Source organism: Abramis brama (genome assembly GCF_963993115.1).
Source record: "Abramis brama genome assembly, chromosome: 7".
NCBI lineage: Eukaryota > Metazoa > Chordata > Actinopteri > Cypriniformes > Leuciscidae > Abramis > Abramis brama.
The window spans coordinates 31261087-31549444 of NC_139969.1; the positions used below are offsets into that span (position 1 = coordinate 31261087).

Genomic DNA, 288358 nt, shown 5'->3' on the forward strand with positions numbered 1-288358 from the left:
ACACTGTTACTGTAGGATGTGCAGAATAACAAGTGCAGAATAACAAGTTACACATTTTTTGTAACATTGTAAATGTTTTTACTGTGACTTTTGAATTAAATGCATCCTTACTGAATATGTATTCATTATTGACCCCAAAACTTCAGTAGGCCTATACATACACATAATTCATGAAACTGCAAAAATGTAAGAATGTCAAATTATTGTATGCTAATTGAACATTTTTAAAAATTACATTTATTTATCTAAAACACATTTGACAACACTTAACTCCAACATGACATTTAATTAAAATGTCCTGGATTTCACAGTTTAACAAATCTTATTTGGCTATAACAAAAATGGATTTACTTTTTGATTTTAGGCCACTTGCCTCGCATCAATCTGTTTTTCTAAAGATACAGATCACGTGCGCGCGCACTCTCTCTCTCACGACATACCCACCCACCGCCCACCCTCAGGTGAGATAGCAGGGATGTAATGCATCTCTCTCACACACATTTCTGTTTGTTTCTCCAGTGTTTAACTTTCATTCGTTTTCTCCATTCAAACTAAAACTTCGTTCAGGTGTCGTTTCCACTAGCTCAGGAATTATATAACGTCTTCATAGCAAAGTAAACTGACTTTCTCTGGAGCAGCAGGGAAGTTTAATTTTTTAGATTTGGACATCGCTTCTGCGCCGAGCAAGATTGCGCGTAAATCTCAGCGCGAGGCGCGCCCGGTGCTGTCGAGACTGGGCGTTAGAGCGCGGGTGCTCGCCACGGGAGTGCTGGGTGTCGTCATGGTGCTGGTGCTGGTCATCCTCATCCCGGTGCTGGTCAGCGCGGCAGGATCCGACCAGCGCTACGAGATGCTCGGCGCGTGCCGCATGGTGTGCGATCCGCCCGGAACGAAGTCTCCATCATCAGCACCGGTGGACAACCGTTTAGTTCAGTCCCCACCAACTTTCATCCGCGGTACGAAAGGAGAGCTAGGGCGCTCAGGAAGGCTCGGTCCGAGGGGTCAGCCGGGTCCACCCGGACCTCCAGGTCCCCCGGGGGTCATAGGAGAACCAGGGCCACCTGGATTGCCCGGTCCGCCCGGAGTCACCGGTGTCATAAGCGCAGCGACGTACAGCACCATCCCCAAAATCGCCTTCTACGCAGGACTCAAGAAGCAACACGAAGGATACGAGGTGCTGAAGTTTGATGATGTGGTCACTAACTTGGGCAACCACTATGACCCGTCGAGCGGTAAATTCACCTGCTCCATCCCGGGGATCTACTTTTTCGTGTATCACGTATTAATGAGAGGCGGTGACGGGACCAGCATGTGGGCTGATCTGTGCAAGAATAATCAGGTATTTCATAAATCCAGCTGTCACAGTCCGCAGGTGTTATAGCCTATTTATTTCATTTAACGAATCGATCTAGTTTTGGTGCATAAGAAACATGCTTAACTTATTTTTTTTATATATATAATAACAATAAATAAATAAATAAGTTAAGCATGTTTCGTATAAGTAGTGTTTATACAAATCGATTAATCGCATCTAACATAAAGATTTGCTTACATAATATATGTGTGTATATGTAATATACATAGGTATATTTATATACAGTAGTCAACATTTGAAGTGGATAAAAACCTTTCATCAAAGTTATACATACATTTTGAAAAATAACAGTTCTTGTCTTAGGCACCATTGATGAACTTTTTTGATCCAATTCAAACGTTGACTACTGTATATTCTATATGTCTGTGTGTGTATATACACTGTGTATACACACAGACACACAGACACAAACACATATACACACACACACACACACACACACACACACACACACACACGTATATATATATACACATAACATATATGTATGTGTATATATATATATATATATATATATATATATGTGTATATATATATGTGTATATGTATATATATGTGTATGTATATATATATATATATATATATACACACACACACACACACACACACAGACACACACACACACAGACACACACAGACATGCACACATACATTACATATAATATACCTATATATACACACCCACACACACACATTATGTAAACAAAAATCTTTATGTTAGATGTGATTAATTGATTTGACAGCCCTAATTAGTAGTAAATATTATTTGGAAAAAATAAAAGCAAAAAAAGTTTCTTTATTATGTTTTGATATGTACATAAAATGTTTAATTACATTTTTTAAAGTTGAATGTTTCTTACACACTAAAACTAGACTGAACAATTTAAATTTAAATATTGTCCAATTTATGCTATTTAAATTGTTATTTTTCACTATTTACTTTACATTTTGTCTTAAGAATATTATAATGATTAGATCATTATTAATTATTATACAAGTTCTATATTATATATATATATATATATATATATATAATAAAATTGTTCTCAGCTACATCTGATATTGCAAAAAAATAAAAATCATTGCTGTGCATCAGCCTACAAACATGCCTTCTTCAGTGGACAAACTGAAATGTTGTCTTGTCTTAAGAGAATAACGTTAAACTTCCATGGGTAGAATTTTGTTTTAAGTCTTTGGAAGTACCAAGGAGTCATAACTTAATGTGCACTTCTCTCATGAGATTAAAAATACATTTCTTGCAGGTGCGTGCAAGCGCGATAGCGCAGGATGCAGATCAGAACTACGACTACGCCAGCAACAGCGTGATATTACACCTGGAGCCCGGAGACGAGGTCTACATTAAACTAGACGGAGGCAAAGCCCACGGGGGAAACAACAACAAATACAGCACCTTCTCAGGCTTCATGATCTACACCGATTAACACCTGTGGAAGAAACTGCACTTTCACATGTACCTCGTTCTGACGTCACGGAGGGCACAAAACAGTTGAACCCCTCGAGCCTGTGAAGGATAAAAGCAACAGATCGTCCGGTTGAGAACTATACATCTCCAAGCATGTGAACACGCAAATTAGTTTTTAGAGAAATCACTGTGATTTAGAAACAAATCTTACAGTGTAACACTGGTGATTGTAGTATATTTATTGAGAGATTAACCGGCAGAAAGCAGAAAATCATCATTCCATTCCATATGTGCCTAACGTACACTGACACATGGCTGATCCGAAGAGGCTGTTACAGAAAACCTGATATTAGCCCGGAAACAGTTGACATTTCTTTAATCATTTCTCATTCTTCGCACACTAAATGTCACATTTCAACCACAATTCTCTACTGTTTTATATCAATGTTTAAAAATATTACCACTGTCTGGTATGTGCAGTGTCATCGAACAAATTGTGAATAAAATATATTGTATGATTTGCATCTGTGTATAAATTTCCTATAATACTAAGCATATAGTGCAACTACATCAATCAACAAATTAAATTCAATACTATCTAGAAATGTTTTAGCTTTAAAAGCACTAAACTAAATGCTGCTGTAAAACTTCCTCATCTATATCCACAAAAGAATTAAACAGGGAATTAGCTTTGTAAAAACTTTGTAGAAAAGTCACCAGCAATCAAAAAAAAGAAAAAAGAAAAAAAAAAAAGAGCTAATTTTAAAGTGCCCCTATTGTGCTTTTTGGAAAACCACCTTTCATAGCTATGTGTGAATGTGAAAGGTCTGCAAAGTTTTAAAGATTAAAGTGCACCAAATAAATGATTGTCTCCTAAAAGAAAGAACTGATTCTGAACTTCCGAAACGAGTCGTCAGCGATTCCTGTCTCACTTCCTGTTTTGAACCTTCGTACAGATTTACTGGACAGACTCTTTTATTATTATTATTCTATCATTATTCACTTTCAAAGACTTTTCAGATGTATTTAAATTAGGGCTGTCAAAAGATTAATCGCGATTAATCACATCCAAAATAAAGTTTGTGTTTAAATAATATGTGTGTGTGTACTGTGTATAATTATTTTGTATATATAAATACACACACATGCATGTATATATTTAAGAAATATTTGCATACATATACTGTATATATTTATATATAATTTATATTATATATAAATATAATTTTTTTATATATAAAATAACACATTTTTCTTAAATATATACATGCATGTGTGTGTATTTCTAGATACAAATTTAATTATACACAGTACACTCACATATATTATTTAAACACAAACTTTTATTTTGGATGCGATTAATCGCAATTAATCTTTTGACAGCCCCTGCTTTGAAAATCAACAATTATTAAACACATTTAAAGGTGAATCCAGTTTTAAGGGAAAGGGAACCTAGTGCAAAAATCTAAATAATTTGGATAATAAAGTCTTTAGAATACATAATAATATACTGACTCATCCCTTTGCTTAAACAGTGGTTAAAATTTGATGTATATCATTTTATAAAGCTTTTTGTTTTGAGAACCACAGACATAAAAAATAAATTTAAAAAAACACGTTGCTACCTAAACATTTGGTTCTATAATATAAGAATTATCTGAAACAATCTTAACTGCTGATTCAATTTTTTTTTTTTTTTTTTTAAAGAGTATCCTATATGAGTTCATCTCCCCTCCTCCTTCTCACAACCTGTTTCATCACATGAGGTTATGATGCTGTTTTTACTCAATGAGCTACAAGATTCTGGAAATTTAAAATCACTTTTTAAATAGAGATCACAATTCTTAATAGACAATTAAACATATGTAATTGACAGAGATTATGAGAAAATGTTAGTTGCTGCAGTCTACATAAAAAGTATATTTAATAAATTATGAATTGTCATTTAAAAAAATTGGTTTGAGTGAATGATTCAATGACTCGCTCATAAAGACACCACTTGCTTCATTACTAGATGAATCAGTGATTTTTAACAAATCTCTTAAATGAACAATTCAATGACAAATACATTTTTTTTTGTGCTGAATTCGTATCACTTTCGTAGGCTATTGAGAGAATAAAAGATAGAAATCCCTTTCATTTCCATTGCCAATTCCATCACTAATTTGAACTGGAATGCCAACCCCATCAATGCCATCTGACCAATCAAAGCAGAGCAGACCAATAACAACAGGCTGGACCATCTGACCAATCAGACCAATCACATCAGACTGGGTCATCTGTCCATTCATAGCAGAGAAAGCTCTTGGAAAGAATGGGTTTAGAGAGAATGAATCTTCAAATGAACCATTTTCAGACTCTTAGAGGAATGAGGTGATGTGCAATGTATATTATGAGAAAATGAAAGTGTTTTCTGACATTTGAGGAATGAAAATCTATTGTAGGAGGCCTCCAAAACAAAATTAGTAACCTTTAAAATAGCATAATAGGAGCACTTTCATTTGAAATGGAAGGAAACGGGATAAGATGTTTTGATATGCTGTCATCTAAGAACGTTATGGATGACTCACACGGCATGATTTTTTTTAACATTACCTTGCTGTTACACAGGAACAGAGCAACTGACAGTGTCATATTTTACTAGAGGAGTCACTGTGAGCGGCCACCTGCTCCAGAGGAACACCTCTCTGTCCTACACAATGACCTGTCAGAACGCACGCCTTTCAATTATTAGATGTGTACGGCAAGCAGTCTTACTTAGACATACAGTCAAATCCAACCACCTTAGTACTAGTAGTCAGTTGTTGTAAAGGGGCATCTTTAAATTCAGCATGATATTGCCATTAACTGTGAGATGTTTGCAGCTAGACAATATAAGAAAGCACATTTTGCACATTATTAGTGTGCGATTGATTAATAATGAATTTTGCGCATAATTAGAACTTTGATCGCACCAGTACCGTTCCTTCTGTGCTCGTACCACACTTTCATTTTTTCATTGTGATTCCCTGAGTTTAATTAATAGTCTAATTGCTTAAAAGCATTTTCTTTGGTAGTTCATCCAAGAAAACAAAGCACCCATTTTCTATGACTCAGAGCCATGTTTTTATTTTAACCACTTTTTTTGTGGCGAGAGAACTTTAATTAGACTTAAAAGGTTCAAATATTCAAATCAAATATTTACCAGGCTTCAATGATTAGTGTTAAACCTACCAGTGATCTATGGGTCCCAACTTTGACATCTAACGTGGATTAACGTTTACCAAAGTATGGAATTTAGCACCAAAATCAATTGAACAACAATGTTCTTAACAAATAAAGGTAGAAATCAATATTTGGTACGTTAACTTGAGGAAGTAAATCGACTTTTAAGGCAGTTGATTTATTTAAACGTCAGCCAGTGTTTAGGATTCTCAATCAGTATTTTGTCCACCTGATTCTGAGTGATTCCTCGGGACAACATTTTGGGAACAATATTCTCCAGGATGTGGGAGTAGCCATGACCGCCATACTTGGTCAGTCTGTGCTTGGTGTGGATATCATGGGCGATGAGGATTCGGTCTTCATAACCTTCCCTGATCAGAAAAACCAAGCTGGTGGAACAAGACAAAATTACTCTCAATGATCTGTTGACAGTTTATAAAATGGATAGTCTCATTAAATTTGTGCATCAATCAAATTTGCATGTTTAAAGAAACACAGGGTGTGTTCACAATTGCCATGTTTGGTTTGATTAAAACGAACCCTGGTGCGATTGCTCTGTTTGTGCGGTTAATTTGAATAAGTGTGAACGCTGCCATCTGAACCCTAGTGGCATCAAACAAGCAGATCGAGACCTCTGTAAAGATGGGTCTCTGTCCACTTCCAAACGAACGCGGTTTGAATGAAATATGAACGCAACACAGACAGAAGACATGTAAACGAACCAAAACAGAACATGTTGTCACAAGATGCGACCCTAAAAGGACAGAATGCTCAAGCAAACTTGTTTTTTCTCATCATAATCGCAATGTTGCCCATCACAGTTCAGTACAAGCATCAGAACCGCATCTCCTCACAGCAGATCTTCATTTGTGTGACGGAGGGAGTCCTGCCGCTGTTTTGACTCTTTAACACATTTCACAAGCTCTTCACGAGTTCTCAGCTGGTCAAAATGCCATCATATTTGGGCTACGCACATACAACGAGTGCATTTATCCCAGAACACAGCATTGTTTTAGATGTTCGGTAAGTTCCGTTGTGAAATAAAACCCGACCAATCAGGTTGTGAACATATCGCTATGCCTTTAGGTACGTTGTAAAATGACAGTGTGAATGCCAAGCGAACCAAGTCTAAGGGCCCTATCACACACCCTGCGCACTGCGGCACGACGCAAGTGTTTTTTGCTAGTTTCAGCCCGACACGGTTATCATTTTCACGTCCTGCGCCACATTGTTTAAATAGCAAATGCATTTGCGCCCATCTGTGTGCCCATGGGTGTGCTGGTCTGAAAACGAGGTGTGTTCAGGCGCACTGTTGGCACGTTGCTTTTTTGAGGCAACAGAAATAGACTGTGCCATTGACCAACTGAAACCTGGTCTAAAGTCAACTAGACTTTGCGCCACTGCACAATATTTTTTTTGTTACCCCTTGCCCGTCATAGGATCACTGGTGATCCCAGATTATTGTTGTTCAAAATGCATTACGATTTAAAACATCACACTCTTACTTGATCTGGACAAAATCAGCATTATGAGAAAGGTTTAAGACTCCAGCTTCGATATTTGACCACTGTTTATGATTAAACTGGTTTGCAGTGACATTAATTGCTTAATTTATGCCAGGAGAGCAAAATAATTAATCTGTAACGTTCGTTATTTTGAATAGAATTAATCACTCACACAACATCCATTCTCGTCTTCTCCGGTTTATTTGTGTTCAAATACATATAATATACAGCATACGACAGGGCTATTAGTCCAATGGTGCGCATATTTGGAGAAATAATGAATAATTATTACATGCTAGTAAAATATTTCGTCATACAGAATAACATTTGTATTCATTTTCCACTGAATTATGCGATCTGAAGAGCTCAAACAGCGAACACAGCGAGATGTGTGTCTCCTCTTCCTGATTTGCGTCATACTTGACCTCAAATCTTTATGATTCGCTGAACAGCTGTCAATCATCTCACGTGATTCAACGTGACCTCTTCTGCATGACGCGTCTGTGTACACTTCCTGATTCTGCACATCCGTGATAAACAAAGCGAAAGTGGCATTTCTTCACCGAAACAAGCAGCTAATAAATGCACGATTTTAGTATTTGTGTTTTGTGTTTGATTTTCGTGCGATTTGGGGTGTTTTTATATGAATAAAGAATAAAGTTATAGGTAAGCATAGCCCATAGCTTCATATAAATTGCTAAATATAACATATTTCAAAATCTTTTTTTGACTTGAAAACATTTTAATCCGCGACCGGAATATGATACAAATACTCGATGGTGTTTTAAAGTGAGCTTTTAGTAAAAGTGTAATATTAATCAATTAAATTGTGTCATGTAGCTTGAGGCTACTGTTGTGCTAATGCACCTGCTGCAGGAGCTTTCTATTCCATAATATATATTTTTTTTAAAGAATTCGCATTTAAAAGTTCCAAGAATAGTTTATTGTTGTTTGTTTTCTAACAAGACTTAACGTTAAGTTAATAGGTGGATTATTCACGTTTAGTGGGATTTATATAGGCGTCATGGCCAAGCATTATGCCAAAAGAAAGGCTATTATGGCTGAATTCAAACAAAAGAATAAGGATAAAAGAATAAGAAGATTAAGTCTTGGTCGATTTAAATGAATAGAACATGAATGGGGCCAGTTCTCCTCGCCAGACATTAGTCAAAGACCGTAAATGGGTGTTTATAGGGCAATAAAATATTTGATGAGAATCTTGTTAGCCTTTCTGTGAAACTTCTCCAAATCCTCCCCTGACATGGTCTTACAATAGGCATCATAAAATGCATAATTTTAGAGATATCAAACTCAGATTTGAAATGAAGCATGACTACAATTGTGGCTACACTTTAGTTGTGGTTATAAGTTGCTATCCTAAATTCAAATAATATTTTTATACATTTAATAAATATATTCTTAATATTTGTTGTTTTTGTTTTTATGTTTGAGCTTATATATCTCAATATTAATAACAGTCTGGTTAATTTTGAGTCTTGAACTATAAACTCTCAAGGGTTGGCTTTCTAAATATATGTGTGTTATGTGTCTATTCAGAATGACTTATGAGCAGCAACCTTTTTATTTTGGGTATGTCATGTATGCAGCACTTGCCAAAATTGGGGGTGACTGGTAAGGAGACACCGAGCAGAACCGTTTCTCCGCTTGCAAAATTCCGCCATGTAAATAGCAAATCTGCCATGGCGCGAGCACAACTGGCTTTTAAAGGGAATGGGAGATGAGACTCTGATTGGTTTATTGCACGTTATGCCCAAAACACATCCATTATTACCTCATTAAGAGAATAAGGACAAATCTTTTAGGCCAAGCGCCGGGTGCGCCGACCATTTTTCCCGTCGTTAAACTAGCAAAAGTGGATTCGGACACGACCTAAGTGCGCTTGCAACGTGCGCTTAAGACCATGCGCTTAGATCGTTAAAATAGGGCCCAAAATGTTTGTTTTTTTGGTCCGGACTAAACGAACCAAGCGAATTGAACTACAAGTGTAAACACACCCACAATCATGTACTGTACTGATTACCAGAAAAAGAAAACGAGGCAGATGTTTATGACCCATCTAATGTAATGCCTGCATTCTGGTTGGAGGCAGATACTTACTTCTGAACTCTCTGGCTGTCGCTGGGCATGTCAACACGAAGGTTGAATGGGTAATTCAGCAACTCTGTGCCAAAGAGGTCATATTCAAGGTAGCTTCCCATCTTTGCAAACTCCAGAAGCTCTTGACGATCATATATGGTTCTATAAGGGACACACAATAGAGCGTTAAAGGCATGACAAAGGCAAAATCCAAATACAAAGTTACCATTTTAGCACTTCCGGTTCCATCGTCCTGAAGTCAATGTGTTTTTTGAATGGGTTTGCGGTTAAATGCTTGAAATAAGGTCTGTGGTTAACAAGCTCAAGATATATTCACGTTTTATTCTTTGACACTGTTGTTTCCATTCTATACTCATTCTAATTATATGAGAATAGCAAAGTCCAAACTACGACTATAACAATAAAGACAGAGAAGAACGATATCACTTTCAGAACAACTTTTTTTCCCAGCTAACTGACGCTAAAAACATTTGACAGCCAATCAAATTGCACCAGACTTTGAAGAGTTTGCGAATTTAAAGCAGTCAGACAACATAACTGTGCGAGCGCTTATATTAAACAGAACGTTATCATCCACTGGTGTGGACACTAATATAATTATCATTATAGTTATCAATCTCGAAGTGAATGTGCCTTAATGGTGGTGACATTGAAGTAATTTGACCATAGTGTAATTCGTACTGTGTATAGCCTATGTTAAGCTTTTTATATCTGCCGATTGTATTTAGGCTTCAAAAACACAAAAAAAGTTGTCAATTTGTGAAGATTATCATCATGAACAAATTGTATAGGAATCATAAACTTTTGTTAATCACAGAGCTTATTTTCTGCAATAATCTAAAAGCCAATAGTAAAATCCTATTGGGTTTTGTCGAGGGAACCAGGGTGATGCTAACTTCCGGGTTGGCCTACAAAAATCACTCTATGTGACGTGTTTGATTCTCTAAAATTAATAAATGATGATTGTGAAAAAGTAACAAAAACATTAGGTTTTGTGAACTGTAAATATAGTGTAAAATAAGTATCTAATTAGCCTGTTATTGAATTGTATAATGTACAGTATATACGTAGGAGTTTCTTCAACAATGGGCACTTTTGTCTATCCCTTAAAAAACAGTTTTTCACACTCTAGTTTAATTGGTCCACTCACTTCGGCCAAGAATGGACATACATGCATCACAGGAAGTTCTGTCCTTTTTTCTATAACTCATGAACATTTAATCAATGGAAATTTAAGTCATTTCCACCACCTCCTACATACACCACCTACATATTTCATATCTCAAGCTCTTCACTGACACGGTACCACTAACAGCCAAGTACAGCCATTTTTATGTGACCTTCATATAAACAAAAAACAAACCCTGGGTCATAAAAGCGCCTGAAGTTATGGAAGCTTGTTTCCGCCACAGAATAAAACATTTTAAAAGAAAATCTCTTTTTAAAAGATTATCTCACAATTGCGAGCTTACATCTCGCAATTCTGACTTTATTTCTCAGAATTGCGAGATATAAAGTCGCAATTGTGAGTTATAAAGTCAAAATTGCATGATATAAAGTTGCAATTGCGTGATATAAAGTCAAAATTGCGTGATATAAAGTCAGAATTGCGTGATATGAAGTCAAAATTGCGTGATATACAGTGAGGAAAATAAGTATTTGAACACCCTGCTATTTTGCAAGTTCTCCCACTTGGAAATCATGGAGGGGTCTGAAATTGTCATCGTAGGTGCATGTCCACTGTGAGAGACATAATCTAAAACAAAAAATCCAGAAATCACAATATGTGATTTTTTAACTATTTATTTGTATGATACAGCTGCAAATAAGTATTTGAACACCTGTCTATCAGCTAGAATTCTGACCCTCAAAGACCTGTTAGTCTGCCTTTAAAATGTCCACCTTCACTCCATTTATTATCCTAAATTAGATGCACCTGTTTGAGGTCGTTAGCTGCATAAAGACACCTGTCCACACCATACAATCAGTAAGAATCCAACTACTAACATGGCCAAGACCAAAGAGCTGTCCAAAGACACTAGAGACAAAATTGTACACCTCCACAAGGCTGGAAAGGGCTACGGGGAAATTGCCAAGCAGCTTGGTGAAAAAAGGTCCACTGTTGGAGCAATCATTAGAAAATGGAAGAAGCTAAACATGACTGTCAATCTCCCTCGGACTGGGGCTCCATGCAAGATCTCACCTCGTGGGGTCTCAATGATCCTAAGAAAGGTGAGAAATCAGCCCAGAACTACACGGGAGGAGCTGGTCAATGACCTGAAAAGAGCTGGGACCACCGTTTCCAAGGTTACTGTTGGTAATACACTAAGACGTCATGGTTTGAAATCATGCATGGCACGGAAGGTTCCCCTGCTTAAACCAGCACATGTCAAGGCCCGTCTTAAGTTTGCCAATGACCATTTGGATGATCCAGAGGAGTCATGGGAGAAAGTCATGTGGTCAGATGAGACCAAAATAGAACTTTTTGGTCATAATTCCACTAAACGTGTTTGGAGGAAGAAGAATGATGAGTACCATCCCAAGAACACCATCCCTACTGTGAAGCATGGGGGTGGTAGCATCATGCTCTGGGGGTGTTTTTCTGCACATGGGACAGGGCGACTGCACTGTATTAAGGAGAGGATGACCGGGGCCATGTATTGCGAGATTTTGGGGAACAACCTCCTTCCCTCAGTTAGAGCATTGAAGATGGGTCGAGGCTGGGTCTTCCAACATGACAATGACCCGAAGCACACAGCCAGGATAACCAAGGAGTGGCTCTGTAAGAAGCATATCAAGGTTCTGTCGTGGCCTAGCCAGTCTCCAGACCTAAACCCAATAGAGAATCTTTGGAGGGAGCTCAAACTCCGTGTTTCTCAGCGACAGCCCAGAAACCTGACTGATCTAGAGAAGATCTGTGTGGAGGAGTGGGCCAAAATTCCTCCTGCAGTGTGTGCAAACCTGGTGAAAAACTACAGGAAACGTTTGACCTCTGTAATTGCAAACAAAGGCTACTGTACCAAATATTAACATTGATTTTCTCAGGTGTTCAAATACTTATTTGCAGCTGTATCATACAAATAAATAGTTAAAAAATCATACATTGTGATTTCTGGATTTTTTTTTTTAGATTATGTCTCTCACAGTGGACATGCACCTACGATGACAATTTCAGACCCCTCCATGATTTCCAAGTGGGAGAACTTGCAAAATAGCAGGGTGTTCAAATACTTATTTTCCTCACTGTAAAGTAAGAATTGTGTGATATAGTTGCAATTGCATGGCATAAAGTCAGAATTGCGTGAATCTGATATAAAGTCAGAATTGCGTATTATAACGTCAGAATTACGTGTTATAAATCTCGCAATTATGACATCTTTTCTCAGAATTGTGAGATATAAGTTGAAGATATAAGAAGTTGATTTATACTGCCATTTAAAAGAAATGAATACTTCAGCAAGGATGCATTAAAATGATAAAAAATTATATTTCAAATAAATGGTGTTGTTTTGAACCTTCTATTCATCAAAGAATCCTGGGGAAAAAAGTATCAGTTTCCACAAAAACATTAAGTAGTTTTTCAACGGTTTTTAACATTGATAATAATTAGAAATGTTTCTTTAGTACCAAATCAACATATTAGAATGATTTCTGAAGGATCATGTGACACTGAAGACTATATTAAAACAGAAAACAGTTATTTTAAATTGTAATAAAATGTCACAATTTTACTGTTTTTATTGTACTTTGCCTTGGTGAGCATAAGAGACTTATTTTGAAAATATTACAAAAAATTTGCATGGTAGTACATCTGCATAATATTGACCACACTAGAGTTTCGCTCAAACCATGATCAATCTAACCTGTCTATAACATTATAGGAATCCAGAAGCCCTTTGTTAGCTTGTCCAGGTGTGTTTGATTAAAGTTGGAGCAAAACTGCAGGAAAGTGGACCTCAAGGGCCAGAGTTGAGAACCCCTGATCTACATGTTGTTCTCAGACAGCTGTTAATATTTTGTGGTTTTCTTCCTCATAGGAACCATTTATGGAACAAGTTCCAGTATGCAGGTGTTTTCCCACCTCTTCCTACCTGTCAAGATGAGACATGACCGTTTTGGAGATATCTCCACCAGCTTCCTGCAGAATGCGGATGACCTCTCCAGGAGCGGCTGTGTCCCGTCCAGGGTGGATGATGACGGGGCAGCCGAGCTGAGTCTGAGCGTGAGCGGTGGCTCGCAGGACCTTTTTCTCACTCTCTGTGATTGGCCAGCTAGTGCCGATCTCTCCAATCACGCCACAGCGGATTTCTGTGCCGTCTGCTCCATGGAGCACCTCGCTGACAATGATGTCAGTAAGCTTGTGGAAAAAAAAGATGACACATTTGAGAAATGGGAACAAATCATTTCCATCTAGGGGTGTGCGATATTGTTTATGACAATATCGTAATTGTTGTTAACTGTTGTCTAAAGTTAAAAGTGCAGCTCCAAATAATGCCTTAACAGAAATGTGGTGAGCAACACACAGTGGTGTTTCGTTCATGAATTAATCAAAATTATGCGTTCACATGAATCAGACTAAACGGTATAATAATAATATAATAATTTAAAGACTCACTCAGTCAGTGACTTGTCGCCACCTACAGGTGGTTTTAGTTTCATATGCCAATTTCATTGAAAAATATATTTACATTTTAAAATCATTAATCTCAGCATTATTTATGCAATTGTAACTGCAGTGAAAATGCATCTAAATGCTCCTTTAGATGTATCTTTTGTTCCACTTCAGCAGTGCAAAAATAGATTTCGTTGATCTAGGGGTGTAACAATATATCGCAATACAAAAATGCAACAATATGTATCGTGGATAGTGACAATTTGTATCATGGATAGTTTACCCAAAATAAAAAATTACTGTGTGAGAAAAAATTTCAGTTTACAGAGTTTAGTGCCAGTACTACATTAAACTATTATAATGTTGAATATGATAATGTATAATAATGCAATGGGGGAATATTTTTAGATCCTGATAATACCAAATGTCTCATTTTACCAGTAAAAAGTGGCCTACATTATTTTAAATATATCTAGTCAGTGAACGAGCGCAAGCATACATATTTCGTATATTTCTGTATTTTCAGCTACAAATCATCAATATTTTTATTGTGGTGTCACTATTGTCCTGTGCTTTGGGTTACCAGCACCAAGTCAAAGCCTCATTTACACCCACAATGTAACATCAAATTTAGCATTTTAATCAACAGTACATTTTGTGTTAACCTTTTCCCATATGTCTTTGAGTATCGCAATAATATCGTATTGTGAGTTCAGTATCGTGATATGTATCGAACCGTGGCATGAGGGTACCGTTACACCCCTAGTTGATACTGATTTAATTTGATTGGTAAACACCTATAGTGTCTCGTATTTCTAATTTAATTCATTGAATAAATGTAAGTATTTAACTCAAAAGATGATGTACACATCTTATCTAATAAGATAAAAATACTTCTAAAAATCAGTTTACAGTGGAAAATATCACCCTTCAAAAAAAAAAAAAAAAGGTTTCTGTCACTGCTGTGAATTAACCACCGCACAGAATATAAAAAAAAACCTTTGGGAGTCAGCGGTCCACGACAGGCCTAAACCAGTGAAGGTACCAGCACTAAATCACACTAACTGAAAAAAATCCCAGAAATCATTTTGTCAACATCGCACACCTCTATTTCCATCATTCTGAAAATAGAAAAGGCATCCGTTTTGTTTTGCAATGTAGTCACAAGACAAGAGCACACGCTCCAACCTTCTCAACGGTCATCTTTCGCGTCTCATCAGAGTGGGTCACGTCCACATAGTACCCCGCTCCAGCTATGACATGCACACCCGTGTCCTTCGCCAGCTGACGCAGGACGGGCAGATTTCGGTTGATGCCCGTGGTGGTGTTCTCCACTATGGATCCTCCTCCTGCTTTACGGTAACACAGCAACTCTTCCTTCACCGCCTCGATCTCCTGATTCAACAGCAGGTTCTCTTGGTGGCTGTACGGATTCTGCTGCAACCAGTGAAGATGCTTCATCTCAATGGGAGCTGCGGCGAGACCCTCATCTCCAGGTGCTGGGGGAACGTGGCTGCACTCAAACGTCATTGTGAGGTGTTCGTGTGTCATGGTTCGGCCCAGCTGATCAGGCTCGATCAGACCAAGCACTGTCTGCACCTTGCCGCTACGCTCAGACATGGTTTCGGGGATCCTGTCCAACAAACAGTTACATTCATTAATATAATAGTGTTCGGACAGTGTGAAATTTGATTAAAAGTAGGGGGGATATACCGGCGGTAGACACGATTAACCGGTAGAAATTTGTCAACCGGTAGAGATTTTGGACTATGGCTGTGAAACAAAATAAAAGTTTGTGTTTACATAATAGCCTATATGGGTGTGTACTGCGTATAATTATTTTGTATAAATAAATACACAAACATGCATGTATATATTTAAGAAATTTTTGCATGTATATGTATCTTTAGACCTATATATATATAATTATATTATAAATAAATATTTTATATAACACTTTTTCTTAAATATATACATGCATGTGTGTGTATTTGCTGTATATACACAATAATTATACACAGTACAAACAAATATATTATGTAAACAAACTTTTACTTTGGAGGCGATTAATTGCGATTTCACAGCCCTATTTTGGACTATCGTGTCTATCACGGTTACGCTCATGTGACGTTGCTTATCGTTTGCATGCATTTTTAAACATTGCGGTTTAAAAACAGCTGATTTTAAAACGTAGAAGCGTTTCAGTGTGCTTTTTGCCACCTAACTGGGCTTGAATGGTTAAACACATAACTTGTGTCATAATAACCAAGTATTTGCAAGTAAACAGTCATTTATGTCTTAAGTGAATGTAAACAGTTGAGAAAGAAAATGCACGAGTATATTGGATCAGTGCGGTCGGTCTTAAAATGACAGCATCCAAATTTAGGCTACCTGCTGTCACTATTAATGTTAAACAACAAAAAAAGAGAAAATCTGTAACTGCTCTTGACTGAATCACTTTTTTTGAACTTTTATAAGAATACATTTATATTTCCCAGACAGCAACAGTGTCGCCCAGATTCGGCCCACATCTGGTACACGTGGATTCCACATGGCCCAGATTTGGGCCGGATCTGGGCTGATACTATGTCGCTGTCTGGGTTAATTTACACAGTAAAGACTATACATGTTTTTTTTTTAATACATTTGATTACTAATATATATATATATATATATATATATATATATATATATATATATATATATATATATATACACACATCTTATGTATATTTCTTATTTCTAGTGCTTGAAGTTTTCAGGTAGATCTAATTCATTTGTGTCTTTGTTCTATTGTAGTTTTTATTATTATTATTATTTAAGTTTTTTCTTTATCACGGTTTACAAGTCTTCATGTAAGTTATAGCTTGAGAGTCTTTGTAGGCTAGTATTAGTTTTTTAAATTATATTGAAAATGGTTTGAATAATGAAATTTCAATGGTATCAAATTTTAATATCATTAAAACCTCATTTAAAGCAAAAATAACTAGCCTATCGTTATCATGAAATAAAATGACTCATAATGATATCATATCGATTTAGGTCATTTCGCCCACCCCTAGAAAAAAATACTTAAACATCTTTTTCCCCCCAACTCTATTTAAGCCAAAAAAAAAAAAAAAAAAAAAAAAAAACTGCATGTTTGAATAAGAAGTGAATGCTTGGCTGGTGTAAATCAGTAGGCTACTGTAAATAACTCATCTTGGCTGTGTCTCATTTAACGGGTTAGACACACCTTGGCGGTTCGGACTTTGCACTGACTGAAGACTACAGACATTGCATTGCAATGCATTTAATGCTGTTTAGCTGCTACTAATTTCCAAATATGGATTACAGAAGTAACGGTTAAATGCACTTGCAATGCATGTAAACAAATGCATGCAGGAAGATGTCCGAATAACTGTTACCTGGTTTAATAAACGGTCTATTTAACGCTGCAACATTTAAAGTAGTTTAAGATTATGCCCAAAATAAGATGCAACCATGTTCATAATAATGAGATTCTAAAATAAACTGAACACAGAACTACGTACTGCGAGACTTCCTCAATAACAACCGTTAAAAGTCACAACACAGTCGATTAGCATGCAGTGTAACTAGCTGTTATTTTAAAATCACACGGCGTTATGCAGTTAGAGATTCTTAATACACATTTAGATAGAACACAAAGTGAAAACCAAGACCTGCAGCTGAATTCAACTTCGAGTCTGCAGATTCAGAACTGACAACGGAGCAATACATTCTCGCGATTTTATGCATATATCGCGAGAACCAGCTTTCACATTCACATTTAAACACTATATGCTCAAAACTGAATAATTAAAACAGTACAATTAAATTAGTAAGAATGAATGCAGTACCTCTAGTTTGCAGATGTGGTTCCGTTCACACAGTTAGCCTGTTTTTAAACTTTGAAGCTTATGCCACGCCCCTTCACTGCCGTTTGTGACAAGTGCTCTTATTATATAAGGGCCCTTTGTGGAAATCAGGATTCGGAAAATACATCCTCACTCAGATGAGTGCCATAAAGAAATAAAGCATGTTATTATGAAACATAACATTTGGAAACTATTTATCATTATGAAGCTGAAATCCAGCCTACTATTTTGTGATTGGTTACAAGTGGAATGTTTTACCAGTAACTGTTGTGTTTCCATGGGAATCCATTGTGGAAAACAACTTAAACCAGCTTAGACCAAGAGCCAGTTGCATAAAAACACTGTGTCAAACAGTTGACGGCAGCCATTGACTTCCATAGTATAGGAAAAAAAATACCATGCAGTCAATGGTAAACTCATACACGTTTGGAACAACTTGAGGGTGAGTATGATGACAGAGTTTTCATTTTGAGGTGAACTGTCCCTAAGAACTAGTTTGACACTGCTTCTACATTATTTCATTTCTATGCCCTGCTGCTATTTTTACAGCCTAATGAAAATAATTTGCTAGATGTGTTTGTAGCCTGATGGATATAAGAAATCTTTCTTTGTTCTAATCACATCAACTGTCTAACCCAAATCTACTTCCCGTACTGGGAAAAGCAATTAGTATGCAACAAAGTGCACATATGCAAAGCCTGATCTAACCATTGATCCGTGATTTTAAAGTGCCACATTGAGCCATAATACATTTTCTCTGTGCAAGTCTGATCTAACTAATAGTGACAGGTCTTGGGGAGGTATCTGACCAGGGATTCGTGTACAAAATGAGTCCTTAGAGAGAGCAAGAATGACTAGTATTAAGTATCAACCAGGCGTCTCATGTCACTTCTAATTCATCCACTGTGGAATAGACTATAAAAAGCCTGTGCACACTGTAAGATGTTTATTATATGTGGTCAGTAATCTGATTTTCCCTAACATTGATTTGGTTTGTTAATTGTTATTCAGCTTTTGCTCTATAATCCATTAGCAAGAATTTGATGGGCTTTTTTATTATTTGATGTGGCTGAACCTGGATTGCAAGGTTCAGCCACATCAAATAATAAAAAAACCCATCAAAGACTAAAATATGGAACAAAGGTATATCTGCATGAGGTCTCATTATAATCAGACATTAGTTTTGAAGATGTGGCTGAACAATGGCCCGAATGAGTCACTGGCCCTGAGGACGTCAATCAAATCACAGAATAATCCAGATATATTTGACATGAGTGAAGACCAAAAACCTTATCAAAAATAAGTGTATATTTAAAGGGATATAGATCACCCAAAAATGTCTGAGTGTTCTGACTTCTGCATGGACAAAAACATTTTTCAAAATATCTTTTGTGTTCCACTGAAGAAAGAAAGCCATACAGGTTTCAAACAACATGAGAGCGATTAAACAATTAAAAATTTTGGGTGAAAAGCCTAATTTAAGGTTAAAATTAACAACTGACTACAGCCTACCTCAAATAATACGAGATCACTAAAATAAATTAGGGTGAATTCAGGTGAAGTGGGACACTTTTTGTTAAACATGTAGTTTATGTACACAGAAGGAAATTGTTTAAACTCAGTTAATATAATAAGTTATTTGGAAGGTATACCAATATGCCAATATGCTGGAGTCTATCCCAGTGTCTGGGAAACACCCTGGACAGATGGCGAGTCCAACACAGGCAATTATACATGTCAATTATAAAATAATCAGTGAATGGCAATCAGTTTTAGTTGCTTTATTGGCATGACAAATATTTGTACATTCGTATTGCCTATTGCAGCATAGCTGCGTACCGTTAACAGCACAATCCAGGCCTAATTCATTAATTCGAATGGAATTACTGACAGTTCAAATTGGGCCATGATGATTTGATGCCCGTTTGTATATTCTGACAAACTTCTGTATCTTACCTGAACAAGCGAGTAAATCATTTGATTGGTGGATAAAGTTTATCTTGACTCATCTGTAGAAGCATCAGGCAGAAGATTATTCAAAGCTGACACGGTTCTGCAGCCCTGGGTGTGAATTAGTTCAGCATAATCACTCTATTCTGCCTGATAGACTTGTGACCCATCACAGTTTATGCAAATCTTTGGCGCAAGACTGGGAGATTCATATCAGCGTGTGGTTCTCCCATAACACGTCTGAAGTGTTGAGAGAGGAGTTCAGTTTATGCTGTGCCAAAAAAGATGAAATGATAGCTGTATACAGTGAGGCAGAAGCTTCCTCATACATTTGTGAGTGAAGCAGGCCAGATCTATTTTTGGCCTTTTTAGTTGTCACTATACCTCTATAGTGGTTCCCAAACGTTTTGTAAGTATGGTTGTAGCGGGGTTTTTTTAAGTTTTTTTTTTTCACGGCACCCCAACCCAATGAAACTAAACGTACATGTGTATATGTTTAATATTATTATGAAAATAGCATATAAATGATCAAATTGAAAAACAACTTGTTGAGAAAAAATGTATTTAATTTTGTGTAATTTAACCACTTACACTCACTGAAGTTAGCTGAGCAGCGTATGGGACATGCCAAAGTCATACATCCAATCAAAGAAAAACACATTTCAAGAGATTTATCATTGTACTTCTATGTGTGTAAATGTTTGTTGATTTATCATAAAACCTCAGAATTTCATTATTTTGCATTATGATTCTGATGAGGACACCAAAGGCACTTAATAGTGATTTTGACCCATATATAAAATTAAATCTAGATGGGTGAACAACAAATGAAGCATAAACAGCAGCATGAATTTATAATGAATGCATCACAACAGACAGGCCAATCAGAGTATTTGTCCTAACCAGCCATGATTGGCGACACACGATGATTCTATTTTAGAAACAGTTTCTATTTCTGCTACGTCGCGGCTGGAACAACAACAGAAAGTAATCTCAGGTAGCGTTTATGTGCTTTAGCCTATTTAATGTTAAAAGCGTCTGTGTGAGTTTGAATATCATTTTGTGTACACGTATATTATAGCCGTATACTGAAAGCAACAATTCACCTCAGATCAAGAACGGTCAAACTGTCAACTCATTGTTAACAGACAAATGTATTTTATGACAGCGATTGTCTCAGTAAGTGATTTGAACCAATTAGCTACTTTATGCGGGAATCATTGGAACAAAACTTAACTATTTAAATAATAATAAACAACCTCAATTAATTTTTTTTTCTTTAGTTTCTCATTTGCTTTGTTCAAACCTGACCTTAACTTAAAAAATGAAACTAAAATATCTGTGCATGAAACTGTGTCCCTGGCATTTTAATGGGATAGTATGTGCCTGCTTTTGCGAGCACAGTAGACCTCAGGTTCATGGAGAACTGTGTGGTGAGTCTGCACTTTGCACACCGCAGGTGAACTGAGTAGGTCTTGATTTTGTGTGCAACTGACACTAAAATGTATTTCTCTACAGACCATTGTTCCCTGTGTAGAGGTATGGGGTCATGTCACTGGTATGAGGTAAGGTATGGTATTATTAGGGCCAGCAATTATTATTATTTTTTTTGCAGCCTCTCATAGGAGAAATCTTTCCCTTGAGGCTGTTGCTCCTCCGAGCCTTAGGTAGATGCTTGTAGGCTGGTCCTCACCAGGGCCGCCTCAATAGCTGGCCTAGGCTATACTAGGGATAGTGGAGGGGGTCTGCTGAAGCATTTCTGCCTCTGGCCTTTCACTATGTGAGTTTAGGCTGTTTTTAGCATCCCTAGCTGACAGCCTCCTCCCAATAGGGAGTCGTTCGGCCTAGGCCCGCCCCCTTCTCTGCATTTGAGGGTGAGAAGAGTAATGCAGGTTGGTGTAGAGGCATGATTGATAAAGACCTAGGGTTAGGCCTCCAATAAGGCCTCCCCAGTACAATGGGTCTTTTTGGGCAGGGTTAGGCCATCTTTCTCTGCTCTGAGAAGAGATTGTTTTTTTTGTTTGCCAGACCCTGCCGTGCAGAGCTAGCATATGGACTTGGGCCTCCAGAGTAGGCTCCTCTCAGCTCACTGAGCCACTGCTCAAGCAATGGGTTGAAGGTGGTTGGCTTGCAAGCAAGCCCCACTCCCCTAGGCTGGGCGCAGAAACATTTCTGTCACCTCTAGAGCCACTGGCAGGCCCACACCCTGTTAAATTCTCAGGTGCAGGTGGTTGGTACTCCCCTGTTGATACAGGGTAGTTATGAGTACTCCACTCTCAGCTCTGTATCATTCTACCTCACACCACTATGGCTCGGGTCGAACGGAAAGTTCTAACCTTCACTTCATTTTGGTTTTCGAAGTATGCTCCCTTGAAGCCAGAGCATTGCCATGAGCTGACACCCATGCGTATAGATGGTAGGACCCTGAATCTGGGGCCTCCATTGAGGCCGGGTTGCATATGTTGTACTCCCCTTGCTTAAAGGGTTTTGTGTTTTTGGTGAGTACACTGCCATGGGCAATGTGGTTAGGTACCAGGATACTGTAGGCGCTGTGTAAACAGCTTATCTGTCAACGAAAACTACACTGTCAAGTAGTAGGCCTCAGCAGGCCTCCTTGACGGGCAGTCTCAGTACTATGGTATGCTCTAAAATCCTGACTGAAAATCCTTGCAGATATCATTTCTTTCTAAAAATGAACATAGTTGTGAGGATACTGCCTTTTCTAGTATCTTTGACAGAAAAGGTAGATTCGAGATTGGCCGGTAATTGACTAATTCTGTAGGATCAAGTTGCGGTTTTTAACAAGCGGTTTAATCATAGCCAGCTTAAGTCAAGTCAAGTCATCTTCATTTATATAGCGCTTTTAACAATGTAGATTGTTCCAAAGCGGCTTTACAGAGATACAAGGATAGTTTAAAGTAAAAGAGATTGTTTTGGCTTTATAGCAGTTCTTGAATAAAGTTATTTTCCAGCTAAAGTTAATTTGATTGATTCACTTCCGTTGCAACGATCATTAGTTATTAACTTAGGGGCTGCTAACACGACACCGTTTTAACAGGAAACTCTACACAGACTTTAAACGCAAAACCTGTGAGAATGCTGATGGCGTGCACATCGGGTCCAGGCGCAGGTCCTTCATCAGATCTGGATACAGCCTGGATCCGGCAGGCTGCGGGAAAACCTCAGGATAAACAAAAACACTAAAATTAGCGTAGATGCCATTCTTCTTATGATGTAACGAGTACATCAGGATTTATGGGAAGTGTTCCCGGTTCCGGCTGACCTGATCTATGCAGCCTAACATTGAATTATAGATGTCTATGTGTTATGTGTATGCTAGGTCAAAGAGATGTGTTTTTAGTCTAGCTTTGAACTGACAGAGTGTGTCTGCTTCCCGGACAATGGTAGGAAGACTGTTCCAATGTTTTGGTGCCAAATAGGAGAAGGATCTACCGCCAGCAGTCGATTTTGATATTCTAGGTATTATCAAATAGCCGGAATTTTGAGATCGCAATAGACGTGAAGGACTATAATGCGTTAAGAGCTCGCTCAAGTACTACGGAGCTAAACCATTTAGTGCTTTGTAAGTAATCAGCAATATTTTTAAATGTATACGATGTTTAATAGGGAGCCAATGCAGTGTTGACAGAACAGGGCTAATATGGTCATTCTTCCTGGTTCTGGTAAGAACTCGAGCTGCTGAGTTTTGGACCAGCTGTAGTTTGTTTATTAAGCGTGCAGGGCAACCACCCAGTAGAGCATTACAATAATCTAGCCTTGAGGTCATGAACGCATGAACTAATTGTTCCGCATTTGTCAATGAGAGCATATGGCGTAGTTTAGATATATTTTTAAGATGGAAAAATGTGGTTTTACAGATACTAGACACGTGACTTTCAAATGAAAGATTGGTATCAAAGAGCACACCCAGGATCCTAACCAACGACGAAGACTTAACAGAGCAGCCATCAAGTGTTAAACAGTATTCTAGGTTATTATGTGAGGAAGTTTTTTGTCCAATAATTAGAATCTGTGTTTTTTCAGAATTTAGTAGTAGGAAATTACTAGTCATCCAATTTTTTATATCAGCTATGCATTCCGTTAATTTTGTGAATTGGTAGTTTTTGTTAGGTTGTGAAGAAATATAGAGCTGAGTATCATCGACATAACAGTGAAAGCTAATTCCATGCTTCCTAATGATATCTCCTAATGGTAGCATGTACAGAGTGAACAGTAGTGGTCCTAGTACTGAGCCTTGTGGTATGCCATACTGAACTTGTGATCGATAAGACATCTCTCCATTTACAAACTAAAGCAGCTCCCTTCAGTCGTGACGGGGCGCGCTCTCCCCTCGTGCCATTTTGTTGTCGTCTTATTCTATTTTCTTACTTTATTACTTTTACTTAATAAATGTTATTCCTTTTTGCATACCACTTTAACGTGTCACCTCCTTCTTTGTCGCGGCTTGCGAGCCGGCCGTGATACTACAAACTGATACCGGTCAGATAAGTATGATTTAAACCATGCTAATGCAATTCCACTAATGCCAACATCATTTTCAAGTCTATTTAAAAGAATGTTGTGGTCAATAGTGTCAAATGCAGCACTAAGATCGAGTAACACTAATAGAGAGATACAACCACGATCGGATGATAAGAGCAAATCATTTGTGACTCTAATGAGAGCTGTCTCGGTACTATGGTACGGTCTAAATCCTGACTGAAAATCCTCGCAGATATCATTTCTTTATAAAAAGGAACATAGTTGTGAAGATACTGCCTTTTCTAGTATCTTTGACACAAAGGGTAGATTCGAGATCGGCCTGTAATTGACTAATTTTGTAGGGTCAAGTTGCGTTTCTTTAACAAGCGGTTTAATCATAGCCAGCTTAAAGGTTTTTGGTACGTAGAGAAAAAGATGAATTAATGATAGTAAGAAGAAGAGGATCTATGACCTCTGGAAGCATCTCTTTCAGTAGCTTAGTCGGTATAGGGTCTAACATACATGTTGTCGGTTTAGATGATTTAATGAGTTTAGCGAATTCTTCCTCTCCTATAGCAATAAATGAATCGATTTTTTCCTTAGGGAGACTACAATGCACTCCCTGATGTGATACTGTAGTAGACGGTTGCATAGTTATAATTTTGTCCCTGATATTATCAATCTTATAAGTGAAGAAGTTCATAAAGTCATTGCTGCTGTGTTGCTTGGAAATTTCTTGGCTTGAAGCTTTCTTTTTCGTTAGTTTAGCCACTGTTTCAAATAAATACCTAGGGTTTTGTTTATGTTCTTCTAATAGGGTTGAAAAATAAGCAGATCTAGCAGCTTTTAAGGCCTCTCTGTATGCAATCAAACTCTCTTTCCATGAAATGTGAAATACCTCTAGTTTTGTTTTCTTTCAGTTGCGCTCCATTTTTCTGGCTGCTCTCTTAAGTGCCTGAGTGTGCTCGTTGTACTACGGCGTTGGACTATTTTCTTTAATCTTCTTTAAACACAACGGAGCAACTGTGTCTAAAGTGACTTCGACGGGCAAAGTCGGTTGCACTACTCAAGAGAGGTGCTGCTACAGTTAAACGGTATGCGTCCAATGTGCGTGGTGGATTTTATACCACAGCTTCCGGACTTTATTTTGAGACGACAACCATACGAAAAACCGGAAAAACCGAGGGGAAGGAGAAGGAAGCGAGGAAAACGAGGTGGTGTAAAGTTACGCCTGAGGAAACAGCGTTTGTCCCGGATTCCTCTGCCCTCGGTGATTATGGGGAATGTTCAGTCCTTGAGAAATAAAACGGATGAACTACAGGGCTATGTCCGATTCCAGAAGGATTTTAAAAACTGTGGCATCCTGGCTTTTACTGAGACATGGCTCAATGAGCAGGATCCAGACACAGACCTGTGCATCGATGGATTTGGAACCCCGTTTCGTTTGGATCGTGATGCTGAGGTGACGGGGAAAAAACAAGGCGGCGGGGTATGTTTCTATGTTAACAAACAATATTGCAGTGCTGTGACTGTTCGAGAACGGATTTGCAATCCGAATGTCGAACTCTTAACAGTATCACTACGCCCGTTTTACTTGCCTCGTGAGTTCCCACAAATTTTTATGACTGTGGTGTATATCCATCCAAAGGCAGATGCCGTCTCTGCCGTTAGTACCATCTTTGAGGTGGTACAAAAACTACAGTCAATATCACCGGAAGTGCCGAGTTTGTTATTGGGTGATTTTAACCATGTGTCACTGAAAAAAGCACTTCCACATTACTATCAATACGTCACTTGTCCAACCAGACGGAACAAAACACTTGATCTGTGTTATGGAACAGTAAAGGATGCCTTCAAATCACTTCCATTACCTCCTTTGGGCTCGGCTGATCACAACTGTGTGTTTTTACTGCCCACCTATAAGACTGTCTTAAGGAGAGAGAAGGTGCAAACTAAGGATGTAAAGGTGTGGACTGAGGACTCCGTGCTCTGTTTACAAGAGTGTTATGATTGCACGGACTGGAATATGTTTAGAGAAAGCTGTGGTGACGACTTGGATGAACTTACTGATATAACCTGTTCCTATGTTTCTTTTTGTAGAGAGATGATAATCCCTAGTAAGACAGTCAAAATCTACCCAAATAACAAACCATGGTTGACCAAATCTGTTAAATCCAGTATAGAATATAAGAGACGGGTCTTTAAATCAGATGCATTTACTGATTTACATAAACAAGCAGCCACTAGGGGGTTGAAAGTAGAAATCTTAAAGGCAAAAAATAATTATAAAGTGCGATTAGAGAGTCAGATGGCTGATAATAAATTGGGTTCAGCCTGGTCCAGTATGAAAGCTATATTAGGTTATGGTAGTTCAAAGAACAATAATGATGTCATCTTGGATGGATACAATTCGAAATTTGAATTTGCAAATGCCTTGAATATGTTTTATAATCGTTTTGATACATCTGTTTTTAGTGAGGAACTCCAGGATTTGCGTCACAAACTTGAGGATAGCCAGCATTTTTGTATAGACCAAAAGGAGGTCGAAAGGGCCTTTTCTTCAGTTAAAGTAAATAAGAGTTATGGGCCTGATAATATCTGTGGCCGGGTACTCAAGTCTTGTGCAAAAGAGTTGAGTCCTGTATTTCAGTATATTTTTAATGAGTCCTTGAGAGTACAGCATGTTCCAAAGGTGTGGAAGGATGCAATGATTGTCCCAGTTCCGAAAGCTAGTTGTCCAAAGACATTAAATGATTTAAGACCAGTGGCTCTTACATCTATTTTAATGAAAATTTTTGAGAGATTTGTGAGATCTGAAATATTAAAGACGACTGAGTGTTTATTAGACCCAATGCAGTTTGCTTATAGATCAAAAAGAGGTGTAGAGGATGCAACGGTCACCTTGATACATCTGCTTTTGAAACATCTGGAGGGGAAGGGGTCTCATGCAAGGCTTCTATTTGTAGATTTTTCCTCTGCGTTTAATACAATACAACCTCACATTCTAGTAAGTAGACTTTTAGAACAGTTCAAACTGAGTAATAATTTAGTCGGATGGATTTTAGATTTTTTAACTGAGAGAACACAAAGAGTGAAAATAAATAACACAATTTCTGCACAGGTTACTTCCTCCACTGGTTCACCACAAGGATGTGTACTTTCTCCATTACTGTTTATTCTTTACACAAATATGTGCCAAAGTCATTTGGAAAATCGTGTTGTTTTGAAGTACGCAGACGATACTGTAATTGTCAGTTTGCTTCAAAATAATGAGAATAGTCATGGACCTATTATTAATGACTTTGTTGAGTGGTGTGAGGAGTCTCACCTTCGTTTAAATATACTGAAGACCAAAGATATGGTTATTGATTTCAGAAAGAATGTCTGTATGCATGAAGTCACGTGCATTAATGGTGAAACAGTGGAGTGTGTGCAGTCTTACAAATATCTTGGGACAATCATTGATTCAAAGTTGAATTTTGAAGCCAACTGTGAAACGGTGTGTAAAAAGGGGCATCAACGTCTGTTCTTTTTAAGGAAACTGTGTAAATTTCAAATTGAGAAAACTCTGTTGAGTATGTTTTATCGTGCTTTTATAGAAACCGTACTTTCTTTTTCACTGGTATCTTGGTACGGGAACTTGACTTTAAAGAACCGGAACTCTATCAACCAGATCGTGAAATGGTCCAGTAGGTTGATTGGCGAACCATTACTGAACCCAGCCTCGCTGTATACCAGGCAGGTACAGCGCTTGGGTACTTCAATTCTGAGCGATCAGCTGCATCATGAGTTCCAGTGTCTGCCGTCCAATCGACGGTTCAGAGTACTGCGGTGTACAACCAAACGATACAAAAACAGCTTTGTTCCAGTAGCGATTAATTTTATGAATAGTACTAAGATGGAGTAAATTGTTTTAGTGTGATTTCAATGTCTTGTTTTTGTTTGTATGTTGTTTTATCGTTTATATGTTTGAGAAACTGCCTAAACTTGTTCTCTGGAACTTAATTTACCTACGGGTACAAATAAAAGGAACTCTGAAAGTGCTGAGGACATTTCATTCTACTGATATTACGTCATTGACAGGCGACAAGTGAACATGGACGAGCCATTATTTAAAATTGGAATTTCTCTGAAATTAAAAATCTTTGGGAACTTTTGGGATACTGGAAGTACACAACTGCAGGAAATATATCACACTTTGCAAGTGACTTTTGGTTATTTTATTACAAAAACCTTACATATTGTAGCTTTAAACACCTTACAAGAAAACCAACACATTTTAAAATCATTACATTTTTTTGCATTTTGATTCCCTGTTAACTGTAGTAACAAACTGTCAGAATAATATACCCATTTGTTGACATTTAGCGAGAAACCTTATAATTTAGAAAATAAAATCTTATGTCAGAGGTTAGGTCTACCTTCAACATTAAGGGTGTCCTCCCTTGAGATGTAGCCACACCCTCCAGTGTCATATTACATCAACCAAAAGCATTTTATCATTTAAAGAAATAGTGTATCTTTAATTAAAGGCCATTGTCATGGTCTTAAAGCATTAACCCATTGAGCACAGGAAATCAAACTAAACGGCCCACTTTGCCTGCATTCACCCTACATTTATTTTTAAGAGTGCATTTACTATTGGAAGCTATGGCCAAAAAGCCTCTGAAAAGACCAAGAAAAAAAAAGAAAAAAACATGGGAATGTTCAGGTTATGAAATATACTTTAATGTAGGACACATACAAAGAATACGCAAGGAAAATCATCATCATCCTATTTGAGTCTGCCCTTCCACCATATCCAACTCCCTCATCTTTGACTCAGTTGCTTCCTCCACAGCTTTTCTTGGGGAGCACTTCAGTCTTCTGCCACAGACTTGGAGTAGTAATACCAATCACACCGAGAGCAATTATCGGTCCAGCATTCCCACTGAGTTTACTCTCCTCATCTGAACCCATTCCCAGATCATCCTCCTTCTCATGAACCACCACCGCACGCCCCAGAATGGAATAAGGCCCAAAGAGCTTGGCGTCTGGAAGCGTCAGGAACTGCCTTATAACTCCTTTCTCGGAAGCAAAGTTGCCCAGGTCTCCAGGATGATGAGGGTGGTCAACGCCGTTTGGATTATAATGAGGACCAACAGTGCTGCTGCCTTGACTGAGGTCTCCATACTGATGGATGTGCATGGCACGCTCTTGATGATCATTGGCAGGCAAACCACGGAGGTTGATTTTCACTTCTAAATCTCCATTGGGGAAGAGCTGCTTGAAGAGGATTTGCCCAAAGATCTTTGGCTGGTTACGTGGCAAATTGGGGCTGGGAGTTACTTCACAAGTGGCATAGATTGTGTTGTCGAACTCCACGACTTCTGGCTGTGGAGCTTCGGCAGGCAAACAAACTTGATGTTTGGAGAACTCTCCTCCTTGTATATGCAGCACCAGCAATATCAGAGGGAATATTAGGATGATTTTCTCCATGTTGATCTTTAAAGCCTACAATGAAGAGTGGATTCAGTGAAATAATGCCGTTTGGTTTAAGAATGTAATATTTTTGATAAAAGGTCAAAGCTTTGTTGCAGGGAGCTTTGAGAATGGAAGTTGCATTAGGTAAAATAGCACAACCAGATTAGTTTGGAACGGAAAACCACATAAGAACCCAGACAGCAACATAGCGTCGGCCCAGATCCGGCCCACATCTGGGCCGTTTGTAATCCATGTGTACCAGATGTGGGCCGGATCTGGGCAGACACTATGTTGCTGTCTGGAAAACTCTGTCATTTTTTAATTGCGATGTACCCTTGTGAAAAAAAAAAAAAAAGTCAAACTAAGTTTTACTTTAAAGTACATTAGGTTTTAAAAATCTTTTTGTCGTGCTTTAAAGAAGTACACTTAATCTGATATGTTGTAGCCTACATGTTATTCAATATTAAATATAAAGTTAATATTTTCTGATATTTTTCACAAGGACAGGTAAAATAAAAGACAATATCTATACTTTTGCGTAAACTAACTTTTTTTAGTTGTACTAAATCAAGTCAGTTGATGGAGAAAATGGAATGGAGAAAAAACCACAAGCCTAAAACAGCAAAGGTGCATTACCGTATAGCTGAAAAGTTATCCTCAAGCCGTGTGGAGCCTGAATATTGCAGTCACAAAAATACTACAACGCTTAATCCGTGTGCAGTCCTGACCTGGGGTTGAGAGAATGTTCCTTTGCAATCACACTTTTGGCTGCTCTTTTAGGAACTCACGTTGAGCTACAAGTTAACCATGATAGTCTGTCACTAATTAAGTTCACCTGTGTTTCATTTAGCTCCCTTTGTTTGCCTGTTTATATATAGCACTCAGTGTATTCAGTTCTTTGTCTTGCAATGCACAATGTGTTCTCCAATGTAGATTACCGCCATTGTTTTGTGTTTATTAAAAGAAGTACTGCTATAGATTTCTCTTTTCTTCATTTGGTGGCTCATTTGTGACTCATTAATTCTTAGTGTACAATTCCACTTGACGTTCATGCTTGACACCACTTCTTATAGCAGATATTCATCTCACATACGTGAATAGCTGACAGTTCTTCTTTTTCAAGAAACCATTTCTACAGACTCTGATGTACCAAGCCTTACAAGCCTATATTACACTTGCAGTTGGACTGTTATTTAATTGTGTTTGAAGGCAGAAGTAAAAATTTCGGAGGGAATGATTCTTCTATGGCATCGATGTTCACATCCCCTTTTAGTAGAGTGAATGCAGCAGGTAAGGTGGGACACTTTTTGTTAAATGTATTTAGTTTATTTCTTTTTATTACTTTTGTTAACTTTAAGGTCCGACTTTAATATTTCATTTTGAATACAGTTGATATGTGTTATTTGCAAGGTATATACCAATAAACATTTTGAGATCATGCACTCCAGACAAATTTCTTTTCAGGTAATGTGACCCATCCCTAATTTATCAAAAATGATCCTGGATCTTAAAAACACATGATTTATTAACACATCACGCAAACATATAACACAGCATATTTAACAGACCCAAAAGCACATAGATAGGCTATGATGAGTAATACTCATCAGTTCACTCAATGCATGTGTAAAGTTCAAAACAACTAGAACATGTTATGTTGACATGAAATTTTATGAAATTTGAATATCAGAAATCTTAATGAACTCTACATACATATTACAAATGGAACTACAACACATGCAACAACAAATAGGCTAACACAAATTCAATAAGAGGAAAATTTAAAATGGTAACCATCTTGTAAAACTTTTTTTCTGTCTGTTTTCTCTAAACACTGTAAATGAACTTAAATTGTGTCCATATTTAAAGCGTTATATTCTGCATCTACATTTTAAATAATAATAATAATAATTTGTTACATTTATATACTGTATAGCGCTTTTCTGGGTACTCAAATCGCTTTACATGGAAGGGGGCATATCCTCAATCACCACCAATGTGCAGCATCCACCTGGATGATGCGACGGCAGCCATATTGGGCCAGAACGCCCACCACACACCAGCTCAATGGTGGAGAGGAGACAGTGATGAAGCCAATCAGTATATGGGGATGATTAGGAGGCCATGATGGACAGAGGCCAAGGGGCAAATTTGGTCAGGATGCCGGGGTTACACCCCTACTCTTTTTTTTTAAAGATTTTTAAAGAGAGTCAGGACCTCAGTTTAACGTCTCATTGGAAGGATGGTGCTCTTTGACAGTATAGTGTCCCGATCACTACACTGGGGCGTTAGGTCCCACATAGACCAAGAGTGAGCACCCCCTGCTGGCCTCACTAACACCTCTTCCAGCAGCAAGTCTCCCATCCAGGTACTAACCAGGCTTGCTAACCTCTTACAATATAGTAGTACTTTGATGTTAAGTTGTGTCATATTGAACAGGTGACTGTTGTTGAATGAACAAATGATCTAAGTTTTATGTGTATTGTATCCAAGCAATTGAGAAAAGGGTTAGAGTTTTGAAAAATGTGCATTTTGATCATTGGTTGTGAGTTTTGTGTCTAGAGTTGTGAAAAATGACATCAAGGTTCTGAAAATAGTAACAAAGTGATTGTAAAAAACTGTAATATTATCTTTCTCGGCTTGTGGAAAAGCTGCTTGTGATGAGCTTTGATTCATCATGTGACTCTCATCACCACTGTGATTGGTGGTTGTCACTGTATTACAATAGTACAACACAGATGTAAGTACTTCAATATATCAGTAAATTAACATATCAGATAATGAAATACGTATTTTTACTGTAAATTTAAGTTAAAGGTGCATTGTGTAATATTTAGGAGGATCTGTTGATAGAAATGCAATATCATATACATAACTATGTTTTCAGTGGTGTATAAAGACCTTCCTTAATGAATCGTTTATGTTTTTATTACATTAGAATGAGACATTTATCTACATACACCGCGGGTCCCCTTGCATTGAAATGCGCCAACATGTTTCTACAGTAGCCCTAAACAGACAAACGCGTTTATGTTGTTCTTCGTGCAAGGAAGTTAGCTAAAGTCAGCGAATAAAACATTGACACAATGATGAAAAAGTAACAATAATTTCACAAAAACATATCGTTTTACTGAATAATAAAGTATAATTTCTTATTTTATATTTGTAAAGAAACCTAATTTCTTAACTGGCTACTCTCTGCTGTCTCAGACAATGTCGGCCACCGTAAATTTTGTTGGTTGCAATTCGCAACCTCAACATCACACACTGCACCTTTAAGTCTGTAAAGGGTAAAATGTTGCTACCGTATTTTTTTATGGTAATTTTTTGGCTACCACAGCTACCATTTTTTTTTACCGTAAATTTACCGGATTATTTTTTTACAGCGTACCTTTTGAAAGGGTGACAGCTTTTGTACTTTTTTTTCTGAGAGTGCAGGGCTTTTCATGCAGCAAACCTCTGACTGCAGCTCATCTGCATTAGGGCCGCATTAGCGCTGCTGTTGTGATAACTCACTCCGTTGTGTTGTGGAGGCAAAGCTGAGTGACAGCAGAGAAGTATGAAAAAAATCCCAAATCACCTCATTCGCCATTGCGATCTCCCAGCAAGACCTCTTCCTAATTTATGGAGAGCCCTGCTCTCTCAGTGTGGGCTCATAGCTTGGAAAGAGGGGGATGAGAAATGGTGCTTTGCATCTCAATTTCAAACCTCAGAAGAATAAAACTCCCACTGTGTTGATGACAGATGTTAACATCTTGAGTCTTCAGAGATAAATGTCAATGGCTTGTTTTATTCTTTTGATCAAATATAAAGTCGAAACGGAAAACACTCATTTCCAGTGAGGCTGTTTTAGCTTCTCCAGTACTTTTGTTGATTTTTCATCGTTTGTCCTGGGAGGAATTTAATAGACAAGCACCCTACATCCAGTCAGTGCTGATGTCTACAAGAAAATACAATAAATGTTTTGAAAAGAACTTAAAGGGATTCCCTTGATAAAAAAGAAGTGTACTTAACTGAATTGAATTTGCCCTTGTAGTGTCTTTCAAGTTTTATTATGTGTTCTTTCAAACTGTACTTGCAGATAATATACTAATGAAAGATGACTTGGTGTCATGGCCTGATTGTTAGAGAGTCAGACTGGTAACTGAAGGCTGAGGGTTTGATTGTCAATACCAGCAGGAAATGAATGAGGTGCCCTTGAGTAAGGCACATAACCCCCAATCGCTCCCCAGGCGCCACAGCAAAAATGGCTGCCCACTGCTCCAGGTGTGTGTGTGTGTGTGTGTGTGTGTGTGTGTACTACCACTAACTTGGATGGGTTAAATGCAGAGGACAAATTCCGAGTATGTATTATTTAGACGTCAAATTAAGTTCAACTGATTGCATTTAATATAAATTTAAACTGTACATTTTAATTTAATTGCAAAAAACATGTAGTTAAATGTCAGATTACATTACATTAAATTTGCACTATTGTTTTTAAAGTATGCTAAAGTGTACTTCTCTTTCACAAGAGTTCACCCCAAAATAAAATAATTTGGTCATCTTTTACTTGCCTTCATGTCATTCCAGACCTGTATGACTTTCATTCTTCTGTAGAACATATTTTGTAAAATATTGGGAACAGAACAACATTAACGCTAAATTGCATTCTATGGACTAAAAAAAAGACATTTCAGCTGACATTTATTTCTTCGTTGCAGAAAAAGAATGTCATGCAGTTTTGGAACAATATGAGGTTGAGTAAATAATGACAGAATTTCCTTCTTTTTTTTTAGGTGAACCAACCCGTTATATAATATAATCTTTTTATAATCATAATTCACTTGTAATATTCAAGGCAGAAATGTTATTTAATATGACCTTATCAAGCTAACTGCATTAGATGACACCAACAAAATGTTATTTTTATTTTCCTCACACAAAGCTATTATTTGACTTCAGAAGACTTGGTGAATAAAATTAGATTGAGCTTACATACAGTTATTAAATATTATTATTATACAAAAATATATATAATACATCAAATATAAATATATTAAATGTACTATTAATATTAGTATTAGTCCCCCTTTAAAAATCAATTTCACCTTTTATAATTTGTTGGAAGATTTTTTTATTTTTTTGATAGGGGGACCAATAATAATATTAATAATGCATTTAATATATTTAATCAATTTTACCTTTTTAAATTTGTTGGAAGATTATTATTTTTATTTTTTTTAAATGATAAGTTCTTTTCAGTTTTGGTCCCATAAAACAGCTGAATGTTCCTTTAAATTGTAGAATCTCTGGTTTGTTTTGGCCAAACACCAGCAGAGATGTAATTTTACATTACTGGAACAAAAGCTTTCATCTATCCCCACATTTATGAAGTGCACGTAAAATTGTTATCTCAAACACTGTTTCTCTCATCTCTGTGATGGAGGATTGTAACTCTCAGATTTGTACAAGGCTCTGGGCAAATCCAGAGTTGTTCCATATTTGCATAAGGCATAAACAAAAAATCAGGCAGTAACGCAGAGAACGAGACAGATAATTGTATAATGGCGCCATCTACTGGTTTTAAGCACAACTACACAGTATTACTATGTTTTATACTTTGTAAACAAAAGGAATCGTATTCTTCTCTGCTGTGATTCTGTATGAATGTGCTCGTCAACATCTACACTTCCATATAAACAACTTTCAGCAAGATAGGTTTTTGCAAAACAAAACGGCTGTTAAAGACCGAGACAAAAATAATTCATTTGAAATACCTCATACATTACTTGCAAATCGCAAGAAAATAAATGATTAGTCTAATTGCAAGCATTTCTGAAATGTAAACGCCAAATAAAAGGCTCATTAAAATAATCACAATACTTACGATGCTGGTCATTTTATTACAAGAATATTAATCTCTCTTCAATATATTGACCATTCCTATTACTGTAAAATGTATTTACACTCTGGTCCCTTAAATGTTTATATTAGAGATGCACCATAAAATTTACACACAATTTGATATCTTGAGAATGTTCATCTTTGCATCTATATTCATAGGCAGTATAGCTGGTCTAAAAGATTATTCTTACCAGATCACCAATTAATCATGAATGTCAAGCAAGTAATTGATTAATAACGAGTATCAACCATCCCCATTGCGTACTCCATTCCCAGGTCAGGATCTGATGGGTGAACCAAGTGAGGAATTTCTGAGCCTCTTCCAGGTCCATCTGGAATAGATTCATTACGTGAGTCTGAATCACACAGAATCGGGTCATCACTTGGCTCAGGAACATTCAGAACTCATTTCTTGTTCCATGTCTATAGATATATTTAGTATGTTGAGCTGATTGTCTTTATGCTGCACTTGAATGCATTATATTACCTGTCTGAACTATATGTCCAGTGTCTACACATTACGTATCAATGTGGATTCTGCAGATTACTTTAATGCTCACATAGTCAAACATTTACCATGTTTTGTCTGCTAGTGGTTGATTTTCATTGATCTCCATATAAAGAATAACTCGCACATTCATGGATTTTTATAATCTGATCAGGCACAACCAGAGCTGCTATTGGAGTTCATGCATGACAATCAAAGAAAGTAACAATCTGATATTAACATGTTTTTGTCATTATCATTCCGTACATTTAAAATGATGTGCGTGGTGAGCTGGGACATGGCGCCTATGGCTGTGTCACAATGGGAATTTGGAATTTCCTCTTCCTTTTTGTTTTTTTGTTCACTGACGGTTTTCATTAGGCGCATCAACGGTCGTCTGGACCAATGGCCAGCACAGAGGCTAATGCACCAGATTGTGTAGGCTGGGAAGGGTTGCACTGGTCATGGCCTCCACCATGGTGACATAGGGTGCTTTCACACTTGGTTCGATTGCCTGTTCCGAACCCGAGTTCGATTGCTTCCCCCCTCCCCCAGCCCCCGATGGACTGTGTTCACATTATATTATTTGTATCCGAACCGCGGTACGCTTGCATCATCAAACTGCAGCTGGCGCGTACACGTGTTGCTTGGTAACCGCTATGAAAAAGCGGCAAAATGGATAGAATTGCTCGCTTCACATTTCTTCTTCTTTTTTTGAACCTTTGGTTTTGTTTTCAAAGAAAAGATACAGAAACACACTTGAGTCTGTCTGCCGCAAAAGTATTAAAACCGTTCCAAAGACAGCGGGATGTCCGCCGAAGACAATTTTTGTGGAGGCAAGCAGAAATCATCTCTCTGCTTGCAGTGCGTCAATCCCGCTTTTCGTCAAGGTAAGTGTATATAGACCCTTTTACAGTTGTTAAACACACGCACGCAGGCACGCACCACATTATACGTCATCAATAGCGGTTCACTTCCGCAATTTGGTACGATTGCGTTCATATCAGCAGCGAACCGTACCCGAGTTCACATGAACCGTACCCCAGACCACCATTTTAAGCGGACTCGAGTACGGTTCGCGGGTGCGCACCCGAGTTCGGAAAACAGCGTTCACATCATCCAAACGAACTGAACTCTGACGTCATTCGAACCCGGGTGCGCACCAAAAGTGCTAGTGTGAAAGCGCCCATATATGATTGAAACATTCTGGTCAACATCAAGTTGATCGACTTTGGCTGTTGAAAACGACTGTGTTTTAAATCTCCCTTTTCGATTATTTTCTCAATTTTGCATATTTTATCGAAACATTTGAGCGGAAATTAGACGTGAACATGGGCAACAGGATGGACTGAATAGAGGGATCACCAGGACAGGGTTCGTCTACTACTAGTAGCCAAGTCTGGTTCTCTGACCTGATGTCTTTCCTGGATGGCTCTCCATGGGAGATTCCCGTCCGGAGGGATCTTCTGTCTCAAGCAGGGGGCATGATTTTTCACCCCCAACAGGAGATATGGAAATTGTGGGTTTGGCCCTTGAGGGCGATCAACTCTTGTACACTGGTTTCTCAACTGATGTTGTTGAGATCATCCTGAACTCTAGAGATCCCTCCCTGAGGAAACTGTATGCCCTAAAGTGGGGACTTTTCACTTTATGGTGCAGAGAGAGTTGGACCCATGACTTTCCAGTTTTTATACTGTAGTTCCTTCGGGATAGTTTTTCACCTGGGTTAACCCCGTCCACATTTAAGGTTTACGTGGCGGCCATGGCTGCTTACCATGCACCTGTCAGTGTTGAGTCTTTGGGGAGACACCCTTTAGTGTCCTGTTTCCTGCCTGGGACTACTGTTGTTTTGGAGGGTTTGTCAATGCCACCATTTGAGCCTTTTGAATCAATTTCTGACTTTCAAGATGGCATTTTTACTTTCAATCACTTAACTTAAAAGAGTAGGAGATCTGCAGGACCTTTCTGTTGCCTACTCCTGCTTAGAGTTTTCACCCAGCATGGTCAAAGCTTTTCTTCACCTTAAACTGGGTTATGTTTCTAAAAGTACCTAATAATGTAGCACACTCCATTGTTTTCCAGGCCCTTTGCCCTCCTCCTTTTCAGATGGCGGACTCAGAGAAGCTTACTTTGCTTTGCCCAGTTCGAGCCCTCAATTGTTACGTCCACCGCTTATCTCAGTGGTGTAAGTCTGAGAAGTTGTTGGTGTGGTTTGGTTCCCCCAGAACTGGGCTCTTCAGCGTCCAAACAATGGATTGTACAGGCTTTCTCTGTGCCTTACGAAGCACATAATCTTCCTTCACCCCTAGTCATCAGAGTCCATTCTAACAGGAGAATGGCTTCCTCTAAGGCATTATTGGTTTCCCTTCAAGAGGTCTGTGGTGCGGCAGGATCGTCCTCTACCCACACCTTCATTAGATTCAATAGCTTGAATATGGAGTTTACCCCACGCTCTCTTAAGCTTTCGTGCTTGTTATGATTCACAACGATTGGCCAGGCATTTGTTCAGTATGACATAGTGGGCATGAATGTTCCCAAAGTGTCAACATGGGAAGGGAACGTTTCGGTTACACTAGAAGTAAGGGGCCTAGCCCAACCCCTGAAAAAGAGCCCATACCATTATCCATCCTCCACCAAACATTACCATTTGAAAAATGCAGTCAGGCAGGTAACATTTCCCCCAAACCCATACTCGCCTATCAGACTGCCAAACTGAGAAGCGTGTTTTGTCAATGTTTCCACTGCTCCTACGGCAGCATGCTTTGCGCCACACCATCCAACGCTTCACATTGTACTTGTTGATGTGAGACTTGCATGCAGCTGCTCGGCCATGGAAACCTATTACATAAAGCTCCCGCCGCACCGTTTTTGTGCTGATATTAATGCCAGTGGAAGTTTGGAACTCTTCAGCGATGGAATCAGAAGAGCGCTGGTGACTTTTACGCACCATGCGCCTCAGCACTCAGTGACCCCGCACTGTGACTTAATGTGATCTTCGACTTCATGGCTGAGTTAATGCTGTTCCTAAATGCTTCCACTTTCCAATTATACCACTTACAGTTGACCGAATATATAGCAGGGATGAAATTTCATGAACTGACTAATTGCAAAGTTGGCAACCAATCACAGTACCACTTGCATTAATTGAGCTCTTCAGAACGACCTATTTTTTCACAAATGCATTTCAAGGTTACGGACCTAGATGAATTCCCACCGCCATCACAGTGCCAATGGTTTTCTTTCCAGTGTTCACTAACCTTTTCCTTTTAGAGTGAACCTCAGTGCTTAAATTTCTTCTGAGATGCAGTGAACCAGGCAGGACCTGCAATCTGCTCTCTACCAGATTCATTTAAATGACATACTCTGTTCTACATTGCACAGAACTTCACACTGAATGGAAGTCATGAGTGTGACCTATTTTACAGTCACTGCATTTCAGGGGTGAGGTGAGCAAAGGGGTGGAGGAACATAATCCATCAGCGTAGCTAGTTATTATATTAGATTGAGTATATTTGCCCTGTTGCACTGCAATATTGTGCAGATACTACACTGCCCTTTTTTAAATAGGCAGTGTAGTATCTGCACAATATTGCAGTGCAACAGAGCGAATACAAATATCCTGCTCAAAAGTTATATATAAATAGTTAAAGAGTGAGCAAAAGAGACTTCTTTCATAAACATAATAAAACTTATCAAGCCCAAAACCTTACTGAAATTCCCCCATTAGAATATAAACTTGTGACATTAGAGAGACAATATTTTCATGAGTCAACACTATTAATATATAATTGTTTAATTATATCATCCAAACAACCTTTCATGAATCTCAGTGATAAATTACATGTTAATGTCTTATGGTTGCCTGATACATTTTGTTAACTTCTTCATTAGAGTTCACAAGATTCACACGCCACATCTTAGATATCTTATTATTGACGTACTGCATAATTTGCCTTTCATGTCCGTAATAAAGACACTACATGAGATATATATACAGCATGTTCAGATACGCATCCAAGTGACCTCAAAGGTAGAATGGGGCATATTCTTGAGATGTTCTTCTGGTAATAATGAAAACAACAGTTCACACATGGAAATTCATGTTCCCGTCTCAGTATTGTTCAACTGGATGGCTGATGCTGATGGCATGGTGAGAAACACCATAGTCCATTATAGATCAGTTCTTAAAAGAAAAGATAAAACAAGACATGTGACAATATTCACCACTTCCAAGAAACACTCAAAAAGGAATATAAAACGGAAACATTTGATGTGTTCAGTCACAGATATATATGCTCTGAGAATGATCATGCTAACAAATATTTTCACATGGTCATCATTAAGCAGTAAAGCTATTCCTCTGATTGCAGTATCTTAGTTTCCTTTTAGCGGTGCAACAAATGCTATTTTACCCAAACCCATGCCTGAAAAGAGCATTTTATGACACTCAAGCGTGGACTTTCCCAGATAAACATTGGGTGTTTGCAAGGCAGCACTGTAATAATTAACTTCGCACAGAAAGTTAACTTCTTATTTTGTTCTTCTTTTCTGATTGGTAAATCACAGCATTGTAATCTGTACTGTGATGGACTATGTTTTCTTAGCAGAAGCTACAGCTACATAAAGGTAAGTTTATAAAATAATTTCAACTCAAATCAATATTTTTTTTCTGTCCACGTATTTATTTATTTAATGTAAAAGTTTCTTTATTTTAGCCGTGAAAAATAAAGTGGAATAATGTACAGTCAGCCATTTATTATCACAAAAAAAAGTGATTTGTGTATTAATAATAATGATAAATGGATTGGTCTGTTTTCTGCATTAATAGGTATCCTGCATCCTGATTTGCCCATTCTTGGCATAATTTTGCATACTGTACGCCAGTGTTGGGGAAAGTTACTTTTAAAAGTAATGTGTTACAATATTGTTTTACTCCCTACAAAACTAACTAATTGCATTAAAGAAGTAATGTAACACTACTCTTGCATTACTGTGTCTCATCTGTGCAGGGCTTGCTTTGTTTTTTAAGTAAAACTTTTGGGCAAAAGTGAAATTCACACCTGTACAGTAGAGGGCACAGCTCAAACAAACCTTTCATCTGTGCTTCCATTCTGGATTGGGGAAGGATACACTCAATAAATAGGGAAAGAAAGTGGTAACACTTTATTTTCAGGTGACGTAGATACATGTTACTACATGTACTTTCTATAGTAATAACAGTACATTATTCATAATTACAAGTAACTACCCCTAAACCAAACCTTAACCCTAACTCTATAGTTAGTACATGTAGTTAATTAATATTACTCAGTACTTATTTGAGTAAGTACAATGTAACTACGGCAAAAAAAAGTGTAACCAAAAAAGTAATCTTGCGTTACTTATTTGAACATTTTCTTGTTTTTGTTGTACATTTAAAAGTAATGCGTTACTTTACTTGTTACTTGAAAAAAGTAATCTGTTTATGTAACTCGCGTTACTTGTAATGTGTTACCCTCAACACTGCTGTACGCATGCTGCCCTTTTTTCTAACTACGTGTACTCTGTACGCTCATCTCGCACATTTTTTACATGTTTTTTTGCACTAATTAGATGGTCTACAACAGGGATGGGCAACTTCGGTCCTGGAGGGCCACTGTCCTACAGAGTTTAGCTCCAACCCTGAAAAAATCACCTGCCTGTAATTTTCTAGTAATCCTGAGGACCTTGATTAGCTTGTTCAGGTGTGTTTCATTAGGGTTGAAGCTAAACTCTGTAGGACAGTGGCCCTCCAGGACCGAAGTTGCCCATCCCTGGTCTACAAGGTGCCGACACGTCTGAAAAAGAATCAGAAGAGAAAAAACAACAACAGCAACAAACCACTGGAAACCACGAAAACAATGCCGGTGTTGACAAGCACATGTGTGAGAGAATAAAGAGATACCAGGCCTCAGCTCTAGTTTAAAAGATACAAAGAAATGTAATCAATAATAACTTATGTTAAGAAATAGCACAGGCACACAACAAAGATCAAACTTTCTAGTGTGCCTGTGTCGAACCGCCGTGCAATCAAATGGAATATAGCTATATGATCAGCTGTACGCATATGCTAAGCGCTCGCGTCTAAACCGAAGTGGACTTTACACTGCGAAGACAATCTTACATTACAGGTTGTTTTTCGAAGACGGCCAACAGAAGATTCATACAGTAAGTGGCTCTGATGCAGCATTTCATTCATTGAACCAAAGCCCAAAGTTAAGTTTACCCAAAACCTTAACACTATTCTCTTGCTGCCTTGCAAGCACAAGTATTTCCTACAGGAAATGCAAAAATAGCTAATTTCAGTGTTTTTTATTGATAATCTATTGATTCTTAAGAGCATCAGGAAGGTTCATTAGGAATTTCTGCTAAACGGTATCCTTCCGCTTAATAAACTCTCTACAATTTGATTGGAAGCACTTACCCAAAAGTCTAATTTTCTATGCTGTGGTTTGAAGTCTGGAAAAAATGCAGCAGTACAGAACATGGACGGCAACCATACACTCATTTTCAATTAAACTTTTCAACAGTCAGCGGCACTTTAAATCATACTGCAAGTTCCCATTGGTCAGCAGAGCGTCAAAAGAACAGTGACGAACAAATGAAGTAATGGAAAGGGGTCGCATTCACACAGGCACATGTACACTAACATACAGAAAAATAAACTCAATATGTGATTAAGGCATTCAACGAAATATTGCATGTAGCCCCAATGTTATATGTCAAGGCCCTTTCTGATTTCCAAGCAAACAGATCCCATATATTCTGCAGATGAATGCAGCAATGGAACTCAAATAATGATCGATAATCCAGTCATCTCAGGACATCCCATGTGAATGAAGCAATCCTCTTTGGACACTAAGGGCATATTTGGTTTGGGTATTAGTTTTTCAACACAAGCAAGTATTTCGGAGTGACAGGTGATTTCACATGTTATATGGAGTATCGAGATCAGCAGTCTGAAGATAAATAATTCTTGAGTCAATTGAAAAGTTGATAATTATGGTTTGTAGAGTACGAGTTCACTCCAGCACAGGACTCTGGGAACCAAAATGGCCGCCCAAAGCCACACAGAGTTCCAAAACCAACACATTGCCACCTTCAAAGGCTGACTATGGGTGAAGGAAGTTGGCATGCTGTCCATGTATGCCGTCCTTCACTTCTGCCAATTACTTTGACCTTTGAGGGGATTTTTAAGACGGAAATAGTTGTATCAGTGGGAGTGGGACCTCAATTTCTCAGACCCACTCCTGCATGGATCTCTTGCAGTACAGTATGTGGCGCTGCGTGTCCTTCCTCTTGAAGCGGAACACGGTGTAAAGCAACACCATCATGCACAGGGCCAGGACACAGGGGATGGCAATGGCCACCGCTTTCTCCGCTCCACCGCTGCTCTCCAGCTTCAGCACGATATCAACGTCATCATCGTGGTCATATTGAGGCGGTTCCTCTTCTTGTGGGGAGCTCCAGTCCCAGTCGGGGTCGGTGGGCAAACCGTCGCAGCCCATAAAATCCCGCAGGATAGACCTGGGGTAGCCTTGCTCCACTCTCAGCCGCTGGTTGTTGAACTTCCAATACTCCTTCCCCTTGTAGAAGTATGTGAATCCTTAGGGAAGAAGGAAGACAGCTCATATTGAACCACACATAATGGAAAACATAACCATATGATATTTTTAGAAATTTCAACCAATAATAAGCATATTTTAAGCCGATACATCAACATCTCTCATCATTGAGGTGAGGTACAATGATTTGGGGTAATAAAAGAATGTAATTAGAAGTCAGTTAAATGTTACTATAATTATAGGCCTATTATATTATATTATATTATATTATATTATATTATATTATATTATATTATATTATATTATATTATATTATATTATATTATATTATATTATATTATATTATATTATATTATACTTTATTGTGTTCACCAGAAAGCCGCTGTGGACCGCGCTTGAATGGACAAAACACAATAAATAATGCCAAAAATGCCCATTTTGTCAAGTATCCTTCCAAGCATAGTTAAATTAGTAAAATTAAGTCTTAAATGTACTTAAACAGTTGGATGATGGATGCACAAAGGATGCGTGTCAGATCCGCATCATGTGTGGCTGGTCTTAAAGTGACAGCAGCCTAATAAACCTGCCACTGTGATGTCTGTCATTAATGTTAATCAATGAACAAAAGACTTGTTCAAAAGACAAAAAACTGCTCTTGACTGAATAACACAGCTTTAAGATGGATTAATCTATATTTAATAAAAAAAAAAATTCATTTTTGCAGTGAAGACAGTGAAGTGTTTGATAACTTTATTCAATTTCTGTTCAATCCTACCTGTTAAACCTACCTGAAAATCTTAAAGCACTGTTTACAAGGTTACATTAGTCAAAAACAATGAAAAGAAAAACATGTTGTGCATTTTGACATGTTGTCCATAATTAAAGGCTAAAATAGAGAGAGAAAAAAATCTATTTCAAAGAGACATCAGTAACAGTATATTGGTATCAATGATACTGACCTTGTTTCATAAAAAGATGCCATTAAACAAATATTTAAAATATAAACTACTGTCTTAATGTTGTTTCTACGTTAATTTTGAGATTAAATGCAAACTTATTACAATATAAAAATTAATTAGTTAATTGTTTTGATCGATTGACAGCACTAATACTTGAAATGAAAATTTAACATGATTTTTAGAATGTATCATGGTATTCAAAGAGCACCATTGTGTTATCAGATTTGACAAAAGTGGTAACCCACAAAAAAGACCATTCAAATTAAAGTAAAACAAAGGTATACATTTAGTAAAAACCTACCAAACCTTTTCTGAAGGTCCCATTTGGCAACTATTGGTTCAATTATGAGGAAGTAGAAGTAGAAGTAGAAGTTGAAGTTATAAATCACCCAAATGCTGCCTAGAACTAGTTGTTCCTTAAAAAACTCCAAGAGATTGTTGAGAGAAGCCACACTGAGGCCAATTATCACACCGAAGGAGCTCAGAGATCAGGTGAGGACTCACTACTTGCACAGAGTACAGACATCATACACAAGTTTTAAGAAACTTTTTATCTTCTGCCAGTTGTCACCAACACAAAGTCTGAAGCTCAGCACCTCAGAGTGAGCCAATTACTTAAACCCTGCGCCTCTGAGGGGATTCTAGGGTGGAAAGAGTTTCCAAAAGACAAGTCTACATTCAGGTCTCTCAACAAAATATTTAAATGTGGGGTAAGGTGACCAGACGTCCATTTTCTGGGTACTGTCCCAGTTTTCTTGGTCGCATGCCGCTATTTTAGCCTTGATAAACTGAACCCAGATGAGAGCAGAGTATTATGGTTATAAGGTACTAACTATTCATGTTAAAGTAAAACTGTTTGTGTAAAACATTTAAATGTTTAAAAGTTCCACATTCAAAACGCAGTATCTTTCAAGACACACATATCTTAACACAGTGGTAAAAATACACCTACAGTAATATAAATTAATAATAATAATAATAATAATAATAATAATAAACACACTAAACAATTGTATTTTAAAGAATGCACGTACTTTGTGCTTAAAATGAGCCTAAAGTGCAAAATAATAAGCCTAATTAGCCTTAGATTTTAGCCAATGATCCATTTCCAAAAGCACAAATATAAAATAACCTTTGAAAAGTTAAAAAGATATAATTACTGTATATAGTATATGTTTATTGTTTGGTATTTTTCATTGTGTGATTTTTGCTGAAATGTAGTAAAACCAGTTAGACCTTCAAACATCATAATAATGAATAATAATTATAATTATTAAACTAGGAAATGTCCCCGGTTTTATAAATCTTAATGTGTGGATTTAGTTAAGCAAAACATAATATTTCACTTTGTAATTAAAAAAATATATTACATATAAAAATAAAATAATATTTTTTGGCCTTTTTCCAATTTTACTTAAAATATAAGAATCATTTATAAAAAGCATACTCAAACTTGCATCACACACATAAAAAGTCATATCTCAGTGTGTCTGAGCATTATGTCCAAACCACCAGACCATGGCACCAATGAAAACGCAATTATGGCACTTACAATGATTCATTTTGATTTCCAGTTTTATTACAAGGCACTGCACAGTTAGCTGGGATCATTTCAGTGTCTTACCATTGGCTTTGTCCACAAAGGCTCCCTGTGGAGAGTCTGGGATGCCTTTCCACACAGTAATAGGTTTTGGATATCCAGGGTCCATGGTCCTCATGTCCTCATTGTACCTCCAATACCTGTAACAGTAAACAAAGAAAGAAAAATCGGTCTCGGACGTTATGGAACAATCCAGTGAAGGGGGTATCCACTGGGTCCCATTGTACACTGTGCCTGGAAGATATAAAACTGACCTATCGCCTTTGAAGAAGTAGGTTTTGGCCACATCTTCCCACCAAACAGCTGTTTCAATGCTCTGCGTAGGCATTCCATTGCCAAAAAGAGAAATGTCCTGAGGATATGTGGGCTGCAGAGTTGTATCCTTAAACACCCAGAACCGATTGCCTTCAGAAATACAGAGAAATGGAAAAGATTGACTAAAGTGTTTAAATAAATGGCATCGTCTTCTCATAATAATAATAATTTGAATACTAATATAACTGATGACAATTATGGCTGCTTTATAAGACTGCTTGTTTCCACCACGGAATAAAAAAGTAAAAAAGTTTGTGTCTCACAATTCTGACGTTTTTTCTCAGAATTGCAAGTTTATACTTAGCAATTCGGACTTTATAACTTGCAATTGTGAGTTTATATCTCACAATTCTGAGGAAAAAATTACAGGGTTTAAACTTGCAATTGTGAGATATAATCTTCTGACTTTTCAGAATTTTAGAAGTTTACATATCTCAATTTTCTCTCAGAGTTGTGAAATATAAACTTGCAATTGTGTTATAAAGTCTGAATTGCGAGATATAAACTCTGAATTCTGAGAAAAAAATAAAAAATAAAAATGTCTGTCACGAAACTCTCGATGGCGCAGGCTGATGACTCAATTTGTTAGCGATCACATCGTTATCTACATAGTGCAACTGATTGGTTGCGGTGGCATCAGCAGCCAATGAGCTTGCTGCTTATCATTCAAATACTTGGCATTGTTTGCTGTTAGCAGTCTGCAGTGCGCTTCAGATACCCTCCACCTTCCCCAGCTCCACCTGTATAGATCTGCCAAGGGGGTTATTTCATGTATGTTACATGTGCAACAGCAGCAGCATGTCTAACTTGTTCACAGCAATGTCTGTGAATGTATTTACTGTACTTGCTCTGCAGCAGCAGGAGCGGAGCAGATATATTCCGCCAATACATTAACATTGCCCCATCCATTACCTTGGCAGAAACAAGCTTCCACAGTTTTAATAGACCTTGAAAGCTGAGGCCTTTCCTTCACATATTCACGTCTATATTTAGGCTGTAAGATTTAAAAGTCAGAAGGAGAAACATCTTACCTTTGAAGAAGACAAATCTCCCCTCGCTGTTTTCGTAGACAGCATCGATCTTGGGAGGCAGACCTCTCCAGAAGTAGCTTATTTGCATTGGGTATCCAGGCACCACAGAATTATCTCGCACCCTCCAGAACCACTGATCCTAATAAGAGCGCACTGGTGTTAGGAAACTTTATACGGCACTAATTCTCTGTGAAGCTGTTCATTAGTCATACCTTGAAGACAAACAGCTCCTGTCGTAGGATTGCCAGAGTGTTGAATCCTCCGTCGCAGATGTTGGGTTTGGAGTTGGGGTGGGCGGGTTTGGACTTCTGCGGAGGGCGATGAGGGCGACCCTGGCGGTCCTGCTTTCGAGGGTCAGTCGGTGGGTGCAGGCGAGGAGGCGTAGCGGTCGTCAGCAATCGTGTTGGCTGAGGGTTTTTGTCTGGAGGACCTGCAGAAGTAATGAAGAATTCAAATCACAAATAAGAAAAGGAAAAACTCCATACCATACCATTAGCAGTGTGCCCCCTATACTCTCATTCACTATTCCCTACATTACTCCACTAATAGAGTTCACTTGAAGGAGTGAATGAAAACAAGTGATTGAATTTGGACACTGAGTGCACAGGATGGGCTTCTGCTTTTGCATAGTTTGTTCTTGCTGTTTAATAATCACTTGAAACTGGCAGCTCCAGTAGTAATGGAAATACATACGGTTTTCTTTTCAATTATTTATTTCTTTTTAATGGCTTTTTTCTTCAGTATGACATCAGGATGGTGAAACATGCTCATCATATAAAAGGTATGTCATTGTATGTATAAATTGCATTTTAAATATGTCTTTGAATAAATCAATAGATCAAAATTAGAACATCACTTTCAATGTCCCTTATATAACATATTTGCAAACGATTACTAAAAGGATATGCTTGTTTCTTATGCCACTTAAAGGGATGGTTCAGAGTAAAATCAACCTAGGGTCCTTTGCACCATGACCTCGAGCCAAACACCCAACCCCAGAAGCCTTTTTTCCCTTGGTCGAACATTATTAAAGTTAGAGCTTATTTAGAGATATCAGCCGAATGGCTTAGTGCAGGCGCTAATGGATCCTAGGCTGTATCTCGTAAATTACCCCACTAATAATGTCCAGAATGGTACCAAACTTCTACAGTAGTACAAATAGGTCCTGTCCTCATAAAACGAGGCATTGGAAAGTTTGTAAGTACATCAGGAGTTTATTTAAATAACACTTGCTTGATGGCTAATGCTACCGCTAACCTGCACGTCGAGGTCACTTCAGTGATTAGGCAAAAGCACGTAAAAGTCCTGGCAGAAAGCGATGCATAAGGATGTAGTGTAACGACGCCCAGTTCTAGAAATACACTAATATTTTGTTGGTAGTACCAGTTTGCAACAATTATCATTGTCAACACTTCGGAAAAAATAATAATTCGTCATTACACTACATCCTTATGCATCGCTTTCTGCCCTTTAAAATTCTGTTAAATCCTTGAAAGTTTAGTAACAAAATACACATTAAAACTTTTTTAATATACATGTTTTTAGTGTGTTGCTATGTGGTTGTTTGGGTAGTATGGGTGTTGCTAGGCTGCTCTTATTGGTTGAAAGGTAATTGCTTACTGGTCTAAATCAAATAAGCCCACCACCATGTTTTTATAATAACCTGGGCAGCAAGATATGCCTCAGATATAGAGAAATGTGTCCTAGCAATTGTAAAAGAAAAAAAAAAAAAGTAATAGTAATGCTGTAAACAGGTTTAAACGCACCATATATTTTCTGGATGCCCTGGAGATCATCATGAGGCAGTTTGAAGCTCTCAGTGTCCATATACTGATAGAATGGAGCCATTATAGCCGTAGGATCATTTGAATGTTCCAATCCCAAAGCATGACCAAGCTCGTGGACCGCCACAAGGAACAAGTCATTACCTAAGGAGTAGAAAACAACAGTGAAAATACAATACACAGGATTTGCTTTGTTGTAGTTGTTGTTGTTGTTTTTTTGTCATGCTTGTGTTCTTATTTATGAAAAGTATCAGGCATTATGACTCACTACACAAGTGCTTGACCTGAGATCCATCTTAATGTTGTAATGTGCAAGTGTACGGTGTGTGTGGGCATGACAGAAACAGTAGCTTTGGAAACAGAATGCAAAACAGTTCCCACATTGCTTTAAATCATACAACAAAACTGGAAATATATTCCATCCTGAACTAATGATGAATGAAAATGTTATGCAAGATATCCTTCTCAGCAAAAATATTGTCTTGAATGTTCACTTGTGGTATAAGTAAAATATTAAAAGTATGTTTTTGAAAACTGTACTGGAAGATAATATAATATAAATAAAATAAAGTGTATTTTCAAAAAGAGACACACTTTGTAATGAAGTCAAACTTTTATGTTAAAGTACATTTTGAATAAAAAAGTACACATATGTTGATGTGTTGCCTAACACATGTAAAGTATCATAATTATAATTTCAACTGTAGTGTGTTATTCTATATTACATATATAATTTAATATATTTTAATTGTACTAAATTGCAACTTCATCTTTACAAATGTGCAATTACAAATAAATGTACATGCATGACATACATGTTTCAATCGAAATTACTTTAAAGTATATTTTAGTTTACCACAAATGCTTGCCATGACATTTGGCAGTAAACCTTCACCATATTTCAAAGACAATACAGAAGTAACTATGAAATTACATATAAAGATGATCCTACTTACAGTAAGTGGCTCAAAAGCATTCTTAAGTTCATTTAAATATAAATTTAAACTAATAAATTTTGATTAACAAGCAATAATTATGTCCGAAAACATTACACTCAGTTGGCACTTAAAGGAACACTATGTATCTTTTCAACCTTCATAATATATTTCCAAGACCCTTGTGATGGTACATCAACTTACAATAGGTTGAATGACGCGTCTGCCATAGCCTGACAGGGTCTGTATCGCTTTTACTGGCACTGCGTAACTTCGGGGTTCGGGTAGTAACCCAAGCACAAAAAGAACTACAAAATTCGACTGCTTTACGGCATACGTCACTTCCCCCACCACTTCCTCAAATTTGGACGTGAGAGGCCAACCAGCATTTGTTTTCGGCTTTCGTGCGTATGTTTTTGTCATGGGGGCTGTTTACACCTGGCCACTTCATGCGTTTTCTCAGATCGGGTAGCTATCCGATCGTGAAAAGACCAGGTGTAAATGCCCTCTGAAACGCATTCGAGACGGATTTGAATCCGATCATTCAAACCACTTCAGGAGGAGGTCTGAGATGCATTCCAGACGAAACTGGACAAGTGTAAATGCATCTGGTTGTTGAAACCACATATGTAAATTGTACTCCTCCCAAAAATGCTAAAAAAAAGAAAGAAAAGAAAACCGTGTGAGAGCGTGTTATAGGCTATATGTTATAGCCAGATATGACGACGCTACTGGAACACGCATCACCGCAGATAAGCAACTGAGCATATTCATCAAGAGAAAGTAAGTCTCAGACGCTTAACACACAATCATCATCATTAAAAGTAAAGAAATTAAGTGATCTTACCAGGGCTGTTACTGCTCTCTCTTATTGCGGTCTTTGATTTTGAAATTTTAGCTGATGATCAATAAAATGCAGTTCATATCTGTTGCTTTCGGTGACGTGCACTCCATTAAATCTGCATATAGCGCGAGAATTGAAGATCGGATTTAAATCCGTTTCACAAAAACACATTTATGTGACCAGGTGTAAATGAAATCGTTTTGATAAATCAGATAGCAATCCGATCTGAGAAAACGCATGAAGTGGCCAGTAAATAAATCTCTTATTTGTAAACTTGTTTGCATTCTATGTTGTATGTTGTTGCGCTTGCTTGTAGTATGTCATTTTTTTACATGCTGTTCATTCATCCATTGCTGATAATTAGACCAGTCCAATAATTTCCACATATGTCTAGCTAGCTTTCGATTAACAGAGCTGTTAACAGACTTGCTAACAAACACTCGTTTCTCTTACGTGTTTTTTGCATTATGTTTTATTGCCTAGCTTGCCAGCTGAACTCAGGTGTTGTGAGGTGTATTTATCACGTAGTCCTGAGGGATATCAGACAACGCTGTTGGGGGGTGGAGGGGTATTTACGACTCTAGGGGTCGCTGTTTGACAAAAACACAATTTCTCCACAGTGTGCCTTTAAGTATAATATTCTAATATATTATTTCCGTAACAATTACTATTTTTAAAATTGTGCTATAAAGTGTACAGATCTGAACAGACCGAAATTTCAGATCTGTTTCTCACAGAAAAGCTGTCTTTTGGTTTCAAAACAATATAGAACCATACGTCATATGGACTTTTCAATGGTTATGATACTTTTATGGTGCATTTTTGAACATTTTTGAGCTTGACGCTCAAATCTACACTCACCTAAAGGATTATTAGGAACACCTGTTCAATTTCTCATTAATGCAATTATCTAATCAACCAATCACATGGCAGTTGCTTCAATGCATTTAGGGGTGTGGTCCTGGTCAAGACCGGTCATCTCCTGAACTCCAAACTGAATGTCAGAATGGGAAAGAAAGGTGATTTAAGCAATTTTGAGCGTGGCATGGTTGTTGGTGCCAGACGGGCCGGTCTGAGTATTTCACAATCTGCTCAGTTACTGGGATTTTCACGCACAACCATTTCTATAGTTTACAAAGAATGGTGTGAAAAGGGAAAAACATCTAGTATGCGGCAGTCCTGTGGGCGAAAATGCCTTGTTGATGCTAGAGGTCAGAGGAGAATGGGCCGACTGATTCGAGCTGATAGAAGAGCAACTTTGACTGAAATAACCACTCGTTACAACCGAGGTATGCAGCAAAGCATTTGTGAAGCCACAACACGCACAACCTTGAGGCGGATGGGCTACAACAGCAGAAGACCCCACCGGGTACCACTCATCTCCACTACAAATAGGAAAAAGAGGCTACAATTTGCACGAGCTCACCAAAATTGGACAGTAGGAAGACTGGAAAAATGTTGCCTGGTCTGATGAGTCTCGCTTTCTGTTGAGGCATTCAGATGGTAGAGTCAGAATTTGGCGTAAACAGAATGAGAACATGGATCCATCATGCCTTGTTACCACTGTGCAGGCTGGTGGTGGTGGTGTAATGGTGTGGGGGATGTTTTCTTGGCACACTTTAGGCCCCTTAGTGCCAATTTGGCATTGTTTAAATGCCACGGCCTACCTGAGCATTGTTTCTGACCATGTCCATCCCTTTATGACCACCATGTACCCATCCTCTGATGGCTACTTCCAGCAGGATAATGCACCATGTCACAAAGCTCGAATCATTTCAAATTGGTTTCTTGAACATGACAATGAGTTCACTGTACTAAAATGGCCCCCACAGTCACCAGATCTCAACCCAGTAGAGCATCTTTGGGATGTGGTGGAACGGGAGCTTCGTGCCCTGGATGTGCATCCCACAAATCTCCATCAACTGCAAGATGCTATCCTATCAATATGGGCCAACATTTCTAAAGAATGCTTTCAGCACCTTGTTGAATCAATGCCACGTAGAATTAAGGCAGTTCTGAAGGCGAAAGGGTGTCAAACACAGTATTAGTATGGTGTTCCTAATAATCCTTTAGGTGAGTGTACATTCACTTTCATTATATAGAAAAGAGTGGTCATGCTTTTTATTACTATGTACTTAACCAATTGATACAATTTACTTATTGTGTGCATACATGTTGGTGCATTGTAATTACCTTTAAAGTACTCACATTTAATTACCAATTTGTAGTTACACTGTTACTTTACCTCTAACTGTAACCCAAACCCTTACCCTAAAAATGAACTCAATCCTAATCCTAACCCTAACTTCTAAACCTAACATTCTTCAAACTCATTAGAAGTAAATGTGGCAATTATTTACAAAGTAAATACATAGTTGTGTAGGTATTTAATGTAAGTAGTTAAGGCCACCTAATATAAAGTGTGACCAAAAGAGTAGTTGACTTATCTCATTTTGTGTTGCACTCACGAAACAAAGTCATACAGGTGTAGAACATCATGAGGGTTAGTACGTGATGTAGAATTTTTGGGTAAACTATCTTTTTTTTCTTTCTTTTTTGCACTTTGTGTAAAGGGTCACCTTGTCATCTTCACTGACCCCTCACAAAACAGATCTGGTAACAGTGAGTGAATGTTGGGGAGGCTTTCTAAATTACTCATCAAAAATAATCCCCTAATTGCTGCTTATTCTATATTACATGCTGATGGCAACATAAAGAAAACCACAGTGTTGTCCATATGGACTGTGGTGACTCTAATGAAGCCTGGCTGAAACCACGGGAACCTATTATGCCAGGCACGTGTAACATCAGAGACAGCAGCAAAACAAACAGCCGAAGAGTGCAGGTGGCAGTAAAAATGCCAGTAGTGAATGTATTCGCAGCCATTTATTACTGTCTCGACTGAGACATTTTGTGAAAGGAGATGAGCATCTTAAAAGCTCTCTGCATCCAGTCGGCCCAGGTAATTAAAGCTGAGTGCCTCTAAGTGCGGCTCGCAGTGAAGAGATGGATCTGATTACCTCTCATTTAATGGGCGCAACCGTAATGCAAATACTATATATCAAACAAAGCTGACACCTGACATGCACACAAACATGAACGCGCATACACAGACTTATTCAGGGAAGAATAACTTAAGAATCAATTGTGACCAATGGTAGCATTGTTTACTTCCCTTGTTTTAGCACCTGATTCACTAAAGGAAATATGTAAATCAAACCATGACTCAAAAATGTGCTGAACACTACATTTTGCATGCCATGATTCAACATCTCACAAGCCGGTTTTATCGGGACTGTGCAACTTCATTCCACCATGATTCTATGAGCAGTAATAGAAAGCTGTCATGTCTGTAGTAAAATGAATAAAAATGTGTTGTCATGCTTCAACAGGGCAAAGTAATGGAAGTAAATGCAAAAATACATGAACAGAGATACCAATTAAATTAATGATCATTTGATTTGATCTATACCATCTCGCAGAAAACATTTTTACAGATCTCAAGTTAGCACAGACCATACAAAATCTAACACTTATTTATACATTACTGTTCAAAAAAGGAGGAGCCAGCTGAGGTGGCTCGGGCATCTATTCCAGATGCCTCCTGGACGCCTTCCCGGGGAGGTGTTCCAGCTGGAGGGATTATGTCTCCTGGCTGGCCTGGGAACACCTCGGTATCCCCCTGGAAGAGCTGAAGGAAGTGTCTAGAGAGAGGGAAGTCTGGGCGTCTCTGCTTAGACCACTGCCCCCGCGACCCGGCCTCGGATAATTGGAAGATGATGATGATGATGTTCAAAAAAGTGACTGTTCATTACGTTTTTCCTTGGGCTGACTGAAGAACAGAACCCTCCCCCTGAGTCGGGTCTTGAAGCAGGGTCTTCCAGTCCCTGGGATGAGCTCTTTTGATCTCGAGAACCCGACAGGAAGTGGGTTTTCGCCACAGGTTGTGAACCCTTCTTTGTCGTAAGGCACCTTCAGGAGTGTTTGGAGTTTTTTAGATCCTATGAAGACATTGTTTCCGAGTGGTCGCAGCTAGCACTCAGCTGGCTCCCCTCGATGGCAATGTTTTCATGGTAGTTTTCAATAGTAGGATTTCCAACTCCCTATGAGAGAGCTCGGTTTGTTGCTGGAGTCTCAGTTGACGATTTATAATGGTGCAGCTAGCACTTTGCCTAGACCCCTTATACTTTCATGTGATCTGCGACCAAGGATTGCTTCTGGTCTCTGTTTGCCTTGGGCGAACCCCTCCTGTTGTACGGCACCTCAGAGTGCTGGAGACTAGCAACCAAATAATTTTACAGGTTTTACAATGGTTGTAGCTAGCCTTAGCTGGTAGCTCCCATTGGTCATTTAGGATGAGCATGGAATATAACCTTCCCTGTTATGGGCAAGGTCCTCCGCTCCCTGTAATGAGCTCGTTCTGACTTCATAATTCCATTATAGACAGTGACATTGAGTGGTATGGCTCTCTGTGAGCCTCACTGGTGGAATTCTCTATAAGGTGGAGTGTTGTTAGGCCTCCTCTCGCTCTAGAGAGTCATCCTGCTGAGACCTCCGCTCCCCAGAGCTTCGCTTGGATAGCAGTATTGAGTTGTAAGGCTCTCTGTAAGCCTCATTGGTGAGGTGGTCTAGCTAGGCTTCCTCTCGCTATAGAGAGAGTCGTTATGCTGAAGCCTCTGTTCTGAGCACTCATTGGAGGCAGTAGACTGGGCTGTAGGCTCTTTTTGAGCCTCCCTGGTTAACTGTTATCAAGGTTGGCGTTGCTAGGTCTCCTCTCGCTTTAGAGAGTCGTCATGCTGAGACCTTCGCTCCCCAGAGCTCCGCATTAGATAACTGGTCCAAGTTGTGTAGCTCTCTATGAGCCTCCTTGGTGAGGCGGTCTTTTAGTGCAGAGCGTAGTTAGGTTTCCTCGCTATAGATGGTTGTTATCTGAAACCTATCTTCATGGAGGCCGTGGATTTGGTTCTAGGCTCTTTTTGGATCCTTCCTGGTTAATTGTCTTCAAGGTGGCATTGCGAAGCTTCCTCTCACTTTAGAGAGTAGTCCTGCTGAGGCCTCCGGCCCCAAAGCTCCGCCTGGATAGCAGTTTTCATATATATTAGGCTCCTTTGAGCCTCCTTGTAAGCCAGAGGTCTTCAATCCTGCTCCTGGAGGGCCACTGTCCTGCAAACTTTAGTTCCAACCCTAATCAAACACACCTGAATCAGCTCATCAAGCTCTTCAGAATCGCTTGATATTCAAAGACAGGTGTGCTGAAGCAGGTTGGAACTAAACTCTGCAGGACAGTGGCCCTCCAGGAGCAGGATTGAAGACCTCTGTTGTAAGCAGTCCTTTGTGTCGACCGTAGCAAGGCCTTCTCTCGCTTTAGAGAGTCATTTTGCTGAGGCCTCCGCTCTGAGAGCTCCCCTGAGTGTTGCTAGGTTTCCCCTCGTGAGACCTCCACTCGTCAGGGGTGTGTCCGCTGTGGCGACTGGCCGGATATATTTATATCCTTGGCCATATTCAGTTTAAGGTATTCTTTGAATACCAGGCCCTGAGCTAAGCTCTATGTAGCCAGGGTGTTTGGCCCTAGGGAATTGAGTCACAACGACCACTGGTGAGCACTGCTAGGACGGTGACTCTGGATCCGTTCCGTAGAAGTCACTGACTTATGTCACCCATACATCACTCATTCCTTCAGCATTCGTGGGCATTTGTTCCCCATTAGTGCCTAGGATGCAGTGCGAGTTCCCATTCGAAAGGGAATGACTCGGGTTACGAATGTAACCATGGCTCCCTGAGAAGGGAGACACTGTGTCCCTTTGCCATGCTTCAGGCACGCCTGCCCATGTCTCCTTCAGACAAGAAGTGGATGACATGTACTACAGGCACCCTATTTATACTCTGGTCATACCAGTAGTAACGTTATAGGCTGTCGCCGGCCAATGTTATTGTCGTGCTTTGACACGCGCTTCAGACACCGGTCATGCCAGAGGTATTCCCCATTAGCGTCCTAGGACACAGTGTCTCGTTCCCCTTCTCAGGGAACCAGAGAAGGGGTTCCCTGCTTTGCATCACAGGAAAAAGTTTACTTTTTAAAATATGTTAAAATAGAAAAATGTTATTTTAAAGGGGACCTATTATGCCCTTTTGTAATGTCTTGGTTTTGTCTTTGGTGTCTACTAGGATAGGGTTTCATGCTTGAATGTTCAGAAGAAAGAAAAAAACATTATTTTTCACATATTTGACATTGTTGCAGCAACTCTCTTCACAGTCTGTTAGTAACGATCTGTTTAGTTCCTGTTTCTATGAAGACACTCGTTCTGGTAAGCACATGCACTCTAATTGGTCAGCTGTGGACAAGTGTGTTGTGATAAGTTAACTGCTTAAGTTAACTGTTTCAGAAATGTCCCACCACTTACCATAACTTCAAGTTTGAACACACTTCTAATGCAACTCAACCAGGCATCGCCCCTTTTTGCATATGCCTAGGGCAGGAATTATTTAAATGATTAATATTGTGATGTGTTCATTCCTGGAAGACTACAAAGAAGGCATTTCATCGAGTTCAGAAACAGTGTTTATGTGAATGTTAGATTTGGTAGCGTCTGTGCTAACTTGGGGTCTGTAAAACAAAATTTGTACAGAATTCACAGCTATTACTCTGCCCTGCCATTGATCATAAATATGGCTGTAAAAGTAATGTTCATGATATGCTGCTATGCATCAACTAATGTTAACACTTAGAACTTTATTAGTGTTAGCAAATTACATACTTTACTAACGGCTTCATTACATTTTGTGGCTGCTTAAGCTGGTTAGAAAATGCCCCGGTGAGATACTATGAGCAGGTGGTGCAGCAGTTTAGTGAATTCTCCACCTTAATATGTAAAAAGCTACAAACGGCAGTTCATTAAAACACTAATTTCAGCCTGTAAATTATAACACTAATTACTTTAAATGAGTCTTATTTTGCAGAATTAGTGTTGGTTTTAGCCATTACACTTCCTAAAGTCATTTATTTTTCAGTGGTACTTGTAAAAGTCTCCAGATGCCATTAAAGATTTTGCTGCTCTGTCACATTTGCATTCCTGCTGAAATGGCAACTTTATGGTTTGTTAATTGTTGAAATTGAAAATGTGGCCTAACCTGCCGTTCTCTCACCATCATGGTTTGGGTTGCCCAGCGTCCAGGGTTCGTCTGAGTCAAAGTGTGTGTCGCCCCCTATGCCCGGCCCTGGGAAATAAGCATGTGCCAGGAAGCCTCCTTCTCCATCAAAAGGAGAGCTGTCACCATGGAAACCAGAGGCAAAGATGATGGTGATGTCGACGTCGCGTTTGCCGCTCTCCAGAGCGCTGTAGGGCACGGCCTCAAAGCGTAGCGGCGTGACACCTTGCCATACGTCGAACGCCCGGCGAATGGCCTCATGTGTTTCTCGTGCTCCCACTTTGGGAGTCACATTTTTAATGCTAGAAAAACAAACAGAAAAAATCATTATTTAGCAGTGGAGTTGAACTCTCTAGCAAACATTGAGACTAAATTTAACAGCATGAGAGTGATTAAATGATTACCAAATTTAAAAATTTAGCTGAACTATCCCCTTTAATTTCTAAAAGGATCTAAAATATATTTTTACTTGTGATTTAAAACGGTTTACATGTTCTACACTGTAAAACTTTCAACTTCCATTTTGTCAGACAAACTTGTAAAAGTTATGCAAAAAAAGTTGGTATTACATAAATTGACATAAATTAACTGATACATGAGTTAGACAAATTTAAGTTGTTTAGTGTAAAGTCCGCCAAAATACCATTTTACATCAGTAATGTGATATTATGGAAGCTTGTTTCGACTATGGAATAAAAAATAAAAAAGGTAATTGTGACATTTTATATCATAATTCTGACTTTTTTTCTCGCAATTGCAAGACTTTTTTCTTTTTTGTGCGAGCTATTAACTCATAATTGCAAGAAATAAAGACAGAATTGTGAAATATATGCTTGCAATTGTGAAATAAACTTTCAATTCTAAGAAAAAAAGCCCTAAATTGTGAGAAATAAACACACAATTACTTTTTTATTTTATTTCCTGATGAAAACAAGCTTCCATTCAATATAACAATTTTGTTTAGCTTCAAATGCTTGGATCCAAAAGTATACATCATGATTACTTTTGAATATATAAAGCTTATGTTATGTTCGCTGAAAGCACAGACCAAATTTAAGCTGATGTAACTAATTTTTCCAGTTGAGTAAACTTTAAAAAATCCCTAAAGCTGTGACGGAGGTCCGCTAGTAAGAGCTGTGCATGTAAAAATCACTCCCCTAGCAGGCCTAAAGAGATGCACTAGCGACTGACGCTAGAGGATTCGGTCTTTAGCGTTCTTGTTAGCGCGCACATCTCCCGTGCCAGAGACGTTCAAATCGTGTGTAATGGAGGCCAACTAGCAAGAGCTGTGCAATAGAGGTGGGCGATACTCCAAATTTTGATATCGATCCGATACCAAGTAAATACAGGGCCAGTATCGCTGATATCGATACCGATACCAATACTTTTTAATTTTAAAAGCATGCACTTGAACTTGTATGCACTTTCCTGTGCTAGAGCAGTGTGTCATGATTTATGAGGTGAATGCATCATTAATATGCTAAATCTGAAAACGTTTTCATGACTACTAAATATTTTGTGATTTGTGCTCTCAACTCGCCTGTAATTATTAGTCAGTGACTATTACAAAACTACCCTAATTATAGTAAAAGTACTATTGTACACTAGCCTACTGTTCAAAAGTTTGGGGTCTGTAAGATTTTTAATACTCTTCTGCATTTATTTGATCAAAAATACAGTAAAAACTGTAATATTACAATTTAACATAGGCTATCTGTTTTCTATGCCATAGTAAACTGTAATTTATTCATGTGATCAAAGCTGAATTTTCGGCATCATTACTCCAGTTATGATGATAATTAATTTTAATATGCTGATTTACAGCTCAGAAAACAGAAAACTTATTATTATCAATGTTGAAAACAGATTCATATTTTTTTGTGGAAACCATGATGCAGAATTATTTGATGAACCAAGTTGAAAGAACAGCATTTATATGAAGTAGATTTTTTTAACAGTGAAAAACCCTTGACTGTCACTTTTGATCAATTTAATGCATCGATCCTTGTTGAATAAAAATATTAATTTCATTAAAAAAAATCTTACTGTCCTCAACATTTTGAACCGTTATATACACTTTTGCTTTGTTTATTGCAAAATAACTCCCGATTGTTTCTCTGTCATCTAAGCAAGGCTTCGTTTCCCAAACGTGCCTGTGAGCTCAGTGAAGCACCAGCAACGAACGCTCTCTGTGATTGATTGGTTTCGTCTTGTATCCAGATGACTAGGAGAAAAAGTTCTATCCTACACAATTATCCGCTAACATTCGCTTATTTTTCCACTTAGAAGCTTATTTTACGCACTGAATTGCGTGCTAAATTAATAAAAATTACTGGTAAAAAAAACACCCATTTGGATCGATATTTTTATGTGAGGATCGATCCTTTTCGATACCACGTCAGTATCGAAGTATCGATATTTTAGGATCGATCCGCCCACCTCTACTGTGCAAGTAAACCTCACTCCCCTGACCTCGAGCAACTGAAGAGGCGCACAAGTAACTGAAGCTAGAGGCTGTTATGTGTAACATCCTTGTCAATTTGTATTACTAAATGGTTAAAGTAGTTGCATTAAGCATAATATTGAGGGAAATGTAAAGGCTCATGTTGCAGTTTCTTCTGGTACCAGGGAGAGCTTGTCTTTACTAGAGTGCTTGTATTATCTTTAGCAAATCTTCGTTTCATGTGTGCTATTAACAGGGTGTTTTGAGATTGTGTCAGTGTGAGAATCTTTTTCCGTTTAATCAGATATTAACATCAAAACCTTCCCACTGATCGAAATCCACCACTATCAAATATCATAGTAAAATACCCTCACCATTATGATAAGTTAATATCACAGAAAAGAGAAAGCATTTTCATTTCCAAAGTAAATTTCACCGACTGCCCTTAGACTGGCATCTTTGCTGAATTCCCCACATTGAAGTCTTTATCTTCCTCTAACAGACTGAGAGGCCCTGAAAATCTCAGCTGACTTTTCTCTATAGAGGCCAGTCACTCACTGCCAAGCCTGTCTTCATTTACATTCCATTTGCGTAGTTGGCCCATCAATTAAAAAAAGCAGGATTTGAATAAATCATTTCCGTTATCGCCCGCTGTAACCGGGAAAGTCTAAATTGAGGTGAGAGAACACTCTATTTCCTCCGAGCCCTTTAGAAGGTAATCTTCAGGGAATTCAAATATGTTTCTTGAAGGTTAAAGAGTGAATGCTGGAGGTTATTATATGCTTGGCTGTGTCTTTATTGCAGTGCAGGATCCGCTGAAGGATGGCAGAGACGGGACGATTTGAGGGACGTCTGTTGTTCCAAACTATTAGGTGTTGGTTGATCAAGGTTCAGTAAACTGTTGCTCATCTCAAATAATAGTAACCAAACCTTTTAGTCTTAACTTTACTTAAAGTTACAGTCCACCTATTTTAAGTGATTCCTGAGGAAACTTATTTTAAACAATTTTGGCCAAATGACAACTACCTGCTAATGCACTCGCGTTCGCGTAAAGTAGCCTTGATGACAAGTTTGGGTGAGTAATGGCAAAACGCATTAGATTTAGTACCTTCAATGCCCTGTAGATAGTGGTATCACTTCTTGTGTATCAGAAATAAACTGCTGCACTAAAAGTTAGGTGCCATGCAAAATAGTAACAACATTACTCATCACAAATATTAGATTAAAGAGTTCATATACTTCAGTTAAAAAATGCAGTCAAGTAGAGAGTAAAAGTTGCTAATATCTTTGATACTCAGTCAAGTACAGTAACTAATTACAATAACTCAAATAGTTTACACCACTGCGCATACTTCCCTACTATATAATATGTGAAGTACGCCAACAGAGCAGTATGTTCAAAGAATGTACGCCAATAGAGTAGTATTTCCAAATTCATAGTATTCGAAAAACAGTAGACGAAAAGTCCCCCGGTGACCTACAGTACTACTTCCACCGAGATATATGGACTTTACTATCCCATGAGGCCACGGAAGAGGATTTATGAATGTCGCTGGTAAGGTCACATGACAGTAACAAAATGGCGCATATAGTAAGTCTGGTTTACATTCATACTACACACATTCATATTATAGAACATCCTTTTAATACGGTAGTGTTGCACGGTGTACCGATACTTCAAAAGTATCGCGATACTCGGAAATTAAAAACGTCACGATACCTAAATTTATCAGTATCGATACTTAAAAAAAAACAAAAAAACGCCTCCCTATGGACGTCTGTGTTTTTTTCCTGACGCACGCAGCAAAGAACCTGCCGCTGTCAGTGTCATGTGACAAAACACTACAGCGAGATGGCTGCATGTGCGAGCACAAGTGGTCCACGACTCATAGAAAAAGATGACGCGGGGAGTGACATATGCGTTGCCTACCTTGCTCTGTTGCATGGTGCACCAATACTTCAAAAGTAAATCGGAAATTAAAAACGTCACGATTCCTTAATTTATTAGTATCGATACTTCTAAGAATGACCGCATTCCAGATGGCCGGCGACACACTGGCTGCGTGTCGTGTCCGTTTTTATTTCGGCTCCCATGTTAACTGCCTATGGAACGCCTAATGGGTCATATTTCGCCACTTTCCTACGTCGTTTTGTTAAAAAAACGCCGTAAAAAGCGCCGTTTAAACGGCCAGGACGCCGCTTTTTACGGCGCCGAAAAGCGAAACGCCGTAAAAAGCGCCGATGAATTGTGTAAACGGAACGCCTAATGGGTCATATTTCGCCACTTTCCTACGTCGTTTTGTTAAAAAAACGCCGTAAAAAGCGCCGTTTAAACGGCCAGGACGCCGCTTTTTACGGCGCCGAAAAGCGAAACGCCGTAAAAAGCGCCGATGAATTGTGTAAACAACGGCGTATTTTTCGACGTTTTGGAGGCGGCGAAAAAAACGACGCTCTAAATGCCCATGTAACGCCGCTTTTTACGGCGCACAGTGTCCCCAATGACGCGTATCATAACGCCTCACAAGACGCGTACTGTTAAATGATAATGATCTCCACCCTGTCTTTTCCAAAGCCAATAAATTTGAACTGGTATCACCCAATCAGTAAAGAACAAGAACAGACGATATTAATCCAACCCAGCACAAGGATGAGATTCGATCCATGCCTCAGCTCACTGAATGTTGCTGAAACTTAGGTAGATGGTCTAGCTCACTGCTAACGTTATACCGCCTTGTAAGGCAAGCATATTTTATTTATCATTATAATATGCCCACTTTAATCTGTTATTTTTCTATGTAGTACAATGACGGTGTCATTGAACAATGATTGTAGACAGATAAACTGTAGCCAGTCGTATTGTTTGCCCAGTTGATTTGAAAAGCACAATCCAAACATAACGCAAGATCTCCGCTAGGTGGAGATAATATAATATAATATAAAGATGTTTGAACATCATAAAATAGTCTCTGTCACATGCCTGTCCTGTCTTGTCAGCCGCAAAGCACTGGCAAAAGTAGGCTAATAATATAATAAATGTGTCTGAAAAAAAATAACGAAGCATTTTAATTGTTTATTAATGAACTAGTCTTTTCTAAATCAGTGCGGTTAGGCACCCTGCAAACATATCTCCATACATCTCCGCTGCCTAGATGCGCCTTTCATACGGACAGGATTACATAATCAGATGGTAGGCTACCGTATTTGCCATTGGATTTTTTTCGTTGGTGGACATTTTTTTAATAAACTTTATATAGTTAGTTATATTTCTCATGTCTGTGAGGCTTGTCTATACACTGTTTTTCAGGTCATTTTTGAGATGCGCTCCAATTCACAGATCATGAAAGCGCGCCCTGTTCGTTTTTTTTTATTTTACAAAAGCACAACGTGTTCTTGTTGTTGTGAGTTTACACAAATAAAAGTAGTTGCGACTGATGTATTATTATTTTCTGTATGACCAGAAATGATGGAGTATTTTAAGTTGTTTCCACTGTTGATAGGAAAATGCGAGTGACGGCACCGGCGCATCCATGTCATGCAGTGCGCGCTCCACACTCCGCACAAACACTCGGATATGCGCTTAATAATAGCGAACATTTATAGGTTAACGTTAGAGCGAGCGGCCATGCCAGACTGATAATTCCTCTTCATGTTTAACAAATCAAATTCTATTGCATTTTCTTGCGCCAGTTTGAAAAGAGCGGCTGAAACACTTAGCCTATACAGATAAACGCCCAACGCCGGTGTTTTTCTTTAAACAAATTCGTTTAGGCTTTAAAATAAATATTGTTTATGGGCTAATTAATGCCACAATAATTTGTTTATTTTATTGGCTACTTGTATTTTTCATTTTTGTTTTGCATTGAATACCATTTAAAGGATTTGCTGCACCGCAATCCCATATCCTCCCATAGAAAGACACGTTAAGATCCACCTTTATTTTCTTTATAATAAAGGGTTTCTATGGAAGGAAACCGCTTAACGTATTAAATTCATTGCGTTCATATTCTGGGCTCATCTGCTTTTCTGTGTGTACAGCATTTGATCTTTATCACTGAAGCTTTTTCTTTATTATAAGGGTTTATTATTCCATTCCAAAGGACTGTTTATAAGGTGACAATCCGTTACATGTGAAGATTGTGTGGCTGTATCTTGAAGATTTTTGTATTGTATTGTATCTTCTGTTATAAAGACGAAGATTGACATTCCGTTAATTAAACAAAATAAGAACACAATGTTGTAAAAAATAAACAACTTAGGCTATGTTGTTAGATGTGTTTGACTACTTTTTGTTTAATGATATCTCTATGAAGATATAGCCTATTAACAAAATAAATCTTATTATATAGCCTAATATATCATATTAAAAAAAACCTTATAGGCCTATATAAAATATATTTTAAAAAAGGCCCTCATTGATTAATTTTGCATGATTGGGGGCTGCTACTATTTGCTTAAGCTTTTTGAACGTAAAAGTGTGATAAAGGCGCGATAGGCTGTCAATTTTATGTGGATAAAGAGGCATATTTTGTACATGACTGCATGTCCTTATAAGGGCAAAAAATATGTCGTTTTAACGACATAGCATCTCATTATTACGAGAACAAGATGTCGTTTTTAACGACATATCTCGTTATTACGAGAAAAAGATGTCGTTAAAACGACATTAATCTCGTTATTACGAAAAAAATATGTCGTTTTAACAACATAAGATCTCGTTATTACGAGAAAAGATGTCGTTAAAACGACATAAGATCTCGTTATTACCACATAATTGAGGGGGGAAAAAGTATGTGGCAGCATGTGTCACCGTACATTTGCCAGACTTATACGAGAGAGAGAGAGAGAGAGAGAGAGAGAGAGAGAGCGAGAGAGAGAGAGAGAGAGAATTTCTTCAATATTATTATTTATTTAATAAATTAGTTCATTCTTTTATTAGCAGTAGAACAGCCTAATAAATGAAAACGCAAAGCTCTTTTAACAAGTAGGCCTAGGCCAATCAATATGCCTAATTATTTATTTTATATGATCTGCAATAATTACAAAAACCTGTGCAGCAGGACTTATTTATATATTCAGTTTAATAAATTATTTATTATAGATAGGACTATATACTTTATTTATTAAAATTAAACTGCATGTTTCAGTTGACTGTGAAGTTAGACATCGAACATCAAGCGCATGCTGGGGCTGTTTTTCATGTTATAATTGTATCCTAATTTCCGTTATTACAGTTAAGTTTGACTGTAATAATTAAATTCAAGATTTTATTTCATAAAAATACAATATAATTGTTGGCTATACGCCATAGAATAGGGCATACGATTATATTATATTATATTATCTCCACCTAGCGGAGATCTTGCGTTATGTTTGGATTGTGCTTTTCAAATCAACTGGGCAAACAATACGACTGGCTACAGTTTATCTGTCTACAATCATTGTTCCCAAGCAATGAGACCGTCACAAACAAATGTGTAAGGGGGAGTAGCGGCAAGAGGTTATAAAGCACAATGCATAAAGTGGCTATGCAAAGTGCTTTACAAATAATCAGATGAAAAAAATCGAGAATGTGCTACAAAAGAACATAGAAAAATAACAGATTAAAGTGGGCCTATTATAATGATAAATAAAATATGCTTGCCTTACAAGGCGGTATAACGTTAGCAGTGAGCTAGACCATCTACCTAAGTTTCAGCAACATTCAGTGAGCTGAGGCATGGATCGAATCTCATCCTTGTGCTGGGTTGGATTAATATCGTCTGTTCTTGTTCTTTACTGATTGGGTGATACCAGTTCAAATTTATTGGCTTTGGAAAAGACAGGGTGGAGATCATTATCATTTAACAGTACGCGTCTTGTGACGCGTTATGATACGCGTCATTGGGGACACTGTGCGCCGTAAAAAGCGGCGTTACATGGGCATTTAGAGCGTCGTTTTTTTCGCCGCCTCCAAAACGTCGAAAAATACGCCGTTGTTTACACAATTCATCGGCGCTTTTTACGGCGTTTCGCTTTTCGGCGCCGTAAAAAGCGGCGTCCTGGCCGTTTAAACGGCGCTTTTTACGGCGTTTTTTTAACAAAACGACGTAGGAAAGTGGCGAAATATGACCCATTAGGCGTTCCATAACTGCCTGCGTGACACACGCGTCTGGGTGCAGCTCGAGAGACGCGCGGAAAACGCGTGCATTCTAGAAATAGAACCGACGCCTATTTTTCACGCGACACGCAAGCGTGTTGGAAGCGTTTCCAGGCAAAATAGAATAGGAAAAGATGTTTCTATGTCATTTTGACACGAATACATATTAATAAATGACATTTTGATGTTTGAAAGTTTTGACATAAATACAATATAAATGTAATTTAAAAAAATATTATCGATTTTCAAATATTGCACCTCTTAATACAGACGAATTATTCTGTAGCCTATTTTGCCGTCAACACTGCCGACGTTGTCTTTGCTGCTATATATTTATGTTTAACATGAAGTATAGGCCTTCCACAACTCTCTCCCCACATGTCAAATATATCACCAATGAGGCTTATCATATGTTACCAATATTAAACATTGTTTAATATAATCACTGTTCATATTTTTATTCAAAGTTCAGAATCAAGATAAAGCTCTTATGTTTCTTATGATAAATGAGATAATGCTGCTAAATTTATAAAAAAAATTTACCTTGAATGTCATTGCTCTAATTTATTTTTTATATTTTGATATTTCATATTTTGTTGAAATGTTTAATATATCTGCTGTTCATATGTTCATTTATTAGTGTGTTATATGATTAGAATGTTGTCCCGGTTTTAAAATAAAGCACAGCAATGATATTTGAGTGTGTTTCTCCCTTTTCAGGAAAAGTATCGAAAAAGTATCGAAATCGCAATACTTGACTTGGTATCGGTATCGAAACAATAATTTTGGTATCGTGACAACACTATAATACGGTACATTTGAATTCATGGTAACTAAGATGCACCGACAGTGTTTAATTATTTTTTAAAAATACAGTGTTTTTTCCCGTTCCTAAAAAGTACCAGTTGAACATGCAATTTTTCCGCCCAACAGAGACGATATGTTAAAAAATACACGCTCATGTAAGACTGTAAAAATATGCATTTCATATGCATTGAAATTCCAATTATAACATTTGTTTTCATTAATATCATTATGGAAAATAAATATATGGTTTGATTTACATTAATATTATTTAATGGACGTTAGCTAACATGCTGGATTTTCTTTAAGTAATGTTAACAAAGATTCATAAAGACTGTAACAAATGTATTGCTCTTTCTTATTTAATGTTTGTTAGTTTAATGCATTAACTAATGTTAACTAATGGGGACTTATTGTAAAGTGCCAGCAGAACATCATATGCACTTGGACCAACATAAAGGTGATTAAATAATTACAGAAGTACATTTTTTGTGTGAACTATCCCTTAATTTCTGTTGTTTCCTTAATATCCATATGGAAAATAAATATCATAAAAATAATCATGTAAAATGGGTATACTATACATTTAAAACAACTTATTTAGAGTGTTGTTATACATTTAGATCTTGTCTGTGCTATATTTATAGATCAAATTAGACCATTCGCACTAACAGAGACATCATGTCTCTCTCTAACCTGTATGTGATGTGTGTGCGTTGCCACTTCTGTCCAGTTAGTGCATAACGCTTCTTCCTGCGGGATCCAGATACACCCTCAAGCTGGTCTGGCACCCCACATCTGGGTTTCTTCATCCAGCTAGAGGAGAAGAGAAGAGGAGTGAGGTTATTTCTGCCCTTCATCCAAAAACAACAACAACAACACCAACAACAACAAAACACTAGGTTAGCTAAAGTTACAGCTTTAAGGCATAACTATAAAAGAGTTAATGGATTTAAAAATAGCCAGTTCTGTGTTCATTCATCAGAATACTCATCAGAATTTTAAAATGAATCAGTGTTCTTGTGTTTACTCTGTTTTGTGTGTGTGTGTGTGTGTGTGTGTGTGTGTGTGTGTGTGTGTGTGTGTGTGTGTGTGTTTGTGTGTGTGTGTGTGTGTGTGTGTGTGTGTACTGTATATTGGAGATGGAGATGTGCTGGACATGCATACAAATATTTAACACACAAAAAAATGTCTGTCACATTGTGTTCGCACGAAGACGAAGGAGATCTTTAATAAATCCAAACAGTTAACAAAGAACATGCAGAAGATCACAGGAATAAAGCTTAGCACAACCACACTAACATAAACAACACTGAACAAAGGGAACAAATGGCTTAAATACACAAAGGAACTGGGAACAAGTGAGTACTTAATTAGAAACCCACAACAAATGAGTGATTAGGACTACAACAGACAATGACAATGAAAACTAAGACTAGAGAGAACAAAACAAGACAAGGATGTGACATTACCCCTCCCCTCCCCCGGTAGGTGTGTTCTCGTGCGAACTACAAAACAAGAGGAAATGGGCGGGGGCTTGGGAGGAGGACGCAGAACTGGCAGACGGGACAACCCAGGACAAAGGAGGAGCCAGGGAGGAGATGAATGCAGGAGGAGCCAGGGAGGAGATGAATGCAGGAGGAGCCAGGGAGGAGATGAATGCAGGAGGAGCCAGGGAGGAGATGAATGAGCCAGGTGGGAACCCAGAGCACTGAGCCAGGGTGAAGTCAGCGGTCCAACCACCAGTGGTGGAGCCAGGAGATTTGGAGAGCCAGGAGATTTGGAGAGCCAGACATAGCCAAGGAGACGACAGGGTGCCAGAGGACTGAGGTGGAGCTGGTGTGACTGAGGACCAAGGCTGAGCCAGAGGGAAAGCGGAGCCAGACAGAGCGGAAGGGGTGGAAGGATGAGGCGTAGCCAAAGGGCCGGAATTTTATGGCGCAGGCAGAGTGACAACTGACCAAGGCCAAGCCGGAGGGACAAGGAAGCCCGGTGAAGCCGTAAGGATAATGGTTTCCGGTGGAGCCTTGGGGGTGGGGTGGGGTGGAGCCGACTGGTTGACGGGCCAAGGTGGAGTGATGGGCTTAGCAGCCCGAGGCCAAAACAGGGGATCCACGTGCCAAGGCGAAGCTGCCGACCTGAAGACTCGAGGTGGATCCGCACAGCAGAGTGGAATAAAGAGAGGAGATGCAGAGAAACTGAAGGGAGCCAGGGGAAGCGGGGAAAAAGGACTGGCTGGCTTAGGTAGAGGAAGAGGGAGAGGGAGGCTAGGTGGGACCATCATCGACGAAGGAGACTTGGAATTGGGCGGGACGAGTGGAGACACAGGAGACTTGGAGCAGGGAGGGACCAATGGAGATGCAGGAGATTTGGAGCTTAGTGGGACCCTCGGGATGGGAGACTACGGAGAAATCCCTCTTCTTCAAACAATAACACAGAAACCTTGCACAGCTCACCCTCAGCAATGGGAGTATGGGCAGGGCTCTATTCCATTCCCTCAAACTCCTCGATGACACCCACTGATACTGACGATGTTGCCGGCTCACGCACCTGGTCAGACATACTCCGGGGCGAAGTATGGCTCAGGTGTCGGCTTTGCCGCTCTATCCATGGAGGGATCGGGCTCCGTGTCTGCGGTGCATAAACACCATGTTGGGTGCTGTTGGTGGATGGCAGCTGGCAGCTGGGTCTCTGGGTCAGGAGTGTGGCTGGCGTTGTCCTCATCCATGAGGCAGATGGTCATAGGAGAGTTGTTGTTAGCCAGCACCCACTCCATAAATGCAGTAAATTTCCCTCGAGAATCATTAGGCCTGCCTTACACCGCTCATTTAAGCTGGTATGGCACGCCAGGTCTAAAAAGTCACTTGTGTGGTCCTCGAGGGTTTTATTTTCCTGCCCTAAACAGAGAAATCTGACCGCTGGAAGATCTATATCTTGTTCGGTCTTCTGTCACATTGTGGCTGAAATGAGCGCACAAAGACAACAAAAACAGTCTTTAATGAATCCAAAAATGTAACAAAGAACACACAGGAGATCACAGGAACAAGTTTAGCACAACCACACTGATTTAAACGAGACTGAACACTGAACAAAGGGAACTATGGGCTAAAATACACAGGGAGACCAATCAAAGGAACTGGGAACAGATGAGTACTTAATTTGAAACTATGACAACAGACGAGTGATTAGGAATAAACCAAACAATGACAATGAAAACTAAGACTAGACAGAATAAAACAAGAGAACGTAACAATGTCAATATAACAGACATTCAGCACCAAATTATAGTCATCAAAATCACACTATCTGTAGCTTCATGAAAAAATGCTCTTGAAAACCCGTTGTTGTCTTTCATAAAAATCTTTTTTTTTTTTACTGCACGTTACATAAGAGATGAAATTTCACAATAACAGCTAACATTAATTAGCATTTGCAAACCTACTACACAGGATGTTTAGATAAAAGATGATATATTTATTTATATCACTGAATGTGAGAAACAAGGCCTGATCTTAAGTATCAATAAACCATAACACAGAGAATAAAAAGAACTGTTTAAAGGCAGATTGAAACTGACTACAAGGTCAAACAGAGAGTGTTATGCTCTATAACACTGTGCTTTTCTCCTCAAATCACTTACACAAGCAGTAGAAAATGTGCATGCGGTGTCCAAGCTAAAAATCAGAGACCAGGGTTGAAACTTTCAGTCCAAAGAAAAAGTGATACATTTTAATTGATGACTCAATTCCAGGAAACATTTGTGTCATTTGTGTCCATATCACTTACTACTGACAAAAATTATTGATAGAGTTTTGATAGAGTTAATGCTTAGTGTTTTTATGGAATTTTTGGAAAATCAGCCAACTTGCATGTCCAAATTCATCACTATTACAGTTTAATTGGGTTACATAGAATATTTATTAGAAAACTTTTACTGGAATAAAAATATCATGGTTTCAGTATTTCTTTTAGTCCATGTTTTTGGACTACAGTACATGGTTCATTATATACATATCATTATGTTTAAACATGTGGTGTGATGACATATAATATAGTTAAGACCGTTTTTAGCTATTTTTGTGTTGACCTTCAACTCAGTAACATTCAACCCTGAAACATTTGAAATGTAACAAGGTGAAATAGCTGTTTATGAATTCAAGAAATAATAGCGCTTTAGGGTTAGGCTAACAACCTTATTGGCATTTTGTAAGGCTGTAACCTTAGGATTAGAGGTAATAGTTTAAGAATATGCCATTAAAATGCCCATAGTATTTGGTTGGCAGGGTTCCCACACCTTGGTTAACTTCAAATTCAAGAACCTTTCAAGGACTTTCCAGGTCCAATACCCTCAAATTCAAGGACTTAATGTGGGGACACATTTGCTGTGTTAAACAAACAACGTTGAGGGACCATCGTAGTGGTTTCGTGCACGCGTGAATGTCATGGCAACGTACAACACAAAGTACCTCACACGGGAAACACTTAACGTAACGCGTAAATGCGCGTAACTAACGTAAATCAAGCAAGCTAGTATTCATAGGCCACAAAGTGTTAGGCGAAATAACACTTTCATCCAACCGGAGGGAATATATAATTTTTTTTCCCAGAAACTTTCTTGCACACAATAAATTCAAGCACTGTCAAGGACCTGTATCTGTGTGTTTATTTTCCAAAACTTTCCAAGGCCTTGAATATTTTTTTTCAGATTCACAAACTTTCAAGGATTTCAAGGACCTGTGGGAACCCTAGGATGGTCAAGTACTTGGACCAGGAAAATATGATTTCCTTTTCGAATTACATTTTTTTTTTATATAAATCATGCGAAAATGTCACAGTTTCATGAGAATGGGCCTAGTAAGTTGTAATCCCTTGTGAAAAAGAACTTTTAAAAAGTGCACTTTGTAATCATGTTAAATTAAAAGTTTTAATAATCTTTTGTCATGCTTTAAAGAAGAACACTTGATGTGTTGACTAACATACTAAAGCACTTGTAAAGAACTAGTAAAGTAGTAATGTGAAATACTTGATTATAATTTTAACTGTTATTCAATATTACATTTAAAGTTCAAATATTTGTTTAAATGTACTAAACTGCATCTTCATCATTACAAATGTGTAATTAGAAATACATTTAAATACAGTGCAAGGTTCAATAAAAATTACATTTAAAGTATATTTTAGCTTACTTTCTTTTAGTGCTTGTCAGTACATTCAACAATACACAATATTATTTCCGTAATAAGTACTCTTTTTAAAAGTTCATGCTAAAGTGTACTTCATTTTCACAAAGGGTGTTTTGTTATAGTGTGTTGCTTCAGTGTAACGGGACATTTTACTGTATGTATGTGTGCTTAGCAGTACTCACTCGACAGTGTCCTTGTTTAGCGTCCCTGTGATGTTTAGTCCGTACTTGTGCTGCATGGCAGCAATAGCAGAATGCATGGTTTGCGCTGATCGCAGGACGGCCATGTTAGGTTGTGTATGGTGGAGGTAGCCATACCTCTGTAACCACGCCTGCAAGAGACAGAACAAACATAACCTGACAACATGTCCTCAGCTAAAGCCCGAGGATCAGCTGTAGCTTGAACAACAAAACAATGAGAAGGAGCTAAAGGCTCACAAGGCTTGAAAGGAAGCCAATGTTTAGGGCTTCATTTTACGTTGGTTCTCAGATGGTTTTGCTTGAGGACCAAGGTTGTATATTGGCGACTGGGTGGTAATCACACAAAAGTAACAAAACATTGCAATTGATTCATATTACCATGAATTGCACAGACCCAACTAATAATTGGCATGATAATAAATGAGACTGTTTACAATATTGTATATGCATACACAGCATCAGAAGTGCAAATTACCAGGCAAACATATAGGACAAAAACCTTCAACCAGAACAGAGTCAAACAAACCACTCAAGTTCATTAACTTTTATGCATTCAACGCCGAAGAAATCGATTGAGACTAATGGAACCATCAAAATCCTTCTTCAGGAACTTCACAAAATGTTTCCACTGCAAAGGCCATGCAAGTATACATTTAATGAGGTGCTCTGAAAACGATAAGCTGATGGTTATTTTCATAGTTAAATGGATCTTTTCCATAGTTCCATTCCCTGCTTCCGGTTCCATATCACTCACCATTTTACCTATGCATGTATGTATGTGTGTTTAGATTAGTTATGTTTGTGATTTAGGTAATAAAACGTGTGCACAATACGAATTTGGTTCTGATTCTCTGCTTGCAACAAAGTGTGTTTTTTATGATTTAGATTTTGACTACAGGCTCTTAGTAGTACTGTACAGTAAGAAAGACATTTCCCTCCCCTGGAAATGAATATTCCTTGGAATTAATAAACAATTAACGCTGAGTGTTCATGGGACGAACAGGTGGGTTGATTGTAATATTAATTTTACTACATTAGGTTAATTCTATTAACTGATCTAAATATTCATAATCAATTATAACAAGTTATGATTGATTATTAATATTTCTATAGAGCTAATTTGCTACAACAACTTAAGTGTACTTAAAGAAAGTACACTTTTATGAATGTTTCTTAACACACTTAAGTACACTTTGTAATAAGAATGTTAAATTAAATGTTTTACTTTAAAGAGTATTTTAAATAATTTTGTTTTAATCTTTTGTGTTTTAGAGAAGTACACTAACAAAGCACATGTAAAGTACTTGATTAATAGCTGTGGTGTGTTATTTAATATCACATTTAAAGTTAATATACAGTATTTTAAATGTTCTAAATTGCAGCTTCATCATTTAAAATGCGAACTTACAAATAGCCTATATTTAAATGCATGACATTCAAGTTTCAATAGAGATGGAATTAAAGTACATTTTAGTTTGTCATAAAGGCTCATCACATTCGGCAGGAAACTTTAACCATATTTCAAAGACAATAGAAGTAAATGTGAAATTACAAGTCGTTCTTAAGTATGTAAAAAAAGAAAAAAAGAAACGCTCTTGAATTCAACTAATTGCATTTAATCTAAATATAGACTTTAATATATTTTGCCTACCAAATGAGAAAGTACTGCAGAGTTTGTTTGGACATGTCACATGGCATTTGACGTCAACAATAGTAGATTTATATAGCGTCTTGCCGCTCTTTTACTTTTTACTTTGCTAAGCATTACATTATATTGTTAGCACCAATTTATTATTAGCATTTAGCACTGTTTCTTTTCTGCTTACATGACCCCTATCACCTATCAGAACAGAGCTGTGGCCATTTTTATGTTGCTCTAGTTGACAACCACTTTTTTAGATGTTAAATAATGGCCAAAAACTTTCACGGTTACAGTTTCATTATCAGTTTTAACATGTAACACGCTTCCAGAGTTGCTAACTTTGAAATCTATTCAGAACTGCATCCTAGCAAACTGCTCTTAGCCTACTACTTTTACCATACCTTTAAATAGCAGAAATAGAAAGAGTAGTATGTTAAAATGTAGTACTGAATTCACTAAAAGGCACAACTAGAGAACACTAACGTTAACCTGTGAGCAAAATAACATTTTATGAACTCTCTTTGTTGTTGAAATGAACAGTAATGGCCTGTTGCAATGCGTCCTATGAGAGCGGTGATTCGAGTAGAGTGGTATTCTGAAGGTACATGTGAAGATCATTTCATTCCAAACAACATTATGCTGGAAAGAGCTTTTAAGATAATGTACTTGAGGTCCAATATGCTTTGGAACAATCTATAAACAAAAGGCAAACTAAACGTTTTAGTGCTCTGCTGCCACTTAAATCAATAATTCAGTATGAATGTTTGTATATGTAAACGTATGATACAGTATATATATATATATATATATATATATATATATATATATATATATATATATATATATATATATATATAATACAATCTTAGTGTTGTACCGTGTAAAGGACATTAGGTTATATTGTAGGCCTAGTTCTCATTATGAGAGCAAAAACGGTTGAGAGCCAAATTGATTCTCCAGCATTAATCAGCTTCTGCGTCTCTAACAAACACAAGGGCTGATTACTAATTTATATGAAGAAAACACAGATGTGCAATAGAGCCGTAGGGGTCTGGGATGACAGGGTGTAACCATGGTGATAAAGAGTCATAGATAGAAGCAACTTTGTCATCCTCCGGGTGTTGTAATCACTCTCTTGTGAAGCTATAAATACAGAGCTCAGCCAAACTGATGCGCACTAAAGATGTCAATGAATGGGGAAAAAATGTTGCCACGTTAATATACTGTACTCAATGTGTGTCAAATAAAACCATGATTGCTCTGCGGGTAAACACAAAGGCGCTCACAAACTCGTGTTTATGCATAAATAAAGCAATGTAATGAAAACATTAGGTGAAATATTAAGCATCAAGCAAACATGATCGTATAATTAACATATTCTCTGCAATCCGACAGTGTTCCAACATCCCCAACCGAAGGAATTTCATCCAAACGAGCCAATCTCTCAAAGATTTGTTTGTATATTTTTTTCACAAGTTTAATAGTTTATTGAGCCCACAAAGCAAAGAAAGAACAAAGAAAGGGAAAAACAGAAAGAAAAGAAAAACAAATACAAGTCCAGTTTAAATTGTGTACAAGGTATCTACCGTTCAAAAGTTTGGGGTCGGTAATATGTTTTAGAAATAAGTCTTTTTTTAATGCTCACCAAGGCTGCATTTCTTTGATAAAAAATACAGTAATAAGAGCAATATTGTGCAATATTGTTACAGTTTTAAATAATTGTTTTCTATTTGAATACATTTTAAAATGTATTTATTCCTGTGATCAAAGCTGAATGTTCAGCATCATTACTCCTGTTCAGTGTCACGTGATCCTTCAGAAATCATTTTGATATGATGATTTGATGCTTAAGAAACATTTCTTATTATTGTCAATGTTGAAAACTGTTGTGCTGCTTAATATTTTTTTGGAACAGGATTTTCTGAGGAATAGACATCTTAAAAGAATAGCATTTTCATTTACACGACAACAGCGTTTTGGGGGCCTGAAAATGAAAACTTTTTTTTAAGTTTTTGAAAATTATATTGTTATCGTCACTGTGTAAACTACAAAAAAGCAAATTTGTGAAAATGGTGTTGTCACGTGTTCATTCTATAGGAGCGTAGTGTTTCTTTACAAACGTGACATCGCCATCTACTGGCCTGGCATGAATAATACAGCGTTTTGGCCGTTCATTTACACAACTACCTTTTGGGTGGCTGAAAACGCAAACTTTTGAAAACGGGTTTTAAAGTGCAAGTTTTTGAAAGTGGTCTCCGTGTAAACATCAAAAAAGCGAATCACTGAAGACGATGACGTCATGCACATGCGTATTACGTGTTCAATCAATAGTGTTTCATCGCCATCTACTGGCCTGGCAGCAGAATACAGAGTTTTCAGTCATTTTCACGAATCCGTGTAAATGGGGATCGTTTTGACAATGATGTCGTCTGTACGCAGAAAACTCAAAGGAAAAACTTCTCAGTTTTAAACATATCGTTGTCATGTAGAAATACCCTTAGTTTGGTTTCTCTCTGTGCCTGTATTTTTTGTAATTTTCCTGTGTCTCCTGAGTTTTGTTATTAAGGACTGTTTTTTGGTTGTGCGCTTACTACTACAGCCACGCGATACATGTGCATTCAGTTACTTCTTAAACATACTGTAAAATCATTTAAAATAACCATATTTTACCTAATAATTGATTCCATGTCTTACCATATTTCTCTGGTTGTCTAACATTATTCTTTCTGGGTGAATGTATGATTTTGTTTTACACTTTTTAATTCAATATATTTAAGCTCCAGTTGAAATAATAAATAAAGCTTCTTATACTGTCCACATATATATATATTGTTATGGAGAAAACCGTATTATTTATTTTGTGCATATTACCCACTTGCCTAATTGCCTTGACTCACTCAACAATGCAAGTTGATGGACCATTCATATTTTTGTAACTGTAGACAGTAATACAAATTTTATCCAAATGAGCCAAATCATCCAAATCAAATTGTTCCAGGATTTGTCTAGTGTTTACAATAATACAGGCTTTCTTAATGAAATGATTATGCTTTAAAAGAACCTGAATTATCTCTGTTTGACAGAATCTGACAAGAGTGAATATTACCCACTGAGAGAAGAGGTGCTAAACAAAGAGATGACGTGAATCTACGTGAAGGGCTGAAGCTGAACTCTCATGACGCATGTAACGCAATCAGAACTTTAAAACGTGAGGTTTGATTTCAAAAGCGAGGCAGCTCAGGACAGGTTTTCTTGATGTTCAAAGTGCTTAGTCATTCGGAGGTGGTGGAGTGCATCCTGTCGCACGTCTCGCCCTACCATGACAACATGAAAATGATCAGTACCCTGAAGCTGCTGCCATATTTATACCAGATGGTAGAGACGGACAGAAAAAGGGTATGGTGAGATGATGATGAAAACATCCTTCTGGAGGATGTTGGAACAACAGTGTACCTTATGAAGGCTCTTGAGTGTATCCACTAAAGATGAAAACCCCATCATAAATACAGGTTTTCTTGAAACAGAGTGAGAGACACGAGACTGAGTGCTTTTACATATTCTATGAGTACAGTCACATTCAAAGTGTCTGTTTTGTCATTTATATCTGCAATGCTGTAAATGTTTTTGATACATTTATGGTAGAAAACTTGCAGCTTTGAGTGCAACAAAATTGTCAGTGTTACAGTCATTATGATGTGGCTTTTTGACTGTATTGCATATTTTATTTTATTATTATGTCTTTAAAGTCCCCCTGTAGTCAATAATTTTATCCTTTAAATCACCAAAATAACATTTTTAAAAGTTTTTTCCTTGAAAACAATCATCATGCTCTAAAATAGCTTGAATGCAACTCTACACCCTTGCCTCATTTAGTATACGCGGTTCTATGAATATGCAAATTAGCCCCGCCTCCACTCACTCACACAATCTTAGAGATCCACTCGTTGACAATCACTCGTTGACCTGATTGGTTACAAGGTAGTTTGTGACGTCAGAAACATTTCAAATCGCGTTTTTGAGACTGTCTTTTGTTCACTGCAGTTTTAAGGAGAAAATACTCAGCAATGGTGTTGACATGAATTTGCATATGGTTTGTGTTAAAGCATATTAAAAACATCACATAAACATATAAACAACATTAAAAGCTGGATTTACACCCCAGGGGGGACTTTAAATTATAGAATATAATAATTTTAATGCGACTATAAATGTTCAAGGTAATTCATACCTTTTAAAATTTCAATGTATAAATGTATTGTCTTTAAAAAATGTTTTAACCGTGAGTAAAGTAAGGTAACTTATAGAGTTACACTTTATTATAAGGTGACATAGTTACGTTGTACTTACTCAAGTACTGAGTAATATTAATTAACTACATGTACTTACTACACAGTAATGGTTAGGGTTTGGTTTAGGGTTAGTTACTTGTAATTATGCATACTTTATGGTTATTACTATAGTAAGTACATGTGGTACCGTGTAACTATGTCACCTTAAAATAAAGTGTTACCACTTATAGTTACTGACAGGTTTTTCTACTGTAGCATTTTTTACATTCATTTCTCTTTAAACATTTGACTTTATACTGCATGATTTGCATGAACACGAACTGCTCAGGACTTCATCTGTTTCTGCTTAAGGGAGCATGTCTTTCTTCTCCTTCCACTGCAAAATTTTCTCACTTGTCTTTCTCTGTAGCTCATTCTCACTTTCTTTCTCTCTCTCCCATTTGCATCTTGCAGCAAAAGCCAATCAATGAAGTCAATTACAGGTTTTGGTACGTGAAATGCAGTTGCATCCAAAAATGTGCTACTGTTTCCAGGCAAACCCATTCTTTGTGCAAATTAGCTGCTATATTTTCCCGAGTGCAACACCATCAGTTTCCTAGGGGTCAGTGCTAAAACTAACCAACGGCAGAGAGGTAAAACCTCAAGTGCCTCTGCCCACTAACCAGAAGCCAGGAATATACTACTCTGTCTTGCTTTTGTCTGTCTCTCCCTCCTTCCCCTTTTCTTTCAGCAACTTCCTGCTGAGCCAAACAACCCCCTTTATCTGATTTCTATGCCTTTAATCAGCAAGCACATGAGTAAGTGTATGGTGTGCATTATGAGGACAGGTTTCAGGCCCACGCGATACTGTGAAATTTGGATTATTTCCACTCTTTTCTCACAACACTCAAAGAGATTTTTGGTGATTGTCCATACAAAGCACACAGCCATGATGCTACTGTAGGTTGTTGTGGGTGGTTGCCAAGATGTTGCTATTTGGTTGCTAAGTGGTTTTTAAACGGTACCTTTTATGCCCTTTTTCAAAGTCTTGATTTTGTTTTCAGGATCTACTAGAATAGGTTTTCATACGTCTTCAACATGTTATTTTTCACATATTTTAACGCTCTGAGGTGCATTTCCTGTACAACTATGTAACTTGCTGCTTAACTACTACTATTTTGGAGAAACGAATCAACTAGTCACAACTGTTTCCCGAAGCTGTAGTAACATGTTTGGATGGTGTGGTTGGAACGACAGCTCTCGACCTGTGGTTAGAAGCAGAGTTTCTTGACATGGACTTAATACATCCTTATCTTGAGCCAAATATGCAAGCTGACATTCATTACAATCTATATCTTTTACTTAGAATACATACAAATGTAATTTACGTCTTTTAGTTTGTCAAGAGATTTAAAGGGACGTTTTTGAAGAGTGCGCATGTGCGAACGTGCTCTAGTAAGTAAGAACGAGCCAATTTGAATCTGGAAATAAAGCTAAATAACTGAGGAAAATGAGAAATAGTCCTCAGATGCCATGTCCGTAATTTAAAGGTACTATGGTAGTAAAGTAGCGAGTCTGGAAACACACCCCATAATAACTTCTGATAATAAATCTATTCCAGATCTCCAGATTAATGAACATTAATGTCTACTTCACTGTTTTTTGTTCCATGTCATTTTCCTTTATTTGATCTTTGATTAATCTCTGGTTCCCTCATCCGTCATACTCCAGAGTTCCCTTGCACATTTTACAAAAACTGATTGTTTACACGCTAAAATATAGATTGAAATGTATATGTATTTCAATTGTATGAAAGATATAGAATGTAATGAATGATGGCTTGCTTATTGTGACCATGAGCATGATCTATTTAAAGGGATAGTTCACCCAAAAATGAAAATTAGCCCATGATTTACTCACCCTCAAGTCATCCTACACTCAAAAAAAAAGATGGTTCTTTACACTAGTAACAGTTCTGTTTAGTACCGCATCGTCCTGAAGAACCCTTGATATGCTGAAATGGTTCTTTGTGTTAGAGTTTAGGGTTCTTTATTCCAAGAACGTTTTCCAAATCTGTAACTGTCAAAGCCTCCTCATTGCTGATTTTCTGGAGCTCAGCTACAACTACAGTTACTACACACAGACTGTCATCATACTCTCTCAACAGGTAAATTATTTCTTTCTTAAAATGTCTATAAATTATAACTTTAAAAATTGTAACAATAATTTCCTAACAATCATCTCTTTCTCTTTTTAGTTTAACAGAACATGTAAGTGTTCAGTTAAGTATACTCATCGTCTCTTTTCCACAAAGTAACAGAGATATGGAATTTATGATCCATATTGTTAGATTTTTTTTATTATGACTTTATGCCTAAACATACCCAGTAACAAAAAAACATTAAAGCTATACCATGACTTTACATCACTTTTTCCTTTAACATGGTAAAGGGCTCATTCTGTCAATTTTTGCTAATATTGGCCACATGAACATAATAGTTTTTACATAATCAAATGGAAGAGACACAGTGTAACTCTAAACTCGATTGTGTATTTCAGATGCTGTCACGTATCATAACCTCATCATCTGCAGAGAGAAACTGCCACTCAGAATACACACATAATGAAGGACATAAAGACATCATAAGAGGATTGCGAAGATTTTTCACTGGAACTTGGTCTTCAAAACTATATCGTGTTCAATGTAAATTGTTATTTATTAATGTAATCAGCTAACCTCTGTTGTAAGAGCACTGTCATTTCTGATACAATCTGCCATGTCAATAAATAATAAAAGTGCCTAATTGACACAACATGCTGTTTAAAAAAAAAAAAAAAGTAAAACTCAAATAGAGGCAACAAGGTATAAGACCAGGCAGATAGGGGGCTAAAAATAAAAACAATATTAATACATAATTTATAAAAAAAAATTATATATTGATAATAGTAATATTAATAATATGAAGATACTAATATACTAATATTAATGAAAATAAATATCATTGAAAAGGTTTTTATAACACCATTAAAGTCCTATATAGCACTTTCAAAGCATTGGTTCTTTATGGAACCTTATAAAAAGGGTTCTGCTATTGTTACAAGCCGAAGAACCCTAATTTGGTACTGTTTAACCATTTTTCTTAAGAGTGTAGGTGTATTTGACATTCTTCTTTCAGACGAATACAATCGGAGTTATATTTTTAAAAAAATGTCCTGGCTCTTCCAAGCCTTAAAGGCACAGTATGGCATTTTTCGCCACTAGGGGTCGCTAACCTATTTACAATAACAAAGGCGTAGTTTGATGACGCAACATTTGCTAAGAATTATGGATCTTGTCGTCAACGTCAAGCCGACCGATCTAATAATGTTTATGGATGACTGAATACATCAATGTTTTTATCATGACTGTGATATGAAGCAGGTCGGGATTGCTAAGAGACAGCTATCAGCTCCAAACGCGACGCGAGTCCCGCGGATATAAAAGGAATATGGACATTTCATTCTACCGAACTACACGCAGAATTACTACTCACAGGTCAGTTTATTAGACAAATTAAACTTGTGAGGTAACGCAGCGCTGTTTCACTTGGTCTAACATTACACTATCACACTAAACTGCATTTGAATGTGTTGAAATGTATGTGTTAGTCTGTCTGTATGAGACTAGCAGTAAACTAGATCAACATTAGAATAACATACAGATCATATTCTGACATTTTATCATTGTTGAACTATAAAACATTGATTAGTTTCATGTAAATGTGCTCACCTGTTTAATAAAGTACATGTAGGAGCGGTCGAAGTCTCGGACGTGGAGCTCTCGTTTATATACTGTCTATGGGAGCTCTCGGCATCTCGAAAACACCGCACTGATATTGATTCTCATTTTAGTTCTCCTTTTTTATCCAAAGTCTGCTTGCCATGGTCCATAATGTTTGAACGAAACAACAACAGCGTGCAAATAGACATTGCGAACTACAAAGTTGTCCACGTCAGTCGCTTTGGTTACTATCAGACGGCTCTGGTTCATAGCTCTGGTTGCCATGGCAGCACGAGCGGAAACCAGGGACAACGCGGATATGACGGCATTGGCGGCGACAAAACGGAAATAAAGAAACGGGACGTTTCTCGAATTAAATTACAAATTTCTCCTGGTTTGAAAGTTGTTGGAAACAGTCGGGATAATGTAAGTACACAACTAAAAAATATATATAACATAGATATAGTGATTTTTGCTATTTTTAAAGCAAAAAAGTTACATATTGTGCCTTTAAAATGGCAGTAAATGGGTGGGGTTTTTTTTTTACAAAAACATATGATTTTTAGAAAATCCACCCCTAAACCAAACTCTCAGTGGGGTGTAGATTTTCACGAATTCGCCACCAATTCTTCAAAATGTACAGTTACGAATTGTCATGAGAGAGTGTTGATACTTTACTGCAATGCTTTTTTAATGAAAATGAGGTACAAGTCAATATTCATTTTAATCAACATTATGCTACAAGTGCTGTTGCTTGAGCTTCTAATGATCCCGGAATATCCCTATAAGGGGCCTTTTACACGACACTGTTTTCAACTAAAAACGTAAAACTTTTTTTGGCCACTCATTTACACGACAACTGCGTTTTTGGGGTTTCAAAGTGCAAGTTTTTGGAAACAATACCGTTATCGTCTCAGTGTAAACTACAAAAAACGTGAATTTGTGCAAATGATGACGTCGTACGTATGCGTATTACGTGTTCAGTCTATAGGCGCGTAGTTTCTGTACAAAGTGACATCGCCATCTACTGGCCTGGCATGAATAATACAGCGTTTTTAGTCGTAAAACACAGATCCGCGTGAACAAGGATCGTTTTGACAACGTTGTCGCCTGTACGCGAAAAGAGGAAAAACGTCTCTGTTTTTAGTACATCGTTGTCATGTAAACTTATCCAACGTCTATGGATTTTTTTCATCCTTTTTATCATAAGTCTGATCACTGGTTTTATGACCCCTTCATGACATCCTAACAGATTCAAATGTATTTTAAACTTCATTAAAAAATGTATTACTTATCTACAAAACCCACAGTTTTATCTGAACCAGTATGACTGTTTACAGTATCTCAGTGGTCCATAGCATGAAGCAACAACCCCTCACTCTCTATTAATCACATATAGACCCAGAGCTACATGAAATGTCATTATCAACTGAGCACTAAGCTAAGCAGATTTGCACCTGTATGCGAAAGACATGCGTAATTAAAGCCCTGGGGGCCCAATCTTGATTTCTCTGCTGAATCCTTGAACCTTGCGCTCTCTAGTCTATTCCTAGTTCGGGGATCAGAAGTCCCCCCTCCGAGCAGTCATTACTCATCTCTCTCTCACACACACACACACACGCACGCACACTCTCTCTCTCTTCCCCAAAGACCACTGACCTGTGCACTCAACTCACAACTGCTGCCAACCACTGCAGCCCTGCCGGCAAAAAACCCACACAGGAGCAACATGGGTGGCAGAGAGCTGAGAAGAACAAGGGGTTATAGTTACTGAGAGAGTGAAGACCATTCATTTAGCATTCTGATGGTTCTGTTGTTGATGACTGGTATTGTTGTTATTTGTGAAGGACAGTTTCATCAATAAAGCCTGTCATCAATCTTATCATGACAATAGCATGTCCACCACGAGCTGATCCACTGGCACAACGCCCTCTACATCTCTCGCCTCCCAGTCAAACAGAACCAGGCGGGTGACAAATTCTCTCAATGTCAACCAGCGCTGCCAGCAGCACTAAACATCACATTTGCGCCCATTTCGGCCCAGAGGAGTTTGGGGGATATTTTGCTAAGCAACTTAGATAATCTTTATGTACTTCACATTATCACAAGAGTCTGTGGTTGAGTAGCACTGAGTGAATCAAGGTCTTGCTTTCTCCATCACCTCAATGATTGTCACATGGCCCGTTAGAGGCGTGTGATTGTCATCTCTGAGGGAATGGATTTGGACTGGAGGAAGGAGCAGTAGCTCTGATTGTTACTGATCTCTCTCTCCCTCCCTCCCTCTCTCTCTCTCTCTCTCACTCTCTCTCGTCTATGAGTGTGCAGTGTTAGGAGCTATTAGGAGCTTGTGCATTAAATTGCGTAACAGTGTACGATTGAGTATGAAGCATGTTTAAAGGTATACTTCATAGTATCGATCAGTACACAGAATAGAATACGATATAATAGAATATAATAGAATTCCTGTTTAATCAGTGCACAATTGCAGAATAGGTTAAATTAGTATTTAACAGAACAGAATTCATGTCTACTTATGACTAAGAATGGTATTATAGAATTGTATCGTATTATATTCTAGTTTAGTCAAATATGCTTAATTGTATTCTGCATTTCAATGTATGGCATAGATAGGAATTTTAGATATTCCATTATATTCTGTTTTGTTCAGTACACCGAATCGAATAGACTAGACTAGAATGGAATAGAACAGCATTTCAGTTATCTTTGTATTGCATACGATAGAAAAGAATAGAATTCTGTTTAGTACACCGAATCACAGAATAGGATAGACTAGACTTGAATGGAATAGAATAGCATTTCAGTTTACTTTTTAATACATAATAAAATAACATGTTTCCTGGTTACTGTGCATCAAAGAATAGAAGCATTCTATTCCATTCTTGATTAGTCGAATCTACTTTTCTTTTATTCTGTAATTTGGTGAACTAAGAAAACAGGAATGAGGTCTACACTTTGCTATTCCATAATATTCCATTATATTTTATTCTGTTCGTTTCTAATACAGTGTAAACAGGAATTATATGTTACTCTATTCTGTAATACAAAGCAAACAGAAAATGCTATTCTATTCAATTCTACTCTATAGTCCATTTTATTCCATTCTGAAATTTGGTGTACGGAATAGAACAGAATATTAATTTTTACTTTGCATACAAAAATTACTGAATACAACAGTACAGACTTGCATAGAATATAACAGGATAGAATTGCATTCTTGTCAACTCAGTACACAGAATAATCGAATAGGGTAAACCAGACTAGACTAGAATAGAACAGAACAGCACAACATTTCAGTTTACTAGACTAGGTATAACAGAATAGAATTGCATTCCTGTTTACTGAGCACAGATAAGACTGGACTAGAATAGAACAGCTGTATATATATATAGCCTTCAATATCACATAATCAGGCGGCACATGGTGCAGATCCACCAAGTGATTCAACGTGATTCTGTGCTGTCCTGATTTATTTATGACCTGGCTGCAACATATCGTGTTTTTGTAGGTCTTAGTAAAAGCGTATTGTCAACACACAAGCAGAAGATGCTGATGCTGATGCTGATGTTGGGCCAGTCTTACCTCAACGCTAAAATGATACTCTTCGGCCGCGGAACAGCACATCCACACACCGTGATGGAGCCAAAACAGCACCGCATACACACAGTCCAGCCTTCGCTTTTTAAGCAACGTAACGTTCATATTTGTAGATTTGCTTTATATCCCTTTATCAATGACTGTTTATGTCTCTATCCTCGTATGTCAGTTAAGCAAGTGGCATTTTGGACCGAAGATGAAACCATCGGAGCGCGGAGAAGCATCGGCGTCCGCACATTTTGTCATTTGGCTGGCAATCCTTATTTCATCTTGCATATCTGAAGCACTATTTCGAGACATTTCTTCTCCTTTAAATCGTTACTTTGGCGAACAGGCAGCTTGCTTTTCTATATTGAGCAGCATGCAGAGCGTAAGCACTGCGCATGCGCTCTGACTCACTGGGCAGTGATGCTTGTTGACTAGTAGGCACCATTCATTCTGCCTTCATTCTTCTTTCTCGCCTGTCAATCACTGATCAATGAAGGTGTAAAAATGGGTTTTAAGTAGGCGGGACACTGAAACGGGCGACACTGACGGTGACTTCTGGCAAAACAACGTCAGTATTTCCAGTCGTCAAGTAGCCTATCTTTCGGTTTAATAAGACAATAATAATAACAACATTAGATCTCTGATTCCAGAGAGAACAGGCAATAATTATTTTTTATTTCCATATTTATTATTCTCAATGTTTGGGTGCAACCTCTGCTTCCATTTGATTTCATGTGTTCCTCCTTTGTTCGATGTGGTTTGAATGAAAAAATAATGTCAAATATATTATAATTATTTACAAAATTATAATTATTATAATTATTATTTATTTATTTATTTACAAAAAAAAGTTGCTATTCTAAAACATTCAACATTTTAAAAATGTTGTGGACATTTGGAGACATTAAATAGCCTAATTAATTATTTCATTTGTATCACATATCATTTTAATTGGTGCATATCTTTCTACATTTCTCTTTGAATCATATTTATCTATGAAAAAAAAAAGTGAGATTTGAAAGGAAGGCCTATATCTGTTTAGCATTGGACATGTCCACCACAAGATGGGGGTGGTTCACTATTAAGAAATGTACAGATTTAGTGTTTTGTGTGTGTGTGTGTGTGTGTGTGTGTGTGTGTGTGTGTGTGTGTGTGTGTGTCACAAAGATGGTAATATCAAAAATGATTGTCCTTGTGGGGACGTTGTTTTTGGTCCCCATGAGGAAAACTGCTTATAAATCATAAAGTAATGCTTTTTGAAAATGTAAAAATGCAGAAAGTTTTCTGTGATGGGTTTAGGGTTATGGTACTGTATATAGTACGGTTTGTACAAAAAATCTTTATGTCTATAGAAAGTCCCCATAAAACATGGAAACCCCAACATGTTTGTAATTTTAGTATTAAATTTAAATTTAAAGTTAATACACAAGTCATCTAGTGCCATATATAAAGCAGACAGACCTTGCAAAAAAATTAAAAACAGCTAACCTTTCAAAATAGAGGCAAATTACATTATGTGGTCATCACATATAAAAACAAATAGATAAGTAGGATACTTTGATAAATATATACTTAAAACAAACTGTTTTCTGTGTGGAACAGTTTTAGTTTGCATTAAGGAGTATGGAACAGTCTTTAAAAAAAAAGCATTAAAGGCCTCCTGAAATCAAAATGTAATTATGACATCACCGCGGACTTCAGCTTCTCATCACATCTTCTGTCCAATCAAATGCTCTCTAGAACCTAACGTATCATCAGCGCTCGGATTCACTTCCATGATGCTGTCAAGTACGACTTGCAGTCTGTGAGGTAAACTAAATGCTATTGGCTATTTGAAAAGGGGGAGGAGCCATTCAATATGTCCCGCTGTAGCTTCCTGTTTCAGTGGAAATTACGTCAACGCATCATTCAAAGCTGCGCGTTCCAAGGCACTTCAGTGGGCCTTTAACATTCTGTAAGAAAGAGAAGTTGCTATTTTAAAGCAACACTAAGGAACATTTTTTACCTTAAAATAATGTTTCCAAAATTGTATCAGTGGTTCATCAAGTTGTAACAGGGTGAACGGCACTTCTGGATTCGCTTTGCGTCCCTACAGTATATCTGCTATAACCACACCATGCAAGTTTGCCAAACCGGGTCGCGTTTCTGTAGTTTGAATGAGACATAAGAAAACTACAAATCTGACTTGCTTTACGTCAAGCGTTACAATAGTCATTATTTAGTTTTACTCCGTTTCTGATGTCGCAATACATCATGCTTTCATGAAATCATGCAACATACTCTACCTTGTCTGTGGACATCATTCATTCAAAGCCGGTGCTGGATAAACAGTGAGTGTGCGTGCGACAGTAGGCTGCGGGCGGAGAAATTATTTACGACAGCGGTAATCGACAATTCTGCTTCCAACCTGTAGGGCGACCGAAGAGGAAAAGTTCCTTAGTGTTGCTTTAATAATAAAGCAAGATGCCCTGTTGAAATATGAGTGATATATGGTTTATTTGAAAAGACAAAAGTAAAGCATAAATTAAAATTGTGACAGATGTGAAGGGGTGTATATATATTATACGTGCGTCAGGTTTCTCAACAAGAAACTTCTGCATAGGATAAACCTGTGTATCCTCGCTTATAACTCCTCTGGAAGCTTCCTTACTGCTCGTCCCTCCTCACTGTGCAATTAGAGAATTAAGATGTCCTTCAAGATAGCTTTCTTTGATCGGTTTCCGGGCTAGAGGACGGAGGAGCGAGGAAACAAGGAAGCATCAGCATTTGAGTATTAAGAAGCGCCCTCAGTCTTCAGGCTGGATCCCAAATGGCACACTCCGAGTTCACACTTGGTGACGTCAGGAAGTGCAGACCTAAGGGGCGCTGGCCTCGAGTCCACGAGGGCACGCGAGAGTGTATTTTGGGACAGGCTTGATGACAGCATGCCACTGAAAGTCAAACAGCCACGAAACTCCTCCATTCATCTGATTGGGCGTCCGCAATGAATCCTGGTTATGTAACTCGTGGTGGGTGCGAAAGTGCGCGCTTCGCGGAAAAGTTCGCATCGAGGGCACAAAGGCGGCGCACGCGAGCACACTTCTGAGCGCTGAAATGCCGAATGGGACGCCTTACGGACCCGTACACTTGGCGAGCAAGCGCAATTTAAGGCCACAAGACCGTGAGTCCACATGAAGTGTGCCATTAGACGCACGCTTAGAAGTGCACATGCACATTGGCTGTTCTAGCCTGAAAAATAAGCATATTTAATGCTATTTGATTTGAAATATGTTATTTAATTGTGAGTTCTGCAAGCAGTTTTGGAGATTTCAGGATTTCCCCCATTTAAGTAGACTTGGGGCCCTATCACACACCCAGCGCAATGTGGCACATTCTTTTTTGTTATTTAAAGAGCGCGTTAGTAATGTGCGCCTATAGGCGGGGGTCCACAACGCGCGTACACTTTGTCCCGTAGATAGTCTGCTCTTTAACCTCGCGCACGAGCAGATCCGATCTCGCTAGAGAAGTGTTCAGTTTTTCCGCTTGCAAATTTTCATCATGTAAATAGCGAATCCGCCATGGCGCGAGCGCAAATGGCTTTTAAAGGGAATGGGAGATGAGACTCTGATTGGTTTATTGCACGTTACACCCAAAACACACCCATTACTCATTAAGAAAATAGGCACAACCCTTTTATACCAAGCGCCGGGTGCGCCGACCATTTTTCCCATTGTTAAAAAGTGTGTTAGGACACGACAAGTGCGCTTTATACCATGCGCTTAGATTGTTAAAATAGGACCCTTGGTCTTGAATGCCTGAAACAGACTTTTATGGCAAGCCCTTTTAACATTTAAAAGCTAATTTTGACTATCCGGAATTAACATTGTAGATATCAACAATGTCTTTCTGACTAGTCGTAATTACATTTTGGATAGTTGGAATTGTCATTCAAGATATCTGTAACGTAATTGTGACTAGTCGAAACGACAGATAGAGATATCTGTAATTCAGTTTTGACTAGGCAAAACTGAATTACAGATATCTGCAATGACGTCATTGAAAACGACATTCAACTCGTCACACATCTTAAATGACAATTGCAGATATCTGTAATTCAGTTTTGACTAGGCAGAATGAGAGTTAAAGATATCTCAAACGTCATGACTAGTGCAAATTATTGTGCATGACGTTACTCTATTTTAGATATCCATAAATAAGTAGTTTCCCCTCCCCGCCATAATCAAAGAAGAAGTGGGTTCATTTCCTTATTTCTATGAATGGAAGAAGAAAGAAGCAGTCATGGCGTTGGCTGTAATCGAAAAAAACACCAGAAAATGTTTTTTATATACAAATAAAAAAAAATTATATACAATATTTTATATATAAAAAAAAAAAATGTTGCAATGCTATGTTTATGATCATGCTTAAAATTACGTAGGTTATTGTTGCCGTAAGATTTATGCGTGAAAGAGATTCACACTAATTCACTTTAATAAAGATGCTGACATGCATGCTATTCTTGCCATGGAAGTACAATAACATTAACTTCCTTAGATGAGAAAAAAAGTTATTAGTTCAGATTAGTTCTTATTTTTTATTTTATTTTTTCAGTTTGAAACAGTATCTAACAGCATTAAAAAGACGATTAAAAACTCTGGTTGCTCCGACATGGTGCTAATCAGTAATTACAAGTTAACAGTTAACAGGTGCTATGTGTTTTGATGATTTGAACACGCTCTGCTCCCGCCTAAAGTGTGATGCGGGCCTAATTTGCATACAGATATCTGCAACGTCATTTGGCCTAGTCAAAACTCTAATTCAAGATATCTGTAATTACATTTTGACTAGGCAGAATGAAAGTTACAGATATCTCAAATTTCAGATATCTCTAATCAAAATTAATTTCAAGATATCTATAACTTGATAATAGATATCTACAATTAAATTATGACTATCCCTAACTCCAGTTTGAGATATCTACAACGCCATTTTGACTAGTCAAAACTCCAGTTACAGATATCTACAACGTCATTTCGCCTAGTCAAAACTTAATTTAAGATATCTGAAAAGGAACATGTAGATATCTTGAATTGAGGTGAATTAAAGATATCTTGAACTGGAGTTATGACTAGTCAGAATCAAATTGAAGATATCTCAAACTAGAATTACAGATATCTACAATTCAATTGCAGATATCCGTAATTCACATAGTGGATATCTGCAACTGAATTGTAGATATCTGTAATGATAAACCCCATACAAATGAATGGCAAAAGTGACGTCATTTGTCCTAGGAAGAATGTCTTTGTGGATATCTGAAATGACAATTATGGATAGGAAGAATGTAGTTGCGGATATCTGAAATGTTCTTTTTGACTAGGCAAAACTTAATTACAGATATCTGCAACACATATCCAGTCTAGCTGTTAAATGTTAAAATGGCTTGCCATAGACTTTCCTTGAAAAGGACTTTGCTATTGCTGTGATGTCATGTGACTGACAGGTTGTCCCGCCCTCGCGTCAGTAAACACATCATCAGAGGAGAGAAGAGATGAGCTGCAAGAGAGAGGGGAAGTTATTTTGATTAAAGATTATGTCTTGTTAAGACATGAATTAACAAAAAATAATGATGTACACAGATAAATCATTTATAATAACTAGCCTACTGCAATATTCCATAAAAAAAAAAGAAGAATTTTCTATTTTGATTTCATGGTGATGTCAAGACATACCGGTAATTGTAAATGTTGTGTATTTAACACAGTCTCACAGCAAGACAAATTATGCCTACAGCAGCAGAGCTCAGACCAATCACGGCAGGTCGGTGTTTGAAAGCTCAGTCATGGGAAAATGAATTCATCTGCTTCACACATTAAAGAGTGGAGATAAAGAGGTATCTGCAGTGGCCTCTGCTTTCCTGGGTATTAATAGCGCTCAATTAAAAATAAGCTCAAGGTTTTAATTTTCACAGAGAGGTTGTGCTGGGGAGGAGCCGGTGATGCACAGTGCAATTTAGTTTGATCAGCTGATCCAAAAAACAAAGCAATTATGTATGATACTTCTCGATGCTGGGCTGAAATGTGCTGTGAACTGAATGACAATAATTCGAAAAGTCCAGACTCCAACAGTGGTTATTGTGTGTGTACCTGTTAGGGATAATCTGAGTTTGTTATATTTTGATGGGTTATGTATTGTTTCAGTTTTGTGCCTCGGTTTTCTCTTGTTTCTCTGTGTTTCAGTTAGTCTCCTAGGTTACAAATGGTTTGATTAAGTGGTCACAGATTGCTTTGATTGGTTTACTTTGTCTGATTAAAGGATTAGTTCACCCAAAAATGATCCCATAATTTACTCACCCTCAAGCCATCCTAGGTGTATATGACTTTCTTCTTTCAGCCAAACACAATCGGTGCAACGACACACCCTAAGAAAAATGTGCTTTTCACATACTCCCATAGTGTATGATTGCAGAAAAAAATATAAATGTTTGTAATGAGCATTGATGGAGCAACAGATTTTGACTTGAACTTAACTTGCATACGGCAACTTGCAACTTAGCATCTGTTATCTGTATGTAGAGTACAGTCTTTATAAAAAGGATATTAAACTGAAAAACCAATGCTTTGAAAAATATTCCAGGTTCAATAGTAACAACATTTTTTATGGCATAATGTTGATTAGCCTAAAAAAAAAAGTCTAAGACTACAGTAAATGGTCCCCTAGGCAAAAAAAAAAACAAAAAAAAAACCTGTTACTGGGGAGGTGTCCTTGCAAAATGGCACACTTTAGGTAATAATACAGTCGTGCTCATAAGTTCACACCCCCCTTGCAGAATCTGCAAAATGTTCATTATTTTAACAAAATAAGAGGGATCATACAAAATGCATGTTATGTTTTATTTAGTATTTCCTGATTAAGATATTTTACATAAAAGATGTTTACATGTTAGTCCACAAGACACAAAAAAAAAAGCTAAATTTCTAAAACTGACCCTGTTCAAAAGTTTATGAACACTTGATTCTTAGTGTCGTTACCTAGATGATCCACTTTTTTTTTTTTTTAATGGTTGTTCTTGATTCCCTTGTTTGTCCTGAGCAGTTAAACTGCCCAATGTTCTTCAGAAAAATCCTTTAAGTCCTGTAAAAAAATAAATAAAAATAAAATAAATAAATCATTCAGCATCTTTTATATATATGGACCCTTTCCAGCAGTGACTATATGACTTTAAGTACTATTATGCACCATTTAGGGGTAAATAAAGGAAGGTGTACTGTCTGTAGGTATCACCCTAGTGACAGATTTGTTAACTTTTTTTCTGAGAGTTTGGGGGACGAATCTTTGGAGAAGTTAGAAATGTAAAGCTTTTTTTTATTATTTTTTTTTTTATTGCATTAATTCTTCCATTAAAACATGCATTATTTAACCTGTAATATAATTCATTTCATTTTACGTTCATTAAAGTTCTAATCTACAGCAATACACTGTAATGGCAACAGTTGGATAACTACACAAAAAAATAAAATAATAATTGACACAAATCAGAATTCAGAAACCCTTGTTTTTCTTGTATTTAAAAGGATTTACTCAGTTACATGACTTAAAGATATTTATTGTTTATCCAGGAGAGGAGCCATGGTGACATGCATGCTATGACAAGTGTGCCTTGGCAACGGTCTGATGTGCCCTTGCACAACACACTATTCTCAACAGAGAACAAACTGAAGAAAGAATGCCTGTGTTGAGTGAGAAAATAAGCGTTAAATTCATTTACCATTTCCCCACGGTAAACTTGCTGTATGAGCGATATGTGCATCCACAATCCACTTGCAGATACTTGAGAAAATGTATCTGACCTTTCTACCATTATTTCCATTATTCTCTCTTTCATTGCTCATTTTACCTACAATATAATGTACTGTAACTATAATATTTGTAGTATGCTGTAATGTGACATACTCTAGTCTAGTATATCACATTACAGTAAAGCATTAAGTATAGCTAATGTTTGATCCATCCGGGATTGGTTTGATTCCGAAAGTATCAAATGCAAGTTTACTATTTTGTTATTAATTAACATTATTAAAAGAAAAATAAGTGTGCTTAACTGTATTGATGCCTACATTTATCCCCGTTGTCTCTTTTTAAAAGTACTCTAAAGTTTACTTCTTATTCATAAAGGATGGAAGAACAAGTTGTTACATGTTAATTATACGTTATGACCACAAACAATTGCTTTCTTTGGAATAACTTGAGCTGATTAATTGTTCCCCATGAGACCAGGAGCATTAAGAACCTAAATGGGGTCATTTGCCTTCATGTTGACTTTAAAAGTGATAAAGTCACACATATCCTCATCTGTGTGATTGGCAGGTGGGGTGTAGACAGCCTTAAGGAGAACAGCTGCTATGGAATGTTATAGAAATACTCCCCTCCTTAATTAAGTCTAATTATTTATCTTCTGTGTTGTTAGTGCCTGGAGCAGTTTCAGCGCTCAGTCAAATAAGCAGCGCAAGATTCCAGCCGTCTCAACAGAGCGCATTAAATTAGAGCAGAACCGCTAAACAGCGTTTGAGTTGTTAGTGGGATCGGGTTGTTGAAATAACGGTTGAATGTATCGTGTTGGAGTTATTGTACGTGGTTGTGACTGATGTGTTAAGCATTTGTCATGGCAGGTGCTACACGGATTCATGTCAAACCTTTCCTGGGGCAAAAAACAAACAAACATTAAAACAAAGTGAAAATGTACACACTTTAGATCGGCACTACATGATACAGCGGACATACAGTAGAACAAAAACGGGATAAAGCTGCGGTACAGTTTCAATGTTGTTGCCGATAATGTATAGAACACAGATAAATGAATGTTTTACAAACCTGGGGCGTGACTATACTTTGTAGCGTAAGTAGTCATATTTGTACATATCATTAAACAACAACAACAAAAAAACTACTTTTGCCTCAAAACCTTGTTAAAGTGTACTGGTGAATGTTCTAACTGTCACGATCATGTCGTTTAGACTCATTATCTTGGTCTGTTTAGTTTCATTGTCATAACATGTTCTGTTTAGTTTCTAGGTCATAATTTTCTTTTTCACTGTCTTTGCCTGAAGGGCCGTTTTACACAATACCATTTTCAACTAAAAATGAAAAAAAAAAAGAAAAAAAGTATGCGTTTTGGCCGTTCAAACTTTCGAAAACGGCAAAAATGCGAATTTGTGAAAACTGTAATCCATGCACATGCGTATTGTGTTCAGTCTATAGGCGAGTATCGCAAGCTACTGGCCAGGCATGAATGATTTGAGATCGTTTTGACATTGTCGTCTAAGCGAAAATGCAAAGGAAAAACTTGTCCGTTTTTAGTACACCCTGAGTTCTTGTTGGTTACTATGGTTTCTGATTAGTGCAAAGTGCAAACCTGTTCTCTGTTTCTTTGATTATCATTCTCAGTGTATTTAAGCCCTCAGTTTCCTGTTCGTCATTAAAGGTTATGGTTTATGCGTTTTATCGCTCTCTGTGTTTAAGTTTCTTGTTACATTGATCATTCAGCATCACGTAGGCTATCTCTTTTTGGCAACTATATGCTGCCGTGACACTAACAAGCATTTATGGTCAACTAAAATATACATTTACATTTGAATATTACATTTAAGAGGGATGTTTAAAACCAACTTACAAAAAAAAAAAAAAAAAAGACATTTTGGAGATTTAAAGTAATTCAACTTTTGTCTCACTTGTGACAGCTTACATGACAACTCAGTGTAAACTCGTTTGATTTGATTGCCTCAAACCAATTAAGTTTCAATACCAATATTTATGTACTGTGAACATATTTAATTTGAGTTTGTGAAAAGAAAAACTGTATTTCCTAATATTAAATAACTATAAACTCTGTTCAAATACATTGGTCAAACTCAGTTGAATTAACACAACTGAATGTGGTAAAGCAAAGATCACTGCTCTGGCATGGGAATAGTTTTTAATTTTCAAATAAAACAGCATGCTTTATTTGATGCTTTAATCTCAACATAACAGAACACTGAACAATAACAATTTCTTATTAATCATATGCAAATAAAATCATAATGCTCTGCTTAATGCAATGCATTTCTAGTGAGTGCAATGAACTTAAGTGAAAAAAAATTGTTTTATTGAGTATTTTTTATTTAATTTTATTAGTCTTTTGCAGTAGCCCATGTGTAGTGTAGCAGCCTACAATAAATGCCATTATGAGCACGATTCTTAAAGAAAAAGAAAAGAAGCAGATCCTTAAACAGCCTTCTGACCTCATTACAGTGTTGTCTATTGTTCATCTGCCTGTCCAGGCCTTTTTCCTCAGTGATTTGAAAAGCTCCTTCACCATCCAGCTGCATGTCCTCATCCGAGATCAAAGCGGGAAAAGAAAATACCATCAAGACCCTCCTGTAGAATCACATATTCGCTCTTCTGCATCTATAAACAACTTAATTGCTTCCTTGTCTGATAAAGCACAAACCATCTCAAAAAACTCGTTACACCTTAAGATGTGCAGTGAAAATGATTAAAGAATAAAATAATGTCAACAGAATGGGGCTGTGATTAATTTCTGTGCACCCAGATGGCATCCTTGAATTCAGTCGTGACCCCTGCTGACTGTGTGTGTGTGTGTGTGTGTGTGCGCGCATGTGTGTGTGAAATGGGGTACATAAGTGCATTGTGCTGTGCAAATGTATGTAAATCACCTTATGTCCAACATTTTGTATAAGTGCCAGTCCATCTTCCCCTCCATTCAAGTCAAGTAAGTTTTATTGTTGTACCTCACAAGAATACTGTTACATAAACATATATAAATACGCACAGCCTATATAAAAAGAGGTAATCTTACGAAACATTTAAATATATACTCTAAAGATATACATTAATACATAAACATTGAGGACAAACCGTGCAAACGGAAACAGTGCAAGAGGACATTAAGGGCATAGGGACATTACTACGTATAGTATACATAACAATATGACATAGACAGATTCACATTATATAATAAAATTTTAAAAAGAGATGTAGGTGCTTCAGACAATTGTGATGTGTGTGCATGGATAGCAGTGAGGAAGTTTAAATGCGTAGTCGTCTTGTACGCAGGTAAGGACTGTGCACTCAAAACATACTTTGGCTTAAATTCAAGATTTAAATTGCATATAAAAATTATATTCATTTGGATTACACAGTTTTAACATAAACTAATAACCTTCATTTGATGCATATCAGTACTCAAAAAAATCATGACAGTTTATTATTAATTATTTGCATCTATTTGATTTAATTTAAATAATCATGGTTGAATGGTAATTGACGGTTGAAATCTGGCTAGCTGTGGAACAAGCAGTATTCAGTTAGTTCAGATATATGAGATTGAAACAAACTGATTTATTGATGATAAAAATTGAGTGCTATTGAGTATTTAAGGGTATGTTTACATGACAATGATCAACATTTTGCTTTTTTCACGTACAGGCGACAACGTTGTCTAAACGATCCCCGTTCACTCGGATCAGCGAAAACAACTAAAAACGCTGTATTCTGCTCCCAGGCCACTAGTTGGCGATGTCACATTGTAAAGATACACGACTACGCACCTATAGACTGAACACGTAATACACATGCGCATGACGTCACCGTTTTCACCTATTTTTTACAGTGTATGGTTTTCACAAACCCGTTTTTCTGTATGATAACAGTATCGTTTTCAAAAACTTGCGCTTGAAACCTGTTTATTTGCATTTTCAGGCTCCCAAAACGCAGTTGTCGTGTAAATGAACGGCCAAAACACATAAAAAGTTATAGTTGAAAACTGCTTGTGTAAACTGCCCCTAAAACACATTTGGTTTATTAGTAGTCAGGTCAAGTCATCTTCATTTATATAGCGCTTTTAACAATGTAGATTGTTCCAAAGCAGCTTTACATTCATAATAGGAAATTAAAGTAAAGTGTTTTGGCTTTATAGCAGCTCTTGAATAAAGTTATTTCCCAGCTAAAGTTAATTTGATTGATTCACTTCGGTCGCAACGATCATTAGTTATTAACTTAGGGGCTGCTAACACGACACCGTTTTAACAGGAAACTCTACACAGACTTTAAACGTGAAACCTGTGAGAACGCTGATGGCGTGCACATGCGTATTACGAGTTCGGTCTATTGGTATGCGCGTTTGAATATATGTGCGCAGGTTTGTAATTCCCTACAAACCAAGCCTTAAAAACTACTCGTCTGGCCTTAACATTTTGATACAGAATTGTATCACTTCGGGGTAGATACGCGAACCAAATTTTCCTGACAACGCTTTATCTGTAGAGTGGTAAAGGGATCCTCCATAAGGAGAAACTAGTTGGCACTTTAGCACCCCGCTATGACATCGGGTCCAGGCGCAGGTCCTTCATCAGATCTGGATACAGCCTGGATCCGGCAGGCTGCGGGTAAAAAGTACTATTACAGTGTTATTATAGTATTATTACAGAAATCTTACCTGTTTCATTTATGACTAACAAATATGCATCACATTAAATCTATTAATTTGTTTATGTCAAAACTGTGTAATCCAAGTGGATGGAAATTTTAAACTTTAAATTTATTTTATTGGAAATTTTAGATTAAATTTTATATAGAATTTGGCAGTGAGAAAGGTCACATTTGACCGAAATGTTTGTCATAAAAGCAGGGGCTTCATCTCGCAAATTCTTTCTTCCTCATTGATAGAGTTTGCAAACTTTTTTTAATCATTTCCCTTGGAGTTTTTTTGTTCTAGTTCTTGTCTATTTCTTGGAAATTTTATATGCAATTCAAATACATAAATCTTATATTTTTGGGAGTGTATTGAAGGGTCATGTGGTGTGTCATGGGGGAGGGTCTCTTCTGGAGTTAATCATTCTGTACATGAGGGATTAAAATAAGCTTTTACTATTTTAATCTTGTCAGTTCGAGAGGAACGCACATATGTATCTGATTAAATTTGCTTTTACAATATCTGTTTGACTCTCCATAATGAAACACAGTCCTCTGATGATGTGATTACAGAGAACTATAAATATTTGACTTTATTTGAGCATTAATTATTAGGCAAAAACAAATTCTCTAACAGTTCAGTCTGTTGTTCTTCCAGTTATTGGCAGCAGCATATAGCAGACATCATATCGCACTGTAATTTGTGACGATTGTTTTCATTTAAGCTCATGCGCTATTTTGGATGAGAATCAGAAGCGTCACTCATTTGTATGTTTCATCATTGAAGTTGCACAACTGAATGTCAAAGATGTTTAAACGCTCTAGCAGAAATCTCCAATTCAATCAAGTTGCCTCTTCTGCAGAACATTTGCTGCAAACTAAAAATTCTGTCTTATTATATATGCACCCATATGTACTCAAAATGTTAAAATCCCCCTGTAGTCAATAATGTCATCCCTTAAAACTCATATTTGATCACCAAAATGACATATTTAAATGTTTTTTCCTTGACAAAAAAAAAATATTCATGCCTTAAAATAGCTTGAATGTAACTCTACACCCTTGTCTCATTTAGTATACGTGGTTCTATGAATATGCAAATTAGCCCCGCCTCCACTCACTCACACCAGCTCAGAGATCCACTCGTTGATGATCACACGTTGATCTGATTGGTTACAAGGTAGTTTGTGACGTCAGAAACACCAGCGATATCAAACCATGTTTTTGAGACTGTCTTTGGTTCACTGCAGTTTTAAAGAGAAAATACTCAGCAATGATGCTGACTTATGAATTTACACATGGTTTGTCTTAAATCATATTAAAAACACCACATAGACATATAAACAACATTAAAAACTTGATTCACTACAGGGGGACTTTAAAGCTGCTCTTCTCCATACGATCTTGTTCACCTCTATATATGAGTATATGATCAGTTAGGTCCTGTCCACTCCAGTATAACATTTTTGGACAAGCAGCATTTCAAGAGAACTGATTTTTCACATCTCTAGACTCTATAAATGTATCTCTATAAATGTAAATGTCTAGACATTTTCATTGTTTGTATTGGAGTGGTTTTGATTATCCTTTTCTAGTCAAATCTACCAATCATTCTTTTTAAACTTTACATATTACACATTAGAAAGAGACTTTGTAATCTCTAGACACTAGATAGCACTCATGCAACTTTCCATTGAGGACAGACTGTTCTTGTCTTGATTCTTAACCCTATCTTCTCGTGATGTTTACAGTTTTCCCTTTGACTGGGTTGGCTGACAGAAACACTGGAACTTTCCAGCAACAGGTTGGTGGCTATCATTACAGTCTTGCTAACTCAGAATATAGACCTTGATCCATCCCCAGCCCACCTGTTGGTAATAATGGGGCTCTTTTTTATTTTAATGACCTGTCGTTGTCATCCATAATCAGTCAAAACTCAACCACACCCCTCATATCCGGCGTGAAAACCACTTAACGAGGCATTAGCTTACTATAATGCAATATTAGCTCATAAAAATGACCGGAGACATATGAGGTCTTTCACATCTGTCCCCATTCAGTCTAGCTATAGGGACATTATTAAGATTTGTGGCCTTCTCAATTTGCTGAAATGACCACTTTGAAACTCTTATGAATAAATGTCAGCCATGGTTGTTTCCCAGGTAGTGTTGTTTATGCAAAATATGTGACGTGAACAGAACAAACCAAATTCAGTATTAACACAGCTCATAAAATCTATTCAGATGCATTGATGTTTTATGCTCTATTTAAAATGAAAGATTCATATTTCACACAGCTGAATTACATGCGTTAAAGTTCATACACACAGAGCTTTTTTTTTTTTTTTTCACTCTACTGCGCTACATTTTCAATGTTTTTATAGGTAAATACATGCTAGATGGAAGTGTTTGACCATTGCGCTCGCATCTTTTGTAGCATGTCTCACACATGACATGGCGTTCTAAAAGAGAAGTTTAGCATTTAAATAACCAACCCGATCTCACAGCAATTCGTACGCATTTTACGAATTTGTACGATTTTTGCTCAATCGTACGTATTTTACGAGTTGCCCAATTCGTACGAATTCATACAAATGATTTGCCCCTGACCCCGCCCCTAAACCTACCAGTCACTGGGGTTTAGACAAATCGTACGAATTCATACAAGTGAGGTCGTACGAATTAGCCAACTCGTAAAATATGTACAAACTGGCTGTGAGATAGCGTTGAAATAACGCAAGAGCTTGCAGTTTTTTCTTTCCGCTTGTTGTTTTAACTTCAAAACGTTTCCAAAACGGATAGAACTTCAAACCTCAATTCCCACGCTATATGCAAATTTACTACGTCCACGTCAACGAAAGCAGCAAATATGCACTACAATGAATTTTATCATCAGCTAATTTCAAGATCAAAAACCACAATAGGAGAGAGAGCGGAATCGGCACCAGTAAGATCATTTAGTCTAACTAATTTGAATGAAGATGATTGAGTTTTGAGCGGCTGTGACTTTCAGTTTCATTTGCAGCAGTTTGAAGACTCAGCAAGAATTCAAGAACGTTGTGCAAGTTTACTGCAACAATGGTGCCGTGAGTGTTTGGTTAATCCTGGAAAGCTCTCATTGTCACAGTTGTAAACATGACGGCTTTCTTCTTCCATGAGGGGATTTGGCGTCACGCCATTTGTTTCCAGGCGGACCGTTAAAGAACGCGACACACGCGGCTCCCGGACATCCTGTATAATTCAACCAACCAGATGACGACTTCAAAAATCCTGAAGTGTTTCCAGTTAAGTGTGTCATATGCATCAAACGGTCCGTGAACGTGACTCATGTCTGAGGCTGAGACTATATAGCCTATAACACGCTTTCACACGTTTATTTTTTAACATTTTGGGAGGAGTAAAATTTACATATGTGGTTTCAACATCCAGATGTATTAACACTTGTCCAGTTTTGTTTGGAATGCATCCCAGACCATCTCCTGAAGTGATTTGATCTATCGGATTTAAATCTGTCACAAAAATGTTTCATAGAGCATTTACACCTGGTCTTTTCACGATCAAATAAATATCTGATCAGAGAAAACGCATGATGTGACAAGTGTAAATAGGCCCATGTTTTCAGTGATGCTCAGTCGTCAATCACTATCCCATTGAAAGGAAGTAAAGCAAACAATTTACAGCTTTATCCAGGCCTATTGAAGTGGTCTGGGACACACATTCCAGACGAAACTGGAGTTGTAAATGCATCTGGTTGTTGAAAGCACATATGTAAATTGTAATCCTCTCCTTTTGCGGTCTTTGATCTTGAAATTAGCTGATGATTAATAAATTACAGTGCATATCTGCTGCTTTCTGTGACATGGACTTTAAATTTGCATATAGCGCAGGAATTGAAGATCGGATTGATATCCGTTTTGCGGAGACACATTTGTATGGCCAAGTGTAAATGGAACCATTTGAACAAATCAGTAAAAACAAATGAAGTGAACAGGCCCCCAGTGTGCACAATTAAATCTGAAATTGATTTGTTTGTAAGGATTAATATTTAATTTTATTTTACAAATGAGAAGACTTTAAAACTAAGCGGGTGAAATTTTTTAAATAACTTTAGACATAATTAAATAAATAGATGTAAAAGGTCAGTTTACTCAAGAAAGACTGCAGTTTGAGTGGGAAACACAAGATTCTTTGTGGTCAATTGATCTTTGGTGACCTTTGGCAACACAAACTTCCTGGATGCTTTCCATCTCCAACCACTGTCTGGATACTGTGGCAACCCAAATGAATGCAGCCATGTCTATACGCTCATTTCTCAAAGGATTCAATAGACGATTCAGAACAGAAAAGGGAGGTTTCCGGACAGATAAAGAGGCCTGAGGAATCATGTCAAAGGACAATTTGAAGATTACACCATCTCTGCTACAACCTGTTTATCATTACTTTCAAATTCCTGTTTTCTGTCATCCTTTTGTGTAAGTAGTCTTGAATGAATGTTGTAAAAGTTTGCTTATTTACAAAGAAACATATGATACTTTTTCATCGATCAGGAAAATTCTTAGTTATTATTATTTTTGTAAATTTACAAATCAACTCTGATGTGTCTACAATATTCCTTTAGAATATAAATAAATTAGAAAGTGTTAACATACACAGTAAGACTATAGAACAAATTAATATGAATAGAACAGTTCAGATAATTTGGTCCTGGACAAGAGATGTTGGAGTTCCTATTAAATCCCTAACTTTTGATTACAAACTTGGCAAATCAGACTTGATTACGGTATCTTGGCAAATCTGGGAATTTGTTGAAATCCTTTCGAAACTGGGACACATAAGCATACTGGAGTATTTTTGAATGTCAGCATCTTGATATGCCACACCTGTGAGGTGGATGGATTATCTCGGCAAAGGAGAAGTGCTCACTAACACAGATTTAGACAGATTTGTGAACAATATTTGAGAGAAATAGGCCTTTTGTGTACATAGAAAAAAGTCTTAGATCTTTGAGTTCAGCTCATAAAAAATGGGGGCAAAAACAAAAGTGTTGCGTTTATAATTTTGTTCAAAGTAATTATACACAGTACACACACAAATATTATGTAAACACAAACTTTTATTTTGGATGCGATTAATCACGATTAATCATTGCCCAGCACTTTTACAAGTAATTCAGTGCAGTAAGCTCAACAGCACTTGGCATTTAGTGATACAACACACACACACACACACACACACACACACACAGGTAGGCTACATAAACAGATTGTGTCATTTGTGACCTCCTGATTAATTAACAACGGGTTAAAGATTTTTTATTCGGAATATGAATGCTGATGTCACAAACTCCCAGATCAATAAGTAGCCTACTGTAGCCTCTCTACCTGAAGCACACCGTCTGATCTGCACGCGCACCATACGATCCTCCCCGCTGCTGACGTCAAGGGCGCGAGCGCGGCTCTGTCCAGCAGCGCGCGACTCTATCACTGCCGAGGCTCGCGAGCGCGGAGGAGGAGCTGTCAAAGTTTACAGCCAAGTAGAGCGAGTTTTCTCAAGAAGACTAGAAGGCAAGATCTCTGGACATTTAGAACCCCCTGAAAGAAGAGCTCTTCAAACTATGGAGTGAAGTCTGAGAGGTTTTGAAACATAAGAAATGGCAGGACCAACTGAGCTCGGATTGATTTTTACCTTTCTGCTCTCAGGGAGCCTCTGTGCGACGCCGGAAAAGAAAGGTAGGAGACACTCAGTATTATGAAACGGCTTGTTGTGTAAGATTAAACCTTCATCTTTGAATGCTCTCCGGTAGATCTAGATGGGATCGTCGCACATACCTTCAGAGATGAGCGTGCGTGCGCTTAGAGGAACCTCAGTCAGTCAGCGTGGGAACAGTGGAAGTTTGTGTTCACTGTCCCACAGAGAACTTACTCTTGGACTCGATTAGTCTTTTAAATTACGTTTTTATTGAACGTGACATTTACAGATAATAATACTCCTTCTGGAGGAACCTGAGGTTGAGTCTATAGTTCACACAGGGATCAGCCCAAATTTTAAGGCTCTATAACCCCACCCCATACTTTTAATAAGGTTGTGATTTCTTTGCGTTCATTAGTGAACTGGCGTGATTTATATACGGTAGTTGAGGCGAAGAGAAGAGGACATTGCCTTGAACTACTTCTTCACTATAGATTAAACAGCTGTAATAATAATCTAAAATGGGCTTCATGTGGCAAATTGACAGGTTTTATTCAAGTCAAAATATTACTTTTATGAAAAAACTTAACATACATAAGGTGACGGTTATGACATATGGTGACGCTTTACAATAAGGTTTCGTTTGTTAACATTAGTTAACTACATTAACATGACTAATTGATTAATATTAGTTGTTGATCTCAGCATTTACTAGCCTACATTATTTCTTTTCCATCTTTTTTTTTTTTTAATTCAAAGTGGCTGAAAAACTCCAGTGAACAGCAGCAGGTTATGAATTTTGAATCACTTTGATTTGAAATTTAGTTTTTAATTTTAGTGTGTTGACTTTTTTTTTTTTTTTTATTGAATGCGAGTAGTTGTTACCTGAAGGATTTATACCTGATCCTACCCTGAAAATGACTTTTGTCAGTTTAACAAAATGTAGTCAGGTAAGTTCATTCATAATAAACATTAAATTTGACTTCATATTACATGACGCTTCATTAGGTTATCTAAAATGTGTGCTAATGTGCTGGTCCACCACATTTTCTTTGATATGAATCCAATTAACTAAAGCCATTTATTTAATCTATGATGTTAGTGTTAGAGTTTGTCACATTTATTAGATTTGTTTAAAGTGTGTTTATATGTCACTCTGCATATTATTTAGATGGTCTCAGGGGTGTCCTGTGTGTAAACACATGGCTCTGCCAATACTGACAGATGGGACTCAAATCACTTTATTACAGTCTGCTTCCTCATTAGGACTCATTCAGGTTTACAGTCACGGTGCCAAGAGAGGAATCTCCTTCCTTTAATATAAGTTCTGTTTAGACAGTCATCAGTGACGTTACCTTTTCATGCAGATTTTGGTTTGTTTGAATTGAGTACGTTTTGATTTCTACTTAATTTGCAATTTATATAGTGGGAGTCTATTGAACAAGTTTACGTGGTCACTCATTATCATTGTGAAATGCACTGATTGCCAGTTTTCCAGACCCCATATTGGTTTAGAGGACGGGCATTATAGTGTCAATGAGGACAGTCGTGACGTCCCATAATGTCTTTGGGCTCCCTGTTGTTCCTCGCTCAAGGTCAGAGAAATGCTGCAGCTATCTGTTATATTTAAGAGCGAAACAGCTGTTTAGTCTTCATAGACTATCCATCTGAATACCAGATAAAAATGTGTTTACTGGCCCTGATCCCAAGGTGCACCGTGTTGAGCTATATTTGAATTTTCAGTAAAATGTCCCACATTTGGTCATCAGTCCAGCCACATGCAACATCTTTCAAGTGTCTCTTTCATTTAGTTTGGCATTGACCTCCGGATGCCCTCCAGCCTCATTGTGACCTAGAACAATGTCTCTCAGGTGGTCACCTCAATGCAGTGCAGTAGAGCCATATGTGGGTACAATTGCTGGATTTGTTTTTTATTGTACTTTGCCACCTAAATAAAAGTAGCTTTGAAGCATACATCCCCAATAGTACAGACAAAACTCCTAATTTCTTCTGAAAAAGGGATGGGCTACAAAGTAAAGCTTGTCACATCAAAGTGGATAAGCTCGTATTCTTTAAACTCAAGTTTTTGGGGTTTTATTCCAATTTCATTGGACCCAATTTATTCCAAAATGAGAAAGTCCCTAATAACTTGCCCTCATTGTATGTTTTAATTGGTTTTGTCTACAGGCACTGAGATTTAATCTAGTCCATCTGAGAGAGTTGCTCTCACAGGTCTTCTTCAGACACTTGAAACTCGCATCCGGACGGCTCAGAGGTGACTCAGAGTTAAAGCATACAAATACGTGTGAGATGAGCTTTAGTTGTGTTTGCCAGGTCTGGGGCTTTGACTGGTTTAGTAGTAAAGGTGTAGGAATGAGGTTTGTCTGCATCTTTATACTGTACAGTATGTCTGAACCCTATACTTTTTAGTAAAATGCTGCTCTTCTCACGAAGTTAAGATAAAATCTCTTGTGATCCTTCTATGTTTAACAGTCCAAAGGTACAAGTTACATTAGTATTTCACCCTCTTTTTCCTTAAAGCATTTTAATTCTGCAGAACTGCTGCAGAAAACCATATTCACCCTTATGTTGTTCCAAACCTGCATGATTTTATTTCTTCTGTGGGAACACAAAGCAAGATATTGTGAAACATGTGTTTTATTCCATACAGTGAAAGTCAATGGGGTCCAAAACAACATTGGACCCCAATGATTTTCATTGTTCGGACAAAAACAGTTGAAACATTCTTCAAAATTGCTTAGGCTATGTTCAGACTGCCAGCAAAAATCCAGATCCAGATGGGTTTTGAAGGTCTGGACAGCAAAAACAACAACAAAAAAACACATGAAAACAATTCAGTCTTGAGTCTGAATGCTCTGCTCAAATCTGATTTTAAATAGTTTTTGCATCACTCTTAACATACACACAGTGATATCGTCAAAACTGGTGAGGAAATGCCGAAAGTATTCATACAAGGTATTCAAACAGTATGTCCAAAGATTTCGTCCGTGGCTACATCAGGTATATTTGAGGATTTGAGGAGTGAGATGATGCATCTCCATTTTTCCTGTCTTCTTTTTGAAAGCCTCGCCACATAGGTGTGTATGTCTACGCCATTACCAAAGCAACCCATGCAGATAGATTGGTTATATCTGGACACGTAAATCTTATTTGATCACTTGCAAATTATAGTGTGCACATTCTGCCTGAAAAGATCTGTTTTGAGAAAAAATCTGATTCCTAAAGTCTGAACATAACACAGCACTGCTATTGAATCGATTTGAATCAACTCTGAACAGACTTGAGCTGAATAATGACACTATTATTGCTGAATTGAACTAATTTCATAATTGATGAACTTTGCAACACTGACAGACAGTTACTGAACTGTATTGAAACAACACTGAAAAGCAGAACAATGACACAATTGTCTTCCGCTGCTTTATCTTGAACAACTTGAACAACATTTTCCTGTTTATTAATATGAAGCTGTGAAGCTTTGAAAATGTGAAAAAATATGAAGGTGCTTTGAATAAAGTGCTATATAAAAGTGACTTCATTTTCATTTATTTTTTGTGCGATCTGTCCTTTTTTCAGTTCCTTGTTTGAAAAGTCTGCAGGATAAATGTTTTATAATCACAAAAACATGCAATGCATCTTTTGATTGACACCTTTAGTGTGTCGGGTTACATGTACTAAACGGTCCGATTGTGTGCCTTCATCGAAGAGTCAGCTTGTTGAGTCAGGCCTCATCTAATCATTTGCAACTTGCTTGTGTTTGTGAGCCAAAGGACAGATCTCCTAAATATTTCAAAACGGGCTAAACAAAACAGTCCTCATGTGCTGTACCCTTCCTTATGCAGTCGCTGGCATGTTGTGTAAGGCGTGCTCAGGAACTTTCCAGAGTGTCAGTGAATAAGAGCATGATCATCAAGAGTGTCCATTAAAGGGATAGTTCACTCAAAGATGAAACGTCTATCATCATCTACTCATCCTCATGCCATTCCAAACCTGTATGACTTTCTTTCGTTTGTAGTCAACAGGAGGTCGTTCTTTCCATTCACTCATAATGAATGAGGAGTTTTCGAAATTCAAACAAGATGCAAAAGTGCCATAAAAATATCAGAAAATAAGTCCAAATAGTTTTGCATTTTTAAATGAGTTTTTATTTTAACATCATTTTCAAATTTCCTATACATTTCAGTTTAGTTTTAGTTAGTTTCATTAATGGTTTTGTTAGTTTTAGTTTTAGTTTAGTTTTTATTTCGTGAACATATTTCTATTTAGTTTTTATATATTTAGTTTTGGCTTTAGTAATTATAGTTTAGCAGGTTTAACAGAACACTTCCAGTTAAAGACATTTAATTTCAGCAAAGTTTAATGTTTGCAGTTTACAGTTAACTCTTGTGAAAACCTCTTAATAATAAAAATAAAACAATTGTTTGAGGATGAACAAAGAACCAAACAAATGCAACTAAAAAGTAGAAATTATTCATTCATATTAAAAATGAAATCTTGTTAAACGTGGTGTATAAGGAAAATAAATGTGTATGATTATTCTGTAAGGTTATTTCTATGATTAATCCTTTCAAACATTATTCTTGTATTGATACATTTATGCTTTTTGTCTATTGCATCGTTTAAATTATACTCGTATTCAAATGTTCTATTCAGACCAGACATTTAGTATAGCCTACTTCTACAAATGAAGCCTCTACGTCTATTTCTGGGCTAGACATTAACTAACATTAACAAAGATTAACAAATACAGTATCAAATCTATTGCTCATGGTTAGTTCATGTTTATACATTAACTAATGTTAACAAATGAAACTTACTGTAAAGTGTTACCTATTATTCTTCTGGCACAATCACTTTAGCAAAATATCCCACCACTCACTGTTACGTCCATGGTTGCACTTAAAATCACATGGTCTAAAACACAATTGTCATCATGTTTTGCCAGAAGGACAGCAATTGTGTGTAAATTTTCAGTCATCTTTGCAGGAATGCAATATGAAGACTGTACAATGGAGCATTTCTCTTTAGCAACACTATGAAAGTATATAGCAGGCACTCTACAATGCCGGTATAACCGTATATCTGTGTACGATATACGTCGCTGTTTTCAAATACCTCCGTTTTCACAGTCAACACTGCAACGCGGAAACGTCGTTTGTAAATGCATCCACGTGGGAGAGCTCCGTCTTCGTGGACAAAAACAATGTGGATGAAAGTTCAAAACGGAGAGATAAAGATGCTTTTTCAAACCAAAACGTGTCAGTGTGAAGAAGGCCCAAATAAGCCTTTGGCGGGACAAAGATTCATTTTGTTGGTTGCCAAAACATTTTCAAAGCAGGAAAAAAACCTGCACTGAAGGAAGTCTGTTTTGAATGACGAATGAGAGTAAATTCTTTTTTTCTTTTTCATTTCATCAATTCTTTTACGTTTATCCAGGTTTAACTCTCCATTTGTTCATCTCAGGTCTCTCTCATTTACTGAAAATTCCGATTTTTCTCCTGGAACTGTTAATGATGAAGGTCAAACCTGGATTTGTTTTTGCGCTCTTGTGGCAGTTTTGCCTCAGCCCCAGGCATCAAACCATTCAGATTTCTCTGGAAAACACCCTGATATCCTTGCCAATGCTGAGACCTTATAAAATCTAACAAAGTAAGACAATTTGCATAATTACAGACTCGCCTAATGTTCAAAACACAGATTGCACATAACTCCATGTTCCTCAGGTCTGCCAATTCAGCTTATTATAATAAATGGTCTTTTTGATTTGTCATGTAGCCGATTAAAAAATGCATGATAATCTGATTGTCCTCTATCGCAGTCACATATGCTTCTTGAAAAGCCATCATTTTCAGTTCTTCCACTAATGGCTGCAGACCATCAGTGTTCTCCGTTGGGATCATGAATTGTTTAGCCAGTGATCTTGGGAAATACATCAACCCTGTATTTTCCCCTAATTGTGAGATGAATTTGAGATGTGATACTGCTCTTCTTTCCCATTACCCTCCTCCCCCGCCTCAGGTCGTTCCAAGATGGAGGACCGTTGCGTTAAACCCGCCCGTCAGGCATCATTTCATCGCGTTGTCATGCTGGAACATCTTGGTCCCGTTAATTGACATCATGGGAACAGTGTTTGGCACTGGATTGTTGGTCTCATGCGACTTTAACAGCTCTTTCTCTCTGTCTCTGACTCTAACAATTTCTCAGCAAATAATAAATCATTGCAAAGGAATGCTTTGAGCCTGAAGCCTGTATTTCAACAGGCACAGCGTGGCGCTAGCGACACCAAAGGTTGAGTTAACTGGAGTTTTGGCGAATTCAAAATGCTTTCCATGATTTTGAGAAAAGAACAAGAGAAAACGTTTAAACTTTTCATTTTACAGTTTTCATCATCATGAGCACTTAGCAACAATTAGTCCCGTTGTCTAACAATCTCAGACGGCACTTTTTCATATGGATTAGTTTTACGATCTCTTTTTGAACGTTTTGAAGTGTCAAAGTGATAGCAAGTCAATGGAGGGACAGGAATCGCTCAGATTTCATTAACAAATATCTTAATTTGTGTTCTGAAGATTGACGGAAGTCAAGTTTGGAACGACGTGAGAGTGAGTAAATGATGACAATTTTCATTTTTGGGTGAACTATCCCTTTATGGTTTTGAAATCACCATAAAACAGATTCCATTGGATAATTTTTACTTTTTAAATGATTAGATATCTCTACATAAATATAGTGTCAAATGGAAATTACAGTTTTTTTTCTCAGCGACAATCTGATTTCTCGATTCATTTGCAAGAGCTTTGCTTGCTGCCTACAAATGCTTATTTTTGCAAATCCATTGACACAAGCCTCCACCTACTGATAGGCCACTCACTCCACGTGCCTGACACCATGACTTTTTCTCTCAATAATGTTTATTCTATTTCCGCATTATTGTTTAGACTATAAAATGAGTTGCAAAATGCCTTGAATCCTCACAATCTCTTCACCATCCTGATTTGCTGCCCAGTTGTCCTCATCTGTCACCGAGCTCCCACACTGTTTGCACACGCTTTGCATGACCCAGTGATCGGTTTTGCAGACGGCCGGCTGTGATTTCTCTCAGCAAAACCTAATGCCCAGCGTCAATTTCCTGTCTTTAATATCTGCATACTTCCCCCTCCACCTCTGCTAAGTTTTCATCATCCGTCCTGAACGCTCTTTCAAGAGTTACCAGAGCCCACTCTCGGCTCCATATTGAGTTCCCGGGAGGGCGATTGTAAAAAACTGTCCGTTACCAAGGGGCCTTCGGCATGTGAAGGCTGGTTGTTTCTGGGTCTTGATGCCTCTCCCCGGTGATTGGCTTTTCCCAGAATCACATCTGCTGAAGCGGTTGGAGTTTCAAGAGCTGCGGAGAAAGTCAAACGAGTTTGTCGGGAAAAAAGCAGACCTCCTGCTTTGATAAACTGTTGAGCAGTTTCCTAAAACTGGCGAAGAAGTCAGTGCCTCATTTTGCTGGAGTGACTCTCTCTCTTTGGCAGAGAACAATGAGGGTTTTCTTCAAGCAGTTTTTGAATGTTTCTCCATATGAACGCTATAAAGGAAAGAGCTGTGTGACAGAAGTGTCATGTTTTTGAGTTCCTTTGTCGTTCACAGTCGTGTGGCGGCTCTGACAGTTTGATTGTGCGCTGATTGCGATGACAGCGACTGAGCTTGAAATGGCCAGAATCTATTTAGAGATAAACGCTGTGATTACCTGTGACAGTCTTTCTTTCTTTCTTTCTTTCTTTCTTTCTTTCTTTCTTTCTTTCTTTCTTTCTTTCTTTCTTTCTTTCTTTCTTTCATCACACATACATGGACTCTTATCATCTCTGCATGTTATCACACATGCTAATTCTCAAGCTAATTCTGTGACGTTTGCCAGCTCACGGGAAGTCTATGTTTGGAAACATTGAACCTGCACGTCATGGAGTTTATAGTATTTCCATTATTGAGTGAGCCACTGTGATGGAAAGAGACCTTGGAATCCAGGCTGGAAAAAATAAACGTTCCTTGTCGTTCCTGACATCTCAGTAGGGTGTGGCTTCACGTGAGAAGCTGCTGTTTCTGCAAATCCCACATCATTCCTCATCACATTTAATTGACCAATAGAAAAGACCACTATGTAATTCCTTTTATTTATTCCAAGGTAGGGAAAGGGAACAGAATCTTGTTTAAAACTAATTAAAGTTCTTAGAAATGGTATATATGTATATAGGTATACACACACACACACACACACGTGCGCAGGTGAAACTCGAAAAATGAGTTTTACTCCGAAAATTTGAATATTACCTGAAATCAATAAGAAAAAGGATTTTAAAGTAAGTTTAAACTCTGAAAAGTATAATCATGCATATGTATATACTTATATATACTAAATATATTAGTTTCACCTTTTAATTTGAATTACTGAAATACACAAACTTTTGCACGATATTCTAATTTTTCGAGTTTCACCTGTATAGGATTTATTACCTATAATTATTTATAATTATTATACAAACGATTAATTATTTTTTAATTAATGAAAAAAAAAAAAACCCACAACATTTAACTATCCTAAAAGGTAAACTTGTCTGATATTTTAAGAGACAACTTTTTTTAAGAGATGAATTTTTTAAATATTAATAATATTTTAACAAAATTAAGAAAACAAATATTAGGCTACTTAAGGTTTTCAATTTCAAAAACACCATTATAAAGAGTTTATTTATTTTATATTATTTTATTATTTATATATTTTATTATATATATTTATTTATTTATTTTGAATATAAAGACATTTGTATTTATGCCCCCAAAATGATCAAAATGAAATATCGAAATTGATATCAAAATGATCCAAAATAAAACAATGCTTATAATAGGTGTATTCGTGCCACTGTAATTTAAATGGATGTTTGATTTAATTAATCGAGCTGGTCAAAATTACAGCATCACGGCATTGACTGTGTGGTGCGTCACACTGGCATTCATTGGCGGTTATATTTCATTCACTATTGGAAATCACTGAGGTGTGATATTGGAGGGAACACATTGTCCAGGATTTTGACAGAAGCAATAACACAGCAAACAGAGCCTGTACTGTGTAAAGCATCAAACATTTACTCAAATATTTGACTATTTGATCAAACAGTGCCAGTTGTCCTTTAGCAATATAACACTGCTTATGAACCCTTCGCTTCTGATATCTAGTGTCTCGTGTGTGTGTGTTAGACGGACAATCTGGGGGGATGCAGAATAGTTGTTGTTTTTTAGAATTATTCTTAGACGTTCAGGTGCTTGTTCTCAGACCCTTTGAATTGAAAAGTGCTGTTTCCATTTATTATTCCATGAGGTGTATATTTAGCAAACTTTAAAGGAAAAAAAAAAAAGAAAACGGTGAAGGAAAACATTGAGAAACAGGATGACAGTTTTAGGCCAGCAGCTCCTGACACACATACGCTGAAATGCAAGAACACGAAAAAAAAGAAAAAAAAACGCTGTTTATTGAGCCTGTAACATATTCGTGGTTGACAGTGGCCCATTTTGAAGTCTGGAACAGTCTTTTATCCTAAAATGTTTTTCAAAAAAGCCAATTGAAATCTCAGCATGTCAGCTGTACTGTCTGTATAGTCAGTGAATTGCTGACTAAACAAAGATGTCAAGAAAGATGTTTTTGCTTCTTTTTTTTTAAGCAAAGGCAACCATTTTGATTCACCTCTTCCCAAACCTGACCACATCTGACCGGCCTTTCAAACCATAATTTATAACTTCTGTTCATAAAAAATTTCATTTGAGGCAGAGCTTGTAAGGAAATCTCCCTCAGCCAAAGTGAAACATTCAGCTCTCAATAACCTCCTGTGTCTTCATGGATGATCAGGTTTCAAAATAACACTTGATCCGAACAGGCCGCAGATGCCCTGGGATAGGTGATATAGCTATCAGTGACACTCCCTCTACACACTTCTATTGTGAGAACACAGTATAGGACATGGTGTGAAAATATAGTAGACGTGTATGAAGTGAATTGTAATGGATCTCTTTGTTTACCTGCTTTGTTTAGTGTATTGTTGCTCTCAGGTGAATGGCCACCGAGGCTGAATGCAAACACCTTCGGACACAAAAACTTTGCTTTATTTTATTTATTGGCATTTTGCCTTTATTTTATAGGACAGTGGAAAACTGACAGGAAAGTGGAGGAAGAGAGAGGCAATGGGGTCAGGACATAACCCAGGCCAAAGTTGAACTCAGGATCCCACTGCGATACAAACTGTGTTTGAGTGTTTAAGTCTATTTTTAGGTCTTTTAAGGTGTGTTTACAATTGGCAGGTTTGGTTAGATTAAAACGAACCCTGGTGCGATTGCTCTGTTAGTGCGGTTCATTTGAAGAACGCTGCCATCTGAACCCTGGTGGCATCAAACAAGCGGATCGAGACCTCTGAAAGATGGGTCTCGGTCCGCTTCCAAACCAACTCTGGTGCGGTTCGGATGAAATATGAACACAACACAGAACAAAGACATGCACTGTAAAAAATTATCGTGATTTTAACGGTAAAAGATGCTACAGTGAAAAACTGTTAATTGGTTAACAGAAAGTTTCCGTACTATATACGGTAAATAACTGTGATAGATCTAATGGTACATTTAATGTAATTTTACTGTAAAATACCGTTAAATTTACAGTTTTTGAAAGTGAAAAAGAACAACTCATTGTATAATTTACAGTGAAAAACTGTAAATTGACATTCCCACAATTCCCTGCGTGACACTTCACATTTGATCTATTTTTGTTAAAATAACTATGTTTCTTCATAGTTTTCTTAGTTTGATCTAATCAGTTATGTACATTAGGGTTTTATGTTACATTTAATGTTGTTAAATTAATGTTTATTGCATTTTTAAAATGTCATGTGTGTTACCATGATGGTGTTTAATGTTTGTGTGAATGACACTGTGCAGCTTCTATTATATTAGTATTACATTTCTTGTGGAAGAGCTGCTTGTGATGAGCTTTGATTGATCATGTGACTCTCATCACTGCTGTGATTGTTGGTTATCAGTGTATTACAATGGTACAAAACAGATATTAATACTTCAATAGGACATTAAATTCACATTATATCAGATAATGAATTACGGTTTATTACTGTAAATTTTAAGTTAAGTCTGTAAAACCAATAACGTTGCTACCGTATTTTTGGCGGCAAAGTACTGGCAACCACAGCTGCCGTTTTTTTACCGTAAAAATCACGGTTTAATTTTGTACAGTGTGTAAACTAACCAAAAACAGGATGTGATGTCACAAGATGTGACCCTAAAGAGGACAGAATGCTCAAGCAAACCTGGTTTTTCACAATGTTGCCCATTACAGTTCGGTTCAGGCATCAGAACCGCATCTTCTTGCTGCAGATCTTCATTTGTGTTTAAAGTTCCTGCCGCTTTGACTCCTTTACACATTTCATACTCTTCATGAGTTCTCAGCTAGTAAAAATACCATGATATACACATACAACGAGCGAGTTAAACCCATTACAGCATTGATTTAGATGTTTGGCAAGTACCGTCACAAAATATACTTAATAAAAGCTGTTTGTTTGTTCTTTAGATTCAGTCTTAAAAATGCCAGTGTGAACGCTAAGCGAACTAAATGTATAATTTTCTTTTTTGTTCCTGATCAAAAGAACCAAGAAAACCGAACAACCAGTGTGAACACACCCTTAAAGTACTTTTTTTTTTCTTCTTTAAAATTATATATTTATGTTTTCATTGCAGTGTAATATTCGGACTTTACTATACAGTAGGTTTAGGGTTTGGTTTAGTGTTAAGCTACTTGTAACTACAGTATGCATAATTTATTAACGTTTTCAAGTATAGAGTTACCAAACATTTTAAGCTTTACTGATAACATTTGCAGACATTTTAATTACTATAGAAAATGATTTAGATTCACTTTGTAAAAACAAACAAAAAACAAATTGCGCTAATAGTGGGAGTCACAATGTTAAAATTGGTCAAAATCATTTTCTGCGGTAATCGCATTCCACGAATGTGCTTGTATTTATAATGTTGACTTGTATTTAACATGGAAAATTCCTTTATAATCGATGCATTTCCTACTAACAATGGTAAAAATGTCTATGCTAATAAATAAATAGATGGATTTTGCATCTCAGTCATAATTAAGTGTCATTTATCTTGGCAAACATCAAGAATTAGAAAGTCTTCTTGAGTCAAATGCATCCCATCTCAGTAAACCTGCACTTCAGTGATATGCATCTCGGACGCAGGCCCTGCTGGATGTGGTTTTCCCAGCCCTAGGCTCTCTGCCGCTGAGACTTGTGAGAACAGCTCAACTTTTTCCTCTCTTTCATTCTTTCCTACTCCCTTTTAATTCACCGAAGTCTTCTTCTGTTCAGTGCAACGGAACCAATTCATCACCGTGCAGCACATCCTCATGTTGACATATTCATATTTGCTCATATTGCTCACTTTGCCGAAGGCATTTTTGGCTAAACCTCTTCAAATGTGCATTAGGGATGTTAGATGCTCTGACAAAACTGACATGGAAACCTCCACAGGCATGTTTTCACATGAATGCTTTCGAAACTGAAGAAATTCAGGTGTGATTGCAATAAAAACAAGTGTATGGCTCATTTGGAGTTTACTGGGATCTGTTGTCTTGCTTCATATCCATCCTGCTCTACTCTTGGACGTTTTTGACTCATGTTATGATAGCCTGATGATTTAGCCTTGGTTTCTGCAAACCGTATCTCTTGATTTCTTTTATATCGCACGGACCAGTGTCTTTTTATTCAGACTGTGTTTGTTTGGTCTAGAGGTGCGTTATGGTCGTCCCAAAAGCGAGACTGCATGTCTCGCCTGCAAGGTCTTCGCAGCAAGTGTTGATTTGCAAAGTGGATCTAATCCCAGACGTCCCACTATCCTTTAGATAATTCTTCGGTTAATTTGACCAATATCCTCGAAGCAGAACAGCAACTCTTCATAATGAATGAGGCAATGCATGCCATAGTGTTTGGGGAAACATTAGTGCCTGCAAATGTAATCATAGAACCATTACGAGATGAGATTCTTGTGAAGTACCACTTCAGGGCTGAAAAATTTGAAACTTTTGTGTTAAAAGTCTTTTTAGTGGCGAACCAACACATTTCCTTAGTGTTAATTTCATGAATGAAATATATGGGGGAAAAAAATATGACGAAAAATGTTCGTTGATTACCTTCCATGATTAAAACAAAACGATGAGACAACGACATCACTGGACTAACTTTATCAACATGCAATATTGTTGCAGAAAAAAAGAAATACTTTACTAAAATCTTTCTATATTTTCTTCAACAAAGAAGAGCAGAACAAATATTATAGACTGGGGTTGCCAGATATCAAGAGTTTAAATCCGCTAATCAAAGCATTTTCTCTTAAAATGATGACATTTTCTGCCATGTGTTTATTGATGTATGTTTGAGTTTAACAATCTCTATTCATTCAGATATTCCGCTCAAAATAAAGTGTTATACACAGCCAGTCTGTGGTCGTTCACGAGTCACTTGCGCTGTTTGCTGCGACTAAATCGGCCATCAAACATTCTCAGAAGAGCTGCACGACAAATGGAGAATCACAAATTTTGGGTTTTTGTTTCAAACAGAGAACACGATTCTCTCATGAATTTGAACAGATAACTAAACAAAAATAACATGTAATTTACTAAAGGCTCTGACAAAATGTTAATTGCTGCAGTCTATTCAATACATTTAATCTAAATGAATTATTTTTTAAAAATCGGTTTGAATGAATGATTCAATGACTCACTCATAAACACTTATTCAGCATTTTTGAACGTTTTTGAACATCTTTAACAAATGATTGAATGACAAATACATTTTCTAACAGTCACTTGTCGCCACCTACTGGTGTAACGATGTAATTGATACAATTGTTATTTGAAGCGCTTTGAGATTACATTCAAAAGGTGATTTCCTCTACTTCCTCTACTGATCTGTACTGTAGATAATATGCATATTTTGTAACACAGAAATGATGATTCTGTGTGATTGAAAAGACTGTTTGTGAAGCTGTTTCAATACCTATACATGACAACTGGCTCAACTGCAGCACAAACACAGATATGAATTTTCGCTGCAATTGTACTTGGAAAAGTAGCCGAATCAATATAGCCGAATCACTGTCATTTACGAATAATATTGCATGGGTGTTTGAATCGAGATCGTGATTTTATTTAAATGGTTAATTGTACAGCTCTACTTCTCAGTGATAAACTGTAATAAATCCAAGCATAGATCTCGATCATATTGTTTGCGATTGTGATTGCGGAATAAATGCGCTTATGCAACCTCTTTTATATCTTTTAATATAAAAACATAAACGTTTGGAATTACTATTAGGAATTTGGAAAGTTTTTAGCTTTGGAGATAAACTTTTGAGTTTTACCAGTTTTCATAATGTACAGAATATGGTTTTGTGCTTATAGGTAAAAGTGCAATGATTTGACAACCATCATGCTCAATAATCAAGATTTTGAGCTAAATTAATTGTGATCATCAGTTTAACCATTATGCTTTTTTAATTTGATTTTGAATGACTAAAACTAGAATAACTTGACTAAAAAAAGAATTAATGATCGAGTAAAGCTGTTAAAAACTAAAAAAGACATTTGACAGTACCAAGACAAACACAAAATGTACTAAATTAAATTAACACTAATACCAAGACTTGCCCTGCAACCTCAACACATAATTATGGCGTCTGCAAATTCAGAATATGAGACAAATAGGAAGTGACAGATAGTGGAAACAGAAAGAGAAACATTTGCCCTCACGACTGAGGCCAGGAACAAGTCTGAGTACAGTGACGTTTCCATGGGGACATGTGCATGCAACACAAAAGATCCTTTATTCGACGATTTAGCATCGACTTTTGAAACAGGATTTACCGCCATTGTTGGCAGCATAATGCTTTGTATACACATGACTTCGCTTACAATATCACTCCCTTTTACAGTAAAGACTGCGGTAAAGGAAGATTATTATCCTATCTTACTAACCCCTTTGAAACTAAGTAATCCACAAAATGAACAAACCTTAGCGTTAAGCAATAAGAGTCATGCTGCGAGTCAGAATAAGTCACCTAATGCCGTGTTGATGAGATCTCCTCCAGCAGGAAGTTGAATCATTCTGTGGATTTTCTGTCTTTTACAGAGTGATTATGATAGCACAGGTCCTGCTCAGAAGCTCTAGTAATGAAAAGAGTTTGTGCAATTCTTCATCATTAGTTGAATTAACTGAGTTAATTTCATTTTACACTGGCAGTGTATGTTGATAACGGACACATCTGTGGTCATAAAATAATCTTCTTCCGATAATTTATTGTGATTGACTTGATATTTTTGTATCAGTTTGGTTCCCACGACAAAAACCCAATAGTATTTTTCCATTGGCTTTTAGATAGTTGCAGAAAATAAGCTCTGTGACATAAACTTTGATGAATTTTTAATTGGCTGAAGTAAAAAGCTAGACGTAGGCTATAAACAAACTACACCATCACTAAGCTATATATAAACTTTCAACCTTTCAGTCTTTATTTAAAGTTCTTTTGCTGTGGGAGTGTTTTTGGCTGCTATTCCTTAGTATTTTATGATTTGGCTTTAGAAAAGTAAGGTGGCTCACAGTGAATCAAAGACTTGAGTGTTCAGAAAAATGCAGGTTAACAATTGAATAGTGGCAAGCTGCCAAGAAAAAGATCCGGTTCGCCTTTCAGAAGTAAAATGGACCCTGTATTTTCAGTTATGTGTGAATGTCCAAGCCTCCTTGTGTATTTCCTTTCTGACAATAAACTAGCCTTTATAGTATTTAGACTGCAGGTGTGTTAGCCAAGCTAAACAAGCCAGAACCTGTTAACAGACTTTTTCTTGACAGTTGACGTCCAAACTAAAGCAATAGTAATGCTTCAAGTCACATTTTTGTGAAATTTCACAGAAAAGAAAGAGCTGTTGCTGAGAGTTGAGACGAGGGCACAAGAACACTATATTGTACTGTATGTTGTATATTGTACAAAACCGTCAGGTGACATGCTGTTGGTGAGGAATTTTACTACGTTTCCTCCTAAGTCATGTTTCAAGTATACTGTGAAAGAATGCAGGAAGCCCATGAGCGGCAAATAAGAACAATATCACTCACACTCTGTTTCAAACTCTTTTCTGTTTCAATATCGCTCTGTTTCAAACTGTCTTGCTGTCTGTTCCCTACATAGGCAGCTGCCTTCTAAGGCAGTATCTTAACTGAAATAGAGACCCGTAACTGGAGCCATCTTTAAAGGTACCAATGGCACACAAACTCTCCTCATGTGAAGCGTACAGAAGATATGACTCAAAATTGATTGCAATCATTTTTGTTGTTAGCATGTTGCTAAGCTAACAACAACAAACAAGGACAAAGAAAACAAAAAAATCTAAAAACAAATAAATTGTCCTCTGCTGTCAGGGTTGGGTTTGATTTATTACTAATTATACCATGGTCTGGGTGAATACTCGATTCTGATTGGCTGCAGGGTGTCCGCTAAAAAGTGATAATGTACACCTAATGTTGCTTGGCAACGCCTGTATACGGGAGATATTAAATAGTGCGCTCGACTTAATAAATAAAAACCCTCACGATTTTTACTCTAACACATTAAAGTATTATTAATTGATTAAATATTTCTTTCTTTCGTAAGTGACCATGGTATAAGCGGGTTAATGCCCGACGAGGTGTCCATTATCAGGTATTAATGGACTTCGGAATTAACCCTTACGGAATTGTAGTGTAACTGTACTTTAATTACTTTTCCCTGGATAATGTAATGGATTACTCTTCATTTTTCTGTAATTTGATTACAGTTACATCAGATGTAATTGCATTATATACTGCGTTGAATATAGAACAATTCTAAATAAAACAATAGTGAATTGAACATCAACATTTAACGTCTACCGCATTTGTCGAACTGCTTTCAAAAGAGAAGGATGTTTCTCAGAAGGATGTTTCATGCGTCAGAGCAAAGCAATTCATCTGTATCATTTCTAGTGATAGGTGTAGAGTCTCTTCGGGACACTGATAACATCTCCCTAGAGATAAGCTTGGAATGGGTCCAGGCGCAGATTAACTCCCTGGCTGGTCCAGAGACATTGTTTTCTGTATTTAATTTCTCTCATCAGACTGATTCTGAAAAGCAATCCCTAAATTTTTTCATTTAAAGAACTTGTTTTGGTTTTACAACCATATTTGTCCATTGTCTAATCTAATCTAATCTAACCGTGTGCTCATAACTCTTCCGATTAGAGGATTCATAATGGTTAAAGGGTCAAGGGGGCATGAATGCGAGAGGCTGTTTTCGTAGTGGCTAGCCAAAGCTATGAGAGGAATTTGAGGCAGCCGATGAGCGTATTCCACTGTTTTCCACTCTTACAATGCCAGCCGAACACTGAGCTGCATCAGGATTTTAAAGCCAGTTTGCCAAAATGCATTCAGGTCTGACACCATAGAGATAATGCTTCTGTTTTGCATTTTTTTAATGTAATATTTTTTTATTACCCATTCTATTCTATTCTATTCTATTCTATTCTATTCTATTCTATTCTATTCTATTCTATTCTATTCTATTCCACTTTATTTCGATAGTCCACTTTAGACATTCTATACTAACTATAAGTAACTTTGCAACTACATGTCAACTAACTCTAATTAGAGTATTAGTAGACTGTAGTAGACTGTTAGTTTAGGGTTAGAGTTAGTAATATAAGTTGACATGTAGTTGCCAAGTTACTTATAGTTAGTAGAATGTCTGTTTGGGAACCATCAAAATAAAGTGTTAGTAGATATTAAGCAGACAGTCTACTAATACTCTAATGAGAGTTAGTTGACATGTAGTTGCCAAGTTACTTATAGTTAGTAGAATGTCTGTTTGGGAACCATCAAAATAAAGTGTTAGTAGATATTAAGCAGACAGTCTACTAATACTCTAATGAGAGTTAGTTGACATGTAGTTGCAAAGTTACTTATAGTTAGTAGAATGTCTAAAGTGGACTATCGAGATAAGTATTCTATTCTATTCTATTCTATTCTATTCTATTCTATTCTATTCTATTCTATGCTATTCTGTTCTGTTCTGTTCTGTTCTATTGTATTCACATGCTGCATGAATCCACACATTTGTTATCCTGCATGGTTTGAGAATGATACACAAGCTCAATATCATAAATTTACATATTTATCTATAGTTCTGCTATAGATCAGATATAGATAATTGCTATTTTAAATATTTTATCTTGATTTTCTTTTGTCATAACTTTTCTTGATTTAAAAATTTCGAAATTTATACAACTTCTAAATTTTAAATCACCAAATGTGGTCTCAGACTTTTGGACCCCACTGTATTGACCCATAATATACAATTCATATTTTTTAGTTATTATGATAATAATAATAATAATAATAATTATTATTATAATGATAATAATAATAATAATAATGTTATGAGTATTTTTTTTAGTTATTTATGAAATTTATGCAAGGTTAAGACCCTCGTGAACTTTCCCCTTATCGCTTTAATTTCCCCCTACATTTTGTATACAAACTTCACAGTTACAACTTCCATAAAACATCCTTTGTTCAGAAGAAAGGCTTGAAGAATTTTCAAGGTGCAAATTAGGTTTAGTCAAAAGTGCAATTTCTTGTTATGCAAAGATTTGCTAGTGTCCAACAGCTGAAAAATGCGAAGCATGAAACAAATGGTAATGTTCTTTGATTTAAAACCCGCAAGGTGCTGTTTCACACCTGACTATTTGCTAACCTCAAGCACATCTGAAAACAAATCATCCAGCCAAGTTACATGGTCCATGCTGGTGCAACATGCAGCATTCTTCCCAGGAAGCATCAGCACATCTGCAGCCGGGCGAACATCTGTTCTGACTGATGTAATCCAGTTACGGCACGTGAGCATTCTTCACTTATGCTGCTGAAAACCATCCATATAAATAAACAAGGACAATTATTCAACTGAACATTCTAGACATAGACATTCAACTAGACATTCAATTAGAGATGAATTATATTTATAGAAATAATAAAAACATTTTGTAACTAATAATAAACAGTTTGTTTTCTCTTTCAAGTCTAAATTATATTTTGGAGACTTTTTAAAGGAACCAGAAGAGGAATGCTCTGGATTGAATGACACATATGTGGAATGCTATTGATTATAGCAGAAAGTGAACTCATCCCTCAGTTTGCAAAAACAAACAAGAGAATTATGTATACATGTATGTGCTTCCAATGAAAGTTTATGGGGCAAGTCATTCTGAAGGGTTTAAAAATTGACCGATAATTGGTTTAAGACTTAATATATAGACTTAAAGAATGTAACTTTCATGGTTTTACTGTATGTTTCTTTACTCCTTTCAATAAAAATTACAAAATTATTTTTATAATAAAATTATTAAAATAATATATATAGACTTAACCTGACCCTTATTTATTTATTTTTATTTTTATTTAAATATATGTTTTTACCTCATCTGTTATTGGTGAAATTCCATTTGGAGGGTCTCTAAATAATAGCACCCAACACTGGCATTGCGAGTAACAATTAAACCAAAAGTGAGATGTGCTACAAAAAGGTTTGACATATTTATTGTATCAAATATTATAAATATTTAAAAATCAGCATTTTATTGTAGTTCTAGACTTAATGTGAGGCATTTACTCATCTCACTTGCACAAAAACAGATTCAGTATTCCTCAAAATGAATGACAGGAATGAATTGCAAACAGAATATTACGCAAACCTGCAATAATTAAATATGTTAAATTACACAAATACACTTTATGTATTTAATCTCACTTTATTAACCATTGCCTTTACTGCTGAGTTTCAATCATTCAAATAATCCATACCAATAAGCATAAATCACTTTAAATAAACATCCTATTTGTGTTTCATTCCCCCCTTCCCTATTCTTCTGCAATTCAGAATGGCAGAACAACTGAACAGTTTTTTTGTGCTGTGCCCTCTGCTGTACAGGCATGAATTTGCATTTACTTCAATCTGAGGCTTATTCATTTCACTTTTGTCCTTTACTTTTTCTCACCTGGACTGGGCTTGCTTGTTTGTTTTTTAATAACAAAAAAGGTATATTTTTGCCAAATGTAATGCAAAAGTAACATAATGCATTACTTCCCATAAAAAGTAACTCAATTATAGTTTCTTTTTTAGTGAGTTACGCAATATTGTAATGCATTTTTTTTTTTTTTATAACTTTCCCAACACTGATTATTAGTAAGTAAAAAAACAAACAAACAAAACTATACAAATCAGTTCTTATTGGTTATTGGACACTTAGTCATAAATATAATAAATACTTGTCATAAAAAAATGTTGTTCTAGTTTAAAAGCTTATATGTGCAATTCCTGACATATGAAAGTGCTTATATTTTTCATATACAAAAATATACGCATTTTTCACACGCAATTGTTTTTATAAATGTGTTCTTCATTCTACGGATGCTGAATATCTTGTATTGAACTCACAAATTAATATCTTTTATTCATATTCGTCATCAGACATTGGTGCGTGATCTTAGATTTGATCACACTGTGGAACGTTCTTCAAAGCTTTTGGCAATGTGACTGCTCTTCAGTCTCAGGCTGTCACAGTATTGGCTGCATCTCCCAACACATCATCTCATGTTTCATTGCACCAGTGGAAGTCTGGCCATTTCAAAGTAGAATTTATCTTGAAAAAAGTTTATCCCGGGCCAACTTCTATGCCCAGTTGAGTGATACAGGGCAGGCCGCTCGACCCTTTCGAGTTTAGAGTGAGGGGGTGGGCTTAAAACAACTGACTTGAGGATGTGATTGTAGTTTTAAACAAATAGTGCCATTGTTTTGAGAGCTCTGCCTTGGCCAGTGCCTTGTTTTCAATGGAAAATATGACTATTGCAAAGACATTGGTGAACTCCAGATGAGATTCAACACTGAAACTGCAATATGTGAAATATATGGCATTTCAACTCTGAGTCTTACTCATTTCCACAGAATATTTCCTTTTCTTAACCTTCTTAACTCCTGTCGATCACAGTTTTTGGCACATAATCTGCATTTTAAACATGACTCCTTAATGTGTCATCCAAACCTCTTTGGATTTCGGAGCGAAAAATCTGATTGGTCACAGTTTCAGGGGCTTGCCAAAAATACACTAAGATCCTTTTTGCTATTGCGAAACATGTGTATCCCGGGAATCTTTACGGTTAGCGCGAGTAGTCCATCTTCTGCGTCATTCTCTTGAAGAGAGTCATTCTTAATCTGCATGAACAAAACCACGTGTTCCATAATGTGAAATGCAGAATGCTACAATGAGTAAATGATGAGTAACGGTTGGGAGCAGCACACACAGGAAGCTCATCCCTGTGCTCTCCAATGCACTCTCACTCTTTAAATCAGAGCTCCGTCCCCTCGGTCACTCACACACTCCTAATCAAAAACATCACATCTTGTTCTGCATGCCTGAACATCTGTTATAATCATACAAAAATCTAGGTTGTTAGGGCGGCTGAATAAACATATTCATACAAATGCATATTGATGTTCATAAATATGCTCGATAAGGGCGTTTTTGTCCTAAAGATACATCTGTAGTTTGTGGTTAGCTGTCACCTTTCAGATTCATTGTGTGCTGCTCTGTAGTTTGTGGTTAGCTGTCACCTTTCAGATTCATTGTGTGCTGCTCTGTAGTTTGTGGAAAAGGTTCAGGGCAACAGGGGATTCCCGAAATGCAGCTGCCTCTTTCCGGTTGGAATGATGTGTGAAATGTGTGGGTTATCCAGCAAATGGTGTAGTAGACTCTTTTATTGCAGAGTAGGGCTAGGGGAAAATGGGAAAGTGACCACAATTTTGCCCATGTTGCCCACTCGTTTTCTCTCAGCTCTCGTAAACCTTCTTTCCTGTAATGATAAAATGCATTGTCGTGTAAAAGGTATGTGTGTGAAAATTGCTGAGGGCTTCGAGCTGATGTAATAGCAGATATTACACCTCTCCCGGAAGAGATCGGGAGTCTACTGCATATTGATAACGGATCCCGGACGCCCGCAAATTATATACAATATCCCGGAAATCGAGCGAGACGCCCTGTTTACACATGGTATTATGACATATTATGATACGTAATTTGTATGATTTTAGTAGGATTTTACTATTGTTTTATGACGCGTATTCGATTATCCGATCACAAGTGGCCAGCCAAAACACATTACCATTATACCTCGTATTATCAATGAAGATTAAAGATCGTTTTGTTGAGACCCTCGCCTCTTATTTCGCCACACTTCGACATCACTTTCACTTTTGCCGCATGAATACTACTGAATGAGCGAACCCGTGTTACGCAGCTTACACACACACACACACACACACACACATATATATATATATATATATATATATATAGTGGACCCATGTAGAACCTTATGACTTAGTGTTAAAGGTGCAGTAAGTGATTTCTGAAAAACGTTGAAAGGGGATCGGACCGAGCTCCAAAACAAACTTGTGGCCAATCAGCAGTAAGGGGCGGACACACTCATTAGGAGGGAGGTGCCTGTGTTGCATAGCGTGTTCATGAATTTGGGGGTGGAGCTATCAAGATAGGGGTGTGATCCTTTTGGGTAGGGGCGTGTTTGCTTTGGTGATTTCAAATATCAACAGCGTTTCTCAGAAATCTCTTACTGCACATTTAAGGTCATTAGGACACAAACAAATTCTACGCAACAATGTGAATGCAAATGTAAATGCTTCTCCGCTCGATTTCACATATTGTTGCATTTGGAAAATGTTCAATATGCGTTGCTTTTTCAGTGTTTCCGCAAGGGGTGCTGCAGCAAACATTAATATATACAAAAGTCTCCTTCTGTGGTCAGTTTTTTTATTTATTTTTTTTAGATTAATTACTGTAGAACCAGAGCAAATGTTTGAAACTGTTGCTCTGTTTATGGTTAGCTACTGGAATAATAGCACATTTTGCTTAATGGCACAGACGGTTGAAGGTCCAATAATACCACAATAACTTAAGAACTCAACAGGACTGTGCTCTTCTTTTCACTTGCACAGAGTGAGTTGGAATAATAAGTAAACTTGTAAGCTTAAGTTTTAGCACATTCATTAGTCAGCATTGCCTCACACTCAAGAAATAAGGACAAAAGCTAGCCAGGGATTTTGACTCATAAAACAGTTTTCTTCACTTACTTGACATGACACATTTTCTGGAAGTTCACTTTGAAGTTTTCAAAACCCTACTGACCTCACTGGCTCCCTGGTTGCTGTATTAAAATATAATGTCCTTCTCAACTTTGCCTAGTCATCTGATGTTCTAGGGTTATGACAGACTTGATGGCATAATTACAGCCCTGCGGACACTAATGTTGGGTTTCATACACCATTGGGAATGAACTGGCTCGATTTGGGATGGAACATTGTTTCAACTCATATCCAGCCATACACAGCAACAAAAGAGGTTGTACATAATGTTGTAAGTCAGTAAGTGATCTTAACTTGACGCTGATGAGAACAGTGCATCTTTGTTACTATAAAAACACAGATGCAGTGTTTACTTCTTGAGAAGAAAGAGACACAAATCAAATATGTGGACAGAAAGAAGACAACCAATGAATCAGCTCTTGGCTCCCTCTGGTTCTTCCAAGATGATGAATAAAGCCCACGACTGTGTAAGCACCAGTGATCCCATTAGCAACTCAATGGGTAACGGATCTGAGTATCATGAATGGGCACGTTTTGTTCACACGGTCAACATAAGATGAATGTTCTCCAGTTTTGTAGCTTTCCTATAGATTAATTGGGGTCATTCTGACAATTTGGTGCCATTTAGGTTCCTAATAGCTACAAGTTATAATGTTCTACTGATTAAGCCCAAAAGCCACCAAGTTAGGAAAGACCTATAGTTGCATGAAATCATGCAGACGTGATCTCACTGCAACTTGATCACAAGTCCACAAGAAAGATGTGAAATGCTAGCGTGCTAATGTTTTGCTAATGTTACAACTAGGTGCTCAAAAGTCCTTTTCTCCAGCATTCCAGCCCTGGGCCTCAGGATAAACAAAGTCAAAGATTTGCAAAGTGTAACTGGAGATGTACACCGAGTTGTTAGGGAGCGCTTTCCAAGAGAGATAAACATTTGCCTCAGTTTAGGTCCTTATTTGTCTCTCTTAGGAGTTTTCATAGAAAAAAAGTGTGATGCTTTGCGAGATGAATGACCTTAAATTGATTATCCATACAGTTCTTAAAAAAAACAATATCTAAGAACACAGTGTCCATCAGATTCAATTTATATATCCTGCGTAGATGAAAAAGAGTGGGCAAAATTGTATTTTCTAATGGAGACATTTTGTTAAAATGTTTTGCTAAAATGTTTTTGTTTGAACTCACCATTATGGTGATGAGTGTTCCCTATGGTTGGGCACTTGTAACTTCAATTATATTATTGTAATTTTCCTCCTATTGATGCAGCGATGCAACAAGAAATCACAGTTATATGGTTTTAAAAGAAGGAAAGTAATAAATAGGTTGCTTTTAAAATCTGATAAAATCAATAACTAGTCTATTTTTCATGTCAAATAATGATCTTGCAATTGACCATGCTTGAGTCACAAACAGACTTAAACACTCAGCATGCCAAACACAACAATGGTAGCTATACTAAATCAAGAGTAAATCTAAAGTAAATGATCAAGTACTCTCTACGGTTCTTTTTTAGTTACTAGAACTCTTGTGTAAGTAACTACGCATTTGTCAGTGCAAAAGACCATTCCTATTTCACTTTACTTCATTTTTTACGTCAATTTACAATTGGTTAGCATGCTTTTCAGTAAGTCTAACTAGATTTTACAGTGTAGCATTGTTACGTTTGTTACTCCCAACACTGAAGCCTACGTACTCGTGTGCAACAGAGGAAGAAGCTTTACAACGAGTGAAATGAAATCAACACAGTATCACTGTCTGGTAATAAAGCCAATAATGCATTTAAAGTACACTCTGTGAAATAAAATACATGGCTCTTCTGTGGGTGTTTTGCATCTGGCTCGGTTCAAACACGTGTCTTTCTCTCTTTCTCTTTCTCTCAATTCCGCCCTTTCCATCCCTCTTTCTTGCTCCCTCAGCCCTCCCCAGAGGCCACTATAGCATCTGGGTTTGGAGTAACGCAATGACCGACCCCATACAAGGAACTTCCTGAAATGTCAGAAGGGCCATTTTTTTTGGTTTCTCTGCTTTATTGCCATCCACTTTTTTTTCAAATGGTAGTGGTGTTGGTTTTTTGAGTGTGTGAGTGTGTCTCTGTTTGTTCCATCTTCTTCCTGTGTGTTCTTCAAGTCCCTGATCTGGAACACCCCCACATCTCCACAGTTTTGAGTCTATATCCCACTCATTGGATCCACTCCCAGATGGAATCCAGAATTTAGCTTCAAAGACACAGAATACATTATTGTCATCTACACCCTGAGAATCTTTCATTGTGTTTTGATGCTATCTTTGTTTACATTGCGCCATATGTAGCGGAATACACCTCCTCTCCTCAGCCTCAAACAATTCTGTCCTAGCAGGAGAGGGAAGTGTGGGCTTAATGCACAGGAAGACCTGAGGAAATGCTTTATTTTCCTCATTAAAACTGGAAGTGGTCCTGAGAGGTTTAAACTGCTCTTGAAACCTAAAGCCTTGAGCTCTAGATCCAAGAAGGATGATTCAGAGACTTAAAAATTACTTTACAAAAACATCTGCCTTTATTCTTGCAAGAAAAAAATTACGCATGTGTTCATTTTTGTGCAATCCATCTTCCAGACGGACAAATGAAACTTTCAACCAAAGTGGGGATAAACTTGGGGTCACGTAATGAAATTGGGGAAATAATCATCTAAATGAATGTTATCTTAATATGTTATTTTATACAGGGAGTTCCTAATTAAACGTGTTATTTTTGGTGTAAATGTTTATTTTTTTTAAAAAAAATACAATAAAAATATATTTTAAAAATGAATACATTTTATTATAAAACAAATATCATATTTGTAATTTTTGTTTTCTCACGTTTGTGTGATTAATTGTAATTAGTTGTATTAATAAATTGGCATATCATGTAAATTAATACAAAAACCCCCCCGACTTATACCGACTGTATATGTTCAGTTGAATGCCACACTAAAAAAGACACACTGAATAAAAGACACCGTTTTAATTTAATGTTACAGGTGCCTCCAAAGAATAAATAATGACTTATATAATTACATTAGAAATCATCTATCATTGCTGTTTCCTCATAACTGTGGATTTATTTTCATGTAACTCAATTACATGATTTGAACAGCTAATGCCATTCCAGGTAATGACACTGCATTAACGAAAAATGATCTGTTCCATTTAGTCTATTTTATGTTGTCTTAGAAACGATTTTAGTACAAATTATTAGTCTGTCTATTTTGTCTTAAAGATGCATTCAGTAGTTTGGTGCAAATTTAAAGCCACCATAAAGTCAATTCTTGTTTTTTATGGAATATTGCAGTATTGATTATAAATGATTTATCCATACACGTCAAAAAAAGAAAATCATGTTCTCTCGTAATCTTGATTCAAAATAACTTCCCTTCCCTCTTGCAGCTCATCTCTTCTCTTCTTTGATGATGTGTTTACTGGCATGAGGGCGGGGCAACCTGTCACTCACATAAGATCGACCAATAGAAAACCACAACCATCCAATCAATTTCCCATGGACAAAGTCCCGCCCAACATTTTTTCTTGTTCAAGAAGCCGTTTTACTCCGATATACCTCACAACAGGAAAGAAAAGACTATCGCAGCTTTTATTTCATGCCACCTACTTCCGGCGAGATTCTGAAGTGTACATCTGATTGACACTTTACTATTCTAGGTCACTATTAGTAGGTCACATGACAGTAACAACATGGTGGATATACAGTAGTACGTTCGAATTTCATTCATACTAACCAAATCTAGTACCTATGCGATTTCTCTGTTTTTAATCAGCCATTGAGGAAGGGGGATAGAATCTCAGATGACAGCTGCCATTTTTAAGCAGGAATTGTGTCATACTAACCACCCAAACAAGCCTTTTCTGAAGAATTTTGTAGTAACATGTTAAAGAAACAAAACACGCTCACACCCTCTTCAAGAAAGATTGTTTATAATGCGTAAGTAGACAGTAAATTACATTTTCTTCCGTATATTGCAACAAAATGTACATGACTAATGTTCTCCTTGGTGTTAACCCTGTAGTATGGATGCATGGGAACACTTAACACACATAATGAAGGACGTCCAGCACACCTACAGCCAGGGGCAAAAAGTAACACTCAAACAGTTGCGTCATATGCAGAGAGGAACAGTATACCTACTGAAGTTTAGCCAGCCTAGGTAAAGCCTCACCTTAATATGGCACTGGGCCAGAAGGATTGCGAGAAGGAAGTGAGCTAACTCAATCTTTAACAACAAAACAAGTGACGTTACCTCTGGTCATAATTTCTTCATCACATGATAAAGTATCATCTATGTTAATGGAAAACATCCTACTGTCTCATAGAGTCATGTGTTTTATGCAACATCCAGTGAAACCAACCAAAGTCATCTGCTCTAGAAGGCCTTCATTCTGCCTGGGACTGACGCAGGAAACTCCATATCAGCCATCCTAGATAACACTGTTAAAGACACTGTTTATGAATTTATCTTGTCCGGTGTGTAGGCGATGGGTTGATGGCTTCACTCTGCGCTATGAAACGCGCTGTTGCACTCATTGCAATGAGAGTATAGCAGAGCACAGGGAACCTGTTGTCTCACCCTCAGTTTTTCCTACTGAACTGTTTCTTATAACAGAGGCCCTCTTCTGTTCTTCAGAACTACTTGCCTTTCGCCCTTTTGTAACATTATAAAAGTCTTTACTGTCAGCATCCTTGCTGTATTAATTAATGCTTGTAAAATCTTGATCGGAGCATCCCTATAAATAATGCTACATGATAAAAAGTATCAGCCGATACTGCTTCTTATCGGTATCAGCCGATACTGCTTCCTGTGATCGGTATCAGCCGATACTGCTTCTTATCGGTATCAGCCGATACTGCTTCTTATCGGTATCAGCCGATACTGCTTCTTATCGGTATCAGCCGATACTGCTTCCTGTGATCGGTATCAGCCGATGATTGATATCAGCCGATACTGCTTCTTATTGGTATCAGCCGATACTGTTTCCTGTGATTGGTATCAGCCGATGATTGGTATCAGCCGATACTGTTTCTTATCGGTATCAGCCGATACTGGTTCTTATCGGTATCAGCCAATACTGCTTCTTGTGATTGGTATCAGCCGATACTGGTTCTTATCGTTAGCAGCCGATACTGCTTCTTATCGGTATTAGTCGATTCTGCTTCTTGTGATTGGTATCAGTCGATTCTGCTTCTTATCGGTATCAGTCAAGTCTGCTTCTTGTGATTGGTATCAGCCGATACTGCTTCCTGTGATAGTTATTGGCTCCAAAAATCCTCTTTGGAGCACCCTTAGAATTTTTTTTTGTCCATACCATGAAAGTCAAAGGGTTCCAATGTTGTTTTGGACCCCACTTACTTTCATTGTAGGGTCAAACATTCTTTTAAAAACTTTCTTCTGTCTGTGTTCTGCAGAAGAAAGAATGACATGAGGTTGAGTAAATTACAACAGAATTTTTATGCTTGGGTGAACTTTCACTTTTAAATCCTTTTTAAGCAAGATGAAATGTGAGACTTTTGTCGTTCAGTTGTTTACAAGCTTTAGCTTTTCCTTCAAGAACAGACACGTTAAAGAATGCGACCCAACAACCCAACAACAGCGAGTATCCTCCGTGATAAATCTCACCTGCTACGTCAACACCTTATCTCACGGTACAATACTAGTTTTACTAAGAAGACTTGAAGGAGGGGTTTCTGTAAATGTGTTGTGCAGTTCATCCATTCAATGTTTATAGAGAGAGGCTTTTTGCATTTGTGTGACTATAAAACTCCATTCTTCAGCTCCTGGTCTCCTTGTCTCAAGCTGGCTCCTATAAACTGTCTCAACATACATTTATCTTGAAAGTCTAGCTTATCCTAAAACTAGAAACAACTTTGACCTGAGGCTAGTTCAGTTGTTTGGCCTCTCTGTTATCTAAGCCTATTAAAGAACTGAATTGCCACCCACACAACAACCCTTTCTACCACTGACATTGCACCATATATGCCTAACTAATGCAGTGGTTCTCAACTGGTTTTGGTTCAGGACCCAGAGTTGACCTTGAACATCATGTGGTGACCCAGCACAGCACCAAAAGGTCTTTAAAATCCACATCGAAAGTATTAAAATCACCATGAACTTCACATAATAATGTGAATAATAATATGTTTTAATCACATTTTGAATCACAATTTTAATTTGTTTTTGTTTTTCTCCAATCAAATCATGAAGCCATGGTCTAAGCTGTATTTTATTTCACCTTTTGTTATTTTGTTATTTTGTATTTTACATTTCTTCTGGTGAACACAAAAGAAGATATTTTGAAGAATGTCGGTAACCAGACAGTTGACGGGCCCCATAGTATTTTATTTCCATACTTATGGAAGTCAATGGGTTACAACAATGGTTACATTCTTCAAAATATCTTCTTTTGTGTTCAGCAGAAGAAATAAATTCATGCTTGATGGTATTACAGAATTTTCATTTTTAAACAGAAAATTTCGGTTTCACTTTATTTTGATGGTCCCTTTAACACATGCTGTTGACTATAAGTAACGCTGCACCTACATGTCTACTAACTCTCATTAGAGTGTTAGTTAAGTATTAATAGACTGGTAGGGTTAGGGTTAGATTAAGTTGACATGTAGTTGCAAAATTACTTATAGTCAGTAGAGTGTCTGTTGGAGGACCATCACAATAAAGTGTTTGCAGATTTTAAGCAGACAGTCTACTTGTACTCCAATGAAAGTTAGTTGACATATAGTTGCAAAGTTACTTATAGTCAACAGCATGTTCAAAAGGGACCATCAAAATAAAGTGTTACCAAAATTTCACTTAAGTTTTCCTTAAAAAGCAAGTTTAAATTCTTAAAGTCATTTACTCAACCTCAATAGATCTTCTTTTATTTCCCAAAAGATGACAGCATTTTTTTTGGTGAACTAGTCTTGCGACCCATTTTTACATCCCCACCACCACAGTTGAAGACCACTGCAATTTAGTATTGTATAGTGATGGAAATATTGAGGATAAAGTAATGAAAGTATTAAGGAGGAAGAAGAGAAAGGACTGTTGCAGAACAGACCAGAAGTCATGAGCACATCACTGTTGATTCATTGTTTTGGTTACTTTTTTCTGTCATATTTGTCTTCTCTAACGTTTTGAATGCTAATTTCTTTCAAATGAGTGGGAGTTCCCATCACCCTTTCCAGCTAATCAAGTGATGTCTTAGGAAGTCACTTTTGAAATGACTGGATCTGTCTTCTGTTGCACAATAACTTAATTATTACTTATGCAGTAATGCAATTATTCACAATTTTACAGTCTGATGCATCTATTAGTGGAAACTGCCAAGATGTTGGTCTCATAGGGGATATCTTGTGGTGCAAAATAGGGGTTGTTGATACAAATTTTCTCATTAATCATTGATGCCTCACAGTTTTATCTGTTTTGATTGCTGCTTTTTTCATAATGGTGTCTCTGCAGCAATATAGACCAGAATGAGGAAATGTAGTAGTTATTTTTTCCCAGATGAGTGTGTGAGAAAGAGTAAGTTCTCGTAGCATTCATACGAGCTCTCTCTTTGCCACAAGCACTATTTATCTTGGCCCACCGCAGTCTTTCCTTTGCCGCTCAGAGCACTTAAAACAAACGCCCACCTACACTGAATTCTGATTGGTTCATTAGCTGCAAAAGACACCTACATGCCTCAGATTGGCTCCGGCTCTAGCATTTGCATTCACAGATGATTTATTACAATCATTTTACAATTCTTTTATTTGTATTAATAAAGATTTTGGAAATGGCTTGGCCAGAGCCTAGACCTAAATTCAAGTGAAAACCTGTGGTTTGACCTGCAAATTGCAGTCTAGAGACACACTCCATCTAATTTGTGTAATTGGAACAAATTTGCATTGCAAAATGGGCTAAAATTCCACAAATGTGAAATAAACAAGAAGGCTCAAGACAGTGATTGTTGTTAAAGGGCTGTGTATAAAGCTTTTTATGCTCAACCAAGACTGTATTTGATAAAAAAATATAGGAAAAACAGTAATATTGTGAAATATTATTACAAATAAAAAAACAGTTTTTGACAGTTAATGTTTTCAAAAAAAAAAAAAAAAAAAAAATATATATATATATATATATATATATATATATATATATATATATATATATATATATATATATATATATACTTAATTCCTTTGATGGCAAAGCTGATGCCAATTTGGTGCTCAAGAATATCATATACATAATTCACCCACTATATTGCTAAATGTACTTTATTTTTCATATAAACAGACACATATATACCAGTATGGCTTCTCCTGAGACTCCTCTGCTTCAAAGCAGTCATAGTTAATGATATGCTATAGCTCGCCCTGTACGTTGATGTGATTGGTTACAAGGTAGATTGCGACATAAGAAACACTGGAGATTTCAAACCTCATTTTTGAGACTGTCTTTGGTTTACTGCAGTTTTAAAGAGAAAATACTCAGCAATTGTGTTGACTTATGAATTTGCACATGGTTTGTCTTAAAGCATATTAAAAACATCACAGACATATAAACAGCATTAAAAACTTTGATATATTTGAGGAAACTGTGATAGATTTGTTTAAAGTATTCTTTGATAAATAGAAAGTAAAAAAAACAGCATTTATTTTGAAATAGAAATATTTTGTAACATAGCCTAATAAAAGTCACTTGTGATCAATTTAATGCATCTTTGCTCAATAAAATTATTTTAATTTAATTTAAAATATCTTACTGACCCCATGTCTTTTTGAATGAATAAAACTGATTCCAATGTGTTTGAAAGTATGTTCAAAAATAATTTGGTTGGGAGGTTTAATGGATAAACAAATTGCAAAAAGAAACCAAAAGCATTTTTGCTTCTATTGGAATTTGAGTTTTATTATGCTTTTTTCCATGAAGGCCTCAGTGGATTTAATTGTTCTTTCTTTCTCTCTGTGTGTTTAAGTGTGTCAGGGAGCGAACAACAAACTGGCCCTTCTGGGAACAGTGGATGACCATTATCAGATCCTGGTAAAAATGTACAGCAACTGCACCGTGGTTCTGGAAAACCTGGAAATCACATATATGACAGAAAAACACGACTTGTCTTTTCTCAGGGTATGATCTATATATATATATATCTGTTTACAAACACTACGTTCAGTGATATTTTACTGTTATCTTACTGTTTGGTTATTGTAAGTCATCTATATACCAATGTTTTATTTTATTTTGTATTTCATGACAGATGCCTCAACAATATTTAAATTATGCAGTATAACAACTCTTTATATAGTATTAGTGATGGATGTTAGTGAGCTTTATGTGTAATGTTTCTGATTTTTAGAGCATCCAAGAAGTTGGTGGGTATGTTCTTATTGGGATCAACACGGCTCCCAGCATTCCCCTTGAGAATCTGCGCATCATTCGTGGCCACTCCCTTTATGAAGACAAATTTGCCTTGGCCGTCCTACTAAACTCCAACAACAGCGTACAAGGCGTGAACCAGTTACCACTGACTAGCTTAACTGGTATGTGGTTATATAAAAGTGTTCTTTGTCCTAGTTTTCTTTTCTTCCAAATGAGAATAACACATGCTTTTAACTGACCTGTGTGTCTTTTGCACATTTGTTTTGTAGAGGGAATAACATTCATTAATCTCCATGCCTAGTGCTGAAAGTTATATTTGGAAAACAATAACAGACCTAAATTTCAACTGTCACTCTTAGTGAAGTTTGTCATACAGTACATTAATGCATTGTTCAAACACTGTCATTTTCCCTCCTAGAAATACTGAAGGGTGGAATAAAATTTACCAGTAACATTCATTTATGTAATGTGGAGACCATCCAGTGGACTGATATTCTGAACATGAAGAGCCAGCCTACAATCATAGAGCCGGCACCAAACTCGGCTAGATACTGTAAGTCCCTCAAGATTATTATTATTTTTTAAATATATACACGCATATTAAATGGTGCTAATTAATTTTGCACGTTGATTAAGAATGTTCTACTCTACTTCCCGCAGGTGAGAAGTGTGACCTGAGCTGTCACAATGGTTCCTGTTGGGGCCCTGGGCCTCAAAACTGCCAAACGAGTAAGTGGTCCTAAACTACTCGAGTATCTGAATCTGAATGTTTTTCCTACTTTCTTTTTAGTAAATTAGTGAAAACATTCTATGTAGAAGTGTTTAAAAAAAAAAACGGAAACCTTTTAAAAGCTAGCGACTGGGAACACAGATACTTTATTCAAAGGTTGAAAACAGTTTATTTGAAGATTCAGTCTCTATAAACACTGCCTTTCTGATAGCCTACTCTGCTCTGATTGGTCAGTTGACTCAGTCTGTTGTGAGTGGTCTACTCTGATTGGTCAGTTGACTCAGTCTATTGTGATTGGTCTACTCTGCTCTGATTGGTCAGATGGCTCAGTCTGTTGTGATTGGTCTACTCTGATTGGTCAGTTGACTCAGTCTGTTGTGAGTGGTCTACTCTGATTGGTCAGTTGACTCAGTCTGTTGTGATTGGTCTACTCTGCTCTGATTGGTCAGATGGCTCAGTCTGTTGTGATTGGTCTACTCTGATTGGTCAGTTGACTCAGTCTGTTGTGAGTGGTCTACTCTGATTGGTCAGTTGACTCAGTCTGTTGTGATTGGTCTACTCTGCTCTGATTGGTCAGATGGCTCAGTCTGTTGTGAGTGGTCTACTCTGATTGGTCAGTTGACTCAGTCTGTTGTGATTGGTCTACTCTGCTCTGATTGGTCAGATGGCTTAGTCTGTTGTGATTGGTCTACCCTGCTCTGATTGGTCAGATGGCCCAGTCTGTTGTGATTGGTCTACTCTGCTCTGATTGGTCAGATGGCCCAGTCTGTTGTGATTGGTCTACTCTGCTCTGATTGGTCAGATGGCCCAGTCGGTTTTGATTAGTCACTGCTTACAGCTCATCTCAAAAACAATTTATTTTGTTGTTGCTCATTATCATATCTAAATTTCAGCTCTGGAGGCTTTCTAAACGCTTGATAAACAGTTATATGAACAGGAACAATGGAATCCGTTTTTCCGTATCATCCTTTTTTGGATTTGCTTTTGCAGTGCAGAAAGCAGAAAACTTTTTGACATGTCGACAACATGAAATACAGGGAGTAGACGTTGTTCACGGGCAGCCAATAAAGACCATAGACATAAACTTTGAGTAGTTTAAAAAAATGCTCCTCTTTAGTTTGTTTAGTTGATCCTTGACTTATATTTCACGACTGCCAAAGAACACTACTTGACCCCTACTTGTCTGTTAGCATCTCTGAAGCTTCTTCTCTCTCTGAATCTAGTGACTAAGGTGATCTGTGCGGAGCAGTGCTCGGGCAGGTGTAAGGGACTCAAACCTGTGGACTGCTGCAATGAACATTGTGCCGCTGGCTGCACTGGACCCAAACCAACCGACTGCCTGGTGAGAAACACACACGTGTGCAGATGCGTTAGATTCATTTCCAAACCATTCATTGTTTGCTCATTTATCATTTAGCACATACTGTATGCTATATGTGAGCGTGAATACAGTTAGTTAATTAGGTTAGGTATTTAAGAAATGAATAAGTGTGAATAATAATAGCAGTATGACTCAACGTGAGAAATTCACAGCCACTTGAATGTGTTAATAAAAACTGCTATATATTTTTGTATAAACCGTGATACTTTTGATGAATAGATATTTAAAGGAGCAGCATTTTTTTTTTTTTTATAGAAATCTATAGAAATCTTTGGTACAGTCCTGTTTCGCATGTGCATACTATGTACTTATTATAGTAATAACTATAACTGGGTTTAACTATACGTACTAACCTTGAAGTACCTATAGTTGAACCTTGGGGAAGTACACTGCAAATACACTATAGTGCACGAACTGTAAAATATAGTGTAACCAAATCTTTTGTAACATTTTAAATCTTGTTACTGTCACTTCTGATAAATTTAAAGCATCCTTGCTGAATAATCAAAATATGCATTTTTTTTGTTAAAAACTTTTGAACTGTAGTGTACTATATAGTATATAAGCCTTTGAAAAAATACATGAAACCTTTTAGAAGTTATCTAGCGGCTGGAAACATTTGTTACAGTGAAACATTCATTACCAATGAAGTGCACAGCTGCAGTAAATGTAACCTCAAGGGCAATGAAGATGATTTCGGACTAGTTGCCTCATGGGAAATGCTGTTTGTTTTCTGCAGGCCTGTAAGGACTTCCAGGATGAAGGGACATGCAAGGACGCATGTCCACGGCTCATGCTCTACGACCCCAACACCCACCAGCTCGCTCCCAACCCCGACGGGAAGTACAGCTTTGGGGCAACTTGTATCCAGACATGCCCACGTAAGGCCAGGCTGAAGTCAGAATGAGACACGAATCTTCGAAACCTGTTATTTATTTATTTTTTTATTTTTTTCACTTGAAACACACAACCAGATTCTAATTATATATTTCATGCAAATTCAAAGCTGTTAGGTCTTGAATTCTTGCATTCTGGAGATTAATGTTTTAGGTGTTCAGGGTTAAAATATAAACAACACAATCCAGGTAAAGAGAATCACTCTGGTCTGGATCATGAGCTCAACTCAAACTCTGGTTTTCTCAGAAAGCAGGATGACTGATGGTGTGATGTTTTTCTCAGATAACTATGTCGTGACAGACCATGGGGCATGTGTGAGAACATGCAGCCCTGGCACCTATGAGGTGGATGAGGGTGGAGTTCGGAAATGTAAGAAGTGTGATGGCCTGTGTCCAAAAGGTACAGTTGAGACTGCCGGTCAGGTTTGGCAACAAGATGTTTTTTTTTAAAGTGGAAAGATTGTTTGTCTGTTTGTTTGCTCTCTTTTTTTCTAGTTTGACTAACACATTAGTCTTGTTTTAGTTGCGTTTACAACTGTATTCTAATAGAATTTAAAAGATATAATTAAAACTATGTAGAAGGCATAAAAACAACAATCCATTGCAGTGTCTGTTAGTGATCTGTCCTTCAATAGTATTGCGCGTCTACTATTGTAACTAAGCTTTTCCAACAATACAGTCAACATATAGCCATGATATGTTGTATTTCAAAAAAAAAAATTTTTTTAAAACCACACGTGTGTGTGTACACACTATCGTTCAAAGGTTTGGGGTTCTTCTAATGAAAGAAGTCTCTTATTATGCTTAGCAAGGCTGCATTTATTTAATCAAAAATATTATTTATATAATACTGAATTTTCAGCACTTTTCCAGTCTTCAGTGTCACATGATGTCGCACAAAACATTTATTATCATTATCTGTTTTTTAATACAGTTGCACTGCATAATGTTTTTGTGGAAACTGTGCATTTTGTTCAGGATTCTTTGATGAATAGACAGTTCATGAAAGTTTATGAGAACAGCATTTATTTAAAATAGTAATATTTTGTAATTTTATAAATGTCAATTTTAATCAATTTAATATGGCCTTGCTAAATAAAAGTTTTATACTGGCTCAAAATATTTAATGATTTAATTTCTTCAAATAAAATGTTACCCCAAACCATTTAAACTTGTCATAATTAGATTTTTAAGATAATTCAAAGCATAAATTCAGTCAAGTTTTTACTGGTAGCATAAGTATGCCTTTAGGGCTAGTTATTCACCTAAGAAAGGAGTTGCAGTTAATTTTTAATGTGTGTGCTAACAACCCTTTAGTTTGCAATGGGCTTGGAATGGGGCCTTTGTCCAATGTCCTGTCAATCAATGCCAGCAACATCGACTCCTTTGAGAACTGCACAAAAATCAGCGGAGGTGTTGCAATCCTCACCACGACATTCAGAGGGTGAGAATGATATTTTACATTCTTTGATAACAAAGAATGGACTGCACAATGCTGAGTGCTATTGTATGTTGCTTAAAGACATCCTTCAAATAGATAGTCCACTTTAGACATTCCACTAACTATTAGCAACTGCACGTCAACTAAATCTCATTAGAGTATTAGACTGTTAGTTTGGGGATTGAGCTAGTAGAATAAGCTGACATGTAGTTGCAAAGTTATTTATAGTCTATAGTATTTATAGTATTTATAGAATATCTGTAAGGGAGCATCTAGTGTCAGCAGATATTAAACAGACAGTCTACTAATACTAACTAAATACTAATACTCTAATGACAAGTATTTGACAGGTAGTTGCAAAGTTACTTATAGCTAGAGTTGGGTATCGTTTGAATATTAGCGATTCTGATTCTGGTTACTGATTCCGATTCGTATTGATTCTCATTTCGATTGAAATTACAAAATGATTCAGTCAAGATCAGTTAGGGATTTTCTTTTGTTCTTTGATTAACATTAATGGCACAGACAGCAGCAGGAATATTAGGCTGCTGTCACTTTAAGAGCTGCATGGATCCATTATGCTGATATACAATATACTGTTTTCTTTCTCAACTGTTTATGTTCACAAAAGACAAAACCGACCAAGATATTTTAACATAATTTTGAGTGTATTTGTCTGTTCAAGCGAAAGAAGATGGGAAATAGAACTCAATTCAGTTGAGAGGCGGGTGCTTGTGCTTTGGGTGCGTAACAGCGCACAAGTGCTGAATTGAGTTTCTTTCGCGTCTTCTAGTGCTTGAATGGTTTGAAATCACATTGAAATTTGCACACAGGAATCGATAAGCGGAATCGAAATGCGTGTCTTATTGAATCCCCGGTTCTTGGAAACTTGGTATCGGTTCTCGATATCCAACCCTACTTATAGTCAGTAAAATGTCTATTGAGGACCATCAGACAGTCTACTAATATTCTAATGAGAGTTAGTTGACATGTAGTTGCAAAGTTTTATTTAGTAGAATGTCTAAAGTGGAAATCGAAATAATGTTACCATATTTTTTTGCCATTTGCTTAGCATTTCGATTGTGTGATTGAGGCACATTTTCCACAAACTCTTTGGTATCAATCTGCTTATGGTGACGTTAGGATTTGACAATCATTTTATTTTATTTTACCAGAAAGAAAGTAATTTTATGATTTTTTTATTTTTTATTATTGCAGTGACCAGCATACTAAAACTCCAGGACTGGACCCAGCCAAGCTCAACGTGTTCAGAACTGTAAAAGAAATCACTGGTGAGAATGCAGTGGTTTAATATTGGACATTTATGATGGTTTAAATGGTGTATCATGTAGGAGACCTTTAGTGTTCATAAACTTCCTCTTCACCCCACTCAAAGGGTACCTGGTGATTCAGCAGTGGCCGAAAAACATGTCATCCCTCAGCGTCTTTGAAAACCTTGAGGTCATCCGTGGACGGACAAAACAGCAGTAAGTCAATAAAAAATACTGTGGTCTCAAAAGGGGCTTTCGCACCGGGTAGTTCAAGGTACTTAGTTATATGAACTAGCCACCAGGGTGGTTCCCCGAGAACTAATGGTTCTGCTAGGGCCGTTTTCCTGGTTGCATTCGCAACGCCAGTAGGAACTCTGAAGTGGCGTAAGCCGCGCTTGTTGTTGTGACTTTTATTTTGAATGCACTGAGAACGCCAGAGCCTGAGCACACAGCGCTCCCATTCTCCGTCTTCATTAGTTTACGATCAGTTTAACAGTCCTGTCTAATATGTTATTAGATAGATCTGTTATACAAAGAAAGTAGACAGTATATGAAAAAGTATTAGCATTTGCTGTGTGGTTGATGTCGCTAGCTGAGCAGAAATACATAATCATGTTTCACTTGGTCACTTGCGTTGGATTTTCTCCTCAGCGTAAAGGTTGAGAGGTCCATGTTTTCCATGTTCGTAGAGTTAGTTTCTGGAGTAAATATATAGGCTATAATCTGTGTGTTTACACAGCTTTTTTAAAAATGGCAGGTCCTGGTGTTTCACATGCGTTCAGCCAATCAGCGTACATTTTCATTTACGTTTACATTTATTCATTTAGCAGACGCTTTTATCCAAAGCGACTTACAAATGAGAACAATAGAAGCAGTTAAACTAACAATAGGACAACAATATGCAAGTGCTATGACCCTTCCCAGTTGAATCTAACGCAGTACATGTACTTTTTTTTAAATAAATAGATATAGAATAGAAGATAAAGTGTTAGTACTAATGGATCGAGTGTTGCCGAAAAAGATGCGTCTTCAGCCGTTTCTTGAAAATGGCCACGGACTCAGCTGCTCTGGTTGAGTTGGGCAGGTCATTCCACCAGCAGGGAATAGACCAGATAAAGGTCCGAGAAAGATATTTTGTGCCTCTTTGAGATGGCAACACAAGACGACGCAGAGCGCAAGTTTCTGGATGGCACGTAAGTCTGAAGTAATGAGTTTAGGTAAAAGGGAGCAGAGCCAGTGGTTGTTCTGTAGGCAAACATCAGTGACTTGAATTTGATGCGAGCGGCAACTGGCAACCAGTGCAATTTTGTGAGGAGAGGAGTGATGTGTGCTCTCTTCGGCTCGTTAAAGACCACTCTGGGTGCAGCATTCTGGATCAGTTGCAGAGGTTTGACAGTGCAAGCTGGAAGACCAGCCAGGAGAGCATTACAATAGTCCAGTCTGGATAGAACAAGCACTTGGACAAGGAGTTGTGTAGCATGCTCTGATAGATCCTCCTAATGTTGTATAAGGCAAATCTGCAGGATCGGGCAGTTCTAGCAATGTGGTCTGTGAAGTTCAATTGATCATCAATTACAACTCCTAGGTTCCTGGCTGACCTTGATGGAGTTATGGTTGACGAACCCAGCTGAATGGAGAAGTTGTGGTGTAGTGTTGGGTTGGCCAGGACCACAAGCAGATCTGTCTCCGCAAGGTTTAGTTGAAGGTGGTGGTCCTTCATCCAGCCAGAAATGTCTGTCAGGCTGAGATGCGAGCAGCTACCATCGGATCATCAGGCTGGAATGAGAGGTAGAGTGTCATCAGCGTAGCAGTGATAGGAAAAGCCATGTTTCTGAATCACAGATCCTAGTGATGACATGTAGATGGAGAAGAGAAGTGGTCCAAGCACTGAGCCCTGAGGCACCCCAGTAGCTAGATGTTGGGTCTTAGACACCTCACCCCTCCACCACACCCTAAAGGACCTACCTGAGAGGTAAGACTTGAACCATTGGTGTGTGGTTCCCGAGATGCCCTTCGTCTTTAGGATTGACAGGAGGATCTGGTGGTTAACTGTGTCAAAGGCAGCAGACAGATCCAGCAGGATGAGAACTGAGGATTTGGAAGCTGCTCTTGCCAGTCTCAGAGCTTCAATTACCAAGAGCAGGGCAGTCTCAGTTGAGTGTCCGCTTTTGAAACCAGACTGGTTGTTGTCCAGGAGGTTGTTCTGTGTAAGAAAGGAAGAGATATGGTTGACAACAACGTACACTAACGTCACTGGTAGTTCCTATAGTGCTTGGTTTGACCCAGTAGTAGGAGCTAATTTAGTTCCCCCTAATAAGGCATTCCTAGAACTAAAATCATTCCCAGTTCCTGTGGTGCGAACGTGCCAAAAAGCAGTTACTTCCGCCATTAGTTCTAGGAACTATGAAAAGGTTCCTCCGGTGCGAAAGCCAAAAGCTTAAATATGTTGGCAGTCTCAGATCATTTTGACGGATTACGACAACTTACATATTAGCCAGCTCCTAAATTAATCACTTTTTTGAGTCTGCTTTGCATATACAGAACCTCCATCTTTCTATCCTGCTCCCACAGAGGTACATTCAGCTTGGCTGTCACCCAAACTAAAATCACACATATCGGCCTGCGGTCTCTGAGGGAGATCAGTGATGGTGACGTGTATATCTCTTCGAATGAGAATCTCTGCTACACCAGCCCTGACCAGTGGAAACGCCTCTTCAAATCTAAAGACCAGACTGCCAAAATGACAGGAAATGCTAATGCTTCCATCTGCGGTAAATTAATTAACACAATAACACCTGTCAAAGAATTTCAGTTTACTTCACCCCAAAAAATTACAATTCTGTTGAAAGTTTACTCACCCTTGTGTCACTCCAAGCTTGCACTGTATGTGGCTGCCTTTATCAGTGAAGCACAAAAAAAAAAAAAAAAAAAAAATTATATATATATATATATATACACAAAGTTGTGGTCAGAATTAATGGCACCACTGGTAAATATGATCAAAAATGGCTGTAAAAAATAAATCTGCATTGTTTATCCTTTTGATCTTTCATTCAAAAAATTCACAAAAATCTAACTTTTCATTGAAGTAAAATAATTGAAAGTGGGGGGTAAATCACATTATGCTTTTCTCCAAAACACGCTGGCCGTAATTATTAGCTCTTTTTGCAACCTCCTTTTGCCAAGATAACAGTTTTCTCTTTTAATGCCTGATGAGTTTGGAAAACACCTGACAGGAGATCAGAGACCATTCCTCCATACAGAATCTCTCCAGATCCTTCAGATTCACAAGTTCATGTTGGTGCTTCTTCTCTTCAGTTCACCCCACTCATTTTCTATAGGGTTCAGTTTAGGGGACTGGGACGGTCATGGCAGAAGCTTCATTTTGTGCTCAGTGACCCATTTTTGTGTTGATTTTGATGTTTGTTTTGGACCGTTGCCCTGATGGAAGATCCAACCACAGCCCATTATAAAATTTCTAGCAGAGGCTGTCAGGTTTTTTTTTATTGTCTTTTTATTTATTTATCTGTTGGTATTTGCTAGAATCCATAATAGTCAAGTCAAGTCACCTTCATTTATATAGCGCTATATATGATAATATATGAATTCAGTGACAAATACATTTTTAACAGTGGTGTCGTCAAGTCACCTTCATTTATATAGCGCTTTTAACAATATAGATTGTTTCAAAGCAGCTTTACAGTGATAATAGGACATTAAAGTAACAGAGATTGTTTTGGCTTTACAGCAGCTCTAGAATAAAGTTATTGTCCAGCTAAAGTTAGCTTTGATTGATTCACTTCCGTTGCAAAGATCATAAGTTATTAACTTAGAGGCCGCTAACACGACACCGTTCTAACAGAAAACCCTTAACGCGCTCTGGCCCGCTCATCCGCACAACAACAGTGCCTGGCGGCTCGAGAACACAAACCCTGAAATAGGTTCTCAAGGTGCAAGCCCTGAAAAAAAAAAATATATATATATATATATATATTTCTGGTCAAGCTTAAAAACCGCAAACCTGTGAAACGCTGACGGCGTGCAAATGCGTATTACGCATTCAGTCTATAGGTATGCGCGTTTGAATATATATGTGCACAGTCGTGTAGTCTTTCTTTACAACTTGACCTCAACAAATTACTTAAAAATCTATGTTACGGATAAACATATATATTAAAAAGTACTTGCAAATAATATAATAGTAATTAAATAAAAGGTCACTTAATTGAGTACAATTTCATTACTGGTTCTTAACACACTTAAATACAATTTTAAAAAGTGCACTTTGTAATAATGTCAAATTAAGGTACGTTTTTAATATCTTATTTGAATGTGTGTGTTACAGCGAATCAGAGCAGCACATGTGATGAGATGTGCACAACTGATGGCTGCTGGGGTCCTGGTCCAACTATGTGCTTCATCTGTAAGCATTACAGCCGTAGAAAACACTGTGTGGCTTCCTGTAACCTCCTGGCTGGGTGAGTGAGACTATTATGCCTTCTCAGTTGATACATGTTCAAACTCGAAACAACAAGTGACCAAGTCTCTTAAAGTCCCCCTGTAGTCAATAATTTATCCCTTAAAACTCATCTTTGATCAACAAAATTACATATTTAAATGCTTGTTCCTTGAGTTTTTTTTTTTTTATCCATGCCTTAAAATAGATTGACTGTAACTCTACAGCCTTGCCTCATTTAGTATATGCGGTTCTATGAATATGCAAATTAGCCCCGCCTCCACTCACTCACACCAGCTCAGAGATCCACTCGTTGATGATCACACGTTGACCTGATTGGTTACAAGGTAGTTTGTGACGTCAGAAACACCAGCGATTTCAAATCGCGTTTTTGAGACTGTCTTTGGTTCACTGCAGTTTTTAAGGAGAAAATACTCCGCAATGATGTTGACTTATGTATTTGCACATGGTTTGTCTAAAAGCATATTAAAAACACCACATAGACCAATAAACAACATTAAAAACGTGATTTTCACCACAGGGGGACTTTAATGCAAACACCTAAATTAAAATTCTCTCATCATCTGACATTCCAGATGCGTATTACTTTCCTTTTTCTGCAGAACAAAGAAAGATTTTGAGAGAAATATTTCCACTGTCACAATGCAAGTGAATAGTGACCGTAAATTTGAAGGTCCAAAAATAACATTAAGGCAGCATAAAAGCGTTGTGATTTGTGTGGACGGACAGATAATATAAAAATCTCTATAAAATTATCAACTCAAATCAGGATGGATGGATGGATGGATGGATGGATGGATGGAAGATCGATTGTGGCCAGCTATCTTTTTTTTGGTCTATTATTGAGAGGATATTATATTTATTGAGAGGAATGTAGAAATAGGACAGGAAATGTTGGGAGAGTATCTGAAAAACTATTTAGTGTATTTGAACTTTTGGTGTTAAGTGATTATTTGGATATATCAATGATGATTTAAACTTAGCGCATTTTTGTCAATATAGTGATCCTCGTGAATATGAGGTCAACAAAACGTGTGTGGATTGTGACCCTGAATGTCTGGTCAAGAACGAAACTCTGACCTGCACCGGCCCTGTAAGTATCAAACCAAACCTACAGCACCGCATGTTCTGCTAGATGCCAGTAAACAGTGTTTATTCTTATATTTGAAATAGCTGATGGCAGCACACCAGTCTCTCAAACCAGTGTTTTCTGTCCCAGTAGTGTCCTGGAGACACATCATTAAATTCACATCACTAGAAGACTTTGGAAAAGTTGCTTGTTTCCATCTAATTTCCATCTTTTGTCCAGGGACCTGACAAATGTACATTCTGTGCTAACTACAAAGATGGGCCGCACTGTGTCCCACGCTGCCCGCAAGGCGTACCTGGAGAGAAAGACATACTCATCTGGAAATATGCTGACGAGAATCGCGTGTGCCAGTCCTGTCATGAGAACTGCACCCAGGGGTGAGAGAGGCTTCATATACGATGCTTTCATTTGAATGTAATGACATGAAACAATCATTTGTGTGATTCAACCAGGTTCATTAGGGACTGCAGCATGTACTAGTTGTGATTTGTTGGATTTTATGTTTTGCATTGCAGATGTACTGGGCCTGATCTGAAAGACTGCAAAGATTTCAAAAGGTAAGATGTAAATCCGTCCTATAATGCTTTGGGATATTCCAGAAATGTGATGTATACAACAGCATTACATCCGGTAACACATTATTTCTATGGTCCACTTTAGACATTCTACTAACTATAAGTAACTTTGCAACTAAATGTCAACTAACGTAAGGCTGGCCCACACTAAAAGATTTTTAAAATCTTACCAGATTTTCAAAATGTGAGAGACAATAAAAAAACCTGATTTAACAGCTTTGTTCCTGTAGCACCCTATTATACACTCGTCGCAATGCAGCGCCAGGCGCGACGCAAGTGTTTTTGGCTAGTTTCAGCCCAATGCAGTTTTCATTTTCACGTCCTGTGCCACGTTGTTTGAACAGCAAATGCATTTGCGCCCATCTGTGCGCCCATGGGCGTGCTGGTCTGAAAACGAGGTGTGTTCAGGCGCATTGTTGGCACGTTGCTATTTTGAGGCAACTGAAATAGACTTTTTTTTTTTGTTATTTAAAGAGCGTGTTAGTAATGTGCGCCTATAGGCGGGTGCACAACGCATGTACACTTTGTCCCGTAGATAGTCTGCTCTTTAACCTCGCGCACGAGCAGATCCGTTTCCTCTCTGGAGAAGCGTTCAGTTTTTTCGCTTGCAAATTCCGCCATGTAAATAGCGAATCTGCCATGGCGCGAGCGCAACTGGCTTTTAAAGGGAATGGGAGATGAGACTCTGATTGGTTTATTGCACGTTACGTCTAAAACACACCCATTACTCATTTAGAGAATAGGGACAACCCTTTTAGACCAAGCGCCGCGTCGTTAAACTAGCAAAAGTGGATTCGGACACAACCTAAGTGCACTTGCGCCCTGCGCTTTAGACCATGCTCTTAGATTGTTAAAATAGGGCCCCTAGTGTGTGGAGTCCCACGATGTGATTAAGACATCATATCACACCTTAACAGAACACAGGAAATCTGGCAAAAATTCTCGCGACCAAACGTGACTTAATAGTAAGCAAACATGGCAGACGATGGGCAAGAAGAAATGGCGGTAATAGTGTTTGGACTGTTTTTTACAGAAAATGAAAGAAAAAAAGAAAAAGGTTTGGATGAAGTCGTGGAGATGCCGTTAACATGGACTTTATATGTTACAGCGCGAGCTGGAGGTGAGCTCGCTTTCTGATTGGGTATCGTTTCGTTTCACGTGACAATCTACAGAGTGCGTGCGCGTTTGTTTCTGATCGTTAATGTTCAACAAGTTGGATGAATATTTACGATTTGAGATTGGTACAGCTCCGGCTTTCTTCCGTGCAGATTCAGTCACCCTTAACACATCTCACACCACTGGAAAATCTGATAAGATGATCTGTAGAACCGTCAAGATTATCGGGACTTTACCTAGGATTGTCGGAAAGGGAGAATTGGGCCCAAAATCACTGCAAATATCTTTCTGTATGTAACCAGCTTTAGTTGACATGTATAGTTGCAAAGTTACTTAAAGTTTATAGAGTAGACTGCTTAATATCTGCCCCAACAGACATTCTACTTACTATAAGTAACTTTGCAACTACTTGTCAACTAACTCTCATTAATTTGCAACTACATGTCAACTACCATGTTAATAAACATTAGTAATTTCTGCTAACACTTTATTTTAATAATCCACTTTAGACATTCTACTGACTATACGTAACTTTGAAACTACATGTCAGCTTATTCTACTAACCCGAAATCTAAAACCCAATCTTAACCCAACAATCTACTAACAGTCTATTACAGTCTACTAATACTCTAATGAGAGTTAGTTGACATGTAGTTGCAAAGTTACTAATAGTGAGTAGAATGTCTTAAGTGCGCCATCGAAATAGTTTCTGTTGAAAAATAATGAGGCTGTGAATTAGAACATATTTTTAGAAAATGATACAGAAAAAGGGATTCTGCGTTAATTACGTTAAACAAATTGAACGTGTTAAACTGAAAACAAATTTTACGCCAAGGGTCTAACATATCATTCATTAACCCTTCACATCTAAATGAATTAATTTACTCTTAAAATAGACATAAATATTTTAATGTCCGACATAAAGTAAATAATTTTTATCCAATGACAAAAAAAATTATATTTTAAACTCAAAACTGTTTAAATGGAATAAATCTCAGAAATGCTGATGTTCTAAAGAAAGTTCATCATTAATAAGAGCACAACCACTCAATACATGTGTTAAAGGAGAAGTTCACTTTCAAAAAAACTTTTGCTGATAATTTACTCACCCCCATGTCATCCAAGATGTCCATGTCTTTCTTTCTTCAGTCGCAAAGAAATTAAGGTTTTTGATGAAAACATTCCAGGATTTCCCCCCATGTAATGGATTCTATTGGGACCCAAACGGTAGAAGGTCCAAATGACAGTTTAAGTGCAGCTTCAAAGGGCTTTAAACGATACCAGACGATGAATAAGGGTCTTATCTAGCGAAACGATCGGTCATTTCCAAAATAAATAAAAAAGTTTAAGTTTTATAAGCACAAATGTTCGCCTTGCTCTGTTCTGTGATGCGCGTTCGTGACGTCACGTAATACGCAATTACGTTGAAAAGGTCACGCTTGAAAAATTTCTGTCCTGAAGAAAATGTTCTTTTTGGCTTTTTAATATTAAAACACCCAGGATACGCACACGAAATGGGCATTTTAAACGATAAACTGACACAAATACATTTGAAAATGTGTATATGGTCCTCCTTCCGCACATTTGTAAACACGTCAAGTGTGACCTTTTCAACGTAATTGCGTATTACGTGACGTCTTCAACGCGCATCACAGAACAGAGCAAGGCGAGCGTTTGTGCTTATAAAACTTAAACTTTTTTATTTATTTTGGAAATGACCGATCGTTTCGCTAGATAAGACCCTTATTCATCGTCTGGTATCGTTTAAAGCCCTTTGAAGCTGCACTTAAACTGTCATTTGGACCTTCTACCGTTTGGGTCCCAATAGAATCCATTACATGGGGGGAAATCCTGGAATGTTTTCATCAAAAACCTTAATTTCTTTGCGACTGAAGAAAGAAAGACATGGACATCTTGGATGACATGGGGGTGAGTAAATTATCAGCAAAAGTTTTTTTGAAAGTGAACTTCTCCTTTAAGATTTAGTATCTTTGATCAAGAGAGAAATTGGGGACCATGGGGAATGAGGGGAGCATCTTCAACTACATGCAAAAGGTTTGTTACTCAATAATGTTCCTTTGGTATGTAGTTGGGGTTTGCCCATGATTGCCGCTGGTGTGGTTGGAGGTCTGCTGGCGTTTGTAATCCTGGCTCTGGGAGTGGCTGTTCTTTTCCGCAGACGCCACATCAGAAGGAAGAGAACCCTGCGACGACTCCTGCAAGAAAGAGAGGTCAGACCACAAGCAGGATATAAATATTCGGAATATCTACTGTTAAACATCCAAACACTCACAGAAAGAAGAGAGTTGGCAGAGTTTGATGTCTGCGGGAAAGAGCTGAATGATTTATAGCTTCAGAATAGAGTCAGATATAGTAACTTCAGACAAGCTGAAAGAATGTGAGATCAATGCAATAAAGCCGGTTTGCAGCTGTAATGTCAACAGTCTAGTACAAAAGCTGAGGGAAATCAGTCATTGAGGCAATAATGTTCGTGAATACAGGCAGATCCGTGTCACCCCGTGCTCTTTGGAGGACAGGATGTGTGTTTGAGTGTGGAGGGGAGGTTTCCTGACTCTGTTTGTCTCTACAGCTAGTGGAGCCTCTGACCCCCAGCGGCGAAGCCCCCAACCAGGCCTTGCTGCGAATCCTCAAAGAGACGGAGTTCAAGAAGATCAAAGTGCTTGGGTCCGGAGCTTTCGGCACTGTGTATAAGGTGACTGACCTCTCTTTAGGGTTGCATATGTGTATGTAAATACGTTTTTTTGTGTTTCCTCTTCTGATGCCTTCGCAATTTTCTGTACAAAATAAGACCTTAATCGGGGTAGCGCCTTATTTAATTCTTGACAGGAATGAAAACAAAGCTGTGAGTGATAGAAGTGTGTTCAATGTATAGCACTGCTGTTTAACAACATACCGATTGTTCAGCTGATAAAACATCTTTTCGAAAAAACTTGAAAGTTGTGAGTTGTGAAAATTACATAATCTAGGACTTTTATACAGTGCTTGCCATTGTAAAGAATCTACATGTAAGTCTATCCCTCAGTCTCGTTTTCATGTGCTAAATTCAATATGGTGTCTAACCTGACTAAAGCCTGGTCCATGACTGCACGATATCAGACGATTTTTGCATGATCCGTTTGACTTAGGGTGTCGTGGTGGTGATTCGTAAACGACAATACTTGCATTGGGATCAAGCGGCAACCTTCCGGTCTCTCTTGATTCCAACACGGAAGTGACTTAAACTGCAATTCATCGACTGGCCGCTAGAGACAGGCTCCAAAAGAGAGTCAATCCCATAAACCCCCCAAGCTAGAATGCCCAACTTTACAGCAGAAATATTTTTTTAAACTCATCCGTTTAAATTATATTAAGCCTTAAAGCTCTGCATAATTAAGGGCGTGGCCACTTGAGTGACAGGTGGATTGTCGCTGATGTCACTACTAGCCGTTTGTCTGCTGTCTGTTAGCCGTCACGTCACCTCAGCTAATCCCGCCTCTTAGTGTCTCTTGTTCCGCCTTCTCGATGACATCATGCTTGTTGTTAAAGATGCGATGTGTAGCCTGACTTTCTTGTCCGCGACAACAATTTAGGAGTGAAAAATTGCATAACCTAAAACACGGACTATCGTAGAAGACAAAAATATTATGTAGTCTGAAACCGGCATCTAGGTCTATTTGTAGTTGATTTGTAGACATAAACATTATAACTTTATCTCAGGATGATTTCAGCTTTGAAAACTTGGTTACAAAACACTGGATGTTACTCATGAAATATTAAGACAAATATACATTGCTGCAGGGTTTGTGGGTTCCAGAGGGAGAGAGTGTGAAGATCCCCGTCGCCATTAAGGTCTTACGAGAAGCCACGTCTCCCAAAGCAAACAAGGAGATCTTGGACGTGAGTATTAGAGTGTGAATTGAGGTGTTTATGTCATATCTGTTTTTTTTCCACTGTGACTCATTGTCAGTTTACTGTTGTCAATACTGCATAGATAATTAAAGCCAAATATCTTAATGGCAGCATGAAACGGAAGTTGCGATAGTCTTTTCTTTCCTATCCGAGTAAAACGGCTTCTCGAATAAAAAAACATTTAGGGCTGGACTTGATTTTGTCCATTGGGAATTGATTGGATGGTCGTGGTTTGCTATTGGTCAATCTCATGTGATTGACAGGTTGCCCCGCCCTCACACTAGTAAACACGTCATCAGAGAAGAGATGAGCTGCAAGAGGGAGGGAGTTATTTTCGATTCAAGATTACGAGAGAACATGAATAAAAAAAAATAATGATGTGCACAGCCTAGTAAAAAAAACCTTTACCAAAATGTATTTAATTAAAATACATTTATTTCATACTAAGTATACTACTAAACCATTAACATATTATTTACTGACTTGTACACTTGAGACTTACTGAAATAAATATAATTAAACTTTATTTGGAGTACTTCTTTATTGCACAATGCACATTTCTTAATATTAAGCCTAACATGTGTTTAATATCACTATTATGATCTCTGTATAATATCAGTGTTTAAATACAAGATATTTAAAGCCCACCTAAAGTATACTTGTAATAGTTCCACTTTAGCGCCATTAAATATATATCTTTACCTCAGCACTTTTTCTGGATAACTAAAGTACATTAAGTACAAATTTAGTTTTTCCAATTTAACAGACTTTAAGTATACTAATTTAGCATACTAAAAGTACAATTGCAGGGTATTTTTATTAAGTACATACATATGTAAATGTATTTGTAGTATAAAATAAATATATTTCAAATACATTTTGGTATATTTGTTTTTCATTAGGGCAGATGAATAATTTAATACTGCAATATTCCATTAAAATCAAGAATTGTTAGTTTTGATTTTTATGGTGACTTTAAGGCTGGCTGAAATTGCACAACTAATGAAAAAGCTGACGTTTGATTTAGTGTTCAGAAACAAATGTCACACTGACCCAGCAAAACACAACATCTGCAGGAATTTGTTGTTGGTGAACTAGTGAACAGCTTAAAGGGGATAGTTCACCAGAAACTGAATTCTGCCACTTTAAATGTCAAAGTATTAGATCAAATACTAATTAATAACCAATTGGTTTTTATAACATTTTTCATAAAAAAAAGAAAGAAAAGTTGTTTGTTAGTTTTTAAATAAAACAATATAAATATGTAATACAGTATACTGTTCATGTTCAAATTAGAATGATTTTTAATAACTTTGTAATTGTCAAATGTTAAAGTCTATACCAGCAATGAACTGACTTCATGCAGAACATTTTTGGAAATGTTTTATTGTATATTGTTGTATGTGCTAATAATTACTCCTAATTAAGCCTGCTTTAGCTAGTGAATGAAAACATTCTGTACATTTTTTTTAACTCTTGACAACATTTGAAAGTTGGCTATGTATTTCACTAAAATCAAACCCTTTTCTTTACACACTCTGCTTATAATGTGATAATTCACGCATCTGCACTGTGTCTGTGTGATCCAGTTAATTATCTCAGTAAACACAGACAGTGAAATCTGTTTTGTCATTCTAGTTAAGATAATGATTGTGCAGAAAAGGCCTCAGTCTCCAGTGACAAGCGCAGCTGAAATCTACTGTATATAACATAGCCTTGAGGGTTGGGTGGAGTTGATACAGAACAGAAAACTTCAACCAGGAGGAGTGTAGCAATGGAGGAATTCCTTCTTTTTGCATGCACCCAGACTCAGAAAGGGTCTTGTTTTTCTGTTGCGAGCAGAAAGAATGTAATTTCCTCCAGGATTCTCTTTGGTTTGTGAGGATGTGGCTGAACAGGCCACTTCTCAAGGACACTTTAAAGATAACTCATCTGCAAACACACAGTATAACCTTTTGAACGTCTGCAGAAACCGAATCCTAACAGATCCGCAGTAGTTTTAATGTTAGAAAATTTGAAATTGATATCAGTCACTCCCTCATTATTTGAAAGGAAAAGGTTGTTGGTATTGGCAGCTTTAAATCACCCAGGGAAAGCCCTGTGTATTGCCCAGGGTTTTATTTGTTATGTTCCTAGGTTTTTATTTTCCTGAAGCACTTTTCTTCTGAACTCCAGGCCTCAGTTCCTGCAAATGTTTTCGAATGCGCCCAAGGCACCTCATTTGTTAGTTCTACGGCTTTAGGGACTGTAAACAGCCGCAGGATTTGTCAGTGTTGCTGTATACCATATACAGTGTGTTGCATGGGTTCTGACCTCATTTGTTTGGATCTATAGGAGGCCTATGTGATGGCCAGCGTGGAGCATCCTCACGTGTGTCGTCTGCTCGGCATCTGCCTGACCTCCACCGTCCAACTGATCACCCAGTTGATGCCCTACGGCTGTTTGCTGGACTACGTCAGGGAAAACAAGGACAACATCGGCTCACAACACCTGCTCAACTGGTGTGTGCAGATTGCTAAGGTGAATGGATTGTGTCTTTCATTGTTTTTTGAATCACTTCCATTGTGATAACCAATGAGTCATTTAATTTGATGATGAACAGATGGTTTGGGATGTCAGTTCATTGTGTTCAGTACAATTAACTATTCAAAAGAATTATTTAAATGTATTTTTATTATTTTAATTGTAATACTTTATTTTATTTTAATTTATTATTTAAGATAAAATTACAATTATTTGCAATTCATTTTATTTGTTTCATTTTATTTCTGATTAATTATTAAGTGATGGGGCACCCTCGTTTAATTATTAACATGTCCCAGTCATGTTCCACCTCTCTTAATTTCATTTTCATTTCACAACTGTCCTATATAATAAAAGGAAAATGGGATTTGTTTGATACATCGTGTTTAAAGCGGAACTAGAAGTTGTAAGGAGACATTTTTAGATCTGGAATAAATTGATATGCCCATTCAGGCTTCTCTCTGGTGATATTAAACCAAGAATAGGTAATACCACTCTCAGATCTGTACCACTCGAAAATATTCAAAATGTGAAGTCATGTCTCTTTTCTGAAGTGCAAATCAGTTACTGTGAGGATTTTTTTTAAGCAGACAGGACTTTTTTTGGTCCTCGCTGCTGAGGGAAGAACATTTCTTTTTTGAGAGAAACTTTGATCAGAATATGACTTGGAAAATGTAGTGATATGATGACTGAACATTCTGAGAAAAGCTTGAACAAATATGTTTTCATCTTCTTGAATCCTGGCTTCCTTTTTGTTTGAATATCAGTCATTCTTTCCATATTGGTTGTGTTTCCTATTATTCCCTAATGATCTACACAGCATTTTCCCCTTATCTGTGCACTTTTTTCCATCTGTGTCTCTCATCCGTGACTCTGTTTGGATGTTAAAGTTGGATGTTCTAGGTGGCTCGTAAACACTTTACACTTCGTCTTTTCATGATCGCATTACTATTCAATCAGTAAATACTCCTCTATCATTCCATTTTTGCCAAAAATATGTTGACTTTGTGCTTTGCATTTGTCCTGGTCTACAGTTATTACCTACTTGTTCAGATAAATTATGTTGATGTGTATATTTATGTCGTCCTTACTGTAGTCTAGTTCTGTCGTCGTCTTTTGTTCTCATATGAAAAGAACAGTGACAGACCACATGTGTCTCTGAAGAAGACTGTATTCAGAAAAGTTTTTTTTGATGGCATATTACCTCAGTATAATGAGGACGGCATATTAATGAATTTTCTTTCAACACAGAATTTTCATTCCAGCCTTGAATGAGGACATCATTATATTAACTCAAGTAGACTAAAATCTTTTGCATCTCTCTCTCTCTGGCTTTATTAGGGAATGAATTACCTGGAAGAGCGCCATCTTGTGCACAGAGACTTGGCTGCTCGTAATGTGCTGGTGAAAACCCCTCAACATGTGAAGATCACCGATTTTGGCCTGGCCAAGCTGTTAAACGCAGACGAGAAGGAGTATCACGCAGATGGCGGAAAGGTCTGTTATTTCTCTTTTGTGACAAAGTGGATGTTGATGACTGTGTTTTAGCAGTTTTTGATTTTACTAGATGAATAACTGTTCCTAAACTGTCCTAAAAACGAATGAAGTGATGAATGTGGCCTTATTAGCAGGTAACGCATTATAAGTAATGCGAGTTACGTAATCAGATTACTTTAAGTAACTAGTACTTTAAGTAACTAGTAAAGTAATGCATTACAGCTAAATATTTTAGTTACTTTTTTCAAATAAGTAACGCTAAATCATTTGTTTTCCCATTTATTGACACCTCTCCTGTCAGTATTCCTCAAAATGAATAAAAACAGTGAAATGCAAACTCAGAATATTACACAAACCTGTTATAATTACATGTTAAATTACACAAATATACTTTATGTATTTAAGCTCACTTTATTATCCAATGTCTTTGCTGCTGACCTTCGATGATCCAATTCAACCATACTAATATGCAAAAATGACTTTAGACATTTGCTGTATCCCAATTTGCATACTATCTGTCCTAAATAGTGTTCAAAATTAGAATTGATTTTTCCCAAATCTTAGTATCTTTTATTCCAAAGATACCCGGATGGATGGTCTACTTTTTCTGGTTAGAATCTGAAGTGCAGATCCGTGCACACACTGGGGATTCGATTAGAACTACAAACGCAAATAAAATTTGTTAAAAAACTACAAACATGGCAGATGTGCGAGTCCTACGGTTAAGTACAGAGTCAAGTCAAGTCATTCATTTATATAGCGCTTTTAACAATATAGATTGTTTCAAAGCAGCTTTACAGTGATAATAGGAAATTAATGGAACAGAGATTGTTTTGGCTTTACAGCAGCTCTAGAATAAAGTTATTAACAGTAAGTTTTTGATTGATTCACTTCTGCTGTAAAAATCATTAACTTAGGGGCTGCTAACATGACACCGTTTTAATTGAAAACAGAAAACATTTAATGCGTTTAGATAAAGAGGTTTAGATAAAGGGGTTTGAGTGATTAATAATCAGTTTCTAACCTGATGAAAATATATTTATTCAAATTTATCCACATTATATTTCATCTGCAACAGCTTTGTGAACTTTTGCAATGATACGTTTGGTCATTAAAAGTTTAAATGCATCATTATGCAAATTGCAAACACACGAGGAGAGTTCTCCGAATGAAAGACCCACGACTGGCAGATCAACATGCTACTACATTTCTCTCTGAAACGCTAGGAAATTAAATGGAATTGAATGTTGAGGATTTCGACTGTGAAAAGATGATTGACAGGGCAGTTTAAACAGTGACAGGATGCGTAAATAAGCGACAGAGCTGTCCGTTAAAGACGCAATTATGATTTCATGAATTATGGAGTAGCAGGCCTATGTCCCAAAGCCTACTGTTCTGCTACACACTCAAAAGTATGTACTTTTCCCCTCTACTGTACAGGCGTGAATTTGCATTTCCTTCAACCTGAGGCTTATTCATTTAACTTTTGGTGTGAAAGGGCCTTTACATTTGACAAAAAATTGAACTTAAAAAAAAACAAGCAAGCCCAGCCAAGATGAGAAAAGGTAACACAAGAGTAATGTAATGCTTTATCATCCATGTAAAGTAACTAAGGAACACAATTGGTTACTTTTTAGGAGTAACTCAATGTTGTAATGCATTACTTTTCATAGTAACTTTCCCCAACACTTCTTATTAGTGTCCTAACTATACAAGACTAATTTTTTTAGCAATCAGAAGTTCATCTTTAGAATGCATCAAATGTGTTCACTTCCCATTTTGGCATTTAAAATAGAGATTTTATGTTGCCTTGTCCATCTTTATCCTTCAACAGGTGCCCATAAAATGGATGGCGCTCGAATCCATCCTCCACAGGACATACACCCACCAGAGTGACGTCTGGAGTTATGGTTAGTAACAGTTCACTAATGGCAGAAGTAAACGGTATTGCTTATTCAGAAATTAAACTTTTGAAGTTACTTCCATGGACTTAAGAGTGAAAACGAAAATTCAGCAAGAAAAAAAAAAACTATGGCAGGATTTATCCATAGGGAATTGCTTGGATCTGGAAAAGTTTTCTTTGAAAAAACATGAACATGACCAGGAATGTGAATGTAGAAAATGAATTGGGTTAATGTTGACTTTATAAGATCTCTTTCAAAGCTGAGGATCTCTCAGTATTACATGAAATTGGCTGTTTTTTAATGAATGATGCACTTCTCTAGGTGTGACAGTCTGGGAGCTGATGACATTTGGAACAAAGCCATACGATGGTATCCCTGCTAGAGAAATCGCCGAAGTTCTCGAGAAAGGAGAAAGACTTCCTCAGCCTCCTATCTGCACCATTGATGTGTACATGATAATGGTCAAATGTAAGTTTGAGTCATTGCTGTATTATGAAGTGGACAAGTTCTGAAACTTAAAGTCTTTGTTATCATCGCCTTCATCCTTATGTTTTCATATTAAGGTTGGATGATCGATTCGGAGAGCAGACCTCGCTTCAGGGAGCTCATCGCTGAGTTCACCAAAATGGCACGTGACCCGCCACGCTATCTGGTCATTCAGGTGAGAGAAGCACAACTCTGATTTGTGAAGGCTCACTGGAGCATTGCTCACATCTGATCACTGTCACTGTTTTCCAGGGTGATGATCGGATGCATTTACCCAGTCCTTCCGACTCCAAGTTCTACCGCAGTCTGATGAGCGGAGAGCTGGATGAAGCCGTGGATGCCGACGAGTATTTAGTGCCCAATCAGGGCTTCTTCAGCAGCCCCAGCACGTCCCGTACGCAGCTGCTGCACTCTGTGGTAATACACACACAAACTCACATTACTGCTGCCACTGGCTGCATATGCTGCACATGAGACCCCTTCCTAACATCCGGGTGGTCATTTCAGACACCAACTCATTTATAATATGCAGGTTCGTTTATAAATTCTTATTATAAAAATATATATATATAAAATATACAGTTTCTCAGTTAAAAAGAACTACTTAAAAACATTACAAAATCAAACGTGAACGTAAAGATTATATATATCCAATATATATATATATATTTTTTTTTATTCTATTCAACAAAGAATCCTGTAAAAATGCATCAAGAAAAGAAAAAAATATATATTATTATTTTTTGTATATACTGTATATCTCTCTCTTGGTAGTCCATCGTATCCGATGATGACATTCCACTTCATTTGCGGTGTACTCTTTTATGACTGTAGAGTCCAATCCTTGATCCACAAATTTTATTACATATTGGGCATGTAAAGTCTGAGTTTGTAGAGGCATACATGGTTGCATGCCTTCGTAGTCTTTTTTGTTGTTTCCTTATATTCCTCTCAGATTCCAACTGCACTATTCCTGTGTGGCAGAGCTGCTTCCAGGTGGTTCGGTTTGCTGCGAATTCTTCAAGGCATGATGGATTAATTTGACACTTTCCTAGTGAAGTTTTTAGTTGGTCTTTGTACCGCTTTTTCTGGCCCCCTGCAGAACGGCGGCCCTGATGCAGCTGACCATAAAGGATTTGTCGTGGAAGACGATCTTGAGGCATCCTAATAACATGCCCAAGCCAGCGTAGTTGATGTTCAGCGACTGTTGCCTCCATACTCTTGCAGTTTGTTCTATTAAGCACTTCAGAATGTGGTACATGGTCATAACATGTGATCCCCAAGATTCGCTGCAAGCACCTTATATGGAAACGCTCCAGCAACCTTAGGTGATGGCTGTATATGACCCAGGCTTCACAGCTGTAAAGAAGAGTGGTGATACACACAGCTTTATAGATGGTAACTTTAGTGCCCAACTGAAGGTGCTTATTTTGAAAGACCTTGCGTCGAAGTTTGCCAAAGGCTGCAGAAGCTTGCCTTATCCGATTATTTATTTCGTAATCGAGGCTGCAGTCCTCTGAAACAATGCTGCCTAGATACTTAAAGGATGGCACTATTGTAAGTGGTTGTTGTTCTATGGTAAAAACAGGCATGGTAGGTGGAGGGCTGAGCCTCCATTGGCATATCACTTCAGTTTTGGTGGTATTAACTGACAAGCCCAATCTACTATAGGTCTTCACAGCAGCAGCAAGGATAATTTGCAGGTCTTCTGGGGTATGTGCCACGAACACGCAGTCGTCAGCATACTGCAACTCAAGGACCCGCATTACTGAGATCTTAGTGGCGGCCTGGAACCTTCGAATATTAAAGAGATTTCCATCCAACCTGAAGTCAACAGTGATCCCAATACTGCTTTCAAGCTTATCACATAGAAGCTTTGTGACACAAAGGAGGTAGATATTAAAAAGTACCGGTGCCAGCACACATCCTTGTCTTACCCCAATGCGTACTCCAAAAGGCTCTGACTCCTGACCACCTATGGTCACACGAGCTACCATCCCTTCATGGAACTGTGACAGGATGTTACAAAACTTTTTTGGACAGCCAAATTTTGTTAAGATGTCCCAGAGCAGCTCTCGATTCACAGTGTCGAATGCTTTGGAGAGATCGACAAATGCCATGAAGAGGTCCTGATGTTGTTCACGGCATTTTTCTTGGAGCTGTCTCACTGTGAAAATCATGTCCACAGTACTCCGATTCTTTCTGAAGCCACACTGTGACTCTGGCAACAAATGTTCGGTTAGGTTTTCCACCAGCCTACGTACCATGATTTTTGCCAGGACCTTACCTGCGACTGCTAGCAGCGATATACCTCGATTGTTGCTACAAATAGATTTTTCACCCTTGTTTTTATATAAAATGACAATGTTTGCATCTCTCCATTGTTGAGGGACACACTCCTGTTCCCAGACCTGCAGGATGTATTGATGAATCATCCTTGTACACATGTAGCCACCCTGTTTAAGGAGCTCTGCTGGGATGCCGTCATTGCCAGGGGACTTATTATCTTTGAGGGAGTTGATCGCTGCTAGCACCTCTAGAAATGTTGGATGATGATCAAGGGCTTGGATAGGTGGTCGATTTGGTAGCTCCTCCAAGATGGAATGATCAATTGGTGACTGATGGTTAAGGAGAACTTCAAAATATTCAGCCCACCTTGCCAAGATCTGTTTCCTGTCTTTTAAAATTGTTATTCCATCTGCTGCTTTTAAAGGTGTAATAGAACAATTCCTAGGTCCATATATGACTTTTAAGGAGTTGTAGAAGTTGTACATATCGTTTCTATCAGCATATGATTGAATTTCTTGAGCCTTGTTCAACCACCATGAATTCTGTAGAGTACGTAAAGTTGTTTGTACCTCCTTGCGTGCTGTTTGCCATTGCTGCCGAAGGATGGTGGATGGAGGGCAGCTGATAATAGCCCTGTATGCTCTGCGCTTATTTTCCAGCATGGACATGATGGCATCAGAGTTCTCATCAAACCAGTCCTGATGTTTTCTGGTTTTATAGCCTATAGAATTGACTGCAGTTTCATGTAACATTGAGGCAATGGATGCCCATTTCTGATCTATGGTGTAATCAGAACACAGAATGGACTCGCACTCTGATGACCTCATACCCATTGAACGGCGGAACATACTCCTTGGTGAAGCCGACTTTAGCATAGCACAATTCAGTTGCTTTTTGGTGGATTTCCTGAGACGCTGTGGGGGGCGCACTTTGAAATGGAGCTTGGTAATAATCAAGCGGTGATCCGTCCAGCACTCTGCACCTCTCATGGCCCGGGTCAACAGAACATCACTAATGTCAGCACGTCTTGCTATGACATAGTCAATCAGATGCCAGTGTTTAGATCGTGGATGCATCCAAGATGTTTTATATTTGTTTTTCTGCTGAAACAATGTGTTGGTAATAGTGAGGTCGTGCTCTGCGCAGAGTGTTAGCAGCCTAAGACCATTTGCATTCACCTGCCCAACACCATGTCTACCCATTTCTCCACGCCATAAATCGTTGTTTCTTCCCACCCTAGCATTAAAATCACCCAGAAGGAATATCTTATCATTCCTAGGGATACGCTGAAGGGTGTCATCTAATAGCTGATAGAATCCATCCTTCACACTGTCATCTGATGGTAATGTGGGCGCGTATGCACTTAGTAGAGTAGCATAGCGTGCTTTTGCTAGGGGGATACGGAGGGTCATCAACCTCTCACTTACTCCGATGGGTGTTTCAGTGAGACAGGGCAGGAGACTGTTCTTGATTGCCATTCCAACACCGTGCTGATGCTTGTTACCAGGGGGATAGCCTCTCCAGAAGAAGGTGTATCCTCCTCTCTCTTCTTTCAGCGAGCCTTCACCCAGCAGCCTTGTCTCACTAAGGGCAGCGATATCCACATTATAGCGCTTCAGTTCCTCAGAGATCAGTGCAGTCCTCCTATGAGGTCTGTTACCCTCATTGTCCAGGAGAGTCCTGACATTCCATGTTGCCAATTTAAAAGGAATTATTTTCTTATTTCGACCGCAAGTTGGAATTCCCAGTAGGCGCGGTAACCTACCCAGGAGATTGTAGAGTGGGCAATTTTTAGGCCACCTTTTCTAGGCCCTTCCCAAATAGGGTGAGCAGTGTGGCCCCTAAATAGGGCTGCTCAGTCGCACGGGGGGCTGCCGAAAGCAGCATCCACTCAATCCAAGCTGCTAGCGACCATATACCCCATGCCGCTGCCGTGTAGGGTTCTAGCTAGAAGCTTCCAGGCCATTCTTCCCTGCTCCCGTCACCAGATACCCCATCGCCGCCAGACTTCAACCAAATATGAGATCAGAGTATAGTACACCGTGGTCAGAGGTGGAGACCTGTGCGAAGGGAAAGTTTTTAAAGTGCCATAGGGGGTGCACAGGCCCCAGTAACACTATCTTCACCATAGTTTGGAATATCCCGGTGGCATGGGTGACCCACGACGACCAGTTCCAAAATATAGTTGCAGGAGGCTGCTGGAACTTCAGACTGTCAGAAGACAGCCTAATGTGCACCTCCGACACATGCTTTTTCCTCTCAGGGTATGCTCCCGTAGCCTTGATCTTAATAAACTAACCTGCAAGGCAGCAGGGCAGTGGCTGGCCATGAACGACCTCTGGGGACCACTGCAACTCCGAGATCCCCCACCAAAGTTAGCCTGGAGCCGCGAAGCACCCAGTTTCCGTGTGTGGCCACGAGGAGGCCTGGTGGGAGTCTTGGAAATGGAGAGGCTATATACTGGCAGGGGGAGACTTACAGACTGCTTCCCTGTTCACCATAAAGGCTAGCCAGTGGCAGCAGGCTGAAAGCAACTGCTGCACTAGTCGCATCACATCACCCTGTGACAAGTCACTCACACTGTATATACACACATACACACACACATAAACGTATATATATCCGTGTATATTTTTATTTATTCAATATAAAAATCATTATGTCTATGGAAAGTCCCCATAAAACATAAAAACACAACGTGTGTGTGTGTGTGTCTGTGTCTGTGTGTGTGTGTGTGTGTGTGCGTGTGTGTGTGTGTGTAAAACACTAAAAACTGAAATCCAAAGTTAGAAATTTAGTTCATTTAGGCATCACAACTTCATAAAATACAGTTTGAAAATTACATTTAACATTTTTACATAACATTTTACATTTAAGAGCATGCACAATTAAATATCCAACACTGGCCAGTATTACACTATTATACAACATTGTATTTTGTAATTAAATTACTAGTAGTAATTATTATATTATATATTATTTATATATTGGAGTGGTATTTGTTTTTAATGACCCTATAAGTTAGATTAAACCATCAAAATATTTTATATTTTATTAATTATGAAGAAAGAACAAAACACTAAACTTGGTAAAAGTATTTATCTGGCAAAATTATTTGGCAAAAAAAGGTAAACTACAGCTACATGTTTTATTTTAATGTGCAAAAAACTAAAAAAAAAGCTCACAGGAAAAAGCATACAGTGACTACAGCGAAATCAGTTATTAATATTTAGTTGGTTCCCTCTCTTTTTTTTCTTTTTTTTTCATGTGTTGTATGACAGCCTGGCCAAAAATGATGTCCGTGTTTGGACTGTTTCACTGCGTTATCACAAATAAAACAATTGACTCAACTACTAATTGCGCATGTAGGCCAGCTGAACGCTCCCTGCGGACCCAGTATCAGATCTGATGACAGTGTTGTGTGCTTGCACTCAGAAGGACACAGAGTTCACGCTGCAGAGGCGTATGTACCTGGCCTGATTCTGGTGGTCTTCTGGCCTGGCCTCCTTCACCCACTTCCCATTCCTCTGTCCTCCTCCTCTTCTCCCTCGCTTCCTCCTGATTAATGACCGTCCCTCAGCGTGAGGACTCGCCAGGCCTCAGCGTTCAGAGCGTGTCCTGGCCGCGCGCCTATACCTCGCTCTAAGTGTGTGCAAAGCTCCTTCAGCGTTTCAAGTCTGATTGCTTTCTCGGGCAACACTTGTTAAATTTTTTTTGGCAGAACGAAGGCCTTGAGCTCAGACGGAGTCTTACATAACACAGGCGCTGAGGCATAGCCATTTAAGGCTGTAGTTTCTCTGGCAGATGGTAGCTTATTTAGCTTATGTTTCTTTTCGTCCTTCCTTGTGTTTTATGAACGTGTTTTGCAAAAGAAAACATGCGACATGCTTGCGTGAACTGCTGACTGGGGTTTGTTATGGAGCCTTAATTCTTAGGCTTCTGTTCAGGCCTGGTTTGTTCACGGTGATTGGTGGTGAATACAAAGATTAATGCAGTCCTCAGTCATCTTCTTTACATGTCAGTTGAATGAATTAACCATTGTACAACAATCGAATAGAAATAATAAAAAAGTTTTTTAAAAAAATAAAGAAAATCTACACATGTTAGTACTACATCCCTGTTACAGTGGTCTTGTGGTACTATTTTTTTGAAAGAACAAAAGTTCACATAAATGTTTCATTGCCCCTCCCACATTAAAATTGTTCAGTAAAATTAATTAAAGTGCCCCTATTATGCTATTTTAAAGGCTGCTTTTTTTGTTTTGGAGGTCTTTGACTATAGGTTTACTTGCATCCAAGGTCAAAAAACATTTTTTCATAATATACATTGCAGCATCACCTAATTTCTCACAGTGTCTGAAACAGTTCTATAAAGGATTCAGTCTCTCTAAACTCTGCTCTGATTGATTAGATGGTCCAGTCTGTTGTGATTGGTCTACTGTACTCTGCTCTGATTGGTCAGATGGTCCAGTCTGTTGTGATTGGTCTACTGTACTCTGCTATGATTGGTCAGATGACCCATTCTGATGGATGAGGCCCAATAACTCGTGCACTTTGATCTTTGAAACTTTACATTCACAATCAGCTCTATTACACACCACATGAAATGCAATATCTGAAAAAGCATAATGGGGCACTTTCAAACATAATGTAAAATGTAAAGTATGATGATTTTGTGTATCTATATGCATGTTATTATAGGTTGAGTTTGTAATGATGCTACACTTAGAATTGCATTGTTAGAATCACCAGTACAATTCAATCAGGCTTCCAATACTCATTTTCACTTTTTATTAAAAAACTAGCAAAGACATTTTGTTTGATAAATCTATTTGGTTTGTTACAAATATATACTTGCTTTTTAGAGGTTGACACTAAATACATAACTGCTTTTATTTTGTTTCAGAGTCTCAACAGCAGTATTGGGAACTGTCACAGAAACGGGGTAAGTTACTCATGTCAGACATCAAGACACTGTGTCGTATTGCTAGCTTGCACCATCAAAAGAAAAATATAAATAGAGAATGTATTTAATAGATTTTAAGATTGTAGCAGTTCACAGTGATTATAACGTGCATTTCAATTTTAATTTTAATAAACCGTCCTGTTAACTTGGACACTTTTGCCCATCTGGACTTTTGGAACATATAGTTCAACCAAAGAATGTTCACAATGGATCATTTGAGATGTCCTGGAAATCAGATTTGTTTAGAAATGATGCCAACGCTGAGGGCAATAATTTGTGCAAAAATGTCTATAAAGAAATATTTTCATGGTATGTTTAAATGATCATAGTTTTAAACCTTAGTGTGTTTATGATTTATTTTCATATTTGGGATTGAAAAACAATGGCATTTTTAATAAAAATCAACCCATGGAACAAAAAAAATGTGTAAAGAAACACCTGCAATATAAAAATGAAATGCAGGACAAAAGGTCCACTTATTACGCAACTGTCCACAGCTGTGCTTTTGCAGTCTTCTATAAGCAGTCACCTATTGTTAATTACAGGAAATGAAACCGGTTTAACCATAATGACACTAATACACGTTTACTTTCTCTCAGAATGGTTTGCCGGCAAGGGAGAACAGCATGGTTCTGCGTTACATCCCAGACCCGACAGAACGGTTCCTCGAGGGAGACTTCCAGCCCGCCCCAGGTTGGAATGGTCAGTCTCTTAAAATTAAATGCTGAATGAGGACCAAAAAGATATAAAAAAAATACACTTTTTAGTTTATGGTGAAATGAGCACCTCTGTTGGTCAGTCTTGGTCTTACATTATTGTGGTATATATGATGTTGTACTCTTAAAGGATCAGTTCACCCAAAAATGAAATGATTTTTTTTTTTTAATGGAGCACAAAAGGATATATTTTGAGAATATTCACACTGCTTTTTTCCTATAGAATGAAATTCACATAGCAGGTCACACTACTTGTGGGCTGTATTCCAAGTCTGTGCTTTAGGAACATCTTGAAATTTAAGTCTCTTTTCAATAAAATAACTTCCAGTATAGCATTCAAATCTCAGCGTATTCAAATTGTTCCATTGTAAACAGTTACGTAGCAAACATTTATCAAAATATATCCTTTTTTTTCATGGAAGAAAGGAAGTCATACAGGTTTATATGGAACCTCTACAGTGACATGGTCATGGAAAAAATATGAGATGGGATTTTAATGTTTTTGCATCCGTTGCACTTTGCACTTGCCCAAGAAACTTTGAGTTAATTCTCAAAAGTTTTGTGTTCCTGGAGAAACTTTGTGTTCGTTCTCAAAAGTTTTGCATTCCCCCGAGAAACTTTGCATTCATTTGCATATGTTTTGTGTTCCCCCTGAAAACTTTGAGTCAAAATCTCAAAAGTTTTGCATTCCCCCGAGAAACTTTGCATTCATTTGCATATGTTTTGTGTTCCCCCTGAGAAACTTTGAGTCAAATTCTCAAATGTTTTCGTTCCCCCTGAGAAACTTTGAGTCAAAATCTCAAAAGTTTTGCGTTCCCCTGAGAAACTTTGAGTCAAATTCTCAAATGTTTTGCATTCCCCCGAGAAACTTTGCGTTCGCTTGCAAATGTTTTGCGTTCCCCCTGAGAAACTTTGAGTCAAAATCTCAAAAGTTTTGCGTTCCCCTGTGAAACTTTGAGTCAAAATCTCAAAAGTTTTGCGTTCTCCTGAGTAACTTTGAGTCAAATTCTCAAATGTTTTGTGTTCCCCCGAGAAACTTTGCATTTGTTTGCAAAAGTTTTGCATTCCCCTGAGAAACTTTGAGTCAAATTCTCAAAAGTGTTGCGTTCCCCCGAGAAACTTTGCGTTCATTTGCAAAAGTTTTGCGTTCCCCTGAGAAACTTTGAGTCAAAATCTCAAAAGTTTTGCGTTCCCCTGAGAAACTTTGAGTCAAAATCTCAAAAGTTTTGTGTTCCCCCGAGTAACTTTGAGTCAAATTCTCAAATGTTTTGCATTCCCCCGAGAAACTTTGCGTTCGCTTGCAAATGTTTTGCGTTCCCCCTGAGAAACTTTGAGTCAAAATCTCAAGTTTTGCGTTCCCCTGTGAAACTTTGAGTCAAAATCTCAAAAGTTTTGCGTTCTCCTGAGTAACTTTGAGTCAAATTCTCAAATGTTTTGTGTTCCCCCGAGAAACTTTGCATTTGTTTGCAAAAGTTTTGCATTCCCCTGAGAAACTTTGAGTCAAATTCTCAAGTGTTGCGTTCCCCCGAGAAACTTTGCGTTCATTTGCAAAAGTTTTGCGTTCCCCTGAGAAACTTTGAGTCAAAATCTCAAAAGTTTTGTGTTCCCCCGAGTAACTTTGAGTCAAATTCTCAAATGTTTTGCATTCCCCCGAGAAACTTTGCGTTCGCTTGCAAATGTTTTGCGTTCCCCCTGAGAAACTTTGAGTCAAAATCTCAAAAGTTTTGCGTTCCCCTGAGAAACTTTGAGTCAAAATCTCAAAAGTTTTGTGTTCCCCCAAGTAACTTTGAGTCAAATTCTCAAATGTTTTGTGTTCCCCCGAGAAACTTTGCATTTGTTTGCAAAAGTTTTGCGTTCCCCTGAGAAACTTTGAGTCAAATTCTCAAAAGTGTTGCGTTCCCCCGAGAAACTTTGCGTTCATTTGCAAAAGTTTTGCGTTCCCCTGAGAAACTTTGAGTCAAATTCTCAAATGTTTTGCGTTCCCCCGAGAAACTTTGCATTCGTTTGCATGTTTTGTGTTCCGCCTGAGAAACTTTGAGTCAAATTCTCAAATGTTTTGCCTTCCCCCGAGAAATTTTGCATTAATTTGCATATGTTTTGTGTTCCCCCTGAAAAACTTTGAGTCAAAATCTCAAAAGTTTTGCGTTCCCCTGAGAAACTTTGAGTCAAAATCTCAAAAGTTTTGCGTTCCCCTGAGAAACTTTGAGTCAAAATCTCAAAAGTTTTGCGTTCCCCTGAGAAACTTTTGAGTCAAATTCTCAAATGTTTTGCGTTCCCCTGAGAAACTTGGCGTTCGTTTGCAAATGTTTTGCGTTCCCCCTGAGAAACTTTGCGTTCGTTTGCATGTTTTGTGTTCCGCCTGAGAAACGTTGAGTCAAATTCTCAAATGTTTTGCGTTCCCCCGAGAAACTTTGCATTCGTTTGCATGTTTTGTGTTCCGCCTGAGAAACTTTGAGTCAAATTCTCAAATGTTTTGCCTTCCCCCGAGAAATTTTGCATTAATTTGCATATGTTTTGTGTTCCCCCTGAAAAACTTTGAGTCAAAATCTCAAAAGTTTTGCGTTCCCCTGAGAAACTTTGAGTCAAAATCTCAAAAGTTTTGCGTTCCCCTGAGAAACTTTTGAGTCAAATTCTCAAATGTTTTGCGTTCCCCTGAGAAACTTGGCGTTCGTTTGCAAATGTTTTGCGTTCCCCCTGAGAAACTTTGCGTTCGTTTGCATGTTTTGTGTTCCGCCTGAGAAACGTTGAGTCAAATTCTCAAATGTTTTGCGTTCCCCTGAGAAACTTTGCGTTCGTTTGCATGTTTTGTGTTCCGCCTGAGAAACTTTGAGTCAAATTCTCAAATGTTTTGCCTTCCCCCGAGAAATTTTGCATTCATTTGCATATGTTTTGTGTTCCCCCTGAGAAACTTTGAGTCAAAATCTCAAATGTTTTGCGTTCCCCTGAGAAACTTGGCGTTCGTTTGCAAATGTTTTGCGTTCCCCTGAGAAACTTTGAGTCAAATTCTCAAATGTTTTGCATTCCCCGAAAAACTTTGAGTCAAAATCTCAAAAGTTTTGCGTTCCCCTGAGAAACTTTGAGTCAAAATCTCAAAAGTTTTGCGTTCCCCTGAGTAACTTTGAGTCAAATTCTCAAATATTTTGCGTTCCCCTGAGAAACTTTGCGTTCGTTTGCAAATGTTTTGCATTCCCCTGAGAAACTTTGAGTCAAATTCTCAAATGTTTTGCATTCCCCGAAAAACTTTGCATTCATTCGTAAAAGTTTTACTTTCCCCCGAGAAACTTTGTATTTATTCACAAAAGTTGCGTAAACATTTTGCAAGAGAAAATGCAAAATCATAGGAAAACAATTTTTCCTCCCATCTCATATTCTTTCCCATCACCATGTCCCTAAAGGGGCTCCATAGGTTTGGAACATCATGGGGGTAAGCATTGCTTTAATAGATGCTAATCCCCTTAAGGTATTTTGTATGTAGATGCAGATTTACATCTTAATAAACTGAGAGAATAATTTAAATTAAAATAATTGGCAGAATAAAATGTTTATTTAACCCATGTTGTCCTCTTTCCCAGAATATATGAACCAGAACGACTCACTGATGTCCAAAATGAACAACCCAATTTACCAACACCCAGGACCCCCCCGCACGCTTCCGCACACTTCATCAGCGCTGGACGAAACTGAGGAAGAGTACCTCAACTGCTTTAAAAGCCCTGCTGCTGCTGCCGCCCCACCGGAGTATCTGAACACGTCCCACACGCAGCTCCTCTCAAGCCAGCCCTTCTTCAGCATGCGGGGCTTCAACCCCCAGAACAGCATTAACAACCCAGACTACCAGCAGGACTTCTGCCCGCTGGAGCTCAAAACACACACCAACGGCCACTTGCCGGCTGCGGAAAACGCAGAATACATGGGGCTGGAAGTGCACTAGCACATTCTGGAGAAGAGCAACTGTTAAAATGAGCCACTTTTCAGTAGGTAAAAGGTGGAAGGACATCTATTTATAGTGGATACACAGGCAAACATATCGCTGAGTCAAGGACAGAACAAGCTTTTCATAACCTTGAAAACCTTCCTTTCAAATGTGCTTGTTTCGTTCTGAGCTGGACTTGATCGACTGTGGCTCTCTCCAAATCTCACAAGAGACTATGAACGACAACAGGACTTGAATCTGTGGATGCCAGTAGAAACATGCTGGTGTGCTGAAATGGCATATCATGGAACAAGCTTGTCGACACACATGCTTAAAACTTGCTTTTAAGTAATCTGGTTTCAGGCTAGTCGATAATGTTTTTAATGAGCAAACAAATTACCGGGCTCAATAGTGTCTGTAATCATAAAACTTGGCAGTGGCCCCAGAAAGTGTTTGGACACTGAAGTCACATGTCTGAATTTCATTGCATTATAGATGAAAAATACCAAACCAAGCAAACAAAAACTGAACGTGAGCTAATCGTGGAGTATCCAATACTTTTTGTCCTTATTTTGAATGACATGCACACACTATTGTTCAAAGGTTTGGGGTCAGTAAGATTTTTTATTAAACAAATACATTTTTCTATTCAGCAAGGCTGCATTAAAAATGATTTGACATTTGTTTCAGATAATGTTCTTTTGAACTTTCTATTCATCAGAAACCTGAAACGGTTATATATATATATATATATATATATATATATATATATATATAATAAGAAATATTAGAATGATTTCTGAAGGATCATGTGAATAAACATGAATAAACTACAGTCTAAAATATATACAAATAGAAAACAGTACATTTTAAATTGTAATACTATTTCACAATATTGATGTTTTTACTGTATTTTGATCAAATAAATGCAGACTTCTGTTAAAAACATTTAAAAAATCTTACCAGCTCCAAACCTACTCCTTTATATTTGAAAAACCTGTATTTGTGATATATTTATTTAAATGTCCCTTGTGTTGATATTATGCTGTATAGGCTAATGCATCATTTTTTTTTAATAGTGACTCAAGTGTGCAGATACTTTCTGTTGGACACTGTGTGTAAGCTGAACTCAGAGGCGGTTTAATGCCTCTCTGCTGTGAATGAAAGTCATAATAGAGTTAAATTCTACATTTAACTGTTATGTTTTGCTGGAAACGTTGGCTGTGTGGACAGGGCTACGACGATGATCTGTGTATGGACAGAATCAGCCTCGTCCAAAGGCCCAAAATATGACTGGTACATGTACAGAACTGTAATATAAGGCTGACATTTGCATTATTGTATCTAATAGAGTATTTTATCCATTGTCATAAAAAAACACTCATATGCGGTCACTCATATATTCCATTTCTGTTTGTTCGTCCATGTGTTTTCACCCTCCTGTACCCCGCTTGGCTTTATTAATATTAACTAAGTGAATCACATATCTCACAGTCAGAACATATCATGATCTTTATGATGTTGCACAAATCAAAGAAAAGTGGTTGGATATCTTAAAGTCACTGTCCTTTTAGCTTTTGATCATTCTTTTGAAAACATTCGCATTTGCTCTCAAAATATGGTTTCCTCTTGGCTTTTGTTATATAAGAAGTAAATTCAATAAAGACTTCTTTTTATAATAGGTGATCTGTACATGATGCAATCAGGTGTGTTTTACTTGCCATCTAATCAGGGCTAATTCAATCAAAGCTGTTTTAATCATTAATTCTAATCATTTACAAGAACTAAACCGAGACAGTATGCAAAACACCTGCTTTTATGATCACAAATGTGTGAACAAGTTAAATGGTTTAGTTCACCAAAAAATGAAAATTCTGTCATAATTTACTCACCCTCAAGTTGTTCCTAACATGTATGATTTTTTTCTTCTGCTGAACACAAAAGAAGATATTTTGAAGAATGTCAGTCAGTTGACGGTAATTGATTTCCATAGTATGGGAGGAAAAATACTATGGAAGTAGGCTAAATAAGGCCCATCAACTGTTCAAAATATATTATTTTGCGTTCAACAGAAGAAAGAAATACATACAGGTTTGGAGCACATTGACAAAATTTTCATTTTTGGGTGAAGTGTGCCTTTAAGAGAATACATTTTTTGTGGCTGAGTTGAAAGAAGCAAGTTCATCATGTGACCATATGACTGCCATTGTGGAAAAAGAGAAAGAAAGAAAGAAAAAGTACTTTCTTTGCAAAGCACACATTTATTATGATACCTAAAAGAACAAGAAAAAATTATGTAAAGTCAGCTAGCAATTTACTTGAGTTATTACATTTTAATTTTAAGGGTGGATACCCTATGGTGGACACGCTCAACCTCTATTTGTCCCCGGCTCATGAATATTAATATAGTCAAGCTCACGCGTTCAGTCGTCACGTTTGCCTTTCAGCCAATCAACTTGACGAGCGTCACGTAACTAATGAATATTCATGAGCCACGTCGTCGTCACAACATGAACACGCCCAGCCTTTGTGCTGTGTGACACACTCTCGGCCGGCAGGGGGCAGCAACACTAAACCCCGCGCGCACACTCACTCAGAAGAAGGCGTTTGATAACAGGAAGCAAATAAGAAAGCTTGAGCTTCAGCCCAACAGATGAGAGTTTCTCTAGAGAAGAGCTCTGGAGTCAGAGGAGCAATGCCTCTGCCGGGGGGAAAACAGATTTTCTGTCTTTTATGGGCCATAATTTTATTATCACAGTGGGTAAGTGTGACGACGCGCTGTTTGTTTATGTTATTGTGGCTGTAACTTGTATACGTAATTTGTAGCCTAGCACAAACTTCAAATAGCCAGACAGTTTCCAAGAGTTGGCAGATCACGTCTGGTCAAATCCCAGAAAGAAATGATGCGTATTGTTGAAGTCAAAAGCCCTGGTTTTACTAGTAGGAAATGTATTTTTGTCGTTGGAAGAACGAAACGGGCTCTTTTCATCTAACGTTAACGTTAGTTAAACTCCATTCGAAGCTTATGGACAGAGGAAATATGATTTGTCTGCATCATAAGAATCATCTGTCAGTCCTTTCAGATTTACACAAGAGCACATGATGATCTAACCTGCAAGATCAGCGTTTAGTTGACTAGAAACGCGGTCATGCTGTTTTTTAAAGGAAGGGAAGAGAGCCGTTAAGCTGATTGATGGCTCGAGTTTGCGTTACGACACACTGGATGATGATGGATGGATGTGTCCCAAAACCTAGAGAGTCACCTGTGTAGACAGCATTGTTTTGGCCTTCGGATTTACTATATATATCCTGTGATACACGAAAATGCTGTCTAGGTGGGTAACGTTAGCTCACTAGGTTTTGAGAGACAACCACTCTTTCACGTCGACTAGAAATAGATGCAGAAAGGGGATTACCTGTCTAAGTCCCAAGTTCAAGTGCTCTTGCTTTCATTTAGCATTTCCTTCAAAGAAACATGGGCATTTTCATTTCGAGCTCCCTGCTTGTGTGTTTGTTGGGATGTAGTCCAAAACAACTGTCTAATCTCATGTTGGTTCAAAGGTCGCATTCTCTAGCATGTGCAGCCACTGTTTGTTTAACACAATTCATGTTTCACACCAAATATGAAACATTCAAATCAACTTTCAAGACGGTTTTTTTCTTTTCTTATATCGGATCTTTTGACTCTTGCTTGTGACAGTGAGTCAGAATATAATTTCTCCCTTAGTAACCTGAGACAAACATCACGAGTGTTTGGTAACCAAGTGATCCTAGTTGAGCTCATTTGTCCTATTTCCTAATTCTAATTTTAGGATTTCAATGGTAATATTTTTTTTTTACTAAACTGATCATATTCATTAATATTCATGTAGAATACACAAACCTCATATTAGTGTAATTGTCTAGATTGGCATTATGTTCAATCTGCCCTGTATTAAACCATATTGCTATTGTTAATAATAACAGCACATTCATCTATCAATATGCCTCTTCTAAAATTCAAAGTGAAATTAAAACCCAGGCTGTAATTTTCATGATTTGTTAGCATACCTTTTCTGTTGATTAAACTAATCTCTTTCTTTGTATTAGGCTAACTCAAATTTTTTAGTTTAAATGAACGCACAATTTTAAGGCAACCAGGTTAAGGCTACTTGCATTTTTATGTTACACCAACAAATCATTTTTGCAGTATCTTTTTATCATTTCTCTACACAACTGCAGGTTAATCTAACGCTACATCATCCACAATAATCCATAATCCGAAAAGAGTTTTCACAGGAGTTTTAATGGGGACTGAGGCGATCACGAATTCGTGTACAGATTACGCAGCTAATCACACATTTTTTGGGGGGCTAGGTGGAAGTTTAGGGCCTGAAGCCCCCCTTTAAAAGGGCCTAGTGATGTCCTTGTTTCCTTCTGTCTAAATATTAAATAATATCTACATTCTTTCTAGTTGTTTCTCAGTTTGTAAAGCTTCAAAGCCTACAGTTTGTGTAACTTCTTCATTCTGACACTTTCACTTCTTATCTAAAAATACCTGTGGTCTGTCGAAATTATACTGAAAGACCTGCGCTAAAATAAGCACTGGACAAAAAATAAATAAAAAAACTGATTGATTTTCAGCTCATATTTTCAGTGTTGCAGTCGAGACCAGCTTACTCGAGTCTGAGTCCATGACAAGACCATACAGATATTGTCTCTGCATCCCCCTTGTTGGAAAAAAAAAGACAAGAAGCATCCTCTATGTAAATCCAGCTTCGCCCTTACCATCCCTGTTAGATGAGCAGTGCTGTGTATATGCAAAACTTATGCAAATTAAATAATGAAATTATCTATTAAATAATGAAATTATCTACTGATAATTAATGAATTATAAATATCAGTGAATAACCAATTAGACCTCAATATTGCAACGCGCCCACTGTTCAAGATGACCAAAAAAAAAAAGTGTGTGTAAGAGAGAGAGAGTCCGATGCTGTCATATAATACTACAGGCACATTATTTGATGAATAATGGCAATGCAGATTTGTATTATACTCTCATTTTTTCATTTTTTTAAATACAAATGTTTTTAAATTTGAGCTGTCCTCCCATCATAACCATATTTGCATAACACATGTCTTAAATGTAGCCATTTCTGAAAATCCCAAATATTTTTTTGACACTTTAAAAAAAAAAATTCTACTATTTGTGTTTTGGAATTGACATTTGTTGACATTATTATATTTTTAATCAATTTCAGCCACATTAAAAGTAAAAATATAATGTAATGATAGCAAAAATGTGCATTTATTTCACATTATATCAACAGTATTCACTAAAATATTCGAAAATAGAACCTATTGTTACTGACAAAAGCACTTGTTAGATTTCAGAGCACTTCAGATTTTACCAAACTTATTTAGTTTTTTTCAATACCATTCATTTCAAAATGGCTAATTATCATGTGACTAATCAGCCTGAGATATATTGGTCCATTACCACTTGTCAGACAAGTAAGGGTTTATTTATGCACACTTCTAAATTAAGTTTATTAGTGACCTGGAGGTATTCCATTCCAACAATAGAATACTTGGGCTTGGCTGTTATGACGCTTTTTTATCTCAGTCGTATGACTAAGAAGTTCAGTCTGTTTCTTATCAGTCACTGATAGGATGATCAGCTGCGTAAACTTAGCCGCTATGTTAAGACTGTGTCTTAAGAACTAGTTCGACCAACTAACAGTTAGACAAGAGGTGATCAGAGAATGGTCTATCTTTTTATGTAACTGGCTTTAAAAAGTTCGGACCAGTTTTGAAGAAAAAACAAACAGACTAGGCTAGGCTAGGTTTTTTGGGAGATCTTTGTTTTGTAGGGGATTTCACATGTGAATTATCTGAATTTCTTCGGCCCAGCCTACTCATAGTTTCATGTCAATAAGTGAGTCATAAGGTTGTCCTTGTATCGTCCAGCACAACAGAGCAAACGGGGGAAAAATATATGATGACTCGGCTGTTTCCAAAGTTTCCTGCGTACATGCACAGTCAAGTCACGCTCTTTTGTTTCCAGATTCAGCCTCAGCACAACAAAAGCTTGACAGTTCCTCAGTCTAAATGCCACTATGTCAGTTTGATTATACATCAGTCAGAAGTTCAGCCTGGGTGGAGACGCGGTTCTGCTGAATTCTAGTCACATGACTGCAAAACTGACGAAATAGCTGAGGAATGCACACCTTCCATGGTTTCAGTGAGACTCGTTCACGATGAGTGACGTGGTTACAGTCTTGGCGGGTTTATTGGAGGGATTATTTTTTGTTGCACCAAATAAAGTGAAATATCTTGTTATCTTGAAAGTATCCCCACAAATAAAACTGAAAAGGGGAAGAAACCTGATTTTGAGGAACATTTCATTTTAAACATCAGTGGTTGCGTATCATGCCGAACCGATGCTCAGAGCAGATGATGATGATCTGAAAGATTAATAAATACTGTGTTTATGACTGTGTTTATAAATTGTTATTCCTAAACTATTGTTCCCAATGTCCGCCCAGGTGCATGGCCAGCACTGTATCTGGTATGGAGAATGTGGAAACTCCACTGCAGTAGAGGAGAAGAAGTTAAACTGCAATTACACAGGCCCTCCTAAACCTTTACCTGATGAAGGACTGGAACTGCTACAGGTAAGAGGACCTTCACTTGAATTCCAATGTAGAATGTGGTCTGTTATTTCTTGATATCAGACCGCTGCGAAGTATAACACACCGTTGCCATGAAAAACAGAGCGTTGCTATGGACGCGGAACGGACTATTTTCTTTAGCGGAAGCAATACAATCGTTTTTAAATCAATAAACTCCTTTTTAAATCAATATTTTGTCAAATTATTTATTTTGTAGGTAGCCATGTAATAAGCGGGATAATGTATAGCGAGGCGGTTGTTATAGCGAATAACAACCCCTTCAGGCTGAATCAAGACCCCGACGCGGGGGTTGTTATTCGCTATAACAACCGCCTCGCTATACATTATCCCTTACTTAGCAGTGTGTTAAACCATGTTAGCAGTGTGTTAAACCATGTTAGCAGTGTGTTAAACCATGTTAGCAGTGTGTTAAACCAAGTTAGCAGTGTGTTAAACCATGTTAGCAGTGTGTTAAACCATGTTAGCAGTGTGTTAAACCATGTTAGCAGTGTGTTAAACCATGTTAGCAGTGTGTTAAAACATGTTAGCAGTGTGTTAAAACATGTTAGCAGTGTGTTAAAACATGTTAGCAGTGTGTTAAACCATGTTAGCAGTGTGTTAAAACATGCTTGCACTGTAAGTGACAGGAGCAAAACAGACAATTTAATAATTCATTGCAATTATTTATTTGACAATTTATTGTCAGAACAAAATTTGTGACATGCCTAACAGAGATTATTGTTTTTTTTTGTATAAATCCTTTAATATGGCTTTAGTTTGACATTTCAAAAGGGCTTCTTCCTATTATCTCACATGTCAAACCACACAGTGACGCATGCTGTGTGAATGAAGACCAAGGTTTGAATCGATGTGGTTTGATCAGTCGCTGTTCAGACGTGGGAGACCGTCACGCTTGGCATTTCCTGTACTTTAAAGCGTAGGAAACCCTAAAGCCCTGTAGTCCACAGTAGGCAACGCTTCAGTGGACTTATTAGCTTCCTTTTGCATGAACACGCTATGAGAAGTTTCATTTCTACAACAACATCAGCATTAAGCAAATTGCTAGAAAGAGTGGCTGTTTTTTAGACCATCGTAAACACTTCTGTCTTCCGTTTCCCGGGCAAACGGTTAGCAAAGAAACAAATATAAAATTGAATGGAATTGTCATCAAAAGCAATGATTCATGCTAAATATCACAAAAATATGTCCAGGTCACATTTTACCTTTAGTATTCTATTTAGTATAGAACTTTTTGCTGGTATTCTCATTCTCGTGATGCATCAGCATGTTTTACTTTTGCTGTGCTTTTTTTTTTTTTTTTTTTTTTTTTTTTTTGGCAGACAAATTTCATTATTTTTTGTTCATTATTACATGTTTTTCTTTTTCTTTTACTGTTAAAGATCTTATAAAAATATATATTTTATTTATGTTTTGGAAAAGTTTATTAGAAAAAAAATAAGGGTCTTTTAAGCATACAGCAAGTTTAGTTTAAAGTCCTACATTTGTTTGAACTAATCTTTATATATTTTTTTTCAGGAGCTCTGTCCTGGGCTGGTCTATGGGGACAACAGGGTTTGCTGTGACACCCAACAGCTCACTACTCTGAAGAGCAACATCCAGATCCCCCTTCAGTACCTGTCCAGGTATGGCTGAAATGCCTCTATGAAGATACAGAGACAGTAGGCATTTTGTGAATCGGCCCATTATTGAGTCACAAGAAGATTATTGATTAATCCAAGTCACGTTTTCAGTTGAAACCAAACATGTACTTGCTTGACACAGTTTACATTGGGAGAGTTGCCCAGTTTATGGCAGTAATATAATATGCAGCTTGAACTTGTCCCTGTTTTTGTGTGCCAGGTGTCCAGCATGTTTCTTCAACTTCATGACCCTGTTCTGCGAGCTCACCTGCAGTCCCAGACAGAGCCAGTTCGTCAAGGCCACACAGTTCTCTCCAGACCCGGAGCAAAACAAAACCAATGTGCTTGAGGTGTCCTATTACATCAGCCAGACCTTTGCCAATGGTGAGGAACAGAATATGCCCATAACATCAGAACGGGACTGACTTCAGTAAAGCCCTTGATTCAGAAATGGTCAACAGTCCTGATCAATGAGAACACTTACTGTAGTCCTCATCTCTGACAATGGGTCCTAAACTGCTTTTAAAACACACATTAGAAAACCATCTACTAAGTATTTCTCAGTGAAATTCTCAGATTAAGGTTGTACAATATATCGGTTATTATTATTATTATTAATAATAATAATTCATTTTGGGCATTTTTTTGTATTATTATTATTAGTATTTCAATAATTCTTATTGTGGAAAAGATTAGCATTATTATTTGTTAATACAATTAGTAGTAGTAGTATTTACATACTACTAAGAATAATGATAATCCTATCAACAATGAATAAGTATTTTTGATGTTATTAATATTAACAGATAATTATTAATTATTATTATAAATTAATAAATATAATAATAATTGTGGATACAATTTGTATTTATGTATTAGAATAATTAGTATTATTTCCATACTACTAATGCTACTACTAATAGTTATAATAATAATAATCCTTTTTCAAAAAAATATTATATTTATTATTATTATTTGTGGTAGTAGTAGTATTTCAATAATAATACTTATTGTGGAAAATATTATTTGTTAATAATAATAATTAACTGTGGATAAAATTATTATTAGTAGTATTTACATACAACTACTACTACTAATAATAATAATAATGATAATAATTTATAATTATGTTAATATTAATCATGTCAAATACTTATTGTTGATATTATTATTACACATTAATAATAATAATTGTGGATAAAATTAGTATTTATATATTAGTATATAATTAGTATTTTTCCATACTACTGATACTACTAATAATAATATATACTATTTATTATAATATTATTTGATTTAATATTAATAATAACAAAAATAATTAATAATAATAAAATACTTAATTGTGGATAAGATGATGATTCTTCTTATTAATATTATTATTATTATATAATAAATAGGCATCCAGAATAAATTGGCATACATGTATATGTGGTGTTCTGATTTGTCCAGTCTTAAAATCAGATCATATCAGGACTTGTTTATTCCAGTTCATTTACATTTCAAAGCATTCTGTGGTCACTCTGGATGTCTATTTCTGCTCGATGGTGAAAGATGCCTCGCTCGATCCTGACCTGGAGCGAGATAAAACACCAACGCTCTGACTTTCATAAAACATGCTCTTCGCTTCAGGCATAAATACAAAACTCTGCTTTATTTGCACTCTGCATCACTCAATACCGGTACTCTGTTCTGGGACGCCATGAACGCTAGTGAAGTGATACAATGTAATACAGTGAAGTATAAGTGGGACAGAAATGTCCCATTACTGTTATATTAAATTATTCGGCCAATCAAATTAGAGTACTGTAACTAAATGTTGTATAAAATCTAGTAGGTAACCAATATGATATTCATTTATTTGACGTCTCTCTACAGCCATGTATAACGCCTGCAGTGACGTCCAGGCTCCCTCCACCAACGTCAAAGCCCTCAGTCTGCTGTGCGGGCGAGATGCCAGCGAGTGCACTCCCCAAAACTGGATCAAGTACATGTTCGACATCAACAATGGCCAAGCCCCCTTTGCTATCGACCCGGTTTTCTCAGGTACAAGCACTTTCAGGATCACAAGATTTCCTAATGAGTTTCAACTCATAAAACCTCTCTATAAGCTTCAGCATTGTTACTTGAAGTAATCCACTAATTTTATTGCTTTCAAACTCATATATTGTTACTCAAAATCTGTTTTGCATCCATGAAGCTTATATTCTCAAGATTGATTTCGGTGTTGAAAATGTTTGGTGTTCCCAGATGCACCCGTCATGAGCATGACTCCCATGAGCAACAGGACGTTTAACTGCACGCAGTCTCTGGATGACGGCTCAGGGCCCTGCTCCTGTCAGGACTGCAGTAAAGCGTGTGGTCCCACACCCGTGCCTCCTCCGCTCCTTCCCCCCTGGACCATCCTCGGCCTGGACGCCATGACCCTCATCATGTGGTGCTCTTATATAGCCTTCCTCTTCATCTTCTTTGGAGTCGTGCTGGGAGCATGGTGTTACAGGCAAGTTACAGATTTGTGAGGGACAGTTCCTCAAAACAATCTGACATTGCCAGAAGGGTTTATTTGCATGATAAAACACAAAACAACACACCCAGTGATATTGTTTTAACCAAAACTCAATTGCTTAAAGCACCAAAGTCCAATGCTGACAAAAGGGAAACCAGCGAGTAAAAGTCAACATATCACAGTTTTGTATGCTGCAAACTGAACATAAAAAAATCACGATATAATCATGACCCAGACATATCAGTATGATATAGTGTTGCCAGGTCTCTGCTGATTCCCATTCCTGGTAATTATTAGTCACTAACAGTGTCAGTCACGCATTATAAGTAACGCGAGTTCAGAGGTGTATAGTCCAGGGGTCAGAAAGTAGAAGTCCTGCCATAATGTTTATTCCACCCTTGAACTCAGCAGCTGATTGGTTCTCCTGGCTGAATTAGCAAATCCAGGTGATTGGAACAAAATACTGAGGAGGACTTTTACTTTCTGAACCTGGGCTTTACACCTCTGCGCGAGTTACATAATCGGATTACTTTTTCAAGTAACTAGTAAAGTAATGCATTTTGCAGATTGTAAAGTTTGTTTCTAGAAGAAAATATAGAGTCATAGTCAAGCTTAGGTAAGTTCAGTGATGGTTCATTTTTGTTGTAAAAAAAAGTTATTAATTTAGTCTATTTTTATATATATATTTATATTTATATAATCTCCACTCTTGAGAAAACCGTGATGTTATCGGTAATGAAAAGCATGACTTTCCATAAAAAGTAACTGCACACCTATCAGTCCAGGTTTGTTTGTTTTGTTGTCTGTATTTGTTTGTTTTATTGGCTTATTCATTTATTTATTGATTCATTTTTTGTTTATCTAATTACAGACGGAGGATGGTCACATCTGAATATGGCCCTATTCTTGACAGCAACCAGGCCTACTCCGTGAACTCTGATGGCACAGATTTTGTGGGTATGTAAATAATTATTTTATTATTAAAATAAATTATTCTAAAGTATTTTATTTATTCTCTAAACTTTATTATTAACGTCAACTTGACAACTGCCCCACCGTGGTGTTACTCCCAAAACACTTTTATTAAATTTTTTTTGTGTGAATGCTGTTTTACGTGAATAATACGACACTAGTGAAGCACAAAGCGTTGTTTGCAGAAGAATTAATAGGTTAGCAATTAAATGTTACATCACAACCATGGAAACATTTGGATTCGTGTCGAATGAGAGAGGTACATGAGCCCATATATTTAAGCCATTAGTCGGCTTTGTATTGTTTTGTCACAGCCTATTATTATTGCAATTGAATTTTGTGTGTACAAGTGGTGCACACATCACCTTTAACATTAAAAAAATGATCAGTTCTCACAAAATAACACGTTTCCTTCAGTCCCCAGTCCTCACTGAATGTGGTCCTTATTTCTCAGATGAAGCTACTTGCTGCGAGACGTTGGGCGAGCGTTTCGAGAACCTGCTGCGTGTTATCTTCAGCAGGTGGGGCTCCCTGTGTGTCCGACAGCCCTTAACTGTGATCCTGACCAGCGTGGTGCTGGTGTCCATCTGCTCAGCAGGACTGTCCTACATGCGCATCACCACCAACCCGGTGGAGCTCTGGTCGTCTCCCAGCAGCAGGGCCAGGCAGGAGAAGGACTATTTCGACCAGCACTTTGGGCCATTTTTCCGCACTGAGCAGCTCATCATCACCACCACGTGGGATAATCCGGGCTCCTTTTCACCCCAGTCTGGACCAGTCATCTACTTCTCCCCCATGCTGAACATATCACTCCTCCATCAGGCAAGTCAACAAGTAGTACTGTGTTTATAGAGCTGCATGATTAATCGTTAAAAGATTGCGATCTCGATTCAAACACTCACGCCATCTTATTCCTCAATGACGATTCGTCAACTGTGGCTATTAAACCTTTGACAAGTACGATCACAGCGAACATTCAGATTTGCGCCTGCACTTCCGCTGAGCCGGAGAGCGCAGTTGTCATGTTTCGGTATGAAACGGCTTTGCGGAAATCATACAGTATCATAATTTCTGTCTTACAATAATTTAAATGATCACAGAAGTACTGGGGGAAAAATGTATAGTTCAGATATAAACTGATGTCTACGAAAGCGATCAGAATAGAGAATCACCTTTTGAAAGTAACTTGACGCTTCAAATTAAGATTGTATGAATTTCATCGTTGCACCAGTAGGTGGCGACAAGTGACTGTTAAAAATGTATTTGCCACTGAATTATTCATTCAAGAGATTCTTTAAAAAAAAATCCAGTAATGAAACAAGTGAAAACTTTATGAGTGAGTCATTGAATCGTTCAATCAAACAGATTTTTTTTTTACATAATAATTCAGATAATTCAAATATTTTTAAATGGATTGCAGCAATTAATATTTTGTCAGAACCTCTACTAAATTACGTTATTTTTAGTCGTCTATTCAGAACGGTGATCTCTATTTTAAATTTCAGTTTATCCAGAATTGTGCGGCTCTAGTGTGTAAGGTAAACCATACAGTCCCATTGATGATGGTGAATGTTAGGAAAAATGAAAATATCTGACCAATCAAGTATAACTTGAAAGCCACTTGAGTAGATTTGATGTTAAAATCTAAGTGTGGCTTAAGTGTTTTAAAAACAGTAGGTTTTTTTTTTTTAAGTTACGTGTGTGAAATTTGAGCGAGTGCCTTGGAGATTTGATGTTTTGTTAATATTTTTAGTATTTTCGCTCTACCATACTCAACTGTTTTTTCTGTGTTCTCCTCTCCTCTGTTTCCATGTAGGTGTTGGATCTCCAGACAGAAATAACAAATCTAAAAGCTGAATATAAAGGAGAGACAGTGACTCTTCAAGACATCTGTGTTTCTCCACTGGCTCCGTACAATGACAACTGTACCATCCTGAGTGTGTTAAACTACTACCAGAACAGCCATGAAGTCCTGGATCATTTGCTTGCTGACGAGTTCCAAGTCTACTTTGACTACCACACTCATTTTCTGTATTGTGTCAGGTGAGCTTTTCTGTTTGTTTGTTTTTTGGTTTGTTTGTTTGTTTGTTTTGATTGATGGAGCGCTGCAGTGATGTACTTTGGTAGGTCAACTCTGAATAGCATCACCCTGTTTCCCTCGACGAAAACGATAGGCTTTTGGATTATTGCAGAAAATAAGCTCTGTGACCAACAAAAGTTGATTATTCTTAATGTTTTGTTCATTATGATTATCTTCACAAATGAACACAACTTTAATGAATTTTGAAGCGTAAATGCAATCGGAAGAAGTAAAAAGCTAAACGTAGGCTATAAACGAACTACACTGCGGTCACACAACTTCAGCGTCGCCATTATTAAGCGTCAGACAACTCTTTCAGTCCTTAACATTTTCCCTGAAAGGTTGAGTTGGAATAGTTTGCAAGAGTGCGATTATAAACACACGAGGCTGTGAAAACCAGAAGTGCTATAATGCTAACTTGTTTCTGGGATTTGCCCTACGAAATTACACCATCCCTGCAACACTCTATTATGATTTATAATGCATTTGTTTCCATTAAACTTTGAACATTGAATAAACTCCCAAAACACTAAACTCCACCCTTTCTTTTTTTTTTTTTTTCTCTGACGAATTTAGAGTTTTACTCAGGCTTTCTTATCTTTTGCTTTCGGTCCTAGTTCTCCCACGGCCCTGGATGACACGGGCCACTTTCATGACCCCTGCATGGGTACATATGGAGGCCCAGTTTTCCCCTGGCTTGTTCTTGGTGGATTTGAGGGTGAGTTTGACAGGACTGAACACAAAGACATTTGTGATCTTAAAGTCCCCCATGTGGTGAAAATCCAGCTTTTAATGTTGTTATATATTTATGTGGGAAATGATATGTCTATGTGGTGTTTTTAAGACAAACCATGTGCAAATTCACAAGTCAACACCATTGAGTATTTTCTCCTTAAAACTGCAGTGAACCAAAGACAGATTTTCGGTACCATAGCAACAGCTGTTGTACTGTAACTATTGTTTTTATTTTACTGTTTGAAAATAATATTAAATAAATGAAATTAGTTAATTATTAATGCTTTTAATTGAGTAACAACAAGCATGTAGCCTTCAAATATTGTTACATTAAGTAAAAATTGCATTAAAAAGATCAAATAAGTTAGTAATGAAATGAAAAACAAAGGTCTGGCAGGTCTATTGCACAGATCTATTTTGACATACCAGATTTCTTTGTCCCGTCCATTGCTGTGGTAATCACTATATCAAACATTGCAATTTCAGATTCAGTCCCTCGTTTTAATGCGGTTGTCACTAACGAAACTTTGCAGCGTGTACAGCCGAGTGACGCAACGACACCTGAATCTACTGTATGTGCATCTACAGTAGATAATTTTTGTTTCTGTTTTGTCCTTTTTCATATAAAGACAACGCTTACAACAATGCCACAGCTCTAGTGATCACCTTTCCAGTCAACAACTACCTGAACGACACTGAAAAATTAGGCAAAGCTTTGGCGTGGGAGAAAGTGTAAGTGTGTTAAGTTAGTAAATCTTATGAATAGGTGATTATTTATGAAAAAAAATAAAATAAATGATCTGATCTAGAATGACAACTACTGCTTACAAAAGATATAACAAGCATTTAGGAGTAACTTTATTCATTCCTCCACAGGTTTATCGACTTTGTGAAGAACTATAGTAACCCCAACCTGATCATCTCGTTCAGCTCTGAGCGCAGCATCGAGGATGAGATCGACCGCGAGAGCAGCAGTGATGTCACCACCATCGTGATCAGCTACGTCATCATGTTCGTCTACATCTCGCTGGCTCTGGGACACCTTAATAACTGCCGGACCCTGCTGGTAAGATCCTCATGACTCTCCATTCTGCGTGTGGCTTTAAGTCTAAAGGCCCCGATATACTCAAACTTTTTTCCGTTCTTAGAGGTAAAAAGAATTTGAAATTTTGCAGAGATGAACTGTTAGCGATCATCCCGACACCCCCCACACTGCCGATAACGGCGTTTAGATGAATCTAGAAATAAGTGCTGCACACTTACCCCTCAATAACAAAATAAACGCACAATGACATTGGTGAAAAAACAATCTGATCATAGTGGTGTGGAAATGTTTGCACCAGCTCTGCAATTCAGCTCTTCAGTCAAGTCACGCTATTTTGGTTTATACAGCACTTTGTACAACAGACTTCTGCTTGTACGCGAGCAGCTTTACAGTATTAAACTTGAAAAACTGTGTCGGTGTCGCTATCTTCATTTTCTCCTATAAAGCTGCTCTCCAGTGTGTTCATGTTTAGCGGGAAGCTCACGTTGGCAAGCTGTTTCGAACTGCCTAAACGAATTCTAAATTAACTCTTTTTTTTTTCCAAAATGATCTCACGCCAGTTTGTTCTTTTCTTGAAGTATATCAGGGCTTTAAAACTTTGTATTTCTTCATACAATTCCGAATATACCACAAAACTTTAACTTTTTAATCTTCAGACAGTGACACTTTAATATAAGTAATAAATTTCCCTTAGCTAATACTTTGCCACATAGCAAATTTTTTCATATTGCACTTCAGAATTATGTTCACTTCAGAATTAAAATTTCCTGATAATTTACTCACCCCCACGTCATCCAAGATGTTCATGTCTTTCTTTCTTCAGTCAAAAAGAAATTAAGGTTTTTGAGGAAAACATTCCAGGATTTTTCTCCATATAGTGGACTTCAATGGGGTCCAACCAGGGTCCAGATTGCAGTTTCAATGCAGCTTTAAAGGGCTCTACACGATCGGTCATTTTCTAAAAAATAAACTAAAAATATCTATACTGTTTCACCACAAATGCTCGTCTTGCACGTCCACGACTTCACGCATTACGTAATCACGTTCGAAAGGTAAACTGATGTAGGTGGAAAACGTAGGATAGGGCGAAAAACTCCATCTAATTTTCTCCTCCAACTTCAAAATCGTCCAACATCGTTGTTTTTCCATTTATTTATTTATTTTTTGTAAAGGGCGTTTGACTTAGTCTTTGCACATTTGCTTTGTAAACACTAGGTCGGTACTTCCGCCTACGTCATGCGTGACCTTTCAACATGATTACATAATGTGGCGCATAACAAGCGCATAACAAGCTAGTGCAAGACGAGCATTTGTGGTTAAAGTATATATATTTGTATTTTTTTTAGAAAATGACAGTTTTTGCTAGATAAGACCCTTATTCCTCGGCTGGGATCATGTAGAGATCTTTAAAGCTGCACTAAAACTGCAATTTGGACCATTAACCCTTTGGTTCACATTGAAGTCCACTATATGGAGAAAAATCCTGGAATGTTTTCCTCAAAAACCTTAATTTCTTTTCGACTGAAGAAAGAAAGATTCCAAGAATATCTTGGATGAAGTGGGGGTGAGTAAATCATGAGGAAATTTTTATTCTAAAGTGTACTAATCCTTTAATCCCAGGTTTTCGTTGTTCTTTGCTTTTAACCCCGGGTAGAGAAACGTTTCACACTTTGTAATTTTTAAAGCGGGGTTAGCCGGTCAAGTGATCCATTCAATGACACTGACACCACAAAATAAGAATATTAACCCAGGGTTTAGGAATGTACAGTGTGGAACGTCAGTTAATAAATACCCAGGATTAATTGTTAACCCTGGGTTAATTATGAGCAATGTAAACCATGAAGCAATTTTACCCTGGGTTTAAAATGACCCACGGTTGGCCGTTTCAATTTTGAAAACCCTTATTGAAGTACAGATCTATATTTTCTCTTTTCTTTGGCTGTTCTTTCGCTCATGTGAGTGCTGTCATTAGACAGACTTTGCATGTTCTCATCATTTTATTTGAAATACTGCATTTGAATGTGTGGTACAGGTGGACTCCAAGATCTCTCTGGGTATCGCTGGTATCCTGATCGTGTTGAGTTCAGTGGCGTGTTCTCTGGGTATCTTCAGCTACATCGGCATCCCCCTCACGCTCATCGTCATCGAGGTCATTCCCTTCCTCGTGCTGGCCGTGGGTGTGGACAACATCTTCATCATTGTGCAAACCTACCAGGTGTGTGTGGTGATGTCTTTACAGATGTTAGCTCAAGCGTGACACATTGAGAAGTCCTGTGGTTGTTTTGTTGATGTCAGTTGACTTCTTGCACTTAAAATAACTCGGGCGAGCATTTTTAGTTCCTAAAAAGTTTGGTTCCACTTCATCATTCGTAAGGTTGTTGAAGGTTTAGATTGTTTGCCTTCATAATAGATTTTTGTTTTCTTCAGAGAGATGAGCGGATGGCGGAGGAAGAGCTTCATCAGCAGATTGGCCGTATCCTAGGAGAGGTGGCTCCCAGCATGTTCCTCTCTTCGTTCTCCGAGACAGTTGCTTTCTTTTTAGGTATGTCGACCTGCAATTAACTCCTTTATTACTTACGAATGATCGTTGGATCGTTTGATTCTCATTTCCCTTTCCAGATGCCTATAGTTTCTGTGTTTCCATGTCCACAGGTGCTCTGTCCACAATGCCTGCGGTGAGGACGTTCTCTCTGTTCGCTGGTCTAGCCGTCTTCATTGACTTCCTCCTGCAGATCAGCTGCTTTGTGTCTCTGCTGGGCCTGGACATCCAGAGACAAGAGGTGAGAGGTCAAAGGTCACACCAGTTCTAGCTGTGGGAGAATAGAGAATTAAAGGAGTAGTTCACCCCAAGACGGTTGAGTTCACAACCTCTCAAGTGACGTTGGAAATGTCACACGTGACAGGCGGAAAGACATAAAAGTCTATGTTGAATGATAAAGACCCTTTGTTAATAATTTACTTGGGGAAAAAATGGGCAAAACTAAAATATAAGTACATAAACCGATTAATCGTAAAAATAATCGTCCGATTAATCGATTATCAAAATAATCGTTAGTTGCAGCCCTAGTTTCAATGATATCGTTTCTCTTGGCTGTTATCGTTATATTTGTGGTGTGAACTCTGCGGTTCTTTTATATTTAGAGCAGTTTTTAGTAGTTATCATCCTTGGTGACTAGAAACATAATGTAAAATAATGAAGTGGATTTGAAAATAAAATGCTAATTCACAGCAACCGATTTGTCAAGTAGCAAACTTTTTTTGAAAGTAGCATGATTAGCTTTTTATATCATTATATTTTTAAGCAGCATTTTTTTTTAATCGATATGCGAGTATGAATGGTCTGATAAAGATTGAAGATGCTTTAAGATATTCAACTTATGTTTTTGTTTTTCCCCCAGGCGAATCGGACGGATATATTGTGCTGTGTAAAGTTGTCTGATGGACCACAAGAGAAATCCGAAGGTTGTCTGTTCCGTTTCTTTAAGAAGATATACGCTCCTTTCATCTTAAAGGATTGGGTGCGCCCGCTGGTGGTAGGTGTAAAGCGACAATATAATATTATTATGTATTATAATGTATTATCATACTTTTGGTTCAAGGTATACATTTTATCTGTATGCGTTTTGTGGGAATTGAACCCATGACATTGGTCTACCAGTTTAGCTAAACATGGCAATGATGTACAAATAGAGTTCATCCTCCAGTTCAGTTTTCTGATTCTCATCTACAGGTTGCTGTGTTTGTGGGAATGCTGTCATTTAGTATAGCCGTTGTCAATAAAGTGGAGATTGGACTTGAGCAGACGCTGTCCATGCCTGATGTACGTATATATACCATTCTTCACATTGTTGACAGACCTTTAGCACACATTTGCATTCTGAAGAGCCTGATTGAACATAAATCGTCCCGGTCTCCCTGTCGCAGGACTCCTATATGCTGGATTACTTTAGGAATCTGAGTGAGTACCTGCACACCGGGCCGCCCGTTTACTTTGTGGTAGAGGATGGACATGACTACAAAACATCGGAGGGCCAGAACGCGGTGTGTGGTGGAGTCGGCTGCAACAACGACTCTCTAGTCCAGCAAATTTATGCCGCTTCTCTCTTGCATAACTAGTGAGTGACACTTTTTGACTCCTTTTCAGTGAGGAAGAAGTTTCAGTACACCAGTGTTGTTTTATTATCATTTTATTCATATTTTAGCACATCAAGTTAACCTAAATGCCTTGGCAACAAGCTGAAATAAATTGTGTGTGTGTGTATGTATATGCATATATGTGTGTATTTTTGCTTTATTTATTAATAGTTTTTTGCTTTATTTTTTTAGTTCCCTTTAAGTGTAGGAAATTCCCAGAAAGTTTCTGAATTTACTAACTGCTTTCAGTGTATGAATCACCTCTGTCAGATCAATATTGTAATATCCTGTGTCACAATTTCAGTACTAAGATCAGCAACGTCCCATCGTCCTGGCTGGATGACTACTTTGACTGGGTGAAGCCGCAGTCGTCCTGCTGCAGATATTATAACGCAACAGGAGCTTTCTGCAACGCTTCAGGTAAACCATTATCCAGCGAATCAACAGAGCCTTGACCTCCACTGCACCGGAGGACCTTTATGCTTTTGACATCAGATTCCACTGTACAGATCACACTGTTCTTGGGTCTTTGCACTCACTCTTTGCAAATAGATTTCGATGGGAATTGTTTGTCATGATATATGTACATGTATCCTCACAATCAAAGCATTTTTAGTATCAAATTGTGATTTTTAAATGGATAGTTCACCCCAAAAATTGTAATTTTGTCGTTCACACTTGTAGTTCAAGGCATTTGTCGATCGGAAAGATGTTTTTGCCGTCCTTCCTATGGGATTTGGCAAAAGTTTAATTTATCTGCTGGCCCCGATGGTTGCTAAGAAGATGGGGAGCAATGAAAAGCCTGTGGTCGTTGTGGTTTCTCCGTTGCTCTGATTGGTTTTCGGTCTATCCAATTGAGTGCAAAGGCATTTTCTTTCCTGGTTCGGTTGAAACACGCCCCATAATCACAGCCCAATGGAGCAGTATCAGACTCACATTCTGACTAGAATCTGAGTATGGCGACGTCAGGCTTCACTAACAGAGCAATCACACCAAACCTGCCAAGTGTGAACTCAGCCTTACTCGCCTTCATGTTGTTCCTGTTTTTTTCTCCCCGTCAGTTGTGGATAAGAGCTGCGTTCACTGCAGACCTATGACCTCTAGTGGGAAACAGAGGCCTAATGGTACCGAATTCATGCACTTCCTCCCCATGTTTCTCTCGGACAACCCGAATATCAAGTGTGGAAAAGGGTAAGTTTACATTTTTCTATGAGCAGATTTGCCATCCAGCACATGTCCACCATCCGTTTAGCGACCATCTGATGTATATTGTACACAAAAACTTACGTTTTTGCTGAAATCGCAAACCGTGATTGGCTGATTGTATGCGATTTTCAGGGTTTAGGGTGCATTGGGTTTTGTCAGTAAGCTGAGTAACAAAGTTTTGCACAATTGGCAAATAATTTAAGTGTTTTGTATAGCAGTAAACTGGATTTTCACATACACAACTGTATATTCACTTCATACTTGTGTGAAATATCCAGTACATATTTTTTTTAAACATTCAGGTGTTTTTGTCCACTGAGACTGCTGCATCTGCAGTATTTGATTCTTCACTGTAAAAACATTTGTTTTTAATTACCAAAATGAAATGGTCTTTCATTCTTTTTCTGTGAAAGACTTTATTATTTTAAATTATTCTCTTGAAGAGAAAAGCTTTGGAAACCCTGTTGTGAGTAATAACTCCTTTTCTTTCCTGCGCAGCGGTCATGCCGCGTACAGCACTGCTGTGGATCTGAAAGAGAACGACACTGACGTAGGCGCCACATACTTCATGAGCTATCACACCATCTTAAAAACATCAGCTGACTACATCGACGCCATGAAGATGGTGCGAGAGCTTACGGACAACATCACACAGGCCATCACACCGCATGACAAGAGTTACCGTGTCTTCCCTTATAGGTAAACGCACCTTGAGCATGAGATGATGTCTTGCTCTGTCATTTAAGTCTACCCAAGATGCATTGCATTTGTGCAGGTGTCACCAGGCTAAACCATCCATACTGTTGAGCCCTGGCTTCAGGCAAACTTGAAAAGAGATCCGTGCTGGTCTGAAATAAGGATCCGTACACTTTAACTATCAAAACAAATGCTTAAAAAGAGCAGCAGAGTCAAAGTCACATGGAATGTTCTGGAAAGCAAAAATCATCCTTAGTGACCCATAAAGCGTGGTGAAATTGTGCAAATGTATCATAAACCTAAAACTCTCTGAATGCAAACAGGTGTGTCGTCCTCATTAGGGTCAGCTATGTAGGGCTGCCCTTTTTTTTAGGCCTCACCATTTGTTGTTATGTAATAATACTAGGATTGTCAGTTGTCTATCACATTTAGAGCCAAATATACTAACAGCTTGCGCCAACGCAAACCCTCTTTTGGCGTTAAACTACTGTCAGGATTTACTGAAGACACGCAGTGAAAAATTAGTGCTGAAAAGCGTGGACAGGGTTATTTGTGCGTGTGCATTTATAGGAGTTTCCCTTTCAGATGCTAAATTTATGGGAGGAGAGTATTTAAAGTCCCCCTGTGGTGAAAATCAAGTTTTTAATGTTGTTTATATGTCTGTGTGGTGTTGGTGTCTTGTCGGTTTCTGCTGTAAAACATGAACTCGCGATGCCTTGACAGTGGACAATACCGGCTTTTGTGACACAGCGTATTTAGGGTTCAGTCAGTCTTGTCAGCCGTCTATTTCAGATGAGGAGATTAACGTTATAAAGACACACCGGCAGACAGTATGGTGAGTAAACGAAAATGCGTAGATGGTCGTTACGTGAGGATGTGGAAAAAAGTTTATTTTGAAAGTGTCAAAATAAAGGTACCGTATATCGATATTTTACGTGTGGCATCGTATCGTTAGATGTTTCATCGATCCATATCAATGTATTGTTACACCCTATAACCAATCAGGTCAACGTGTGATCGCCAATGAGTGGATCTCTGAGCTGGTGTGAGTGGAGGTGGGGCTAATTTGCATATTCATAGAACCACGTATACTAAATGAGGCAAGGGAAGGGTGTAGAGTTACAGCCAAGCTATTTTAAGGCAGAAGAATTTTTTTTAAAGGAAACTTTTTTAAATGTCATTTTGGTGATCAAAGATGAGTTTTAAGGGATATAATGATTGACTACAGGGGGACTTTAAATGAACTTTAAAGGTTTGCGCTAGTCAATTTACTGGTATTTGTGCCATTATTTAACAGCCATAAAGCATGTCTTAAACCAGACGCTAATTTACTCTGCTCTTAATAGATTGTGTTGGCCATTATGGAAACGATCCGGCTGCGTCTGTGTTCTTCAATTTGTGCGTCGTCAGCCCATCAGCACTTTTTGGGATTGCGCTCTCAGGGCCATATTTACTAAACAGGGCAAATTAGCATAAGTAATTAACTCGATCATCATAGCTCCTGCCTCATTTGTTCATTCCTTTTTTTCCCCCATGGACAGTATATTCTACGTCTTCTATGAACAGTACCTCACTATCGTCCACGACACTGCCTTCAACCTTGGTGTGTCACTGTTGGCCATCTTTGTGGTGTCGACGGTGCTCTTGGGCTTCGAGCTGTGGTCGGCAGTGCTGGTGTCCTTCACCATTGCCATGATCCTGGTCAACATGTTCGGAGTCATGTGGCTGTGGAGCATCAGCCTCAACGCCGTCTCATTGGTCAACCTTGTCATGGTGAGTGAACAAAGGAAGAGTGTTTTGTGGGATTGCTAAAACACGTCTGTTGAAGTTTTGTGACTGGAACCCACTATTGTTACATATGTTACATGTACTTACCATAGTAATAACAGTAAATTATGCATAATTACATGCAACTAACCCTCAACCTAATCCTACCCTAACCCTATAGTAAGTACATGTAGTTAATTAATATTACTCATAGTCACAATGTAATTGCACATGTAAGTACTAACACCTTAAAATCACCTTCAACAAATACCATTACAACTCTGCACACGTAATTATTTATGGAGAAATGCCTGGGCTATTGTTGTTTTTTGCAGAGTTGTGGCATATCCGTGGAGTTCTGCAGTCATATAGTGAGGGCTTTCTCTGTCAGTACGAGGAGCTCGAGGGTGGAGCGGGCGGAGGAGGCGCTGGCACACATGGGCAGCTCTGTGAGTCATGTGACCTACTGCTACACAAACATACACAAACTACACGATGAGTGCAATGAAGCACCTTCTAACAGGCTGATCTGGATCCGCAGGTGTTTAGCGGCATCACCCTCACTAAATTTGGTGGGATCCTGATTCTCGCCCTGTCCAAATCCCAGATCTTCCAGATTTTCTACTTCCGCATGTACCTTGCAATAGTCCTGCTAGGAGCCACTCACGGCCTCATCTTCCTGCCGGTGTTACTCAGTTATGCAGGTAAATCACAACGTTTTAACATTCACAATTTGTCGCAAAGGAGTCGTTCACACAATATTGAAACTAACAGGAACTCAGACAACCCGTCAAAATAAAAGTTCGGTTTAACTTGAAGAAATTGACTATTAATATTGTTACTATTGTACAGAGGAATGTACTTCTACAAGTAATAGTAATAATATTAATAATTATGATAATAATACAATTATTAAAGCTTAAAGGATTTTACACAACTTCCATGTTTTAACTGTAACAGTAAACCTCTGTTGTGCATCACTTTGTTTGTTAAATCAAATGAAAATTTTACAATCCCATTTATTTTTTAGCAATTTGATTTAGTCTTTTAAAATGTAATGTTTTATTCCTTGATTTCATTACCACCGTTTTTGAGAATACATTAGTATTAAATCATAAATGCAAAACAATTTAAATTAACCATTTCATTTCTGAAATAAAACATTTCTTAGTGCTATATTATTGTATAAATAATTTGTGAAAAGTGTGAATTCAGTTGATTTATACAAGCTTTTTAAGTATTACATTTTAAAGTGTGTGTGACAAATTTAGGTGGGAAAAGGATTTTAAAACTAAAGGATTTGTCTTTTAATAATTTGTTAAATTGTAGAAGTTTCATGATTTTAAGTAATTAAACCAGCTTTTAGAGTACAAAAAATGAATTTAACCATTTAAACTGAATAGAGAAAAATTCTAATGAAAAATAGCTGAATCCAGAACAAATAAAATGTTAGAAAAAATTATTTTAATAATTTCATAGGGCCCTAGATTCCTGAAGCCTTCTGAACCAAATGATAAGCTTTGTGTGAATAAATGAATTAACATGATGAAAAATGTATTTGTTTTGACGAAAGAAGTTCTAAAAAGGTTCGTTCTTCTCACAGGCCCGTCTGTAAATAAAGCGAAAGCAATGGCTGCTCGCAACAGGGTAGTGGGTTCAGAGAGAGAGCGGCTCATCTACTAACGGCTGGGACGCTGAACGACAGCTTTACATTTCCATGATACACTCATAGCAACACACTTCGGCAGACTGAACTCAGGACTCTCCTCTGGGTGTTCAGAAGCTTTCCCTTTCAACATCCACCAAAGAAACCTAAACTCTGAAGGACAGACTTGGAAGATCCTTTCAGTATTGAAATGGTACAGTAAGGAGAGTCGGTATGTGGGAGAGACACCAGTCATTTCCTTAAATGTGTGTAAACATCCAAAACAAGCTGTAACCACATGTAACGCTGCAGTCATTGTGGTAAACCAACCTAGACAACAAAGGAGACGAAAGTAACAAGAGGGCAACGTTTTTGTTTGTTTGTATAAATGTGTATAACTAATCATTTTTATTTATTTGTGTGAATTCTTTTTCATTTTTTGTTAGCATATTTCATTTAATTACTGTCAAATTCACAAATAATGAAAGAACTGTCGACAGTGAGCCACGATGGACAATCTCTTGATGTATTGTGATGCTATGACAAGAACATGTTACACAAGCGGCTAGCAGTTCTCTGCTAGCGCTACCAGAACTGTGGTCAGGCAGTAAAACAACTTTAGTCTTAGCTAATTAACTAAGTTGGGAAAATGGGTTGCAGTGGGACATAATAGACATGACTTGTTTTTTTTTTAATGTTTACTTACAAAGTTCTGCACTGTTAGCATTGACATGCTAAGAAAGGGAGTGCTAGCATTAATGTTGTGACTTGAGCCACTAGGCTAAACTGAGGTTTATTTAACCAAAGCACAAGTGCACACTTGGCATCGCAGTTTGGTTTAAACTCACGTTCCTCAGGAAAGCTGCTAAACAGGTTTGGTACCTCATGCATGTGGTTGGGAGAACACTATTGAATCAAAGTATATCTGAGGCACAAATGTGTTGGCGTACTAATAAATGGTTATTTTTTTATGAAGATAAGTTGGGATTGATGTGGACTGTGGGTATGATATGATGTTCCAAGAAACATTTCCACTGGCAGGAGTTGACAGCATTTATGAAAACTTATCCATAGTAAAAATAAAAAATAAAAAAAGGATTATGTGTGCTTCATGAATGTAACAGTCTGAAGTGTGTGTTTTATGGGGGAACAGTCCTTGATTTGAAGAATTTTTGAAATAAAGTATATACTAATTTGTAATAAATGGAGATTGTTTAATTTGTTTGCGCTTGTGTCCACCCAAAGACATACTTAAGAAAATGACACAAATGAAGACTTTTTTCATTTAATTGTAAATAGCATTCAGAGTTTTTTTTATTTTTATTAAATGCCAATAAAGTCACCATGAAATAAAAATTGACAATTATTTTCTTTCTTTTTTTTACAGAAAGATGCAGTTTATTTTAAAAGGATGTATTAGTGACAACAAAGACAATCGCAACCTCCATTTCATGCTGACTTTATGTGCTGACATACTGACAAACATTCACTTTAATGTATTTTCTATTGAATCTTTTATGTCATGTATTTGAACATATTGGCTACTTTTAAAATATATTAACTTGAATTGTAATATCAAAAAACTAGAGGTAAAATAATCAAGTACTTTAACTTTGCATGTGCTTTAGTTAGTCAAGACATCAACAGTTATTTAAAACATGCCAAAACAATTATTAGAAATACTGTGTTAAGTCATGTCTTGCAGCCTACTCTTATTAAGCACACGTAAATGGCCTTTTATTTTATTAACATCAGCAAGAGCCGTTTATAAGTAGCCTATAACATTTTACTTTTAAAATGTGAAGTTCATGACAAGTGTGCAATAAATAAGGCCGCCCTTTTTCACAAGAGTAGTCACTAAGAAATATTGCTCATCTGTGATTTTTAAGGAATAAAAAATAGGTTTCTGTGGGAAAATAGATGCAAAGGAACACCTTTAATACATGTTTGCGCTTATGTTGAATACATTTCTTTCAGGTGTCAATTTAATTGGCAGGGGCGTTTCTGCAGTAGGCTAGAGCCGCTTGATCGCTGACAAACAATAGAAGACATTTGCCAAACATGTTGACTGCACTGAACTGCAGGTAAATATCCACCTCATTCAGCGCTGTTTTTGTTATCTTTAAGTATCCCGTTACTATTTCTGTGTGAGAGAAAAGCTGTAAACGATTCAGTGTGTGAGTGAACTGAATCAAACTGAATCATGAACCGTTTTTAAAAAGCCGTTTGACCAAGAATGATCGAATCTGGCATTGCTAGTTCTGAATCTAAACATCTGATCAATTTCCAAGAAAAAATGATTGTCAGGTACGGCACTATCAGACAAGGATTGATCAATTTATCAGTCAAATAACGTTATATATATATTTGGCCAAACCTGTTGTTTTTATTTTAACCGTGCGGTGGCGCCATATACTCTTTAATCGAGAGACGGAGACAGGCCTGATGTGCCCTTCACAATATCCTGACTGACCTACTTCTCACGTCTGTGGATACATTACAAATGCATTTTTTAACATTTTCTATAGCTTTTATAATGCGTCACATCTTTTTTTTTTTTACAGTCTATGGTCAGTACAATCCACCTAGTTGTCTTCGCAAGACTAAAATTATGTCTGTTGTGCACACAGTCAGAGACCATTAAATGGCTTTGGGAAAACAGAATTAGGCCTATGTTAAAACACTAGTATTATGATAATACTGATAAAAGAACAGTATAACAGTGTCTGACCTGAGCCGACTGTCTCCTTAGAGTTGTTGTTATTCTAGCTGCCAATTCATCATTTATTAACATGTTTCTTTCTTGCCCCATGTGGTGGAGAGACAATGAAATATTGATTTCCTCTGGTTTAGGCTGGCAGTAAAGATAGGGTTCTCGTTTTTTTATGTACGTTAAGCATTTTGGATTGTCATTTCTAAGACTCCCACTAGCCAACATTAGACAGAAAGTGAGGTGTGTAGCTTATGTTAAAGGGATAGTTCACCCAAAAATGAACATTCTGTCAGTATTCACCCTCAAGTTGTTCCAATGTATATGAGTTTCTTTGTTTTTCTGAACACAAAAGAAGATATTTTGAAGAATGTCGGTATTCAAACAGTTACAGTAGCCATTGACTTCCATATTATTTTTGTTTTTCCTACTATGAAAGTCAATGGAGCCCATCAACTGTCTGGTTACCAACATTCTTCAAAATATCTTCCTTTGTGTTCAGCAAAAGAAAGAAATACAGGTTTGGAAGAACCTGAGGGTGAGTAAATGATGACAGAATTTTCATTTTTTGGATGAACTATCCCTTTAACATAGATGTTATATAAATATATCACTTTACATGAATGACTATTGAAAAAAAAAAAATCTATGAGGAATCTTCCATCTGCCTCCCACTATATGACCTTGGCATTTTTTTGACCTTACAGTTTCAAGCCAGCATTCATTTTATTTCCTTTATGCATTCTTGCACTCTTTCCAAAAATCAAATCAAATCAACTTTTAATTATAGCACAATTAAAGCAACAGTAGTTGGCCATTACGTAAACGTACAACAGGATAAATATCTAAAAAAACAAACAATAAAAAAAACAAGAAAGACTGCAAACCAAATGATAAAGGGAGTTTATATCAAAAACATTAATCAGAAAATTCAACATTAAAAAAATGCCTGGAATTAAGCAATGATTAAGATTTTTACAAAACCAACATTATCTTATTCTTCTGCAAAATGTAGGCATTGAAATGCACTGTCACTGTGAATGGTTATTGGTGTTACATTATGCGTTAAAGGAGAACACAACTTGCGCAATACGGCACCAGAGTAAACACAATTTTAAGTTTCAGTTCTGTCACAAAGGCCCTATAGTTTGAAACAAAGTCAAAATTTAAACCAATCTGAGTCATTCTTTTTTTAAATAATGATAATAATAAAGCATGAAACCTGCAAATATTAAAGTCCACCTGTAGTCTGTATGGTGCTGTATGTAACTTTTTTACTCTACTAAAGCATAAAAATACCATAATATGTTTGCAGATATTTAGGGAACATGCTAAGTTCACATACTCGTTTATCTGAAAAACACTTATTATTTTACTTTGAAATGTGCGTTCCGTGTCGGAATGTCTGTTTTTGTTTTGGTCCAGTTCACCCAATAGTACTTCGCCAGCATAGGTTGCCAGTTGGCAGGGAACACGGCGTATTGCAGCCGTTGCAGCCAGCAAACAAACTGGGTCAGAGATTGCAGATTCCACACAACCTAAAAAGCCTCGGTATCCATCAAATAATATCTATGAACAAGAGCATATTAAAATGCAGATAAATCAACTCATTGTCAATTGTGCTCGTTCCTGTTGCGTGTCCTCAAACTGGCAACCCGCGTGAGCGTGTAGTCTGAGCAGGAGGGGGCGGGGGAAACAACTATCTCCGATATTTTGAATTTGGACTGCAGTACTGATTTTGACCACTAGCTGTCATTCTTACATACTGCACCATTAAAACTCATCTTTGATCACCAAAATGACATATTTAAACGTTTTTTTCCTTGAAAAAAAAAAATGTCTTCATGCCTTAAAAATATCTTGAATTACACCCTTGCTTGATTTAGTATACACAGTTTTATGAATATGCAAATTAGCCCTGCCTCCACTCATTAGCTTCACCAGCTCAGAGATCCACTCGTTGATGATCACACGTTGACTTGATTGGTTACAAGTTTGTGACGTCAGAAACACCAGCGTCTTTGGTTCACTGCAGTTTGAAAGAGAAAATAATCAGCAATGGTGTTGACTTATGAATTTACACATGGTTTGTCTTAAAGCATATTAAAAACACCACATAGACCTATAAAAAACTTGATTAAAATAAAAATCATTGACCTTCCCAATATATATAAAATGCCAACAATATTACCCACAATTATTAGGTTTAATCTAGACACTTAAAACATTTTTTTTTCTTTATGTACTTGCTTTTATCTCTATTTTTAACCAGTAATTAAAAATGCGTGTCCTTTTCCAGTTCTTAAATTGAATTGAAGAGAAATTAGGCACCTTTAACGTGGGGCCAGTCGATTTCACAGTGCTATTAATAAATCAGCGTCTGGAATTCAGTGTCTTCTTTTTGCGTCATTGGCTCACAGTTACTGGGGTCGTTTGACAGGAGAACGGGCCACGAGTGGAGAGAAAGCAACTGGATAGCCAGTACTATAGCCATCTCAAGTGCAGGAGGCCGGGATCAGGTTCATCGGCACGACCGCAGCACGTTTTCGTGAAGCGAGTCTGTGTCGTTTCATTCAAAAGCCACCTCTGGCCAAACTTCACAGGGCCACGTTCAATTAGTCCCATTGAGAATGCTTTCAAGCACTTCCTTGTTTACAAACTGCCTTTGAGCGGCACATGGAGCGGAACCAAGAGGGTAAAACTGAGTCACCGCGGGAAGGAGATAAACTGCCACCTCAGCCAAAATTCCGACCATTTGAAAAGGAAGCGAAGGGACGTACGCACGCATACCTTGACTATTTACACATATTTCTCGACAATGAGGTTGACCAATGCGTGTCCAGGAAAGATTCAGGAATTTCAAATCAGGAAAGGGCTTTTATTGCAGGCTGAAGGGGGAATTAGCTGGTGAATGGGGAGGGCTAAGCTACGTACATCGTGTCCGCGGTCAGGCTCATGTCTTTGTTTTTATCGCTGCATGAGACTGGTGTGACCGGGCCGTGTTTACCTTGGAACTCTGTCAGAACTCACTCTCCGCTTGAAACCCTTCCTCTCGATTGCATCAGAACTATGGGAACAACATTTTCAGGGCCCGTCTGATGTTTTGGCTGCTGCTCTGAAGTTCTTAGTACAAACTGTCAGGGACTCGTGTGATGTTGTGTACATGCAATTTTACCAAGAACTGTATTTTGGTCAATATTCGGATGGATATGCCACCAATAGAAACAGCTTTGTAGCATTTTATTAGTGTGTGTCTGGATGGATTAAAATGAAATAAGCCTGGTCTTTCTGGCATATTGAAATCCTTTAAATCAAAACACCTTTGACTAATGTACATGCTTTACTTTTTGCTGTAGTCATCAGTTTATGGGTGAAAGGAAAGCTGTCAGCAGACATTTAGTGCTGATGAAATCGGGCCATAACACTGAACAATGGAGTGTTTGCTCACCTGTCAAATAACAGACCTAATCTCTGCGATATGTGTCAACATCAGCTGGCTACTTGTGATAAACAGGCATTAGGTATACGATCAAAAAATCGTATATTTTCCTTTCTGGAAAATAAATATTTAGTGATATGAAAAAAAAAATTCTGAGGAAAGCAAAAGTGGAGTTTTGTATTAAAGTTTGTAAGTGAATGAGTACAGATAAAATGGTGAAGGAAGAGGATGGGTAGTGAGGAAAACGAGGAGGGTGTTCCTGCAATATACCAGAGGTCCTAGGACCGTTTTATGTACTAGCCCAGATAGCAAATGACATCTAGCCCAGTTGTGGCCCACATCTCCCACATTCTTCTAGCCCACAGACCGCATGGAATGATGGTGATGACTCAACCTGAGTGTGGCTGGCAATAGCATACATATCTGGGCCTCATCTGGGCTATGGCACATACGGCTCAGTTCTGGCAGCGGCAAAGGTCACATGGGCCACATCTGGCCCACACACATCAGGCCACAACTCACACTAAAACCGGCTTGATGTGTGTGGGCCAGATACGCTGCCAGAACTGAGCCATATGTGCCATAGTTGGCCCAGATGAGGTCCGGATATGTATGCTATCTGGGAGCAGTTTATACTATTTCAGAGCATTTACTATTCAATTCGGTGTTTGTATTTATTTTTAGGAATGCTTTAGTTGTTTATATTATTGAGGAACACTTGAAATGTGAGGTTGATAAGATTGTTGTATGTTTGTTTTATCTTTTTAAACGCTGTACTTCAACAAACTTCCCACCAGTCTGTTTTTTAAGTTGAACTAACAGACTCCGATGGCACAAGCATCCCATTTGCCACCACTATGTGCCCTCGATGCGCACTTCTGGCGAGCCCAAACTGAGGTGAGCTTCGCAGTAGACTTCTACCTGACAGTCAAAGTGGCATTGCGTCATGAAAGTGTGGACTTGGAGGAAGACCGCAAAGGCTTAGGTCCTGTCCCAAATGGCACCCTAATCAATCGTTGTCTTCCTCCTAGTCCACATACGTAATGCGGCTTTGACTGTCGGGTTGAAGACATGTAACGGCCACAAAGAGGGCACTCGTGAGCACTCTTGAATCGCAACATGACGAATAGGACCCGCTATAGCAGGGGTCTCTAACCCTGCTCCTGGACACCTACCGTCCTGCCGAGTCCTGCAGTTCCAACCCCAACCAAAGACCCCTGAACCAGCTAATCACATTGTTCAGAGTTACTTGAAAATGACAAGCAGGTGTGTTGGAGCAGGGCTGGGATTGAAGTCAGCTGGAAGGTAGCTCTCCAAAAGCAGGGTTGGAGACCCCTGCCCTAGTCTTGTGGACTTCATGGGCACATGTATGCGACAGTACTTGTGGTCTTGCGGACTTACAATGGCACATGAAGTGTGCCATTTGGGACAGGGTCTAGCTGGGCTTCATCCAGCATGTATACAGACTTCAAGTGTCCTTGGCATTGTGCAGCCTACAAGTAGCACACAATGTGTATTTAATCCTTCAGATATTTGACTACTTAGACGAGTGTGTCAAATCCTACTGAAGGGCCACTATCCTGCAGAGCTTAGCTTTAATCTTAATAAAACACCAGAACCAGCTGATCAAGGTCTTCAGGATTACTAGAAACTTCCAGGCAGGTGTTTTTGGGGCAGGTCAGAGCTTCTCTGCAGTAGATTGGCCCTCCAGGAGCAAGATTGGACACCCCTGACTTAGACTGATGACTGTGGCTCAACTTAGCAAAATCCAGCTGTTGCTCGATTACAACTGTGCATGTTAATATATGTAAATGTACATCCTAAGTCCAAAGTGTACTTTGTGTGCCGCTCTGTTATGCGGACAGTGTGTCTGAATTTCTCATCATCAGCTCAGTCTGTTGATGTCCGTGCAGTTACATTTTTTTTTTGGTCCTAAAATAGAAGAAGCCACTATAGTGCACATCCATCTTCTACTAGTCAACTTTCTGTAAGGTCAACTACTGTTGTAGCAACATATTCAAGAGAATATTGCTGAGCAAGTTCAACTTTTGACAGGTGTTTAGCTGTACCTGAATAACAACGCTCTATAGCACATACTTTTGAAGGTAACTTTATCTCTCCATTGAGTTCTCAGGGTTTGTTACTGCAACACTAACTTATGTAACTGGACCACACACTTGCAATGCATTGGACTAGCATTCATGTCTGTAGTCACGTACAGTACTTGGGTGTTTTTGATTTTAGTGTGAGTGTGAAATGTGTAACTGGTGAGCTGCTTGTGCTCTGTTATCACCTAGGAGTTCATAGATGAACTGGACCGTCATGTGCACGGACAAATGGGAAAGAGTTGCGAATTGACCCAGAATAACCAGTACATTTACCTGGGTCAGGTGTACGGTTTGATGAAGGATTGGAAGTAGCATTAGGCATGGTCTTGAACTTGATTCTGGCAGTTCCTGGTTGCCAGTGCAGTGCATTTGAGGTACAACATGAGAGAATGTGCAGTGGCCAAACGCAAGTAGTGCAGCATTGTTGAAGATACTCACAGGGAATGTGGCAGATACACGTGAAGAGGGAGTAGAGCTTGTACAGAAGGTCAGTTGAGGAACAGACTATCTCCTTACGCTGTGGAGTGTGAATTAGCATGTCTGAAAGCTTTGAGACCATGAGACAGAGGGCACTGAGTCTCATTGAGAAAGTGGAGTTCAGGGAATCTGCTGATATATTGCAGTCAATTCAAGCAGAGTAAAGTGAAAACAGGTAGAGTAAAGGAACATTCTTGTGAAGTTAGAAGCATTGGCAGAAATTAATGTTCTACAAGCATCAAATGCATAAAAATTAGCTTTAGTAAGTCAATTTGGTTTACAAGTCATATTAAAGAAAACCCCTGTTGACCTTTCTAAAGACCTTTACCTGACAAATTGCTTGTGATGTTCCACATTGGTAAGTTGCTTTGAATAAATGCAACTTAACAATCAATAATTGTAAATGTCATACAAATAATGCAAAATACATGCCAGGTACATTTTAATGTATGGCAGGTCCCTGGTAGGAGGGAGGAAGAGGAAGAACACACTGTGGTATTAGGAAGAACATATCAAGATAAACAGTAAGATAATGAGACTGTAGTGTGTTGTAAACAGAAGCTTGAGTGTTGAAGGACGTTAGATGATGTAAGCTGAAAGTTTCACTATGAATGTCGAAATTACCAAGAAGGTTATGTTGGGTTTTTTTTTTTTTTTTTTTTTTGTAGTTCTCCTTTTTTCAAAACTTTGTCAGAAAGTAAGGAATGGAGTTCCACAGCATTTTCTGTTTAACGAAAATGAACCCTGCACCATGGTTCATGGTTTAAGGCCTATCTAGGCTACAGTGAGGAAAATAAGACAGGGTATTTGAACACCCTGCTATTTTGCAAGTTCTCCCACTTGGAAATCATGGAGGGGTCTGAAATTGTCATCGTAGGTGCATGTCCACTGTGAGAGACAATCTAAAAAAAAAAAATCCAGAAATCACAATATATGATTTTTTTACTATTTATTTGTATGATACAGCTGCAAATAAGTATTTGAACACCTGTCTATCAGCTAGAATTCTGACCCTCAAAGACCTGTTAGTCTGCCTTTAAAATGTCCACCTCTACTCCATTTATTATCCTAAATTAGATGCACCTGTTTGAGGTCATTAGCTGCATAAAGACACCTGTCCACCCCATACAATCAGTAAGAATCCAACTACTAACATGGCCAAGACCAAAGAGCTGTCCAAAGACACTAGAGACAAAATTGTACACCTCCACAAGGCTGGAAAGGGCTACGGGGAAATTGCCAAGAAGCTTGGTGAAAAAAGGTCCACTGTTGGAGCAATCATTACAAAATGGAAGAAGCTAAACATGACTGTCAATCTCCCTCGGACTGGGGCTCCATGCAAGATCTCACCTCGTGGGGTCTCAATGATCCTAAGAAAGGTGAGAAATCAGCCCAGAACTACACAGGAGGAGCTGGTCAATGACCTGAAAAGAGCTGGGACCACCGTTTCCAAGGTTACTGTTGGTAATACACTAAGACATCATGGTTTGAAATCATGCATGGCACGGAAGATTCCCCTGCTTAAACCAGCACATGTCAAAGCCCGTCTTAAGTTTGCCAATGACCATTTGGATGATCCAGAGGAGTCATGGGAGAAAGTCATGTGGTCAGATGACACCAAAATAGAACTTTTTGGTCATAATTCCACTAAAGGAAGAAGAATGATGAGTACCATCCCAAGAACACCATCCCTACTGTGAAGCATGGGGGTGGTAGCATCATGCTTTGGGGGTGTTTTTCTGCACATGGGACAGAGCGACTGCACTGTATTAAGGAGAGGATGACCGGGGCCATGTATTGCGAGATTTTGGGGAACAACCTCCTTCCCTCAGTTAGAGCATTGAAGATGGGTCGAGGCTGGGTCTTCCAACATGACAATGACCCGAAGCACACAGCCAGGATAACCAAGGAGTGGCTCTGTAAGAAGCATATCAAGGTTCTGGCGTGGCCTAGCCAGTCTCCAGACCTAAACCCAATAGAGAATCTTTGGAGGGAGCTCAAACTCTGTGTTTCTCAGCGACAGCCCAGAAACCTGACTGATCTAGAGAAGATCTGTGTGGAGGAGTGGGCCAAAAGTTGTAATTGCAAACAAAGGCTACTGTACCAAATATTAACATTGATTTTCTCAGGTGTTCAAATACTTATTTGCAGCTGTATCATACAAATAAATAGTTAAAAAATCATACATTGTGATTTCTGGATTTTTTTTTTTTTGATTATGTCTCTCACAGTGGACATGCACCTACGATGACAATTTCAGACCCCTCCATGATTTCTAAGTGGGAGAACTTGCAAAATAGCAGGGTGTTCAAATACTTATTTTCCTCACTGTATATTTTACAATATCTGTTAATTTAGGGGCAGTTTACACAACACCGTTTTCAACCAAATACTGAAAACTTGTTATGGGTTTTGGCTGTTAATTTACACTGAAAACGCAAACTTTTAAAAATGGGATTCAAAGTGCAAGTTTTTGAAAATTACACTGTTATCATCTCAGTGTAAAGTACAAAAACTTTCTTTACAAAGTGACATCAACGTCTACTGGCCTGGCATGAATAATACAGCGGTTTTAGTCGTTTTCACAGAAATTACAAAGTTGTCATTTGAATGCGAAAAACTCGAACTAAAAACTTTTTAGTAACATAGTTGATGTGAAAATTTACCCTAAGCTAGCTTCTAATAATAAACAGGGTAATTTATTTTAATTACTTTAATTATAACCAAGGAATTAAATTAGGCACATGGATCATATAAACATTTAACTAAAAAAAAAAAATGCAATATTACTAAATAATAATAATAATAATAATAATAAATAAATAAAAATTGTAGTCAAAAACTTTTTAAGTTAAATGTCAGAATTAAAGGGTCAAATGCTACTACATGCATGCAATGTGACATTTTTGTTTCTTTTTAAGCAGGTTTAAAATATTTAAAATGACAGAACGGTCTAACTGAGTACCTAAGAAAATCACAGCAATATATTGAAGCATTCTTCAGAACATACACACATAAAATGAAAGCATTTCTCAAAATGTAGCTTTTTATTGAACAAGCAAAGCAGCATATTTACACAAATGTATCTGCATCGTACAAATGTTTCATCGGTTTTAGGCATCCATCCTAGTCACTTGCTAGCAATCCTAAAGTGCATTTCACAAGGCCAAATCTTGTTCTTTATATAACTTCACATTCTAGGCATTATTCATTTTACAATTAAGTGGTTAAATGCAAGTTACTGTTCTAAAAAAAAAGTGTTCGATTCCTTCTGCTATTAGATACTTCTCAACTGATTTTATTTTGCATCAATTTCAAACTGTAGTTTATAACTGATCTATGGAATTGCGTAGTGCATAGTGAACATACACATACAGGATTATGAATGTAGTAACAATCTGTGCGCTGAGAGATAAAATTCAGCTTACACACAAAAAAATCTGTACCACCAATGGTGATAGAAAATATCTGGTTCAGCGGAAACGGATTCGAAATAATCATCAAATCAAACTTTTTTTTTTAAAGTAGCGTTTACAAGTCAAACAAACGCAAGTTTAACACTGCTTTGGTGTGCATGCATTAGTCAACACCGTAGCATATTAGTCATACAGATTTCATTCCCGCCACTGCTGAGCCTAGTTAGGCCAAATAGTTAGCATTGATTATCAGCGGTATGACCTGATGTTGCTTCATACAGTGTAGCACTACAAATGTGCTCAGAATACACTCTAACATAGAGCACGGACACAGTAACCATGAGTGCAGCAAGCCACACCACTCAACTGTCAAACGCACAAGGGTAGAAAAACGACAGGGGTACGTAAATGTACCCCTTAAGAACTGTATAAAAGCCCCACTCGAGATGCCACTGCAACATATTTTTGCTTGGTGGTAACACGGACAGGGGGAATGCTGGCTGAAATGAATGTAAATGAGAAATGTGATGAAGACCCCTCCACCTAGAGATGCCATAACGGTCTGCCATACACAAGACCTGAAAAGTGCACTTGTAGTACATAAGGAAACGTCAGCGAAGAACAGTCACATACTTGCACGAGTTCAGGATCATTCGACTTTTCTTTTTTTTTTAAGGCTTTCAACCAAGAGCGATCGAAACTAGTCAGATTTGGCAGAGTGTCAAACTTTGGGATTAAGGAAGATGTGAAGAATGGAAAAATACAGGAATACTGTAATCTGTGGAAAGATTGCAAAATCAAACAGTCCAAACTGGTTCTGCATTAAAAAAAAAGACAGTTCTTGTGAAAAGTTAATCTAAAAATGAAAGTTCTGTCATCATTCACTCACCCTCGACTCGTTTTACTCAGTGTAATTCCAGCCGGTATGCAGTTCGTGTTCACATGAAACACGACAAAGATTTCAGTAGAGATTTCAGCAAATAAAGTTTATAGGGATAGTTCACCCAAAAATTTTAATTGTCAATCATCATGTCAATCCAAACCTTTATGACTTCCCTTCCTCTTTGGAACACGAAGGCTGATATTTTGAAGAAAAAAAATAATTCATACAATGTAAGTCAATGTCATATTCCTTGGACCCCACTGACTTTCATTGTGTGGGCAAAAAAAGTTCAGAATATCTTCTGTCATAGGTCATACAGGTTTGGAATAGTTTTCCTTTTTGGGTGAACCATCGCTCTGAAATCTTCTGAAGACTTAGAACAGAGCGCAAGTTGAAAGGACCCCCATTTCATGGCGTGTTTCTATAAACTCACTGCATGGAAAAGACAAACATGAAGCTTCTTCAAAAGTTCTCCGTTTGTGTTTCATGGAGAATCCAACAGCATACTAGTTTAGAGTAACACGGGGTTGAGCAAATGACGAAAACACTTGTAGGTTGGGAAATAAATGAACACTTAAAATGTCCTCAGTGAACGGAGAAATCAACAGTCTAGGAAAAGCCATTCCCTTTAGAAAGTAGCTTCTTAGAGTTAAAACAAAAGTTCGATATAGAGATGTCACTTTGGCTGAAAAGAGAACAGTGGAATAAGTGTCTTCTTTCCAACATCTGGAGATGATAGTGGACGTTGGCGATGTGCATAGGGGGCTTCAGGGGTGAGAAGATCAGGAGAGAAGGAGAACTCCCCTGATGGGGGCTTTCGCTAGGAGTTTTGCAGGAGGCGTCTATAATGGGGCATGACCTCGTGCTCTGGGAGATGCAGGTTGAACTCTAGGGCCACCAGAACAGGGAACTCGAAGGCGATCAGCTCTCGACGGTTCACCCTAAACCTCTCCTCCAGTTTCTAGGCGGAAAGAGATCAGGGGTTCTCGTTATGTAACGGCAATCGTTATGCAACATGGAAACATCCAAAAATACACAGTAACAAGCTCTTTTTGTCTATTTTAACCCCAAAGGCCCCATTATAGCTATGTCTGTTATTCAAACAAGTCAAGGAATGTTGAGTAAACGACATCTGTTGAGTAGCTGTAGTTGCCAAGTAATGAGCTAAAAGAGTCAATGGGCAAAGATAAACTCACATCAATCAGGTGTTTGACTTCGTGTTTCTTTAGGTCTCCTCCGATCTTGGCCGCGAGCAGGACGCAGGCGCCGGCGCAGAGTTTGCGGTTCTGTTTGTTGAGTTTGCCTTGGAGCACCAGCTTCTCGAAGTAAACGAAGGCCATGGCCACCGTGGACTCCTCATAGCCGCACTCCTGAGCTAGTTTACGGATCTCTCGCTTCAGACTAGAACACAAAACAGAAGGCCACATTCTCATCTGTACTCAAGTTACTCGGATGTTATGTGAGATTGCAATACTTTAGAAACTTTGATACCTTAAAAGGCTTGTCTCTAGTTCCTGTACAAAAGAACAGGGAATGAATCAAAAACAATTTGCTGAAACCCAATTTGCTATCTCCCAAATCAGGGGTCTTCAACCCTGCTCCACATCCCTGCAGAGTTTAGCTTCAACTAGGGGTGTGCGATAATGTCAAAAAATATGATGATTAGAGTGTTATTGTGCTGGTACCTTGGCAGGTTTATTAAAGTTTTTGTTATTCTTCAGGTTCTGTGTGGTGGTTAGTTTGAGGTTTAAACTGATTTTTACCTTTTATCTGCTTTTTTTTGGACGATATATATAAAATGATTTTAGAATTGAAAAGATACTTAAAAAGTGAAACTAAAATCACCAGTAGGTGGCGGCAAGTCACTGTGAATAAGCAAATCGTGGAGTCATTAATGCAACAGATTTGTTCAAACGGCTGATCATTTCAGGAACAAAGCATTTAGGCTTGTCAAAAACCCTGTTTTTGATGGCTGAAAACGCAAACTTTTGAAAACGGGTTACAAAGTGCAAGTTTTTGAAAAGGTCTCTGTGTAAACAACAAAAAAGCGAATCTCTGAAGACGATGACGTCATGCACATGCGTATTACGTGTTCAGTTTATAGTGTGTCATCGCCATCTACTGGCCTGGCAGCAGAATACAGTGTTTTTAGTCGTTTTCGTGGATCCGTGTGAATGGGGATTGTTTTGACAATGGTGTCGCCTGTATGCGGAAAACTCAAATTGTTGTCACGTAAACGTTCCCTAAATGCGCACGTGCAGTAGTCTAACCTAAACCGAAAAGGCTACATCATGCAGTTGTTTGGTGTTTGCAAAGTGAGGGACATACTCCATAATGTCAGATTACACATCATTTAAACAACAATCACGACAGATAGGGCTGGGCGATATGACCAAAGTCTCATCACGATATAAGTCATCTCATATCCTAATAACGATATACATCACGATATAGTACCTTTTCTGTAAATTCAATCAATTAATAGTTTATATTAACCACGTGGAAAAGACTATTTCTTTTCTACATTTCAAAGTATATACTTAAAAATACAAAGTATATACTCATTCATATGTGATTATTTTTCTCCCTTTATTTACAACTTCTGGGCATGTTTGATTAATTTAAAATATGAATGAAATATAAAACACTTTAAAAAAAAAAAAGATTACAGGCCCAACAAGGTGCTTGTTTTCTGTAATTTACAAAAGCTTTACAGTTTTGAATCGTTTCTTGACCGGTATGGTTATCCATCAATTACGGAGTAACAGGTTCCTCAGAAGGACAAAAATTACTGTGATCGCATCGGCGCCTCACGTGCGCACAACTTATTCTAGCATTGCTAACTTGACATCGCAGCCTGTTAATTATCAAAATAAAGTAGTCCAACATATAGAAAGTTAACCAAACCATGTCTATACTACAGAGGTAGCCCTTCGTTTAGGAACGAGCTCCTCGATCTGTCCTAACTGGTCCTTCTCCGGTTCGGATCAGTGCTACCCGGTTCAGTCTCCCCTTCACTCATCATGCTTATTCACGTTTCTGCCTGCATCCCCATGGTGGCGTGTAAGATTGCAGTCATCCAAATGATGAAAAGGTTTTGCCGTAAATAATGTATTTTACTACCCTGGAAATCCAGAGTTCTCGCGAGAGCACAAGTTGAATTTGCTCAGTGAGTTACTCTGGTGTTGAGTAATGATGCTCAGTATATATGCCCTTGTATCTGAGCTGCACCAATCACATCGGGTTATCTGATATAGGCGGGCCAGAGGCGAGATGACGACAGCGCTGTGACGTCGAAGTCATCAGTAAACATTGCAAGATGGCTATGGATGACAACCAGTTGTTTGAAACGGCTTTGGCCGCTACAATAAACGAGTTAGACTTGGCTTTTTATCTAAAAGAGGAACAGAAGACGGCGCTCGAATCGTTCCTTTGCCAGAAGGACGGTTTTGCGGTTTTGCCGACCGGATACGGAAAGAGTCTAATCTACCAGTTAGCTCCACTGGTAGCTGAGCGTATGGGCTTGTTGTGATTGGTCGTAGTGTTATTCAATTGCGTGCAGTGAGATTTTCAAATGCATGCTTGGTGCCGCCCCTCGAGCTGGCCGAGTTTCATTAGTCGATGCCAGACCATTAGTCTTTCAGATTTAGGTCTGGATTTCCAGGCTAGTATTTTGCGACAACACAAAATAAACGATAGAGCATAATATGAAACGATACATTTTATTTCGTCCATCCGATTTATATTGTCAAATCGCACAGCCCTAGTAGACGATATATATCGCTCGCACAGAGACTTCAACCCCAATGAAACGCACCTGATCCAGCTAATAAAGTCCTTCAGGCTTATTTGAAAACTACAGATGTGTGTGTTGGAGCAGGGTTTGGACTAAACTCTGCAAGATGGTGGTCCTCCAGGAACTGAGTTTGACACCCAGGTTTAATGTCAACTCTAATTAAACAACCGAAGCAGGTAATCATGTTCTTCAGGATGACTTTAAAACACACAGGCAGGAGAGATAAAGCAGGTTGGAAATAAACTTTGCAGGACATTAGGTCCCCAGAAGCAGAACTGAAGACCTCTGCCCCAATTCATCCTACACTTTCAGCTTATCAGCCCATCAGAAACAAAGAGATGTTTTATAAAACAACAATCTGCTTTGTTAAAGTTTTTCTTGCAGCAATTTTTGGACTTTGTGCATTCATGCTTGCAGCACGTGTATAATGATTTAGCCATTGGTTTGGTTTACTTCCAACCTTTCCTAGAAATAAGACCTGTGTTAAGGATTAAATCTTGATTGAATAACTGAATTATTTCATTTCCTCACTGCTTTCCAAGGATTATCAGTGCAATGTTAGAAAACAAGATTTAGTAAAGTCCCAGATATTGTAGAATATGTAGAAATGATGTAATATCTGCTCCATTATTCTGATCCAGAAATGCATTTAGTTTTATGTTTTATTCTACACCAAAGCACTGCTAAGATATAATTATTTAAATGCTAGCCGTCATAAAAACGAGAAAATGGATTTGAATGATTAAATTATTATTTGACATGGTTTTTTAAAAACATTAAAAGGTAACTTAAAACTTAAAGAAATCGAGGTTGGGTTGTTTTCCTTTATACGCGAATAACATTAGTTTTGAGTGTGTGCTCCCTGTGACTAACCACAAACTCTTGCTTATATATACTTTTTTGTTCTTCCTTGTCGTTCATGCGTTATCTTCGTTTCTGCTATGATACAGAAACATCCACTCTTGCATATACACACACACACACACACATACATATAATAAGAAAAGTATAAAAGCTAATGTATTTCTTTATAAGTATAATTTACTGGAAACAGCCCTTGTCCCTTATTATTCTAATTGAATTTCTTGATTAAATTTAAGAATTTGACATGCATGCATGATGACGCATACATTTAATAAGGTTAGAAAAAAATTGCCCCTGGAAAATTAATTTAACGGGGGAAATATTTATTTATTTATTTCCAGGAGCAATTTGGTCTACAATGTATGGCGTGAGATGTGTTTCACTAGCTGCGTTTTCTTGAGCACCTTTTGTTTAATTCAATCCTGAATAATTCCAATTGATGATTTAGCCTAAGACGTGTGATTAATCACTATCTATGAGCAGTATCTTTGAAATATGCTTTATATTTTAAGCATTTGAATCGTCACGTTCTGCATGCAAAATTAAGAAACACGAAAGTGAACTGAATTTTCAGTCGCGTTTCGTAACCATACAGACAAATAATTGTAAAAAATAAAAGTACAAATAAATCAATGTAGACATAAATACACAGAAATAAATAAATGTGGAAAAATACAATTATACATAAATAAAAATAAAATAAAAATTATATATATATATATATATATATATAATTTCTTTTTTCTTTTCTTTTTTTTTGCATTTCTTTGTGTATTTATTGATTTATTATTTTGGCAGACATGGCATTCCATATTTTCAATTAACTGGTTAAAAAAAAAAAACAGTTCCTGATGTCATGCAATGGTGACACTATGCATTTCTTTTCTAACAACTCAGTGTCAAGTTATATCAATAAAACATTCAAATAAAGTCATTTGTGTCAAGGCAAATTGCTGATTATTGTCTTTCATTCACTTAAGTTGCTGGTGTTTGTGGTCACAGTTTCATTCGCTTATCTTTTATGTTGGATACGACGGACCAGTGTTAGTTCTTGATATAAAAGTTTCCTAAAAGTTTATGTCAGTATAATTGTCCAACAGGTGAAAGTAACAGCTCAGTTCTCGCGTTTTGATCTATCATTTGTGCACGTCATTGCCAAATTGTAATACTTCAGCATGTACAGTAGGCTTTGCTTTACAAGCAATCATCAGAATGGTTCGACTCGATACCAACTTCCTTACCTTCTGATCTTGCTCAGTGTTAGACGAATGTGAGGGAACTTCTCCTTAAAAGTCTCATTCATGTCCTTCTTGAGATCGGAGGGTTTGACATACTCAATGACTGTGGTCTGTAAAGAAGTGTGGATATTCATTGAGACTGGCTGTCAAAGACACATATGAGAACACACACATAACATGGGTGAAAGAGACTCAGCTTCCACTGGGTCATTGAAACATTTGCCCAGTTTCAAAGCATGTGGTCTGGTCTGGTTTTGTTCAATAAACAGATTCAAGATTAGGGGTTTTCTTGAGCATGCTCAATCCTGCTCCTAGAGTTACAGTTCAATGCTAATTATAATCATAACATCTATACTTTAGTGAATGTTTATTGTTGTATACACTTATGAGATGATGATTATGTAAATGTCCAGGGCTAAATACTTTGTTTATACATTCTTGCTGGAAACTTCCCTTCATAGAACACAATAGCGATTGTTACAAGCAATTGAATAACCAATAGAAGGAAGGGAAAGGCTGTCTCCTGAACTGTTTTTGAGTTCAAGTGTGTGTCTACTATACAATGCAAAAACACAAACAGAGCTGAATAGGAAATGAACAGTCTTCTGTTACGTAAACCTGATAAAAATCACCTTTAGCCGCTAGCTGCTATTTGAATAAATAAATAAAAAAACAGTTGCCAAGAAAAAACTAAATAATGAAGACGAGCAAAGGCATAGCCTGCAGTGAAGCTGGTGCCCATATTCATATCCAGTGTTTGGGAAAAAAAAACTATTTTTCAAGGTCACCAGTCTGGAACAAAGTTACTAATTAACTGCCAACTAGGGATTCAAGTTCACACTGCAAATGTGCCTGTAACATAACTGTGACACTACTAGCAAGTACTCCATATGAAAGAGAAATCTAAAATGACATATTTATATCTAAGATGTTTCTCATAGAGAGCAGTGAGATTAACAGATTGAGATTTTTTTTTTTTAAGTCTCCTGCTTCTCAAATTTTATTTTATTTTTCTTGAGAAAAAGACTGGGGAATCTTCTGTGTTTCTAGTTCCAGAAGAGATCTCAGCTGTCTCAAACTGAGCTCAGATCTGTTAAGATAAAGGCTGTGAATCAAACATCAGCCATCCTTATATGAGCTTAAATTTTTTTTATACTCAATGTATATCAACATTTGTTTCTTTTTTCACTTATCCCAATTAATTAAGAAAAACATCTGAAATAAAGATGTAAATAAAAAATAAGGGCAAGTTAACTTAATATATTTATTACATTTATTTATTAAAAACATCATTAATATTAATAATATATTATTATATAATAATAAATAAAATGGAAATTATTAAATGTTTTTCTGCATAATGGCTTGTTATTCATCCTTATTAAAACTACAGAATTTATTCAGTCAAGAAATTCATACAGGTTTGACACAATTTGAGGGTGAGTAAACGATAACCGAATTTAAATTTTTAAGTAAACTATTCCTTATAATTTTGTATGCTTTTGTCCGTTCAAGCACTGCCTGAAGCGGCTTTCTGTGCGCTCGAGTGTGTGTGTGTGTGTGTGTGTGTGTGTGTATATGTCACACAGACAGGAGATTCACAGACGAGCACCAGTACCGCAATGCATTCTCTTTTGTGTCTTGATTTAAAAACTTGATTTGTGTCTTGAATGATTTAAAAGCATTTGCATAAATAAGAGTGTGATCATATAATGTACAGATGGTGCCCAACCAGAATGCCTATTACCGCCGCGCCAGCCGCCGCGGCGAAATCACCGCGGCAAAAATTAACCAGCCGCATTTCAAAGTCGTTCCCGAAATGACCGCCAGGTGGCGCAAAGGGACATTGTGCAAATCAGCAGCAATTGCCGTATTTTAAAATGTAAGTGGGTTGAATATAAAACCCTAAGCCTAATAGGCATATTTTTCATATATATAAATAGGCCTATAAGGCTACAACAGAATAGAACCAAAGATAGAATAAATTTTAGAACTGAAAAAATAGAATCAAAAGTTAAAAATAGAGACGATATTAGGAGCAATGACGCTGAATATTTTTACTATTCTATTGAGGAATTAGATAAATGAAGAGCTCTCGTGAGCGATACAATCGGATAGTAATTTATAGTGATTTCAAAAGCAGTCCTTAAAAAAAAAAATACATGGAGTAGTGTGGCATAATACGCGGAACGCGTTTTAGTTAAGATCCTGGTTTCAATGCCCTTAATGTATATAGGCAACAAGCAAGATGTGTATTTGTAAATCCGGTGATGCGTGCATTGATTTTTATCAATAAACTAGTGTTTTCTGACAGTGTCGACTGCAAAGATGAAGTTGACGATCGCCATATTTGTAGTGAACGCACCTAGAGAGAAATGCACATAAAGACATAATCAGAGAGTAGCCTTTTTCTTTTCGTTTTGAATTATTTCGTTTGAAGACAATTCAAGCTTTGTGTATTTGATGTATTTCTCATGTCTGTGTGAGGCATAGGCTGAGTTTCGTTAAGTTAGGAGGATGAGATGCGCTCCAGCTGACATGCAATGCAAGTGACCGCGCGGGCGCCTCCATGATTAGTGTCTGTTATATTTGCTTCTCTTACTTATTAAATACAGGCAATTGGTTGATGAAAAATTGATTAAAATTAAGATACAATTTATAGAAAACGAAATTCACTTTAAAGAAAGGTTTTCTACTAAACAAAACTTAATGAAGTGGTCAAAATCATGTCTGACCCACTCCATATCCGGGCAATTCCACGCAAAACTGTCACATCCATAACGCCAGCACAATGCCATTGTATTTAGTTGGCGTTATGGATGTGACAGTTTTGCGTGGAATTGCCCATCCATCTCTCGATATAATGCATCCTATCTTACTCGTGCTGTTCACTTTTCATATTCAACATAGATGGAAAAAAATAACATTATAATATTTTAACAAATATGATACTTAATGAGATTATTTAATGGCTACAACAGTATAGTAGGCCTATAGACTCTATTTGTACAAATTGCTGCACATTAATTTAATTAAATGAAACCTTGTAACGAATTCACACTGTATAGGGTAGACTGTGTACAGTTGAGACACCTTATGTCTCACGCTATGCAAACGTCATACATATATTTTAACAGAACTGCTTTTGAAATTACGATTGGAATTTTTATAGGCTACAGAAGTAAAGTCATTGTATAATATTTGTTCCTTAGTGTAAAATGGAAATGCATGGTGATTTTATTTTGTAAATAGGCTATAAGCAAAAAACTATGTTTTAGAACTAGACAAATCTCTCTGCATCAACTCTCTCCTAAAGCCAGGTTTTATTCTGGCATGTTGATAGTGTTCGACAAACGCGGCGGCGCGTTCATTTGAATGAAGAGCGCTTCTCGCTCTTGTGAGCGAACACACACTGGAACGTTAGGCCATATCGCAACGAGTGAATCGTGGCCGAGTGGTTGAACTTACGTTACGATCATGTAGATGACACGGGTTCGAATCCCGAACTAACTTGGACTACTGATATTTTTATATTAGCCTATTAATGCATTTTATAGTCTATTGTTGATGCAGAGAGATTTGTCTAGTTCTAAAACATAGTTTTTTGCTTATAGCCTATTTACAAAATAAAATCACCATGCATTTCCATTTTACACTAAGGAACAAATATTATACAATGACTTTACTTCTGTAGCCTATAAAAATTCCAATCGTAATTTCAAAAGCAGTTCTGTTAAAATATATGTATGACGTTTAAACGACAAACAATAAAATCAGAACCAGTATTTGCGTTCATGGTTCCAGTGGCAGTAATGCATCTGCGGCTTTTCAAAATGTCACAAAGCGTTTTGAGATTGTTTTGAATGAAATATTTAAGTTTATAATGAAGTGTTTTGGCACACCACGACGAGTGGCAAACTCTTTGTTTTGTTTTGCAAACTCAGCTAGCCTGTGGGGGGTTTGGTGAAGGCAATAGTTGCTTTATCGTGGGGGTGCAGGACAGAGGTGTTAATGTTCCGTCTTTCATATGGAGAGTGTCGGAGCCAGCCTGATGAGTAGGCAAAGGCAAAGTTCTTTTAAGGATTAATCTCAAAATCTCCAAAAGTCCATAGTCTATGTACAGTAGGCCCTATATCTTATTAAATTATATATTGTAATTTTATTGATTGTATTTAAAGGTTTTCCACACACAATTTCAATTTAGCAGATACAGAGCTCTTTAATTCGCGACCCACCTCGTTTTATTGTAAGGTGAATTCAGCAAGGCATGTTGTATCTTTGAAGGAACAAAAGCTATTTGTTACAGTTTTTTCTTTCGTGATTTGTGTGGATGACACACAGCGACATATACAGTATTATCAGCTGTATGGTGTTTTTTTTACGCAGAAATGCTTAATTTCGAGAAAGACCTGCCGCGCGCAGTGAGGGAGACCAAACTTACTAAAAAAATATCCAGCGCGAGAGAGGCAAAGAAAAACGCCTGTTCTTAATTTATGTTGCTTTGAACTTTTTTCGTTTTGTACCGTTTTAATTTTTTAATTTAGCTGCAATTTCTTTGACAATAGAAATTTAAAATGTTGCAAGAATAAGATTGTGTTTCTTATTTTGCATCACAAAGGGAATAAACTCTATCGATGCAACCCTGTTTAAATAAATAAACTGTTCCGACACTTTATTCATACCTTGAAATGTGCGATGGGTTTTCAAACTTAATTAATTTTCTTTTTCTTTTACATTTTCATTGTTTATTTTTTAATTGAAAGCAATACTGTATTGAAAGTATTTTTCTGATTTGTTCGATCTGTTTTGAAAAATGTCTTCCGTTGCTATGGCCGGGTATCACTGTCAGTCATCTCAATCTCGTGAATGATTCACACACACACAAAAAAAATAATTTAGCAGATTAAAGAGAGCTTCATCATCTTAATTTTCTGGTGCAATCGGCTGACAGTCTTCCTCATCAGATGTGTCGTCTTTGCAGCGGCAAATTTATGTTGTAAATTGATAATTAAACAAGATGATTGACTTTAATAAACAGATGCATATTTAAGCATCAAGAATGGAAAAACATAAACACTGTCGGCTACACTGAGATTCGATCTCAGATCGTTTGAAGCTCCGAGAGGCTATTGTTAATGCATTGACCACAGAGCTATCGTCTTTTTCGTGTTTTTTAACATTGGCAATTTACTGTCTCGAAATTATGTGTTGAAAAAATTATAAAAAAAGTGTTTTTACAAGACCTTGTGCTGTTTATTTATTTATTATTATTATTATTATTATTATGCAGATGTTAATTCAGCCATTCTGTTGGATAAAAATTGTCCCTAATGTAAAATGGAAATGAATGGTAATTTTATTTTATAAATATAAAATATTTAATATAGGCTATAGGAGAAAAAAACAATATGGTGTAGCAATATTTTAGAACTACCAAATATCTCTGCATTAATAATAAAAAAGTAGCCCATGTTTGTTCGGGATTTGAACCCGTGTCATCTGAATTATTGAAACGTAAGTTATAGCCTACCACTCGGCCACGAATTTGTTTTGTTTTGTTTTAGTTTGTTTGAAATGTATTTTTACATATTTTGCTTTCGTTAATGTTAACCAATTCTGTTGTAGCATAATAGGCCTATATTTTTTGCCTAAAAGTTTGTTTTATTCTCTGCTTTGTTTGTTTATATTTTTACATATTCAATCAGTCTCATTTTTGTTCAAATAATGAAAAACGTTTTTTTTTTTTTTTTACAAGATCTTGCGTCATGTTTTTTTTTATTTTATTTTTTTTAAATAAACATATAGGAAACTTACCTTTTAAAATGCTGCAGTTGCTGCTGTTTTGCCCTGTCACTTGCGCCACCCGGTATAGCCTAGTCATTTCGCGAACGACTTGAAATTCGACTGGTTTATTTTTGCTGCGGCAGTAGCCTAATAGGCATTGTGGTTGATTATTTATTAAAGAATTCAATTGATAATCATAACAACATGTAAGCCTATTTAATTCTGAATATAACAAAGAATGCTTAAACCGACTAACATCGGTTAGTAACTGCAAGTCCTGAAAATGTTTTAATTTTACGGTATTATTTTAATTTATTTCACTGTTATGTTTCAGTTAATAAATCTACAAACACATTAAAATAACACGAAGTAAATGACAAGTAACCTATTGACATAGCCTTTCTAAATTATAGAAAAACTGGGCACACAATGTTAACGTGTGTCTACTTTGTTTAAATTTAATGAATTTGAATTCGTTTAACCACAATATTTATCTTGAATTTATCTGTGACCTCAGCTCAGAATACTGCCGCGGCAGATTACGTCATAAAGAGAATAAACTGACACTTTTCAAAGTCTGTGATTACAGCGCCACTCAGCGGTAAAAGGCAGCAAATACACATCCCAATTTTGCCGCCGCGGGAACGGCGGCGGTAAAAGTCTCATTCTGGTTGGGCACCATCTGTAACGCTAGCCAAAGGATGACGGAAAAAAACGGATGCTGAAATACTTTTAAATGCGTTAAACTGAAAAAATTAAACGAATCTTGCATTGACGCGTTAATTTTGACAGCACTAACACATGCGATTAATTATTTAACGCAATTAATGCAGCATTTGTTTGTTTTTTCCTGTCACACACACACACTTTTATGTTAGATGCTATTAATTGATCTGACAGCGCTAGAATCATCATATATTGGGTCCTTGGCATCAAAACATTTAGGCTACAAAACAGCAATTTTTCCACTAAATGCATACAGACTTGGTAAAAATCACATGAGTCGGTCCAGTTTTGCATTGCGTGACATAACTCACCATGTACGAGGGAAAGATAAGCACTCTTTTGTGCTTTCCACATGGCCATTGCGGGTCATCCAGAAGATTTGGGTCATAGTCCCTAAAATCTCCCAGTTCATTCCCTATGAGAAAAGAGAGGGCAATAAACATGTTTAATAGTCTAAACAAGTACACAACTTAGTTATGTAGCCAATACATTTAGAACAGCAACATTTCTGATACACACTGAGCGTATGAACAGAGGACGACTATTTTGGTAGGGCACTCAATATGTTTTAATCAAGAAGTTCATGACCTAGCTCAAAAAAATACATAACACATTATTAAACTAAGGTCTTACCATAATGCTCATTAAACTGAACAGGCAGCCTCTTGTCAGGACATATTAGGGAGATTGAGGGAAAATGAAAGAGCCATGACAAGCTGTTGGCACACGCACCTGTATCAAGGCTACTCTGGTTACTGTTGGCACGTGCCAGGCTGAGGCTGCGGTGGCTGGCATTGCGAGACTGAGAGAAAGACGACGTGGAGTCGATGGTGTTTCGACGACCCAGGACATTGGTTGGATACAGGAACTGTGTGTATGACACTGTCTGCCAAGAGATTTACAGTATCATTAATCTTAATGAATATATGATCAAAGATTAAGAATGTATACTAGCCACAAAAGAGGCCATAAAATGAATATACAAGGAGAAGGGAAGATGAAAACAGTGTTCCTTTAACCACATACCTTACATTTTTTTTATTTCAAGATACGGACAATCTATGTAACTCTTGGCCCTCTAGCGGTTAAATAACAAAACTGCATGCATTTTGTGGAAGAACATTGTTTTGGTTGTGCTTCGGCTCTGCGTGACTGTGCGGATGAGTATGGTTATTATACTGCTCATAAAACATGTTCAACTACTATGCTAAAGAGATATAACAAGTTTAGATTGAAAGGATCTCAAGCTGACTAGCTGAAGACGTAACTGTAGCTGTACACATTAATAGAAACAGTACTTCCTTGAAAATTAATTTTAGCACAGCGTAAACAACCATAATGAAATGACCTTTCACAATCCATGTTTACAATGAACTCTACACATGGCAATTTATCTGTTGAGTAATAATCTACGTGTCGCATTCAAAACATTTCAAATCCCTCAGATTTCCAAAAAGCCAAGACAATGTTGATTCTTGTTTTATTACGAGCGCTGTCATGTTCTTTTTGCCAGCAGACTCTCCTCTGTTCGGCTTTTGTTTAAAACGGGAGATTCCCTGAAGATTCGAGATTTAGCAGCTCTATCTCAACCTTTCTCGTCGTGACAACTAACCTATATTTCACTCTCATTACCAAACACGCGTCAAAGTAGCAACTTTTCTCTACGGATATGACGAAGCACGCACGGTTTACACAATTTCCTGTGAAAACCATCCTGACAGGTCTAAAATCGAATTAATAGGGTCTAATCAGGTCTAAACACTATTAATAGGCTTACCATAGTGGATCAGGGTAAGAAAAAAAAACATGCACCTTTAATAACACTTAAAAAAAATGATCATTTGTACACTAACCTTGCCATCTGCACCCAATTCAACCCCCTCCAGGCCGATCACCATCTCCTTGGCACTTATGCCACCCGAGGGGTGTCGCTGGCGCCCGCTTTCTGCCTTCACATCCCTGCTGGGGCAAGAGAACAGCTCAGAGCTCCTCATGCACACACAGCGGTCTGAACTGGCAAACCTGCTACTACATCAGCCACAATAACCTGCACGCCTGCATTAGTTTTATTAAGGTTAAAAGGTATTTGAAATTTGAAATGTTGGCTTTAAGAGGATGAAAGAAAACTATATAGTATAAGTGTTATTTTTAAACCAAATTCTGTACACTTAACACAACACTAAACAGTGTTTATTCTATTATCATTGTATACACTTATACAATTAACAATCATTTTGATAAATGTTATTATAAAATATTATTTACTGAATTAAATGAATCAAGTAAAAAAATAATTGCATTGCATTATTGTTTCATGCCTCAAGGATCAAGGTGAATGGATGAATGGATAATATATATTTATAAATATATAAATATTTTGTTTGTCAGGGTCCAGGACTAATAAAAAAAAATATAATTATTATTAGCAACTGACATGACAGGGAGAATTTGGGATTCTTTTTTTTTTTTTTGTGCAAAACGAACAGAAATATAAGCTGCTGTTTCAAGATTATCACAGCTATGTTAAATTCAGGATATTATCGTTAACTAAAACCATAAATAAAATCCTTACTTGAAATTAAATAAACTACAAAACAATAAAAACTTATTTTATTTCACCATTAGCAAAATTTCTCATAAAAAAAAACTATATAGACATCTATTTTTTTTTTAAACACGACAAAATTACTAAAACTATAACTACAATTTAAATGAAATTAAATCTAATTCAAACCATTAACAAAAACTACAATAGTAGATCAATGCTATTAAAATAACTGCAGGAGGGTTAGTTAAAACTAATTTAGTGCTCAGTTACCTTTACATACTAAAGGCCTCAAAGGAAAAAACAACAACCAAGTGTCTAGAAAACTGTTAGTAGCACCCAGAAGACACAGTTATGTCACAGTTAGTATACTAACATCATGACTTTGTTTGGCAAACACTAGAAGATTTGATTATTATCTGACATGTGACGATATGAAGCAGAAACATTACATTATCTAAGTAAATAATGTTGACATGTCAACACCTAAAGTATAACTAGAGAAGAGAAACAAAACTCAAGAGACAGACCAACTAACCAACCAGGTGTGATGGCCAAAATAACCAAAAATACTGCATTTATTCACGTGCAGACTTAGAAGCGAAGTCGTATTAGTAGATGCCAGGCAGAACTCGGCGTTAGCACAGTATTTGTGAGATGTTTAGTGATGCATCAATAAACTCAGATCCCGTGAGGATACAGACAGCAGTTAAAGGTAATAGGAGCCCTTCAAACAGCTCAGTCAATGGAAAAGCATTAGGCAGGAACTAATATGAACAGGTGCCCTTGAGAGTTTTTGAATAAATATTTAAAGACAAAACCAGATTTTCAGGAGGAGTCCATGGCAACATCTAGTCAAGATCCACAGTGTACAAGAAACACTCTTGGCCATCCCATAACCAAATGATCAGTTCACCTGACTCGTTCCTTCAGCTTGCTGACATAAACCTTGTGTGTGTTTTAGTTTAACATTCAATCAGGAATACAGGAGGATCTATCGCTCCTCGGCCACTGGTGGCGCTGATGCAAGCACAACATGTCCATTAACTGGCACTACATTCAGGAAACCCCACTTAGACTGCGCTGTCAATACTGTGCACTGTACTGACAAACCGCCAAGCCAAAACATCAATGGACTAAATCATGCTGAATCTAGCATATTCATCATATTGACAGCATAACTGGGTGGTTTCAATTATATAACACTATATACATGGGGGTCCAAATGTATGAGACTACACTGAAAACAAAGCAGCATTCTGAATGTCAGAAAATGTCAGATTTCTTTTCTTCCATTAGAATATCAAGTGTTTGAGTTCATGTCTGCTCTTATTGCCATTAAAACAAATGAGGGACTGACCAAACGTCATCTTGGTATTGGAATTGGTGGAAACTTTTCAATGAAACTGTTATGCCGATAATACACTTTGCAATGCATAGTGCAAACTAATGCACTTTCAATAGTGGTCTGAGACTTTTGCAAGAGACTGTATCTATCCATATACAATATATTATAAAACACTGAGGCTTTTCTCTCTACTAGGCTTTTATCAATTGTCCACTGTACATCAATAAAAGCAAGTGTAGCCATAAACAGAAGGTTTAAAGGGATTTGATATTGCCCTTTGCCCAGTTTCAAATACAGTGTTTCACAAAGTATTCATTCTTCGTCTCACTGTATCTTTTAAAATCATTAATATTAACAGGTTTCTTTCGTAATTTATAGAATCATGATGAATGGTGCAACATCTAGCCGTTCAGTCGTTATTCATTATTGATCAAATAAAAGTATGTGAATAAAATGCAGGAGGTCATATCAACGCAATCCCCCACAGAGCCAAATCTCAGATAGTAATAAATCCAATGACTGAGATGCCCTCAAGTTACTAGAAAACAACTCTTGAGCCTCCACTCTTATGCTCAGTCAACTGCTCAATTCTTCAGTTTTTACTCGGGTTAAGAGAAAATCAAATATGCTTACACTCTATAAAGCATAAACTGTTTTAAAAATGAACAGTGTAATTATTAGCATCACCAAATGTGAGTGCAAAAGTAACTGTTTTCAAACAGGTTTCCCGAACACTCCTCCACCTTCTATTGGTCAGTCAAACAGGAAGTCCCTCCTCAAATTTACACCATTGGCTGAGCTGTGCTGGATTGGTCAGGATACTCAAACAAACAGATTAACGCACCACCATTAGCTCTCACTTTTCTCAGGGAAATAAACCCATAAATGGCTTACTTAGTTGTTTCTGCATTTCATTACAGCAATAAATTACACACTTCAGCTTAAAAACAATGGGAAAGCAAGCAATGCCAAGATGTAGATAAGAAAAACAACCCATCAGAAGTTAAATATCAAAGCAGATGGCAAGATTTATTAAATCTTAAACAAATAAGCTGAAAAGCAGTAGATTCAGGATTTAAAAAGCCTGTTCAGAAAAAAAGCGGTAAAGTCAAGGGTGAGGTCTAAAGCATGCCCAAGCTTGTTGGTCAATCTCTCTGAATTGAAATTACACACTTACTACCAAAAATCTGGACAGCTATGAAATACTGATACAAACGAGTCTAAAAACATGAAAAAATATATGACAAAAAAAAAACTTGAGGTACACTTTCGGCGTACATACTTTAAAAGAAGTATGATTATTTAAAAGAAGGACGCTAAACGTTTAATTGTGGACCCATTCTTAATCGCCAGGGAGAAAATAATCAAAATGATAAGATGGGAAAAGTGAAGGGATAAAAAAAGGTTGATGGTGAATAGAAGATTTGCATGCTGAAGAATACATACCCTGTTTGGCTACAATCTCGATAGGGCAGGACAGAAAAAACACTATAGAAGGATCTTCTGCCACTGATAAGGACTATCCTATAAAGACAAAATGATACATAAACTAATTTAAGTGAACTCTGTCAATATAGAGGTCAGGACCACAGGCAAAGATGGAGAGATACACAGCAAATAAATGATATTTAATAGTCATATATTACGTATACGAATGTATATGAAAGAATACGCAACAAAGATAAGAAAAAGAAAGGCAAACACTCTTTGAAGTAAACTTTTCTTGAGAAACCACAGAGAAACCACAGAGAAACTGAATATATTTACAAAGAAACAAAGGATTTGAGAATGGAATATTCTGCCAAGGCTTTCAAGTTCTTATATTTCCTTCAGAAGTTCAGGAACTGCTAATAAGTGATCTGAAGCACAAAATAAACTAAATAATGGATCAAAGCACAGCTGGAGACTTTTTTTTTTTTTTTCGCTCTCTCACACATCAAACACTGCAGTTAGCTTTACTAAAACAAAAGTCAAAGACTTCAAGTGTGTGTATTTGATAGATATTCTCAAAAGCCTTAAGGAAAAACAATGCTGGTCACAACCTCTTGTTTTACAACACACCCATTCACATTCAAATTCAGATTCAGATAAAAGAGAGCATCTGGCAAACACAGATGATAATAATAATAAAATACCCACTAATAATTGCCTAAAATGTTTGGGTTTCAGAGAATGTCTGAATCTTAAAAGACCAGAGGGTCAGTTAGGGATAACACACACACACACGGTGAACGTGACTTAACCAAGTACAACATGTTCCTGGATCAACATCTTTGTTGATCCTGGAAAGACATTTCAGATTTGAGGATATGTCAAGTTTAGGCTTACAACCAGGGTCAGGTGCTTCTACATCAGTGTTCATAACTTATCAGGGATAACTTATTGGTAGTTATATAGGGTTACAGGAATGTTGTTCCAGAATCAACTAAATATGTTGACCCAGGAACATGTATAACTTGAAGAAATCACTGTGACCCAAATGACACGACTTTATTAAATTGGAAGAAATATGATGTTTGCATACTTAGTGTCCATGATTATGCTGGGAAAATTCCATTAAAAAGGGAAATAATGTTGTAATAAAATCTGTGAAATCTATGGATAAATTCAGGGGGAGTGTTTCTCTCAAACACTTGGTGCGTGTGGGTGCTGCTCTTGGCGAGATGTGTGTGTGTGTGGGTTGTTGGGTAGATGTAAGAATACCTTCCATTGCGCATATCATGTTGTCTTATGTTTTTGATGAAGTGGACCTTCTTGAAACTCTTTGGTCGGGGTGAACCAGACAAAGTTCGGCATCTAGATGAAACAAAGCAGCATCAGCACTGTTTATGAAAAAAATAATATATACTATATAGCAAATTTCGGCTGCCTGACTTTTTTATTTTGTCACAATATTCAACTATATTATCGCCCAGCTCTTTATACAAAGTTGTATATATAAGTATGTCCAACTCGATCTGCTTACGTAGGGCGATACATAATACATGGAATATCGCAACTGCTCGATTACTGGTATCATTACACAATATTATCACCCATCTCTAATCTGCTAAATGTGACTAAGGCATGAAGATATTAATATATTCTAAATATTAACATCATTTTCTGTAAAGCTGATTTAAAACATGTATATTGTGAAAAGCACTATATAAATAAATTAGACTTGACGACTTATGACCATATCATTTTCTTACACTAACTTTTTTTTCCCTCTTAATTTATTTATTGTTATATAAGCGTTATCCTAGTGTAACTCCCTCCAAGCACTTCTAGTAAACCAGAATATGTCTGAAGATGTCTCGTTAAAGATTAATTAAAACAATTGTGTTAAATATAAACTATGTGCAATGTTTCAAAATCATATTGGACAGCGCTAAAATCACTTTTAAAAGTAAAGAGATTTATCTAATGTTAACTGAAGGAATAATTAAATGGGTAACCATACCAATAATTAACCACAATTTTGGCAGAATCAAACAATTACCATGTAATGTCTCTAGCTGTTGAGAAGTTTCTGCACAAAACATGAATGTTCCTACTGGTAAAATACCTGCGTAGAGGGGCGTTCTCCTCAATATCCTCAAGAGTCTCCAGTGAAGAACGCTGGGATATTAGTCTCCGCCTGCAAATTAACAACAACGGTGAGATTTTGTTTTGCTCCATTCACAGCCATGAACGTAAAAACTTCACATTTTCATATATTCCTTGAATGACATGAAGGTAAGCACATTTCGCTTCGTTTGATGGAATGGGAATAGGGAATGTTGCAGGCAAGACTCGAACCAGTGATAACCAAATGTCTCCATTTTGGTGTTTTAAAGTCGGACTTATGCCTGGTACACATTGTACGATTTTTGATTTCTGTGGTCATGGCTCCTACAACCTAGGCCTACATCTATTGGCTAGCCAATAAAAATGCAGCATGAAATGGCGTATTGATCAGCAGTATGATCAGCGACATGGCTCTAAAACTTAAAACTACTTACCTCAAGCTCCATTTGCAAAATTGGCATTTTAAGTTGGCCTCTTTTCCCTATAGCCATGTCCGCATATATATTCTCCTCTTTTGCTTCTTCCTTTTTTTTTAAGCACATAAAAACCACAATTGCCAAAGTGCGATTCATCTTGCTCTATTTGTTTACCACTAGCGCATGCTGATGACGTTTTATTCTTCTATACTACCTTGCGTCGTAGCCTACGATCCAATAGGTGTCATATCGTACAGTCTAAGTACATGTCGTACCCGAGTTTATTAGATGTACAGTGTGATTTGTAATGATCTTATAGGATTGTCGTGATCAGTATCAGGCATTACATGTGCTATGATTAGACCTACACACTCAACAAATAATCAATTCATTACAGTTGTTGCCACACAGTAGGCTCATGTACAAAAATAGCACAGCATTTCACACACCACCTATTGAGTCAAACATATAACCAACTTACGAATTAGCACACTGCCAGAAAAAGATTAGTTGAGAACAACATTAGAGCATTACTTCAAATCCAGGTTAAAGTTTTCCCATCAGTACCAAACCTTTTGTGTTTGACTTTTTTTTCCTGATGTAATATGAGATCACACACAGAATGTTCCAGAAACAAGCCCCTGTAAGAGGATAAGTCACAGCTCCAGCACAGATTTCAGTTACATTTTTCACATAACACATTCCTTCTCACAGGCTGAGGTAATGAGGAACATATATTAGTCTGCTGCTGATAAGGTACAACACACATGGGAGATTGAGAAAATGCCTAATAAGCAACACTTGTTTCTATTTCAAGACATTATCATAAGCTGTTTTTCACACACTCTGAGCTTGAGTTCTTGATTTTTGCTTTTCAGGGGCAGATAGCAGCTCCTTGTTGCAAAGACCTGTATCTGTAGAAACGTGGGCTGATGAATGTTTGTGTTCCTGCCAAAAGAGCTCTGAATTCAGACCAATAACAGACACCTGATAAGAGTGTGACTACTGTGAAAGTACACTGTATGTAGAGTTCATTCAACTCTTCTTTCTATTATCTTCCACATTTAAATTTAATGTATCCTTGCTAAATAAAAGCAATTTCTTTTTTTATTTTATTATACTAACTCCAAGATCAGGTTTGTGTAAATATTGCTCCATTGTGCAACCAAGTGTTGAGGACATTTTAATTTTTGCACTCTGACATAGGCATCTGTTGACCTGACAATCTCAGAGAAATTAAATTTGATGTATAAGCGATTTGAAACTGGCTCTTTACACACCCTCAAAATTCCACTTAATTTTTTTTATTCATCAAACACTCCATCAGATCTTCCTCAAGCAGCCTGAGACTTCCACGCACTTGTTATGGTGCATTCCATTTCTCCTCGTAAGTGGGAAATTCCTAGTTCCCAGTAGGAACTTCTATCTGGAACGCAACAAAGGTCCCGTGACATGGATTATTTTATAATGTTTCCTGGGGTGCCCTTATAATGTTAGTATGTTTTTAAGATCAAAAATTTTAATAATTTAGAAATAAAAGGCATTTTTCCTATCCTGATTTTAGCCTCTGTTTTGAACACTGTTTGAAGGGGCGTGTCTGCTGTGAGACTTCAGTGTAAACGCCCACTGCTGTGATTGGCTGACATGCTTGCATATGAAATATCTAGCATTACATGTGGAACTCTCTCGAATACTTTTACTATTACAGCTATTGAGATTAACGCATCGTGAGACGTTTTTTAAGTATTTAGATCTATTCCCATCACATAAAAGGTTGCAGTGATGAGCACTGAGCAGATGACAGCCTGTTGATTGCGTGAATCTTATTGCAACGCAGTTTCTGCACTCTCACTAATGCTTTCACCAATGCAAACATGAGATAAGTACCGTAAGAGCTTTGTTGTGCAGCGTAACAGCGTCATTGGTTTCATAACGAGTTATGGCAAGTGTCCAGATAAACTCGCGCTGTGTGATTGACAGCTTGGGCGATTGGAAAGGGATTGTTCTTTGATCGCTTTCTGTATATATTTTAATCACAGTTTAAATTAGATTATTTTCATCCTACCAAGAGAAACGATGTGAAGTTGATATTTTAGTCACTGGCTTGACTTACTGATGCATAAACAGTATTGAACGATTTTGAGAGAAAGATTATCTGTCTGAACTTGAACAATTACACATCAGACATTCACATAACCCACTGGTTCTTCAGAGGCTCGGATGAAGGAACTAAAAAAATACTTTTGTGTTCATTTGTACATCCAAACACTGAGCAACTGCCATGCTTCGCTCGTTTGCAAACCACGATGTCTCTCGAGGAAAAACCACTATCGCGCTCGCGCAGATCATTTTCTCATGGGTGGGCCAAATTCTCTTTGCGGGCAAAAAGAAAGGGGAGGTGACCTTTCCCCTTATGACGACATAAGGGGAAGATTTCTAGATTTGCCCGTCTGAGCTTTCATTTTCTCAAAAATACCCAGGGCTTGGTTTACACCTATCAAAATCTCTACTAGCCACTGGGGGACCATAGGCAGGCTAGGGGAACTCATATTAATGTTAAAAAACCTCATAAAGTGAAATTTTCATGTCATGGGACCTTTAAGTTTGAGTTGCAACAACCCCGACTTCAGAATCCATTATGGCCGCATCAACTGTAGTGAAACAGCAGTACTTTATTGTTTATTAGCAATTTTGTTTGTCTGTGTCCACACTTGTAGTTTGGTTCGCTTGGTTCGTTTGGTCTGGACCAATTTTTTTTTTTTTTGCATTTCCATTTTAACACCGAACCTAAATATACCAAGCCTAAAGGCATAGGGATATGTTCACAACCTGATTGGTCAGCTTTTATTTTAACTTACCGAACAGCCAAAACAATGCTGTGTTCTGGGATAAATATGCTTAATGTATGTGCGTAGCTACATATGATGGTATTTTGACCAGCCGAGAGCTTGTGAAGAGCTTATAAAATGTGTAAAGGAGTCAAAACAGCGGCAGGAATCCCTCCGTCACACACACAAATGAAGATCTGCTGTGAGGAGACACGGTTCTGATGCCTGTACTGAACTGTGATGGGCAACAGTGACAATGATGAGAAAAAACAGGTTTGCTTGAGCATTCTGTCCTTTTTAGTTTCACATCTTGTGACATCATGCATTTTTTGTTGGTTTACATGTCCATGTTGCGTTCATATTTCATTTGAACCACACCAGAGTTCATTTGGATGTGGACCGAGACCCATCTTTCCAGAGGTCTCGATCCGCTTGTTTGATGCCACCAGGGTTCAGATGGCAGCGTTCACACTTATTCAAATGAACCGCACTAACAGAGCAATCGCACCAGGGTTCGTTTTAATCAAACCAAACATGGCAAGTGTTAACACACTCAAACTCAGTGGTGCAAACAGTACTATCCAACCTCTATTTGTGGACATGATACTTCAGTGCAAAATACTGTTTGTATTTCAAAAAAGCAAGCACAACAAAGATTTGCCTGGACGCGTCCATCTTAATTTTCAGACCCGTTTACAGGAATGCTCATATGTGGAATACGGTCAACTCGTATCATTCCCAGCACCGACATCCCTCTTCCGAGGTAAATGGAAAGCAGCATTAGTGTGACTCTGGGCAATGATGGTTACATGAACACTTATAGCAAGTGGAATAATCAGTCTGTGATTAGAAAGCAACTGAACGAGGCCACTTCACCAGCAGTACTTGCCTTGTACAATAACACCAGAGAGAACAGGCTGCCCACAACAACACCTCAAACTTACTCCACATGGCAATCTACATAAACTTCCCTTTGGTGTATTTCAACCACTGTTAGTTTGGTCACATTCCCAAGGAAACACAGCATACTCTAGTCCTAAAAAGCAATGCTTCAAAGCATGCGAGGTATGTTGTTGTGTTCCAAAAAGTGTTCAAAACAACAGCACTTCACGCTGCTTTCTCAGCATTGCTGCCAGGGGGCGCTATTACAGTGTCTACAGTACCTGCGTCCCATTTCATATTTCACAAAACTATTCTACGCTGAAAAACAGTGAGGCGCAGTGCACTATAAGTGCAACAAAAAAAAATGGGAACGGACACTTAAGTCGCAGCTTTTTTTATAGATAAATTACACAAGTCCTTCAAAAAGAAAATGGCAAATGCTTCAGTGTAGCAAAAAAACATTCCTTGTTTTGAAGGAATGATCTTCAGTTTGAAGAAAATCTTTCTGAGATAGTCGAAGTTAGTAAACTGTTGGCATGTTAAAAGCTAGTTACCTCAAAAACACATTTGGTTGATCGCAGTCAAAATAGGAGTTTACGCGGAGATGATAACGTTTTTAAATTTTTTTTGCACCTTGGAACCTATTTCAGGGTTTGCGTTCTCGAGCCGCCAGACACTGTTGTTGTGCGGATGGGTGGGCCGGAGCGCGTTAAGGGTTTTCTGTTAGAACGGTGTCGTGTTAGCGGCCTCTAAGTTAATAACTAATGATCTTTGCAACGGAAGTGAATCAATCAATCAAAACTAACTTTAGCTGGACAATAACTTTATCCTAGAGCTGCTGTAAAGCCAAAACAATCTCTGTTACTTTAATGTCCTATTATCACTGTAAAGCTGCTTTGAAACAATCTATATTGTTAAAAGCGCTATATAAATGAAGGTGACTTGACGACACCACTGTTAAAAATGTATTTGTCACTGAATTCATTATTCATTCAAGAGCTTCGTTCAGAAACGCTGATTAATCCAGTAATGAAACAAGTGAAGTATTTCAATCATTGAATCATTGAATCATTCACTCAAACCAATTTTTTTTATAATTCATTCCAATTAATTAAACATATCAAATAGACTGTTAAACAGAGTTTGTCAAACCTCTAACCTTTAAGTAAATTAAATTTTATTTTTCGTGATCTCTATTTCTGTACTTGTTTTGATCGTTACAAGTTGGAATTCAATACAAATACATTTAGATATTTAGAAGTGACATCGTTAGGCTTATTATTTTCAACAAAACAAGCTAATTGCCAGCACAAAATACAGTATAATAGCATTGTAATATAACAATATATACAAATTAAAAACAAAGCAAAACACACCTGATGCACATTCTTTATTTTTTTAGAAGTAGATTGTAAAAACCTTGCTGTACTTTTGTGTAAATTAAGAGAATGTACACCACCATACTGCCCCGACGCAAGTGACTTGAAAACCCATCCTTTATTTCTACCAGATCTGCTTGCCAGTATTACACAACAGCATTTCCTTGAACTCAATCTTTAAAATAGCACCATTCCTTGTTTTAAGTGCGGGATTTAATCCTGTAAAAGTCCTTTGTTCCTGAAAATTCTCAGGAAAAAAGCAATGCAGCAAGCCACGACAGCACGTTTTTTTTTAATCACGTCTTGGCGAACATTTGCCTGGTTGCAATTTCCACCACATCCAATACTGGTTTCACGGTTTGGTTTAAAACCTTATTCTAACTCCCTTTATTTCACTGGAAAAAAATGTCAGCATAATCTTTCAGCAATGCCAGCTAACCGCACAATAGAAAGGAAAAGGACACGCTCCATCCAAAACATGGCCTGTTTCAATGGTTATGGAACACATCCAATAATGAGTCTGGAAGAAATGTCAATGTTTGGTTTAGAATAAGTTAGGTGCAATGCTTAAAAGATTTCACAATATGTGGAAAAAGAAAAACCAAAGATCTTTAGGACAAAGTAGATCATAAATGTGTCCCTCTCTGTCCCATTCATGTGCTCTAAAATAAATTCACAGTATATTCCTGAATATAAGTTTCTGTACTACAACACTAACTTTTACTGTCTAATAAAAACTGACTTCATAGTGAACAAAAGTATGAAATTATGTAACACAATAGTTACTGGAGCCTGTGTTAAAGTAGTCTTTTAAACTGTGCATAGTTTTTTTTCTTCTATTTGCTGCAATTTTGCTGTTGCAAGAAGCATGTTGCTTGTTTTGTAATGTTCATTTTATTTTTATCTAAAATTATGTCTGTTGATCTCTCCAAGTCCTGTAACAAATTGTTCTGTAACACTATCTGGGACAAAAATAATTAAAAGGCCTACATTTCCAGTCAAAGGCTATACTGAATACTAATCCCTATAATGGAAAGACAACAATTTTACACTTATTTTCAGAACACTGATTATTTTGTTTTGTTTTTTCGGAAACACTTTACAATAAGGTTCATTAGTTAACATTAGTTAATGTATTAACTAACAATGATCAATGCATTTGTTACAGTATTTATTAATCTTTGTTAATGTTAGTTAATAAAAATACAGCTGTTCATTGTTTGTTCATGTTAGTTCACAGTGCATTAACTAATGTTAACAAATACAACCTTTGATTTTAATAATGTATTAGTAAATGTTGAAATTAATATTAACTAAGATTAATAAATGCTGAAGAAGTATTGTTCATTCTTAGTTAATGCTAACTAAGGTAGTTAACTAATGATCCTTATTGTAAAGCTTTACCGTTTTTTCTTCAGTAATTTGATCTGCTAAGGCAGGAAAAAACTTGTCCTGCATTGATTTCCCAGTAAAACTACGAATACAGAATTATTGTAAATTACTGCTAAATACCTTGGACATTTTTGGAGCGCTATACTTAGTTGTCTTGGAGAACTATTGCAATCGCGAGGCAAGATTGAGTTGGCACCATAAATACACAGGCCATTTACACAGATGTATAGCTACCCATTAGAGTGCAAGAATTACGTAACACCACACTCTTCACACAGTGAGACCTGAACGGCTTGCAATAATGCTTTTGTTTGGTTCGCCCAATCAAGGCAGACCGTCTGGTAGCTTAGACAGAAGGCCCTGAAGAACAGGATCGTATAGGGTGTGTGTGCCTACATGTTTTTCGGAGGCATGTGCCAGCACATGAGAGGCACGACTACTCTGCACAGTCTCTCTTCACAGGCTGCTCTTGGCAGCGCATCTAAAGGTTTCGGTCTTCCTGGCGGAAAGTGGCAGCCCATGCAGGAGGGGGTCTGGGAGAGGAAGTGGAGGTCAGAGGCAGGGAGTGGAGGGAGGAAGAGGGGGAACGGAGTCGGGGCAGAGACTGGGCATCCTGCCTGGAACCAGTGTTTGTTTCCAGCAGCTGCCCATTAAGAACAAGTCCCACACTGTTTAAAGCTCAAGTATGTAATTGTTAAAATACTTTCTCCTATCTGAGCTTAATATGAGGAGATGACTATACACAGTAAAAAAAAAAAAAAAAAAAAAATCTGAAATTTACGGTAAAGAACAAAAAAAAAGCTGTAGTTGCCAGTAAAAGTGGTGAAAAAACATGCTCAGGTGAAGAAATGAGTTAAGCTGAACCAATGTTAAACGAGGGGATTGTTTCAGGAAACCTGTTTGAAAACAATCATTGTTTATACTATTCTTTTTGGTAGCTCAAAAATTACACACTTCACCTTTAAGAAAAAGTACAAGCATTTGTGTGAATTATCGAAATCAGAACAACTGTCCTCATAACAAATATGGCTTACTTTAAATATGGCAACTTCACCTTGAAGCTAAATGAGAAAAGTTGCATATAAGTTGCGCTGCCATTTTCTTTAAGTAATATTTCAAAGTAAAAGTTGTCAAAATTATATCAACAGCAATTCAATTACCACAAAGCTAGTATCATAACATACAAGGTTACAGATTTTGAGTAAATAATGGCTTCCACTTTGTCTGTTAATCAAAGAAAGCTATCTTATGGCCTCAAAAAACAGAATATAACACGTAATGTGGACTACTTTTATGATACTTTTGTTTTTGTTGTTTTTACAGTATGAATAATCTCTAAATTCTGCTAAATATCACATGTTCTCAGTTAAAACATCTAAATATGTTCTAAAAATTATTTTAAAATGATTTTAATTTTTGGGTGAACCATACCTTTAAAGATACACAAAAAAAAAAAAAGGCAACACTTTATTTTACAGTATTTTGTTACATGCATTTACTTTAGTAATAAACTATAAATTATGCATAATTACATGCAACTAACCCTAAACAAATCCTAACCCTATAGTAAGTACATGAACTTAATTAATATTACTATGTACTTAAATGTATAATTACACTGTAATACTGACACCTTAAAATAAAGTGTAACCCAAAATGTATATAATGAGCGAGTGCATCATGAATCCATCTTTCAAACTGTGAATAACTACGGTACGCCTATAATAAGGGTTTATATTCTGACTATGGAATGTTTTTCTATAAGACACGTGGCGGTTTTGTTTATTAACTGCTAGAGCGCCAAAAGTTACATAAGTGTACCTTTAAGAGGTTTTTCTATCTGATCTGACCTTTAAACATTTTACTGATGAACCCTAGACAGAATGATTCAGGCATATTAAATTTGTTTGGAGTAAAACCAGTTCATGTAGATGTTAGGTCATGAAGTGCATTTTGACCCACCTTGCACAACTAAACCAACAGCAGACACACAATCATTAAATGAAGCAAGAATTAGGTTTCAGGTCAGTTCAGTGAAGCTCTGAAACAGTTACTGTCCTGAGAAAATAGTTGTGCATTGAATCAATGGTTATGTGTCATTGTTACAGTGTAATTATATATTTAAGTACTGAGAAATATTAAGCAACTACATGTACTTACTTACTCTAGGGTTAGGGTAGGATTAGGATTTGGTTGAGGGTTAGTTGCATGTAATTATGTTATTACTATGGTACATGTAACATATGTAACAAGGACACTGTAAAATAAAGTGTTGCCTAACATTTCTGTAATATGTTGTAGGTCCAATTTCTTATACAAACAAAATATACTACCTATATTCACAAACACCTTCCCTGCTGTCTCTCTGGCTCAATAACAAAACAACTGAACAAAGGACGCCCAACTCGGAAGCATGGCCTCTAGAGTCTCAGATTACAGCATGTTGATATGTTCAGATTAAAGCACACAAAGCAGGTGCAGAAGATGTGTGTGTGTTGCATGCTAGAAAGAGAAAGTAAGCGATCCTGTAACGCGAACGTTAATGAGTGTAGATTTGGCTGTGCTTTGCATGCCTCTGAAGCAACAGTTAGAGCAAAAGACACTGGCTGTTTGGCTGAGATTGAAATGTTGTGGTTATGCTGGTTAGAACTGAAAGTAACGTGCCCTGCAGACACTTCGGTGTCACCACCTGCTCCTCTCCGATTAGACACACTTGTCACTATGACCATGCTAAATATATGATGCCGGGACTTTAAAGATACTGGCTGCAGTGTGTTTTTCTTCAACGAGGACATTTCGGAAAGAAACATTAAGGATCTTCACATCTTAATAGTTCCGAATCAGAATATGAGGATTATTACTGCTACTATAGAGGACCATTAGAAATAAAATTAACCAGATAAACCACAGCTGATTAACTAAAAGTAATTTAATCTGTATTGAAAGATATCTTTTAAATTCTTGTTTAAATGTTGTGGTCCCACTGCGAAAGAGCTGAAGTGAAAAATTCACCCATGCGAATGGTGTCATCAGCTGTATCCACAGAGAGAATGAAGGTCACTTCAGGATATTAATGAAGGATGTACTGTAGTAAAGTCTGAATGGAGTTTATTGATTGATTGATTTTTTTGAGGGACTGTGTTTAATGTGTCTAATGGGGCCATTAGTTCAATGGCAGCTAATCTCCTATTTCAATAAAGTCTAGGTAATCCCTCACTTCACAACTTTTATAATGTGTATTCCTCTAAGAATATACCTGTATCCCACTGTGACACACTTCTATCAGTTCATTGTATCAAACAAATATTATGTTTTTTACATAAGTACAAAGTAGTTAAAGACACCTGATATAAAGTGAGACCAACTACACAGGTATACATTTGATGTACTGTATTGTCCGGATTTCTAAAGTTTGAAAACTATAGACTGTAACCGTTTTTTTTTTACATTACAGTATGATGTTGCAATGCAAGTGCAAATGTTAGAACTTTGCAGGTCTATCACCATTTTATATTATTATTATAGAAATGTGTTTTTCACCAAAAACTATTTAGACACTTATGCCACACTTACAAATGCATGAACGCTATCATATTCAATATATTAAAAGGGATATATTGAAAAATTCACCCAAAAATTCATGTCATTAAATGTCATTAATTACTCACTCTCATGTTGTTTCAAACCTGTAAGACTTTCATTCATCTTCCTAACACAAATGAAGATCTTTTTGATGAAATCTGAGAGCTTTCCATCCCTCCATTGACAGCTACGCAACTACCACTTTGATGCTTCAAAAAGTTCATAAAGAGATCGTAAAACTAATCCATATGAATTGAGTGGTTAGTCTAAATTTTCTGAAGAGACACAATTACTTTATATAATGAACAGATTAAATTTTTTGAAGCTCAAACGTGCTGCATAACACAAGAATGAATAACATCGGTTCTTGCAGAAGCTCAAACGTGCTGCGTAACAATAATTAACCTCATTGGTTCTTGGTGAAGCTCAAACGTGCAGCGTAACACGAGAATTAACCTCATTGGTTCTTGCAGAGGCTCAAACGTGCTGCGTAACACGAGAATGAACCTCATTTGTTCTTGCAGAAGCTCAAACGTGCTGTGTAACACGAGAATGAATCTCATTGGTTCTTGCTGAAGCTCAAACGTGCTGAGTAACATGAATGAACCTCATTTGTTCTTGCAGAAGCTCAAACGTGCTGTGTAACACGAGAATGAATCTCATTGGTTCTTGCAGAAGCTCAAACGTGCTGCGTAACACAAGAATGAACCTCATTGGTTCTTGATGAAGCTCAAACGTGCTGCGTAACATGAGAATGAATCTCATTGGTTCTTGCTGAAGCTCAAACATGCTGCGTAACATGAATGAATCTCATTGGTTCTTGCAGAAGCTCAAACGTGCTGCGTAACACAAGAATGAACCTCATTGGTTCTTGCAAAAGCTCAAACGTGCTGCGTAACACGAGAATGAACCTCATTGGTTCTTGCAAAAGCTCAAACGTGCTGCGTAACACGAGAATGAACCTCATTGGTTCTTGATGAAGCTCAAACGTGCTGCGTAACATGAATGAATCTCATTGGTTCTTGCTGTAGCTCAAACGTGCTGCGTAACATGAGAATGAACCTCATTGGTTCTTGCAAAAGCTCAAACGTGCTGCGTAACACGAGAATGAACCTCATTGGTTCTTGCGGAAGCTGAAACGTGCTGCGTAACACGAGAATGAACCTCATTTGTTCTTGATGAAGCTCAAACGTGCTGCGTAACATGAATGAATCTCATTGGTTCTTGATGAAGCTCAAACGTGCTGCGTAACATGAATGAATCTCATTGGTTCTTGCTGAAGCTCAAACCTGCTGCGTAACACGAGAATGAACCTCACTGGTTCTTGCGGAAGCTCAAACGTGCTGCGTAACACGAGAATGAACCTCATTTGTTCTTGATGAAGCTCAAATGTGCTGCGTAACATGAATGAATCTCATTGGTTCTTGATGAAGCTCAAACGTGCTGTGTAACACGAGAATGAACCTCATTGGTTCTTGATGAAGCTCAAACGTGCTGCGTAACATGAGAATGAATCTCATTGGTTCTTGCTGAAGCTCAAACATGCTGCGTAACATGAATGAATCTCATTGGTTCTTGCAGAAGCTCAAACGTGCTGCGTAACACGAGAATGAACCTCATTGGTTCTTGATGAAGCTCAAACGTGCTGCGTAACATGAATGAATCTCATTGGTTCTTGCTGAAGCTCAAACGTGCTGCGTAACATGAATGAATCTCATTGGTTCTTGCTTAAGCTCAAACGTGCTGCGTAACATGAGAATGAATCTCATCGGTTCTTGCTGAAGCTCAAACGTGCTGCGTAACACGAGAATGAACCTCATTGGTTCTTGCAGAAGCTCAAACGTGCTGCGTAACACGAGAATGAACCTCATTGGTTCTTGCAGAAGCTCAAACGTGCTGCGTAACACGAGAATGAACCTCAAACGTGCTGCGTAACACGAGAATGAACCTCATTGGTTCTTGCAGAAGCTCAAACGTGCTGCGTAACACGAGAATGTACCTCATTGGTTCTTGATGAAGCTCAAACGTGCTGCGTAACATGAGAATGAATCTCATTGGTTCTTGCTGAAGCTCAAACGTGCTGCGTAACACGAGAATGAACCTCATTGGTTCTTGCTGAAGCTCAAACGTGCTGCGTAACACGAGAATGAACCTCATTGGTTCTTGCTGAAGCTCAAACGTGCTGCGTAACACGAGAATGAACCTCATTGGTTCTTGCAGAAGCTCAAACGTGCTGCGTAACACGAGAATGAACCTCATTGGTTCTTGCAGAAGCTCAAACGTGCTGCGTAACACGAGAATGTACCTCATTGGTTCTTGATGAAGCTCAAACGTGCTGCGTAACATGAATGAATCTCATTGGTTCTTGCTGAAGCTCAAACGTGCTGCGTAACACGAGAATGAACCTCATTGGTTCTTGCTGAAGCTCAAACGTGCTGCGTAACACGAGAATGAACCTCATTGGTTCTTGCTGAAGCTCAAACGTGCTGCGTAACACGAGAATGAACCTCATTGGTTCTTGCAGAAGCTCAAACGTGCTGCGTAACACGAGAATGAACCTCATTGGTTCTTGCAGAAGCTCAAACGTGCTGCGTAACACGAGAATGAACCTCATTGGTTCTTGCAGAAGCTCAAACGTGCTGCGTAACACGAGAATGAACCTCATTGGTTCTTGCTGAAGCTCTAACGTGCTGCGTAACACGAGAATGAACCTCATTGGTTCTTGCTGAAGCTCAAACGTGCTGCGTAACATGAGAATGAACCTCATTGGTTCTTGCTGAAGCTCAAACGTGCTGCGTAACATGAGAATGAACCTTATTGGTTCTCACACGTCAAGTGAACATGATTGAGCTTCTGTTTACCACAACTGATGTGTGAGTTCATGAATGTTTATGTGAATAAAAGTCTAAATTCAATCTGTTCATCATCATCTAAAGCAATCAAGTTTCTACAGAAAATTTGGATTAAACCACTCAACTTATATGGATTAGTTTCACAATCTCTTTTGAACTTTTTGAAGAGCTATAGTCGCCCTTTTGAAGCGCCTCAACGGAGGGACAGAAAGCTCTCAGATTCCATCAAAAAGTTTTTCATTTGTTTTCCGAAGATGAACTAAAGTCTAACGGGTCTGGAACGACATGAGGGTGAGTAATTAATGTCAGAATTTTCCTTTTTGGGTGAACTATCCCTTTAAATATGAAACTGAATTATTTATTTTAAAGAAAGATGATACTCTCTTGTTTTTCACACAAGCAAAATGGCAAAAAAAAAAAAAAAAAAAAAAAAAAAAAAAAAAGTTAAAACAATAGGTATACTGATCAAAAAAAGTCGACAGAAATTTTGTGGTAGTCAGATGTAAGTGGAACATGTTCATAGTTTATTTACCTGTGTGAACTTGAGGACATAAATTAGTTAAAACAAAGCATCTGTAAAAATGACTAAAAAGTGACGTCAGCACAAATGCCATAACAGAATATTTATGCACAACAATATCAATGCATTCCTACAAGTGAGCTCAGTAAAATGGATTAGATTAGTTGGTATATCTGGAAGTACTGAAAATGAACAACTTGCATGTTAATAACCGCTGTAATTAATGACGTGTCCGCATCTCAATGCATATAAGTTTACCTGGATCTCTGCAGCTCCAGAGCAGAGTTGGCAATCTGCCCTCCATCTAGACAGCCGTAGTTCTGGCTGGACTGCCTGGAGTAGGACACGGGCAGGATTCCCTGAGTGTACGTCTGGAGTCTCCCTCTCGTAGCCGGTGGGACAGCTGAGAAAGGGGAGCTGAACACGGCCTGGAGCACCTGAGCACCGCACACATCCCCCTCCGCACCCGCACCGCACGCTGGAGGAGGAGGAGGAGCACCAGAGGCCGGGATCCCAGCCATGAAACCAGCAGCTCGGGCACTGCTGAGAGCCTGGTTCGCTGCCTCGGCCAATGCCTGCTGGCCCACTGCAGAAACCAGGCTCTGTCTAGTCCTCGAGCTGTCCTCGTCCTCGGTCTGACTCTCCCCGTCATCCTGCACCGGTCGTCCGTCCAGAGAGATGTTGCTGAGGAATGAGAGTGCAGCTTGTCTCCGTCGTGGATCTATCGCGCGCTTCCGCGTGTGCTCCAAACTGGAGGGCTTCATCTGCAGCGCGCTCGCCATTACGCGTGGGATAATGCGTGTTTGTCAACGGAGAGGGTTCATGGTGATTGTTTGGATGTGGGGTGAAATTGGTGGTCAAAACGCCATGGCGTTGGCTTTTAAGTGCCTGCTGTGTTTTACTGTGTGTGTGTGTATGTATGTGTGTGCAGAAAAGCTGGGTCACGTGTGTGCAGTATTGTGGCAGCAGGAGCTTTGGTCTGACCAATAGGGATTCATTAGAACGAGGCGGTGTCCCGAAACACAGTGAGTCGCCTATCTAGACAGCATTCTGAGCGCTTTCGGAATTCAGTTCAAAATTCTAGACCGCAGTCGTTTAGTTAAAGCCGAATGTATTCTGAGCACGACCACTATGCTAAAAAAAATGTTGCCTAAGTTAGGAGGCTCACTACATTTTGAAACACAGCCTGCGTGTTTTCACCCATGCCTTCATTTTTTGCTCCACCCTTTGGGGCTACTTGGACAGGACATTAAAAAATAAAAATGACATATAAGTAAACATTTCAGGCACACGAACAGTCGATAGTCTTGCTGCCCTTTAAATGTCGTTATTGTGCGTTTAAATAGCCTAATATTTCAACTCACCCTTCATTTTCAAATGTGTTGCACTAGTTCATGTGATGATTGTAGTTCATAACCAAACCAACTGGCAAAATACCTTCTCCATTATTAAAACTTTTAGCTAAACATATTGAATTTTAACTTGTGTATTCTTTACATCAGTTTAACCTTGTAGCTAGATCTGATTACTAGCTGGCCACTTCATCTGCCCTTGTGGAAAAATAAGTACACTTTAGCATACTTTTAACTTATTATTATGTAAATATACATTTACTGTGCAGACTGAATATATTTTTTCCAACGTGGAGCTGCATGTTAGCTACAGTTGAATGAAAATGTATTGGTAACACTTTACAATAAGGTGCATTTGTTAACATTAGTTAATGTATTTAACTAACTATTAGCAATAGCCTACATTTGTTACAGTATTTATTAATCTTTGTTAATATTAGGTAATAAAAATACAGCTGTTCATTGTTTGTTCAAGTTAGTTCACAGTGCATTAACTAATGTTAACAAATACAATGTTTTATTTTAATAATGTATTAGTAAATGTTGAAATTAATATTAACTAAGATTAATAAATGCTTTAGAAGTGTTGTTCATTCTTGGTTCATGTTAACTAATGAACCTTATGTAAAGTGCTACAGATGTATTATAGTTTAAATTCATATGAAAAGTAATTAGGATTTCCCCACTTAAGTGTACCTGGATATGTATTCATCTATATATGTACTGACAAGCATTCATTGTAAACTGAAATATACTTTGTCATTACACATTTATGATAATGAAGTGGCAATTTAGAACATTTAAAATATATGGACTTTAAGTGTAATATAAAATAACACACTACTGTTAAAATTATTTTTTATTTTAGGCAAGATAAAATTACTGCTTATGTTAGGCAAGACATCATACGTGTAAAGGCAATGCATGATTATTAAAAAGTTTAAAAAAGCATTTTATTTGTGTTAAGAAAAATATCATGAAAGTCTCTACACTCTTTAAGTACACTTAAGTGGCCTTTATTTGATTAATATTATATGATCTGCAAAACAGACTTTAAAAATATATAAGATTTGAAGTAGGCTACACTTACAAATGCACTTCTTTTTCACAAGTGTAAGTTTGTCGAATCTGTAGACCAGGGATGTCCAAACTCGAGAGCCACCTGCAGTTTAGCTCCAACTTGTTATTGAACTTCACGCGATTATAAAAATAATGTAGGCTAATTAATGTTTAATGGCATTTTTTATTATTCCTCTTCAACAACCTAAACTGGAATGAATGACGAACTTTTATATGGTGGCAAAATTTATTACAAGAACAAACTTTTACTGACGGACTTTTCTGCACTGACTGTTTGATAGCAGTTGTTTTCAACGTCCCAGCGCCATCTCGTGTTTATAAAGTTAAATGTCTTGAGACACTCACCGTCTACTTTATTAGGTACACTTGTTCAACTGCTCATTAAAGTGATAGTTCACCCAAAAATGTATTACTTGTATTATTCATTATAATAGAACTGATTCTGCTGTAAGGCCCATTGTTGTGACAATCAGATTTTAAAAACCTCTATGGTGTTATGCTGACTTACACAGTAATCAAGAATCAGCATATGAATCTCAACAATGGTGACCATTAAAAAATGATTTATGCCGCAATGCATGCTGGGAGCCATGAATAAGTTTTGTATTATGCTAGTACCCAGCATGCATCATTTTTTAATGGTCACCATTGTTGAGATTCATATGCTGATTCTTGATGTCTGTGTGAGTCTTAGTAATGCAATACCTTTTCTGTGAACCTTTTTGTGCACAACTATTTGTAAAATCCTTCATATTATCTGATGTCTCAACATGGCTAGCTCTTATGCTGTAGAATCACAGTTTTGAGTGAAACTAATATGTTGCCCTTTTAATCAGAGATCAGACTCTGAATGAAATCAGTGAATCAAGTCACTAAATGATGATTGTCATCATCAGTCCTTCACCATCAACACCAGATCAGACTTTTCCTTGCATTTTGTGCCATAACAAATATGTTTTAAAAACACTCAATTATAGCAGCCAAAGAAAATCTTAAGTGCAAAAGTCAAGGGTCAAGAGCTCAACTAAAGCAAACGCTGATCTCCATCATGGTGACCTTAAATGAAACTCAAATCATCAACTTCTAAACCTTTGTTAATTCTAATAAGAACTTCTGTAGACAAATGGCAATAATAAAGTCAAAGTGGTTAATAATAAGTGAAGCTGGTAATGCTGTTCGTGGAGTTGTTTAATCCTCCTCTGCTGAGATCTTGAGATATTTAATGTCTTCTTTTATCTCCAGTTGATTTTGCTGTGGCTGAAGTCAGTTGTAGTTCTTGTGTTTCTCTTTCCTTCAGTGATTCTGCTTGTTAACAGCAGGTGCTCATCACTAATGCTCAATCATCACTTAATTAATCACTTAATTATACAATTATCATTCTGGGATCTAGAAATGTTCTATAACTCATTCAGTTTGAGTTCTGTTTCAGTCATTCAAGTTTTGGTAATATTTGAGTGCTGTGAACTCAATTGTATTTAGTTAATATTACTGTTAGGTTTTACAGTGGGCTGCATCTGAAATCGCATACTTCCCTACGAAAAACAGTATGTGACAAAAGAAGTATATCCAAATTCACAGTGCTCATAAAGTAGACAAAAAGTACCCGGATGGCCTTCTTCATCAGGCGAGATTCTGAAGTGTGCATACGATGGACACTTTACTATCTCATGAGGCCACGGGTAAGGGTTTATGAATGAAAGTGAAGTGATGTAACTGACGCTGGTTTTTCACATGATAATGACAACATGGCGAATGTAGTACGTCCAGATTACATTCATACTACACACATTCATACTATAAAGAAATTCTTTTTTAGCGGTCGTGAAGTAGTTACTTATTTAAAATAAGTCAATTCAGTCGATCTGCTGAAGTTCAAGCTGAGCATCAGAATGAGGAAGAAAGGTGATTTAAGTGACTGAACGTGACATGGTTGTTGTTGCCAGAAACTGCTGATCTACTGGGATTTTCATGCACAACCATCTCTAGGGTTTACAGAGAATGGTCAGAAAAAGAGAGAATATCCAGTGAGCGGCAGTTCTGTGGGAGTAAATGCCTTGTTGATGCCAAAGATCAGAGGTGAATGGCCAGACTGGTTCAGCGGCAAAATTAACTCGAATAAACACTCGTTACAACCGAGGTCAGCAGAAGAGCATCTCTGAACGGATAACACGTTGAGGCAGACGAGCTACAGCAGCAGAAGACACACCGGTGTCACTCCTGTCACTTGAGAACACGAAACTGATGAGTCTGGATTTCTGCTGGGACATTCAGATGGTCGGGTCAGAATTTGGCGTAAACAACATGAAAGCATGGATCTGTCCTGCCTTGTATCAGTGGTTCAGGCTGCTGGTGGTGTAATGATGTGAGGGATAATTTCTTGGCACACTTTGGGCCCCTTAGTACCAATTGATCATTGTTTGAACACCACAGCCGACCTGAGTATTGTTGCTGATCATGTCCATTATGACCACAGTGTATCATCTTCTGATGGCTACTTCCAGCAGGATATACCACAGCTCAAATCATGTCAGACTGGTTTCTTGAGCATGACAGTGAGTCACTAAACTCAAATGGCCTCCACAGTCTCCAGATCTCAATCCAGTAGAGCAGCTTTGAGATGTGAAGGAACTGGAGATTCGCATCATGGATGTGCGGTCGATAAATCTGCAGCAACTGTGTGATGCTTTCATGACAATATGAGCCAAAATCTCTGAGAAATGTTTCCAGCATCTTGTTGAAATCTGTGCCACAAAGAATTAAGGCTGTTCTGAAGGCAAAAGTGGGTCCAACCTGATACTAGCAAAGTGTAGTCCTACACAATAAACTGGCCTGTAAGTGTATATTGCATGATAAAAAAAAAAATGGCGTACTAATGGTTTAGTGTGTTAGGTTGCACATATGCGGATGTTTGGCTAGTTCAGATGGCTCACTCTGTTCTGATCTTTTCTTCAAGCTGTTCACTAGGTGGCACTAGAGTGTCTTCTAAGCGCTCTTAAAAGGATTGATTTCTCCCTGGAAATGCTGTGAGACAGATTCCAGTGATGAAACGAATAAGGGAGGTGATATAAACCAGTGATGAAATATTTGAAATTCAAGTTCATTTGCCGTTTGTAACAGATACTCTGGAATTCTTACTCAATCAGTTCTCTAGCTCACAGGAGGACATTATTGAGGAAATGAGGGGAAAAGAGTGTGGTGCAATTTGGGAATACTGCAGTTTTTGTGCAGCATGTGTGTGGCTGACAGCTGCACTTCCATCTAAAACAACAACACTGAGTAACACTTTATTTTACAGTGTCCTTGATACACGTTACATGTAGTTATTGTAGTAATAACTATAAATTATGCATAATTATGCAATTATACCCTATAGTACATGTAGTTAATTATTATTACTTAGTACTTAAATGCATAATTACACTGTAACACTGACACCTTAAAATAAAAGGTTACATGGTAACACTTTATTTTTCAGTGTCCTTGTTACATTTGTTACATGTAAATATCAAAGTATTCAGTCAATTATGCATAATTACATACAACTAACCCTCAACTAAATCCTAATCATATTACTCTATAGTAAGTACATGTAGTTGCTTAATATAACTCAGTACTTAAATATATAATTACACTGTAACAATGACACCTTAAAATAAAGTGTAACCCTTTATTTTAAGGTGTGTTTGTTACATTTAAGTACTGAGTAATATTAAGTAACTATATGTACTTACTATAGGGTTAAGGTTTGGTCTGGTTTAGGGTTAGTTGCATGTAATTATGCAAGAGTTTGTGTATGCAAAGTGTTACCAAATAAAATGTAACCCAACATTGTTTTAATTATTGTCTAATTATTTTACATGGAGTTTTATGAGCTCATATTAATTAGGAGGCTACACTGAATATAATTTATAAACAATTTCTGAGACAGCAACATAGTTTCGGCCTGGATCCGGGCACATCCGGTTCATGTGGATTCAACGCGTACCAGATGTGGGCCGGATTTGGGCCGACACTATGTTGCTGTCCGGGTTGTCATACCGCACATATACATACATTTTAACCTGAAATTCTTGGTGTCAGAACACAAAAGTTCATGTCCATGTTATATTCAACTACTCATGTGTATATTGTTATGTGTGTATATACTGTATATATACACTACTGGACAAAAGTTTTAGATCGGTAAGATTTTTTATGTTTTTAAAAGAAGTGTAAAACACTTCTGCTCACCAAGGCTGCATTTATTTGATAAAAAACAATAAAAAAAACAGTATTATTGTGAAATATTATGACAATTTAAAATGACTGTTTTCTATTTTAATATATTTTAAAATGTAATTTATTCCTCAGATGAAAGCTGAATTTTCAGCATCATTATTCCAGTCTTCAGTGTCACATGATCCTTCAGAAATCATTCTAATATGATGATTTGATGCTCAAGAAACATTCATTATTATTATCAATGTTGAAAACAGTTGTGTACAATTTTTTTTCAAAATTCTTTGGTGAATAGAAAGTTCAAAAGAACAGCATTTATTTAAAATAGAATATTTTCTAACATTATAAATGTCTTTACTGTAACTTTTGATCAGTTTAACTCATATCCTTGATGAATAAAAGTATTGATTTATTTTATTTATTTCCCCCAAAAATAAAATTAAAATTCTTACGGACCCCAAACTTTTGAACGGTAGTGTTTAATGTTACAAAAGCTTTAGATTTCAGATAAATGTTGTTCTTTTCAACTTTCTATTCATCATAGCATCATGAAATAAAAATGTAAATAACTGTTTTCAACATTGATAATAATCATAAATGTTTCTTGAGCATCAAATCATCATATTAGAATGATTTCTGAAGGATCATGTGACACTGAAGACTGAAGAAATGATGCTGAAAATTCAGCTTTGATCACAGGAATAAATTACACTTAACTATATATTAACATAGAAAACAGCTGTTTTAAATTGTAATAATATTTCACAATATGACTGTTTTTGTTTGTATTTTTAATCAAATAAATGCAGCCTTGGTGAGCAGAAGAGACTTCTTTTAAAAACATTAAAAATCTTACCGATCTAAAACTTTTGACTGGTAGTGTATATATATAAAGAGAGAGAGAGAGAGAGAGAGAGAGAGAGAGAGAGAGAGAGAGAGATTACCACAGACAATATAAATAAAAGGCAATGAATGAGACCTCTGCAATAATATGAAGCAAAAAAATATATATTTGTCAAAAAAAATCTAACAAAGAACAACATTTACATATTGCCATTTAAATTTGTTTCTATAATTTTCCACTCTGCTAATTTGGCCAAATCAATGGAGATATTGGAATGAGATTGTTGCAAACGTGGACCACATAACAGCCATGCTCAGTATCGGTGTGTGGTCTCTGTCATCTGCTCAGAATTCCTCCCCGCTGATAACCTTCCTCGGTCAGAAGCACTCAGGTCAATGACATTATTCTAACATGCTGAGTTAACCATGTTATGGTAATGACATACTCAAGCGAAGAAATACATAAGCCGCAGAAGCCGCCTAGTAACGTTTTCCTGGCCGGAATCAGCCACGGTTTTCAAGGGGGACGAGAAAAATGGGAAAGACTGTTGTGTTAGACAGATCAGCATTAAACATCAATAAAACAAGACCCAGGATCCTTTCACTTTCCACTCTTAATTTGACAGATCCTCAATTGGTTACACATTCTGTGCTGTTTTATTACTTCCTCAGTCTCATAATGCACCAAAATAACACAACTTTTCACGGCGGGTTTTGAGGGTATGCTGTCACGGGCAACAATAAAGTAACTCTCAGTCAGGTTAATCTTATCCCTAAATCAGTGGAGCAGAGCTCAGACCTCAGACTCTCTGTCCCTGTGTGTGAAATGCAGCACTTCCTGTGTTTGTGTGGGGCTTCCTCCCCCTCAAGTGATTTTGGCACCTCATTGTGAGTCTTGATGCACACGGTGTGGACACTGCTTAATTCACGCTGATTGGAGGAGAAAGACGTTAAGGGAACAAATGTTTTGTTGATAGTTTTGGAATATGAAGCTGGAATTACTTGAACTGAAAGTGAAAGTGAGTCGATGAGTGTGTCTGTTCTTATCAGAGGGGTTCAGGGAGTAAAATGTGACTCATGTGAAGCGACTAAGGTTTATTAATCAAACGTAAAGTTTGAAATGTGGGTAACTCTTCATAATATGGTCCCGTTTGTTAACATTAGTAGATCCATAATCCATTACTGCACACAACTGACATGAGGACAATTGTTGTTAGTAATGTAATCCATTACATTCCACATTTTAGGCAATGTAATCTGATTACTTTTTGATTACTTTTAACTCGTTTATCACATTGATTTGAATAGAATAATCGTGCTGCATATAAAAAGTATATATATTTTTTGTTATCAACAACATGAAGTGTCAGGGTTTCTCAAACTGGGGTTTTTGTAGGAACTGCAGGTGGTTTGCAAAAGGATGAAAAGCTTATAATTAATAAATTGAAAATATATATATATATTTTACTTGTTTATTATGTGTGGCCTCTCAATTTTTCATATAGCTGCCTATAGTGGCCGTTCTTATGTGTGGAAGACTTTCTGAACCTATTTAGGAAGGAAATTTTAAAAGACCAAGGAGAATTAGGGAGAATCATTGAATTATGAATAATTTGCTATTTTGTGAATATTTAGTAATCATGTAATAAATAAAGTAAATAGTCTGATTACGAGTTTTAAAAAAAATAATATAATCTAATTACAAGTATTTAATTTTAGGAATCTGATTACGTAATCCAGATTATAATCAGTTACTACCCAGTACATTAGTTAACATGAACTAATAATGAAAAATACTTCCAAAGCATTTATTATAATAGTTAATGTTCATTTCATTATTGGTAACACTTTACAATAAGGTCCATAACGTTAGTTAATGCATTAACTAACAATGAGCAATACATTTGTTACAGCATTTATTCATCTTTATTGACAGTAGTTAATAACAATAAAAAATACAGCTCAGGCCAACGAAATATTAACAGATGGAACTTTTTATTTTAATAATGTATTAGTAATTGTTCCAATTAGCTAAGATTAACTAATGTTAAATGGAAACTTATTGTAAAGTGGGTTACACTTTATTTAAGGGTGTCTGTGTTACAGTGTAATTATACATTTAAGTACTGAGTAATAATAACTACATGTATTTAGGGTTAGGATTAGGGTTTGGTTTAGATTTAGTTGCATGTATAATTATGCATAATGTGTATTTACAACAGTAACTACATGTAACAAGGACACTATGAAATAAAGTGTTACTTTATTTTGGTAACACTTTGTTTTACAGTATCCTTATATGTTACATGTACTTACCATAGTAATAACAATAAATTATGCATAATTACATGCAATTAACCCTCAACCAAATCCTAATCCTACCCTAACCCTATAGTAAGTACATGCTGTAAATTATTATTACTCATTACTTAAAGGGTTAGTTCACCCAAAAATGAAAATTCTGTCAGTAATTACTCACCCTCATGTTGTTCCAACCGCGTAAGACCTTCGTTCATCTTCGGAACACAAATTAAGATATTTTTGATGAAATCTGAGTCCTGGATCACTTCTCCATAGGCTGCTAGGTGACCGAAACTTGCTGGCCCAGAAAAGTTATTAAAGAGATCGTTAATATAGTCCAAGTGACTACAGTGGCTCAATATTAAGTATATCAAGCGACGAAAATACTTTTTGTGCGCAAAAACAAACAAAAATAACGACTTTATTCCACTATTCATTTACTTCTCTCTGGACCTCTAGTTGGTTCGCGTAGTGTTTTTGCGCTGCGCGTCTGTGTTACACGTCACCACGTAGGCTCACTATTGGCCGACGCTGGTCATGTGTGTGATGCGTGATGACGTGTAACACAGACGCGCTGCGCAAAAACACTACGAGGCCCAGAGAGAAGGAAATGAATAGTGGAATAAAGTTGTTATTTTTGTTTGTTTTTGCGCACAAAAAGTATTCTCGTCGCTTGATATACTTAAGATTAAGCCACTGTAGTCACTTGGACTATATTAACGATCTCTTTAATAACTTTTCTGGGCCAGCAAGTTTCGGTCACCTAGCAGCCTATGGAGAAGTGATCCAGCTCTCAGATTTCATCAAAAATATCTTAATTTGTGTTCTGAAGATGAACGAAGGTCTTACGCGGTTGGAACAACATGAGGGTGAGTAATTACTGACAGAATTTCATTTTTGGGTGAACTAACCCTTTAAATATATAATTACATTGTAACAATGACACCTTAAAATAAAGTGTAACCTTATTTAAGGTGTCATTGTAACAGCGTGATTATACGTTTAAGTAGTGATAATAATTAACGGCAAGTATTTAGGGTTAGGATTAGGGTTTGATTTAGGGTTAGTTGCTTGTATAATTATGCATAATTTGTAGTTACTACAGTAATGTAACATGTAACGCTAAGGACACTATAAAATAAAGTGTTACCGTAAAGTGTTATCATATTGTTTAATGGACCTGAGCTAATACGAACTAACAATGAACAGTTATATTTTAATTCATATCATTAACAAAGATTAATAACAGATAAATCATTCATTGTTATTTAATGTTAGGTAAGGCATTAACTAACATTAACTATTTGAACTGGTTACACTTTATTTTAAGGTGTCATTGTTACAGTGTAGGTTTGGTTTAGGGTTAGTTGCATGTAATTATGCATAATTTATAGTTATTACTAAATGTAACGTGTAACAAGGACACTGTAAAATAAAGTGTTACCTGATTCGTTACTTAAACTGTTACCAAAATTTGCTTTTGGGTGTGACTAAAATAATTAGGAGCCACATAATGTCAGTCAGTTTTGTTGGAAATGTATGGAAGTTACCAAATTAGGTGGAGATTTATATACTTTCAGGAGCCAAATCGGAGTGACGGATAGCTGCTTCTGCCCTAACGTCACACAGTCTGACGCTGAGTGTTCTTGTTGTTGCTTCTCTGTGGTCAAGAGGGCAGAGGTGGAGATGAGCGGTCAGAGCGCAGGATTGATGAGCGAGAACTGTGAGGAAGTCCATCTCCAGCCCACCCGTGGGCCACATCAAACGCAGCAGCTCCACTGTGATGTATGAAGGTCCAGCGAGGGATTTATCTCAAGGGAGGATGAAAGGAGGAGTGGAGGCGTCTGCCAAACAAAGGCTCATGGGGGCCAACCGTACGGGTCAGGCCTGGCCCTCAAACTGGAGAGATTTATATCAGCCCACTTCAGCTGAAGACACTATTCGGGTTGATGGAGACCAAATATTGGGGAAATATTGATAACACTTGAAGAACGTGTGTGTACAAATACTGTTTCTAGACAAATTATAATGATATATATAAAATAATAAATGTGTCATTGATGTTAAGGCACATTAGGCACAAAAATTTTAAACAAAAAAAAAGGAAATGATGAGAGGGCCCCTGCAGACCCAGAAATTGTCTTGGAATGTGATTTCATTTGATTTGAACATTTTATCTTAAAAATGTTGAAAAGTATGTTTACAGACATTACTGAAAATAATAATTATATGTGTAGCCACTTAATTAGGTAATTCATTAGGTAAATGTTCATTTTACTTGATGTTTCCACCACATGACAGTCATGTCATTGAATAGATTTTTTTAACAATGGTGTAATTAGTTGTTTTTTTTAACTACATGAAACTGAATGAATGAATCTGAATATAAAGAATACATTTCTAAGAACTTGACAAATGCGTTTTAAACACACACACGTCTGGTTTACTATCTTTGTGGGGACACACACAGAAACACACACACACATACACATACACTCACAGGCACACACACTCTCACTCACACTTACGCTCAGTCATGCTCTCTCTCTCTCTCTCTCTCTCACACACAAACATGTTCCTGGCAAGAGCCTGAATTCATCAGAAATTAGATTATCAGATAATTTTTAAAAATCGAACTGACAAGTTTCTCCTAAAGGTTCATATTTTACTTTAAAATATATTTGAATTAAGTTTTGGAAGTACTTTTATTTGATTATAAAGCCCCCTACAGAAAATAGTAACAATCAGAGTTTGTTTAACAGCAATCAAAACCTCACAGCTTGAGGAGTTTGTGCAAAAAACAACAACAAAAACAACAACAACAACAAAAAAAACCTTCTGGAATTTAAAAATTCCATATTAGCCATATTTTTCACAATTGCTAAGGCACATTTCTTGAAACCTTCACCCATTTTCTCACAACATTAAACACAAATTCCAAATTTTCAAACTAAACTCACAAAATTCCAATACTTTCAGATCAATAAAAGAAGCATTACAGATCATTCATTAGACAGTACATCAACAAACAAACAAACAAACAGACAGACAACACAGCATTTAACGTTACAGAAAAAAATGTATATTGTATACAGTAAACGATTTTTGCAATTATATACAAAAGTATAGTAATTAATTGCAACTGAGTAAGGTGAATATATCGTATACTGTATGCACTGGAAGTATAGTATTGTACTGAATATTGAATAGGCCTATTGAATGTCTGTATATTCAGCACTTGCATACTGTAAAAATACTGCAGTCCAACTGCAAAAAGCCAAAAAGGTCAAATAATACTCTAAATTAAAAGCGTTGTTACAGTACACTCAAATACTGTAAGTTGAGCAACTGTAAAATCAAGGTCAGTGAGAGATAGATTCTGCTTCAACATCATCGGCCCTATTTTAACTATCTGAAACGCAAGTATCAAACGCGAAACACAAGTAACTTTGTGGGAGGATCTCGGGCGCTGTTGCTATTATACCGGTGGGATAAATGACTCTTGCGCCCGACGCAAATCTAAAATGGGTTGGTCTGAAGTAGCTACATCACTCATAGTGGTTAACATGAAATAAACCAATCAGAGCATCATCTCACATTCCCTTTAAGAGCAGGCACGCTTGTTCTATGGCGGATTGCTATTATAACGGTGCACGCCAGGAGCGGTTCACAGCCGAGGAGACCGACGTTCTCGTCAGGGCTGTAAAAGACAGAGAAGTGACATTGTATGGTGATGGAGAAACCCACCCAAATTAGCTTCGGTTAAACAGGCGTATAATAATTTTGGTAAATGTGTAAGCTAGATTTATGCCTATTTTTTCACATCTTCATGGACACTACAGTGATTTCCCTTGTGTGGTAATATTTTTCTTTGTAATTATGTATGGTTTGCAAAATGGGAACTGCTGCGTCTGTGTAGATGAGAGAAGCAAAGTGTATGCGCGTTGTGCACATGCTACATTATGGTCAGGCATGCGCCCTTAAAATAACGTCTGAATAACACGCCACTAACTTTAGACTAGGTTTTTCCTGGTCTGTGGCGGAATTGTTTTCTGAAACTGCAAAATAGCACCAGGGAACGTTTGCGCCGGAACACGCCTCCTCTTTTCGCTGAACCGCCACCGGGAGCGCAAGTTCATTCCTTAATTTACCGATGTGCGTCTGTGGAGGGAAAAGTCCGCTGTGCGTCAGGTGCAAAATAGGAATTATACATGTGTCGGTGTACAAAGTCAATTGCGCTGGGTGCAAGATAGGGCTCCATGTCTTCAACTTGGGTCTGGCCTGAGGACTTTAGTTTGTCCACATCACAGGCAATGTCGTCTCTTGCCAGACAAAGGAAAACACCTTCTAGTCAGATCCAGCCTTGACAACACTGTCCACACCTTGCTCTTTCTCATCCTCATCCTCTTCCTCCTCTTCCTCTCCCTCTCTGAACTTGTTTAAGGTTTTGCAGAAATAGTGATTTATTCGACAAATTGGTTTAGGCTATTGAGAATTTGGTTGAGAATGAAGTTGTGTTTTAGCAGTTCAACTGTAATATATTCATTATATAAAATGTACATAATTTATCAGAACAAAATTAAACAATAATACATTTTCCCATGATAAGTTATTAGTCCAATGATCATGTGTTACATGTGAGGTTATGACCTCTTGAAATGATGGTAACTGAGGCATTTCTTCATAAAGCTGTCAGATGAGAGCTGACCAAATAAATCACATCTTCACTCTTGCGCACAACTAGACTATTAAAACAATTTAGTCATAATGGGATGGCATTTTTGAAAACAGTTTGAATCTGTATTTGTTTTCCCTTCTCTTGTCTCAGAGCAGGCCTGTGATAACATACTTTACTGTTCAGCTCAAAATGAAAACATTCATTTTAAGAGAATGAGCAAGACAGAGTTTGGTGGGAGACAGTGAAAATGTTCCAAAACCTAGTGAGAAGCCTGGTTACCTACAGCCCAGTGCCTACATAGGCAACTGTCTTCTAAGGCAGCATCCGGACCATTAAGCGACCTCAAAGTGATGGGGGCTGCAAGGGCGTGTGTGGAAAGTTTAGAGAAAAACAATAATAAATGAATAAGTAAACGATAAAAGATTGATATAAATAATAATAATTTGTCACTACTATATAGTGAGTAGAAAAAATTGGTCACACTTTATATTAGGTGTCTTTACTATGTACTTAAAAATAATTGTTAGGTACTTTGTGTTTTTTGAGTTCATATAGTTTTTCAAAACACTTTTGCTGCTATATGCGGGTAAGGTTAGGGACCGGTTTGCTGGTATTGTAAGGGTTAATTGTGGGTTAAGGGGTAAAGGAAGGATCAACAGCGTAAGATCCAACCAAACAAAAGCACTTCCTCATTCACATGTTCTTTCCATGAATGTTGTCATGAGTCTTTCTCTCAATGATATTCCTGATGATTTGGGGCCCTATTTTACCGATCTAAGCGCATGGTCTAAAGCGCACGGCGCAAGCGCACTTAGGTCGTGTCCGAATCCACTTTTGCTAGTTTAACAACGGGAAAAATGGTTTGGCGCACCCGGCACTTGGTCTAAAAGGGTTGTCCCTATTCTCTTAATGAGTAATGGGTGTGTTTTGGGCATAACGTGCAATAAACCAATCAGAGTCTCATCTCCCATTCCCATTAAAATCCAGTTGTGCTCGCGCCATGGCGGATTCGCTATTTACATGGTGGAATTTGCAAGTGGAAAGACTGAACGCTTCTTTAGCGAGGAAATGGATCTGCTCGTGAGCGAGGTTAAAGAGCAGACCATCTACGGGACAAAGACATTACTAACGCGCTCTTTAAATAACAAAAAAAAATATTGTGCCATTGACTTTAGGCCAGATTTCAGTTGGTCAATGGCGCAGTCTATTTCAGTCAACGCGCCAACAATTCGCCCGAATACACCTATTTTCAGACCAGCGCGCCCATGGGCGAACAAATAGGCGCAAATGCATTTGCTATTTAAACAACGTGGCGCAGGACGTGAAAATGATAACTGCATCGGTCTGAAACTGGCAAAAAACACTTGCTAGTTGCCTGCCGCTGCATTGCGACGAGTGTATGATAGGACCCTTGGAGTTAATTACTTACAGAAAGCACAAGGTTTTCTATCAGGTTGTTGTGTTGTAACGCAAAGTATAATGGTAGAATTGTGCGTATTACGACCCTGTGAAATCCACCAATCAGAGAGGTTCCAGAATCCCAATCGATTGTTTTGATTGGTTCAAATGAATGGTGAATGTGTCATGTTTTTATGTGGTTGCTCGACCATTCGGCGCCTGTGATCCATGGCATCTAAAATATTGAAAACCTCTTTGTACATGTGCGGTTCCACAAGCCCCTTCCCATGCTCCATTAATATCACTCGCACCTTAGTTTTCACATTGGCTGTTTATTCAAGTCATCACCATTAGAAGAGACATTCTGGCGTCTGCCTTCAAGAAAATAATTCAATTGTAGAATAAAAAAACCTCACACTGACCCCCATTCTGAAGGAAAAGATCACAACCCAGCCTTAGTAGAATTTGGAGAATATTTTGATTTCAGGTAAAATGAAGCATGGCAGGATAGGGACACTGGATGAAACAATAAAGGGCCATGAATGGGGCCACATTTGGGTGGCTGAGAGGAAACATGGTGGAGGATTTATGGGGGAAGTTTGAGGTGAAAACAGTAGCAGCTGATTCATTGGGAAGGTCAGTGTATCGACTCCAAGTTCACTGTAACAGCAGCTATAGGAAAATCCAAATATGTGAGGAAAATCCCATGCAAGAACAGCAGTCCTTCAATACAAGAGGAAGGAGCTAATTATGAGTCAGCAAGTAGAGAGGAAGAAGACCTGTGCATTCCTCAGCCACGGGGATGACTGTACTGTGTGTGTGTGTGTGTGTGTGTGTGTGTGCCTGTCAAACATGTTGGTTTAGTGCCTTAAAATATGTGCTCTGTAGAAATCCAAGCAATACGTTCCATTGACGTTTATGCCATAATGACCTTTTCCCCTCAAATACAATCTGTGAATCTGATCAATGATTCATTCATTCCAAATCTCTGTTGAAAGCTGTTTGATCTTAAACGCCCGTCCTTTTCCTGTTACCTGTCCTTTGACACTAATGTGAGGTGATTTCTAAGGTAAGCATCATTATTAATTCATCATTTTTAATGCTCAAACTTTTTATCTTGTCCTGCTTATGCTATGGACATAAATGATATTTGTTTCTAGTGACACTTTATGTACATGTACTTTCTATAGTAATAACATTACATTAGCATAATTATAAGTAACTAACACGAAACTCTAACCTTTACCCTATAGCAAGTGCATGTACTTAATTAATATCACGTATTTGTGCAATTACACTGTAACAACGTCATCATAAATAAAATGGGTTACACTTTATTTTAAGGTGTCATTGTTACAGTGTAATTATATATTTGAGTACAGAGTAATATTAAGCAACTACATGTACTTACTCTAGGGTTAGGGTAGGATTAGGATTTGGTTGAGGTTTAGTTGCATGTAATTATGCATAATTTACTGTGATTACTATGGTAAGTACATGTAGCATATGTATAAGGACACTGTAAAATAAAGTGTTACCATAAAGTGTAACCCCTTTCTTAGCAACAATCCTCTAAAATCAACAATGATTTAATTTCCTCCAAAGTTAGATTTTGGTTTTGATTCACTGTGTTCTGTTTTGCCTGCCTGAGTTCCTAGTTAGTTTCCTTGATTGTTAATTTGTCCCTCACACCTGTTTCCGTTCAGTTTGATCACCCTCCCATTGAATTTAAGCCCTGTGTTACCTTAGTTCCCTTGTTCAGTCTCATCTATGCTAGCATTAATGTTAAACCTGGCTGTATGTTTTTCTCCTACAATCTGTGTTGTTTGTGGATTTTTTAAAGACTGTTTTTGTTACTCTATCTCTGTCCTCGTGCGCTTCATTACAGCCACTGTGACAATGCGTTGTTATCATAATATATATATATACATACATATATATATATATATATATATATATATATATATATTTTTTTTTTTTTTTTTTTTTTTTTTTTTTTACACTCGGAGTGCATATCTTAATCTTATTTCTTAAATAAAAATTGAAAAAGTTTTTTTTTTAAATATGTGAATTATTAATTCATAATAATGCACCACAATAGTTGCACCACAACATTTTATGACTTGAACTAATCTTGCCTTGTCAGGTAAAATCTAGCATTTATATATTTTTTCATCTATCATTTATCACAATATAATTTCCATGTTCCTAACCTTACCCATATCCCACCACAATAGCAGCAAAAGTGTTTTGCAATACAATATTAACACGTTAAGTACATTGTATCTAAAAAAAATTTTTTATGTACTAGTAGTTAAAGGGATAGTTCACCCAAAAATGCAATTTACTCACCCTCAAGTCATAGGTGTATGGATTGAAAAATTATGCCAAACTAGTTTGTTTTTAATGTTTTCATTGTTTTAATAAAGTGTTTTCTCAATTATAGTGTATGGACATTGACATTTATTGTCAGCCCAATCTCTTGAGAATTTGTAGGTTTTGTACAAGCTGGCAATTTCCTATGAATTTGACTCGAAAACATACAATTTGTAGATATAACATTGCCAGTGTTGTGGTTTAACACATTACAAGTAACATAATCAGATTACTTTTCCAAGTAATAAGTAAATACATTACTTTTAAATTTACAGTAAACTTCCTGAGTTACTTTTTAAAATAAGTATAATAAGTTACTTGTTTTCCCATGTATTGACTGACAGCTCTCCTGTCCCCATGTTGAAATAAATCAGGAGTAAGTGTGTGTGAACATGATGGTTATTGTTGTTCTAGACTAATGCAAGCATTTACTCATCTGACTTGCACAAAAACAGATTCAGTATTCCTCAAAATGAATAAAAACAGTGAATTGCAAACTCAAAATATTACGCAAACCTGCAATAATTAAATATGTTAAACAATACAAATATGCTTTATGTATATTTAATCTCACTTTATTTCTCAATGTCTAAGAGATAGGGACGACATCAAATAAAAATGAGGTTTTACGCATGTGCAGTCAGGTGAATTTAGCGACGTTTTAGTGTTAATGAGAAGCTTTTGGAAAATGCTTGAAAATGCTAGTGCGGACAGAGAGCGTTTTGAAACGAAAACGCAGTTTTCAAATGTATCCGGATTAATGTAGATGTAGCCTAAAGGGCATCACAAATGAGTTCAATAAAGCTTGGCCTTAGCAAGATGCTAAGCTAACAATGTGCTATATTTTCATGCTTATTAGATTATTGCAAACAGATCAGGCAAAATAAAGCATTTTTAATTGCACTATAAGCACTATTTTATGCTTTTCAGTTTTGAGTAGAATATTTTTGTCATTGCCTTTTAACATCTACCAGCTTTATAGCCAACATGCTAAAAACAACTCAGAAGTAAGTCCCTGGCAATGTCCTAAATAACGATCTAAGCACATGGTCAAAAGCGCATGGCGCGAGCGCACTTCCTCTTTTGCTAGTTTAATGACCCGACGTTTGGTCTAAAAGGGTTGTCCCCATACCTCTTAATGAGTAATGGGTGTGTTTTGGGCGTAACGTGCAATAAACCAATCAGAGTCTCATCTCCCATTCCCTTTAAAAGCCAGTTGCGCTCGTGCTAAGGCGGATTCGCTATTTACATGGCGGAAGTTTCAAGCGGAAAAACTGAACGCTTCTCTAGCATGGAAACGGATCTGCTCGTGCTCGAGGTTAAAGAGAAGACCATCTTCGGGACAAAGTGTACGCACGATGTGAGGCGGGTCCACAATATAGGCGCATATTACTAACGCACACTTTAAATAACAACAAAAATATTGCGCCATTGACTTTAGACTAGGTTTTTGTTGGTCAATGGCGCAGTCTATTTCAGCAACGCACGAACAATGCGCCTGAACACACCTCGTTTTCAGACCAAAAGCCCATGGGCGCACAAATGGGCGCAGGACTTGAAAATGATAACTGCGTCGGGCTGAAGCTATCAAAAAACACTTACCAATATGTCACTTACAATTTCAATGAAATACATTATTATTCCTTTTACAGTACTTTAAAGCAGAGTATTATCTGATGTCAAGTAAATAAATGAATCCTTGTGGGCTGCTACTGAAATGCCCCGTACTTTCTACAACCCTTTTTCTACAGAGAGCCTCTGCGGTTTAGTGGATAAACTTACATCAGGTCACTGTGTTAATCTCGCTGTGTTTGTGCACATGTATGCATTTACCGCAAAAACTGATAAATAGGAATGTGAGGCTCCAGCCCATTCCAGCTCACGAGGAGGAGGAGAAGATCCATCACGGGCTGGCTGAGGGCGTCCTGGGTCAGCGCTGCAGGACTGAAGCCTCTCACCGTGCCTGGCACCTGCTTGAACGGATAGGGGTGGAAACCGAGCAGCACACGCCCCAACTAGCCTTGAGAGAGGCAGCCAGGACAGAATGTACGCTGAGCTCGAGCACCCCCTATTTCATCTGAGCCTCTCCCCCAGATCACGATGCTTAGAAGCAGTGTTTAGGGAATGCATTCTGGAAACACCCTCTGGTTACACTTTAGTTTAATAGTTCACTTTAGATATTCTACTGACTATAAGTAACTTTGCAACTACATGGGTACTTACAGTCAGTCGAATGTCTGTTGGGGAGGATCAAAATAAAGAGTTTGCAGATAAAAAGCAGGCAGTCTACTTATGCTCTAATGAGAGTTGACATGTAAAGTCTAAAGTGGACTATCGAAATAAAGTGTGCTTTGTTTGTGAGATATTTTTGAAATGTTAGCAAGTTTACATGGAGTCCTACAAGTTCAAGGTGTGAGTAGAGTTATAGATCATCACAATGACTCATAAATTGTGAAGTGGTTTGACGTTTTTATTAAAGCTTCCCCATATTAGATCAAGCCGTGTTTAACGGCCACTATAATTCATGAAACACACTGATGCGGTGAGTGAACAATGTGAGATCTGTTAAACTGAATTTTTGTTGATGTTACTGTGAAAATACTTTTTTTATGGCTTTGTTTCCATGGAACCATCATAAAACTTAGCAGATACAGTACATGCAGGAAAAGTATTCTGAATCAGTTTATTTTGATGGTGCACTTTAGACATTCTTCCAAGTTACTTCCTAAAAGTAACTTCCAAGTACATGTCAACTAACTCTCATTAGAGTATTAGTAGACTGTCTGCTTAATATCTGCTAACCCTTTATTCTGATGCTCCCCAAAAGACATTCTACTGACTATAAGTAATTTTGCAACTACATGTCAACATATTCTACTAACTCGAACCCTAAACTAACAGTCTACTACAGTCTACTATACTCTAATGAGAGTTAGTTTACATGTATTTGTAAATTACTTATAGTTAGTGTTAGTTAGTTAGCATTTTCAGTCTTTGTTTGCTTGTTTCTGGTGCAGGTTTTTTTTTTATATCACCTTTTCTTTAAAATACAAGTATCAAAAGCAAATTGTTACCTTAATTTAAGTTAATTTAATTTAAAGCTATTTACCTGATCTAACCCTTAAAAACTACTTTCATTGATGTAATAAGATTAAGTGATATTAAATAATATTTTTGGATTGATTAAAACCATTTAAACGTACAGTATGGAATTTTTTCTCCACTAGGGGTCGCTAACCTATTTACAATAACAAAGGCGTAGTTTGATGACGCAACATTTGCTAAGAATTATGGATCTTGTCGTCAACGTCAAGCCGACCGATCTAATAATGTTTATGGATGACTGAATACATCAATGCTTTTATCATGACTGTGATATGAAGCAGTTCGGGATTGCTAAGAGACAGCTATCAGCTCCACAAGCGACGCGAGTCCCGCGGATATAAAAGGAATATGGACATTTCATTCTACCGAACTACACGCGAGTGCAGAATTACTACTCACAGGTCAGTTTATTAGACAAATTAAACTTGTGAGGTAATGCAGCGCTGTTTCACTTGGTCTAACATTACACTATCACACTAAACTGCATTTGAATGTGTTGAAATGTATGTGTTAGTTTGTCTGTATGAGACTAGCAGTAAGCTAGATCAACATTAGAATAACATACAGATCATATTCTGACATTTTATCATTGTTGAACTATATAACATTGATTAGTTTTATGTAAATGTGCTCACCTGTTTAATAAAGTACATGTAGGAGCGGTCGAGTCTCGGACGTGGAGCTCTCGTTTATATATGGGAGCTCTCGGCATCTCGAAAACACTGCGCTGATATTGATTCTCGTTTTAGTTCTCCTTTTTTATCCAAAGTCTGCTTGCCATGGTCCATAATGTTTGAACGAAACAACAACAGCGTGCAGATAGACATTGCGAACTACAGTGGTCCACGTCTGTCGTCTTGGTTACTATCAGAGGGCTCTACTCTAGTTCATAGCTCTGGTTACCATGGCAGTACAAGCGGAAACCAGGGACAACGCGGATATGACGCCATTGACTGCGACAAAATGGAAATAAAGAAACGGGACGTTTCTCGAATTAAATTACAAATTTCTCCTGGCTTGAAAGTTGTTGGAAACAGTCGGGATAATGTAAGTAAACCAAAAATATATATATAACATAGATATAGTGATTTTTGCTATTTTTAAAGCAAAAAAGTTACATATTGTGCCTTTAACTTAGATTTTACCATATTAAATACATCTGAAGGTTACCTGACATTATCTCTAAAATAATTTCTATGGTTGAAAATGGATTTCTGTCCATTGAGCTTTTTTTTTTTTTTTTTGCTGTGTTTTCATTTTTATTTTACATTTTATTCTTTCCTTGTAGTCCACACATAACATTTGAACATGTTTGTCTAATTTTATTTATAATATCTCTTCAGTGATATATGACACTGATTAAACATTTGGAGGGTGGTTAACCTGGGTTTGAGTCTGTGAGGCTCAGGAATGACACAAACAGGGTAGAAAAGGTCATTTGTTTCATGTTTCACAATGTGAAATACAAGTTGGATACAGCAGAGGATCAACCTGTGTCAAAAAAGACCACTACCCACAGACTGCCCCACATTTCCTAAAGCCCCTCTGACAAGACACTGTAAAACCTGTAGCACATCACTCACTGCTCATCCTCTGTACACTATTAACCCTTCTTATAACTGAACACCACAAAAAACATCTGCTCTGCTCTGCTTTTTACTTCAGTAGGTCTCATAAACTTTAACCAGTTAGTCTGTGTGCTCTACTTTCAGACAGCTAAAAACCTTTATAATGCACCATATGATCAGACATCAGGTGATAAGGACAGTGCACTGCATGTGATGCTGAAAATGGTTAAATACTTGGTTAAACTTTATTTCGATGGTCCAGTTAAGACATTTTACTCAATTCTATTCAACTAAAGATTAGTACAAGTAGCACTGGTGATACTGTGAAGATCTACGCCTCACCTCATGGAAACATGCAGCGAAAAAACAAGTGTCAGTTTCCAAAGAAGAGGTTTACCATTTTGCATTTTAATGACAGGTTTACCTCTTATAATCAAATTGTTTCCTGGTTGTACCAGCGTAATTATTTCTTGGAAAACTCTAAATTCTTATAAAAACAAATCATTACTTGCCGTTGACATTCACAGGAATTTCCCCCATTCAGTCAGCACACATTAAATATTGAGGCTGAGGGTTTGAGAAACACTAGGGCTGGGAATCGAAAATTTATTCCAATCCTTCAATCGAATACTTAAGGTCAGGAATCAGATACTTTCGGTTCCTCTTATTGATTCCTTTGTATTTTATTATGATTTTAAACCATTCAAGCGCAAGAAGACCTGTGCTGTTTTCTGTGCTATACACACACCCAAAGTGCGCACACAGAAAAGGCTGTTTTAATGTGATTTTAAACAATTCAAGGCTTGTGCGCTGTTTTCTATGCTGCTAACACATACAAAACAAGAGCACATAAAGCCGCCTCTCATTCTGTATAGTGCGTTGTATTGAACAAAGTTCTCTTCCGTGTGTTTTTGCACTTAAATGGACAAATACACACAAACATATGTCAAAATATCTTCGTAAACACAGTCGGTCATGTCAAAAGTGAATGTAAACAGTTGACAAAAAACGCATGTGTAACAGTCTATTGGATCCGTGCAGCTCTTAAAGTGACAGCAGCCTAATATTCCTGCTACCGTCTATATAATGTTAATCAAACAACAAAAGAAACAGAGAAAATCCACTTGCTGTTCTTGACTGAATATCTTTTGCAACTATATTTGTAATGTATATTTTTGTTTTACATTTGATTACAGCTTCTGTACCTGAAAATCTTAAAACACTGTTTATTTCAGTCGTATCTTTGTTCAGTTGTATTTATTTGTTCCATTGCTAATTTGTTTATTTGTTATTTTTAATTACTGACTGTTTACGTGTCTTTAATAATGCTTGAAATTTATATTAGTTAGGTATTAGCTCAGCAGGTATCATTAGCAATTAATAATTAGCTAATAAAATCATCAAATAAATCATTTATAAACAATAATTTATATTTTCAGCTCTTTCAGTGTTCTTTATCACAACTTACTTCACAAGGTTTCTTCAAGCATCTTGGAGATGTTCCCGCAGTTCTTCTGGATTTAGTATGTCTCAGTTTTTCCTGTTTCTTCATGTAATCACAGACGGACTCGATGATGGTGAGATCAGATCATACCGGCTGTTGTCAGACTCCTTGTGCATACAGAAATCTCACTGGATTATTACAATTAATGGCAAAAAGAATGTTTGGAAATGTAAACTGATATTTCCTACTGACACACTACAGCAAAAGATATAAATAACTGACTTAAAACCATTTTTTTGGGGGGGGGGGGGGGGGGGGGGGGGGTATTAACATGTCTAAGACTTTTGCACAGTACTGTATATATATATATATATTTATATATATATATATATATATATATATATATACATACACATATATGTATGTATATATATATATATATATATATATACATACATATATATGTTTTTTTTATCTCATAAGCTGGGTTTTGATATGCAGTGAAAATGAATGAAAAATATGTATAGATGTATTTTTGAATAAATTAATACATAGGACAAAAATAATTAGCATTATGTCACTGGCTTATGCATCTCACAATGTATGTGTTAAAAACTCGCCCCAAAAAACAGCAGTTTGAACCAAAACCGCTTCCTAAAAAAGAAGAGACTCAAACCATGCCTTTCACAGCGCTCCTCCCATCAGATAGCGCGCTCTTGGCCATTCATCATCTCCTAATTCTCTCGTCTGGGTTCAGGTTAGCCAGACAAGGTTTTGGCAGGTAGAACTCACTGCACTCCATCAACACCGCTTACAATCATTTGTTTTCTCACTCTCCGCTCAATCCAAACCCTTCTAATGAAGTTGTCATTTTCTCCTGGGCAGACGCAGCCTTGCTCTGCTGAGGAAAGGGTGGGAGTTGAATAAAAAAAAAAGAAAGAAAGAAAGAAAGAGAAAGAAGAAAACATCAACTTCAGTTCCAAGGCATTCTACAATGCATTAGGTCATGAGAATTTAATCATACGCCGCTCAAATGATGAAATAAGTCACCGAAAGGGCCAGGGTTGAGCTTCACTATTGGTCACTCAAAGGTCATCTCCATCTGTGGAGAGAAGAATGATAAATAACTGGGGCAAAACAGTATTATTAAGTTTCTTCCTCGCTTGTAACAGTAGAGCAAATTAGCAGTCCTCAAAGACAGTGCAGGTTCCAGAATGAGTTTGCTCAGCTTCTGGGAATTCTGGCTGACAGATCGAAAAAAAAAAGTGCACTTCGCCTGAGGAATGGCCGTATCCAGTCGCCCGAGTTATTTTTGTTTGTCGAAATTCAGAAGTGGGCCTGTTACCCTGGAGGCAGCTCGTGTTTTCCATGTAGCTCAGCGACTTGGCAGGGTCTAGATCCTTGGTTTTTCCCATTCTGTCCCCCCTCTCCCTCTCTCTGTCACTCTCCTCAAGCGAAGTATCCCCCAACCTCCCCCTGCAGGAAAGAGAGCGCAGGAGACAGACTGACTGCGCAGGCGGCCCGGCAGATGCACGGAAGATAAGTTTGTGTTCGTAAGCTGGGCCGTGACCCTCAGCGGCAGGACACTGACCAGATCCTGTCAGCGAGAGGGCAGAAGGGACCCTCCCCCAGAGCTACGGCCCTCCTGCCACCCAGCCTATCGCGGGCCCGTGGGGAGGAGGGAACCCCCTGTGGAGCCGGCGCTTTCCTTTACGGCAGCACCGCAAGGCTCCCTAACACCTCCTCCGACCCCGCAATCTCTCTCAGGCTCTGCCGACACACAATGATGGGCCGCATCATTTCCCCTCTCCCTGCCCGACTAATGGACGGAGACGTGCGGCGGCGACGCCGGAGTATGAAAACACTCCATCAGCAGTTTCTCATGGCTTTTACTCCTAAAGTAACCCAAGGAAGCTTTTGCATTAAAAACTCGTGTCTGGAAAGAGAAGCGATATAATGTTTCAGTTGTGCGTTTTCTTAAAAGCTGCAAACACGCTACAGTACACAGACAAAACTGTGTTTTTGATTCCTAAAATCATACTTTGGCCACTTTTTGAAACATTTGATCAAATTTTTTCATGTAAAATAAACTAAACTTCTATTTGTGCTTCATTTAAAGGTTCATATCAGCCTTTTGTTTTCAATAATAAAGACTTTTCAACACACTCTCATGGTGGCCAGTTTGTATGAATTCATATAATCTCATTCATGCTTTTCTGGGTTTATGCCCTACTGGCGATTAAGTTTAGAGATGGGGAGAGAAGTGGATCTTCATGCTTGCTTTTTATTTTTCTAAATATTCTACGTTTACTTAAAGTCCCCCATGGTGAAAATCAACTTTTTAATGTTGCTTATATATGTCTATGTGGTGTTTTTAATATGCTTTAAGACAAACCATGTGCAAATTCATAAGTCAACACCAGTGCTGAGTATTTTCTCTTTAAAACTGCAGTAAACCAAAGACAGTCTCAAGTTTGAAATCGCTGGTGTTTCTGACGTCACAAAATACCTTGTAACCAATCACGTCAACGTGTGATCGTCAACTAGTGGATCTCTGAAGCCGCCTTTCCACTGCAAACGACAAACGACAGCCGTCGGACCGGAAGTCATTCATTTCCAATGGAGAGTCGTACGGGAGCTGCGGGGAGTTCCAATCATATGCGTATGCGGAAATTTCGGATCCGATTTGAGCTTCGGATGCGTTGAAATATCTGAACTTCTGCGGCTAGACCATATGCGACCGGTCGACTGGATGTGATGTATTCTAAGCAAAACTATGAGCGCGAATCTAGAATTACCAATATTTTAATACTTTAATGTAAACGCTATTCCTGCAAAATGACGGTTATTAATAATTATGGCTGAAAAAATATTTGTATCATTATTAAATCAATATTTATATTGATTAGCTCTATAAAATCGACAGTTTTTTTTATATTAGATGTATTGAGGGTCATTCGTTTTGTGTGGATATATTCATGCATGCATTATATTCATTAAAATCATTAATTTTACAATTGTGAATAGCCGAGGGTAACGGTTGCTTCACGACCAATTTCAAAGTTCCTTGCGACTGACACCAGGGGGTGAAATGCGACAATCGAATGCGAATGTCGTGCGCAGTGGAAAGGCGGCTTGAGCTGGTGTGAGTGAGTGGAGGCGGGGCTAATTTGCATATTCAAAGAACCGCGTATACTAAATGAGGCAAGGGTGCAGAGTTACATTGACGAATTCTTTTTTCCAAGGATTTTTTATTTTTTATTTTTTTAATATGTCATTTTGGTGAGTTTTAAGGGATACAATTATTGACTACAGGGGGACTTTAAATCACATCATACGAATTCATATGATATCGCCACCTCATGCAATTTCTCATGAGACCGGGTTTGACTTTAGGGGTCTTATCTGAGATTTAGGGGTCTTTGGATCCTCTTCCCAGGCTACTGAGATACTAAGCACATTCACTCCATCACTGGAACATTCATGCGACAGGCGTTCCCGATGACTTCCTGACTCTGTCTATGAGCTGAGATCATTTGGGCACACAGGACAAGATGAAAGCACTGGGCACAACTTGATATGCCAACGGGAAGTATTGAAAACACTGCTTTGAAGTGAACATAATTGGGCTTTCAGCAGTTACATCTGCTTGATAGAGTTTATTTAAAGCACTATGGTATGAGTCACAATGCAATGGAGCTCTACTGACTGGACTGTATCTTACCTTGCCTTTCAAAAGGGATTTAGCTCAAAAGGGAGTTCATCTTGAAGCCAGAAAATGTGCATTCCAAGAAAACAGTGGGACTAAAATAGTAGCTTTATCAGAGGTGGCTGTATTTCATGTACTCTTCTGACCACATGGAATAAAGTGACAACACGAAGGAAAAGCCTTGTAATAGTTTATTCCTTGATGTTATGAACTGTGTTCTGGGGGAGATTATTGACTTGTCCCTAATGATTGCAGAGTATTTTGAAGAACGTGGGAAATTAACAAGCTGAAATTAAATGATAAGGTCCAACAAGAGAACAAATCACCATTTGGCAATGTGACAGCTTTGACAGTTTTTGGAAATGTTGTACTGTACACTCTCAGTACCGGGGTGTGAGTATTGTTTTTAAAGAGGTCCCAGAAGTCCAACAGCATTTCTAAAAGCAACATGAAAGACAAAGTATAATCTTTGCAGGGACACAGAACATTATAGAAACTTACAGTCAACTATTTTTATGGCTCTGCTGTAATATAACTCACGGCAAAAGCTTTTTTAGCCAAAGTGTATATAACCTGGTATTTTAAAAGACTTCTTGATCTTGACAGACAGTCATGAGGGTGCGCACGGGTCATTTCATTTCCTTAATTTATGTTTTTGATTCCTGCATTTTTGTTGCACCACATGAGTTTTTAAGAATTTCATTGTGAGTCTTCAATTACATTTTCGTCACATTTTTACTTTATGCGATTACTTGAGCAAGCCTCAAGTGTTGTTCAGACTTATCTGAAAACTCACAATGGATAGAAAATAAAGAGCAACTGAAATACTAATAGCAGATTTACCCTTAGGCCCTGTTTACATCTGGTATTAAAATGCATTTTCATCAATCTGATCTAAACACAGGTCTAAGACATTTTGAGCTTGTTCACTTTTGACCACTTCCAGAGGTAGTCGAAGGCCCTGTTTATGCCTGGTATTAAGATGCGCTGTGGTCGATCAGATCACAAGTAGACGAGGGAGACACATTCCAGTTTACACCTGTGTTTTAATCCGTCTCTTTTGTCCACTTTCAACCACTTCTGTTTCTGTTCTGATAGCCGCAAGATCACTCGAACACTGTTGTGTGTTAGAAAACAGGAATGGTGAGAGAACATTGTGCTTAGTACATTTTTCATCTTCAAACCACACTTGGGTCTTTAGACGATAAAGTGTAAAGTGTCTGGCTAGTGCGCTTTCCATACTGTTTGTTTACACATTAAGAGTAGACGGTCTTTTGTGGCAGTTCGAACGCATTCGATCACATAAGTGTTTACACTATGAAAGCAATCCGTTCGATGCGTTTTCGACTACCTCTGGAAGTCGTCAAAAGTGGACAAGCTCAAAATCCCATTTACACCAGTATGTAGTGTCGTCCACTTGTGATTGGATTGATGAAAACGCATCTTAATACCAGGTGTCAACAGGGCTGAAAACGTATTAGACCGGATTGCTTTCGTACTGTAGACGCTCAAAAGACCGCCTGTTCTCTGCCAACTAACCTAATGCATAACCATTATGGGTTTAAACTTTGTCAGCTGAAGGCCTAAGTTTGGTTTGAAGACAAAAAACATACCAAGCACAATGTTCTCTCACCATTCCTGATTTCTAACAAGCACTCAACAGTGTTCGCCGTGATCTTGCAGCAGAAATGAAAACTGATGCTTCCATATGTTTTTCTGTCGTCTTCGGGCGCATTCATATGTAATTCACGCAAGCTTACTTCGTCCATTAGATCAAAATATCTGAAAAAAAAAACAAACAAACATACATTTAACCTGCTCATAGACCCTCCCCTCGAAGAAATCAGGACAGAAGCGGTTGAAAGTGGACAAAAGAGACAGATTAAAACACCAGATGTAAATGGGAATGTGTCTCCCTCTCTACTTGTGATCCAATCGACTGAAACACATCTTAGTATTAGGTGTGAACAGGGGCCTATATGCACATTTCTCACTGCACAGTATAGCCAATACCTCAATTACTTGTCCATTCCATCAACTTTTCATGTTGGTGTCATTTGCTAAAATCATTTATTATAATTTGATAAAATTTTGGCTTGGTTAGCCTTTAACTCAATTTAGCAAAGATCGTTCTTAGGACAGGATGAATCTAACAAACTTTTATGAAGCCTATGTGATACTAAGACTTGCGGAGCCATTGAAAAAGCATGTTGTGGCCAATTGCTACACAATAGATGCATGACAGCTGCTTACCTCACTACTTATAATTCTTTCAGCATCCAAAATCCACACTTACTGTTGCCACGGGAGAAGGGAGGGTCTCGGAGCCAAGCTGGGTCTGGACTCTCTCCTCCATCACAGGCTGTACTCCACATTTTTACTTCCTTCTCCTCTCTGTGCTAATTATTTAACCATGAAAACTAGCGAATGTGATATGTTTAGATACGGATAATAGATCTGGATAATATGTTGCGCCCATTTACCGCCCCCTCCTCATGGTAATGGTAACGCAGTGTTGCTTCAGCAACATTCTCCAAACATTTGACAAATGACACACAACCCTAAAGTGTTTAGAGTCCACAAGAGTAAATCTACCATTGTTGTTTAACACCATCAACACAGTAATTTATCCTGGGTTACCTTCTCGAAACAGACAGTGAAAATGTATCTGTAATGAGCAAGAACTCAATGTAATCTGCCCCTGAGAAGAGAGCAAATCTGCAAAATGCAAACATGGGAGGTTAAACAAGCTTGGTTGGAAATGTACAGAAGTAACTATACATTTCATTGAGATTCTAATGCAATTGTAAGATGATTTTAAATTGCATATTTATTATGGCTGTCAATCATTCAAAAATGTGAACTAAATTATATGCGGATTAATCCATAAAATCTATCACAATCTTATTAATGTATCAAAATTAGCTGAGGAAAGACACCAAATAAACATAGCTTCAGTGGCCCATGATTTCATACCTGCATCTATGATATTTAATCCCAGACAGAAACATAGTGTCGGCCCAGATCCGGCCCACATCTGGTATGTGTGGAATCCACATGTACCAGATGTGGGCCGGGTCTGGGCCGACACTATGTTGCTGTCTGGGATGTATGTGACGTTATTGTCTTCTGCTATTTGTAAGCCATTGCTCATTTCACAATTCAAAAGTAGCTGAATTTCTGCTTTAAAAAAAAAAAAAAAAAAAAGGGTTTTTCCACTTTTTATTTTAGGGAGAGAGTGAAATATCACAGAAAAATCATGAAAAAGAGAGAATGGGATACATGGAAGCCTGTTCTGATTTTGCAGAGATAGACGCATTCCTGGGTCAACATATATTGATTGATAGTGGAACAACATTCCTGTCTGAACATTTTATTCATAACCATATCCCTAAACCTAACCCTATCAATAACTTATCCATTAAATCAGAGGGAAATGAAGGATGCCGATGTAGAAGCACCTAACCCTGTTTCTAAGCCTAAACTTTACATAAACTTATGTAAACTTCAAATCTGATTGGTTGATTGAAATGTTGTTCCAGGATCAACAAAGATGTTTATCCAGGAACATGTTGGACTTAGTGAAATCAGGTTCTGCCCATGAAGCACACCAGACTCAAACCTGTGTCTTTCACAAATGCTACTAACCACTAGGCCATGAGTTCTTTTTTTTTTTTCTTTTTTTTTTTTTTTTATAAAATGAAAAATATTCAACGTGTAACGAGGACCAGAATAAACATTTATAGAACTATTTATATAGTAGACTTGATGCTTAAGCAGAAAAAATGGCAGAAGGCTCTGTAATGGTACATATATTTTGTATTTGTGACCCTGGATCACAAAACCAGTCACAAGTAGCATGGGTATATTTGTGGCAATAGCCAACAAAACATTGTATGGGGCAAAATTATCGATTTTACTTTTACACCAAAAATCATTAGGATATTAAGTAAAGATCACTTTCCATGAAAACATTTTGTAAATTTCCTACCGTAAATATATATAACATTAATTTTTTGAGTGAATGCAGCACAATCGCGAACATAAATGGACAACTTTAAAGGCGATTTTTTCAATGTTTTGATTTTTTTGCACCCTCAGATTCCAGATTTTGTCATATCCTAACAAACCATACATCAATGGAAAGCTTATTTATTCAGCTTTCATATGATGTATAAATCTCAATTTCAGAAAATTGACCCATGTGACTGGTTTTGTGGTCCAGGGTCACATTTGCTCTTTTTACTTTAATGTGACACAACTTCTTTAATTTTGTAATTGTCATTGTGATAAATGGATGTTCTTAAATGACTATTTTCAACAAATGAACCAACTCATGTTTCATCTCCAGTTTTGATAATGAATTACACGGCTCCTGTGAGGGTGTTCTGTTGAAGTTTACACTACATTAGCAGCACACCAGAAACTCGATTCCCAAAATGTTATGGGAATTTTTCAACATCTCTCTCTTGAATCTATCAACATGAACATTTTGAAACAAAATCATTTGGAATAAAAACTGACTTTACAATACTAGAGGCCATTATGAAGAGAAAAATCTAAATCAAGATATGTGCCTCTTTTCCCAAGCCTGTTCAGAGTAGTAAATGTTCCTGGTTATTTTTCCCATAAGTACGCACTAAGGATACTCAACATGCCAAATAATTTACATTGTGCACCAAAGGTTTAAAACCCCAAAAGAAAGCCAAAACAAAATGTTGTAGGAGTCACAAGAAGTAAGAAACAATTGATAAATGGAGCTCTTTGGGTTTATGTGGTTTTCTAATGAAATCAGATAAAGTGGATTTATGTTTTAGGTCAGGACACTGTCATTTCTTACTACTAAATAAGGTTATTTCTATGTTTTTAGTTTCTTTGTGTTTTAGTTTGGTTCTCTTAAGTTCATAAGAAGTGTCTTCATCGTGCATTTTGCTCTTTTTGGATTGTTTATATATGCTAACCATTACAGATAGGATCAGTGTTGGACTGAATATCAACAAAACATACTTTTCCCCTCCCTCACGCTATTATTTAATTACATTAGCTGATATTTAGCTAACAGTGCTATAGTTGCACAAGATACATCACAACTGATGAACACACGCTGAAATGTGCCTAGAGAAAATCCTGGTTACACTTTATTTTGATGGTCCACTTTAGACATTCAGTTGACAATATATAATGACAGAATATGTCATACATGTCAACGATCTCTCATTAGAGTATTAGTTGAGTATTAGTAGACTTTTTGCGGTAGGATTAGGGTAAGTAGAGTAAGTTGACATGTAGTTGCAAAGTTACCCAGACAGCAACATAGTGTTGGCCCAGATCCGGCCCACATCTAGTACGCGTTGAATCCACATGTACCAGATGTTGCTGTCTGGGATTAAATAAGTTACTTATAGTCAGTATAATGTCTGTTGGGGGACCATCACAATAAAGAGTTAGCAGGTATTAAGCAGACAGTCTACTAATACTCTAATGACTGGTAGTTGACACATAGTTGCAAAGTTACTTAAAGTCAACAGCATGTCTAATGTCTCTCACTCACTCAGAATTAGCACTATTCTGATTTACAACCTTCCACCTCCTACCGTGCCCTGCTCCTGACACCATTATAGTGAGTCTGTCTGGCCTCACACTGCACTGGTTTCTTAGAAAAGGGCAAACATTCTATGCCAGGCTGAAAAAGGCCAGTATTGACACTAATATCCGCAGCTTAGAAGTGTTCAAATATAGCCTGAACATATTTACCTCACACTTGCTGCACTTTAATGTTTAATCCCTGATTAAGAGTGAGACAACACAGGTAAATAGACTATTGTATTCAAGATTACGTCACATTGAAAGGTGTGAGGGTGTGAGCGTCTGTGAATGTGACCTCTACTGTACACACACGGTCTTGTTAGATGAAGGAGAGTGAGAGGGCATCTACAGGTAAGAGGTCAGCAACAGGTGAAACGGAGAAGTCAGTTTAGCTGCCATGGGAATGAAGGAAATGGAATGGAAAGGGAAGTAACCCTTCTTAAGTGGTCATTTCAGCTTGGTATATGGCTTGAAGATGAAAATACTCAAACTTTTTCCTCAACTAAATCAAAGAGAGTCTCTTGACTCATGATATACTGCTAAACAAACAAGAAAGCTGATCAAATGGCAACACAACCTAAGTGATACACTAAGGAGTTGCCCAGGCAAGATTCTCTTCCTGGATTTGTAGACACAGGCTTCAACCTGGTGCCATTAGGTATCAAATTCATCATCTTGCCATCAGCTTTTGGCACATATTGATTTAGACATAGTAAAGCTATACAATACCCAAACTGTGTCATGTTCTTTTATGAGAATGCTGAGAAATAATAAATGAGACATTGTTTTTTTGTTTTTCTGTGTATTGCTTGTGTGAATGACTTAGCATTTCTCAGAAGCAAGATCATAGTATTTTGCATATTTTAATAGCAATTAGGCAGAGTTGTGATACTCTTCTAGACAATATTTCATATAAAGATGTACTGTATACTGGCTGTTGAGAATCAGAGCGATTTGGGATGGGGGTGGCGCTATCAGACTATGTTAAATAAAATAACCTTATAAAATGTATACACTTCATGTATGAGTACATGTACAGATAAGTACATATAAATGCATAGTGTATAGTGCGTCATTTGGGACACAACTACTGTATAAGTTGAATTTATTAGAGCAGTTCCAGTGGAAATTACTCACTCACTCACTGAATCGGTTGAGTAGTTCCTCCAAACGTCAGATATGCAGTTCGAACATTCAAGCAGTTGTGCCCTAACCCTCCCAGCTCTCCCACATTACCATATGTCAGGACAGTGAGTCAGCCATGTCCATACTTTGCCAGTTGTACGAAATTAATAGACCTTAGTTAGGTTAGACACAATATTGAATTCAACACAGTTGAAAATGAAGCTGTGAGGCACTTACAGTCTTTATAATAACACACACTGTATAGAGGTCAGCGATCACGTACACAGCCAAAAACCCCAGTGTTAAATTAACTTTCCTCAGAGTTTATTTGACTCCACACTCAAGAGTGTTAAAATGAACTCTAAAGCAGTGTTAACGTTAATGAGATAATTAAGTGATTAATTGAATGATGATTGACCTTTAGTGAAGACACCTGACGTTAATAAACAGAATCACTATGCAACAAATTGGATGCAAGCTGCCATAAAACCCAGAACAAGAACAAGAACAAGAACCACTGAAGGAAAAAGTCATCATTTAGTGTTTGCTTTAGTTGGGCTCTTGATCCTTAAAGCAGGGCTCAGTAGTTTCGGGATTTCATTGCTGTATTCTCGCTTTTTGCTCGCAGGTTTCTCTCTAGAGCTCCCCCCACAGCTTTGGAATAGATATTTGACAACACTGTTGTAAAAACTCGTTGGCGATTCTCAGACACCAGAGGCTAGTAGATCAACGGCATCAAAGCAGATGGGACATTCTTTAAAACGTCTTCTTCATTCAGGTTCGAACAGCGTGAGCGAGTGCAATAATGACAGCATTTTAGCAGATTTCTTTTGGCCGTAAAGCAATTGTTTACATCGCGAGACCTGATATCACGCGAGACTTCCTGATGCGGCGGCCGGCGACCCGCCGGCTCAAAGTTGCAAGTGCGTATTTTCCGCTCACGGGCACCAGGGGGGTGCGAAACGACCACCATTCAACCCGAAATAAGTAATATAACCATTCCAATGACTCCGAAGCTGTTCAGTTAAGGTAAAAAAAAAGTTACTTAGATCACCTTTAACTTTGTAGCATTAGATTTTGTCTGACTGCTGTAACCAAGTTAGATCAGCCAGACAAGCCAAGAGAAAATGTGATCAGGTGTTGTTACTTATGTTTTGCAATAATCATCATGTTGTGGTCTGAATCAATAAACTCATTTAGAGCCTAATCTCTGAGTTAGATTTACCTCATTGATTACAGCAGCCCTGTGATTCTACAGCATAAGATCTGGGATTTTTAAAAGTTGTTCTGATCAAAAAGGCTTGAATCTCTCTGTCATTTAGACATCAAGAATCAGCATATGAATCTCAACAACATTGACCATCAAAAAGGATGATGCAGTGTATTCTGGGTGCACCAATCAAAACTCATCCATGGCTCCCAGCATGCATTGCGGCATGAATGAATTGTGAGCTGAATTGTCTTAGTAATTTCTTTTATTCTTACTTTTTAGTAGCTTGTTTTGTGATGTTCAGAGTTGATCCGTTTATCTGAATATGATGTTTGTCATCGTTGTTGAGATTCATTCTCTGATTCTTGATGTGTGCCTCTAAAAATAAAGTAGTTGAAAACTTTTGCAGAATCTTATGCTGTAACATCAGGCTGCTGTAATCAATAATGTAAAATCAACACATCACCCATTTAATCAGAGATTGGGCTCAGAATTCATCAGGTCACTACATGATGATTATATATCAAGCATAATCAACACCTGAACACATTTTCTATGTGCTTTTTGTGCCATAACAAACATGTTTATAAACACACGGTTAAAGCAACCAGACAAAATCTAATATTATGAAGTGAAGGGTCAAGAGCCCAACTAAAGCAAACACCGATCACCATAATGGTGACTATTTCCGTCAGTGATTCCGCTTGTTAATATCAGATGTCTTCACTAATGATCAATCATCACTCAGTTAATCACTTAATTATCTCATTACCACTAACACTGCTTCAGAGTTCATTTGAACACTCTTGAGTGTGGAGTCAAACTATGAGGAGTGTTAGGCCACATTTACACAAAGGGAAGACGCAGATATTTCCCTGTGGTTTGGCCTCTCATATACACGAAAACCCCATTTTTATCACAGAAAACGATTATTTCTAAAAACTCCAGCCAAAGTGGAAATTTCTGATAACACCGGTTATGTGTTGCTGTGTCAACTGGGAGAAACAGGGTTTTAGGTTCTCAAACGTCACATTATGCGCCAGAAAATGCTTAACGCCATGTGAGCGCCCTATGTTTGTTTGGCTACTGAATACTGGGGTTTTTGCTGCTATTTTTAAAACTGTTTCTATCTACTGAAATCTTTTTCACAAAGACGTTTCGTCAACTGAGCAATCAGAAGCTTCTGTTGTTAAACATCAATTCATTAAACAGTGTAATTCTATCCCTCACATTCTTGTTTTCACTCCTGAGAATTTTTTTTTATTATGGTTCTACCCTGAGTAAGGTCTATATTGTTGTCAGTCCTGTATTTCAGTTATTCATTTGGTCACGCTCACACGCAGTTTGGCAATTTATGAGAGTGACAACCACATTCAATTGCTGGAATCACACCCATATATTTTCAGGACACAACCGCCTATTCATCTAACCTGTTCTGTGTGAGCTAGTTGTTTGTCACATCATACAGTGCAATATACTGTGTTCAAGCCATGTTATAATGACCATAATTACTAGATGACAACTATATCACATCCTACTCAGACCAGTTCACTTCTGTTGACCTTTGCTATTTTCTATGGCAAAACTATTCATTCCAAAATGAATCTATGTGATAATTTAACCACAGTACATCAAATAACAGTTTTTATTCAAATGCTTTATTGTTGTAGGTTTTTTAATATGTGGTTTTGGTATCATAAGTAGAAGATATGAGCTGAATCTTATCTTAAGATTTTAGATCCAGTCACTCGGGTATGAAAGCTGCTGTTGATTAAGATTTTGTAGAAAAACTCACGCCTCGACTGGACTCTTGTTGTGTCAAATATGATAAGACTTTCTAGTTTTACTTTAGCCACATTGCTGTGTTTACAGGTGATAATCATGAATAGAATAGAAGGTTGACTTTCATTGCATGTACATACAGACAGTAGTTGAGCTGCTATTGTAAGCTACTGTGTAAACAGGGCACATTCCAACACTCACACCTGTAAGTAAATGTTGTCAGTCCCAAACATGAATAGTGAAAACAATCCAATGGAGCGCTGCAGTAGTGACATTATTTTTGTAGGCTAATCTGGAAGCTAGCATCATCTGGTTCCCTCGAAAAAAAATAAGGGAGGCTTATTATAGCCTACATGTTTTGTTCATCATGATAATCTTTACAAATGAACAAGTCTTTAAAGCCTAAATACAATAGGCAGAAGTAATGATGTTAGTGAAAGTAATGATGTTACTATGAAGTTAGTGAGAAGCACGTTCAGATAATCTATCCATTAAGCACGAGGGGAGGGAAGTTATATATAGAGCTGACTCACCTCGGTTCCACGACAGTTTCCCAGCATCCCTCCTCCACCCCAACTCCTCACTCTCGAATGTTCCTATCCCAGCCCAGGGATACTAAGCTTCCGATGACTCTTTCAGTCTTTATAAAACGTGAAAATATCTTGAGCTTGTGTTAACCACAGACGAAAAAAAAAAAAAAAAAAACCCACTGACTTCAGAACGTGGAGTGCTAAAATGCTAACTTGTATCTGGATTTTGGCAAAAATATGATGAGTTCGAGCTCCATCCAAAAATACATGTTGAAGGGGTTTAAGTGAGAAGCATTTTACCTAATCTGTGTGCATGTGAAGATGTTATTACTGCTCCTACCCCAGAATCTTGGGCCACAGAAGAGGAAAGTCCATCGCAGGGGTCACACCAGATACAATCACACTTCGGTCTAATTTGGTTTCGGGTTCTGTGTCGGGGTTCGGGCATACATGCTCTGTGTTTGTGAGTGCATGGGAAGAGCATTCGCTCGTTCTCTGCACTCCAGTCTTGATGTGTGAGTGTGCGATTTTCATTCAATACTTTATGCAGGCCTACTGCTAAATACAGCGTCTGTTTGTGCAAGAATAAAGTTCAACATAAGCCTATAGCCTACTATCACTAAAGTGGGGTCTACGTTTTTTTTTAATCAGTTTTATTTCGATGACACAATAAAACATCGCGACTAAATGAAAAGAGATTTTACTGTTTACTGATTTTACTATAAAAAACAGATTTGTGAACATAAGTGGAACTGAAGGTGTGAGAATAAAAACGAAACACACGTGATCGTTGTCATGCGATGAATCCGGCCAATCGTGGAACAGTTGTGTCGTCACCAGAGCTCGTGAGCCACTCTTGAGAGTCCTCCGAATGCTCTCGAATCGCTCTCGCGGTACTTTGATGCCATACGTCACAGTCATGTGGCGTCGGCGCTGTCTCAAGTCAGACAAAATTTCTAACCAGCAAGCACTACTTCAAGTCAGCCACCGATCGGTTTGCGCAGCGCTGCGTCGACGTCGAACAAGCCTCTCCTGCCTATTGTCTTAAAGTCGACATGAAATCAAAATTGACCCTATTTACTTTGTTAGCGCATATTACTAGTCTTGTGGTGAACAATTAATCCATGCAAGTTAATACACAGAAAAAAAAAGTTTGCCGTGAATCAAAGTCTGAAAAGTTACTTCCGGTCTGGAATGGCGTTCCTTTTCTGATGACGTCAGTTTGACGGCTTGGGTTGAAAACGCTAAACCACTCCCCTCAAAAGAGGAGGAGCACTAAAGTAAAACCCTGCCCTCTGTTCAATATTCCGTTTCACTTGGAAATACGTCACAACACTGGAGAAAAGTTGTTTGCAACTTCCGGTTCACGCGGACATTAACCCTGCCCATCTGTTCTGATTGTTGGTTAATTTGCCCCACCTGTCCTCCCTTGTTACCTGCTTTGTTTGCTCCCTGTGTAATCTTGTGTTTTCAGTCCTGTGCCATTTTGCTGTCTAATGTAACCTGTTTTGTGTTGCCAGTGTGCCTTGCCTGTTCCAGTCCTGCCTTGTCCTGGCCAGCTGCCATTCGTGTTTTTCCCCCATGGGGTAGTTTTTGTTGTTTTTGTTTTATCTGTATATATAAAAAAGCCCATTAACTCTGCACAAGTGAGTCCTCACCTCATCCCTTGACAGATCCACACTCATACCTGGGCAATTTTTGTCTCTCCAATTCCCTTACAGTATCTTTCATGTCTTTGGGTTGTGTGAATATAATATTATATTCCCCTGGTTTCACAGACAAGGTTTAAGCCTAGTCAGTCACAGACTAAAATTGAGCTGTTTTAAGTAAAAACAACTTGCAATGACTTATCTTCAAATATGTCAGTGCCATTGTTTTGTCTCAAGATCCACACCAGTAATGTGTTTTTCTAAGGCACATTTATAAAAGCTACTTCAATGTCCTAATTGAACTAAGGCCTAATGCTGGCTTAATATAAGCACTGTCTTTGAAACCATATAATGTTGTTGTTGTTTTTTATTACAGGCATTTTATCAAATTACAGTTTACTACTTTTAATTTTGGCTAATCACAAATAATCATTAAAAACAAGTTTAAAAAAACAACAGGAAACTATATTTTAAATATAGCTTTTATTGTAGCTATCTATATTCTGTGGTAAATTTCAGCTTATTTTAGCTCATTTTCTATGGTTTGCAGCTTAGCTAGTTACATTTTTTGAATGGTTTCATGTCTCCATGGGCCTTCACTATGCAATATGACACAATTACAACGTGAGCACTGTGTTGAGCTATGTAAATATCATATGATGTATTTAAAAGCATTTACCATCTCAGGTGACGTCCTCCAAACATCATCCTGTTAAACGTCCCCAAATACTCAATGATTAATTGTCCAGAGGTGGGCTCATTTACAACGCTGACGGGTTGTGTGTAATGTTCCCATGGATATTGTCCTTGCTGGAAAACAATCAGAGGAGGGTGCAAAGATGTACTTTACCCCATCAGCCATGTAAACTTCAGGGACCACACAAAGTGTATTTATACCTCACACATCTTGATATAAACAGCCGTGTTTATTAATTGAGCATCCAGCGAGCATAAACGTCCCTGACTGCCAGGCTTGGGCACCATGTTTCCCTTCAGGTCCTCTTCTCCTGCATACTAACTGAGTGACTGAATGCAGGACCCAGTTAAGCAGCCCCCGAAGACTATCTCTACTAGGTTATTATCGTTATCGCCCTGTCAGCTACGACTCCGGGCGGCTTACGAGGAATGTGACCGACTGCGCCACAGCCCAAGACCTACTCACTTGGGTCCTGCACAACCACCTTCAACCCATCCGTCAACCGACCCCCCTGGCCTTTTGAAAAACAAGTACTCTCTAAGTAGCGAAGAGGTGCCAGGGCTAATTATAAACAAATCATTGATGTTTTAGGGACCTGGGCAGCCTGCAGTAAAAGACTGGAACTGAGCCATGAAGGATGGCTCTGCTGAAGTGTTCTGCTTGAGAGAGTGTTCAATAGACTGTGGAAGGGGACCTCACACGGGGACCGCAGTGCTACAGCAGAGTGACAGGTGTTTAGGAGCAGAGCCAAACAAAGACAAGAGGATGCATAGTGGAAGGCATGAGAGGTGAGTGTCTCAGCCAGACACAGACACTGAGAAGACTGGTGGGGCTTGATTTCTGATAGAGAGCGAAAACTTTTGAGAGAGTTTAGTTCTACAATAAAAGAAGCAAAAAAAGTGAAAATGTAAGATTTAGGTGTGAGAGATTTCTGGGTCATTTGGGAATGTGCCAAAGAGCAATTCTGAAATCATTAAATGTAGACTATCTTCTCACCTGAAGACCCCATGATATTACTTGATGTATTTTTTTATGGAAACTGTCAGCTCGGGCTTATTTTTAGAGAGCATTTGATTGGATAAAGATTTGTGTAGTGCAAGATGAGTCATCAATGTTAGTGGTCCGTTTTGCCATAAGAGAATTTTAAAGTCGCCATGAAATGAAAATTCACACTCTCCATTTTCTAAATGCATGTTATTGTGAATGATACATTCGATATGGTTAATTTTTCCAAATTTGTAGTCAATAATTTTATCACTTAAAACTCATTTTGGGTCACCAAAATGACAATGTTTTTTTCGTTGTAACGAAAACATTTTAATAGCTTGAATGTAACACTACACCCTTGCTTTATTTAGTATACATGCACTCATGAATATGCAAATTAGCCCCGCCTCCACTCACTCAAACCAGCTCAGAGACCACTCGGTCAACTTTACTGAGGTAAACGCTGCACAATGGTAAAACTCTTTACAATGTCAGACACATAACAGTTATTAATATGATTAGCCTTTTGCTTGACTATGTTATCAAATCAGTATCCTTAGAAACACTTTGAACAACTCAGATCGTCAGTGGAGAAAGGCATATAGTTCATCATAGCATCGTAATATACATCATATACAGAATTCACCCATTGCTAAATCTACACAATTTTTCATATCAACACAAAAATATATCAGGATAACCTGGCATCTCTTGAGACTCCTCTGCTTCAGAGCATAGTTATAATGATATGCTAAAGTCAAAAGCACGTTGACGCGATTGGTTAAACCGCGTTTTTGAGACTGTATTTGGCTCACTGGAGTTTTAACAAGAAAATACTCAGCAATGGTGTTGACGTATGAATTTGCACATGGTTTCTTCATGGTCTTTAAAAAATCATAACATCTTCTAGTAAAACAACAAACTCCAGTCATTTAGTCTGCTGAAACCCTGCCTCTTTTTTACAATCGACTGCAAACTCGCATTCATATCTACCTCCATCCAATCAACAACCGATGGATTGAACCAAGGTCCCACCCTACATTTTTTCGACAATCTGTTTCACTCGAAAGTAGGTCACGTTTCATTGCAACTTTAAATGTGTACCTCTACTAAAAGTTCATTTTGTGAAGACTTTCTTCTTCATATCTAATAGACCACTATAGTGCTTACAAGATGATCCAAGCACAATCTAGTAAATTTGTAGGTTAACCCGGAAGGCTATTTTGCATTTGCAAATTTTGGACTTCCTCTGTAATGAGATGATAGAATGGTGAAAACAACTGTACAATAATATATAAAAAAAAGCTATTCTACAGACCCATTTGAAATTCCAGAAGGAACCCATGGCTTGAATATGTGTGTCCTCCTCCGGGACTTTTTGGACTGCAAACAACAGTTCTACAGAATACTTGAGTCACACCATGGACATAGATAATGTCCTCATTTTTATCCATATAAGTATTTAAAAGTAATGAAATTATGTCTACTTAAAACACCCACTATTTATTTTGGTATCAACTTTATTTAAAAAAAAATATTTATTTTTTTGCTTGTGAGTGATGAATCAGAGAAAGAAATGTCCCAGCCTGGGATATGTGGGAGTGGGGAGTTTTGCCGTTAATTCCAAAACAGGCCGACATAAATGCACATGAGAATCCTTCACTGTGACGAAATCATCCTCCTGTTTCATGTACTCTATGACTCCCAGTGGAGAGTGAGGAACTAAATGTGAAATGGCTGTTTAGGACAGGGCAGCAAAGCAATGTGTTCTTGTGTTCAAACAGATTTACAATCATGTTTATGTTATGTTGGGCTTCTGCACATTATACATGTGTACACGTTTGGATTTTGCTCGTTCAAGCATGAACCTGCTAGAGTGAGCTTCATTGTTGAGGGGCTTTATTGAATGGGACAGTTTTAGGAGGACTGTAGCGCCTAATGGTCAGGAAATATAGTAATGTCTCTCAGAAAGAGAAGCCAGCCCCGACGGCACCCTCCTCTTTAGCTCTCCACAGGAGAAAAAGGTTAAATAAATGTTAGTGGTGTGATAACCCGCCTGTTTTCTGTAGGGGGCAGGCAGGCTTACATAGTTGTGATGTAGAGACGCAGTATAACAATGTCCCAGATTTTCCCCGCAAGACTGCGTACCCACCGCCATCACCGTTTACATTTTGACAGTCATTTTTGTTTTGTATTTCTGAGAATAGAATTTAGATTCATATCTCTGATGATGTAATCTAGAG

General features: G+C 37.6%; 7 protein-coding genes across 11 annotated transcripts; 3 read left to right on the forward strand and 4 right to left on the reverse strand.

Annotated features, from left to right (window-relative positions):
- Positions 1-463: 463 nt before the first annotated feature.
- Positions 464-3321, forward strand: c1ql3b (complement component 1, q subcomponent-like 3b). The gene is made up of 2 exons (XM_084119395.1): positions 464-1339; positions 2638-3321. Exons 1-2 carry the CDS (start codon positions 782-784, stop codon positions 2815-2817), a joined length of 738 nt encoding a protein of 245 aa, XP_083975521.1. The 5' UTR covers positions 464-781; the 3' UTR covers positions 2818-3321.
- A 1539-nt stretch (positions 3322-4860) lies between these two features.
- pter (phosphotriesterase related) lies at positions 4861-18216 on the reverse strand. 2 transcript variants are annotated; one of them, XM_084119393.1, is made up of 5 exons: positions 18098-18216; positions 15426-15870; positions 13717-13982; positions 9626-9766; positions 4861-6391 (listed from the first exon to the last, which is right to left on the reverse strand). In XM_084119393.1, the coding sequence occupies exons 2-5, from the start codon at positions 15855-15857 to the stop codon at positions 6181-6183; spliced, it is 1050 nt and encodes a 349-aa protein (XP_083975519.1). In that variant the 5' UTR covers positions 15858-15870; positions 18098-18216; the 3' UTR covers positions 4861-6180. The 2 variants fall into 2 exon arrangements, with proteins under 2 accessions (XP_083975519.1, XP_083975520.1); XM_084119394.1 differs by lacking the exon at positions 18098-18216 and adding an exon at positions 17921-17982.
- An 11039-nt stretch (positions 18217-29255) lies between these two features.
- Positions 29256-30776, reverse strand: LOC311086485 (extracellular superoxide dismutase [Cu-Zn]-like). The gene is made up of 2 exons (XM_084119396.1): positions 30647-30776; positions 29256-30040 (listed from the first exon to the last, which is right to left on the reverse strand). Exon 2 carries the CDS (start codon positions 30023-30025, stop codon positions 29369-29371), a length of 657 nt encoding a protein of 218 aa, XP_083975522.1. The 5' UTR covers positions 30026-30040; positions 30647-30776; the 3' UTR covers positions 29256-29368.
- A 10161-nt stretch (positions 30777-40937) lies between these two features.
- Positions 40938-87003, reverse strand: mmp16b (matrix metallopeptidase 16b (membrane-inserted)). 2 transcript variants are annotated; one of them, XM_084119390.1, is made up of 10 exons: positions 86617-87003; positions 73329-73477; positions 68660-68779; positions 58563-58882; positions 49638-49799; positions 48084-48301; positions 47872-48010; positions 46780-46930; positions 46550-46665; positions 40938-44007 (listed from the first exon to the last, which is right to left on the reverse strand). In XM_084119390.1, exons 1-10 carry the CDS (start codon positions 86734-86736, stop codon positions 43640-43642), a joined length of 1863 nt encoding a protein of 620 aa, XP_083975516.1. In that variant the 5' UTR covers positions 86737-87003; the 3' UTR covers positions 40938-43639. The 2 variants fall into 2 exon arrangements, with proteins under 2 accessions (XP_083975516.1, XP_083975517.1); XM_084119391.1 differs by having other exon boundaries at positions 43499-44007; positions 58578-58882; positions 86617-86859.
- A 17547-nt stretch (positions 87004-104550) lies between these two features.
- egfra (epidermal growth factor receptor a (erythroblastic leukemia viral (v-erb-b) oncogene homolog, avian)) lies at positions 104551-174064 on the forward strand. Of its 2 annotated transcripts, none has more exons than XM_084119208.1 (28): positions 104551-104797; positions 137076-137227; positions 137457-137640; positions 137898-138032; positions 138140-138208; positions 139433-139551; positions 140330-140471; positions 140770-140886; positions 141804-141930; positions 143146-143219; positions 143324-143414; positions 145770-145969; positions 147544-147676; positions 148678-148768; positions 148985-149142; positions 149281-149322; positions 152546-152687; positions 153047-153169; positions 154255-154353; positions 156700-156885; positions 158230-158385; positions 160220-160295; positions 160611-160757; positions 160853-160950; positions 161028-161192; positions 167970-168008; positions 168629-168731; positions 172318-174064. In XM_084119208.1, exons 1-28 carry the CDS (start codon positions 104719-104721, stop codon positions 172674-172676), a joined length of 3606 nt encoding a protein of 1201 aa, XP_083975334.1. In that variant the 5' UTR covers positions 104551-104718; the 3' UTR covers positions 172677-174064. The 2 variants fall into 2 exon arrangements, with proteins under 2 accessions (XP_083975334.1, XP_083975335.1); XM_084119209.1 differs by having other exon boundaries at positions 168629-168722.
- Positions 174065-175254: 1190 nt separating this feature from the next.
- Positions 175255-198944, forward strand: npc1 (Niemann-Pick disease, type C1). Its single transcript, XM_084119210.1, has 25 exons — positions 175255-175419; positions 179189-179317; positions 180851-180957; positions 181175-181338; positions 182833-183000; positions 183205-183454; positions 184332-184417; positions 184887-185254; positions 186249-186475; positions 187130-187230; positions 187877-187979; positions 188124-188313; positions 190325-190507; positions 190720-190834; positions 190945-191072; positions 191691-191825; positions 192023-192112; positions 192217-192407; positions 192731-192846; positions 193488-193617; positions 194131-194331; positions 195870-196101; positions 196431-196544; positions 196637-196799; positions 197699-198944. Exons 1-25 carry the CDS (start codon positions 175312-175314, stop codon positions 197776-197778), a joined length of 3879 nt encoding a protein of 1292 aa, XP_083975336.1. The 5' UTR covers positions 175255-175311; the 3' UTR covers positions 197779-198944.
- A 10554-nt stretch (positions 198945-209498) lies between these two features.
- Positions 209499-245949, reverse strand: cables1 (Cdk5 and Abl enzyme substrate 1). Of its 2 annotated transcripts, XM_084120229.1 has the most exons (10): positions 244736-245948; positions 230625-230696; positions 229778-229870; positions 228521-228598; positions 225035-225140; positions 223914-224067; positions 223493-223596; positions 216675-216781; positions 211970-212174; positions 209499-211734 (listed from the first exon to the last, which is right to left on the reverse strand). In XM_084120229.1, exons 1-10 carry the CDS (start codon positions 245257-245259, stop codon positions 211594-211596), a joined length of 1584 nt encoding a protein of 527 aa, XP_083976355.1. In that variant the 5' UTR covers positions 245260-245948; the 3' UTR covers positions 209499-211593. The 2 variants fall into 2 exon arrangements, with proteins under 2 accessions (XP_083976355.1, XP_083976356.1); XM_084120230.1 differs by lacking the exon at positions 228521-228598 and having other exon boundaries at positions 244736-245949.
- Positions 245950-288358: the final 42409 nt, after the last annotated feature.

Bases quoted from the DNA above. Each gene is read 5' to 3' on its own strand.
- egfra (XM_084119208.1), top strand. From the start codon at position 104,719: ATGGCAGGACCAACTGAGCTCGGATTGATTTTTACCTTTCTGCTCTCA. The intron at 141,931-143,145 runs GTGAGAATGATA...TTATTATTGCAG, and splicing joins CTCACCACGACATTCAGAGG to TGACCAGCATACTAAAACTC. The intron at 152,688-153,046 runs GTCAGACCACAA...TTGTCTCTACAG, and splicing joins GACTCCTGCAAGAAAGAGAG to CTAGTGGAGCCTCTGACCCC.
- mmp16b (XM_084119390.1), bottom strand. From the start codon at position 86,736: ATGAACGTTACGTTGCTTAAAAAGCGAAGGCTGGACTGTGTGTATGCG. The intron at 49,800-58,562 runs GTTAGGCCACAT...TCTACTCCTTAG, and splicing joins TGATGGTGAGAGAACGGCAG to GTAATGACTTGTTCCTTGTG. The intron at 48,302-49,637 runs GTGCGTTTAAAC...TTACTTCTGCAG, and splicing joins GGGCATCCAGAAAATATATG to GTCCTCCAGACAAAAACCCT.
- npc1 (XM_084119210.1), top strand. From the start codon at position 175,312: ATGAGAGTTTCTCTAGAGAAGAGCTCTGGAGTCAGAGGAGCAATGCCT. The intron at 180,958-181,174 runs GTATGGCTGAAA...TTTGTGTGCCAG, and splicing joins CCCCTTCAGTACCTGTCCAG to GTGTCCAGCATGTTTCTTCA. The intron at 196,545-196,636 runs GTGAGTCATGTG...CTGGATCCGCAG, and splicing joins TGGCACACATGGGCAGCTCT to GTGTTTAGCGGCATCACCCT.
- pter (XM_084119393.1), bottom strand. From the start codon at position 15,857: ATGTCTGAGCGTAGCGGCAAGGTGCAGACAGTGCTTGGTCTGATCGAG. The intron at 9,767-13,716 runs GTAGGAAGAGGT...TGTCCCTTATAG, and splicing joins GTCATGTCTCATCTTGACAG to AACCATATATGATCGTCAAG. The intron at 6,392-9,625 runs GTAAGTATCTGC...TTGTTCCACCAG, and splicing joins GACAGCCAGAGAGTTCAGAA to CTTGGTTTTTCTGATCAGGG.
- LOC311086485 (XM_084119396.1), bottom strand. From the start codon at position 30,025: ATGGAGAAAATCATCCTAATATTCCCTCTGATATTGCTGGTGCTGCAT.
- c1ql3b (XM_084119395.1), top strand. From the start codon at position 782: ATGGTGCTGGTGCTGGTCATCCTCATCCCGGTGCTGGTCAGCGCGGCA. The intron at 1,340-2,637 runs GTATTTCATAAA...CATTTCTTGCAG, and splicing joins ATCTGTGCAAGAATAATCAG to GTGCGTGCAAGCGCGATAGC.
- cables1 (XM_084120229.1), bottom strand. From the start codon at position 245,259: ATGGCGAGCGCGCTGCAGATGAAGCCCTCCAGTTTGGAGCACACGCGG. The intron at 224,068-225,034 runs GTTAGTGTACAA...ATCTCTTGGCAG, and splicing joins AATTGGGTGCAGATGGCAAG to ACAGTGTCATACACACAGTT. The intron at 223,597-223,913 runs GTGCGTGTGCCA...CTTTTCTCATAG, and splicing joins CCAGAGTAGCCTTGATACAG to GGAATGAACTGGGAGATTTT.